At 46.0% G+C, this 288,358-nt stretch overlaps 8 protein-coding genes, 2 long non-coding RNA genes and 3 other non-coding genes across 23 annotated transcripts; 7 read left to right on the top strand and 6 right to left on the bottom strand.

The window, feature by feature from the left end:
* Positions 1–9,814: 9,814 nt before the first annotated feature.
* On the bottom strand, positions 9,815–16,929 carry LOC139565137 (uncharacterized). Its single transcript, XR_011672864.1, has 2 exons — positions 16,483–16,929; positions 9,815–10,007 (listed from the first exon to the last, which is right to left on the bottom strand). It is a non-coding gene; the product is annotated as an uncharacterized lncRNA (long non-coding RNA).
* A 1,635-nt stretch (positions 16,930–18,564) lies between these two features.
* Positions 18,565–21,438, bottom strand: LOC139565136 (large ribosomal subunit protein eL19-like). Of its 2 annotated transcripts, none has more exons than XM_071385246.1 (6): positions 21,089–21,438; positions 20,061–20,167; positions 19,774–19,896; positions 19,476–19,596; positions 18,964–19,074; positions 18,565–18,769 (listed from the first exon to the last, which is right to left on the bottom strand). In XM_071385246.1, exons 1-6 carry the CDS (start codon positions 21,091–21,093, stop codon positions 18,643–18,645), a joined length of 594 nt encoding a protein of 197 aa, XP_071241347.1. In that variant the 5' UTR covers positions 21,094–21,438; the 3' UTR covers positions 18,565–18,642. The 2 variants fall into 2 exon arrangements, with proteins under 2 accessions (XP_071241347.1, XP_071241349.1); XM_071385248.1 differs by having other exon boundaries at positions 21,070–21,122.
* LOC139565569 (small nucleolar RNA SNORD53/SNORD92) lies at positions 19,224–19,305 on the bottom strand. The gene has a single exon (XR_011672935.1). It is a non-coding gene; the product is annotated as a small nucleolar RNA SNORD53/SNORD92 (small nucleolar RNA).
* LOC139565568 (small nucleolar RNA SNORD53/SNORD92) lies at positions 20,271–20,350 on the bottom strand. The gene has a single exon (XR_011672934.1). It is a non-coding gene; the product is annotated as a small nucleolar RNA SNORD53/SNORD92 (small nucleolar RNA).
* A 7,864-nt stretch (positions 21,439–29,302) lies between the features above and the next one.
* Positions 29,303–65,376, top strand: LOC139565133 (voltage-dependent L-type calcium channel subunit beta-1-like). Of its 2 annotated transcripts, none has more exons than XM_071385243.1 (13): positions 29,303–29,617; positions 33,025–33,111; positions 53,549–53,668; positions 54,033–54,155; positions 54,470–54,606; positions 55,123–55,190; positions 56,747–56,907; positions 59,709–59,789; positions 59,893–59,951; positions 60,098–60,207; positions 62,454–62,605; positions 62,749–62,844; positions 63,053–65,376. In XM_071385243.1, exons 1-13 carry the CDS (start codon positions 29,528–29,530, stop codon positions 63,335–63,337), a joined length of 1,569 nt encoding a protein of 522 aa, XP_071241344.1. In that variant the 5' UTR covers positions 29,303–29,527; the 3' UTR covers positions 63,338–65,376. The 2 variants fall into 2 exon arrangements, with proteins under 2 accessions (XP_071241344.1, XP_071241345.1); XM_071385244.1 differs by lacking the exon at positions 56,747–56,907 and adding an exon at positions 57,483–57,511 and having other exon boundaries at positions 29,304–29,617.
* On the top strand, positions 65,376–68,102 carry LOC139565135 (voltage-dependent L-type calcium channel subunit beta-1-like; the record flags this gene model as incomplete). The annotated part of the gene is made up of 1 exon (XM_071385245.1): positions 65,376–68,102. A coding segment is annotated over one exon (645 nt), but the record flags the coding sequence as incomplete, so codon positions are not given.
* Positions 68,103–71,833: 3,731 nt separating this feature from the next.
* On the top strand, positions 71,834–76,943 carry LOC139565021 (ADP-ribosylation factor-like protein 5B). The gene is made up of 6 exons (XM_071385028.1): positions 71,834–72,254; positions 73,127–73,187; positions 73,296–73,443; positions 73,898–73,981; positions 75,766–75,917; positions 76,059–76,943. The coding sequence occupies exons 1-6, from the start codon at positions 72,209–72,211 to the stop codon at positions 76,105–76,107; spliced, it is 540 nt and encodes a 179-aa protein (XP_071241129.1). The 5' UTR covers positions 71,834–72,208; the 3' UTR covers positions 76,108–76,943.
* Positions 76,944–86,766: 9,823 nt separating this feature from the next.
* Positions 86,767–86,838, bottom strand: trnac-gca (transfer RNA cysteine (anticodon GCA)). The gene has a single exon. It is a non-coding gene; the product is annotated as a tRNA-Cys (tRNA).
* Positions 86,839–87,593: 755 nt separating this feature from the next.
* Positions 87,594–102,668, top strand: LOC139565205 (plexin domain-containing protein 1-like). The gene is made up of 14 exons (XM_071385358.1): positions 87,594–87,770; positions 89,062–89,098; positions 99,191–99,336; positions 99,885–100,028; positions 100,121–100,190; positions 100,377–100,499; positions 100,591–100,709; positions 100,850–100,949; positions 101,058–101,150; positions 101,301–101,382; positions 101,465–101,525; positions 101,644–101,770; positions 102,148–102,305; positions 102,421–102,668. The coding sequence occupies exons 1-14, from the start codon at positions 87,702–87,704 to the stop codon at positions 102,538–102,540; spliced, it is 1,449 nt and encodes a 482-aa protein (XP_071241459.1). The 5' UTR covers positions 87,594–87,701; the 3' UTR covers positions 102,541–102,668.
* A 1,549-nt stretch (positions 102,669–104,217) lies between these two features.
* LOC139565285 (LIM and SH3 domain protein 1-like) lies at positions 104,218–140,273 on the top strand. The gene is made up of 7 exons (XM_071385486.1): positions 104,218–104,496; positions 114,945–115,039; positions 123,106–123,190; positions 132,069–132,176; positions 135,098–135,176; positions 136,006–136,124; positions 136,501–140,273. The coding sequence occupies exons 1-7, from the start codon at positions 104,428–104,430 to the stop codon at positions 136,672–136,674; spliced, it is 729 nt and encodes a 242-aa protein (XP_071241587.1). The 5' UTR covers positions 104,218–104,427; the 3' UTR covers positions 136,675–140,273.
* Positions 140,274–140,552: 279 nt separating this feature from the next.
* LOC139565286 (uncharacterized) lies at positions 140,553–142,233 on the top strand. The gene is made up of 2 exons (XR_011672885.1): positions 140,553–140,813; positions 141,243–142,233. It is a non-coding gene; the product is annotated as an uncharacterized lncRNA (long non-coding RNA).
* A 12,004-nt stretch (positions 142,234–154,237) lies between these two features.
* On the top strand, positions 154,238–280,362 carry LOC139565046 (rho GTPase-activating protein 23-like). 9 transcript variants are annotated; one of them, XM_071385066.1, is made up of 24 exons: positions 154,238–154,649; positions 242,650–242,847; positions 246,263–246,287; positions 246,525–246,611; positions 247,476–247,554; positions 254,455–254,515; positions 256,750–258,361; positions 266,456–266,611; positions 267,379–267,493; positions 267,630–267,669; positions 268,003–268,140; positions 269,949–270,257; positions 270,483–270,544; positions 270,662–270,780; positions 270,885–271,003; positions 271,230–271,382; positions 271,663–271,741; positions 271,885–271,958; positions 272,369–272,458; positions 272,640–272,765; positions 272,920–272,961; positions 273,308–273,401; positions 275,042–275,073; positions 275,317–280,362. In XM_071385066.1, the coding sequence occupies exons 1-24, from the start codon at positions 154,641–154,643 to the stop codon at positions 276,790–276,792; spliced, it is 5,295 nt and encodes a 1,764-aa protein (XP_071241167.1). In that variant the 5' UTR covers positions 154,238–154,640; the 3' UTR covers positions 276,793–280,362. The 9 variants fall into 9 exon arrangements, with proteins under 9 accessions (XP_071241167.1, XP_071241165.1, XP_071241166.1 ...); XM_071385064.1 differs by lacking the exon at positions 154,238–154,649 and adding an exon at positions 172,635–173,007; XM_071385065.1 differs by lacking the exon at positions 154,238–154,649 and adding an exon at positions 229,840–229,976.
* Positions 280,363–283,153: 2,791 nt separating this feature from the next.
* LOC139565047 (protein HEXIM1-like) lies at positions 283,154–285,111 on the bottom strand. Its single transcript, XM_071385069.1, has one exon. It carries the CDS (start codon positions 284,742–284,744, stop codon positions 283,614–283,616), a length of 1,131 nt encoding a protein of 376 aa, XP_071241170.1. The 5' UTR covers positions 284,745–285,111; the 3' UTR covers positions 283,154–283,613.
* Between the last annotated feature and the right edge of the window lie 3,247 nt (positions 285,112–288,358).

Here is a 288,358-nt window from a genome sequence, read left to right as displayed (position 1 = left end):
TGTACCTACGGGAAACGTCACCCTGGAGTGCAGGTCATTGAGTGTGGAGTGTGGATAAGCTCTCAGTGTGGAGTGTGGATAAACACTTCAAGGAAGCCATTCTGAAAGAGGGAAAGCATCTTCATGCAAAACATGTGACCTCCTGTCCTTCTGTGATTGTTTATCACATTCTATAGCCTCTAACGCACCCACCCACCCACGCACGCACGCACGCACGCACGCACGCACGCACGCACACCACAACCGCAGGGCTCTCCAGAGGGTAGTGAGGTCTGCACAACGCATCACCGGGGGAAAACTACCTGCCCTCCAGGACACCCACAGCACCCGATGTCACAGGATGGCCATAAAGATCATCAAGGACAACAACCACCCGAGCCACTGCCTGTTCACCCCGCTACCATCCAGAAGGCGAGGTCAGTACAGGTGCGTCAAAGCTGGGACCGAGAGACTGAAAAATAGCTTCCATCTCAAGGCCATCAGACTGTTAAACAGCCATCACTAACACAGAGAGGCTGCTGCCTACATACAGACTTGAAATCATTGGCCATTTTAATAACTGGAACACTAGTCACTTTTATAATGCCACTTTATTAATGTTTACATATCTTGCATTACTCATCTCACATGTATATACTGTTTTTTATACCACGTATTGCATCTTGCCTATGCCGCTCTGTCATTGCTCATCCATATATTTATATGTATATATTCTTATTCTATTCCTTTACTTAGATGTGTGTGTATTAGGTAGTTGTTGTGGAATTGTTAGATTACTTGTTAGATATTGCTGCACTGTCGGAACTAGAAGCACAAGCATTTCGCTGCACTCGCAATAACATCTGCTAACCATGTGTATGTGACCAATATATTTTGATTTGACACACAACTCAATTTCCCCAAACACACTAAGAAAGAACTCACAGTCCCCATCACACTAATCTAAATAGGCACTATCAGTAATGAGTCACACATTGTATAGTAGGAGACTGTTAAGAGGAGGAGTAACTAAGCAGAGCAGCTCCTCTCCTCTCATATGGCAATAGGTGTTTTCCCTGCCTCAAACAGCAGTATTTCTACAGCCTTCTTCTAGTCCAAAATAATCTATCAGATTGCCTTTTTGGCAGAAGTTTCTTTCCAACGGGGTTTTTCCATTTCCTTATTTCAATTGAGACATGGATTGTGTATGTGTGCCATTCAGAGGGTGAATGGGCAAAACAAAAGATTTACGTGCCTTTGAATGGGGTATGGTAGTAGGTGCCAGGTGCACTGGTTTGTGTCAAGAACTGCGACGCTGCTGGGTTTTTCAGTTTCCTGTGTGCATCAAGAATTGCCCACCACCCATAAGACATCCAGCCAACTTGACATAACTGTGGGAAGCATTGGGGTCAACATGGGCCAGCATCCCTTTGGAACGCTTTCGACACCTTGTAGACTCCATGCCCCAACGAATTGAGGCTGTTCTGAAGGCAAAAGAGGGGGGTGCAACTCAATATTAGGAAGATGTTCTTATGTTTTGCTCCCAGTAATTTATTGGGTAAACCACCAACGTTTCGACATCAACGTGCCTTCTTCAGGTTCATGACAAAACTTTGGTGGTTTATTTTTATTGGCTACAATTTACTCTCCGTTAGTCAGCACCACTGCTAACTTTTTGGGGGTGTGCGTCAGCTCATAATTGTCACTCTGTAACTGTGAAATGGCTGAGACATGCCTTTCTGGGATGGAGCAGACTTACTGTAGCAGTCTGAATGCCATGTCTGTCCTCATGAGTACAGGGGTTAGACACAGTAGTGAGAAAAACACACACTGATTAACACAGGTAGAAATTAGAGATACACTCCCCTCCGGATGTATTTGTTGGCTGATGACTCATACTGAATTTAATTCCGCTACATACATTATCTCTCTCGCACTCTCTCCATAGTATCCCCTTGGACTTTATTCAAAGACAATACTATACCTGGAGACTTGGTGGACGTTCTACAGCACATACAGAGCGAGTAAGTTTAGAATACTGTACTAATACTGTAATACTGTACTTTGTTGTGAATGTGAGTGTAGGGTTACGGTAGTTAACATTTATCTTGGCGCAGGTACTGTATGTTGTGAGAGGGCCTGATGGAGTGACAAGCAGGTTAGTTGGAGGCGACCGACTGACAGAAAAGGAACAGTCGCAATATCCAGTGGGCCTTTGCTGAAGGAGAGACAAGGGAGGATAGACCAGAGGGCCTTGTCCTCAAGTTTGAGCACTGGCATTCAATCAGAAGTGAGTGGTAGAAAGGATAAGTGCTAAGTGTTCGATAGTTTAAGTAGTTAGAAAAGTGAGGTAAACAGATGAGGAAAGTGGCTTCCAGGAAAAACAATAGTGTAAAGGCAGTCTTGAGATCAAACATATCCAAGACAAGTACAAGTTCAAATGCTAAGTTATGGGGAAACTTAAATTGGTTATGTTGTATTGATTATCCAGTAATCCTAAAAGCAACACTATTGTTTTTACTGAATGTCACTTTCCTCATCTGTTGACCTTTTCTAACTGCTAAAACTATTAAACACTTAGCACTTACGTTTTCAATCAGTAGAAGGGTTGGAGGGCAGGAGTGACACAATGAGACGTGAGGCTGGATGAGAGGACAAATGAAATATACGTATATATTCCATTGTAAATGGAAAAGACGTGTATTTCTGAACGCTGCACCATGCTGCCTTGTTGCCAATATGACCTGGCAACGCAGATTACTGGACTATTTGAGAAGGGTACTCCTCCCTCGCTGCCGCTTCTATTTTGAGCCCAGCCTAAACCAACTTGTGATTTGTTAGGAGTTGACTGTCGGTTGAGCACCCTCCCGGGAATATTATTTTTGGAATGACCATATAGTCCAGACTATAGGGTCACATCCTCTCTCTGTAAGTGTTGGTATTTGCTCTCAAATGTTTTTCTTGTTGCACCCCAACAGAGCATTTAACTTTTAGACTTGGACAGAAGTCGAAAACCTATTTACGTGGTAAAAAAAAAAAATGAAAAAATGGGTGGCTTATGGAAAATCTCAAGTCCAGGTTGCAGTGTCCTAAGTATTTGCTCTGTGGTGCTCCTCAGTATGAGGTTACATACGTTATATCTTACTCCATAAAGCAGTGGAGCATGGGTAAAATGTGTGTATTCCTTTAATAATCAGCACTATTTTCTGTCCAATGTTATTAACAATGTTTCTAAAGGAAAAATATATTCCATGTGTAAACTACAATGTGCAGGCTGGTCCAAACAATTGTTCTGTTCAAAACACACTTAATACACAGATTTGTACTGTAATACATTGCTTATCAAATACCTTTTCAATAATACAATGTTGAATGAATAAACAAAGCCTATTCGATTACATTATGAAATATTGATGAAATGTTCACGTATCCACAACAAAAAGATCCACATTTAAATAAGGATTGTACCAGCTTATGCTATAAGAAGGCATAGTTAGTACGGCTCTGTCAAATACAAATATACAAATACTTCAAATACAACAAAACCATGTGAACGCCCTTAAAGCTATGAATTCCTCCCAGAACATTGGTGCAGTTCAGAGAAATGAATACTGCTGGTTGGAAGGGTAACATGGAGCACATCCTTTATGAGTACTGGTTTGTTTAGGGTTACATAAGGTTGAGCATGAATACGATCGAATGTGTCAAATGTGTGGCAGGGAAACGAAGACGGCAATCTACAATCTTTGCAGTGCTTGCAAGATCAGAGTCTTACTGCTGCAAGATGTCGTCACGGGTTCATCTTTCTTTCAATTCGCTATTTCCGTACTAGTTCACATTTTACTCCGCTGGAGTAGCTGGTGGCCATGTCAAGGCCATCAGTCTTCATCAAAATGGCCGCCGTAATAAAGATCTGGCTCTGAGAAGCTTTTCCCCAGGAAGCTAGTCTCAACTCTTTCAATATCCTCAAACACCTCACTATGATGTTTAATATCTCTTTCGGGTGTTGTCGTTGAATATAAACAAGATCAAATATATTTTCACTCTGTTATATCACTGCATCTATAAGTTTGGTGGTAAATCCAGGACGCATATCTATGTCAGTAAAAGGATGCGGTGTGTCCTTAACCAATAGGGCCCCCATAGTAACTTAAAATGTCTAATCAAAATGTTGTCATTTGGTCCTACACTTTGTACAAGTGAAAACCACTTCCTTTAATGCTTCATGGTTAGGAATTGGCTTCCCACAAACATGTCGAATGACAGTATGTGCAGCACAAATGCCCCGTGGCTCTACATTACTGGGTTGATATTCAAAGTGGCCATGCAGTGCTTTTCTAAGCATGACTTGGTGCCTGACTGCATGATCTCATCAACTGTTTTGTCAACGCGCATGGAATGTTTTGGAAAATAGAGTATTGCACTTGCTTTTGTCTCACTTCGACCAGCCCTGCTAACTTGGTGAACTACAGTGGCTTGCGAAAGTATTCACCGCTCTTGGCATTTTTCCTATTTTGTTGCCTTACAACCTGGAATTAAAATAGATTTTTGGGGCGTTTGTATCATTTTATTTACACAACATACCTACCACTTTGAAGATGAAAAACATTTTTTATTGTGAAACAAACAAGAAATAAGACAAAAAAACTGAAAACATGAGCGTGCATAACTGTTCACCCACCCCCAAAGTCAATACTTTGTAGAGCCACCTTTTGCAGCAATTACAGCTGCAAGTCTCTTGGGGTATGCCTCTATAAGCTTGGCACATCTAGCCACTGAGATTTTTGCACATTCTTCAAGGAAAAACTGCTCCAGCTCCTTCAAGTTGGATGGGTTCCGCTGGTGTATAGCAATCTTTAAGGCATACCACAGATTCTCAATTGGATTGAGGTCTGGGCTTTGACTAGGCCATTCCAAAACATTTAAATGTTTCCCCTTAAACCACTCAAGTGTTGCTTTAGCAGTATTCTTAGGGTCATTGTCCTACTGGAAGGTGAACCTCCATTCCAGTCTCAAATCTCTGGAAGACTAAGATGTTTCCCTCAAGAATTCCCCTGTATTTAGCACCATCCATCATTCCTTCAATTCTGACCAGTTTCCCAGTCCCTGCCGATGAAAAACATCCCCACAGCATGATGCTTCCACCACCGTGCTTTACTGTGGGAATGGTGTTCTCGGGGTGATGAGAGGTGTTGGGTTTGCGCCAGACATAGCGTTTTCCTTGATGGCCAAAAGCTCAATTTTATTCTCATCTAACCAGAGTACCTTCTTCCATATGTTTGGGGAGTCTCTCACATACATTTTGGCGAACACCAAACGTGTTTGCTTATTTTTTTCTTTAAGCAATGGCTTTTTTCTGGCCACTCTTCCATAAAGCCCAGCTCTGTGGAGTGTACAGCTTAAAGTGGTCATATGGACAGATACTCCAATCTCCGCTGTGGAGCTTTGCAACTCCCTCAGGGTTATCGTTGGTCTCTTTGTCGCCTCTCTGATTAATGCCCTTCTTGCCTGGTCCGTGAGTTTTGGTGGGCGGCCCTCTCTTGGCAGTTTTGTTGTGGTGCCATATTCTTTCCATTTTTTAATAATGGATTTAATGGTGCTCCGTGGGATGTTCAAAGTTTCAGATATTTTTTTTCATAACCCAACCCTGATCTGTACTTCTCCACAACTTTGTCCTTGACCTGTTTGGAGAGCTCCTTGGTCTCGTGGTGCCGCTTGCTTGGTGGTGCCCCTTGCTTAGTGGTGTTGCAGACTCTGGGGCCTTTCAGAACAGGTGTATACATACTGAGATCATATGACAGATCATGTGACACTTAGATTGCACACAGGTGGACTTTATTTAACTAATTATGTGACTTCTGAAGGTAATTGGTTGCACCAGATCTTATTTAGAGGCTTCATAGCAAAGGGGGTGAATACATATTTGTTTTTGAAACAAGTTATTTTTTCCATTTCAATTCACCAATTTGGACTATTTTGTGTATGTCCATTACATCGAATCCAAATAAAAATCAATTTAAATTACAGGTTGTAATGCAACATAATAGGAAAAATGCCAAAGGGGGATGAATACTTTTGCAAGGCACTGTACAGTGCATTCGGAATGTATTCAGACACCTTGACTTTTTTCAAATTTTGTTACGTTACAGCCTTATTCTAAAATGTATTAAATAAAAATTATTCCTCAATCTACACACAATACCCCATAATGACAAAGCGAAAACAGGTTTAGACATTTTTGACAATTTCTTTAAAATAAAAAACTGAAATATTTACCTAAGTATTCAGACCTTTGCTATGAGACTCAAAATTGAGCTCAGGTGCATCCTGTTTCCATTGATCATCCTTAAGATGTTTCTACAACTTGATTGGGGTCCACGTGTGATAAATTCAATTGATTGGACATGTTTGGAAAGGCACACACCTGTCTATATAAGGTCCCACAGTTGAGCTAAAACCAAGCCATGAGGTCGAAGGAATTGTCCATAGAGCTCCGAGACAGGATTGTGTCAAGGCACAGATCTGTAGAGGGTACCAAAAAAACGTCTGCAGCATTGAAGGTCACCAAGAACACAGTGGCCTCCATCATTCTTAAATGGAAGAAGTTTGGAACCACCAAGACTCGTCCTGGATTAGAGAAGGGCCTTGGTCAGAGAAGTGACGAAGAACCCGATGGTCACTCTGACAGAGCTCCAGAGTTCCTCTGTGGAGATGGGAGAACCTTCCAGAAGGACAACCATCTCTGCAGCACTCCACCAATCAGGCCTTTATGGTAGAGTGGCCAGACGGAAGCCACTCCTCAGTAAAAGGCACATGTCAGCCCATTTTGAATTTGCCAAAATGCACTTAAAGAACTCTCAGACCATCTGAAACAAGATTCTCGGGTCTGATGAAACCAAGATTGAACTCTTTGGCCTGAATGCCAAGCCTGACGTCTGGAGGAAACCTGGCACCCCATCATGCTGTAGGGATGTTTTTCAGCGGCAGGGACTGGGAGACCAGTTAGGATCGAGGGAAAGATGTAAGTACAGAGAGATCCTTGATGACAACCTGCTCCAGAGCTTCCAGGACCTCAGACTGGGGGTGAAGGTTCACCTTCCAACAGGACAACAACCCTATCCAGAGCCAAGACAACGCAGGAGTGGCTTCGGGACAAGTCTCTGTCCTTGAGTGGCCCAGCCAGAGCCCAGACTTGAACCAGATCAAACATCTCTGGAGAGACCTGAAATTAGCTGTGCAGCAACGCTGCCCATCCAAATTGACAGAGCTTGAGAGGATCTGCAGAGAAGAATGGGAGAAACACCCCAAATACAGGAGTGCCAAGCTTATAGCGTCATACGCAGAAGACTCGAGGCTGTAATCGCTGCCAAAGGTGCTTCAACAAAGTACTGAGTAAAGGGTCTGAATACTTATATAAATGTGATATTTCAGTTGTTGTTTTTTTAGACATTTGCAAATATTTCTACAAACCTGTTTTTTCTTTGTCATTATGGGGTATTGTGTGTAGATTGATGAGGAAAAAACGATTAAATACATTCTGGAATAAGGCTGTAACGTAACAAAATGTGGAAAAAGTCAAGTGGTCTGAATACTTTCCGAATGCACTGTGTATCGTCTACATCCCCTGGTGTGCCATACATCACATGTGAAATGTTACGTAAATCCAAACCCATTATCAGGGCAGTTGTTGCCACAACAACTCTACAGTTTTCATCCCCATTAAGAGAAGACACCACTCGTCTTGTTCTTTGGTATAGTTTTGCTATGATACATCTCAATAACTACAGTTGAAGTCGGATGTTTACATACACTTAGGTTGGAGTCATTAAAACTCGCTTTTCAAACACTCCACAAATTTCTTGTTAACAAACTATAGTTTTGGTAAGTCGGTTAGGACATTTACTTTCTGCATGAGACATGTTGTGGGGGTGCTTTGCTGCAGGAGGGACTGGTGCCCTTCACAAAATAGATGGCATCACGAGGATGGAAAATTATGTGGATATATTGAAGCAACATCTCAAGACATCAGTCAAGAAGTTAAAGCTTGGTCGCAAATGGGTCTTCTAAATGGTAAATGACCCCAAGCATACTTCCAAAGGTGTGGCAAAATGCCTTAAGGACAACAAAGTCAAGGTATTGGAGTGGCCATCACAAAGCCCTGACCTCAATCCTATACAACATTTGTGGGAAGAACTGAAAAAGCATGTGCGAGTAAGGAGGCCTACAAACCTGACTCAGTTACACCAGCTCTGTCAGGAGGAATGGGCCAAAATTCACCCAACTTATTGTGGGAAGCTTGTGGAAGGCTACCCGAAACATTTGACCCAAGTTAAACAATTTAAAGGCAATGCTACCAAATACTAACTGAGTGTATGTAAACTTCTGACCCACTGGGAATGTGATGAAAGAAATAAAAGCTGAAATAAATCATTCTCTCTACTATTATTCTGACATTTCACATTCTTGAAATAAAGTGGTGATCCTAACTGACCTAAGACAGGGAAGTTTTACTAGGATTAAATGTCAGGAATTGTGAAATACTGAGTTTAAATGTATTTGGCTACGGTGTATGTAAACTTCTGACTTCAACTGTTGGTGTTCAGATTTATGTTCAGGATCTTTGTCAACCCAAGTGCTTTGCCCAAGTACCTTGAGTGAATTACAGTAAATAAGGATGGGAGACATGAACTGTCCTTCCTCTTCAACCTCCTTTACCACCCAATCAAGGCAGTTCAGGTCATTGGCAGGAACCTGACGCAGTCCAAGCCTAATGTTCGCACTGACAGCTACTCAAGTTTCCCTCATCATATTCAGGATCTTGGTCAACAGGAGTCTGGACTCAAGATAACCACCAACAGTAAAAAAGCAGCATTTATTTTAGAACATTGTGTACAGCACATCATGGATCTCCTTAAAATACCAGTTGTTTTATTTTATCTGGTATCAAAACGGAGCTGTGTGGTTTAAGATAGTTTAGCAGGAAGCTCAGTCACAGCAATGACATTGTGAATATTTCAATAGATATTAAGCTTTTCAAATAAACTACAATGACCAAAGATGACAGGAAGTTAATAATAACTCAAATAAAAGTTGTGTCTTTTTGCTTTGTTTCAAAAGGATGACCTTTTTTTTATGCCATTTGAGTAGTGACAAGTTCACTCAGCCTTTTTGGTGAGAGACCGGAGCTCTCCAAGTCTTTCGTAGCTCTCTCTGAACGCTGGATTTCCTTTTGAACCCTCTCCCCTGATTAGGCCTAATACAAACCAGATAAAGAATCTTGATGAGTGTCTTTGACTGACGTTAAATGCAATGTTTCCTCAGTAATGATAACTATTTCAGTTCCATAGCAATGAGATGTGTATATGTAAGGTTTCTAACACTGTCTTCATTGATATAACGATAGCCTAGACATTTCATTAGCCATCCTTCACAGCCATACTTACCATTTATTTATAGGCTACGTGGACCTCATCCGCTACAATTCCGAATGGTCTTTCCTTGTAGACTTCAGATGCCGGCATGTTCCTCCACTTGTCGTTGAGGATCCAGGCTTTGGGCTGTCGAACACAAACTGACATTGGCCGTCCAGTATGTCAGTGTTCACCCCAAACTGATCACCGCCTACTTTACCTGGTCGTCCATCACCATGATCAACGGGAATCTGACAATGATAATAGGCCTTTCACGATCCATTTCTAAAAATATTTGACTAAAAATAAAAATGTACTCACTGTGACTGATGTGGTTGTCTCGCCTAACTGTAAGTCACTAACTAACTGTATGTGTCAAAAACCAAAGTTCTCTAAATCCCAATATCACAGACAGGCAGGAGGCAGACAGTTTGGTGGTTCTTTAATATCTGTCTTATTATTAAAAGGTTACAGGATAAAAGCAACACAAAACAAAACATAAGGACACGCTCGGGAACACTCACACCACATGCACACTAGAGTCCATAGTTGTTTGGTATGGAGCATTCGTCGCGTCAGCATCGTGGTGTTCCGATGTCTTGTCATAGCAGGCCATTTCTGGAGAGGGTGGAGAAAGCTTAATCAGTAACATCATCAGGACCGGCTTGAGCCTTGTGCCCCCCCCCCCCCCCCCTCAATCTCGCTTAGGGGGCCCCCTACATATTCTTAGGGCTTTTTTTACCCCCTTTCATGGTATCAAATCAAATCATCAAATCAAATCAAATTTTATTAGTCACATACACATGGTTAGCAGATGTTAATGCGAGTGTAGCGAAATGCTTGTGCTTCTAGTTCCGACAATGCAGTAATAACCAACAAGTAATCTAACCTAACAATTCCACAACTACTACCTTATACACACACAAGTGTAAAGGGATAAAGAATATGTACATAAAGATATATGAATGAGTGGTGGTACAGAACGGCATAGGCAAGATGCAGTAGATGGTATAGAGTACGGTATATACATATGAGATGAGTACTGTAGGGTATGTAAACATAAAGTGGCATAGTTTAAAGTGGCTAGTGGTACATGTATTACATAAAGATGGCAAGATGCAGTAGATGATATAGAGTACAGTATATACATATGAGATGGGTAATGTAGGGTATGTAAACATTATATTAAGTGGCATTGTTTAAAGTGGCTAGTGGTACATTTTTACATAATTTCCATCAATTCCCATTTTTAAAGTGGCTGGAGTTGAGTCAGTATGTTGGCAGCGGCCGCTAAATGTTAGTGGTGGCTGTTTAACAGTCTGATGGCCTTGAGATAGAAGCTGTTTTTCAGTCTCTCGGTCCCTGCTTTGATGCACCTGTACTGACCTCGCCTTCTGGATGATAGCGGGGTGAACAGGCAGTGGCTTGGGTGGTTGTTGTCCTTGATGATCTTTATGGCCTTCCTGTGACATCGGGTGGTGTAGGTGTCCTGGAGGGCAGGTAGTTTGCCCCCGGTGATGCGTTCTGCAGACCTCACTACCCTCTGGAGAGCCTTACGGTTGTGGGCGGAGCAGTTGCCGTACCAGGCGGTGATACAGCCCGACAGGATGCTCTCGATTGTGCATCTGTAGAAGTTTGTGAGTGCTTTTGGTGACAAGCCGAATTTCTTCAGCCTCCTGAGGTTGAAGAGGCGCTGCTGCGCCTTCTTCACGACGCTGTCTGTGTGGGTGGACCAATTCAGTTTGTCCGTGATGTGTACACCGAGGAACTTAAAACTTTCCACCTTCTCCACTACTGACCCATCGATGTGGATAGGGGGGTGCTCCCTCTGCTGTTTCCTGAAGTCCACAATCATCTCCTTTGTTTTGTTGACGTTGAGTGTGAGGTTATTTTCCTGACACCACACTCCGAGGGCCCTCACCTCCTCCCTGTAGGCCGTCTCGTCGTTGTTGGTAATCAAGCCTACCACTGTAGTGTCATCCGCAAACTTGATGATTGAGTTGGAGGCGTGCATGGCCACGCAGTCGTGGGTGAACAGGGAGTACAGGAGAGGGCTCAGAACGCACCCTTGTGGGGCCCCAGTGTTGAGGATCAGCGGGGTGGAGATGTTGTTACCTACCCTCACCACCTGGGGGCGGCCCGTCAGGAAGTCCAGGACCCAGTTGCACAGGGCGGGGTCGAGACCCAGGGTCTCGAGCTTGATGACGAGTTTGGAGGGTACTATGGTGTTAAATGCTGAGCTGTAATCGATGAACAGCATTCTCACATGGGTATTCCTCTTGTCCAGATGGGTTAGGGCAGTGTGCAGTGTGGTTGCGATTGCGTCGTCTGTGGACCTATTGGGTCGGTAAGCAAATTGGAGTGGGTCTAGGGTGTCCGGTAGGGTGGAGGTGATATGGTCCTTGACTAGTCTCTCAAAGCACTTCATGATGACGGAAGTGAGTGCTACGGGGCGGTAGTCGTTTAGCTCAGTTACCTTAGCTTTCTTGGGAACAGGAACAATGGTGGCCCTCTTGAAGCATGTGGGAACAGCAGACTGGGATAAGGATTGATTGAATATGTCCGTAAACACACCAGCCAGCTGGTCTGCGCATGCTCTGAGGACGCGGCTGGGAATGCCGTCTGGGCCTGCAGCCTTGCGAGGGTTAACACGTTTAAATGTTTTCTCACCTCGGCTGCAGTGAAGGAGAGCCCGCAGGTTTTGGTAGGGGGCCGTGTCAGTGGCACTGTATTGTCCTCAAAGCGGGCAAAAAAGTTGTTTAGCCTGTCTGGGAGCAAGACATCCTGGTCCGCGACGGGGCTGGTTTTCTTTTTGTAATCCGTGATTGACTGTAGACCCTGCCACATACCTCTTGTGTCTGAGCTGTTGAATTGCGACTCGATTTTGTCTCTGTACTGGGACTTAGCCTGTTTGATTGCCTTGCGGAGAGAATAGCTACACTGTTTGTATTCGGTCATGCTTCCGGTCACCTTGCCCTGGTTAAAAGCAGTGGTTCGCGCTTTCAGTTTCACGCGAATGCTGCCGTCAATCCACGGTTTCTGGTTTGGGAATGTTTTAATCGTTGCTGTGGGTACGACATCGTCAATGCACTTCCTAATGAACTCGCTCACCGAATCAGCATATTCGTCAATATTGTTGTTGGACGCAATGCGGAACATATTCCAATCCGCGTGATCGAAGCAGTCTTGAAGCGTGGAATCAGATTGGTCGGACCAGCGTTGAACAGACCTGAGCGCGGGAGCTTGTTGTTTTAGTTTCTGTTTGTAGGCTGGAATCAACAAAATGGAGTCGTGGTCAGCTTTTCCGAAAGGGGGGCGGGGGAGGGCCTTATATGCGTCGCGGAAATTAGTATAACAATGATCTAGGGTTTTTCCAGCCCTGGTAGCACAATCGATATGCTGATAGAATTTAGGGAGTTTTGTTTTTAGATTAGCCTTGTTAAAATCCCCAGCTACGATGAATGCAGCCTCAGGGTGTGTGGTTTCCAGTTTACAAAGAGTCAGATAAAGTTCGTTCAGGGCCATCGATGTGTCTGCTTGGGGGGGAATATATACGGCTGTGATTATGATTGAAGAGAATTCCCTTGGTAGATAATGCGGTCGACATTTTATTGTGAGGAGTTCTAGATCAGGTGAACAGAATGACTTGAGTTCCTGTGTGTTGTTATGATGATCACACCACGTCTCGTTAATCATAAGGCATACCCCCCCGCCCCTCTTCTTACCAGAAAGATGTTTGTTTCTGTCGGCACGATGCATGAAGAAACCAGCTGGCTGCACCGACTCCGTTAGCGTCTCTTGAGTTAGCCATGTTTCCGTGAAGCAGAGCACGTTGCAATCCCTGATGTCTCTCTGGAATGCTACCCGTGCTCGGATTTCATCAACCTTATTGTCAAGAGACTGGACATTGGCGAGTAGTATGCTAGGGAGTGGAGCGCGATGTGCCCGTCTCCGAAGCCTGGCCAGGAGACCGCCTCGTTTGCCCCTTTTACGGCGTCGCACAGGGTCGCCGGCTGGGCTGATCCATTGTATTGGGTGGAAGGCAAAACACTGGATCCGTTTCGGGAAAGTCATATTCCTGGTAGGAACGATGATGAGTTGACGTTAATCGTATATTCAGTAGTTCCTCCCGACTGTATGTAATGAAACCTAAGATTACCTGGGGTACCGATGTAAGAAATAACACATAAAAAAACAAAATACTGCATATTTTCCAAGGAACGCGAAGCGAGGCGGCCATCTCGTTTCGGCGCCGGATGTTGAAAATTGGTAGTTACAGTCTTGTCTCATCGCTGCATCTCCAGTACGGAAGGCGAAGGTCGCGAGCCATGCGTCCCCCGAAACACGACCCAACCAAGCCGCACTGCTTCTTGACACAATGCCAGCTTAACCTGGAAGTCAGCCACACCAATGTGCCTATAAACCTGGCGACGGTGTCACCGTGCATGCGCCCGGCCTGCCACAGGAGTCGCTAGAGCACAATGGGACAAGGACATCCCTGTCGGCCAAACCCTCCCCTAACCCGGACGACGCTGGGCCAAATGTGACCAGCCCCATGGGTCTCCCGGTCGCGGCCGACTGCGACAGAGCCTGAACTTGAACCAGGATCTCTAGTGGCACAGCTAGAAACTGCGATGCCGTGCCTTAGACCACTGCACCACTCAGGAGGCCTAAGCTTTTTTAAAGATGTCTGAACTGCTGATCGATATGCTACATTTCCATTGATGAACTTAACAGCACTTAGAATAGCGTTGAAAATGCTATATATATCTGGCCCCCCACTCCATTCCTGACGTTCAATATTTTCTTTCCTTTGACAACTACTCTGTTAATATGCACTGCCCATGTCATTCGAGTGTCAAACGAGACCCCCAGGAACCTAAACACTACCACCCTCTCCTGATTCCTTCCATGCAACTTCAAGCATATTTCCTCCCCAACCTTCCTTCTAGAAAAAAAAGTATGTTTCCTCAACTGAAAACTTGAAGCCCTACCTGAGGGTTCACTGCTAAACTTAACTGATTGCTTCTTGAACTCTCCTGGCTGTATGGGTAATATTTCTCACTCTCTTCCACAGTTCCCCGGCATCTGCAAACAAGGACCTCTCAATATCAGGTCTCACCTGGGAGAATATATCATCAATCATAATGGAGAACAACAAGGGACTAAAGACACTTCCCTGGGGAGTACCATTATCTACCTCATAGCTTACTGACAGAGATCCCCACCATCACTTGTACTGATCGGCCAAAAAGAAAATCCTTTATCCAGTTAAAAACCCTTCCTCCAACCCCCATGATATGCAGCTTGATAAGTAGACCTTCCTTCCTTTCACATCATATCATAGGCCTTCTCTATTTGCCTGTGCCTTCCGTGTGATTGACTCAAGGCACAGTACAGGATCCATTGTTCCCCTGCTTTTTCTGAATCCATTTTAATCTGGTGAAATTAGTCCTCCACTTTCCAGAAAGTAAATTATCATCCTTTCCATAAGTTTACATACGTATGATGTCAACGCTATCGGCCCCACTACAGCCTGCTTCCAACTTCCAGGCAGTTTCTCTTCCTGCCACACCTTATTGTAAAGGCCCAATACTTCCCCCATTGCAGTCACTGAGACAAGCCACCGTGTAACATTTCATCCTTCCCAGGAGATACTACCCCAGCTTGAGCTAACGCTCTCTTAAATCTCAGCCAATGTAAAAGGTTCATTCAATGCATCCCCCACCACCTCTCTCTGATCCAGGACCCCCAGATGTTCTCCTCTGACCCTCTCTCTTCCACGCTGCCCCTCTTCTGTCAGATTATTTGAGCTGTGCACCTTCAAAAATGCCTGGGCTAACATCTCTGCCTTCATGTCTCACTGCAACGATCTCCCCACTTTTCAGCACAGGGAGATCCCAATCTCGTCTGACCCCACTCATCCTCTTAATCATCCACCATACCTCTCCCACAGGAGTGGTCCTGCCTATGTTTCCACAGAACCAGCACCAACACTCCCTCTTAGCTGTCCTAATGATCCTCCTTACTACTGCTTGTGCGTGTCGATGCTGAATCAGATGCTGGTAGTTATGGGACCTTGTCAACATTCTGAAAGCCCTGTTCCTACTCTTCACAGCTTCTGTACACGTTCCACCAGGGAACTGCATTCCTCTTTCTCCCCCGTACCCATAGGAATCACCAGCCTTGCAGCCCCTTTTACTCCATCATTCACTGTTTCTATATCTGAATTGAGATCAACCTGAGACAGCTTCTGTTCACGCAACTCCTGAAACTGACCCCACTCTGCTTTACCAAATATCCATCTCCTCAATCCATTACCTGCTGAATTTCGGCAGGCAAGAAAATGGCCTTTCCGAAACCCCCCTCTAATTGCCTTAATTTTTTGGGCTAGAGTCAAATACTTTCTGTGGCACACATCAGAGTCAAACACTTTCTATAGAACAAACTTCACGTCAGGATAGGCAACAGAAATGAATAATTAATGTATGTGTGTTATATTAAACATAGAGGAGGGAGTAAAACGTAGGCAAGCAATTAAAATTTCATAACAACTACTAGTCGAATATGACATGGGAAAGATGACGAATTTTGGCAAAGCGATGTATTTATAGACTAATACACTTGAAACAAATTGACAAACCGAAAACTGCAGACATTACTAGCACCTCCCCCGTGATCAAACCGCCATAAAAAAAAATTATGAAACGCAGCTTAACGTGATCATTGTCAGCTGCCTTGAGGGACACAATAACAAATGCTTTCTGCTACTAAGATCAGTGAAATGTGTGCTAAACTGACAACGGAGTGAAGAGCAGAAATCTCAACTAGCAAGCAAGTCGCAGCAACGAAGAATTGAGTGTGTGCGCGTTCACGCAAAGGGGGAGGGGGGGGTAATTCTGGCAGGGGGGATATTTAACACCGTTATGCCACTGTAATTCACACGTTGCCATACCTGCTTGAGTTTGAGCGCCTTCTCATACTGTTTAGTATTGATACGACCCACCACCAAACTTCCATCACAAAGAACTTTAGCAGACTCAACCTCTCCAACTTTTCTCTCCAAATCGCTAATCATCGTGATCGGACTCACCGCAGTGACCCCACCGTCGTCCTCACCTTTCACCAACACCATGAACTCCATTTATCTCAGTACAACACTGCGAACCGAACATCCCTCCTCTCCCCCGACAAGAACTGCAACGGCTCCTCAGGCGTCCTCTTCTTAACCTTTACTCTCACGACTCCACCACTATACTCCATCCCGTCTTCCTCAACTCCTAACCCCCTACGTTTCCAGCCATCTCTGCGCCAGTCACAGCACAGTGTTGCCCAACCACCTCCACAGGATTTCACGCTACAAACCACTTTCATGTTCGTTAAAACTTCGGCAACTAGTCATAACACTGAACTGAATTTTGAGGGCTGCCTTTGCGCACTTGCACCTCATTAATCTTAAGGATCAGACCCTTTTTCCCCTTCAATTTTCGCCTAAAATGACATACCCAAATCTAACTGCCTGTAGCTCAGGACCTGAAGCAAGGATATGCATATTGTTGATACCATTTGAAAGAAACACTTTAAAGTTTGAAATTAATGTAGAAAAGAACACATAAGATCTGGTAAAAGATAATACAATGTATTATTCCAGTTTAGGTGCAATTTAGATTTTGGCCACTAGACAGCAGCAGTGTATGTGCAACGTTTTAGACTGATCCAATGAACCATTGTAGTTCTGTTCAACATGTATCAAGTCTGCCCAAATGTGCCTAAATTGTTTATTAACTGTGCACTCTCAAATAGCATGGTATTCTTTCACTGTAATAGCTACTGTAAATTGGACAGTGCAGTTAGATTTTCAAGAATTGAAGCTTTCTACCAATATCAGATATGTTTATTTCCTGGCAACCTCATGCTAATCACATTAGCACACCCGTCCCGCAGGGGGGGGGGGGGGGGGGCAACACCGATCCTGTAGAGGTTACCGGGGTGCGGCTTAGGTCCCTAACACTCGTTCACACGAAACAAACTTTAACCAATGCAAAACCAGTCACATAAGTAAACCAAACACACAATAATATTAAAGCAATAAGTAAATCAATTCAAAATAAAGCACGAGGGAAAAGGACTAAATAGAACCATAAGCACATGTGACATATGGACTAAGTCCCTCTGCAAATGAGCATCTCCTGAAGGACTCAAATGTAAAATTGCTTAGTGTCAGACTGACCTTTAAAATATAATTGCCCATGTAAACCAGCATAAAAGGTCTCTGGCCCATTTGGATTTTCATCCAAAATGAAAATGTCCATTTGAATATTCCCTCCATGATCCACTGCCTTAGTCCCTTCCCTTAAATAAAAATGTTATGGGCACCATTCTCAAATAGCATAGAAAATTTTCCCGACTGATATTCATATTATGCTGATCAGTGCTGTGGGTGCCAGTGACCACGAGATCAGCAGATTTGCCAGAGTATAGCAATGATTCTACAGGAGCCATTTTGTCTAACAGGTAGGCACACCAGGGTTGATGTAATGATGGCTTACTACCTCCGGAATTAGCTCACTTAATCCACTGAAAGGATTTATTAAAGTGCACAAATTGTAAAGCTTTTCATTTTGTACTTGCAAATGTTTGATAATTTAATCAAATAAACAATTTCACTAATGGCTTTGGAAGTCAGCTGATGTACAGCTGGAAAAGGGTAGGGAAAGTCACAGGACAAAAGGGTACCACAACCACTAGATGGCAATAACACCCATATACAAACCGCCAACTCTAATCACATTCTCAAACACCTAGTGGCACATCTGACAAGTTTTACAAAATGTCTTCATCGCCCAACAATGTAGCTTCAAAAGTTACACTTATCAATAAAATAACAAGATTCTTAGCTCGTCATGTGGCAAATGTAAGGTAACGAAGAAAAAAAAAAGAGCCACTCGATGCAAAGTATTCTGTCAACTTCCTACAAGCTTTTTGAAAACGTCTGCACTGAGGAAAAATACAGTAAGGTCAATCACACAATGTCAGTGTAGGACAGGTTATATCCTTGTAACTAGAAGTAACCCAATGCCACGTATCAATTGTGTGGGCAGTTAAACCCATGAAACCATGTCAGGTAGTGTACATTACAGGTGTTATCGAGTAAGAGTGGACTCAGGAGACAGGGTTGTGTCTTTCGTACACTTTATTGTCAACACTTGACAGAGGGAGGTACAGCAGGTGAATGTCAGGGACAAGAAGCCGTTTACTTCTTGGTGGTCTCCTCCTCCTTTGACAGGGTCTTGATGATCTCCTCTTTCTTTGCTGCCAGGCGCTCCTCTCTGCGCTTACGGGCCTCCTTTGTCTTGGAACGACGGGCCTCAGCCTGGTCACTGCAGAGAGAAAAGTGGTCAAACAATGCTGTAACTTGTCTTTTGGTTGAACCCAAATGTGCATCTTACCAGCTATAAACATTCCCATATAAATATCTGCTTTTAAGTGCCCATCAGCTCAGGTCCTTCTCCACTCTACAAAACATTGCGGCATAGAAAAGTCTAAGGCAGATGGGAGTTGGTTTTAGACATACCACAGAAGCTTCTTGCGGGCCTTGTCTGCCTTCAGCTTGTGGATGTGCTCCATGAGGATACGCTTGTTCTTGAACACGTTACCCTTCACCTTAAGGTAGAGGCTGTGGTACCTGCGGGAAGGAAAGGGGTAAAACAAGAAGAGCAAATCAATCTACAATACATGCTTTAAACAATTCAATAAATACAAAATAAATAATTTAGCAACTCATGAGCTACATTTGAATTTCCTTCCTAAATCAAATAGGAATTTGAACAGGTGTTAATCAGATAGCCAAGAGAAACATGACATCACAAATTTCAGCAAAGTTAGCGAAACCATTCTCAGGGAATCATCATTTTTTTACCAATATAACTCTGGGTTGTTTGTTAGCCATTATAGCTAGCTAGTTCAGCCTAGGCTAGTAGTTAGTTCAACATATTCAAAGTGTAACAGCCATCCTTGAAATGGACCCAATAGGAGTTGCTATGCCTTGGGAATCTTTAAACTCGAGGGTGGATGTGGAGAACTTACATGTGCCTGTCAATCTTATGGGACTCCCTGTAGCGACGGAGAAGACGACGCAGGATTCTCATGCGACGCATCCAGGACAGCTTCTCTGGCATACGGGCGTTGGCTGTACCCTTTCTCTTACCTGGTAGGGTGGGCAGAGGAGAGGATGGTGTTAGTATTAATATCTCAGGCCTATACCCAAAAATGCAGTATCCTGTTTTCCGTACAAAACAGTTATGTAAATAAAATGCCGTTACCTGATTGGCTATCGCCATCACTAGTCGATATAGCTATGAGACGTAGGACAGCATTCACTCACCGATTCCCGTGTGTCTTCCCTTGCGACGTGCCAGCGTGTTCTTGCGGCAGCGGGCACGAGAGTGCACCGTGACAGGCTTGCGGATGATAAGACCATCCTTTACCAGTTTACGGATCTGCTGGCCTGAGGGGGGGGGGGGCAGAAAATATGGGTTAGACAAGGCAGATGAATTTACAGCAACAAATCAATATTCAGTCACCTACTGTGTAGATTATGCACAGGCTACATTAAAACTACATCACACAATACCAAAAGAACGTGCTAAAAGACAGTGACTGAATCCTTACGGGAGTTGGCGTTAGCAATCTCATTGGTCTCGTTGGGGTCCAGCCATACCTTCTTCTTGCCACAGCGCAGGACGCTGGAGGCAAGCCTCTTTTGAAGCCTGAGCATGCTGGGTTAAGAGATGAAGAGTTAGCTAACGCATTACACTTTGTTTAACGCATAACTGTATGTTGCTAACAATATAACTTAAATGTGTGTAGTGTGACCATGGGTTAATCAGATAGCCAAGAGAAACGTGACATCACACATTTCAGCATAGTTTGCGAAACCATTCTCAGAATCATCATATTAACCATTTAGCCAATATAACTCCGGGTTGATTGTTAACCATTATTGCTAAGTTAGTTCGATGCTAATGATTAATGTCACCTTGGTTGCAACTGGGCTAACGTTACTCGACGTTAGGATAGTAACGTTATCTAACTAGTCTTGTAGCTAAATATCATCCACTATGTTACTGTTCTTAGAAAGTGACATATTTGACACTGACTTTAACAAGACACAAGTAACCAGTTTGCTAATATAAACGGGGAACATTAGTCAAAATCGTGAGACTAGTGTCCAGGTAGGTGTAGGTAGCTAACATTACTACTATAGATGGCCAATGCTAACAAAATGTGGTAGAACAAATTTGATAGCAGCGTAGCTAGCTAGCCTGTCTAATAGCAACTTTCAGATATGGAACATGGATATTGTTGATACTAACAATAAGGAAATCAGATTTTTTTTAAATAAACGATCATAATCTATTCAGCTATGTTACAGAGGTTTAACTCGCATTCGTTTAACGTTAGGCCTGAATTTCTCCTCTCAGAATTATTGGTTGACAACATGGCATCCCTGGCTTGGTACATCGTGCGGCACATTTACACATGAAATGTAGTTTCTCCAAAATAAAATATGTCAAGGGACTTAGACGGTAGTGTAAACTTAAACTTTAGGGGAACCTTAGTAAACGTTTAATGGGCAATACATTTGTATTTTATTAAATATATGAGAATTTAGACTCACACAAAGTCTGTATGCTTACCTCATGGCTGCTATTGCGATAGAAAAAGGAAGGGTTGAGAGACGGACAGGGCCCTACCATTAAAACTACAGGAGAATCCAAAATGAGATATTACACCAGTTATTTTGTGAAATAAACGAAATACAAATAATAATTTTTCATGTGAAGAGTTAGTATTAAAATACTAATTGGTGTTAAAAAAACAAGTTAGAGAGAGCGATATTGTCTGAAATCATAAGATAAAGTGTATAGAAAGTATGTTCTCCCCTTATCTGGGAATAATAGTATATTCCAAAGGTGGGGAGCGATTTCGCACGGCATTGTGGGTAAAATCATACAAAATGCAACTCACTACTCCGCCACAGGAGAGCAATGTAGAAGCCAAAGACAGCTGACACTGACAGAAGGAAAGTTTAGACAAGCAGCCCAATAATTCTATTTTTGGTCTTTTGACCAATCAGATCACCTCTGAAAAAGATATGTGAAAAGATCTGATGTTTAGCATTTACTTTTACTAAAGTATGGCAATTGAGTAATTGTCCCATCACTGTACTTAAGTACATTTAAACAAAATACTTTTAGACTTTTACTCAAGTAGTATTTTACTAGCTGACTTTTACTTGAGTCATTTTCTATTAAGGTATCTTTACATTTACACAAGTGACAATGGAGTACTTCTGCCACAACTTTGAAGGAGACCCTATAGTTGAAGCCAAGTTTGTGTGACATGCATGCATTGTGTGATTTCCTCTATTTAACTAACTAGGCAAGTTAGTTAAGAACAAATGTATATTTACAATGAAGGCCTCTCTTTTATAAATATAGGACAAAACACATGTCACGACAAGAGAGACAACACTACAAATATCCTCGACTTCGGCGATGTCATCTATAAAATAGCCTCCAACACTCTACTCAACAAATTGGATGCAGTCTATCACAGTGCCATCCGTTTTGTCACCAAAGCCCCATTCACTACCCACCACTGTGACCTGTACGCTCTCGTTGGTTGGACCTCGCTTCATACTCGTCACCAAACCCACTGGCTACAGGTTATCTACAAGTCTCTGCTAGGTAAAGCCCCACCTTATCTCAGCTCACTGGTCACCATAGCAGCACCAACTCGTAGCACGAGCTCCAGCAGATATATCTCACTGGTCACCCCCAAAGCCAATTCCTACGTTGGTCGCCTTTCCTTACAGTTCTCTGCTTCCAATGACTGGAATGAACTGCAAAAATCACTGAAGCTGGAGACTCATATCTCCCTCACTAGCTTTAAGCACCAGCTGTCAGAGCAGCTCACAGATCACTGCACTTGTACATAGATGGGCTGTTTACAGATGGGCTATCTACCTCATCCCCATACTGTATTTATTTATTTATCTTGCTCCTTTGCACCCCAGTATCTCAACTTGCACATTCATCTTCTGCACATCTACCATTCCAGTGTTTAATTGCTATATTGTAATTGCTTCGCCACCATGGCCTATTTATTGCCTTAACTCCCTTATCTTACCTCATTTGCACTCACTGTATATAGACTTTTTGTTTTCTTTTTTCTACTGTATTATTGACTATGTTTTGTTTATTCCATGTGTAACTCTGTGTTGTTGTATGTGTCGAATTGCTATGCTTTATCTTGGCCAGGTCGCAGTTACAAATGAGAACTTGTTCTCAACAAACCTACCTGGTTAAATAAAGGTGAAATAAAAATAAAATAGAGGCCTAAGACAACATAGCAAGCCAGCAACACATAACACAGCATGGTAGCAGCACAAAACATAGTACAAACATTATTGGGCACAGACAACAGCACAAAGGACAAGAAGGTAGAGACAACAATATGTCACGCAAAGCACCCACAACTGTCAGTAAGATTGTCCATGATTGAGTCTTTGAATGAAGAGATTGAGATAAAACTGTCCAGTCTGAGTGGTTGTTGCAGCTCGTTCCAGTCGCTAGCTGCAGCGAACTGAAAAGAGGAGCGACAGGGATGTGTGTGCTTGGGGACCTTTAACAGAATGTGACTGGCAGAACGGTGTTGTATGTGAAGGAGGAGGGCTGCAGTAGATATCTCAGATAGGGGCGAGTGAGGCCTAAGAGGGTTTTATAAATAAGCCTCAACCAATGGGTCTTGCGACGGGTATACAGAAATGACCAGTTTACAGTGGAGTATAGAGTTCAGTGATGTGTCCTATAAAGGAGCATTGGTGGCAAATCTGATGGCCGAATGGTAAAGAACATCTTGCCGCTCGAGAGCACTCTTACCTGCCGATCTATAAATTATCTCTGAACTGAAAGAGATGGAGACCCGCACACTGTCGAGAAAAATAATACATCCAAAATTGAGGCTTGAATGCAAAATAAAGATTTTTATTGGAACATCACGGTGCCCAACAAAAATCATGAATGGAATGTGAAAACAAAACACAAACGTTTCGGCCTCAGGACATCCTCAGTGTAAATCATCAGCAGCACGCACACCTGGCTTCTATTTCAAGGATAATTGCATATGATCAAGCGAGGCAGTACATCAGAAAATCAACAAATCAGTACCCAGCCCAACAGAATGCATGATCTAGATTATATACAAAATGTACATATGCGGACTGAGAAATATCATCAAATATTGCTTTTACATGTACCATGTGAACATTTCCTCTGAATAAATAACACAGGATTTTAATAGAGTATGGAGCTAAAGAGACCACTAGATGGGGATATCGATCACCAATAAGAGGCAATATACCAGCTACAGAAAACACTTCAATAACAATTCTTAATTCATGAAATCAAATCAAATGTTATTTGTCACATGCAGTGACAATTTTAGCATGTAAATCTTGGTGGGGCAAAAAAACTAAAAAGTGGATGCATGCCAGTAAAGCCACTACAAAACACAACACCAGACCTGCTGATGGCGCTGACAGAGATGGTCGCCTCGCTTCGAGTACTTAGGAAACTGTGTATTATTTCTTACATTGTTACCCATTTAAGGTAGTTGTTGTGGAATTGATTACTTGTTAGATATTACTGCATTTCAAGCATTTCGCTACACTCGCATTGACATCTGCTAACCAGGGGAAATTAAGAGGGGTAAATAGACCAAATTATTAGGGTGAGGCACATGGGCTACTAACATCTTACTACACAACATACACTTAGTATTACTTTCTTAGCTACAGTATACATATATCCCTGGCATATTACATAATTTATGCAGCAGCATACAAGACATTTTTGGACTCGCGGTGTGCTCACTTGAACAGGAAGGTGGCGCGGCGGTCCTCCGTGGACATATTTTGTCATCAAAGTCTGGCGTTCTCTGAATTTATGGTGATTTCAAAACAACTGGGAACTCAGAAAAAACAAGGTTGAATCATGATGACGTCATTGATCTTCAGGTCGTAGCTCTAGAAAGAGGCCGGATTTACAATTCCGAGTTGGATGACCGTTCAAAATTTATTTTCCCAGTCGGAGCTCATTTATTCCCGACTTCCCAGTTGTCTTGAACTCACTGAAGTCAATTTTTTCGCAGCTCCAAGTTAACAGTTGTCTTGTGTGCGGCACAAATCATGCTTCATTGACAGCATGGCCAATGTTGAATGTTTATAATTTTAAACTTGGAAAAGAGCCCCTTAATCCCAGATTTGGGACCACACAGCCACTCCACTGAATAGTAGGCAAGTGATTGCTTTGTAATGCTTGCAGTTAGCCACTGTCACTGATTCCTTCCAAACCACTCATTGTTGAATTTGCGATTTCCAACTTGTTGTGTAATGTTTATGTCCAATGGCCGATGAGCACCGATACGTTTTATCTATAATTTCTCATCATTATTTATCTTCATATGACAAGGATTAAAAAGGATTTGCAACTAGATTGTCGACTTGATTCATGATGATGACTGCTAGCTAAAATGTCTAAAGTATGATGTTGACATGATCAGTCTAATCAAAGCTGCTGTACATATAGCGTGATTTGACGTAATTTTATCTGTGGCCAATGACCTTGAGCCTTCTTGGATGGGCACTTCTAATCTAATTCTATGGCAGCTCCTAAGGGGCTAGAATTTTCTAGCTCTACCCTTAGACTTGGCGGTGATGTAGTGTCCCCATCAGTGACAGAACACTGAACCAATCACGGTGCAATGCTCCGTATTTTCTGCTGGCTTGCCCCACCACCACAGAAAGCACTGAGCTAGGCTGAAACACCTGCATTTTAGAGCTGCCTTACTCAAGAAAACAAAAAAGAGACCATGTTTGTATACAGCTTTATTAACTCAATGATATATATTTTTTTTTACATTCTTTGCAAAATGATATGTGACACGTATTAGTGCAAAAATAACATGCAAAACAGGCAAGCCCCTCCCCCCCAAAAAATGATATATCATGAATGACGGATTGCCACTGGTCATATGCGTCAAATACAACAGGTGTAGTAGACCTTACCGTGAAATGCTTACTTACAAGCCCTTAACCAACAACGCAGTTTTAAGACAATAGAGTTAAGAAAATATTGACTAAATAAACTAAAGTTTAAAAAAATGACAAGTAACACAATAAAATTATCAGGGCACGAGGCGAGACCCAAATGCAGACACAGGAGGCAGATGGTTGTAGTCTTAGATGTTTGTTGATCCAATAAGGGGTAGGCAAGAGAATGGTCGTGGACAGGCAAAAGGTCAAAACCAGTTCAGAGTCCAGGAGGTACAGAGTCGCAGGCAGGCTCGAGGTCAAAGCAGGCAGAATGGTCAGGCAGGCGGGTACAGAGTCCAGAAACAGGCAAGGGTCAAAACCGGGAGGACTAGCAAAAAGAGAATAGAAAAGGCAGGCGCACGGGAAAAACACGCTGGTTGACTTGGACATACAAGATGAACTGGCACAGAGAGACATGCAACACAGGGATAAATACACTGGGGTAAATAAGCGACACCTGGAGGGAGTGGAGACAATCACAAGGACAAGTGAAACAGATCAGGGTGTGACAAAAATAGAAATAAATGAGGCTATATACAGGGGGTACCGAGTCAATGTGCGGGGGTACAGGTTAGTCAAGGTTACACCAACTGATGCAACCGGTCAGGATGCTCTCGATGGTGCAGCTGTATAACTTTTTGAGGATCTGGAGACCCATGGCAAATATTTTCAGTCTCCTGAGGGGGAAAAGGCGTTGTCGGCCCACGACTTTCTTGGTGTGTTTCGACCATGATAGTTTGTTGGTGATGTGGACACCAAGGAACTTGAAACTCTCGACCCGCTCCACTACAGCCCCGTCGAAGTGAATGGGGGCGTGTTTGTCCCTCCTTTTCCTGTAGTCCACGGTCATCTCCTTTGTCTTGCTCACGTTGAGGGAGAGGTTGTTGTCCTGGCACCACATTGCCAGGTCTCTGACCTCCTCCCTATAGACTGTCTCATCGTTGTCGGTGATCAGGCCTACCACTGTTGTGTCATCAGAAAACGTAATGATGGTGTTGGAGTTGTGCTTGGCCACGCAGTCGTGGGTGAACAGGGAGTACAGGAGGGGACTAAGCACGCACCCCTGAGGGGCCCCCGTGTTGAGGATCAGTGTGGCAGATGTGTTGTTGCCTATCCTTACCACCTGGGGGCGGCCCGTCAAGAAGTCCAGGATCCAGTTGCAGAGGGAGGTGTTAGTCCCAGGGTGATTAGCTTAGTGATGAGCTTCAAGGGGACTATGGTGTTGAACGCTCAGCTGTAGTCAGCATTCTCACATAGGTGTTCCTTTTGTCCAGGTGGGAAATGGCAGTGTGGAGTGCAATTGAGATTGTTTCATCTGTGGATCTGTTGGGGTGGTATGCAAATTGGAGTGGGTCTAGGTTTTCCGGGATGATGGTGTTGATGTGAGCCATGACGAGCCTTTCAAAGCACTTCAATGCCAGATGGCAGGAGAGTTTCGAAATAGAACATCCACCTGCATTCTGTCTGGAAAAGACCAAGTTCAAGATTACCGCCCTATGTGAATGTTTTTCCTTCTCTATAGCACAGAAGGACATGGAGGAGACGGGGTGACCGGACTGAAGCCATTTTCCCATAAAACTTCTACCTGCAACTAGCCTCTGCCACAAGCTTTCACCTTCAGGAGCGAAGCCACAGAGCTAACCTGCTTGCTTTGTTCATGTTCAAGTTGATCAAATCAAAATCAAATCAAATTGTATTAGTCACATGCGCTGAATACAACAGGTGTAGACCTTACAGTGAAATGCTTACTTTACAAGCCCCTAACCAACAATGCAGTTTAAAAGATACGAATAAGAATAAGAAATAAAAGGAAAAATAGCGAGACTATATACAGGGGGTACCGGTACAGAGTCAATGTGCGGTGGCACCGGTAATTGAGGTAATATGTACATGTAAGTAGAGTTATTAAAGTGACTATGCATAGATAATAACAGAGAGTAGCAGCCGCGTAAAAGGGGGGCAATGTTCAGGAGTCTAATGGTTTAGGGGTAGAAGCTGTTTAGAAGCCTCTTGGACATAGACATGGCGCTCCGGTACTGCTTGCCGTGCGGTAGCAGAGAGAACAGTCTATGACTACGGTGGCTGGAGTCTTTTTTCAATTTTTAGGGCCTTAAACATAAATGCCCTCCAAGCTATTCAGGCTACCCAACAGCATAGAATGCAATTGACATCTCTCTTCTTGATGAGAAAGCATGCCAAATGGGTTACTGGAGTAATTTGCTTGACCACAAAATAACTGTATGACTTTAAAACCTGCAGTGTCATCTGAATCAGGAATTGAATGGACAAACAGCTGGAGAGAAGGATCTCACCTGAATGCTTAGCCCTTCTGCAGCCCAATTGAATTAGTAAATTAAGCAATGAGGCACAAGGGGGTGTGGTATATGGCCAATATACCACAGTTAAGGACTGTTCTTACACACAACGCAACGCGGAGTACCTCGATACACCCCATAGCCATGGTATATTGGCCATATACCACGAACCCCCGAGGTGCCTTATTGCTATTATAAACTGGTTACAAACGTAATTAGAACAGTAAAAATAAATGTTTTGTCATACCCGTGCTATATTGTCTCATTTACCACGGCTTTCAGCCAATCAGCATTCAAGGCTCGAACCATCCAGTTTATAAAAGCACTTACACTGATAAAGGGAAATTCCTTGCATGAGGACCTCACATAAATACTTTACACTGGACAGAAGAAGGGGACGAAAACCAATCTACACTCAATACATACCTGTGTGTGTTTTAGATTCATGAAGCTCCCCCAATGAAGACATTGAAGAAGACTACTTATTCAGACAGGATTTCCCCCTCTCTATTTTATTTTTGTATTCGTTCTTGCTACTACTATTTCTATTAAAAAAAGGGACATTTTCATTAAGCTTTTAAAGACATATTAATTGGAAAATTGATTTGTAAAAATTTAATATATACTGAAGTGAAGTTGATAAATACACAAAAAAGATGGTGGTCAGATTCCGTAAGAACATAGTAAGAAGTTCTAGATTAACCTAGCTGGCCACAGTACCTTCAAGACTGTTGGAAAAGCATTCCAGGTGAAGCTGGTTGAGAGAATGCCAAGCGTGTGCAAAGCTGTCATCAAGGCAAAGGGTGGCTACTTTGAAGAATCTCAAATATAAAATATATTTTGATTTGTTTAACACTTTTTTGGTTACTACATGATTCCATATGTGTTATTTCATAGTTTGATGTCTTCACTATTATTCTACATTGTAGAAAATGTAAAAAATAAATAAAAACCCTGGAATGAGTAGGTGTGTCCAAACTTTTGACTGGTACTGTATTTATGACCATTATAACAATGTAGTGCTCAGGAGACTAACGTGCTGAAAGGGAACATATGGGGAAACTAAAATGGAATCTACCATTGATTCTAATGTCTCATGATTTTAATGTAATGTTACCTTATCTGTATAACATTGGAATAAATGTACAATATAATTATCATCATCATGACTATATTGATGCTTTCATGTTTCTCTGTGTGGAGATGAAATGAGCGATGTGACAGATACAATTTCGCTGATGTATCACTGCCTACAGCGACACATGAAAAGAGGTGAGCATCTACAAATGTGGACAACATCTGTGGATAGATCAGGTTGCAACCTAGCCTAATTGCCTTACCCATTACCCAATCACAAGACATCCCTTCCGTGTTGGTCTCTCATTGATTGATCAGTGATGAGGGTGGGGCCTGGTCAAATGGGGCGTGGACCTCTTCCGTTCGCAGCTGGAATCTCGAGTGGAGCGCACCCGTCCGAATTGTCTGCGCGAATAAACGGAGGGTGGTGAGCTGGGCGGCAGTAGACGACGCAGCTGTTGCTATTGTACTACACTTGGGGAACACCCTCGGGGAAACAACGGCAAGTAATTATCTTCGTTGACAATGACTATAGCGACATCATCATAAACATAGGAATTATAAAATAGAATTGAAAAAGTAAATCAATGGTACAGAAAAGTAGTATGTCCAGAACGCCTTCGACCTCAACCCAGGAGATCCAAATGGACATGTTTGATCAACATCCTCACGCACAGGTAAGCATTATAGGCTACAACTCAATTCTACCCGTGACATCTCATCGTAGGTTTGATGGAGCCAGTCCGCCTGTTGCTGAAGCTTTTGTTTAGACATTTTGACAGTCCACAGTTCCACTTGTCATAACAGGAACTATACAAGCAGGAAAGCAGGTGAACGATTTTAAACCAGTTGCGAATAAGATTTCGTGGAGTAGGCTATAATTCCCAGAGCAAAAATGAGTAGGCCTAATAACCAGGGTAATAACCAAGTAATGCACGTATTTTTCATCTATTATAGTAAAAGCATTGGTTTGGTCACAGAGGGCCACTAATATGGTAATTAACTGTGGCTGCCGTGTGTCCCTTTGGACGGATTTTCTTCTTCCGTTTATCGTTACCAGCTGCTGTTGCTGTTCCACTTCCAAATAAAACCACAGGAATTATTGGCTATTTTTGGTTTGACCATTTGATGGTTCGCTTTCATTGTGTAGTAAATAAAATGCAATCATTCCACAAAGCTGCCTGCCTATTGTTGTAGGCTAATGCTAAATGGTGTTTGAGTAACGAACTCTGATGTCTTTTCTGCAATTAGCGCAATGTGCCACATGTTACTAGATGGATGAGGTCCCCAAGTGATGCAAGCCACGCCCACGTATTAATGGACTGTGTGGACAGTGTACACAATTTTCTCTCTCGTCCGTTTTGCCTTCATGCAGGAGTAAGGACACCGAATTCTGTTTAAATGGCTTTATACTTATAGGTAGCCTATTGCATTGTTATTTATTTGCTGACAGGAACTGCCATGGCATCAAAGTGTTGCAGATTAATGATGAGGATCACTAACAAACTTTTTCTGAAATGAGAGGGGATGAATGCCATACTCCCTTTAATGGAATAAGATCACACATAATTATCATATCATGTGTTAAAATGCCCCCCTTAACAGCCATGCCTATTCTGCTCTCCAATAAACAGCATATTGGCTAAATGTTCAGAATGTAACTTTTTCTGTAGCTATAAATGGCATCCAGGAAGTTACAGTGTATGATATCACTGGTTACATGGGCATGATTGGACATACAATTGAATGAAGAGAAGAAAATAGGAGAATGACCAGAACAAACCCGCCCACGCTAAGCTCCGTCATTGTCTCTCCACGGAAACCACGACATCACAGAAAAACAACACATGCTGTATACAACCCAACACCTCAAGCCATGCCAAGTATGCTTCCTGCACGCCTCACTCTCCCACTCTTTCTCTCTCCATCTCTCCCTTGCCCATCATTCTTTCTATCTCTCCATCACTCTCTCTATCTCTCTCTCTCTCTCTGACTGGTTTCACCTGTCAGATTTCTATCCCTTGCGTGTCGGTGCTGTGCTGAGAGACAGATGGACCCCCTCCTTGTGTCCTGTGGCGGGGAAGGGTTTGTGTGTGGCACTCGGATCAAATAGATATAAAGTTCACGCAGACCCGCGGCGGGTGACGCCGGCATATTTATAACTCAGCTGTGGAGTGACGACCAGGGGACCACGCTTGTAGGATGCGTCCCAAATGGCACTGTATTCCCTACATAGTGTACCTATGTTGACTAAAGCCCCGTGGGTCCTGGTCAAAAGCAGTGCGCTGTATAGAGAAAATGGTGCCATTTCTAATATCCTGGACGAAAGGCCCCCCGGCCCCCCAGCAACACTGAATGGCAACAACCAACCCAAACAGAGATGGAAACATATGAGCAGGCGCCGGAGAATCCTGAACTGATCCAAATCAAGCCTGGCTACGATAACTCAGATTATAGATTGTGTTTGTTCTTCTGCCTGCAGCACCAGCGGAGGAGTGCTGTTGCTGTACGTTTGCCTGGAGAATGTTCGACTGTGCTCTGCTAGAGCCGGAAGACGGAGACACACCACAGGCTTGTCCTCCCATCCCTCCCCAGTTTACAGTTCCTGTCTAACAGAGCAGCGCTCGCGTCACACCCCCCTCTAATTAGTCACTTAGCCCTGAAGGTTGTTTACCAACAGGAAACCTCCCCTCCCTACTTTCCCGGTATGGCATTTCCCTGCCCTTTACTGTAGCCAGACTCTCCTCGTGACCAGCTCAATAAACCCACCCCACGCCCCCTTTCCATTTCCTACAACTCACCTGTCAAGGAAGCAGAGATCGTGTTGCGTTTTCTCTTTTCGTCATCCTCTGAGTATGATCTGTAGTGTGTAGTCCACAGAGGATGCTGCCCATGTCCGGGCCAGCGTTGTAGCGGCTGTTGAGGGCACATTTTGTTTAAAGGCTGTCAGCACAGGCAGAGCCATACCTCTGGGGACTACGGTGCCCCGGCTCAGTGATGATGAGAGGGGAGCTGGACTACAGCTGGACTGGACCTAGACTCAAACTCTCTAACAGCTGGTCCGTACCTCACACTGAGGAGTATTCTGACTAGAACTGTAGTAAAGTGTCGGTCTGTTAAAGTTGGTCATAGCTGTGGGCGCAGGTGTGTGCGTGCGTGTATGCATGCTTGCCTGCGTGTGAGTGTGTGTGTGAAGGTGGAGGTGGTTGGGTTGGGTTGCTGGGAGCAGGTGTGTGGCGACAAACTGTACAGTTTGTGCTCAATGTGAGCATGATTTTGTACATGAACGAGAACATGGCTCTGAGAGGTCGATCATGTTTTTGAATGCAGGGATATGCCCCATGTGGGTGTCTACTTTTGAACACTGCACATATTCATGCATACTGTGTGTGTGTGTGTGTGTGTGTGTGTGTGTGTGTGTGTGTGTGTGTGTGTGTGTGTGTGTGTGTGTGTGTGTGTGTGTGTGTGTGTGTGTGTGTGTGTGTATTGTATGTTCCTGTTTACTATTCTTGTGGCCTCCGCTCAGGCATCTGTACACACGCATCTGTACACACAGGAGCCCACCAGTCTTCCTGATTGCCAACAAATGCAATTAGCCGGCACGGCGTATCCATGGTGACGTGACCAGGGTGGGCTCTAATGCAATGGAGGGCACTGCCCAAGCCGGATAGGAAGTTTGCCAGGGATCAGCCAATCGCATTACAGGGTCCCAACCTACATGAATAATGACACGTAATGGAGGTTGAACATGAAGCTGAGCTAAGAGCTGAGCTAAGAAGCTGAGCTAACGTTGTCTCCTCTTAACTCCCATCTCTGGCAGCGCTCCATCTGTTCTGGTCATTGTCTTCTGAAGCTCTCCTGATCATGGAGTCCCAGTATCATAAACAATTTAATTTTGTGGTCTTGAGATTAATTTACCTCTAGAACAAAGCTGGGAGGTTTCATAATGTTTTTTCAACAGAAAATATGTTTTGTGAACAAAACCTTGTTCAAGTGTACTTTTTTTATTATCAAGACCTGCTTTGTGAAGCTTGCCCTAATGTCTATTTTTGGTTTCTTGTCTCCTTATCTTCCTTCCTTCTAGGGGAAGTATTCCAAGCGGAAGAGTCGCTTCAAGCGCTCCGATGGAAGCACCTCCTCTGACACCACCTCCAACAGCTTTGTCCGGCAGGTAAGACCCCCCTTTTTGCCTTATGCTGTACCTATACTGTACCTTGTATCATGCTGCCTGATTCCTCTAGTGATAAGTTGAAGAGATTCGTAGGTGAGAATAGCCCGGTATGCTGCAGCACTGTTAGCGCCTTCTCATATAAGTAACCCAGACACATGGTCACTCGCACACAGCCGTCCAAGCTCTCTGCAGTTTTACTTACGTTACACGTTGTTAAAACCTCTTACTCCTCCTCCTTTACTTTCCTTCTCATCTGTGCAATAGCTGTCTTGTTTCTTGTTTTTTCTTGTCCTATCTCTGTCGCCCCACATTTATGTTGCTCTCATAAACACAATTGATGCCTCTGCTGTCCTCCCCAGTGGACGCCCCCACCTACTCAGGACTCAATGTTTTTCACTATGAGTCAACAAGAAACTGGTCAGATTGATGCAGCTTGGATAAGAACAAGACCGAGAGTGAGAGAGTGTATCGTAGGGACTCCAGGAGGTTGATCTCCACAGTCCTGATTGTCATGTCCTGGTTCCGGGTCCTCGTGTAGGGCTCAGACCCTCCCCAGCACGCCCTCCCCCGGTTCCCCGTGTTGCATTGATCAACACTGTCAGGGTGAGCCCATGGAAGCCTGCTCTTCTCCAGCTTTCCCATGGGGGAAATGAACACAACGTACCACACAGAGGCACTTCCTTTCCGGGGGTCTGGAGAGAGGGGAAGGGGTTTAAGGTGACACACGTGTCACCTCCATCACAGCTCATCATGCGGACATGACATTTTTATTAAAGGGGCCCTGTGTCATGCCACCGTGCATCCCCTTTTCCTCCTCGACCTCTCTCAGTTGAGCCGGAAACGTTTCGCTCCTGCCTGATGACATTAACCTGCTCGCTATGGGTGTCACTCTAAAACCCCCCAAAAAACTCCCCTCTCTTGGCAGTGAACACAGGGAGTGTAGCCCTCCTGTGGATTCTAAAGGTTAGCTAACTTCATCCTCTGTGGCACCCCTCCCCCTTCCTCCCCTACTCACTGGCACATCTCCTCATTAACTCTCTGTAAGTCTGCTCTGAGCCGGACGTGTACAGTAGGAGGGGCCGTTACAGTGGGTGTTTCCCAAATGGATACCAACCTGTATACAACCTGAATTTGCGGTGAATACTGCATTTAGATGTCATAATGCACTATATAGGCAGGCTGTGTTACGTCTATGTATGCAGCTAGCTGCACTGTGTGTGTTTCCCCCCTCTTTCTAAGCTTTAGTCTCACACACACACACTGTCACACAATCAGCCAGCGGTGGAGCTCGTACACGGCCTGGTTTCCATAGCAACCGGCACACTGAATCTCCCCTCTGTGTGCAGGCGCAGTGGGATGGAGAGGATGGTGAGATGGATTAGTGTGTGTGTGTACACAAGAATAGAGTACTTTAGATACACAGGGGGTGGCAGGCATGTAGTAATGAGCACCGTTACTAGCTGTGATAGTAACCTGGGAAAGAGGAGGTAATATGGGTGTGAAAGACACAAGATGTAGATCAGATGCACCTCTTGCCACCTCCTTGCCTCTTTGGAATTGTTCATCGCTGTTACAAGATGATGAAGATGATTTGAGGATTCAATTCTACAGCTCTCTCTCTATCCATCTATTTCTCTTCTCTCCTTTCTCCTCTCTCCCTCCCTCACACACACACACACACACACACACACACACACACACACACACACACACACACACACACACACACACAGACACAGACACAGACACACACACACACACACGGGTTTTTGTGATCAATACAGTGGACTGTCTGGCAATGGCCTCCAGCTATACTACCATAGAGACATGAGATGAGCTAACCCCCTACACAACACAGTCAGTGAAGGACCATAATCACTCTGGCATCCCTGGGGTCTCATTCGCCGGGCTCCAGTTTCCTTCCATTCCATTTCGAGATACTGTGTCAGTCCAACGCTAATAGGTCCCGATGAATCACAGAATATTCTTTTTGACGGCACCAGGGTCCGGTCAATTGGCTGTTTCACAATAGAGGGGGTTGTGTTATGTAAAAGAAGGCTGCTCCAAGCTCAGGACAAATGAATGAAATTCTACAACCGCAATGTTCACAGGATGAAGCCTATCTTTAATAATACACCCCGAAATCACCTCTTCTCATTTGAGTGAGGAGAATTTGATAAACCGATAGTTACAATTTCCTCCATCTGAGTGGCAGTTTGTCATTTTTCCTCATTGTTTTTCATTCTTGTGATTTTTCTCAGCTGTGTGGGAGAGAAATCCTGCTATGGTGTATGTTCCCTTTCCATTGGAAGAGAAAATGTAATCAGTCCTTCTGTCAGTGCAGCCTGGCAGTAGGCTGCTTCTCTTTGAGGAGAGGGAATCAAACAGTAGTCTGACTGGCTGACACTTGGGAGTGACTCTGAGGATACTAGCCTGCCTGGCTGCCTGTCTCTGGCAATCTGTTCCTCATGCCGTGGCCTGGCTGGCTGCCTGTTCATCACCAGTCAGTCAACCACTCCTGCGGTCCGCTATGGTGAGGCACCTGTCACAGTGTCAGAGGTTGCCCTCTGCTGGTGGAATAGAGAGACACCAGAGCTGTGCGTTCCCATACCCTCCACACCGCCTCCAACCCCCTCCGCTGCTCTCCTAGCTTAGACCTAGATTCAATCAGATCAAGCGTTAACGAGCGATAGCCAACATCCACATAGCTGATGTACACTGATGTAGCATACACCCCCCACCCCCCAAGAGCCCCGCCCACCCCACAAAAAAAAACAATATACATGAACACGATTTTTTGTTGTTGTTATTACAGGAAATTCACTTGAAAAATAAAACATTTTGTCTCAGTCTCATGGCAAAATGTGTAGAATAGTAGGACATTTGCTCAGGGATTCTTGAAAGTTGGGACTATCCTTGTCCGGCAGGGAAACTTTATAGTTTAAAACAATTATTTTGTTGCGTTATTTGAGCTTAAAATGTACATATATTTGGAATTTTCAAACTACCTTCAATAATATTCATTTCCATGTCGGCTCTATGCCTGTAAATGCAAAGGATCCCAATTTCAAACTCTCCAAAAAAGTGTTTAAAAAATAAAATACAAATGGCAATAATGGATATTAATAGAGAAATTATTTCTTGTGACTTTAAAGAATATTTTTCTAAACTGTGATTCCAAAAAGGTTTGAGATTTGGTCAACAGCGTTAGATTTGTTTAAAATCCTAAATGAATCAGGAATGAGCAGGGTCAGCTATACCATAAGGACCCCTTATTCGTGTCCTCATTACATGTAGTGCAACAACAACACTCATGGTCTGTAAAGTTCTCTCCTTTTGATAGATTTAAACAAACAACATTGGAATCACCATGGGCACAACCATAAACTGTCAACTCTTCCTTATAGATTCAAATGGAAAATTAATTTTGGTTCAAATATGTTACATTTAATTAGCTTTTAGAGTCATAAAGCAACTGAGAAAAAAAACGAATTGCTACTGTGTATACCACTTGAATGAAGAAGAAAAATGCAATTTTGGTCAACTCCGTAAAATATCACCTCCGACAGATTTTTGTCTAACGTCAACTCCGTCAGATTGCTGAAAGATCTGATAGAATGGTTGTTTTTTTATTGGCGATTTCGAAATTAATCATTTGACAGATGTTTGTATTGAACTTTTCTTTTTAGAGGCAAAAATATGTCTGTCTTGAGTATCTGTAAACTCGGTCAGTGGCTTGTCAACTATGTCACTGATGGCTAACCCCTTTAGATTCTGAAAAAAAATGTAATCACTTTTCTGCATCATATGCTTAAACAATTGAAGTATTTTCCGTGATAGACCTAAAGGATAATGTCTGCTTAATAAACGTTATTTTATGTTCTAAATCTAGAAAAACATGCCAAAATGCTAAAGAAATTAGCCCTGCAGCATTTAATAGTGCTATAAAACAAAATCAGGTTTGGAGATTTGGATTACGTATTTGAATAATTGAACGTTAATATTTGAATAATCTAACGTTAGCATTGGAATTGCTTGGACCTTGCGGGGGGAGGCCCTGCTAAACTGTGCTACGCCACTGCTGATGTTTTGGCGGTGTCAGAGGTGGAACTGCGTCGGAGCTGTCAAATCGATGAGCAGCTGCTCTTGTGATCGTTGTCACGGAGCCACATCCATTCCACTCGCATTAGAAATTAAAAACAAGGATATATTGAAAAACAAGAAGAAAGTAGGATATATAGAAATAATGACACTTAAATGTAAAATCCTTAAGCAAAAATAATGAGGATTTCTATCAGCCCGAATCGAGGTGTAGATTACATCGCACATTCCAGTGTTCGAACTTGTAAACAAAGCTAAATGGGATTTCGTGCAGCCAATGGCAATGTCTGCTTTAGGTACAGCATAATGCGAGGAGCCGTTTGTGGGTTGGACAGCTCTAACACAGTCCCACCTCTGACACGTCAAAATATCAGCTATGTGGATGTCAACTAAAGCAGATATGATTGAATCAGGCCCTTAGTTTAGCAGGCTGGAGCCATTTTAACACTGACTGACTGCTGCCTGGATGACTGACTGCTGCCTGGCTGGCTGGCTGGCTCGCTGTGCCAAAGAGTTCAAGTTCAATTCATCTCCTTCACTAATCTGCCGACTCGTCTTCACTTATTTGCTGACTACTTGAATTGATCTAAGTTTGCTTATCTGCTTTCGGATTGATGAAGAAGTATGATCACTACATAAGGACGTATGATCTAAAGAAGAAGGGACATGTTCATGATAGTAGAAGCTGGAATAATCCATTGAAGTGCAACACTTTAGAAGTGAAAGCTAGTAGGTATTGTATCCAGTTTGTGTTGCTGGAACAGGAATGGCAACTGTTGCCTGAACTTAATTAAAGAGATTTTAGAATAAACCTGTGTGGCCTTGAAATGTGTCCGTTTTATTTCCCTTGTCTTTAGGGGACACTCGCCTCCTGGGTGCTGACTGGTTCCAAGTGTGCTGTCATATTATTGTGCACTGGAAGTCCTTGTTGTTGCCGCTGATACACTGTTCACCCCTCCCTCCTCACGCCCGCCCCATCTAGTCACTTCCTCCCCTCTAACCCCATATCACCCCCTTGTTTGATGTCCTGTTCCGGGTATAGAGAGAGACAGAGAGCAGGATAGAGGAAAGTTTTTTGTTTTTTCCCCCTGCCCCAGCCTCTCTCCCACGTCAGTTGGGACATTGAATGACTGACGGCGGCATACCAAGCCTCCTTCTGGGGCTCGTTGCGTTGCGTTCACGGTCCTGTTTCTGTCCTGCCAGGGCTAAATATAATTCCCCAGTTTGCAAATGTAGCACAAGTCCTGCAACCTGACCCCCACCCCCCACCCACCAGTCCCAGCTCTCTCACTCCCCTCTCCCTTTCTCATACACAAGGTTCAGGTTCTTGGAGGTGGGGGTGTGTGTTAGGAGGGTTAGGAGAGCACTCTCCTATTTTCACACGTACAGTACTCTCTCTCTCTGGCTCTCTCTCTTTCAGACACACACACACACACATACTTTTGGACTTACACACTTGCCGGCACAGTCTCTCTCTCTCTCTCTCTCTCGCACACACGCGCACACACACACACTGCTGGTCGTTGGTGTGGACTGTGGCTTTGCCCCTCTGGTTTGCCGTGGTGTGGCGAACGCGGTATGGAACAGACTGACAGGTATCGCAGGCCCGGCATGGTAAGACAGATCTAGCTAAACGCTTTACACTTTTGGTGAGTCTGTTATGGCACCCGGTACAGAAAGGGCGCCTTGCCGTACTGTAGGAGTGTGCGCGTGTTGGAGTATGTCTGTGAGACTATGTGGGCGAGTGTGTCAGAGAGGATTGACATTTAGGTTGGTGGACAGAACACATTAACTTAGAAAAAAGTTTTTGATGCGCGATTTCCTGATGTCTCTCATTCTCTCTCTCGCGCTTTCTTTGATCCTCTTCTGTCGCCTGCGTTGTGTGATTCCATTTTGGGCTGGGCCACAGCTGCAGGAAAGGCGCAGGGTTTTTAATTAGACTTCCAGTCCCCCTGGTAGACTGCCTGCCTGCTGCGGGACCCGCCAGCCTCACTGTCCCAGACCCTAGCCCCTACAGCCATTTTATGAGGCCCCCTCTATTGTGAAACATGTGATCTGCATCTTTGGGGATCCAGGCTGGTCCCCAGAGATGCAGATCACATAGTCCGTAACGTCAGTGTTTCCTAACAAGAGAATGTAATGGTTTTGACCTCCACAAATGTCAGACAGAGTGCTATATTTATGTAGCTGATTTCTTGATAGGTGGATGTCTAGGAGGGTAATTTCTGATAATTATTTTTAATGTTACATTTCCTATGCGTATTGTCATTGTTTTAGTTGTTGTTTTGGTTTCAAAGTACCTTTTTAAATGCTGTATGTCTCAACAGTATAATTAGTCGTTTAACAGTATAATTAGGCAAGTCTATCTGCCATTAGCTTATCCGTTTTCAAAAGTTTTTGTTGATATTACTTAATTAGTGCCCACTTTGAGCTGAATCACGCCTCTGTGTATTTTCGGTGAGGTCTGTACATGACTCACGTTTTCTGTGGTTGTCTCCCTCAGCACTGCAGGGCATTTTTTTTTTTAGATAGCAGTCCACGAAGACACGGTGGTCCGTCGTCCAGCCCATTGTCATGCCAACGGCACGCATCGTGTGCCAAGGCACATGGCCATTTAGATCCTGGGACGCGCCACTGGCCATCGCGAGACATTTGTAATGCTCCTCTCTCTAGTACACTGTCAGCTACCAACCTGGCTTCCTGCTTCTCAATACCTGTTGCTTTTTTAATCCTCTGGAAGAGTGTTGCTTGTTGATCTCCAGTTTCACCCGCTGACTACTGTTCGTCAGTGCTGCAGTTGTGGGACGTGAAAGCCCTGTGGAATAGGGATTGAGCCTGGGCATGATTATGGATTCTGTCCGTCGCCCTCTCTGCTGTCTGTCTGAGTGTGTGTTTGCCCTGTCTCTGACTGGGATTACAGCTGGGTAGACTGTTTGCTCCGATCACACAGAGGGAAGGAGGGAGGGAAGGAGGGAGGGAGGGAAGGAGGGAGGGCAGGAGGGAGGGCAGGAGAGAGAGCAGGAGGGAGGGCAGGAGAGAGGGCAGGAGAGAGAGCAGGAGGGAGGGCAGGAGGGAGTGCAGGAGGGAGGGCAGGAGGAGATTGGCAGAAATACAGCCTAGGGGAGTAGCGAGAGAGTGTGATCTTGTCAGGATTAGAATGTCATCATTAATCATACGAGTGGTTTGGTCCATTATTGTACTTGACTTCGGTATCTTTCCTTGCTATCTTTTCGATCTTATTTCACTCTGTCCCACACACACCGCCTTCTCACTTTGAATCTTAGTCTGTTTTCATCCGTAGATCTTTATATCGTCATCAAGGCAAAAGGCGTATGACTTCACAGCCCGTGTTATACTTCCTCCGACCGTCACAAAGGAGGACACTAGATAGATGCTTATACTATTCATACACACATACTGGATACAGTGAGCTCCGTGAGCTCCGCTGCCTCTGTACTCCAGCACTTTGGATTTGATATGATACAATGAGGTTAAAGTGCTGACTGTCAGCTTTAATTTGACTTGTATTTTCATCAATATCGTCGGGTGAACCGTTGAGATATTACTGCACTTTTTGTACATAGCCCCCCCCCATTTCAGGGGACCAAAAGTATTGGAACAAATGAATTTATGTGTGTTAAAGTAGTCAAGTTTAGTATTTGGTCCCATATTCCTAGCATGAAATGATTACATCAAGCTTGTGACTCTACAAATTTGTTAGATTCATTTCCTGTTTGTTTTGGTTGTGTTTCAGATTACTTTGTGCCCGATAGAAACGAATGGTACATAAAGTATTGTCACTTTTATTGTAAATAAGAATAGAATATGTTTCGAAAACACTTCTACATTCATGTGGATGCTACCATGATTACGGATAATCCTGAATTAATCGTAAATAATTAGCAGTGAGAAAGTTACGGACGTGCAAATATCATGCATCTGTAACTTAAGCTGTAGCCTGTAGACGCAATGTACACATATCCAGTCCATAACAGTATTGTACCATTCTCCCTCCTCCGTCGTGCCATCATGTATTGGAACAGTAAGGCCTTCATTGCATCAGAAGAGGGAACATCATTAACATAACTTCTCTCCTCAAGGCAACGCTTTTCACCCCTCCTTATTCAACGCTCTTGTCTTTCACACTCCCACTCTTTCCTTTTTCTTCTCCCTCTTTCTCTCTCTCTCTCCCTTTCCTCACTCTGGTTCTCTCTCGCCCTTCTCTCCCCCAATTTGTTTGATATTAGAGCTAAGCAGGTGTGAATTCATCCCAGTGGAAGAAGCCACTTTGCAGATGAAGAGAGCAGGAGAAGAAAGGCAGTCAGGGCTGTTGGTGAAAATTACAGCCTCTCACCTCTCATACCTCCATGTCTCAGTGTTTTCAGCTGACTAGCCCTGCCTACTAACTCTGCCCAGTCCTTCCTACTAACTCTGCCCAGCCCTTCCTACTAACTCTGCCCAGCCCTGCCTACTAACTCTGCCCAGCCCTGCCTACTAACTCTGCCCAGCCCTTCCTACTAACTCTGCCCAGCCCTTCCTACTAACTCTGCCCAGCCCTTCCTACTAACTCTGCCCAGCTCTTCCTACTAACTCTGCCCAGCCCTTCCTACTAACTCTGCCCAGCCCTTCCTTCTAACTCTGCCCAGCCCTTCCTACTAACTCTGCCCAGCTCTTCCTACTAACTCTGCCCAGCCCTTCCTACTAACTCTGCCCAGCCCTTCCTACTAACTCTGCCCAGCCCTTCCTACTAACTCTGCCCAGCCCTTCCTACTAACTCTGCCCAGCCCTTCCTACTAACTCTGCCCAGCCCTGCCTACTAACTCTGCCCAGCCCTTCCTACTAACTCTGCCCAGCCCTTCCTACTAACTCTGCCCAGCCCTGCCTACTAACTCTGCCCAGCCCTGCCTACTAACTCTGCCCAGCCCTGCCTACTAACTCTGCCCAGCCCTGCCTACTAACTCTGCCCAGCCCTGCATACTAGCTCTGCCCAGCCCTTCCTACTAACTCTGCCCAGCCCTTCCTACTAACTCTGCCCAGCCCTACCTACTAACTCTGCCCAGCCCTTCCTACTAACTCTGCCCAGCCCTTCCTACTAACTCTGCCCAGCCCTGCCTACTAACTCTGCCCAGCCCTGCCTACTAACTCTGCCAAGCCCTGCCTACTAACTCTGCCCAGTCCTGCCTACTAGCTCTGCCCAGCCCTTCCTACTAACTCTGCCCAGCCCTGCCTACTAACTCTGCCCAGCCCTGCCTACTAACTCTGCCCAGCCCTGCCTACTAGCTCTGCCCAGCCCTGCCTACTAGCTCTGCCCAGCCCTGCCTACTAACTCTGCTCAGCCCTGCCTACTAACTCTGCCCAGCCCTGCCCAGCCCTGCCTACTAACTCTGCCCAGCCCTACCTACTAACTCTGCCCAGCCCTACCTACTAACTCTGCCCAGCTCTGCCCAGCCCTGCCTACTAACTCTGCCCAGCCCTGCCTACTAGCTCTGCCCAGCCCTGCCTACTAACTCTGCCCAGCCCTGCCTACTAACTCTGCCCAGCTCTGCCCAGCCCTGCCTACTAACTCTGCCCAGCCCTGCCTACTAACTCTGCCCAGCCCTGCCTACTAGCTCTGCCCAGCCCTGCCTACTAGCTCTGCCCAGCCCTGCCTACTAACTCTGCCCAGCCCTGCCTACTAGATCTGCTCAGCCCTGCCTACTAACTCTGCCCAGCCCTGCCCAGCCCTGCCTACTAACTCTGCCCAGCCCTGCCTACTAACTCTGCCCAGCTCTGCCCAGCCCTGCCTACTAACTCTGCCCAGCCCTACCTACTAACTCTGCCCAGCCCTACCTACTAACTCTGCCCAGCTCTGCCCAGCCCTGCCTACTAACTCTGCCCAGCCCTGCCTACTAGCTCTGCCCACTAGCCCTGCTTACTAACTCTGCCCAGCCCTACCTACTAACTCTGCCCAGCCCTGCCTACTAGCTCTGCCCACTAGCCCTGCCTACTAACTCTGGCCCGCCCTGCCTACTAGCTCTGCCCAACTCTGCCCACTAGCTCTGCCTACTAGCTCTGCCCAGCCCTGCCTACTAGCTCTGCCCAGCCCTACCTACTAACTCTGCCCAACTCTGCCCAGCCCTGCCTACTAACTCTGCCCAGCCCTGCCTACTAGCTCTGCCCAGCCCTGCCTACTAGCTCTGCCCAGCCCTGCCTACTAACTCTGCTCAGCCCTGCCTACTAACTCTGCCCAGCCCTGCCCAGCCCTGCCTACTAACTCTGCCCAGCCCTACCTACTAACTCTGCCCAGCCCTACCTACTAACTCTGCCCAGCTCTGCCCAGCCCTGCCTACTAACTCTGCCCAGCCCTGCCTACTAGCTCTGCCCTTCCTACTAACTCTGCCCAGCTCTGCCCAGCCCTGTCTACTAACTCTGCCCACTAGCTCTGCCTACTTCCTCTGCCTATTAGCTCTGCCTACTAGCGCTGCCTATTAGCTCTGCCTACTAGCTCTGCCTACTAGCTCTACCTATTAGCTCTGCCTACTAACTCTTCCCAGTCCTGCCTACTAGCTCTGCCCACTAGCTCTGCCCACTAGCTAATCCTACTACCTCTGCCTACTACCTCTGCCTACTAGCTCTGCCTATTAGCTCTGCCTACTAGCCCTGTCTACTAGCTCTGTCTATTAGCTCTGCCTACTAGCTCTGCCTACTAGCTCTGCCTATTAGCTCTGCCTACTACCTCTGCCTACTAGCTCTGTCTACTAGCTCTGCCTACTAGCCCTGTCTACTAGCTCTGTCTATTAGCTCTGCCTACTAGCTCTTCCTACTAGCTCTGCCTACTAGCTCTGCCTACTAGCTCTGTCTATTAGCTCTGCCTATTAGCTCTGTCTACTAACTCTGTCTACTAGCTCTGCCTACTAGCCCTGTCTACTAGCTCTGCCTACTAACTCTGCCTACTAACTCTGTCTATTAGCTCTGTCTATTAGCTCTGCCTACTGGCTCTTCCTACTAGCTCTGCCTACTACCTCTGCCTACTAGCTCGGTCTACTAGCTCTGCCTACTAGCCCTGTCTACTAGCTCTGTCTATTAGCTCTGCCTACTAGCTCTTCCTACTAGCTCTGCCTACTAGCTCTGCCTACTAGCTCTGTCTATTAGCTCTGCCTATTAGCTCTGTCTACTAACTCTGTCTACTAGCTCTGCCTACTAGCCCTGTCTACTAGCTCTGCCTACTAACTCTGCCTACTAACTCTGTCTATTAGCTCTGTCTATTAGCTCTGCCTACTGGCTCTTCCTACTAGCTCTGCCTACTAGCTCTGCCTACTAGTTATGTCTACTAACTCTGTCTATTAACTCTATCTACTAGCTCTGCCTACTAGCTCTGCCTACTACCTCTGCCTATTAGCTCTATCTATTAGCTCCGCCTACTAGCTCCGTCTACTAGCTCTGTCTACTAACTCTGTCTATTAGCTCTGCCTACTAACTCTGCCTACTAGTTCTGCCTACTAACTCTGCCTACTAGCTCTGCCCACTAGCTCTGCCTACTAGCTCTGCCTATTAGCTCTGCCTACTAGCCCTGTCTACTAGCTCTGTCTATTAGCTCTGCCTACTAACTCTGCCTATTAGCTCTGCCTACTAGCTCTGTCTACTAACTCTGTCTATTAGCTCTTTCTACTAGCTCTGCCTACTAGCTCTGCCTACTACCTCTGCCTATTAGCTCTGTCTATTAGCTCTGCCTACTAGCTCTCCCTATTAGCTCTGCCTCCTAGCTCTGTCTACTCACTCTGTCTATTAGCTCTGTCTACTAGTTCTGCCTACTAGCTCTGCCTACTAGCTCTGCCTACTACCTCTGCCTATTAGCTCTATCTATTAGCTCTGCCTACTAGCTCTGCCTATTAGTTCTGCCTACTAACTCTGCCTACTAGCTCTGTCTACTAACTCTTTCTACTAGCTCTGCCTACTAGCTCTGCCTATTAGTTCTGCCTACTAACTCTGCCTACTAGCTCTGCCCACTAGCTCTGCCTACTAGCTCTGCCTATTAGCTCTGCCTACTAGCCCTGTCTACTAGCTCTGTCCATTAGCTCTGCCTACTAGCTCTGCCTACTAGCTCTGTCTACTAACTCTGTCTATTAGCTCTTTCTACTAGCTCTTTCTAATAGCTCTGCCTACTAGCTCTGCCTACTACCTCTGCCTATTAGCTCTGCCTATTAGCTCTGTCTATTAGCTCTGCCTACTAGCTCTGCCTACTAGCTCTGTCTACTAACTCTGTCTATTAGCTCTGTCTACTAGTTCTGCCTACTAGCTCTGCCTGCTAGCTCTGCCTACTACCTCTGCCTATTAGCTCTATCTATTAGCTCTGCCTACTAGCTCTGCCTACTAGCTCTGTCTACTAACTCTGTCTACTAACTCTGCCTACTAGCTCTGTCTACTAACTCTGCCTACTAGCTCTGCCTACTAGCTCTGCCTACTAGCTCTGCCTACTAACTCTGTCTACTAACTCTGCCTACTAGCTCTGTCTATTAGCTCTGCCTTCTAGCTCTGCCTAGTAGCTCTGCCTAGTAGCTCTGCCTACTAGCTCTGCCTACTAACTCTGCCTATTAGCTCTGCCTACTAGCTCTGCCTACTAGCTCTGCCTTCTAGCTCTGCCTACTAACTGTCAGGACCCGGTGCGAGAAACAGTCACTAATAATCGTCAGAACCCAGAAGATGAGGCAGACACAGCAGTACTAGCGATAGTGGTTTAATAAAGAACAAAATCTTCAGGCAAAGAAACTAAATCCACAATGTCCAAAAATAAAGCCAAAAGGCACAAAATGGAAATCCTCCAAAATACAAAAGAAACTTCACAAAGTGGTAAAAAACAGCAGGGAAAAACAAACCTCAAAAGACTACTCAAATAATACACAAGAACTAAACCAGAGAACCTCTGGAAAATCCAACAAGAGAAATCTCTGAATAAAACAAGGCTTGGGCTGGGGCTGGGTGCTAACTTACAAACACTGAGCAAGGAACAAAGGAACACACAGGGTTTAAATACTAACAAGGGAATGACCTACAGGTGCAAACAATAATTAGAGCAAGAAAAACAAAAGGTACAAAAAAGGTGCAATGGGGACATCTAGTGACCAAAACCCGAACAGTCTTGGCCAAAACCTGACAACTAACTCTGCCTATTAGCTCTGCCTACTAGCTCTGTCTACTAACTCTTTCTACTAGCTCTGCCTACTAACTCTGCCTATTAGCTCTGCCTACTAGCTCTGCCTACTAGCTCTGCCTACTAGCTCTGCCTACTAACTCTGCCTATTAGCTCTGCCTACTAGCTCTGTCTACTAACTCTGCCTACTAGCTCTGTCTATTAGCTCTGCCTACTAACTCTGCCTACTAGCTCTGCCGACTAACTCTGCCTACTAACTCTGCCTACTAGCTCTGCCTACTAGCTCTGCCTACTAGCTCTGTCTACTAGCTCTGTATACTAACTCTGCCTATTAGCTCTGCCTACTAGCTCCACTGGACAAAACTCCAGAGGTCATACACTTACATAATTCCAACCTGACAGCAGTGCAACTTGATCATTAATCATTGGTCCATTGTTATCTGATCAATTCATGTGTTTGCTGCACCTTTGGCTTTTGGGGTAGAGTAACCTTACTGTGTTTTCAACTGAAATTGTAGACCTCCACAAGTCTGGTTCATCCTTGGGAGCAATTTCCAAACGCCTGAAGGTGCCACGTTCATCTGTACAAACAATAGTACGCAAGTATAAACACCATGGGACCACGCAGCCGTCATACCGCTCAGGAAGGAGACGCGTTCTGTCTCCTAGAGATGAACGTACTTTGGTGTGAAAAGTGCAAGTCAATCCCAGAACAACAGCAAACTACCTTGTGAAGATGCTGGAGGAAACAGGTACAAAAGTATCTATATCCACAGGTAAACGAGTCCTATATCGACATAACCTGAAAGGCCGCTCAGCAAGGAATAAGTCACTGCTCCAAAACCGCCATAAAAAAGCCAGTCTACGGTTTGCAACTGCACATGGGGACAAAGTTCGTACTTTTTGGAGAAATGTCCTCTGGTCTGATGAAACAAAAATAGAACTGTTTGGCCATAATGACCATCATTATGTTTGGAGGAAAAAGGGGGAGGCTTGCAAGTCGAAGAACACATCCCAACCATGAAGCATGGGGGTGGCAGCATCATGTTGTGGGGATGCTTTGCTGTAGGAGGGACTGGTGCACTTCACAAAATAGATGGCATCATGAGGTTGGAAAATTATGTGGATATATTGAAGCAACATCTCAAGACATCAGTCAGGAAGTTAAAACTTGGTCGCAAATGGGTCTTCCAAATGGACAACGACCCCAAACATACTTCTAAAGTTGTGGCAAAATGGCTAAAGGAAAACAATGTCAAGGTATTGGAGTGGCCATCACAAAGCCCTGATTTCAATCCTATAGAAAATGTGTGGGAAGAACTGAAAAAGTGTGTGCGAGCAAGGAGGTCTACAAACCTGGAATGGGCCAAAATTCACCCAACTTATTGGGGGAAGCTTGTGGAAGGCTACCCCAAACGTTTGACCCAAGTTAAACCATTTAAAGGCAATGCTATCAAATACTAATTGAGTGTATGTAAACTTCTGACCCACTGGTAATGTGATGAAAGATATAAAAGCTGAAATAAATCATTCTCCAGAGCCCTGTACGCACTGTTCCTTCTCCCCGCACTCGCCCTGGGGTGCCTCCGAGGAGGAGGCCACGGAAGCGGGGATTGACTATGGTGGATTGACTCTATTGACTCCAGCGCCAGAGCCGCCACCGTGGACAGATGCCCACCCAGACCCTCCCCTATAGGTTCTGGTTTAGCGGCCGGAGTCCGCACCTTGGGGGGGGGGGGGTACTGTCACGTTTCTGACCTTTAGTTGGTCAGGACGTGAGCTGGGTGGGTATTATCTATGTTGTCTGTTTCTATGTGGGGTTTCTTTTTTTTTTTTTTTTATCCCATTTTCTCCCCCCTTTTTGTGGTATCCAATCGCTAGTAATTACTATCTTGTCTCATCGCTACAACTCCCGTACGGGCTCGGGAGAGACGAAGGTCGAAAGCCATGCGTCCTCCGAAGCACAACCCAACCAAGCCGCACTGCTTCTTAACACAGCGCGCCTCCAACCCGGAAGCCAGCCGCACCAATGTGTCGGAGGAAACACCGTGTACCTGGCCCCCTTGGTTAGCGCGCACTGCGCCCGGCCCGCCACAGGAGTCGCTGGAGCACGATGAGACAAGGATATCCCTACCGACCAAACCCTCCCTAACCCGGACGACGCTAGCCCAATTGTGCGTCGCCCCACGGACCTCCCGGTCGCGGCCGGCTGCGACAGAGCCTGGGCGCGAACCCAGAGACTCTGGTGGCGCAGTTAGCACTGCGATGCAGTGCCCTAGACCACTGCGCCACCCGGGAGGCCTTATGTGGGGTTTCTTGTTTGGCCTGATATGGTTCTCAATCAGAGGCAGGTGTTAGTCATTGTCTCTGATTGGGAACCATATTTAGGTAGCCTGTTTTTGTAGTGTGTTTTGTGGGTGATTGTTCCTGTTCGTGTGTTCATCTGGTCTGTGTTCACTAGTTCGGGACTGTAGCGTCTTCGGTTCTTTCTGTCAGTTTGTTGTTTTTGTTCGTTGTTTAAGTAGCCTATTAAAATATGGATTATCATCACGCTGCAGTTTGGTCCTCCTCTCTTTCACCCGAAGACAGCCGTTACATTCTCTCTACTATTATTCTGACATTTCACATTCTTAAAATAAGGTGGTGATCCTAACTGACCTAAGACAGGGAATTTTTGCTAGGATTAAATGTCAGGAATTGTGAAAAACGGAGTTGAAATGTAAGGTGTATGTCAACTTCTGACTTCAACTGTCTGTCTATAGGCCCAGCTCTCCAGGCAAAGCCTTGAAGCAGGATGTTTATCAAATAAGCTCAGCTGTAGCCATTAGTCACCTTTTGAGTATGTTTCTGAGAGCATGTTAATCTAGCCATTTCTCCTGCCTTCACCACTTCCAAAAGTGAGCGGTGCTATTTTGATGGTGTCTCTCATCCTCTCCATGTTTATCTCTCTCTCTCGCTCTCTCTCTCTCTCTGAACTAAGCAGCTGGGCTGGTTACTACGACACTACCGGGATCTCTGGCCTGGCCAATGGGAGAGCAGCTATGGGATCAGGTGGCCTTTAGCTATTTTGAACAGGAGCTGTGAAGTGAAGCAAGCAACTAAAGGAGTGACAGAATCCATTGACAGAGGGAGGGAGTGGAAGAGAGGGAAGGACAGTATGCAGTAAAGGAGCATGTAGAGAGGCAATGGGAGAGAAGAAGAGAAAGGTTGAGGAGAGAGAGAGGACCGTAGGAGAGAAAGAATAAGATTAATTAGAGGTATCCATACTGCCTGTTGATCGGTACATCACCCTGGTCCCTGCCTCACACTCCAATTCCCACCAGACTGTGTTTGTTTAGTAAAGGGTTGATTAAGTCCCTAATTGTGTCTCCCTCTCCTTTTCTCTCCATGGATTTCACTCCCGTCTTTGTCTTTTTCTATTCTGCGGGTTTGTTATGTGGTGTGACCAGGTTGAGTGAGTGAGTCACACATACTGTAAACGCACGCACGCACACACACACACACACACGCACGCACGCACGCACGCACGCACGCACGCACGCACGCACGCACATCCCTCTTGCTCCCTCTCGCTTCACTGCATCACAGACCTGTTGCAGCAGTCAGGGAGTTGCTGTTCTGTGAGAGTTATTCTGAGGAGGCAGTAAGCTATTCTCTCCTCTTTATTCTCTCTCGTAGACAGACACAGTCCTCTTGGTTTCCCATCTATCTTAATTAACCTTTATATAATCATCAGCTCTCCATGTTGGGATGCACCTGTATGGGTTAGAGGATGACTCAGAGCCGGTAAGTGGCAACGGCTATTATCATCATTGTTAAACGCTGCATGTCTGTCTGTCTGTGTCGAGGAGATGGGCAAGGGTGGGTGTGTTTGTGTTAATGAAACAGGAAGTAGGGATGGTCAGGGGTGGCTCCCCTGGAAGTGACTGCCTGTTGCCTTGGTTACCGGGCGTGGCATGGCTAAGCCACCGATTGATTTTGATGCGACAGGTGGCTGCACTAGAATCAACGTTCTATTTGTTATTCATTCAATCCATATAAAGTGACACAATAAATATCAAAGTACCTAGCTCTCACTCACATACAGTATTTCTGTCTGTCTGTGACAGGTTGCCCTAGTGTATATTTAGTCCTTCGAGTCCTGTCTGGTCTCTATTTGCTCTGGAGTAAAGATGGGGGCTGGGGCCTGAACCTTCACCTCCGACCCCTGAACCGTGCTACCTTCTGGGGCATTCTGGGACTCAACCCTTCTTTTCATTTCTTCTCCTCTTTCACACAGCTCTATACGTAGCAACAGTACCTGCCGTTGCTGTTATAACAGGCAGAGACCGAGGGACCAATAGGGAGTCGGGAAGTTTTCTGATTTTGCGATCGCACCATTTTTTTAAAAAGCAGTTTTGTTTAAGCACATACTTATGTGCTAATTACCAAATACCTACGTGTTAGAACTCCCCATTTTTTCATCTGGGAATTATTTCAAGTCATTACATATGGTGGATGTCAATTCTCACCACATTCTCACCTCTATTTTAAAACGCCACACCTAATGACTCACTCATTCTGCCTCGCACTTTCAGCTGTCCGCATTCTTGTCTGCACCTCCCACGGGTGTTTGCGGCGAGCGAGCGAGAGAGAGTCTGACACCTGGAAAAACCCGAACAAGTGGGATAGTTACATAAAGAGAACACTCAAACACTTTACAAGTGAGCCAGGCTGTACTACCAGTGCTGGGCTGTAGTGTACAGTATGCCAGGCAGGGAACGCTCCGCTCTGAGCAGAGCCCCCCAGGAGAGGAGGCCAGGCCAGGGTTTTTATTGTGTGGATGGATGGATTAGGGTCAGCCAGAGAGGCTCAGGTTACCATTGATCACTGGTGGGGGAAGTAGACAAAAACCATAGCCACTTCATGAGTAATATATCAGTGCTAATATTAAATCCGGGCCTTAGGCTGTTTTATCTCTCTTTTCTATCTCTCTCTCTATCTCCCCCTCTCTCTCTGACACGCCCACACTCAGTGAATCTGTAGGCACTGGGTGTTAAACACATGAAAGCGCCTGATCAGATGGGATTCAGGTTTGCATATGTGTTTTGATGCATCCACTTCACACTCATATTACACCAGCCAAGTGTTCTGTGCCAGACAGTAATGTGTGTATTTGAGGAGTAGGCTTGAGTGCAGGCAGCCAGTTAGGCAGCCAGGCAGGCAGGCAGGTTCCCTTTGTGCCTCCAAGTTATAAATAAAGGGTGAAACACAAGATATACCACAGAGAGGTGGGCCTGATGACAATTAAAGGTGATTGGGATATTTGCCCTCGAGCCATTCAGAATGAGGTAGGCCACCAGTCAGTAGTATAGAACACACCACAGTACATATTATGGTCTAAATAGAGATGGACAGAACACACTACAGTACATATTATGGTCTAAACTGAGATGTACAGAACACACTACAGTACATATTAGGGTCTAAACAGAGATGGACAGAACACACTACAGTACATATTATGGTCTAAACAGAGATGGACAGAACACACCACAGTACATATTATGGTCTAAATAGAGATGGACAGAACACACTACAGTACATATTATGGTCTAAACTGAGATGTACAGAACACACTACAGTACATATTAGGGTCTAAACAGAGAAGGACAGAACACACTACAGTACATATTATGGTCTAAACAGAGATGGACAGAACACACAACAGTACATATTATGTCTAAATAGAGATGGACAGAACACACAACAGTACATATTATGTCTAAATAGAGATGGACAGAACACACTACAGTACATATTATGGTCTAAACAGTGATGGACAGAACACACCACAGTACATATTATGGTCTAAACAGTGATGGACAGAACACACTACAGTACATATTAGGGTCTAAACAGAGAAGGACAGAACACACTACAGTACATATTATGGTCTAAACAGTGATGGACAGAACACACTACAGTACATATTATGGTCTAAACAGAGAAGGACATAACACACTACAGTACATATTATGGTCTAAATAGAGATGGACAGAACACACTACAGTACATATTATGGTCTAAACAGTGATGGACAGAACACACTACAGTACATATTATGGTCTAAACAGTGATGGACAGAACACACTACAGTACATATTATGGTCTAAACAGAGATGGACAGAACACACCACAGTACATATTATGGTCTAAATAGAGATGGACAGAACACACTACAGTACATATTATGTCTAAATAGAGATGGACAGAACACACTACAGTACATATTATGGTCTAAACAGAGAAGGACAGAACACACTACAGTACATATTATGGTCTAAACAGAGAAGGACAGAACACACTACAGTACATATTATGTCAAAATAGAGAAGGACAGAACACACTACAGTACATATTATGGTCTAAATAGAGATGGACAGAACACACTACAGTACATATTAGGGTCTAAACGGAGATGGACAGAACACACTACAGTACATATTATGGTCTAAACAGAGATGGAGCAAAGCATAGGGAGATGTGAAAAGACAGGCAGTGGGAAAAAAAATATTGAGAGAAGAGACTGAGAGGCACAGAGTGAAGGATACATAAAGCAGAGAGGGAGAGAGATCCCATGGAAGAAAAAAACGGATTATCACGTTGGGCACAAGGCCTTGATTGTGTTATTCCACACACACCTCTACAGTCCACTCATTTCTCTCCCCCCTGTCTGTCTGTTGGTGTTGTTATGGGTAGGTGTGTGTGTGTGTGTGTGTGTGTTGTGTGTGTGTTGTGTGTGTGTGTGTGTGTGTGTGTGTGTGTGTGTGTGTGTGTGTGTGTGTGTGTGTGTGTGTGTGTGTGTGTGTGTGTGTGTGTGTGTGTGTGTGTGTGTGTGTGTGTGTGTGTGTGTGTGTGTGTGTGGTTCCAGTAGTACTATTGCTGTCTTTATTGCCTTTACTGGCACACAGGTTTTTATTCAAGGACATGTGGTCATGCCATAGAATACGCTTGTGTACACACACCCACACACACCCCTGCTCGAACAAACATACAGCACGCTAGAAAAAATGACCATGCCACCATCTCCCACATTCTCCTTCTTTCCTTCTCTCTATACCTCCTCTCTCTCTGCCCTCTTTCTTTCTCTCTCTCTCTCTCTCACACATAACCACACACTCACTCACTCTCACTTCCTTACTCTGTATGTGTGTGTGTGTGTTGCAGGGCTCTGCCGACTCCTACACCAGCCGGCCGTCGGACTCAGATGTGTCCCTGGAGGAGGACCCAGAGGCACTGAGGAAGGAGGCAGACCTACAGGCCCTGGCCACCCTCGAGAAAGCTAAGGTCAGAGGTCACCATGGCCCTTCCCTGTGACCCTGTCCTTCTGTTATACAGTACCCCATACAGCCATCCAGAACAGCACGGTCTTTAACCGTTCGCCCTGACCCTAACTATACACCTGACTAATCTCGCTAACAGTGTCCCCTCAATGTTTTAGGTACACGGTTAACACATATTATAACCTGTATTTCTAGTCAATTAACATTCAATAACAGTCTTTGTGACATCATAGACATCGAGCGACATGACAAGGTGAGTAATGTCTCACCCCCGTCTTGTCCGCTCTATCGGCCTCATGTCGTTCATCATTCTTATCCTCCGTTCTCCTTCTTTGTTCTGCTTTCTCTTCTCGCTTCAACCTCTCCAGACCAAACCAGTGGCCTTTGCCGTGCGGACGAATGTGGGCTACAACTCTGGGCCCAACGACGACGTCCCAGTGCAGGGCATGGCCATCTCCTTTGAAGCCAAAGACTTCCTACACATCAAAGAGGTACCCGGAAGCTGCGTAAACCAACACTGGGCCTTCTTATTTCCTTATGGTTAGATCATTTCTGAAGATGATTTAGTCCCCATCCTCTGGAGCTTTACGAAGACAGTGGGATATGGTGAAATGGCATTTTGTTGTAATATGAACATCCGGGTTCTATATTTATATCTGATTGATGTGTCGATAAGCAAGCTACGATGGCGGCGGCGGTTGCCTTGGCAACAACCGCAGGGGCTCTGTGAGCGAGGGAGGAGAAGACTGGTGCGTGTATTATTGGGTAGCATTTACGTGTCTGTCTGTCTGTGTGCTCTGTGCAGAAGTACAATAATGACTGGTGGATTGGGCGTCTGGTGAAGGAGGGCTGTGAGGTGGGGTTCATCCCCAGCCCAGTCAAACTGGAGAACACCCGGCTACTGCAGGAGCAGAAGATGAGACAGAACCGCCTCAGCTCCAGGTACTGGCTGCTGCCCACACCCACGTCCCCTGGCACCCATCCCCCAGTCACTTTACAGCAACGTAGATCAGTTACCTATCGGCTACCGTCATGTCAGAGCTGTTATCCAACAGGGTTGGGCTCAATTCGAATTGAAGGCAGTTCATTCAGAAAGTCATTTGAATTTAAAACAAATCTTTCTTTTTTTTACTTTAGAAATAAGTAGCGTCTACTTTTCAGTTTATTGAGAAGTCAATGAAAATAAATGCCCTTATTGAATTGTAATTTTAGTTTACTTTTTAAATTGACTGTCTTCAATTTGAATTGAGCCAACCCTGTTATCCAATTAGCTTCCACAAAGCATGCAACATAATACAGTACAATGATCACCCAATCACCACTTCACAACAGTCACTACTTCACAATTAAAAATGGGGAAAGTTCCATTTATTTTCAATGACAATTTTTTTCAATCCACTTCAATTTTCACCTACCAGTAACCATCCACTCATTGTTCTCTCCTCCTCACTCTTACAGTAAATCTGGTGGCAGCTCCAGCCTGGACGTTGCCACGGGAACACGCAGGTCCACCCCTCCTGGCACAGGTAAGGTCAGGGGTAGGGTGTCATCGTCACAGCTCGGCTGGCTAGAAGAGACACACACGATAGCTATAGATATAGCCCTCTGCCGCGGCCTGTCGCTAATATTCCGTGTCGATTTGAATTGGATAGTTAGTGATCCATGATGAATGAGATATCTGCAGTGTGGAGGGATGCGTCTCAGTGGGTGTGCTGCTGCTGCTGGAGTGAGAGTCAGATGGAGAGAAAGAGAGGGGTCCTATAGCAGGTTTGTCATTAGCATGGCCAACAGGACCAGCCTGAAATACAGCTGAGGATATAGCGCTCCTCTCATTCAATCTGATCACTACGCTTGGCCAGACCAGGGCTGCGTCCCAAATGGCACCCTATTCCCTGCATAGTGCGCTAGTTTTGACCGAAGCCTTATGGGCCCTGGTCAAAGGTAATATGCCCTTTGATGCACGATTTGAGACGCAGCCCATACCTTAAGTGTTAGCACCGGGCAGCAACGGGATAGTTCAGTTCAGTCATGCTGCTGGATAGACAGTACCGTTCACTGAGGGAAATAAATAGACTGACATAGAGACAGAAGGAAAGATTGACAGAAATATATACATGTTTTTATTAGATAAGAACTGACTGTGGGAGTGAATTCATTGAATTGAATAATTGAATTGAGGACAGAGGGACTAGATCAGACACGCAGATTGACTGCAACTGCCGTTGTTTCTCCGTTGATGGATTACCTAACAATGATGGATGTGCTACGTTAATACACGACAGTTATAGTATGGTTCTCTTTATCAACCATATTTGTTACACCTCAACTGATAAACCAAACCCCTACTCCTGCCTGGCTGTGCCGGCTTAAAACACCCCTACCCACCCCCAAAACACAGAGCCCTCAGCACCTTAACCAGTCCCAGCACACAGCAAACCCTTCTCAGGGCAGCTACACACCCTTTTCTGCCTCCACCTCCTAGCACCTCTTCTTCTCTGCTCTCTCTCTCTCTTTTCCTCGTCTCCGCCACTTCTTCCTCAGCAGTGACTAATCTCTTCCGCCTCCTTTCTCTCCGCATCTCTCTATTACTCACTGTTCTGTTTCCATCACTGTTTCTCTGACCTGCTCATACACCGACTTCGTCGTGGCCAAAAGCACTTATTCTTTACTTAGTCGCCTGTTGACTTTTATTTCAGCACTGTTATTTCTGGTTCAGAACTCTGTCATTTCTCCCGTTTCTAGATCTGAGTCTGGCCTTCACTCTGCTCTTGATTGCCTTTCTTATCGTGCCTTTCTTGTCCTCCCTTTTTTCTCTGTCCTCGTTTCTCTGTGTACATCTCCCCTTTTTCTTCCCCTTTCACCATTGCTCGATATTCTTTCTCTCTCTTTCTCTCATTCCCTGTCCTCTCTCTCTCTCTCTCTCTCTCTCTCTCTCTCTCTCTCTCTCTCTCTCTCTCTCTCTCTCTCTCTCTCTCTCTCTCTCTCTCTCTCTCTCTCTCTCTCTCTCTCTCTCTCTCTCTCTCTCTCTCTCTCTCAATCTCTCTCTTTCTCTCTCTCTACCCCGCCCCGCCCCACCCCTCAGCTCATGTGGACATGTCCACGATGGCTTTTGACCTTGACCCCCTGGACCTGGATGCCGAGGAGCCCCCTGAGCCCCAGGGTGACCCTCGCTCCCCCAAGGGCAGCGCAGGCAGCGTCACCTCCCCCCAGGGCCAAATCCACCGCCTGCCCTTCTTTAAGAAGGTAAAGCCCTCCAGGGGACCCAGGCAGCACGGCTGCTTCCCCTCCCCACCTCCCTTCAACCAAACCTCCCTTCTGCACGAAACTATGGCCCAGTCCTAGGCTATAATAACCTCTGTCTGTCCCCACTAGCCCCTCTTACCCCCCTCGTCTCTGACTTACTGCCCTAAACTGACCCACCGTTCCCGCCGCTAGCTAGCGCCTGTCTGACTCTCTAATCCCGATTGGCCCCTCAGTCTCTGGTCACCGTGGTAACGTTGAGTTATGTTTGCCTGTGTGTTTCTGCGCTGGTCAACTGGGGGAGGGGTTGAGCTGAGCTAAAGACGAACCTGAGCACGTTCATACATTCGCCGATGCAAAAGCAATGTATGAATATTCGTCGACGGTGCAACTCGGATCGATCAGACTACAGTGGGTGTGGTCTCCGCTGTCCTATTGAACAGCTCCACGCCCCAATTCCCAACTAACCGTCACCTGTCAATAACAACACGTCCTCTGTCTTTTGTGCTTTTATGTCTCTTTTTGTGTCCCTTTTGCTCTGTCTTCTCGTGGGGGTTGTGTGCGGAATGATACTGTAGGTGGTCCAGCTAAACAGAAACAGAAGTCGGTGAGTCGGTGCTGACCTTTACTTCACCTTTACCTTCTGTTCTGCCTCGTCCTCCTCCTCTTCTTCCTCTCTGTCGTCTCTCCATGTTCCTCAGTCTGCTCTCATGTCAGCTTCTGCTAGAGAGAGTGGGAGGTGACTGGATTTGAACATTTCCTCATTTTTTTGTCAAGGTTTTCACTTATTCCCCAAGGAGAAGATTTCCGTGTTGCAGTTGTCCCCGGGGATATTGTGTTCCAAAATGATCAATGAATAAATTATGGAAAATGAGAAATTATAGGGAGGAATTGTAGGAAGGGGAATGTTAGTTCCACCCCCAAATGCAAGCAGGGCTTCCATTGTCGCTGTCTTCAGAGCTGATTGGGTAAACACGGGCTGTCAGTATGCAGTCAGAGCTGATTGGGTAAACACGGGCTGTCCAGTAAGCAGGTGCAGGCGTGTCACGACCCCTGTCACTCACAGTTCTGGTGAACGTTAATGCTCCCTGATGTGTTTTCATTCCCATTCTGGACGGCTGCTTTGAGTGACAGCCAGTAGCCTGTCATCTGCCCGCCTCACTATCTCAGAGCTGTCAACACAGCTTTGATCCCATAGATACAGGAGACTGTGGAGACAGAGGCACGCTTTGTCCTCCAATAGCAAAAACACGTTCTATAGATTACGTGAAAGTTCATGTTATTCAGAAAGAGAGAGATTAATGGTGATACGCAGTGCACTTCCCCCAGCACTGCCCCTCTAGTGATGAGCACCATTTGGAAAAGTTCTCAAGTGTATTTTTAGATGTAGTGAATCGTAATGAGGTGAACTGAGTCCACTGCCTGGTTGTGGAGGTGTGGCTTTATGTAACGTAATGTACCTTAGTGGAGGAGAGCTCTTCAAGCCTCAATGCTACTGCTCTCAGTGCACTAAAGTGCTGCATGGAATACAGAGGAGAAGGCGTGCTGAGAATACAGAGAGCTGACCCCGAGTACACTCTAGCACCCTACAGGTGTAGGATCTTAATGTGATCACTTTTTGTTGCTGAGAATTTTCCTGCAGGAAATGCAAATGAGCTTCGTGATTTACGTACATTTACTGAAAACTTTTCATGTACACTACTTTGGGCCAGTTAATGGCCTAACCACGGATCAACCAACATTATGGACTAAACGTTCAAAACCGGTTGCTGCAGGATTATTTTGCTATAATATAGGTCAAATGAAGATCCTACATCTGTATTCTCCTAATGCCTGCCTGTCTGTTAGTGGATAGACCATGGGACCTGTTCTCCACTTAGTGTTCTCCCCTCACCTGTCACTCCAAAACGGGACGCTTTCTATAACAGAACAGATGCTTATAGATGCGTTGTCGGGCAGATGAATCATGCTTCTCATGGTTCATATTGATGGAATGTTAATGTATGCATTTGTTTTACTTGCCGGAATATTGATTGACTGGGTGTGAGTGTTTTGCGTAAGAGTGCGCGTCATCTGTGTATGTTTCCATTTTCATTGTGATATGAGTGTTTAAGTTAGTGTCTGAAATACGTTCTCTGTATGTTGGTTCAAAATGAGGGGTATCTCATTGTGTGCTTGTTGTCCATTTTCTCCGGGCCTAAAAACCCATTTGGCTCGGTGTCGATCTGGCTTCTTTCTATACAGCAGGAGGAGTCTACCACACAGATACATACTACGAGAGAGTAGGAGAGAGAGAGTTTTTTTTTGACTGGATCCGCAGTCACATAAGCATTTGGCTGCATGAAAGCTCCTGAGATTCTTTTTTATATATATATATCAATAATGGCCCTTACCACTCTCCGTAGCTCATTCTGATCCAATTTGATGACGGTTTATTTAATTTGCTATGACTGGGAGGGCAGACTGAGAAATGGAAATGAGTGCTTTCTGTGAAGAATGTTGAGCTTGGTCTTTTATCCTATCCTGTCTGAAAAACATTACATGTCATTCTGACTGTAGTCTACTGTACAGAGAGAGGAAGAGTTGGTGTTGGCATTATGTTGATTTACGTGTGTGTGTGTGTGTGTGTGTGTGTGTGTGTTTCTGTGACAGTAGATTGTGTAGCTCCGGACGTGTGCGTACAAAGTGGCTGTAGATTGTGCGTCTCAAGAGTATGCGTGAGCTCTGTTCGCGTGTGTGTCTGTGTTCAGACACAGTGGTTGTAGTGTCTCACCCCGCTCTTGGTGCTCTCCTGCCTGGCTCAGATGGAGCATGTCCCCCCTTACGACGTGGTCCCCTCCATGAGACCCATCATTCTAGTGGGGCCGTCACTGAAGGGCTACGAGGTAAGGCTACTGTGTAGCTCAATCTCCCCAACTTTCTTCACGGTTTATTATACCGGTCGTATTCCACGCCTCCTTTGTTCTTCTTCTCCTCGTCTCCCACCAGGTGACTGACATGATGCAAAAGGCTCTCTTTGACTTTCTCAAGCACAAGTTTGAGGGCAGGTGAGTTTCAGGCCAGCCACAGAACACGACTGAAATATTTACCATATCTAGTAAAGGTTGAAAATGTCTTCAACTTAGTATTTAGTTCACCTGCTTTAAGACGTTTCCAGTTCTCAGCCCTGATTGGTTGATCGTGTTTCTTCCAGGATATCCATCACCCGGGTGACCGCAGACATCTCCCTTGCCAAGCGCTCGGTCCTCAACAACCCCAGTAAACACGCCATCATCGAGCGCTCCAGCACGCGCTCCAGCCTGGGTAAGACAGGACCTGTAGGGAAAGACATCTTTGTACCTTCTTTGTACCTATAAGAAAACTATTGTTCACAATAATTGCCAGGACTGGCTCTGTGCCTTTCCAACACACACCACACGTGACACATTTCAAAAAGCTTTGTTAGTTCATGTTTCTTATCATCCGTTGGGCTATTGTGTTGTTACCTTTCACTATCCGTGTTTTCATATATCCATCTTAGCTTGTGTAAGTGTTTGATCCTGCTGATGACCTGCCCGATTCTAAATGAAACACCAGTTTGTACTTGGACAATGACCGGTGTTTAACCTGTCTCCGAGTATTGGGAGAGAGATATTTAAAAGTATTGTTTCTGTTGGTAATAGCTACCTGGTCAGCGAAAGGTCAGGGAATATTGGTTGATTGGATGTTAGCATCTATTGATAACATGCAGTAGGGAGCCTCATAGTCGCCCATTCAACCATTGAATTGAAATGGAATTGAATTACGCAAAGGTTTTTATTTAGAAGGTCATCAATCCACTCCATTTGGCGTAGATAGTCTTCAATATCAGTGAGTAGGGCTAAGCACAGAACAGGAAGGCCCCTCTAGAGGAGAGGCTAGCTGAGCAGAGAGGGGCAGTGTAGCCTGACAACCCCGAAAGGGCTGTCAGCCTTCTAGTTTTATTACTCATTGTCCCCCTCTGACCTGGCCTCTTCTCTTTCTCCATCCTGTCTTTTCCTCCCCTCCACCCACCCGTCCCCTCTCTTCCACCACTCTCCTTCCCTCCACTCGCTCTACGTCTCTCAGACGTGCTGGGTACGTATGCTCTCAACCCCACGAGGAAAACAACCAAGAGCTTTTCCCCCCCTCTGTTCTCCTCCCCTGTCTGTCTCTCACTACTCTCCTCGTCCCCTCATTACACTCGTACCTCATGCACCTGTCTGCCTGTCTGTTCCTCACACATGTTTGTGAAAGCCTGTTGCTTGCAGTAATAAAACAACTTGAACTCAGGCTTGGAAAGAGTAGACTAATTACACAGCCGAATGAGTTGGCTGGTTGGCTCTGGTGGCTCTAGGCTGCTCAGCTGAGCGTCTGCCTGCTGTCTGCCTGTCTGTCTGTCTGAGGTTCAGGGGAAATGTGATAGGAGGGGGGGGGCTGGGGAGCCAACTGTAGTCAGGGATGCGTGTACAGGGGAAACTGATACTCCCCCCTCCATTGCCTCCCACCCTGTGACCCAGAATCAGGGACCCTACTGTAAAGCAACATGTAATAACACTTTACTTACAAGGAGCCTGTATGCATACACAATTAGACGTTCATGTATTCATGAGTTTATATACCGTACATCATTGGTTACTACCAATCTCTGATACAGGGAAACACATTCTTCACAGAGATGCAGTGTAAATGGAGGACATTTGCAGGTTAATAAAAGCTAGGACAGTTTGTTAGGTTTTCATCCTTTTAGGTAAATTTCATTTCTCTTATCTCTCTGTGGAGCCTCTGGTCGCTGCCTTCCGCCTGCAGGTTTAATTCCCTTTCTACCTCAGCCCTTCGGAGGGAGACCGTCTGCAGCCCACTGTAGATTACCTGTCCCCTGTTATGTCATTGTGGCTGGAACAACCCCCCCCCCGCCCCACCTTACGTACCCAAAAGGAGAATGAGAGTGTACAAAGCCGGAACATCCAGACAGACTAACACGTTTGCGATGCCTGATAGCTCTAACAGCGAATGCAGTTACACTTCATCCGTTTCCGAGTGTTTTATTCGTTGATATGTTCAGAAGAGTATATCAAGTGCTACCAAAGGCATCTCATTCTCACGAGCCTCCTTCCTTCCCCGAGTTTGAGTCGATATAAAAAGTTGTGTCAGAGATCATATTTGCAAAACATCAGTCACTGCTCGTTGGAATGTGGCAGCAGAATGAGAATGGCCCCAATGTTCCATTTAGCGGTGTGTAAATGGAACATCGAGTACGATGGGTTCTGTTTCACACGCAGCGAACCTTTTGCCAAAATGTTGACATGCATGATACAGTGTTACCATGCCACGTTTGCATGTGCGTGTGTGTATCCTGTTATTTTGAAATGGTAAGTGTGTGAAATATGAGTTCGCAAAGTGGCAGTAGTCACACTGATCTGTATACTCCAGAAGCGATTTAAGTGTGGACAGAATTGGGATTTGACCACCAATTCAATTTGTATACTCTGTGTGTTCACCTACTACACCCTGTTACTTATTGCATTTCCATGTTGTTCTCTACCACATAGCGGAGGTGCAGAGTGAAATTGAGCGTATCTTTGAGCTGGCCCGCACCCTGCAGCTGGTTGCCCTAGACGCAGACACCATTAACCACCCCTCTCAGCTGGCTAAGACCTCCCTGGCTCCTATCATCGTCTACATCAAAATAGCCTCACCGAAGGTACCCTCTGAGCGGAATGACTTTGTGGTCGATTGACTTCCTCTATCACGTCCTACTGAAATGGCATGTATGTGACTGAAATGTCTGTAGATGTGACATCTCTGTCAGTGACCAGCGCTATGTTGTTGCCTGTTTCCCTTCAGGTCCTCCAGAGGCTCATTAAATCCCGGGGGAAGTCCCAGGCCAAACACCTGAACGTGCAGATGGTGGCAGCAGACAAGCTGGCCCAGTGCCCCCCTGTGAGTGTCTGTCTGTGACCCTGAATTCTGTGGCCCGAACGGCACATGTTCTTACATGCTGTTTGCCCTGAACAAATGAATTCACAATGACCAGTCTGAACAATGGCATTGGCTTAACATTGAAATGAATGCCCTTTTAGGTAGTTGGCTGAATCTCTGTAGTTGAAAGGTGAGAGACGAACATAATGTCTCTCTGTGTTGTATGTAGGAGCTGTTTGACATCATCCTGGATGAGAACCAGCTGGAGGACGCCTGTGAGCATCTGGCTGACTACCTGGAGGCCTACTGGAAGGCCACGCACCCCCCCAGCAGTAACCCCCCCAACCCCCTCCTCAACCGCACCATGGCCACGGCCGCCCTGGCCGCCTCCCCAGAGCCCGTCTCCAACCTGCAGGTACAGGTGCTCACCTCCCTGCGCCGCAACCTGGAGTTCTGGCCCGGCCTGGATGGCCCCGGGGCCGAGCACGGGAAGGTGGCCGAGCACGCCCTCTAAAGGCCAGCTGTGGGGGGGCTCAGGGGGAGCAACACCCCCTTCCGAACCCGGCTGCCTGCTCTCCAGATATACCTCCCCCCATCCTCCCTCTCTCCATCCCTCCCCTTTACCTGAAAGAAGGAAAGAACCGAATCCCATTATGTTTAGACTACGTTCTCATTCATTATACTGTGTAGAGAAACACCACGTACATGGAGAGAGGGAGGAGGCTGTTTACTGGAGAGTATACTGGGTCCATCACACTGGATCCAACTCAATAGCACATACACACACTTACACAGACATTCATATTCACACACACACTTACAAACACACACACACACACACACACACACATCAGAGTACTCGGAACTATATAGGCCCCACACATTACTGTAAAATCCTTCTGCGTTCAAAAACGCCCACACACAAACACCGAGAGGACAAACAGAGAGCTTCGTCCTCTTCAAGAAAACCTCTCTGCAAATGACACAGTATCTTAGAGAAACACACACAGCAAAATTAGCAAAGGAGAGTTTATATGGGCAGGACACTGGATCCAGACCAAACCAGCACTGGCAAGGGTTTTCAGTGAGAATAACACACACACAATCACATTGAAGTTGTGAAATGAATTGACGCGGGCAGTTATTGGAAGAAGTGAAAATCCTCCATCGTCCGTCCATCAGTCAGTGAAGTACCTCTGTCTCTGGTCTGCTGCCTATTCCCTGTTTCCTGTAATTGGTAGAGAAAATTGCGTGCCCCTTACCCAACCTCGGGGCTCCCTGCCTGGCCTCCTTTCTTCAGCACTCCTTTATCGTCTGGGAAACGGTGTCCAGTTTACTTCCCTTCTCCGTGTTGCCATGGCACCGTCCCTGAAAAGGAGCGAGTCATCTCGGCCACTTGGCCAATGTGTGTCTTGTTGTTGTGGCATCATTTCTGGGTTTTCTGATGTGTGTGGCGTGGCAGGGATGGGCTGTGTGCGTGTGAGAGCTTGCATATGCGTGCCCGCGTGTGTGTGTGAAGTGATGTGGGCCATGACTAATAGGAATGTCCTATTTCATTAATTCACACAGGAAACTCTAACCAGCAGAAGAATGATCATCTGGGTCTCATCTACAATCAGCCACTGGCTTCAGCCAAATACATACAGCATGACTCATGGCTGTCATAGTCCAAGACCTTGTGAAAGTGTCCAAGCTGCTTCCATATATCAATGAGTTATACCCACAGAATTGATTTCATCGTGTTCAGTTAGACATAAATGCACGATTATGAACAGTGCTTTCTCTGATACAATAGGTCATATTTGATATGGTGCGGCTGGCTGTACATTGTCTTCCGTCAGACAGCGCGTCAATTCCGCCTGCGCTGATCTGTCTCGGTTGAGGGCCGAGCGTCGCGTACGAGTAACGCGATCTGACATAAGACAATGGCGGCTATATGGATTCATTAGAATTCATTCAGACGGAGGAGATTTTGTTCAGTTATTGTTTTACTGTCAATGGGTGTGACTTAAGCTCGGGCCTATTCATGAGAGCAAGGATCAGGCAAATGTTGGCTTGACCCAACTCTAAAGTGTCTTGTTAATTGTGCTGAGTTTAAACAGAATGTAATACTTACTACTTAGGATGAGGAACATGCTTGTGAATGAAAAAGAGATATCACAATTAGTTGAAACATCATTTTAGCTGCTGTGAAAAGTCAGCCAGAAGAGGGCACTGTTGGCTTTGCAGCCAGGAGCTGAACGTGGTGTTTTGCTTGCCTAATGACTGCATGGCTGTTTCTCTTACAGATGATGAATGAACACATTTCTGTAGTCTATGGAAAAGTGTCTGCGTGCATGTATTACATACAACAAATAATGTCACTTTGACCAAGTAATGATTTCAATGCAATAACAATGCAATAGCAGTGTGCTTTAAGTACTGCATAAATACATGTATTGTTATACTGTGAACCTCTATTTGTGTTGCATTGTGAACTGACTGACTGACGTTACTGATATCCTGTTTGTTTATCTAACTGCACCTTAACCTGTCCTAACCCTGTTGACTAACCCACTGCCTGTGCCTTGTTCTGTCTCTCTCACTGTGTCTCTGCATGGCGTGTCGTGTGGTATGGGCGTGGCTCGCTGCAGGGGCCATACCTGGTGCACGGAGAACAGAAGCGGGAAGGGCCTCTTTCGGAGTGCGGTGGCAGCGGCAGTCTCCATGACTACCAGAGTGACCAGGGAGGGAAGCAGCAACAGCAGCAGCACCAGCAGCAGAAGCAGCAGACCTACCTGCACTCGTCACGGGGCCAGCTACGGGGAGGGGGTGGGAGGGGCCTGTCCCGGCAGGACACCTTTGACTCGGAGACGCAGGGCAGTCGGGACTCGGCCTACACTGAAGCAGGGGACTCTTGCATGGACATTGAGACCGACCCCTACGAGGAGTCTGAGATGTACCGCGGGGTAGGGGGCGGGGGCAGCCGCCTCCACCTGGCCCAGCACCACGGCCGCCAGGCCTCCTGGGAAGACGAGGGGGCCGAGCCGGACCAAGAGAACCTCAACCACCCTCCCATACCCTCCCACACCCAGCCTGGGCAACACAGCCGGGCCAAGCTAAGGGAGAGGTACTGCCAGGAACCCGGGGACACCGGCGCCAACATGGGCCGCAACAAGAACCAGGAGGACTGGGGGAGGGACGTGTACATCCGTTAAACACACATCACAACGCATGGGCTAGGAGGCTGATGGACAGACTGGGGAAGGGAGGGAGGGAGGAAGTTCACGGTTAGGGCTAGGGGGTTAGCGGGGAGAGGAGGGTGGGTTTGGGGGCCATGCCAATCAGAAGCTCATGAATTGATCTGTTTACAACCCTTATTAAAGAGGTACTTTTCTCATCGTTGAGTACGCTGTAAAGAAAAAAACAACTGCCAGATGCCATACACCTCATCCGGTTATGTTAGCTATATTCAATTTATTTATGTTTTGAGAGAAAAAAAGCAGTTTGGTTGGTCTCTTTTTAGTTTCTTTTGTTAGTACTACTGCATGAATACCATGGAATCCTACTGAACTGAACCTACTGAACTGACAGCACGAGGACAGTTATCCGTGATCCGTATGGCTCGATCTCTGTAGTGTAGAATGTGAAGGCTGATAGAGCTGTAGTCTGTCATGTCATGTCCTCTGTAGTCTTAAACAGGGTTGTATGTCCCATGTACAGTACAGAGCATCAGGATCTCTATCCCCACAGCTTCAGGCTCAGCTTCACGATTCAGACACTTTCAGGATGGATCCTAAGCTTTTTGAGTCCCTCTCCTTCCGATTCCTCATCACCCAGACCTTAAAAGCTATCTGGTGGAGAAGTTGCCATATTGTCTTCAGAATAGTTTATTCAGATAATTGGTTTATTCGTTTGACGCTTACCTTAATGCTAAGAATAAAAGGAAACACCCCAAAGATACTACTTCTTCTTCCCTAACCGGCTTCAGCCATAGCATTTAAATAGAACTGTATGTGTCTGGTCTGGTTGTCCCCATCTGTTTCCTGCTATTTTAGGGATACTGTCTGTCTGTGGGTGATAGCTTTGCTCGTGTTAGTATACATTGTCTTTTCGAATGTGGTACTGTTCAAAAGCAGCACTACAGTAGTTGTCGCGTGAATGAAATGTCCTACCTAATAGTCTCTCACACCCGCAGACTTCACTTCAAGAAGACTCCAATCACAAGTGCCGGAATGTTTCGCCAAGCCACGTCCACCATTGTCATGGTGGGATGTCTTAACTCTTGTCACACTCACTGTTTTCATATCTGTGTGTCTTTACGGTATGTGTCTTCTTGGCTACTACCCTGCACTGTAGCCAACTCTTGCTCCAGCACGATGTCCACCACCATCTTGTTTTCTCTGCACCAGCTTTGTGTTGTTTACTTGTTATAGGGCACGCTAACAGTTATGTAAGAGTTGTTTTGCGTGGTAAATCACCCCAAATGTTCAACCAAACAGCTAGCATGTCTGAATGTCAGATGCCATGCACTTCTCTTCTTGATTTCTAACTGACTTTGGTGTCGTTTTTTCCTGTGGACATTTGTATTTTATAAGGTCTTCAGTTATTTAGCGCTAGTGAGAAGAGTGTAAAGGGGGGCGGGGATAGGTACAAAACATGGTCTTCAACTCAGTTAACTAAATGGAGGATCCACAAATGTTTTTGGTGGGCTCCTTCTGCCCACCCCTTTCTTCAGTCAAATAAATAAATATTAAATAATGATTCGTAAATAATGTTTATTGTTGCGTTATCGCAATTGTTAAAAAGATGAAAGGACATTTATCATTGGTGCCTGATTGTAGCTACATTTTGCTTTTTCTGCCTTTCATTTTTAATCTGTGGATAAATTCGTATTTTAATTAAAATTTTAATCAAAATAAAAGATGCTTGGGAATTTCATTGTGTCACTCCTTTGATCAAATCAAATTTTATTGGTCACATACTGTCACGCCCTGACCGTAGAGAGCTTTTTATGTCTCTATTTTGGTTTGGTCAGGGTGTGATTTGGGTGGGCATTCTATGTTCCTTTTTCTATGATTTGTATTTCTGTGTGTTTGGCTGGGTGTGGTTCTCAATCAGAGGCAGCTGTCTATCATTGTCTCTGAGAACCATACTTAGGTAGCTCTTTATCCCACCTGTATTTGTGGGTAGTTGTCTATGTGTAGTTGCATGTCAGCACTCAGTTATTTATAGCTTCACGTTCGTTTTGTTTTGTTTAGTGTTTCATTCGTTAATTAAAAAAGAATGTATTCACATCACTCTGCGCCTTGGTCTCCTCACTACGACGAACGTGACACATACACATGGTTAGCAGATGTTAATGCGAGTGTAGCGAAATGCTTGTGCTTGTAGTTCCAACAGTGCAGTAATATATAACGAGTAATCTAACAATTCCACAACAACTACCTAATACACACACATCTAAAGGGATGGAATATGTACATATAAATATATGGATGACCGAGCGACATAGGCAAGATGCAATAGATGGTATAAGATACAGTATATACATATGAGATGAGTTATGTAAACATTATTAAAGTGGCATTATTTAAGTGACTAGTGATCCATTTATTAAAGTGGCCAATGATTTGAGTCTATGTAGGCAGCAGCCTCTGTGTTAGTCATGGCTGTTTAACAGTCCGATGGCCTTTTCAGTCTCTCGGTCCCAGGTAGCGGGGTGAACAGGCAGTGGGTCGGGTGGTTGTTGTCTTTGATCTTTTTTGCCTTCCTGTGACATCGGGTGCTGTAAGTATCCTGGAGGGCAGGTAATTTGCCCCTGGTGATGTTTTGTGCATGCCGCACCACCCTCTGCAGAGCCTTGTGGTTGAGGGCGGTGCACTTGCCATACCATCCGGTGATACAGCCCGACAGGATGCTCTCAATTGTGCATCTGTTAAAGTTTGTCAGGGTTTTAGGTGGCAAGCCACATTTCTTCAGCCTCCTGACGTTGAAGAGGCGCTGTTGCACCTTCTTCACAACTGTCTGTGTGGGTGGACCATTTAAATTTGTCTGTGATGTGTATGCCGAGGAATTTAAAACGTCCCACCTCCACTACTGTCCCGTCGATGTGGTGATCGTTTAACTTAAAATATAGCTAATTTAAAGGTGGCAAGCCACATTGAGGGGCGGTGCTCCCTCTGCTGTTTCCGGAAGTCCACAATCATCTCCTTTGTTTTGTGAAATGATATCACTGATTATCAGGGACACACACTTGCACATCCTCCACACCTAGAGGGCTGTACGACTGAATACATTAGTTTGCCATTTAAATTAGCTATACTTTCATTTAAACGATCACTCAGTTCTTGCAATGCAACCCAAAACCATACAGTAACTTAAGTATATTGATGATTGAAGCCGTTGTCAAATAACAGAAAACCTCATCCGGTGCATGACGTGACAATACGTATGATAGCTGAAGCTTGCTGTAGTTCACCTTTTGTTACATAAACTATGGCTTAAAATATGGTTTCTGTTTCTCTGACAAAGGAAAAAAAAGAAGAAAGCTTCTTAAGAACTTGTGGTTTTTGACTCATCTCTGGTTGAAAACACAACAGCCGCAGGACTCAGCGCAGCACGTGGCATGCCCTGTACTGTCGTGCATACACTGTGGAGGAAACTATGTATATATTTTTAAATTCCAGACACTTTAAAAGGAAGTTAGAACCATATAATGTTCCATAGGAGGAAGTAGTTAACTCAATATCTAGAAGTTTGGGTGTGGTGGTCCCTCTTCCTGAATCTGAGATCATATGTTGCATCGTTTTTAAGGCTTTCCCTAACGCCCACATCATGACCCAAAGTCACTGTGTTGACAAACCTCCAGACGAGCTTCAATGCCATACAACACTCCTTCCGTGGCCTCCAATTGCTCTTAAACGCTAGTAAAACTAAATGCATGCTCTTCAACCGATCGCAGCCTGCACCCGCCCGCCCGACCAGCATCACTACTCTGGAGTCTGGATGGTTCTGACTTAGAATATGTGGACAACTACAAATACCTAGGTGTCTGGTTAGACCGTAAACTCTCCTTCCAGACTCACATTAAGCATCTCCAATCCAAAATTAAATATAGAATCGGCTTCCTATTTCGCAACAAAGCCTCCTTCACTCACGCTGCCAAACATACCCTCGTAAAACTGACTATCCTACCGATCCTCGACTTTGGCGATGTCATTTACAAAATAGCCTCTAACACTCTACTCAGCAAACTGGATGCAGTCTATCACAGTGCCAGCCGTTTTGTCACCAAAGCCCCATATACCACCCAACACTGCGACCTGTATGCTCTTGTTGGCTGGCCCTTTCTACATATTCATTGCCAGACCCACTGGCTCCAGGTCATCTATAAGTCTTTTCTAGGTAAAGCTCCGCCTTATCTCAGCTCACTGGTCACCATAACAATACCCACCCGTAGCACGCGCTCCAGCAGGTAAATTTCACTGGTCATCCCCAAAGCCAACACCTCCTTTGGCTGCCTTTCCTTCCAGTTCTCTGCTGCCAATGACTGGAACGAATTGCAAAAATCGCTGAAGTTGGAGACTTATATCTCCCTCACTAACTTTAAGCATCAGCTATCTGAGCAGCTTACCGATCGCTGCAGCTGTACACAGCCCATCTGTAAATAGCCCATCCAACTACCTCCCTCATCCGCATATTGTTTTTATTTACTTTTTTGCACACCAGTATTTCTACTTGCACATCATCACCTGCGCATCTATCACTCCAGTGTTAATTTGCTAAATTGTAATTACTTCGCCACTATGGCCTATTTATTGCCATACCTCCTTACTCCATTTGCACACACTGTACATAGATATTTCTATTGTGTTATTGACTGTACTTTTTTTTATCCCATGTGTAACTCTGTGTTGTTGTTTTTTGTTGCACTGCTTTGCTTTATCTTGGCCAGGTCGCAGTTGTAAATGAGAACTTGTTCTCAACTGGCCTACCTGGTTCAATAAAGGTGAGAAAAAAAAGTGACCCCTGAGTCCTACCATTACACGATTCTTGAGTGAATCCCGTGTAAATAAATAGAGGCCTGATCAGTGTTCGGATTAGGGTGGATGTCAGTGTTGGAAATATTCAGGTGGGATCCGGCTATGATATTCAGTAGGAGCACTGGGGCATACGCTTCAAGGGGCAACTAAGATATGAGTGTGATAATACCGTTTTTAAAATATATTAATGTGATTGAAGTGGAACAGCTAGTGATCCTGAAGTTACATGGCAAACACATTACCCCCTCCACTGCCATAAAGATCCAGACTTCTAAGCAGAAGCCTCATGTTGTGGGACTATCACTTCTACCACCAGTGTTGAGAGGACATTTTAACTTGGGAAAGTCAAGCCCTGAAGTTTATTCAAACACATTCTCATTCACAGGAATAGAAAGGGAATTCCAGGGAAATGTCACAGTCATTGTTTTACTTTTTGATACTATCAATAAATATCACCTGTAGAATCCCCTTGAAATGAGGCTTGATCAAAGTACACAGTACTTTACAGGGCAACTAATATTAGTGCAGAGTGACGTTTTTAAAACAATTGATGGATATTCATGTGATTGAAGGGGATCAGCTAGTGACCCTGCCCACTGGGCACAGACATCAATTCAAGTCTATTCCAAGTTGGTTTAATGTAATTACATTGAAATGACGTGGAAACAACGTTGAATCACCCAGTGTGTGCTCATGGGTGAGGTTAATTTGGAAAGTCATGCCCTGAAGACTTTGAGAAACACAATCTCAATCACAGGAATAAAAAGGACATTCCAGGTAAATGTCACCGTCATTGTTTCACTTTTGGTCACTATTAATAAACATGTAGAATTCCCCTTGAGGAACTATAAAGTACTTCCGCATCCATGTGTGGGTTGATGCGTTTTGCGTTTTCCTCATTCGTCATATTAGCGTCATGTTTTGCTACAGACGCATGGCCACGCCCTCTTTTAGCTGAGGAATTCCTTTGCCCCGCCTTTTTCCGTGACTCGCTCCAGTCATCCCCCAAAATCTAGCAAGCTAAGTACAAGAATGCATTGCCTATTTTGATCTCAGAATCAATTTGGTATCGATAGACAACCCATGGGCACATATCTAGTTGTGTTTGTGTCGATGAACGTAGGAAAAATACTTTTCTAGGCTGTGCTACCTAATGTTTTCCAGGTAGCTGGGCTTAAAAGCATCAAAGCACAGAACAGGGTTAGTTATCAGTACAGTAATTTAGCTATCTAACGTTAGCTCGAATTGTGGAGTGCCTATTGTGTTAGCTAGCCAGCTAACGTTAACATCTATCTGATTTGCTCTGTTGGAAATATTTTCATACTTCCTTTGAGTTGTCTTCATTCTCATCGGCGGTGGATATGGGACTACTTTTTACCAAGCTGATGACTGTCTTCGGAGATAGAGGTAAACGTTAATCATTTGTCTGCCTGGGTACATTTAGCTAATTTACTGCTGTTATTGTTGCCCCTAAATAATCTCCACTCAGTGCCTGATCATTTGTGCTTGCTTGGTTTACTAACGTCAGCTGCTTTGTAGCACGGTGTCGTTATGAACTGGATGTAAATTATGAGAAAACGCAAGAAAAGCTGTTAGACGTGATTTTCCATAACGTTATAGTGACCAGTTATATAAAATTGACATTTTCGGCATAGCCTACGTCGATGTGCTTCAATTCTCTAACTACACCGGGCACCTTCCAATAACTGGTTAATTTCTGTGGGACGCGAGCTAGTCCGTACTGGATGTTCTGTTCACTGTGTCTACGTAATGCACACGTGTCCCGTGTCTGTTTTCTATGTAGCGGTAGTGAATTGCAGTAATATTATGCAACCAATAACATTTTGTCAATCAGTACTGTTTACCTCGTTGATGAGATGATGGCAGGGTAAGAGGTCGCTGGGGTTTACTATCAGGATCTTGGCCAGGTCGCAGTTGTAAATGAGAACTTGTTCTCAACTAGCTTACCTGGTTAGAATAAAGGTGAAATAAAATGTAATAAAAAAAATAGTCAAATGGTCCTTGTTTTACCTAATCGTAACACTGCAAACAAACACAGCGAGACTTTGACCCCATTTGGATAATAAAGAACGTCTGCCCATGTTTTTCAGATCTGGTATTTTTTATCCCGAACAGACTCTTCAAAGAGAGTCCATCAGTCTGATGTGTTGTCATGGCGAGGATTGATTAGCTTTGGGGGTCACAGATCTGTGAATTGCAATCTGTGTGTTTGTTATGTAGAAGTGTGTAAATGACTTTACTCATTCCTTCTCTCATAGAGCACAAAGTGATCATAGTGGGCCTGGACAATGCTGGGAAGACCACTATCCTCTACCAATTGTGAGTGCTATCAAAATAGATTTGTGTAATTCATGATCACAAAAGTCAAACATGTATGCAAGTGATATGTATAACCACTTAGTCACCACAATCACTCTGTCCTCTCAGCCTTACCAAAGAGGCGGTCCACACCTCCCCCACCATTGGCAGCAACGTAGAGGAGATCTCTGTACGCAAGACCCGCTTCCTGGTGTGGGACGTCGGAGGCCAGGAGAGCCTGAGAGCCAGCTGGAACTCCTACTACTGCAACACAGAGGTACGGATCTGTTGACGTGTGTGCGCCGCAGAAAGTCTACGTAAGCAACGTGTGTGTTGGTTTCTGGCCAGTTACAGCTGGTGTAGAAATAGAGCCCCGGTGAACACTTTTTGCTTTAACTTCCCCTTTTTCCCTCCGAGACTGTCTGAATAGCTACAGCCGGAGACGAGGTGTTTTTCAGCTGCCCAACGATTAGGCCAACATTGAGTTATTACACTTGAACCAGCAGCTGATTGTTGTTGTCATTGATAAGGCGTGGGAACACTATTACATCATCTGTTACAGAACTAACCATATCAGTCTGCTGTCCTGAGTATTCCTCTAACACTCTAGACTGTTACTGAAGTCGTGTTAAACGTTGATGAGATGGGAGCACTCAGAGCCTGGGGGTACAGTTAAGTGAGTAAGTTGGTCCCCTTTGGCCAGGCTATTCAGTTGTTTTGTCTCTCTTTAGATTGTGATTCTGGTTGTGGACAGCACAGACCGGGAGCGCCTAACTCTGAACAAAGATGAACTTCACCGCATGCTTGAACATGAGGTAACAACCACCTGGGTTTTTTGGGGGGGGTCAGCTCAACCTTACTGTTTAAATATTTTTTTCCTGAAGACCAGTTTCAAATGCAAGAGGGATGGGGCTGGGATTTAAAAATATATATATTTAAAAAAAATATATATATAGGACAAAACACACATCACGACAAGAGAGATAAATCACTACATAAAGAGAGACCTAAGACAACAACATAGCATGGCAGCAACACATGACAACACAGCATGGTAGCAACATAACATGACAAAAACATGGTAGCAACACAACATGGCAGCAGCACAAAACATGGTACAAACGTTATTGGGAACAGACAACAGCACAAAGGGCAAGAAGGTAGAGACAACAAGAAATCACACGAAGCAGCCACAACTGTCAGGAAGAGTGTCCATGATTGAGTCTTTGAATGAAGAGATGGTGATAAAACGGTCCGGTTTGAGTGTTTTTTGCAGCTCGTTCCAGTCGCTAGCTGCAGCGAACTGAAATGAGGACACACACCCAGGGATGTGTGTGCTTTGGAGACCTTTAACAGAATGTGACTGGCTGAACGGTTGTTGTATGTGGAGGATGAGGGCGGCAGTAGATATCTCAGATAGGGGCGAGTGAGGCCTAAGAGGGTTTTATAAATAAGCATCAACCAGTGGGTCTTGCGACGGGTATACAGAGATGACCAGTTTACAGAGGAGTATAGAGTGCAGTGATGTGTCCTATAAAGAGTATTGGTGGCAAATCTGATGGCCGAATGGTAAAGAACATCTAGCCGCTCTATAAATTATGTCTCCATAGTCTAGCATGGGTAGTATGGTCCTCTGAATCAGGGTTAGTTTGGCAGCTGTGGTGAAAGAGGGTAAACCAAGTCTAGATTTAACCTCAGCCTGCAACTTTGATATGTGCTGAGAGAAGGACAGTGTACCGTCTAGCCATACTCCCAAGTACTTGTATGAGGTGACTACCTCAAGCTCGAAACCCTCAGAGATAGTAATCACACCTTTGGGGAGAGGGGCATTCTTCCTACCAAACCACATTACCTTTGTTTTGGAGGTGTTCAGAACAAGGTTAATGGCAGAGAAACTTGTTGGACACTAGGAAAGCTTTGTTGTAGTGTTTTTTAAAGGTGCAATATGCATAAATCGCTCCGCCATTTCCTGTTTGCTAAAATTCCAATAGTTCACCTAATTTCAGTGATGTGATTCAACAAGCAATGTATAGTGTAGAAAATTGTTGTGCCATCCAAACCGCTGTGAAATATATTTTTTATAACAAAAAAATTGTATTTTCAGCTGTTTGACGCTGGTGTATAAAATCGCTTCTTAGACTTGCTTTCAATGAGAATGGCAGATCTGTAACTCACATTTCTATGTGAATTTGATCAGGTTGCCCAAAAAGTTACACATTGTAGCTTTAACGTGTTGACGCGTGAGCTGTGTTCATGCTTTCAAGATGACTCATATCACCACTACAGAGCAAACAAACTGATCGCAAAACCACGATGGGTCGTTTCAACATTTCCCCTGTGTGAATCTGTGCATTGACAGCTGAGCTCCTCAGTTTCTGTTCCGCTGTCGCTGCTCGTTTCTATTATCTGAGACGTCACCGCGGTGAGATTCTGTAGATTACCACAGGAAACGTTCAGACGTGTAAATATGTTGAATATAAAAACAAGAGAGAACTGTGCCTCTCTCTCTTCTCTCCTGTCCTGTCTTCTGACTGGTGTGTGTTGTACCTACAGACTCTAACCCTGCCTATCTCTCCTGTCCTGTCTGACTGGTGTGTAGGACCTACAGAATGCTGCGATTCTAGTTCTGGCCAACAAGCAGGACATGAAGGACTCTATGACCGTGGCAGAGATCTCCCAGTGCCTCACCCTCAACTCCATCACAGCCCACTCCTGGCATGTACAGGCCTGCTGTGCCCTCACAGGGGAGGGGTGAGTACACTGCATAACTACAGACACACCTGGGCCTCCTCCGTGTGTGTGTTATAACATTCCCATCATAAATAACCTTAAGTCACTCAAACACAGTTTAATTTTCAAAACCATTTCCATCTCTTTTTTCCTAACCTCCAGACTACCTGCCAGTCTGGACTGGATGAGGTCCCGTGTACTGGCCAGTTAGAACTCCTTCCGTGGGCTCATCCCAATTGGAACCAGGACAGCTATCCTTTGACCCAACAAACACAACCTCTCAGACATTGCAGCTGAAGCCACAGTGCCCAGATCAGGACCTCCACTATCTGTTGTGACGCTGCCCCTCTGAGCCCCAGGGCTGGCCCCAGACCTGCCCTGTCACCCGCATGCCTTACCCAGGCCTTACTGTGTCTGCAAGGGCTGACCAGGGTCCATCGCGATAGAGGAGGCCTGGAGGAACCTGGCAGAACCTCAACAAGGCATGCCAGGGTATGCCATTGTGCATTTGCGTTAGCATGGGTGTGTGTGTGTGTGTTATAGTGTGTGAGACTCTGTTCTAGATGTCCACCATGTTTACATAAGAATCCTACCTGTCAGACCTGATTCCACGAGGGTGACACAGTATGTCCCACATAAGCTGAATAAGGACATATCACAGTATTTAAGCCTCCTGTCCTCATGAAGTCCACAGAGATGGAATGGGAGGTTGCATTGGCTTTCTTTAACATACAGTTTTGTACCTCTGACTTGAGGAAAACCACAGTACACAGGTTAAGAGGCCAGACCTAATGAGGATCAGACTGGTGCTCAGCCTTCTAAGCTATCAATGCACAAATGACTTGGAAGTATTTATATCAAAGAAGAAAAAAAGGTGGTTGCTTGACAGTGAAAAATAGTATCATGATTTCTGTTAAAAAAGCAAGATGACAAACAAGTATTGTCTGATTTAAAACAGGTTAATCATGATTATTATTTTTTATACATATACAGTATTTTACGGTGTACAAAATATTTTTTGTACAAATAAATGTTATTATTGATAAACTGGTGACTGGGCTGCCTTCTTTGTAGTAGGGGAATTACAGATGGAATAGTTTGGGAACGCCTGAACCAATGATTTATATACTGAACAAAAATATAAGCGCAACATGCAGCAATTTCAAAGGTTTTACTGAGTTACACTTCATAGAAGGAAATCGGTCAATTGAAATAAAATCATTAGGCCCTAATCTATGGATTTCACATGACTGGGCAGGGATGCAGCCATGGGAGGGCATTTTTCCCCACAAAAGGGCTTTTTACAGACATAAATCTCAGTACACCCCCCCCACCCCCCTTCTCAGACGATCCCACAGGTGAAGAAGCCGGATGTAGAGGTCCTGGACTGGCGTGGTTACTCATGGTCTGCAGTTGTTAGGCCGGTTGGATGTACTGCCGAATTCTCTAAAACGATGTTGGAGGCGGCTTATGGTAGAGAAATGAACATTCAATTCTCTGGCAACAGGTCTGTTGGACATTCCTGCAGCCAGCATGTCAATTGCACACTCCCTCAACTTGAGACTAGAGTTCGACCGATTAATCGGAATGGCCAATTAATTAGGGCCGATTTCAAGTTTTCATAACAATCGGAAATCTGTATTTTTGGACACCGATTTGGTCAACAAAAAAAAATCTATACAAATCAATACACAGAAGTATATATTTTTAAACCTGCATATTTAGCTAAAAGAGATCCAGGTTAGCAGGCAATATTAACCAGGTGAAATTGTGTCACTTCTCTTGCGTTCATTGCACGCAGAGTCAGTGTATATGCAACAGTTTGGGCCGCCTAATTTGCCAGAATTTTACGTAATTGTGACATAACATTGAAGGTTGTGCAATGTAACAGGAATATTTAGATTTATGGATGCCACCCGTTAGATAAAATACGGAATGGTTCCATATTTCACTGAAAGAATAAACGTCTTGTTTTCGAGATGATAGTTTACGGATTCGACCATATTAATGACCTAAGGCTCGTATTTCTGTGTGTTATTATGTTATAACTAAGTCTATGATTTGATAGAGCAGTCTGACTGAGCGGTGGTAGGCAGCAGCAGGCTCGTAAGCATTCATTCAAACAGCACTTTCCTGCGTTTTGCCAGAACCTCTTCGCTGTGCTTCAAGCCTATCAACTCCCGAGATTAGGCTGGTGTAACCAATGTGAAATGGCTAGCTAGTTAGCGGGGTGCGCGCTAATAGCGTTTCAAACGTCACTCGCTCTGAGACTTGGAGTACCGTAGTTATTCCCCTTGCTCTGCATGGGTAACGCTGCTTCGAGGGTGGCTGTTCTCGTTGTGTTCCTGGTTCGAGCCCAGGTAGGAGCGAGGAGAGGGATGGAAGCTATACTGTTACACTGGCAATACTAAAGTGCCTATAAGAACATTCAATAGTCAAAGGTTAATGAAATACAAATGGTATAGAGAGAAATAGTCCTATAATTCCTATAATAACTACAACCTAAAACTTCTTACCTGGGAATATTGAAGACTCATGTTAAAAGGAACCACCAGCTTTCATATGTTCTCATGTTCTGAGCAAGGAACTTAAACGTTAGCTTTCTTACATGGCACATATTGCACTTTTACTTTCTTCTCCAACACTTTGTTTTTGCATTATTTAAACCAAATTGAACATGTTTCATTATTTATTTGAGGCTAAATTGATTTTGATGTATTATATTAAGTTAAAATAAGTGTTCATTCAGTATTGTTGTAATTGTCATTATTACAAATAAAATAAAAAATCGGCTGATTAATCTGTATCGGCTTTTTTTTGTCCTCCAATAATCTGTATCGATATCGGCGTTGAAAAATCATAATCGGTCTACCTCTACTTGAGACATCTGTGGCATTGTGTCCTGTGACAAAACATTTTAGTGGCCTTTTATTGTCCCCAGCACAAGGTGCACCTGTGTAATGAGCACGCTGTTTAATCAGCTTCTTGATATGCCACACCTGTCTAGGTGGATGGATTGTCTTGGCAAAGGAGGAATGCTCACTAACAGGGATGTAAACAAATTTGTAAGGAATATGCTTTTTGTGTATATGGCACATTTCTGGGATATTTTATTATAGCTCATGAAAATAATATTCTCAAGTTCCTCCCGTGGATAGGCCAAGTATCCCCAGGGGTCCTAGTACCCCTGGTTGGGAACCACTGCACTAGATGACTGACAGGGGGCGCTGTTTTGAAGCAACCTCTCCATCTTCGCACCTTTGTAAAAAAATATTTTGGAAGCTATAGAAATGCATTTATTAATGTCTACATTTGTTTTTGCCAGGTTTATGCTATTACAGACACCTTCATGCATACTTTATAATTATGGCGCTAAACATTGTAGAGAATCACTGTACCATCCAACCCATTGTGAAATATTTTTTTATAACCAAATATGTTGTATTTTCAGTTGTTTGAAACTGGAGAATCACTGTACCATCCAACCCATTGTGAAATATATTTTTTGCAACCAAAAATATTGTATTTTCAGCTGTTTGAAGCTTCTGTATAAAACCGAACTTAAAAGACTCACAAACTTAACTTAAGAACAGGAAGCATAGAAATAGTGCAGATATATGGCTTCTTAGACTTGCTTTCAATACAAATGACAGATCTATAACTCACATTTCTATGTACATTTTGTAGGGTTGCCGAGGTACCTTATTGCTATTTTAAACTGTTTACCCTCGTAATTAGAACAGTGAAAATAAATGTTTTGTCATAGCAGTTGTATATGGTCTGTTATAAACTGGGTGGTTCGAGCCCTGAATGCAGATTGGCTGACAGCCGTGGTATATCAGACCGTATACTACAGGTATGACAAAACATTTATTTTTACTGCTCTGATTATGTTGGTAAGCAGTTTATAATAGCAATGAGGCACCTTAGGGGTTTGTGGTATATGGCCAATATACCACAGCTAAGGGCTGTGTCCAGACACTGTGTGTTGCGTAAGAACAGCCTTTAGCCGTGGTATATTAGCCATATACCACACCCCCTGATGCCCTATTGCTTAATTATAAACTGGGTGGTTTGAGCCCTGAATGCTGATTGGCTGACAGCCATGGTATATCAGACCGTATACCACGGGTATGACAAACATTTATTTTTACTGCTCTAATTACGCTGGTAACCAGTTTAAAATAGCAATAAGGCACCTCGGGGGTTTGTGGTATATGGCCATGCGTCGCGCCTAAGATCAGCCCTTAGCTGATCTTAGCTGATCTTAGATCAGCCCTTAGCTGATATACCAGACCCTCTCATGCCTTATTGCTTAAATATACCACTTATGTCAGCCAATCAGCATTCAGGGCACCCAGTTTATAATTGCCAAAACAAAGCGTCAGCAATCCAAGGTTTGTATTATGTTATATTATATACCGAATTGTTTCTAACAGCTACACTTCACTTTACTGGCTCGCGGGTTCAAAATAGGGGGCATCCGGATTTGAACCGGGGACCTCTTGATCTGCAGTCAAATGCTCTACCACTGAGCTATACCCCCGTTGCACTTCATTAGGAAAATAAAAACTAATTATCCGAAGGATAATGTCAATTATATGTTAATAGATTATGGTTATATAGGTATCGTTTTTTTCGGTAAAAAATAATAATGTGTTTAACGGTTTATCGACGTTTTTCGTCTGTTAGGAGAGTGCATACTGCGCATTCGTTTCAATGGGAGGAGACAAATAATTGTGTCTCCTGGGTGCTGTCAGTACTGTTCCGTACACAGTATTTTATATAGAGCTTAGGCGCGACTGGCTCGCGGGTTCAAAACAGGGGGCATCCGGATTTGAACCGGGGACCTCTTGATCTGCAGTCAAATGCTCTACCACTGAGCTATACCCCCCTTGCGCTTCATTAGGGAAATAAAAACGAATTATGCGAAGGATAATGTCAATTATGTTAATAAATTATAGTTATATAGGTATCATTTTTTTCGGTAAAAAATAATAATGTGTTTAACGGTTTATCGACGTTTTTCAAGACGTGTTCGTCTGTTAGGAGAGTGCATACTGTGCATTCGTTTCCTCCATTAGGAGGAGACAAATACATGTGTCTCCTGGGTGCTGTCAGTACTGTTCAGTACACAGTATTGTATATAGGCTATCAAGGGGGAAAATAACGTTAGTGTGTCTTTGTATCTTTTTGTCAGTAACAACATCAGTCGGTTCTCATGCATGCCCAGTGATATATATATTTTTTTATGAACATGCGTGCACCCTAAACACATTAGATAAAAATATGGGTTTGGTCACAATGGTAAACCACAGATAGTAAAGCTCTAGTTCTGTCGTGCATTTCATTCGTGCATTTGCCATAAAACGACAACAACAACCACTCACATGACACATTTCGACCAGTTTAAGTTCATTTCGATTAGCAGTTTATGGTGTGTATAGGGTACGCCTTGATGATGAGACAATTAAGGGTGCAGAGTGTTGTTAAAATCGTGACCGCGGAAACCAAACAGCGTGCGAAAAGGCCTGTTGGGAAGACAATGAAAAAAAACAGCTCTGCAGGCCATTTTACACCCCAGCCACTGGGGTGTAAAATGAGGTTTATTTGCACCCCGACAAGGACATTGCGTGCCTCAGAATTTCAAAAGTAAATCTGGTGGTGATAAAAACATGTGACTGACTAGAGATCGACTCTGACTTCAGGAATACAATAGGCCTGCAATACAATGAATGACCTTCCATCAGGTATGTCCTCAACAAGTGTTGTGAAAGAACGGGTATCATTAACAGCTAGTTTGTTCTAAGTGAAAGATAATCCTATGGGTTATACCATGTATAATAAAAATAGGCCCAATAGTATGACTGCAACAATATCTGACACTAATAAACCTAACCATTTTACTGTAACAGTTATGATCAGGTAACATGTTTTAGACTGCCAGCTAATATTATGAGCTACTATTGCTATTGTCTTTTAAATTGTATCTTGTACTTAAGATTGTCCACTGTATGGTCCCCAAGTACTTATGTAACTACTTTAACTTGGTCAGGGATAACCATAACTATTCCACTAGAAGGAGCAGTGGTGTAAAGTACTTAAGTAAAACAACATACTTTAAAGTACTACTTAAGTAGTTTTTGGGATATCTGTACTTTACTTTACTATTTCTATTTTTGACAACTTTTAATTTTACTTCACTACGTTCCTAAAGAAAATGATGTACTTTTTACTCCATACATTTTCCCTGACACCCAAAAGTACTCGTTACATGTTGAATGCTTAGCAGGACAGGAAAATTGTCTAATTCACACACTTATGCCTAATTTGTAATGATGTCTGAGTGTTGAAGTGTACCCCTGGCTATCTGTAAAAATAAAAAATAAAAAACAATGGCGCCATCTGGTTTGCTTAATATAAGAAATGTGAAATGATTATACTTTTACTTTTGATACTTAAGTATATTTTAACAATTACATTTACTTTTGATACTTAAGTATATTTACAACCAAATACTTTTAGACTTTTACTCAAGTAGTGTTTTACTGGGTGACTTTCACTTTTACTTGAGTCATTTTCTATGAAGGTATCTTTACTTTTACTCAAGAATGACAATCGGGTACTTTTTCCACCACTGAGATGGAGTGAAATCAACATTGTTCCTTTCAGATTTAAGAGCGGTATGGGGAAAGAAACCTTTTAGGAATAGTTGGGTTTTTGTCATTATTTGGAATAGTCTTCAAAAGAACTTGATATTCATAACCTCCATGGTCCAATGTTTTTTCTCACAAAAAATGGCTAAATAGTAGCATGTCTACAGTATGTGGGTAAGAATAAAATGCTCCCATCTACTGGACAGGTTGTGGTACTACTTATACATTGTCATAAGGAAACAAAGATGAGTAAAATACTTGAATAAAGGTACTATGTGGGTGAGAAGAAAATGCCCCGGGTCAGTATATGGACTGACTTTTGGTGCCTGTGTAACGGATGTGAAATGGCTAGCTAGTTAGCGGGTACGCGCTAGTAGCGTTTCAATCAGTTACGTCACTTGCTCTGAAACCTAGATGTAGTGTTGCCCCTTGCTCTGCAAGGGCCGCGGCTTTTGTGGAGCGATGGGTAACGATGCTTCGTGGGTGTCAGTTGTTGATGTGTGCAGAGGGTCCCTGGTTTGCGCCCGGGTCGGGGCGAGGGGACTGACGTAAAGTTATACTGTTACACCTGTCGTGTATCATATTGTGATTGTCTTGTATATATTAGGGATTGATTGCTTCAAATAAAATGTTATTGTAATGTAACAACATTTTAAAAACAAATTGTTGCATATGTTAGGGGTAAATGAGACGAGGGCGATTAACCTGTCCAGGGTTGTTTATTATGAAATGGTACTATTAGCTCATTTTATGAAACAAACAAAAATGTTGTCTGTCATTGTTTGTAGCCTCCCCCCCAATATATCCCGAATCTGGCAGTTGGCCTCTGGGATGAAGGTCAGGGGGAACTTGGCCTTCTAATGCACCATTTTCACACAAATTTCTTGTTAACAAACTATAGTGTTGGCAAGTCGGTTCGGACATCTACTATGTGCATGACACAAGTAATTTTTCCAAGAATTGTTTACAGACAGATTATTTCACCTCTAATTCACTGTATCACAATTCCAGTGAGTCAGAAGTTTACATACACTAATGAGCGTCTGCGTAGCCAGGCGCTAAAATAGAACTTGGTTCTATTTGTGATGCTCGACGCGCTGCAAGTCCTGCCTCTCCCATCTCCTCATTGGTTTTTAGGAGAATATACCCACGTTCCATCTCCTCATTGGTTTTTAAGAGCATAGAGCACATGGGGGATTGAAAGATGAACTGAGGCCCACACTCCAGTCCAGTCGGTTGTGGTAATGCACCTTAAAGTTGGTTGCCAACTGCCATAAAAAGTCCAAAGAAGAAGAAGAAGCCTGAAGGAGGAGAGATTACTAGAAAACAAACATTTACACTTTTATCTGTGGATTAATTGTCGGAGTAGAGGACCTTATGCATTTCAGGTAAAATAACAACCTAATGTTTATATCCCAGGACAAATTAGCTAGCAACAGCAAGCTAGCTAGCTAAATTGCCATAAATGTTTAATGCTTTTCAACCTGTACCCAAATGAATATACTGTAGTTGGTTCAGAGTTTGTTTTGATATTTCATCCTGCATGTCCTGATTGCATCTGATGTGGAGGGGATATAATTAACATGCGTGTGATGGCGCACGCGGACGCACACACGCGCATCCGGTCTGGTCAGCATGTTAGGTCCCTGGGTCTGAACACCTCCCTCTGCAACTGGATCCTGACCTTCCTGACGGGCCACCCCCCAGGTGGTGAGGGTAGGCAACAACACATTCGCCACGCTGACCCTCAACACAGGGGCCCCTCAGGGGTGCGTGCTTGGTACCCTCCTGTACTCCCTGTTCACCCACGACTGCGTGGTGGCGCATGACTACAACACCATCATCAAGTTTGCCGATGACACAACGGTGGCAGGCCTGATCACCAACGACAATGAGACAGCCTATAGGGAGGAGGTCAGAGACCTGGCAGTGTGGTGACAGGACAACAACCTCTACCTCAACGTGGGCAAGACAAAGGCGCTTATCATGGACTACAGGAATAGGAGGGCCGGACACGCCCGCATTCACATCAACGGGGCTGTAGTGGAGCAGGTTGGGGCTGTAGTGGAGCAGGTTGAGAGCTCCTCGGTGTCCACATCGCTAACGACCTATCATGGTCCAAACACACCAACACAGTCGTGAAGAGGGTGTGACAATTTCTCTTCTCCCTCAGGAGGCTGAATAGATTTGGCGTGGGCCCGCAGATACTCAAAAAGTTCTACAGCTGCGCCATTGAGAGCATCTTGACTGGCTGCATCACTGCTTGGTATGGCAATTGCTCGGCATCGGACCGCAAGGCGCTGCAGAGGATACATCACTGGGGCTGGACTCCCTGCCATGCAGGACCTTTATAGCAAGGCCCTAAAAATGGTCAAAGACACCAGCCATCCAAGTCATTGACAGTTCTCTCCGCTGTCGTACGGCAAGCGGTACCGGAGCGCCAAGTCTAGGACCAAAAGGCTCCTGAACAACATCTACCCCAAGTCATAAGACTGATAAATAGTTAATCAAATAGCTAACCTGGACCATCTGCATTGACCATTTTTGCACTAACTCTTTTTGACTTTAAGCCCACACACTGAACTCTACCCACACACTCACATGTACTTACACTGCAACACAGACACTCACACGTAACACATACACACAGGCACACTCATCACATACGCTGCTGCTACTGTCTATTATCTATTCTGTTGCCAAGTCACTTTACCTCTACATATATGTACATATCTAACTCAATTTCTTCACCCTTGCACATCAACTCGGTACTGGTATCCCATGTACATAGCCAAGCTATCATTGCTCATTGTATATTTATTCCACGCTACAATTTTTTTCTATTATAGTCTGTTTTTGTTGATCGTATCCTGCATTGTTTTGAAGGTGCATTTCACTGTTAGTCTACACCTGTTGTTTACAAAGCATGTGACAATTAACATGTTCTTAGATTAGATTTGATCTTATTTAGGGGTCAGAAAAGTATTTATGAATCACAAAAAACTGGTTTGGAGAGCCTTTACACACGAAAGAAAGAACAGGGTGGTTTGATTCCTTCAGAAAATTGGCACATTCAGTTCTTAAAACCCATGGTAACGTTGGAAAATTATTGTACATAGAATTATAATAGGGAGAATCGTGCACAATAGTAGGCTATACCCTTGTCTATTGCCTGCACTAACCGTGGAATTGTGTGACGACACGGCCAAGTATTGCGCCATGCGTCCGGTTCAAACTGTTATGGCTTGGTCCGCGCTCAGCTCCGGAACGATTGAATTAGTTTACATGCCATTTAAAAAAATATATATTATCAACTGTTACTAATGATCCTCAGCAACAACCACATGGCCGTGACGGCGCTTACAGAGGAAGAAAATGAGGGTAAACGAAACAATGTAATTAAATAGAATGATAATGTAGGCTATACCAACTGAAGAGAACTAACAGTAAGTTGCTGTTATTAGGCCCACTGACGGTCAATACTGATAGTGGCTAATATTTAACATGATATAAATAGGAAACAGGGGTAGCCTATAATTAAGACATTCAAGAGTACCCATCCCTGCAAGTTACAATAAAATGCTGTACAACTTAAATTCTGCATAACGGCACAGCATTTCATCAACTTTACTGTGTGAAAGTTGATATGTTGATATGTTTCAGTTTGCTTCCATGTGACTGGCTCAACATTTGTCTCTCGCGATAATAAGGTAAAATACATCTATATCTATTTATATTTACAATTCCCTTCTCCAAATGGATTACTCATTTACCTAGCTGTTATCAACAGCTCTTATCAACAGCTCTTATCAAGTTGTAAATTGCAGTGCATGATGAATGGTGTTACTGAATTTCTATCAGAAAAAATAAAGCGGATGCTTTTGCCACTTGGAAGCGCTGGGTTCTCTAGACCTTCTTCATGGTTTCCTTCTGCGCAAAGATGGTGGCATTATTAGGGAATTAAGTCAAGGTCCGAATCCGGATATCTGTAGACACATTTTCACCACACCATGTATTTGATCTCCACCCAAAACAAATAGCAGGTGAATAGCATGCTATTCTCAAACTCAGAATACACTGCATAGAAAGGGAATGAAGCTCTTTCGTGTCGGAATCAGGCCCATGTTTATCTCGGACTTACATATCCAGTTAGTCACCAACCCACCATTGATAACAACTATTAGATCTGTGATCAATATGTTTCAAAGAAAATGAGGGGGCACCCGGATTTGAACCGGGGACCTCTTGATCTGCAGTCAAATGCTCTACCACTGAGCTATACCCCCTGATATAGAGCCTAGGCAACAGATGTGTTCTAGTCAATGTTCTGAGTAAGTGTTTTATAGGTTAGTGCTACTAGAACATTGCTTCACCTCTTATGTAATTATAAAGTGTGTGTTTTATTTTATTTAACCTTTATTTAACTAGGCAAGTCAGTTAAGAACAAATTCTTATTTACAATGACGGCCTAACCCTAACCCGGACAACGCTGAGTCAATTGTGTGCCGCCCTATGGGACTCCCAATCACGGCCGGTTGTGATACAGCCTGGAATCGAACCAGGGTCTGTAGTGACGCCTCTAGCACTGAGATGCAGTGCCTTAGACCGCTGTGTGTGTGTGTGTGTGTGCAGGTTTGGGTAGGTTACTTTCTAAATGTAATTGACTAGTTACCTGTCCAAAATTGTTAATCAGTAACGTAACTTTTGGATTACCCACATTTTGTAACATAATCTGATTACTTTCAGTAACAAACGCACCGCATCCAGAACACAGAGCCAATATTTACCCAGCTGGCTGCAGAGCACAGGAGGATCAGATGTACAGACGCATGAAAGATATACACAGAAAAATGTAGAGGGAGAGAGACTGGGTCCCAGGGAGAGAGACTGGGTCCCAGGGAGAGAGACTGGGTGCCGGGGAAGAGAAAAAGAGAGGAGGGAGGTATAAAAAAAAAGGCAATTTTAAAAAAAGGGAATGAGGACGATGGAGAGAGAGCTGTGTTAAATGAGAGGGAAAGATTACAGAACTGAGAGGGTGTTTGTAATACAGGAGAGGAGCTGAATATGAGAAATAGTTTGGGTTGAAACGAATGACACTGGAACAGCAGAACATTCTTCTGAAGTTTGTATTTTTACATCCAGATCCAACATGTTATTGACCTCTCTGAATCTGACTGACTCGTGGAAAAGCCTGAACACATACCGACCGCAGTATAATGTGAGTCATTTACAAATCAAGTCTCTCCCTCTAATAATGTTGTAATTCCCCAGATGACCAGTAGAGACCAGTGTAAGCAAATTAAATTGTGGGAGCTTATTCAGAACATGCTTATATACATTTGTTTACAGTAAAACCGAGATGTATCTTTTCAATGTGCAAGAGAATAGTCAGTTCTATTGTAACATTCCAATGTTCAATGACATTCTGAGTATCATGCCCTACTAAATATACCCCTAGCCCGAGTATGTAGGCTACATTTGTAGTAAAGTCATTTCCTCGCCATCGTTCTCTAGCCTGATTCTTCGAAGTGGAACTGATTGTAATGAAACAGCGGAGAGAGAAGCGGAGTGATGGTGGAGACAACCACACAGTGCTTGTAAAGCAACGCTTATTTGAACCGCATAACAGACAAAACTGTTATCGCATGTGCCTGGAAATGAAACCATAGCCAAACAAAACAAGACGTGCCCCTTTTTCATATGACCCACAAAATGTATGCTCAATACTCAAGACAATATGGTTGTTTTTATTGACCAAATAAACATTCATAGCAGCGGGCATGGAATACCAAAACTAAAGTGCTAATGGACAGTACCTGTAAATGTCATTGTGGTAATGATCTGGTATGGTGGCTGTATGGTTAGAAGTGCTGTTAACGGTTTGTTCTTCAGTTTATAACCAGAAGGTCAATAGACAGATTCCGTGAAGAGATTCTACTGTTTTTACTGCATTCATTTAATTCTCTGCAGCAGCCGTGTATGAACACAGAGAGAGACTATATCATTGTCCAAGGCTAGGAGATGCCATGGCATGCATGTACTCTTCTGCTATTGAGTTCCCTCAGAGATAAGAGAGAGGGCTCCACTGTGATTCCAGATGATTTCACTAGCATCCCAGTCAAAATATGGAGGGAGAGAGACAGAGAGTGGGGCACATCAAAGCAAAGAGGATGGATAGAAAACGTGAGAGAGGCAGGACATGCAGGGAGAGCGAGAGAACACTTTCATCTCCTCAGCTGCTACGCCTTATCATCCCTCTGTCTTTGTAATCACCATGGCAACGGAAGAACATCTTTAAGGGGGTGTTGTATAGGGAGAGAGAGAGTGTGTAAGGGGAGAGAGCATGTGAGGGAGGGGGGAGAGGGAGCTACAGGGTGACTGGGACCAGGAGAAACCATGTAGTTGAAAGAGAAGAGAGAAGAAGGAAGAGTGAGAGGGAAAGAGCTGTGTTTTTGTTGTTGCTGAACAACATGTGTCTCAGTGCCCTGCTACTCATCTGTTTCTCCCAGGCAGAGTTGGGGAGAGTTTGGGCTCAGCAACAAACAGGTAAGCTTTTCTTTCTCCCCTACCGCTCCTGTGTTTTCCATCCTGATTCTCTTTTCTCACTGTACTTCATCACCTTTTTTCACCTGTTGTCTCCTCCCTGCTTCCCTCCTCATTTTCCCCATGCATCACTCTCTTCATTACACTGGAGGTTGGTGGCACCTAAATTGGGGAGGACGGGCTTGTCTTAATGGCTGGAGTGGAGTTAGTGGAATGGTATCAAATATATCAAACACATGGTTTCAATGTGTTTGATGCCATTCCATTCGCTCTGTTCCAGCCGTTATTACGAGCCGTCCTCCCCTCAGCAGCTTCCAATGCTTCGCACTGCCTCTCTCCAGGTCAATCAGGTGTTGTACTTTCTGCCGTACAATAGTAACCTCATCCAGACTCTTCTCTACTTTTTTTTTTTAAATCCCAGAATCATCCTTTATTTACATAATATATGCCATTTACATCTGTCCACCTGGCTCTCTCATGCTTCCATCCTAACATGTCACAGCAATTTATGATCACATGGAATAATAACTTTTGTATTTAACATAAAAAAGATGTGTGTGTGTAATGGCATAATTTTTTTTTATATCTCATGGCTTCCATGACCTACATAGAGATATCTTTGAAGACATTGTTTTTACTAACTTACTTATAAATGGAAAACGGTGCAGGTTCATGATTGTGTTTGGCATACCCTTATACTTTTTGTTTGTGCAGAAAAGTTAGTGACCTAGTTTGCAATGAAAGTGTAACCATAAAAAAACACCATGTTCCAGAATGACTCAGAACAACAACCCACAAAACAGCATTGCTTCTGCCTAAAATTAGATTTGGACATGTTTCTCCCTGCCACTCTGCTCCCAGCCTAAAAGTCAGGCAGTCCAGGGTGGGAAAGGAGAGGTGAACAGACAGAGAGAAAAAACTGTTGAGGAATGTAGGCAAAAAGCTTGATGAATCATGTTTTTCTTTTATCCATGTTTTTCTCATTGAGATAAAAATCGTTTTGTTTTTTTCAAGAGACACCTGGTCCAACAGCAGCAGGAGGAACAAAGTTTCAGACAAAACAACTTACATACACTAACACAACATTGACCAAAACTGTAGACACACATACAGTACAACAATGACATATTACATGTGTGTTTGTATGTACGCGTTTTCGAAAGTATATGCATTTCTGAGTGCTTGGGGTGTGACAGGAATGCTGGTAGACCGATGGAGGGGGATGCATCGTGATGTGTTTCTCCTCCTAGCCATATAACGCCTTTTATTAGAGACTGAGTACTTAGATTTGTCACTACCACTGCACTCCTCTTTCGATGACCTCCTCACGTCTCAATAAATCCTGTAAGCCTCTTATTGGCCAAATCTCTGCTCCCAAATTCATATTTTATTTCCCTTCACCTAGTACTCTTTGCTGAGTGTATTCCCTTCGTGACCTTTGGTTTGCTCCAATATGGGAAAGGAAGATGCATCCCATTCTCCTTCCCTGATACTACCTACCACCTTCAAAACAGCAACAGCTCTTCACTGAGCTGAATTAATTGCTTTTCGTGTTTATCTTACACAGCATCAAATTGAATGATTTATTGTTTTAAATGCTCTTCCCTGATACTACCTACCACCTTCAAAACAGCAACAGCTCTTCACTGAGCTGAATTAATTGCTTTTCGTGTTTATCTTACACAGAATAAAATTAGATCATTTATTTTTTTACTTGTAGTGTAAAAAAGCTGTTTGATATAGGATCAAGTGGAGCTACCCCTTGAGAGCTATCTGCAGCAGCTAACGCATATTATGAAAACATAGCTTGAGGGATGAAAATGAATTGTGAGGCTGCTGACCTCAGCGCTTGGCTCTCTGTTCTTTGTCCTGTTGAGAATTTCACTTAACAAACGACTTGTGTCTGGTGCAGCCATACTGGGGCCAAGCCTGAACAGAATAAAAATGGAAAGGATAAATCTGGATATACTAAATATCTGTGTGGATGACCTCCATAGATGTGATTTCGCTGTCGTGGAGATTTTCATCGGCAACAGCAAGGGTCATTGTGACATCTATACAGACACTTCTGGCAAGTCCCGGGAGAACAGAAGAATCCGTGAAGTAAGGATAGAGAGGCAGGGAGGGAGAAAAAGAACCCACAATCCTAACCACAATTTCAACCACATATTCATTATCTCCAGCACCATGCCAGGGGGTACATACGTGTTACCATCACGTTTCTATGATCTGGGGTTAAAGAGATAAGAAGAAAAGGCCCTAAAATGTGCTTCTCCTCTGACATCACAGAGTAGGATTAAAAGAAACAAAATAAAACAGGGATTTTTCAAACCTTGTTTCTAGCCAGAGGGGGGGGGGGGGGGGGGTATTTTCTTGCTCGCCGTGTCACAGTGAAATGTTTGAAAAATCGCAGTTTTTAAAATCTTTCAACTTTTGATGACTTTTTAACTTTACATTTTTCTTCTACAAAGTGTATAAATGCGCCGTCTTCACACATGTCGACAACGTATTGTGCTGGAAATAATGAAAATTAGGTTGAAAAGTGGTGGAATTGCCCTTTAACGATTCTTTGTCAGAATTAAATAAAGTGATTTCTTGGATGATGAGGCGTGATGTTGGCATTGGGGAATAAGACATGGTTCAGCCCTGATCTTCATTGAGATGCCTGACTTAGTTCGTTATGGGCTTTGTCTTATCATACAATGAAAACCAGAATTAATTCCTTTTCCCTCATCCACTGAGAGATTGGGTTTCACCATAACAGAGGAAGTGTAAGGTCATCACTGCTCTCTTGTTTTCATAGAAGAGATCTTGGAGTTTTTTCAGAATTGAAAATCTTGTTTCAGCATAACTCTTGCTGCCTTATCAGTTTTATCATGCAGGTTGTGCTTTATGCCACCCACTAGGTGGCATCAATTTTATTTGAATGATATTAGTAATGTGTCCAAGTTATAATGTGAGGACAATTTGCTTGATTAGCTGCACGCAAGGTTTTCAGACTCTTCACAGTCACTTTCTGTGGGCAGTCTGTATGGTGGTTGTTTCTCTTGTGGGTCTGACCCTACAATTACCACTGCAGCTGTTGAGTGGGTGTGTGTGCATGCAGTATGTGTCAATGTAAAGCAGGGATGGGCAGCTGGGGGCCAGGCCCCCTTTTTGCAGGCCCGTGGACCAGTACAAAATAATATATATATATTTTTAGGAACTCAGTCGGGGTCTCAACTTACTGTTGAGAATTATAATAGTAGAATACACATGGTGTAAAGTGACAGTTGCCTGTGATAAAGCAGGCCAGACACCCCGTGTGAGCCTTATATTCTAACAGAAGAGGTGTTTATGTTATAATGGTATTCTCACTTGTCATATCCTATTTGTCCTCTGTCATCAGGCATTCCAATACATCAGTGGTTCCCAGACTGTGGGGCCGAGGGGTCGGCAAGGGGGGGGGGGGGGGGGAGTCAGTTGGGCTTTCAACTTACTTTTAAAAGTTGTAATAGCAGAACGCACCAAATTGGGTAGTGCATGTGCAGTTTTCCTCTTGCCGTGTCAGTCATCGCAGACCTTAGAGAGATATTTATAACTTGTCAGAAATGTCCAGATCAACTAGCCCATGTTAGCTAACGTTGTTTAGGTCAATTTTTTTGCCCATTGATTTTGTTGTAATGCTTGAGTCACTCAGATACCACATGAGCAAACAACAGGACGTTCGCCAATGATGGTAGGGGGGGCCCAGAGTTAAAAAGTTTGGGCGCCACTGCAATACATGATATATCACACCTATGATATGAGACACCTGAAACCCCACCTCTTTAAGGAATACCTAGGATAGGATAAAGTAATCCTTCTAACCCCCCCCCCCCCCCTTAAAAGAGTTAGATGCACTATTGTAAAGTGGTTGTTCCACTGGATATCATAAGGTGAATGCACCAATTTGTAAGTCGCTCTGGATAAGAGCGTCTGCTAAATGACTTAAATGTAAATGTAAAATATCACCCACGCCTGCTGATTTTAAAAACAGACCTTCTCAAACACCATAGTCACACGTGCCTCATTCTTCAAACTGATTCTGTGTTCTCTCTCCCATCTGGGGAGACGACCCTGGATTGTAGTACTGTGCTGAAACTGGGTTCACAAGAGAATTGGGTGTTGTAGCCATAGAAATAGAACGGTCCTATACGTTTCACATCACCAGAAACATGCTGCAGTGCAGGCAAACGCATACGTCTATGGGGAAAACGTGACACCAAAGATCCAATTAGACTTTTTATATTTTATTTTGCAGACTGTCCCTGTACTTTTCCTCAAAAAAGAAGAGCAAAGATACAAAACAAATCTCCCTCGTGACACTACCCACTATCATTGGCCTCTCACACACTTTTAGCTTTTTAATTGTCCTTTAGTCCCCTCCATTTCCTATCTCCCCCTTCACAGCCCTCTATATACTCCTGATCTCGACTTGAAGCCTCTCGATGTATTTAATTGGTCTCCCCCTGCTCTGGGTATAATAGTCTGTAGGGTTATGCCATATAATTACTAGCCTTGGTGCTAGTCGGTTTGTTTCTGCTCTCTTGCCAAGCAGGCAGTAGGTAGCCTACCGGTTAAGAGTGTTGGGACAATAACTAAAAGGTTGCTGGTTCAAATACTCGCTGCGGACTACCAAACACATGTTTGTATTGACAATGGAGCAGGGCAAAAGCACAAACAGATCTGGGACCAGGCTATAGAACGCATAGGAATTGAACAGTGATTTATAGGATCTATATCAGTTATATACATCCAGTTGTACATGGTGGTCATTATGTTTTAGTGAAATATATATATATCTGAACATTTCCTTTGAAATAGACATCTGCTAGAGCCATTCAGAGTGTACCATGTAAGAATGTCAAATGATAATGGCAATAAAATAAGACATTTATGATTTACAAATATGATGGAATGATAAACCCCTGGTTTCCTGAGTCTATTTGAGATGGAGGGACGGGGGGGGACAGAGCACATGCAAAACAGTCTGGATGGAAGCGTGACTCTTTACCACAACAGTCCTTTACGACTAGGAAGTGACATCTCTTCCTCCACCTCCTGCCCTCCTCAGGCTCCTCTTGTTGTCTTGGTGATTAGCCAGTGATTTAAGTACCGATGGCCTTGAGCGTTTTATTCTAGACCACTTAACTGATCAGAGATGGCCAACTACAGCCCTGCTCCCTACACCCCCCTAGCTCCCTCTACACATTCCACTTGCAGGCTATTTCAGTGTTTGGTTTCTGTTTATATGCTAAACATAGGCTTCTTTTCAGATTTGTCAGAAACAAGCCACATGTACACAAACGGTTGCCTAGTGTTAGTCAAGCACCAGATAATTTTTACTTAAATCAGGCAAGTCAGTAAAGAAACCATTCTTATTTACAATGACGGCCTACCCTGGGCCAATTGTGCGCAGCCCTATCACGGCCGGATGTGACACAGCCTTCTTCAATTTAGGGTTAACTATACCTAAACGTTCTGAAGAGTTATCATGAATTTAGTGATTTGATTCAGTAAGGGCGCTGGTAATATACAACGCATGCCTGTGCCAGTCAGAATTGATTCCACCCAGTTAGTGCAACAACAAAATCTGGTAACAAAAAAAGCCGTGTTCTGAGTCGGAGTTTTATCACACACGGTATCCGAAAATAACGAACATCTCTCTCCCTCTGATCTAGCAAGCAAATTCAAACGTGAACAGACTGCACATTTCACAACTGGTAAAAGATTAACTGGTAAAAGATTGAAAATGTTTGAGCACGGACTTTCGACCAGAAACATCATTTAGATCCGCCTGTTATCCAGCTCAGTTTGATCTGCTCAACAAGTTCTTTCCAGAGAAAATTACCAGAGCAGCAGAGACGAACTCTTCGCGGCAGCCATGCTGACCACGGCACGTTCATGGTGATTCCACCGGGAAGAGTGAGCGTCACAGAGTGAATCTCTTTGCTTTTTTTGTTTGCCATATGCCTACCGATATTCGAAAACTTCCTGTCGTCTACTGAAAGCAAGAGACAAAACAGTAAACGTATGTAGTACAGGAAGGCGACCAAATTTAGGGTTAGAAGAGACACTCCGTTTGAAAAAAAAAACACGTGCGGTGAGATTTATATAGTACGTGTGACGTCATGAACACACCCCATCTTTCAGAGTAGGACGAAGTATTCCTAAAAGTTGCGCAACATTGAAGTCTGGATCAGGCAGGGAAGTTCACCAGAAAAAAACGATTAATGTAATGATGACGCTGATAATAACTGAGATGTACTGTATGATAATAGACAAAATAGTCCAATGCAGATAACAAAAAATAAAATTTGTCAGTAAACTCAGCAAAAAAAGAAACGTCCATTTTTCAGGACCCTGTCTTTCAAAGATAATTCGTAAAAATCCAAATCCAGATGGTAGGCAATTAAGGTCACAGTTATGAAAACTTAGGACACTAAAGAGGCCTTTCTACTGACTCTGAAAAACACCAAAAGAAAGATGCTCAGGGTCCCTGCTCATTTGCGTGAAAGTGCATTAGGCATGCTGCAGAGAGGCATGAGGACTGCAGATGTGGCCAGGGCAATAAATTGCAATGTCTGTACTGTGAGACGCCTAAGACAGCGCTACAGGGAGAAAGGACAGACATGCAGGCCACGTGTAACAACACCTGCACAGGATTGGTACATCCGAACATCACACCTGTGGGACAGGTACAGGATGGCGACAACAACTGCCCGAGTTACACCAGGAACGCACAATCCCTCCATCAGTGCTCAGACTGTCCACAATAGGCTGAGAGAGGCTGGACTGAGGGCTTGTAGGCCTGTTGTAAGGCAGGTCCTCACCAGGCAACAACGTCGCCTATGGGCACAAACCCACCGTCGCTGGACAAAACAGGACTGGCAAAAAGTGCTCTTCACTGACGAGTCGCGGTTTTGTCTCACTAGAGGTGATGGTCGGATTTGCGTTTATCGTCGAAGGAATGAGCGTTACACCGAGGCCTGTACTCTGGAGTGGGATCGATTTTCAGGTGGAGGGTCCGTCATGGTCTGGGGCGGTGGGTCACAGCATCATCGGATTGAGCTTCTTGTCATTGCAGGCAATCTCAACGCTGTGCGTTACAGGGAAGACATCCTCCTCCCTCATGTGGTACCCTTCCTGCAGGCTCATCCTGACATGACCCTTCAGCATGACAATGCCACCAGCCATACTGCTCATTCTGTGCTTGATTTCCTGCAAGACAGGAATGTCAGTGTTCTGCTATGGCCAGCGAAGAGCCCGGATCTCAATCCCATTGAGCACGTCTGGGACCTGTTTGATCGGAGGGTGAGGGCTAGGGCCATTCCCCCCAGAAATATCCGGGATCTTGCAGGTGCCTTGTTGGAAGAGTGGGGTAACACCTCACAGCAAGAACTGGCAAATCCGGTGCAGTCCATGAGGAGGAGATGCACTGCATTACTTAATATAGCTGGTGGCCACACCAGATACTGACTGTTAATTTTGATTTTGACCCCCCCCCCCTTTGTTCAGGGACACATTATTCCATTTCTGTTAGTCACGTGTCTGTGGAACTTGTTCAGTTTATGTGTCAGTTGTTGAATCTTGTTATGTTCACACAAATATTTACACATGTTAAGTTTGCTGAAAATAAACGCAGTTGACAGTGAGAGGACGTTTCTTTTTTTGCCGAGCTTATTTCAAGTTGACCTCTTACCACATGTTTTATATTCTGAAAGCTGAGGAATGGGCCTAGAGAAATGTAACCACTCTCAAATTCATAGTCAGAGCTATGGATGCAAGGACTGACCATCTATGATATCAAAAGTATAGTTGTAACTATGTTTTGAGGCTACACGATATTGGTGGTTTGCATTTCCATTATGTACCGACATTGGAGTAAAACAAGCTTGTATGTTAGTTTCTGATGGGGTACAACAGTTGAACTATACTCATGAGGTATTTATAAGTTATATTCTTCAGGATGTAATGGCTATATATCGTTAATTTGTCCAAAAATTGATGTAGCAACTAAGGATTCTAGCTGTAAAGGTATAGTTCACTCAAAACGTATATTTTAGTATTTTGATCATTAGTGCAATGAATACAATCCCCCAAAAACGTGCATGTCAACAGTCAAGTTTTCAAGATAAAGCTTGATATACAACTTTATCTCGCAACTGTATTCTATACAGAAGTGCACTATAAAAGATAGAATGCACGTACAATGTTCTGTGCACATAAAACACAACACTGCTGACATATAAACGAGAAGGCTTGGATGTTGCAAACATTGCTAGCCAGCATCTGTATGACACTGGATGGCGAAAGGCCAGCAGAATTAGCAATGGAATGTAGCTAGCGTAGACAACAACATCTCCAGCGCCACACATAGACAACATCTCCAGCGCCACTCATGTCAAACACCTCCTGACTTAGCTAGATGAACTGGCAACTAACCATCTCAATAACTCACAAGCAATTGCCATGCAGGGCCAGAATAAACAAACAAAAACAAAAATGACAGCAACTGCACTGCACTGAGAACTGTCCCAAACCGAACAAAAACACTCCCTGCTCCCCGCCCCCTGCTCAAAGTACTTTAGAAGACAACCAACCAGATGCAACAAAACAAAACAAAATGTCCAGTGGGGGGGGCTCTACATCACAATGTGCATACAAAACCTGAATGAGGCTAAGGCCACACATAGAGAAATAAAAAACGGATAAAATCCTATATGCATTCTTGTCGAATCGGTAATTTCGGTAATTTCCGGACAGAAAATCCCTATGTGGCTGCGGCCTGCGAAGCAGTATAACCAGATGCATTGTGGCCTCAAGCAGAGTGATGTGGGGACGTGTGTTATCTGATAACAACGGAGGTCCTCAGAGATTTGTCCCTCCTAATCCCAGATGATCTCAAATCCACATTGAGTTATTTGTTTGGATCATGTTTTAGCAGAATGCTGTGGAACATATGCTGTGTTGTTAGTAGCTTTGGGAACGGCTCACAACTTTGGTGCCAAGAGACAGAACATTGCAGTCCATGGGATATGCAAGACAAGGAGAGGAGGAGGAGGAGGAGGAGGAGAGAAAAGCAAAGTGGCAGACAAAACAAGAAATCCTCAAGGCCTTTCTAGTTTGTTGTATTGTGATTAGACTGTGGTCCAGCCATCACACGTTTTAATGTGTGTGTGTGTGTGTGTGTGTGTGTGTGTGTGTGTGTGTGTGTGTGTGTGTGTGTGTGTGTGTGTGTGTGTGTGTGTGTGTGTGTGTGTGTGTGTGTGTGTGTGTGTGTGTGTGTGTGTGTTTGTGTGTGTGTGTGTGTGTGTGTGTGTGTGTGTGTGCGCGTGCATGCGTGGGTGCATGCAGGTGCAGGTGTAGGAACTCTGAAAAAAGGAGTTCAGAAGTTGAAATGCATGTCAGCATTCCCTCATGGCCAGAGATACTATGTTAATGCTATGTTCACTTTCAGCCCACAATATCCAAACCATTGCATTGAGTAATACACACCCGGTTCAGGGCTATGCAGTAGTAGTGAACTACATGTAGTTCAACTAGTAATTTAACTACATTTTGCAGTAGCTTGGTGGTAGTTGAACATAATTCTAATCTTGGTAGTGTTTTCAGAAGTGAATTACTTTTTTTCTGCCATGGGTGTAGCTAACTACTGAACTACACACTTCTTTTTTGCTAAAAGAAAATCTGGGTGATGTAGGCAAGAATGTCCTTTCTTTTTTCAGCATTAGACCTGCCTAATTACCACTTTAAAATGATTTGTGTTAATGGGCTAAATTACACATTCTGTTGACATCTGACAACAGTAGTAGTTTTGATGTAGTGAACTACTTTTTCAAAGTAACTTTAGTTGAGTAAACTATATTTTTCTTAAGGCTAGCTTGAGTGTAGCTTAACTTCTACCAGTGAGAAGTAATTGGTTGCTTGGTTAAATATTTTCAGAGAATCTTCCCCAACTCTGCCTAAAGCAAATGCTTGATTTGTTTATAATTTGACCGAGTGGGTTCAAACATGGATCTTCTGACTGACACTGACTTGATCTGTGTCATTGACTCACTGTGTTTTGGACAGAGATGCGGTATCATGTGAATGGACATGAGAAGCCATCACACAGGACCCCCAGAGAGCCGTGGCTGGGTGACGCCAGGGTGGCCAGGGAAGTACTGGGAGGAGGACTGACCATTGACACCCTACCAGACAACATGACACACTTAGTGGTGAGTGGCGCTGGGGCAGTGGTCCAACAACACACTAGTGTGGGCAAGATGTGTACGTACAGTATGTCAATGCGAGATTTGCTTGTTCCAGTTGTGGTGGTAGAATACTGCTCCCTGCTGGCCTTAGACAAAACAAATCAATGTTGAACCGCATTAGACTGCAGAGGGTATATTGAAAAGAGTTGAACAATGTAGATCAAAGCAAATTGCAGTGAATCATTTCAACCTTGCTGCTGAAATGTACAGTCCAAGACATTCAAGGATATCCTAAGGTTTCTAAAAGCGTATCCCCTTCACTTATTTAGTATGCACCCTGCATTCTTTATATGTAGTATCCCTCTCTTGTTAAACTACTATGTAATAAACTGGAGACTGGAACTCAATGTAGAGTGTGTGTTTGTTTGTTTGTGTGGGCCTGCATTCAAATGTTGCTTGTTGCTGTTCCTTATAACATCTCCTCTCCACCCCTTCTCACACCATTATTCTATCTCTCCCGTCTCATCCCTCAACTTCCCCTCTTGCACTCACCTCTACTGTTTCTATAACAGGAGGACGCTGGTAGGTATTACTCATGGCGTAGTTTTGGCCCTGATGACCAGCGCACAGATGAACTCTGGGTAGATCTAAACGACCTAGAGCAAGGCCAAGTCAGAATGCATGGCATTTTGTCCAACACACACAGACAGGCTGCGGTGAGTCATACACACAGATACACACACACGCGCACGCACGTGCACGCACGCGCATTTCATTTCCCTCCCTCTCTCTCTTCCTCGTATTCCAGAAGGTCGCCCTCTCATTTGACTTCCCCTTCTACGGACATTACTTGAGGCAGATTACCATAGCAACAGGAGGTACATTTCATTATTCTTCCGACACATGGCAAGTTGTTCAAACTCAGATGGAGCCACTTATCATAATGCTTCCTTTCTACTCCCTGCTTGTTACTTACGTCAAGCCTAGAAGGAATGAACTATTGTAACTACCAGTTGCCACTTGCCATGCATCTCCACAGAACCCTGACCTCTGACCTTCCCCAGGGTTCATTTTCATGGGAGAGGTCACACACCGCATGCTGACAGCAACACAGTACATCGCCCCCCTCATGGCCAACTTTGACCCCAGCTTCTCCAAGGAGTCTATTGTGCAGTACCTGGACAATGGTGAGCCATAGAGTAACATTCAGACAGCGCTTGTTATTTGACTTTTGACCCTTGGTTGACCTCTGTGTGACCTGTCCTGTACTGACCACAGGTGAGGTGTTTGTGGTGCAGTGGGAGCGGGTGAGACTCCATGGGAGGGAAGCAGAGGGGGCATACACCTTCCAGGCTGCCCTGCACCTCACAGGGACCATCACCTTCAGCTACAGAGATGTGAGAGAGACTTACAACATGCACACTTATGAATCTTGTTTAACACGTCTTTGATTTTAATGTATTCCATCTTAATAACACAGTCACACTTTTCTGTTTCTCTGTGCATTCTTCTCCACCTGTCAATCTTGCTCTGTCAGATACCTTTGCCAGTGGAGGTGATAAGTTCTGCTGAGCACCAAGTGAAGGCAGGGTTGTCAGATGCATTCATGGTAAACCTGCCATCCCCTCAATCCTCAGGTTAGCACAAAAGGGTTCCCTAACCCTAACCCACAGTTATCCAGGTTGGCAAATCTTTGATGTCAAAGACTTTTGCTAAAATGATCTGAAATGATATCTCTCACATAGATGCCCAACGTCGGCTCTACGAGTACCATCGGGTGGACATCGATACAACTAAGATCACCAACAACTCTGCCTTTGAGTTCACTGCATTGCCTAGTAAGCAGCAATCTCTATCCCCCATACAGTCCTCTCAGACATTTCATCCTCAATAACCAGTCACAGGCACCGCTTAGTATAATGTTAACGCCAATCATGTCGCTGCAGAATCAAAACCCAGGTCTCTCTGTCTCTCCCTTCTCTGTCCAGCCTGTCTGCAGCATGACAGCTGTGAACTCTGCCTCTCGTCCAACCTAACCTCTGGCTGTACCTGGTGCAACGTCCTCCAGAGGTGAGCAGGAGAGGAGTGTAAGGTCACTATCTGAATAAAGGAGTCCTTGTTTCTTTGTGTTTGACATCTGTGTCTGTTTCAGGTGCTCAGACGGAATGGACAGACACAGGCAGGAGTGGCTGGACTACGCCTGTTCAGAACAGGTAGAATTGGACAATGTCAATGAACGTTCACATACTTGACATGTACTGTACATCAAATGTAAATCACAGTCTCAGCTTCCTCTGTTAAAACCACATTTCCCATCCATTATATGGACAGGCCAAAGATGTTACGTGTGAGGATTATTCCATGGGGAGACCAGACAGCTCCATTGACCCTTCAGTTCCCCCAGACTCTGAGGTCACCACTCCCCTGGGGCCCCTACTAGAAGGCCCTGCCACGGAGAGTAAGTCAAGTGTGTAAATGAGTGTGCCTGGGAGGGTTTATATCGGAGTATCAGAGTTCAACTGTGCATGCAGCAGCGTTAAACAGAGCTAGAAGGCCCTGCATAGTAATGCTCTATTGCTACAGTAATCTATGTGTTCTCAGAACATGCAAAGAAATTGCACAGAAATGAAGTTCAGGAAAATAACAATGGAAGCAGTTTGAGTCCTAACTGCTCAATATTCAAACTGATCCTACATTTGAGCTTCCTGCAGATGAAACCAAACGTGTGATTCTATACAATGGTAAAGGTGGGTGGGATCTTGATTCACTTTGAATTGTGTGTATGGAGCCATGTTACAGGATTTTGATTGTACATTGTCTCTCTTTCCTGGTTAGACGTGAAGACAGGCCCCCCGAGACAACACGACGGGTCAGCTCACACAGGAGTTATAGCAGGTGTAGTAGCTGCATTGGTGCTACTGCTGGCTCTGACACTGCTGGCTCTTTACGTCAACTCTCATCCTTCTGCTGCTTCACCCCTCTACGTCTTACAGGTTAGTGACACTAACAGGGCTCACATTCAACCAGCTCTGTCCTGTTCAATGTAGACTTCTCCTCCCATTCTCTTTAACCTTTAAAACAATGAACTGTATGATCTTATTTCAATAGCGACGCAACAGCTACTGGCCATCCATGAAGTTCAGGAAGCAGGGATTCCACTCCAGCTACGCAGAGGTGGTGGTCGAAGGTCATGAGAAGGAGGGCATCATGGAAGCTGGCCAGTGCTGACCGGACTGAGGAGCAACTGGATGATGAGGAGATAAAAATGAGTTTGTAGGAGAGGAAGGAGTGAGCTTAGAGCTACACACACATCCCTTACTCCATTACACAAATAATGTTTTTCTGTTCATTCATTTTTCAATAATCACCTCAATATAGTCCCTGTCTTTGTTGGCTAAAAAGTGGGTGGCATTTTATATAATTTTTGGTGGACAAAGTCTTCTACTTTTCTTTTAGACATCCGCGACTCAGGTTTTAGGGAAAGGGACAAATGAGAAAAGGCCACTTTTAGGCTTTGCTAGAATTTCTTTGTTCAGTATGGGTGTGGATGAGATCCAAGTTTCTCAGCAGGTACGGATTGCTATCTCACCATTTACCACACACCTCCATGGGATGTGTAACTGGAATAAACTGTGGTACATTATGACTATCAGCATCCATGGAAAAAACACTATGAAGGATTCTGTATCCCTGCACTTCCATGACAAGAACGAAGACCGGTTGTGGATGTTCTTCAATGATCAACTCTTCAACTTTTTTTTATTATTGTATAGTTAATGTTTGAATGCCAAGAGTGTGCAAAACTGCCATCAAGGCAAAAGGTGGCTACTTTGAAGAATCTCAAATCTAAAATATGTTTTGATTTGTTTAACACTTTTTTTGGTTACTACATGATTCCATATGTGTTATTTCATAGTTTTGATGTCTGCACTATTATTCTACAATGTAGAAAATAGTACAAGTAAAGAAAAACTGTTGAATGAGTTGGCGTGTCCAAACTTGTGACTGGTACTGTATATGCCAAGAATGTATTTAATAAATTGCTCAGAGGCAATTCAATGACTTCAAAACGGCAGAGTGCTCTTCATACAAGACTTTGACCTTGTAAATTAAACCCAGATTGAGGATCATGTTTTGAAATACAGTACTTTCAAAGAATAAAGGCATTTGAATGAATAATGTTTATTTGTTATGTCAACCAGAAAAGTAGTGGGCCTATAATTTCTGCACCCCGACCAGTGAAACCAATTCTGATTTGCGACAGCAGATGTCACCCAAACCAAATTTATTTATTCCATTATTCCATGTAGGCCTTCACAGCAGCCTACATACAGATTGTAGCAGATGTCATGATCATCATGTGAAATAAAAAGCATTGGCGTGTATTCTAGATACCTTTTCTATATGTCATTGTACACGATTTTTCGTGCGCTTGTTCCACGGTAATGGTGGTTTCCACTGGATAGCACAGCCACAAAGTAAAAATTGTCTCTATCGAAAAAACTCATAAAAACACACATTTTATTTTTTGTCTTAATTTAATATTAGGGTTATACATAAGTTTGGCAGTGTGGTTAAGTTGAGGGTTAAGGTTGGGTTTAGGTTTAGAATCACATTTTAAGAAGATAAAATGAAGAAATGGGCGGGGTTTATGACTTTGTGGCTGTGATAACTAGTGATGACCAGTGATGGTGGTGTGAAAAATCTAGTTCCGCATTCCATGGAATCAACCAACTTAAAATCATTGAGTATTGCTATTTGTGTTGGATTTAAGTATCAAATATAGTATACGCTGATCGATCTCCATAGATTGATATCTGATTACAGGATTTATCCAATTATATACGCCGCCTTTGAAATCAAGCGTCTCCTTGTGGAACCGCCCCCTTTCCTTTCTCCTCGGGAGCGCGGCATTGGAAAGAGAGGTGCCGTGCCCGCGCTTTACGTGTCTGGTTCGTGTACTGACAGCCAGCTGTGCGATTAGAACGACAACAATCTCCGGGATTTGATAAATCCAGCCGTCAAACTCGACCCGTATTGTTTGGGAAGAACACGTTTACTTGACAGTTATTTTTTTATCGTCTAATTTATCCAGCTAAACAGCATTCCTCAAACATGAATCCGTCGTGTGGCAGATGTGGCACAGTCGTGTACCCTACGGAAAAAGTGAATTGTCTGGACAAGGTAAGAAAAAAATTATTTGCAACTAAGCATTTGAATTCGCAGTCACCTTCTTCTGTTTGTGTATTATACATTCCATTATCAATACAATTATCTTTAGCGTGTTTGTTAATGATTTGTGATGCCCGGGCAGGTAGGCTAACTAACATTCGCTAGATAGCACGTTACCTGTCTGTGTGTATGTGAATGTGAAAGACTAGTAACGTTAGCTAGCTTGCTCTTTGATTTGTTGAACGTTTAGCTAGTTAGCTAATTAGGTTTGCTAGCTAACTAGTCGTTTAAATTATCTGATTTTTAATTTTACATTTGCCACGTTGGATTTTCACATTTGAATTCTTGAACGAAGCGTTTCCTGTTTTCACCACAAACAAGCCAGTTTTAGCTTGCTGCGTTAACGTATGGCTAGCTAGCTAACGTTATCAAAGACCGGAATGTGGTTAGCATTTCCATCAGCTGAACATCAGAGTAGTCCGTATCAGATTGTGATTGATGGCATACGACGATCAATTATGATTAACTAGTTTGTTGGTCACTAAAGATGAACTACTACTACATTGTATTGTAAAATCTACCTTACTAGGTTAGTCCAAATTGATGATTTCAGTTAACGTAACGTTACCACGCTAGATAGAGAGATGAATTAGTATGTTCGTGATTTCAAAGTTATTTAGCTAATGTTAGTTTCAGTTCTCCCCAAATCCAGAGATTAACATGGGTGATGCGTTACCATCGCCAATTCCATAGCCAAAACTTCACTGTGTAATTTAAATCCCTGTCAATTTAACTCAAGCTAAGCATCTTGGTTTTTCAGGATGCTGTTTCCAAGTAGAAACAATAGTTTGGGGTTGTTCAGTTGCAATAGATTGCCTTATCAAAATCCAGTGTTTGCTAGCAGCTCACACAAACTACCCCGGATAAGGAAGTGTAATCTATCAGGGTGTGGAAGATTTAAAACACCAAGGGAACAGAGCCATGCTTCACACGTTCAGTGAAATTAACTTTTTATTAAACATTTTTAAGTTCACACAATGTCTATCACAACATCCATCTGTGTGGGCTTTGTGTGCATGCGTAGCCTAGCGAGTGTATTAGAAAACAGTCACTGTACTATCGTGGTCTTGTCTGTTTAGTCTCTTGCCACTCAGTACTGCAGTAACACGTTCTGCAGCATGTTGTTCTGTGGCCAACTGAAACGACACTACCTTTATGGCACGTCAATCAGACTGAACCACACAATCCCTGTCGCCACTTCTTTTTGCCCACCGGATAGACCAAGGCTATAATAATCATATATTCTCATGTGGTCCTTCTTTTTGCTGCCAGAGCGCACGGAGCACATCGCATTAATCTAGTGGAGGATGTGGGCGGGGTCACCTTTTGTGGTGAGAGAAGGATGCATGGGCATTTCCTACACAATCTAGTCTAGTGATGCCGGGGCCGAGCGTATCATTTGTCTAATGGGCATTGGGAAGGCCTTGTGGAGCCGATCGCCGTAAGTGGGTGTTATCTGTTTGGGTCGATAGATGGAGCGTCTGGTGAGAGACGATAGAGCACATTATCAGAGATGCCAATAATTGTGTACACTGCACGCCCATGGGTTTGAACTCGTCATACTCCCTGTTGTGCTAGAAGAAGGCCCTTGTTGTTGTTGTCCAACAGGATGTAGATGAAATTGACAACCCTCGCCTTGGATTAAAATGTAGATCCCAAAATAAAACAATACCTTACACATTCATGCAAACTATTTACTGAACACAAGCAGAACCGCAACCGTGTTCTCTGGAAAATCGCGCCGAAAGCAGCGCACATTCCGGCAGACAGACACTCCCATAAAAATGTGCTCTGTCAGAGGCCTACTGTGCTGCCTGTCTCCCCCTCTGAGCTACACACAGGAGCAGAGCCTGCTACTCTGAGCCCAGGGAGCGTCTGTCTGTCTTAGCTGCTATTCCGCATCAGCGCTCTCCTCCTCAGACACACGAAAACAACCTCCCTATTCCCCTCCTGGGCACCGGCTGCCCTTCTCGTTTGTTTAAACCAGACGAGGCCGGCCGCGAAGGGCGGCAGTTTTTCCCCAGTCTGGTTCAGGTGACGGTAGTCAAGGCTGCAGTGTGCGGTTCCCTCGGCGGCCGCTGAATACTTGCTTACCTGACAAACTGTCTTCTGGTGTAATGTATGGGGCTGTGCTGTGGAGAAGCTGGGCCACAGACGCTTGTTTGTCTGCCGCCCTGCATTTCATTATAGTGGGACAGGGCTGGGATCTGCAGGAGGAGGGGGCACCTGAGGATGAGGTGTAAAGACAGGAAGTGAATGTTATGTGAGACTAAAGAGATTAGGCATACTCAGCTGTCTTGCTTTCAATATGTGGACGTTGCCTGTTAGTAATGCAGTACTATGCCTCAGAGGTTTTTGACAGGTCCTCCTAGCTATCGAAGCAGCTGAGTGCTGTTGAGGACCTGGAGCCTCGCTGTAAGGGTTATGTTAACTGCAGGAGGTGGGATTTTGCCAGATAGTAGGTTATTCATAACCAGAGTGCCGACTGTACACACTATGCAAAACTGTTTGAACCAAGCCTGGAAACATGGCTGTGTGCGTGTATTCCTATTTGAAAGACTGAATTTGTTTGACTGTGTGCAAGTACTAGACAGATGATGATGATGTTTCTGCGTTCTGAGAGTCTCTGTTATATTGATGGAATGATTTCCTGTGTGGGAGATTCTGTATACAGGTAATCACGTACTCAATATTCTACCCTGTGCCTTTGCGTGTGTCTGTTACTCGTACCTATGCTTTTTTTCCTTCTCTTTTCGATGGACGTTCTCTCTCCCTATCCGCAACCCGTTCTGCAAGGGTTCTTGCATGCTTTATCAATATTTCATTGTGACATACATACCACTATACGTCTGCTCTGTGGCTTCAAATGTGTGTGACAGCAGCCCAGGCAGTGTGCAAGGAAGTAGAGTGAAGGCCTTGCAGGGAAGAAGCTCACAGATAAGTTCCTCTCCTCTTTGAAAAGCAGACACACACAGAGGTAGAGTAGGGAGAGAGAGAAACCTGTGATCTTCTTCAACTCTGGAAGAAGGGCAGGTTCGGGGAGGGGAAGCGAGCACAAGGTCCTAAAGAAGAACAAAACAAAAAGTCTGTCCCCTGTCCCGGCTCAAATATCGTCTCTTGACATGTCGGAACGCGCCGATAAGCTAACTCGATAAAGTTTTTTTTGTTAAAGATCATAAAAGGTCACAGTCTTGGGTTTTTGGTTTAGGACTTTCATTTGTACAGATTTTTCTAGATACAAGCCGTAGCTTATTTTGCTCTGTGTAAATGCAGGGCAGAGGATTCAAATGAACAAGACTGGACAAAATGCAGCCATATAAAGCATGCATAAACAGGTAAAGGAAGGCTCACCTCATCAGTGAGGTTCCTTCAAGGTGTGTTTTTAGATGATCAAATTGTGTGCCTTTTCATACATAAAAAAAAAATATATATATATTTGGTTATGGTTAGGTCTAATCACTCTCCAGATATTATTATAAAATAGAGCCCTGGGGGATAAGATGAAGATTTTTGTGGCTCCAGCACAGCTGTCTGATGCTCTGTGTTCTATCTAGCAAACACTTATGATATGACCTTTCAGGAACAGAGGAGTGCCTCATCCGTAACGCCCAGTGTATAGTATTAATCCGTGACTGTTTTTTTCCCCGGACATTGAAATCCTTGGGTTGGGTCATTTTTTTCCTTCGGGTTGACTAAATCTAAACTGTTTAAAAAAAGAAAATGTAATTACATTGGGGGAAATGCTTTCAGTGTAAACTGACACGAGTAAAAGCAAATGTATACCGTATGTAGAAAAGATGATGGATCTATATAATTGGAAATGTGTAGAATTTCAGGAAATGCGCTTAGAATGCTAAAGTAAGTTATGATGGGGGACCTCTAAAATGTAATGGGGGGGGGGGGGGTGCAGTCTTAGTTAGGTCAAAGGTCAGAATGCAATCTGACTCGGAACCAACAGAGATACCACCACCATCGTTTTAAGACAAGCTGAGAGGTCAAACCCGACTCCTCCCATGTAGCTGAATCATGTCCACTCCCCCACTCCTCATCATCTTGGCTGATGCAGTCACACCTCCACAGGCACAAGCCTCATCATGCACTGTTGCTCTGCAAAAAAACATATGCAACCCCCCCCCCCCCCCCCCCCCAAATAGCCCCCTCCTGGCTATCTCATCAGTATCAACAGTGCGAACTCTCTGCACGCTAGTCTGCCTACCGCCTGTCAGCCTTGACTGGACCTTTCTACAGACACTGTTTTATAACAGGCTCATTCAAATACACGGCGTCAACGACTAACACTGATGATCTGTCAGTTGATCTTATTCAAATAGGCCTTTCTGATACTGTCGGATCAGACAAACAAGTCGTGTAATTCACTGGTAGTGTCTAGAAATGGTTTCCCACTGAAATGAGATTAGGCCTTTTTAAACGGGCTGGCAAAATGTGGAATGGATTATATTTAAAACCTGATTCATGTTGTCCGATGGGTGAGCGTTTTTTTTTGTTCTCCTCCATCCAGTCGCCTCCATTTGTGACTCAGATCAGAGGCATGGTCCATGGTGGAGTCAGTCACCTGAGGTTCTGTCCTCTGTATGTGTGTCTACGGAACTGGGACACCCGTTGCTCTCAATACTATGGCTCTATTAATAGGAGTACAGAGCGATTTGTTTCTCCTGTTCTCCTGTGTGTGAGATGGAGGATTTGGGATGAGACTGTTCAGACGAAGTGTAAATGAACAGTTCAAGCTGGGTGTGTGCTTCCTGTCCAGAAACAAGTGAGTCAACATTTTACCAAAATGCTCTGAGTCTCTCAGCTCTCCACAGTCAGGGATTTCAGAATGGTTTGGTGCCGGGCAGGCGGTGTCTGTCTGTTTAAGCACACTACAGCAGATCCACACACACACACACCACACGTGGTCTGTGTATGAGTGTTAAGTGCATACTTTAGCGAGTGCTGTGCTTTTCCCACTGGCCAACATAAGAGGTTGAGTGTGGTGAAAGAGACTGCATCAAGTAGGTCAATAATTAACCGTAGGCATCGAGTTATTGTAGCGTTTCCCAAACTCTGCGTTTTGGTTGTTGCCCCTCGCGCAACACAGCTGACTTCAAATGATCAACGCTTGATGATTGGTTGGTTTATTTGAATCAGCTGTGTAGGGCTAGGGCAAAAAACCAAAACGTGAGCCCCTTAGGGTCCCGAGGACCCAGTTTGGGACACTGAGTTAGTGGCAGCCAGATGTGGGCTCACTGAGGCAACACACACACAGTGAATGAGTATGTGTGTGACTGAAAACCTTGTGAGTCTAGAAGTGTCCCTACCGGGTGTGCACACAGCCAGACAGCGTGTCTGGAGTGCCTCCTATAGCCTGGGGTCTGTCCATACTGGCTGGGGTCTCGGCCACAGTCTGAGGGATCGTTAGGCTGCCCGAGCACGTTCACAACATGTAGTCCTGGACCCCGGAGCTGCGCTGATGCAGGGAGACAGTCCGGCTTTTTACAGAGTTCCATTTTTCTCGGCCTCCGTGTCTGCAGTGTCCTGATTCTCTTACTGACTGCCAGTCTCTCAGCCTCAGCACCCGCCCAGGCCCCGGCCGGGTTCTTCTGGAGTCTGAACACTGACACTCATCATCATCTCGTTCTAAATGAATCTCTCCTTGTCTCGCTCAGTAGTGTGTTAGCCCCAGAGACGGTCATGGGATCTGGGGGAGGGTGGGGTAGCCCTGACCTGGTGGAATGTGGGTTAGCAGGGTGGGTGAAGGCCGGGTAGATTTTTTTGTTGTTGCCGCGGCTGCAATCCAAGCCTGTTCTCTATGGCGCTGGAATTCACCCAAGGTCAATATTGAGTTTACCCCGGTAAACACAGGATCAAAGTCCACTGCTGCCATTCAGCTTACCTTTACCCCTCCGCTTGAAGGCATTAGCACCCGCAGTCACACACTCCTCTATTGGCTCTCCCTCTGTTCCATTTGTTTATCCGTCGCTCCTCCATAACACATATTGGGATTACAGATTAGGGGTGATGCCCGGAGGGAATGTGGAGAGTGTGGTAACAGAGAGAGACTGGGGTTTAGACGTCAGATTGGGATGAATATTTAGGCAGGTGGACAGACTAAAAATGGCCACCGCATCTGGAAAAAGCTGAGGCCTAGATTTAGTAGAAATGGAAACCGCTGTGTGGGTAGTTGTGTTTGAACTGTCAGGGGTTTGATATGACAGAGAGAGAGAGGCGGAGACGATGCATCCGCCAGTGGGTCCTATCTCTCTGACTGGGCCTGTGTAGTGTGGTTGGGGTGTAGGTTTTGCCCAGTGTTGCTGGCTGGCTCTGGATCAGAGCTCCATTGACCAGGGCTCAGGGCCGGTGTCCAGAATGAGCCCACTCCTTTGTCTGCCTTAGCCCGGCTCTGCTGGTCAGCAGCTTCACACACACAGCCCTGGGTGGTCCGTCCGTAAAGGCCAGTGTGAGAACACACCAGACTAGAATTCTGAAAAGGTATCAGAGCGAATGGGGGTCATGGATTTAAGTCAAATGCTTTTGTCATGTAGTGGATTAACTGCGTCCAGGAAACCCTGCTATATGTTCTGGAAACACTCCTTGTTCTACAATCTTGTAGAACACACTGGGACCTGATGATACCCCAAGCCTGTATCACTGTAGAACACACAGGGACCTGATGATACCCCCAGCCTGTATCACTGTAGAACACACAGGGACCTGATGATACCCCCAGCCTGTATCACTGTAGAACACACAGGGACCTGATGATACCCCTAGCCTGTATCACTGTAGAACACACAGGGACCTGATGATACCCCCAGCCTGTATCACTGTAGAACACACAGGGACCTGATGATACCCCCAGCCTGTATCACTGTAGAACACACAGGGACCTGATGGATACCCCCAGCCTGTATCACTGTAGAACACAGAGACCTGATGATACCCCCAGCCTGTATCACTGTAGAACACACAGGGACCTGATGATACCCCCAGCCTGTATCACTGTAGAACACACAGGGACCTGATGATACCCCCAGCCTGTATCACTGTAGAACACACAGGGACCTGATGATACCCCTAGCCTGTATCACTGTAGAACACACAGGGACCTGATGATACCCCCAGCCTGTATCACTGTAGAACACACAGGGACCTGATGATACCCCCAGCCTGTATCACTGTAGAACACACAGGGACCTGATGGATACCCCCAGCCTGTATCACTGTAGAACACACAGAGACCTGATGATACCCCCAGCCTGTATCACTGTAGAACACACAGGGACCTGATGGATACCCCCAGCCTGTATCACTGTAGAACACACAGGGACCTGAGGATACCCCCAGCCTGTATCACTGTAGAACACACAGGGACCTGATGATACCCCCAACCTGTATCACTGTAGAACACACAGGGACCTGATGGATACCCCCAGCCTGTATCACTGTAGAACACACAGGGACCTGATGACACACAGGGACCTGATGATACCCCCAGCCTGTATCACTGTAGAACACACAGGGACCTGATGATACCCTCAGCCTGTATCACTGTAGAACACACAGGGACCTGATGATACCCCCAGCCTTTATCACTGTAGAACACACAGGGACCTGATGATACCCCCAGCCTGTATCACTGTAGAACACACAGGGACCTGATGATACCCCCAGCCTGTATCACTGTAGAACACACAGGGACCTGATGATACCCACAGCCTGTATCACTGTAGAACACACAGGGACCTGATGATACCCCCAGCCTATATCACTGTAGAACACACAGGGACCTGATGATACCCCCAGCCTGTATCACTTTTTTCTATGGGGTTGAGATCTGGAGACTGGCTAGGCCACTCCAGGACCGTGAAATGCTTCTTACGAAGCCACTCCTTCGTTGCCCGGGCGGTGTGTTTGGGATCATTGTCATGCTGAAAGACCCAGCCACGTTTCATCTTCAATGCCCTTGGCCCCATTCATTCTTTCCTTTACACGGATCAGTCGTCCTGGTCCCTTTGCAGAAAAACAGCCCCAAAGCATGATGTTTCCACCCCCATGCTTCACAGTAGGTATGGTGTTCTTTGGATGCAACTCAGCATTCTTTGTCCTCCAAACACGACGAGTTGAGTTTTTACCAAAAAGTTATATTTTGGTTTCATCTGACCATATGACATTCTCCCAATCTTCTTCTGGATCATCCAAATGCTCTCTAGCAAACTTCAGACGGGCCTGGACATGTACTGGCTTAAGCAGGGGGACACGTCTGGCACTGCAGGATTTGAGTCCCTGGCGGCGTAGTGTGTTACTGATGGTAGGCTTTGTTACTTTGGTCCCAGCTCTCTGCAGGTCATTCACTAGGTCCCCCCATGTGGTTCTGTGATTTTTCCTCACCGTTCACTTGTGATCATTTTGACCCCATGGGGTGAGATCTTCCGTGGAGCCCTAATAATTGCTCCCACAGTTGATTTCTTCAAACCAAGCTGCTTACCTATTGCAGATTCAGTCTTCCCAGCCTGGTGCAGGTCTACAATTTTGTTTCTGGTGTCCTTTGACAGCTCTTTGGTCTTGGCCATAGTGGAGTTTGGAGTGTGACTGTTTGAGGTTGTGGACGGGTGTCTTTTATACTGATAACAAGTTCAAACCGGTGCCATTAATACAGGTAACGAGTGGAGGACAGAGGAGCCTCTTAAAGAAGAAGTTACAGGTCTGTGAGAGCCAGAAATCTTGCTTGTTTCTAGGTGACCAAATACTTATTTTCCACCATAATTTGCAAATAAATTCATTAAAAATCCTACAATGTGATTTTCTGGATTTTCCCCCCCTCATTTTGTCTGTCATAGTTGAAGTGTACCTATGATGAAAATTACAGGCCTCTCTCATCTTTTTAAGTGGGAGAACTTGCACAATTGGTGGCTGACTAAATACTTTTTTGCCCCACTGTATGTGTGTGTGTAGGCGAGTAGTGGAGAATGTTTAGTGAAAGGAAGAGGGAGAAACGGGGATGGCTGAGTAGAGAATACCCCAGAGCCATGTTAATACGGACTGTGTCTTTCTCTTTCTTCCTCCCTCTCTCTCTCTCGCCTTCCCTTGACTGCAGGAACGGCCAGATCATTGCCTCACTCCCTGGCATTGCTCTCATCCACCCCTCCCTCCCTTCGCTCTCTCCCTCCTTTCACGCTCCTTCCTCTTTCCCTCCAGCCTCCCTCCCTCGGTCCCCCTCTGAACCCTCAGGCCACAGAGCAGCCTGCTGTCGAGAGAGACGGGGGGTGGGGGGGGGTGTGAGACTAAGAAGGATAGGGCTGTTGTGAATATGGTTCGAGGGAGAGAAGCAGACCCGGGCTTGTGGAGATGAACAGATGGACAGAAAGGAAGAGAGAGGGTCAAATCAAACTGAACACGGGTATTTTCCAGCAGTCAGTCATCCCATCAGGAGGGCTCAATGTGCTCTGTTGGCAGTGTTGTGTATGGGTGAGTAGGGTCAGGGCAGGGAAACTGGTTCAGTCACTAGATGTGTGTGTGTGTGTGTGTGTGTGTGTGACGCGTGCGTATTTCTGAGTAACGTTCGATCTCCACACAAGGCCAGGAATATCAAGGGGTCGTGACTTTGAGGCCCTGATTATGCTGCCAACTAGGTTAACAACCTTTTCCAGGACATTTGGCTCTTAATTAAACACCGTGTTTGTCCTCAGCTGTTCGCATCATTGTGCAACCTCTTCAGAGAATAGGCTGACCGTTTTCCGAGTGGCGTTAATGGAATAAGAAGGAGTGCTGGATGCCTGGGGCAGTTGGAATGACTTTCCAACTGCACACACCTGCCTCTCCATCCACCACGGCAGGACTTTCTTCCAGGCTGCTCAAACGAGCAGGTTTCGTCACTAAAACACGATCAAAACTGTTCAGGGATCCTCAATGCTGCTTTGTTCTATGAGGGAGTTTACTTTTACAGATGGGTGCTTAGTCGGCGGGTGGGGTGCCACGGTGGACGTTGGCAGTTCTCTCTAAAAGTGGATGTGGCTCTGTGCTCTAAACGGTGTCTAGTCAGCCGCTGGGCTTCAGGCATGGGTTTTTGCAAACATGCTCGCCCTCAGCCTCTTTCGCCACACAGCCACACGTCCCCCTGGCTTATAAATAACCACCGCGTAGAGATGTCCAGAGGAAGTTGCCTCGACAAACAGACCCCTCTCTCTCTCTCTCTCTCCGTTCTCCCTCTTTCCTCCAGCTAAGATGGTTATGGCCTTATTCATCCAAATATGGCACTTCCTGGTGTGAATATGCTGTGTGGTTTAGGTCCTCCGTGCTAGCATTGAGAACAGTGAAACGAATGTCTAATCTCTCTCTCTCTCTCTCTCTCTCTCTCTCTCTCTCTCTCTCTCTCTCTCTCTCTCTCTCTCTCTCTCTGACAGTACTGGCACAAAGGATGCTTCAGCTGTGAGATCTGCAAAATGACTCTAAACATGAAGAATTACAAAGGCTTTGAGAAGAGACCATACTGCAATGCGTAAGTAGTACCCAAGTGTGTGTGTGTGTGTGTTTGAGAAACCAAGGTGGTGTGTGTAATGTTACAGACCCAGCTTTGTGTACTTCAGAGCAGTGTAGAGGCTCCCTTATCTCCTTGTCTCCAGTTGTGTCTCTGGCTCACCAAAGAGAAGGGCTGTGTGTGGTGTGGAAAAGAGCACGCTTTACACCCCTTTTCACACACCCCGTCCTCTGGGGGTCAACAAGAGAAATTCCAGAAGTTCCTCAGCAGTGACACACACCAGCCCACACACACACACACACACTCCCACTCCCATTCAAGCCCACGCTCCCACGGCTGGTTAGGAATCCTTGGAATCCCCCTCTCTCCACTCCAATAATTTTTGGCTCTTCTCACTGTGTGTGTTTGGGGAAAGAAGGCGTGGCTTCATGTTCTGTTCATCTACACACAGTTAGTCCCCCCCCCCTTCCCTCACGTACACACAGTTAGTCCCCCCCCCTTCCCTCACGTACACACAGTTAGTCCCCTTCCCTCACGTACACACAGTTAGTCCCCTTCCCTCACGTACACACAGTTAGTCCCCTTCCCTCACGTACACACAGTTAGTCCCCCCCCTTCCCTCACGTACACACAGTTAGTCCCCCCCCTTCCCTCACGTACACACAGTTAGTCCCTTCCCTCACGTACACACAGTTAGTCCCCCCCTTCCCTCACGTACACACAGTTAGTCCCCCCCTTCCCTCACGTACACACAGTTAGTCCCCCCCTTCCCTCACGTACACACAGTTAGTCCCCCCTTTCCCTCACGTACACACACAGTTAGTCCCCCCCTTCCCTCACGTACACACACAGTTAGTCCCCCCCTTCCCTCACGTACACACACAGTTAGTCCCCCCCTTCCCTCACGTACACACACAGTTAGTCCCCCCCTTCCCTCACGTACACACACAGTTAGTCCCCCCCCCTTCCCTCACGTACACACACAGTTAGTCCCCCCCCCTTCCCTCACGTACACACACAGTTAGTCCCCCCCCCTTCCCTCACGTACACACACAGTTAGTCCCCCCCCCTTCCCTCACGTACACACACAGTTAGTCCCTTCCCTCACGTACACACACAGTTAGTCCCCCCCCCTTCCCTCACGTACACACACAGTTAGTCCCCCCCCCCCTTCCCTCACGTACACACACAGTTGATTCCCTCACGAACACAGTTGGTACAGTTGGTTCCCTCACGTACACACACAGTTGGTTACATGCATGCACTTAATACATACATGCCTAGCTAGGAAAATACAAACTCTATTTTACTAATGTTACACCCTTGCAACCTCCTCCACCGCTTCTCAATATGTTCGTCCCTCTGCCCAGAATCCAACACATGCGTCCATTTTGAATACTGGAGAGTAGGGATTTTCCCACGAACATCCTACTTCTCTAGTCGCTCTTAGATCCCGATCTTTCAGAGAAATCATGCGGCTTTGCCTTTAGCAGGATAATCTCGACTCTCTCCTCAGACCTCCGTTCTCGCTATCCCTCCGTCAGGAAGCAGGCCCGTCCAGACTGTATTGCTCTTTCCATTTGTGTAAATCCCTATCCGTTAGTTAGGGTTTACACCCCATCAGCGGAGGAGACTCCCTCTCCAGGGAAAGAATGCTGGCTCTAACTCCTCTATCTGTGTTGTGGTTGTACTGTGGTAAACTATGCTATAATCATCGTTTAAAAAAAATAATCTGTCAGCAGCTGATAGACGCCTGTTTGTTTACCCTGAACGCTGCCCACCCACAGCTGGGCTGGGAATCCCTGTGCCCTGATTAGTCGGCCAGCTCACAGGGGGATTGCGGGAGATTTAGGACGGACGTGACAGATTGGACGTTTTTCTCTGCGATTTGTTTCCGTGGAGTTTGAGAGGGAGAGCGCAGCGCGCGCCTTGGGCAAGCTACTGTCATACCGTTGTTGTTCTCATGACCCCCGGATTCACAAACGCTGCAAACAAACTGGAATTGAATCAATAGTGTTTATAGAGGCCGTTTCACCTTGACCAGTCCCACCATGTTCTATAGCAGGCAAATTCAAATCTGGACCTCCCAAGTCAGTACCATTGTTGATTAGGCCTGGGAACCGCCAGGGACCTCGCCATACGATGTTATCCACTGTACTTAGGTGCCCGTACGATATGCATTGCGACGCACGGTTCTATATGCATTGCGACGCACGGTTCAATATGCATTGCCATTCGATACCGATTTGATGTTCCAAAGATATGACTCTGTGCATGTGTGTCTGCTGCAGAGAGACGAGAGAGAGCACGGGAGGAATGAGTTTTGATCAGTCATGGAAATAAGTGCTGAAAACATGTTGCCTCACTGTTTAAGAAGATGGAGAAGGAACTATTGGATGACAATGACCGGCGTTTTGGCGCAGGTACAGCCGAGGAGCACTAGCTTAACCCCACCTTTTTGTTATTTTATGTTTACAAATCGATACTTTGATAATCAGCTGTAGTACTTTGACTCGATCTTCCCCTCTTATCTGTGACTGCGATACCAGGTGGGTGCAATGAATTATCAGGATGGGTAGAACAGACACCCAGCAGTACTCCGGACCTCCAGGCTCAGATTTGAATAGCCCTGTTCTCTAGTAACACAGTGGGCAAGTTTTACTTTCAAATTGTGTGCAGCTGTATAGTTCGTCAATAACAGAAGTCAACACGAGCCATTCTTTCAGAGAGAATGACATAATCCCAGTGTTGTCGCCACACAGGTACTTTCCAGTTTGCCCAAGCGCTCAGTGCCGGGTCTTGATAGAAACTGATTTGGATAAGAACCCCAGTCAGTGAAATATCTCAGCCAGACATGTTTTAACATTTTCGACTCGGTCTAATGGCTTCTGTCGGTCTCCCTGTGTGGATGTCAAGTCCGACTAGAATTTACAACGGCTCGGTTTTAGCAGAACACAGAGCTGTCTACACCAGCTCAGTCCACAGGTAAAACCAGAGGTCTACTACTATATATCTACTCTATAGTACTCTGCCCCAGCCTACCTCAGAGTAGCTGCCATTGACGTTTTGCCTAACCATGATCCGGGGTCACGTCAGGTGTTCTCATCCCGTTTTAAGGGTTAGGCTAATTAATTTAGCGTTGGGGGTTAAACTGATCCTAGATCAGCTACTTTGTCCTTGAGTGCCCCCTATGGACAGGAGTGGGTGTGACCTTCCAGAAAGTTCTTTTTCCACCCGCTCCTAGTTCCACTATGCTACTAACCCTCACTCTCTCCTCCAGTAATGGGTTAGTTCCTGTTCTATCATGTTGACTGTTAAGAGAGCAGTAGTGTGTGTTTGTGGCTGTCATTGATAGCAGGGGGAGGCAGTGTGTGACTCCTAACCTTGTTACACTGCAGCCTGACAGATGAGTGTTGTCGGTTACCTACTCATGCATGTACAGGCATTGCATAGCCTTTATGCGCGCAGAACACACATTATTGTATGACTAACTTTGTAACTTTGTGGGGGCACACAATTCAGTCCCGTTCAAAATCCTATCTTCCTTAACCCTAAACCTAGCTCTTAACCCTAATTCTAACACTAGTTCTAACCTTAACCCTAAACCCCCTAGAAATAGCATTTGACCTTGTGGGGACTAACAAAATGTTCCCAATTTTTGTTTGTTTACTTTTCTTGTGGGGACTTCTGGAACAAGCAAGTATAGTTAAACTCGTCCACACGCATACTACACACCAATACAAGCTCAAACACACAATGAGTATCAGGTATCTGTGTGCCAGCTGCACATTGGTCTCTCTGTTCCATGCTGAAGCAGCCTAAAGCACAAAGACGCTCTGTAGAGCACACGCTGGCCACCACCACAAACCAACCAGACACACCCGTATCCCCAAATAAAACCTACAAGCAATCTGTTGACCAAAGCCACCCAGTCACACTCCTAGTGCTCTAAAGAACAGCACCGCGGGTTACAACAGGGTGCTGTTACCGAACGTAACGCGTGACAATGGCAAACTGAGCTCGCTCAGCCTGACCTATGCCGCCACTAGCACAGTCAACCGCTACATTTGAATGGAATCTGATAGCAGCAGCCTCTCTGCCTTTTCAGGAACGTGTGTGTTTGAGCATACGCGGGCCTGTGTGTGCTTGCATGCTCGAGTGCAAGGAGCGTTTCAGGTAGCCTAACCGTTAGAGGGTTTCCAGTTCAAATCCCGGGTCCGACAGGAGAAATCGTCCAGGAAGTGAGCTGGCAACCAGATGGTTGCCGGTGTCAAATCCTCGATGCCTTTGCCTGCCGTTGTGCCCTTGAGCAAGGCCCTTAACCCCCACACAACAGCAGCTCCCTGGTTGCTCAGTGTGGCAGCTCCCCACACCTCTCCAAAAAACCTGTATGTGTTTCTTTCGGGGGGGGGGGGGGGGTTGGTTAAAAGCAGAAGTAACATTTTGGTTGGTCCTCGTTTGCAATTTACCAATAAAGTAATCTTAATATCACACAGAGCCTGTAAAGTGCTCTGTTCAGCACTTTCACAGTACTCTGGGCTCACACTCCCTCTCTGCTGTGTGTGGGTTTAAAAGTGCTTGTTAATTAGCTTCTCATTCCTGGTAGTAGATAATTGCACCGCGTTCTTCAGAAGGCCTCATTGTTTGAGGCTTTGAGCTCGTCCATCTCTCTACATCAGTTTAAATGGAAATTCAATGTGTTTACCAAGTCGTCAAGGAAACACAAAACATATGACCTAACTGGGATACCCCGAGGCATGGAGAGGGGGGAGATTGAGGTCGTCCCACCCCCTGGGGCATGCTGGGTAGTGGAGTCCATATGAGCAGCTAGATTCAGTAGATTTTTTTTTTTCTCTCCATGTTGACCTGAACCTCGTTGTGCTTCTCGCTGCCTTCAGGACAACTGAGTGAACTGGCAGGCCGCATAAGGAGGAGTGCAGCTGAGTTTAGCAGGAAAAGCTCTGGTGTATAAAAACATACTTGTACGCATCGCTTACACAGATCAGGAATCAGTACGCAAGTCTGCAGTGCGGGGCTTTTGGAATTGTGCTCGGTGTGTATGTAGAATGTGTTTGGGTCCTTGAAGCGTGTGTTTGAGGCAGAGCGTTTTTCAAGGGCAGTGGGAGGTGGGACTGACTGGCTTGGTTCCGTGTGTGTGGTTGACCAGACCAGAAATCCCCTAAAACCTATTCAAGAAGAGCTTTGTGTTCATGCTCTGGTGGAAAACACCATGACAATTTTCCCTGTGACCGTGTTTCTCCCTGGTCCTCCCTCTTTCCCTCTTTCTGTGTTGCATTCTGTTACTCTTCCTGTTTCCACACCTGTTACGACTCTCAACCAGGCATTTAGTAACCTTGAAAGAAACGGCTCCCCACAACCCATACCCCCCTGCCAGTCACCTCTGTTGACGGTGACAGGAGACCCATAGAAACAGACTTTTTGTATTCTGTTAGAGATCTAGAGATTCTGTTAGTCATCTGTTAGTCATCTGTCTGCAGTGTTTCCTAATTCACACGGGAGACAAACTCGAACAATGACTAAGGTTTATTTGAAATGCCTTGCTTTTCTTAAAATTCTAGCACCCTTAAAGTCAAATCTGGACCTCGAAGCCAGTTCCATTGCTTTTTAAAAATAATTCCCTGATTTACCCCTTTTCTAGACTAGGGCTCCCGAAAAAAGCTTTTGGGGGGTTGTGAATCTGAATGGATCAAATACATTTTTCCCCCTTCATTTTAATAGGCTGCATTTACGTATTTTTTTTAAATATTGATACCTTTTCCCATTCGACCTGGTTACTAACACAGGCTTACAGTATGGCATCAAATTATTGTCTCAAAAACATGACCATGACCCGTCATTAGCATTGGAGCGCCAAGGCGGGAAGCGCATATTCAGAATAGTGACTAGAAAGCACTTGCCTGGCAAAAACAGTAAGTTTACACTACCGGTCAAAAGTTTTAGAACACCTACTCATTCAAGAGTATTTATTGAATAATTTCAAACCTATGAAATAACACAGATGGAATCCTGTAGTAACCAAAAAATATCAAAATACATTTTATACTTGAGATTATTCAAATAGCCACCATTTGCCTTGATGACAGCTTTGCACACTCTTGGCATTCCCTCAACCAGCTTCACCTGGAATGCTTTTCCAACAATCTTGAAGGAGTTCCCACATATACTGAGCACTTGTTGGCTGCTTTTCTTTCACTCTGCGGAGCCGACTCATCCCAAACCATCTCAATTTGGTTGAGGTCGGGGGATTGTGGAGGCCAGGTTGTCTGATGCAGCACTCCATCACTTTCCTTCTTGGTAAAATAGCCCTTACACAGCCTGGAGGTGTGTTGGGTGATTGTCCTGTTGAAAAACAAATGATAGTCCCACTAAGCCCAAACCAGATGGGATGGCTTATTGCTGCAGAATGCTGTGGTAGCCATGCTGGTTAAGTGTGCCTTGAATTCGAAATAAATCACTGACAGTGTCACCAGCAAAGCCCCCCCCACCATAACACCACCTCCTCCATGCTTCACGGTGGGAAATAGACATGCGGAGATCATCCGTTCACCCACACCGCGTTTCACAAAGACACTGTGGTTGGAATCAAAAATCTCTAATCTGGACTCCAGACCAAAGGACACATTTCCACCAGTCTGATGTCCATTGCTCGTGTTACTTGGCCCAATCAAGTCTCTTCTTATTGGTGTCCATTAGTAGTGGTTTCTTTGCAGCAATTCGACCATGAAGGAAAACGCTGTCTCCTCTGAACAGTTGATGTTGAGATGTGTCTGTTACTTGAACTCTGAATTATTTATTTGGGCTGCAATTTCTGAGGCTGGTAACTCTGCTGCAAAGGATAAGTTCATTAGAGGTAACTCTGGGTCTTCCATTCCTATAGCGTTCCTCATGAGAGCCAGTTTCATCATAGTGCTTGTTGGGTTTTGCGACTGCCCTTGAAGAAACTTTCAAAGTTCTTCATTTTCTGTATTGACTGACCTTAAAGTAATGATGGACTGTCGTTTCTTTGCTTATTTGAGCTGTTCTTGCCATAATATGGACTTGGTCTTTTACCAAATAGGGCTTTCTTCTGTATACCACCCCTACCTTGTCACAACACAACTGATTGGCTCAAATGCATTAAGAAGGAAAGAAATTCCACAAATGAACTTTTAACAAGACGCACCTGTTAATTGAAATGCATTCCAGGTGACTACCTCATGAAGCTGGTTGAGAGAATGCCAGGAGTGTGCAAAGCTGTCATCAAGGCAAAGGGTGGCCACTTTGAAGAATCTCAAATATAAAATATATTTTGATTTGTTTAACACTTTTTTGCATACTACATGATTCCATATGTGTTATTTCATAGCTGTGAAGTCTCCACTATTATTCTACAATGTAGAAAATAGTAAAAATAAAGAAAAACCCTGGAATAAGTAGGTGTTCTAAAACCTTTGACCGGTAGTGTGTATTATCCACATAAAATACAGTTTAGCAATCTGCTACGGCAATATGGCTCCTTGGCGATTTTCATTGATCATTTTCCTATTTCAGATAGACCTAGTTTGGATGGGTTGGCATTATATACCTCAGTGTGTGGTATTGGCTGTATGTCTAAATATAGCTGTAACATCACACAACCTTCAATCCTTATGCGATGAAGGTGTAACATTCTGGCAAATGAATTACGGTATTTGCGAGGAAGAGAGGCTACAGACGGACCATGATTTCCGTCTGATCCTGTAACCCCCGATGCGTACAGTTAGGCTGTGTGATCCTGCTTGGCCTGGACTCCAGGGAAGTGACCTGAGATCTCTCGTTCATATTGGCTGCAAACATGACTTTCAGTTCAAAACGCAGGCTTAAAACTCACTTTGTTTCTGTGCCTAAAGTCAAATCGACAAAACAAAAAAGTCTACACCTGTTTTTTTTGGCGCATGTGACAAATAATTGAAATGTTATCTTGGGTTTTGAAAATGCATCACCGTTTTGTGGCTGTAAATACAGCGGGTTAAAAGGTGTGTGTGTGTGCCTGTGTGAATGCTCTGTGCTAATGTGTTCCTCCTCCCTCTCCTGTGTGTTTTTTACAGACACTACCCCAAGACAAACTTCACCTGCGTGGCCGACACTCCTGAGAACCTCCGCCTCAAACAGCAGAGCAAGATGCAGAGCCAGGTACCTACCTACTCACCAGAACACAGATACTCCCGGTCCACAGGCCTCATAAGGCCGTCAGTGTGGAAGTAATTAGAGATGCGTACAAAGGCCTCACCACTGATCCTCATATTGAAATGTATCTATGACGCTCTGGCTCTAATGACCTATGACGCTCTAATGACCTATGACGCTCAGGCCTATTTGTGGAGACACTCCTTTAAACTGCTGGGATTTATGTGCAGTCTCTCTCTCCCACATGTTAGCGTAGAGTCATCCTCCATTTTTCGCCATCTTCCTCCTCTGTTCTCTGCCTGTGTCATCGCTGATTCGCCTCAACTCGTGGCTCTCCTTTTCCTCCACTTCGGCGCTTTCCCCTCCCACTGTTCTCCTCTCTTTCGTTCATTCATATTTGACCTCCTCCAGACAGAAAGTACCCCCCCCCCCCTCTTTATGACGAAGATCCTCTCTCTGTCTCCGCTTCTCTCTTTTTTGCATTCCTCTCATTTCCTTCCTCTTCAGATTTCACTTTTATCTCTTCCTCCTTCGACCGCCCTCCTCCCTCTTCCTGTGTCAGTGCCTTCCTTTCTCTGCTCTCTCCCTCTCGTAAAGTATTGTAATGAGGTGTGACAGACCTCCCTACCCTGCTACCATAGCAATAGGGTTCCCGTGGCAACACTGCAGGCATTGGTGAGGGGGATAGAGGAGAAGCGGCCCCAGTTCCCCGCACGCACCCTCAACTTCCATGCGCACACACTCACATGATGAGCTCGCATGGACACGCGCGCGCACACACGGGACGTACAGTAGCTGGCTACACACACACACACACACACACACTTAGATGTTGACGGTTTCCCGAGACGCACGGAGAGTTTGAGTCAGAGCCTATTTCCTGTCTTCTCCTCTAATAATCTATGACAGGGCCTCTGTGCTACGGCCACACACACTATATTCAGGAAACATCTATGGGATGCTCACAATGGACCCGTAGTCAGCCACAATTACATGGAGTATTCCCCCCCCACACACACACACACACTTACACTACTCACACACAGCTACATTTCATAAATCCTTTCGTATATATTAATAAGCATGTTCTCATATGTGTGACTACGATACGTATTTAGGAGGACTGGTTATTAGTTGTTGTGGGTTGAGCAGACTAACACCCCCCGTGCTGAAAAACCGCCATCTGTGCCCGTCTCTTTCTCTCTGATCTCTCCAACAGCTCTTCTTTCTTTTTTTGCCACAAGAGTCATGTGGACTGGAAACTATAGTCCGACTGAGCCCCGATGCCCCCTCACTGGCGTCTCTCTCTCTCGTTCCATCTCTTTCTCTGTATAAAGTGAGAGGATGACTAGAAGACTAGAGTCGGAGAAATGGCCATCGCAGTCACAGTCCGGACCCATGCTCATTAATAGCACCACCGCCAATCCGGATTACATGCAGAGGGGAGGGGAGGGGTGGTGTGTGTGTGTGTGTGTGTGTCGACGTTAGCTGTGGATTAGCAGCCACACTGACTGACAGTCTGTGTGTGTAGTCTTTCAACCGGCTCCCAGGGGGCCTCCAAGAGGACTGGGAGGATCCTAGAAGACCAGTAAACAAACAGACCGAGGCAACATGGCCACACAGAGATAAGAGTCCAGCCACACACACATTCTCAGAGGAGGCTAATGAGACCACTGACAGATGCTGGAGCCGAGTATCTCCAGCAGCAACCTACAGAGAAGATCAACCAGCTCCACGTCTCTGCTACGTGTAAACACACACACAGCCTACATCATATGACAACGTGCAGTAGCTCTGAAACGGACACACACACACACACACCACCAACTCTTTAGTGTGCAGAGAGCAAATCTCCAATCTCATCTTTATTATAGCAATAACAGGTGACCCAGTTTGAGTATTTTGGTCTGTTTCTTTCCACCCTCCAAATAGACTGTTATTCTGGTACATCCTGTGATAGAAGGCTGATTTCTAGGGTCTGAGGCCTGGGGGCTGCTGGGAGATCCGGACATGGTTTTGGGGGGTTGGGAGTGTTAAGACTGGGGGTGAAAGGTTATGAGAGACAGTTGGCCCTAATAACACTGTCTGGAAAATGCATTGGTTTGTCATACTGCTAGAACAGGAGAGTGGGGTTGTAGCCAGTAGACTACAGTACAGGGATTGATGGGAAGATCTGAAAGGCAGTCGTCAGTAAAACTATTTGGTTTTACGACTAATGATCACATATAGTGCATTCGGGAAGTATTCAGACCCCTTGACTTGTTCCACATGTTACATTGGCGCCTTATTCTTAAATGAATGAAGTTATTTTTTCCCCCCTCATCAATCTACACACAATATCCCATAATGACAAAGCAAAAACAGGTTTTTAGAAATGTTTGCAAATGTATGTACACTACTGTTCAAAAGTCTGGGGTCACTTAGAAATGTCCTTTTTTTATATAAAGAAAATCACTTTTTTGTCCATTTAAAATGACATCAAATTGATCAGAAATTCAGTGTAGACATTGTTAATGTTGTACTTGACTATTGTAGCTAGAAACGGAAGATTTTATTCCCAGCTACCTGGAAGGCCAGCATCCTGGAGTCGCCTCTTCACTATTGACGTTGAGACGGGTGTTTTGCGGGTACTATTTAATGAAGCTGCCAGTTGAAGACTTGTGAGGCGTCTATTTCTCAAACTAGACAGTCTAATGTACTTGTCCTCTTACTCAGTTGTGCACCGGGGCCTCCCACTCTTTCTATTCTGGTTAGAGCCAGTTTGCGCTGTTCTGTGAAGGGAGTAGTACACAGCGCTGTACGAGATCTTCAGTTTATTGGCAATTTCTCGCATGGAATAGCCTTCATTTCTCACAACAAGAATAGACTGACGAGTTTCAGAAGAAAGTTCTTTGTTTCTGGCCATTTTGAGCCTGTAATCGAACCCACAAATGCTGATGCTCCAGATACTCAACTAGTCTAAAGACTAGCAGTTTTATTGCTTCTTTAATCAGGACAACAGTTTTCAGCTGTGCGAACATAATTCTGAAAGGGTTTTCTAATGATCAATTAGCATTTTAAAATGATAAACTTGGATTAGCTAACACAACTTGCCTTTGGAACACAGGACTGATGGTTTCTGATAATTGGACTATGTAGATATTCCATAAAATATCAGCTGTTTCCAGCTACAATAGTCATTTACAACATTAACAATGTCTACACTGTATTTCTGATCAATTTGTTATTTTAATGGTCAAATTTGCTTTTCTTTCAAAAACAAGGACATTTCTAAGTGAACCCAAACGTTTGAACATTTACATAAGTATTCAGACCCTTTACTCAGTACTTTGTTTAAGCACCTTTGGCAGCGATTACAGTCTCGAGTCTTCTTGGGTATGACGCTACAAGCTTGGCACACCTGTATTTGGGGAGTTTCTCCCATTCTTCTCTGCAGATCCTCTCAAGCTCTGTCAGGTTGGATGGGGTGCTTTGCTGCACAGCTATTTTCAGATCTCTCCAGAGATGTTCAAGTCCGGGCTCTGGCTGGGCCACTCAAGGACATTCAGAGACGTGTCCCACTCCTGCATTGTCTTGGCTGTGTGCTTAGGGTCGTTGTCCTGTTGGAAGGTGAACCTTCGCCCCAGTCTGAGGTCCTGAGCTCTCTGGAGCAGGTTTTCATCAAGGATCTCTACTTTGCTCTGTTCATCGTTGCCTTGATCCTGACTAGTTTCCCAGTCCCTGCCTCTGGAAAAACATCCCCACAGCAGGATGCTGCCATCACCATGCTTCACTGTAGGGATGGTGCCAGGTTTCTTCCTGTTGGCATTCAGGCCAAATAGTTCAATCTTGGTTTCATCAGACTAGAGAATCCTTGTTTCTCATGGTCTGAGTCCTTTCCTTTAGGTGCCCTTTGGCAAACTACAAGCGGGCTGTCATGCCTTTTACTGAGAAGTAGCTTCTCTCTGGCCACTCTACCATAAAGGCCTGATTGGTGGAGTGCTGCAGAGATGGTTGTCCTTCTGGAAGGTTCTCTCATCTCAACAGAGGAACTCTGGAGTTCTGTCAGTCTTGGTGGTTCCAAACTTCTTCCATTTAAGAATGGAGGCCACTGTGTTCTTTGGGATCTTCACTGCTGCAGACTCTTTTTTTGTACCCTTCCTCAGATCTGTGCCTCGACACAATCCCGTCTCAGAGCTCTACTGACAAATCCTTCAACCTCATGGCTTGTTTTTTGCTCTGACATCCACTGTCAGCTGTGGGACCTTTTTATATAGACAGGTGTGTGCCTTTCCAAATCATGTCCAATCAATTGAATTTACCACAGGTGGACTCCCAAGTTGTAGAAACATCTCAAGGATGATCAATGGAAACAGGATGCATCTGAGCTCGATTTCGAGTTGTGTAGCAAAGGGTCTGAATACTTCGGTAAGTCATTTCTTTGTATTTTTATTTTTAATAAATGTGCAAAGATTTCCCCAACCTGCCTTCGCTTTGTCATTATCAGGTATTGTGTGTAGATTGACTGAAATTATTTCATCCATTTTAGAATAAGGCTGTAATGTAACAAAATTTGGAAAAAGTGATGGATTTTGAATACCTTCCAAACGCGCTGAATGGCCAGAAATTCAAATTGGCTGTTTACATGCAAAAATGATGTACTTTTTCTGTCTTTCACTTAAACACGGGAGGAACCAGAAAGATCAAATGTTTTTGAAAAGAGTTTGTGTGTGCAGCCTGAATTTAGCACTAATGGAACACACCCGTCACACACACATTGTGAATTATGGCCCAGTCATCTCCTGCCTATCCTCACAATGTGTGTGTGTGTGGGGGGGGACAGGTCAGCACTCTGTAGAGCTGTGTCAGTCAAACAGCAGCCAGGTGACCTGTGGTCAAGGAGTGTTTAGAGCCGCAGACCCTGACCAACATGAGTCAGCATGGGTTCCAATCTGGCCCAGAGTGCACTTCTACCTACTTTCCTGTCTACCAATAGACCAATCAAATACGTAGGGTGTGGGACTGCCCAATCCTTAAAACAACAGTCAATCAGGCTGGCTGGCTGTCAGAGGAGAGGAGTGTAGTCATAGAAATGGAATATCTAGATTTAGGATAGATATTGTATTTCTGAGTGTGAGACTGGATGGGGTGCTGCTTGGTAATGGATTATGGCAGCAGGCTCTTCCAGGGGTGGGCAGGCAGCCGGATATTAGTTATTGGTGCGGTCTAGCACCAGAGAGAGAGGGAAGTGATTGTCATTTTTGAAATGTCACTGGGCCTGTATTGTGTTTCATAGGGAACCTGAGTATGTATATACTTCTGTGTGTGTATGAGTTGGTACTTCTGTGTGTGTATGAATCCACAAGTGTTGCGTCATCGGTACAGTAGGCCAGCTGTGTGTGAGGGAGAGCTGCTGTGTTGTCATTAGAGTGATACCCATCTGATTACATGGGCTGGTCACTTCCTGTCGTACTGAGGGTCACACTGGGAAGGGATGGGTAAACACACACACACACACACACACACACACACACACACACACACACACACACACACACACACACACAAAGACCTATGCATCAGGGTTTCCGGTAATAGCAGGCTTTTGGCTCTAATTTAGCTTTTATTTTTATATATAAATAGGAAAGCCGATTTAATAAAATAAATTGGCCAATTGTCCGGTGGAGGAAAAAATCTAATTGCGAAATAATGAATGTTTTGCCTATTCATTGGTGGTAATACCAGTCAATGTAAATACATTTAACTGGTCATGCTTATCGGTCTGTAGGTTCATTTGTATCATACATGTCAGACAGCACGAGAGCTGCTGCTGAAGCGTCTCAAAAGACAAATGCATAGGGTGCTTTCAAAACATGGAACTTCAGGTCGGGAAGCCGGACCTCTAGAAAGAGGCCCGAGTTCCAGACTTGGAATTCCCGAGTTGGATGACTGTTCAAAACTAGTTTTCCCAGTCGGAGCTAGTTCTTTATTTTATCCCCCCCCTATCCAAAGGCACAATTTTAGTCATATTAACAACCCATGCTACTTGTTGCATATCAGATCTCCCCTCTTTCTAACAGCTGTTTTCATCTTTCACATGAAACCGCTCGCATGTGCGGTGCGTGTTTTCCCGCTAATTGCGTTATGGAACGAACATCCGCGCGTATCCTTCTGCGCATTGCTGCCATTTTTATAATGTGATGAATGAATAGCATCAACATTTTAAGCTAAACGTTCTGATCTGTTTCATCAGACGCATTGCTTTTTAACAATTTGACCTACTGGTTGTATGAATTTGGGCTCTATCATCCCACAACTGTCCCAGAATCTGTTTGGAACAGGCTATTTCTTTCTCAACAAACTGACCAATAGAATAGGTCGACTTTGTTTTTACTATGGGGGATAGTATAGTCGTGGCCAAAAGTTGAGTGACACAAATATTAATTTTCACAAAGTCTGCTGCATCAGTTTGTATGATGGCAATTTGCATATACTCCAGAATGTTATGAAGAGTGATCAGATGAATTGCAATTAATTGCAAAGACCCTCTTTACCATGCAAATGAACTGAATCCCCAAAAAACATTTCCACTGCATTTCAGCCCTGCCACAAAAGGACCAGCTGACATCATGTCAGTGATTCTCTCGTTAACATAGGTGTGAGTGTTGACGAGGACAAGGCTGGAGAACACTCTGTCATGCTGATTGAGTTCGAATAAAAGACTGGAAGCTTCAAAAGGATGGTGGTGCTTGGAATCGTTGTTCTTTTTCTGTCAACCATGGTTACCTGCAAGGAAACACGTGCCGTCATCATTGTTTGCACAAAAAGGGCATCACAGGCAAGGATATTGCTGCCAGTAAGATTGCACCTAAATCAACCATTTATCGGATCATCAAGAACTTCAAGGAGAGCGGTTCAATTGTTGTGAAGAAGGCTTCAGGGCGCCCAAGAAAGTCCAGCAAGCGCCAGGACCGTCTCCTAAAGTTGATTCAGCTGCGAGATCAGGGCACCACCAGTACAGAGCGTGCTCAGGAATGGCAGCAGGCAGGTGTGAGTGCATCTGCACGCACAGTGAGGCAAAGACTTTTGGAGGATGGCCTGGTGTCAAGAAGGGCAGCAACAAAGCCACTTCTCTCCAGCTCTCCAGGAAAAACAACAGGGACAGACTGATATTCTGAAAAAGGTACAGGGATTGGACTGCTGAGGACTGGGGTAAAGTCATTTTCTCTGATGAATCCCTTTTCCGATTGTTTGGGGCATCTGGAAAAAAGCTTGTCCGGAGAAGACAAGGTGAGCGCTACCATCAGTCCTGTGTCATGCCAACAGTAAAGCATCCTGAGACCATTCATGTGTGCGCTTGCTTCTCAGCCAAGGGAGTGGGCTCACTCACAATTTTGCCTAAGAACACAGCCGTGAATAAAGAATGGTACCAACACATCCTCCGAGAGCAGCTTCTCCCAACCATCCAGGAACAGTTTGGTGACGAACAATGCCTTTTCCAGCATGATGGAGCACCTTGCCATAAGGCAAAAGTGATAACTAAGTGGCTCGGGGAACAAAACATCGATATTTTCGGTTTATGGCCAGGAAACTCCCCAGACCTTAGTCCCATTGAGAACTTGTAGTCAATCCTCAAGAGGTGGGTGGATAAACAAAACCCCACAAATTCTGACAAACTCCATGCATTGATTATGCAAGAATGGGGTGCCATCAGTCAGGATGTGGCCCAGAAGTTAATTGACAGCATGCCCGGGCGGATTGCAGAGGTCTTGAAAAAGAAGGGTCAACACTGCAAATATTGACTCTTTGCATCAACTTCATGTCATTGTCAATAAAAGCCTCTGACACTTATGAAAGGCTTGTAATTATACTTCAGTATTTCATTGTAACATCTGACAAAAATATCTAAAGACACTGAAGCAGCAAACTTTGTGGAAATGAATATTTGTGTCATTTTCAAAACGTTTGGCCACGACTGTAGATTGGCGTAGGCTAGTGATTGTCCTGTTCATTAGGCCTACTTGTCTTGTTGGCTGAGGAAAAGTGAATGTGGACCGTTATTCTAATTTCTTCAAAGTGCACATCAGAATTCGTCAAGAAGGGACTGTGCACATCGTTGTATCCTCAACTTGCATGTTCTGTCAGTATAAATTACCATCTAAATGTGACTTCTGGCATTCTGATCAGGTTACGCTACCAATGCATATGGGTCCAGTACAATTAAAATGCTGCCGGCCAAATGTCCGGCGCCACGTTTTCCTAATGGAATCCCTGCTATGCCTATACCATACATCCATGTGCATTAATATACACCCTCTCTGTTGTACACACACACACACACACACACACACACACACACCTCTTGGTGTGACCTTATAAGGCTATGTCAGCACATCCTGTATGAATGGTCTCACTGCCCTGGCAACAGGAAGTGACTGTCAACACCACTACTGAGGGAGGGTGGGGGGGGGCGGGCTTCTCACACACACACACACACACACACACACACACTAAAAATCATTAAAACTATAGCCTATATTTACATTTCATTAGTTATATGTACATAGCTCTCTCAATTACCTTGTACCCCGTGTGTATATAGCCACGCTATCGTTACTCATTGTGTATTTATTATGGTGTTATTACTTTTCTATTATTTCTCTCTTTTCTCTACGATGTTGGGAAGGGCCCGTAAGTAAGCATTTCACTGTTAGTCTACACCTGTTGTTGATTTAAAAAATGGCTTTATAACTACATTTGATTTGTTGTTTACGAATCATGTACCGACATAAAATGGGATTTGATCTGTTATTTTTGACTCTGAAACGTTTGACTCTTGGTGTGTGTGTGAGGATTTACTATGACTATACAGTGTGGTCTGACCGGGTGTGTGTGTGTGTTCCAGGTGCAGTACAAGGAGGAGTTTGAGAAGAATAAAGGGAAAGGTTTCAGTGCTGTGGCCGACACGCCGGAGATGCAGAGAATCAAGAAAACCCAGGACCATATCAGCAACGTACGTCTGTCTGTCAACATTCACACACACACACACACAGTAGCTATCACAGGACGGGATCAACAACCAGTCCATCTCTCTCCCCTTCACCCTCAGGTTGTCTCAAATGGTACCCTGGTCAAAGTAGTGCACTATATAGGGATCAGGGTGCCATTTGGGACTCAGCCCCTACACTGCCCACCCACTTCATATTCTGAGTGGGTGCCAATCATCACAAGTGCCCAGCCTTTGTGTACTGGGGTATGCCTGAAAGGAGCCAGCACTGTAGATCACACACACACACACACACACACACACACACACACACACATATATATATATATATTCACTACATGGCCAAAAGTATATGGACACCTGCTCATCGAACATCTCATTACAAAATCATGGGCATTAATATGGAGTTGGTCCCCCTTTTGCTGCTATAACAGCCACCAGTCTTCTGGGAAGGCTTTCCACTAGATGTCGGGACATTGCTGTGCGGGCTTGCTTCCATTCAGCCACGAGCATTAGTGAGGTCGGCCACTGATGTTGAGCGATTAGGTCTGGCTCGCAGTCGGCATTCCAATTCATGCCAAAGGTGTTCGATGGGGTTTAGGTCAGGGCTTTGTGCAGGCCAGTCAAGTTCTTCCACACCGATCTCGACAAACCATTTCTATATGGACCTTGCTTTGTGCACGGGGGCATTGTAAAGCTGAAACAGGAAAGGGCCTTTCCCAAACTGTTGCCACAAAGTTGGAAGCACGGAATTGTCTAGAATGTCATTGTATGCAGTAGCGTTACGATTTCCCTTAACTGGAAATAAGGAGCCTAGCCTAAACAATGAAAACAGCCACATTCCATTAGTCCTTCTCCACCAAACTTTACAGTTTGCACTGTACATTCGGGCAGGTAGCGTTCTCCTGCCATCCGCCAAACCCAGATTCGTCCGTCGGACTGCCAGATGGTGAGGCGAGATTCATCACTCCGGAGACCGCGTTTCCACTGCTCCAGAGTAATGGCACTATTGCACATGGCGTCAGCAATGGGTGTGGCTGAAATAGGGTGTGTCTGTATGTGTGTGTATATATATATATATATCTCCATGCACCTCCTTACCACTCCATTGATTTGTAGATTGTCTCCGAGTCCAGAAGTACAGTGTATCTATCAAGGATGAGTGAAGCCCGGGCACAGGGTTACGTTACTATGTCCCTCTGTGTGATCCTCTGTTGCGGAAGGCCGCTGCCTAGGGCCTTGCTTGCGCTGGCAGACCAAGGAAACACACCCTGGCATCGCAGCATGCAGTTGCCCTGCTCCGCTCTTCTCTAATGACTTAATGAGTGTGTGGAGGGTGTTGGTTAATTACTGCTTTCATACAGGAACAGATCCTGTGTGTCTGAGACGGTGGAAACGGACACACACTTATTACCAAACCCCTCCACCCCCTCCCCACACACATCAACACTTCTGCAACCCCAGGCAAATGCAGAGAGGAGAGAAACATCATGAAGTGTTTTGAGAAGTCCGTAGCAACGTCCCAGCTGTTAGGAGTATGTGTGGACAGACCAAGCCAAGGGGCGCGGCTGATCATCTCCGTCTTTCTCTCCCACCTCGGCTGTACACACGCTCAGTAGGCCGGCGAGAGACACATGTCAGCCTGTCCGGCTATCTTTGAAATGTGAGATGTCCAACTCCAGCCCCCTCTCGTTCACAGCCGTCTGTCTGGACTTGTCTCTCTCTCTCTCTCTCTCTCTCCTTCTTATCTCTCTGTCATATGACTCTAATTGACATTTATTTTGAACTTTCACTTGTTTTCCATTGTTTTCCTCCATCCATCCCTCTCTCCCTTCCTACCGCCTTCTACTTTCTCCTGATTCGTGTAGTGAAGGTTAAGAGGGGTGGGGGCTCTTTTGTGTCCGGGACTGGGACTGGGCTGGGCTTTTCCTGTTCAGTCTCACGCACGCACACGCCATCTCTGTGCAGCCTTCGCCTTCCGGACAAACCGAAGTAATGTCAGACGCACTCTCTCACATAACATATTGAACATATTGCTTGCTCTGTCTCGCCGTCACTGAACGCAACGTCCTCACTCACACGTAACACTGTCGTCTCCTCCAGTCAGTCTGTGAATACACTCTTCTCTGACAACCTGAACACACAGGCCTCTTTCACCCAGCCGGACAGAGAGCGGGAGGGAGAAAGAGGGCAGAATCTAGGCTGTGTGTGCCAGTCAGTTTTATGTCAGTCAGGCTGGGAATGTGAGTAGGGCTGTTATACTGCAGTAAAGGATTTGTCTCAGGTTTATTGGGCTGGTGGTCATCTGGAGATGAATGCTGTCCTTGTCTCTCTCTGTGATGTTGGCTGGGTTATTATGTTAGGGCTGGTGTTGATGCCGCTTTGATTTACCTGAATAAACAAGGGGACGTTCTTACCCACTGCTTTTGTTAGATGTTTAGGCGTGATATAGTTAGCACCGTTCTCGTTCTGTTGTCCTACTTTGGATCTCTTTCAATGTCTTACCTTTGCTTTAGGTCTCTGTCTCTCTCGTGTTCGTTCCTCATGTGTCAGCAAGGGTTGTTAGGCAGCGCTGAGGTCACCCAACTTCCTGGCTGCGATGTCATTTCCTCTGTGTCAGCAGGCCTATTGTAGAAACACAGCAGTATGTAGCCTAGCACTGTAGCGCCCCACCTATTACACACAGCCTGCCTGCCTGGGGAGGGATCTGGAGACACCTGCTGGACACAACAGGAACTGTATTTTATTTTGCTTCTCGAAATGGCTATCTGCTGGACTGAGAGTCAACAGGATGCAATCAGGGTTTTCTTATCAAACTAAGCAGCACCATACATGATATCTGGGTATTATATCTAGTCACTCTAGCAGCAAAATGTCACAATGGGAATATAATGTCTGATTTTCGCACGTGTGTTTTGTCTGTACAGATTAAGTACCATGAGGAGTTTGAGAAGAACAGGATGGGAGTAGAAATCCCATCTCCCCAGCCCAACAGCCCCAATCCAGGTACACATGCAGAGAGACACACACACACACACACACACTATGAAAATGCATTTATTTAAGATTCACTGTGCCATTTCTTGGTAGTTTGCCTCATTCCACAAGCAAGTAAAGTGTTGAGAATCATTGTACCATCTATAAAATATGTTTTTCACAACCAAAAATATAGTGTTTTCAGCTGTTTGTGTACAAAACCTAAAGGAAAAGACGCAAAAACTCGACAGAATAACGGGAAGCATCGAAATAGCGCACATAGAACAGATCTACCACTTAGACTTGCTTTTAATGAGGATGACAGATCTATAACTCACATTTTTGTTGTGAATTTTGTTACATTTTGGAGCTTTAACATCCGTGAGAGTAGACAAATGGTTCCATTATCCCTGGTCATAAAATGTGTTTGATCTTTCTGCTCTGGACAGTTCCTGTTTGTAGCACACAATGATTGTGAGCTAGTGGTTTACCTGTGCATTCACTGTGTACATGTTATCAGCTTTCAATATCACTAACATAACTATTATAACAATGACTCTAACTGAAAGGCGCCAATAATTAACTGAAAGGCGCTAAATGATGGCTACAAGTTTTGACTTGCTGTGGAATTCAGAGCCCTGGGGCTGACCAATGGAATGCCAGTTAGGTAGAGGGGGAATACAGCAGGAGGAGATGAGAGACAGGTGGGTTGTTTCAGAGTGCCAGGGACTGGGGGGATCTTTTTGTCAGACTGAATAGCCAGAAATGTCTATCCTTCACTCTGATTCAGTCACTCAACCTCTCCCTCTCACATTACTCTCTCGCTCTCTCTCCTCCCCCTCCTTCCCTCTCTCACCAGTGTTCCAGCAGCAGCTGCCCCACCAGCCCCCTGCTGCGTCTAAGAACTACAACTATGAGCCGGCTGCTGCTCCTGGACCTGTCCGCCAGGCGGCTGCCGCCCCCCCTCCCAGCTCCGGGGTACGACAGAGACCCACCTCTCTACTGTGTTAGGATCCGTCCCAAACGGCACCCTAATTCCCTACTTTAAAGCACTGCTTTTGACCAGGGCCCATTGGGGTCCGCTCAAATGTAGTGCACTATATAGGGAGTAGGGTGCCATTTGGGACGCAGCCACTGTTCTCTCCGCGTGGTCCAGGTGGACCCCACTGTGCCTGGCAGTATCCACATGACCCGCCCTTGTAGCTTTGTCTCGTTAGCAGAGACTCTTCCTGTCTCTGTTGAATGTGGTGTTATAGGAACTTCATGTTCTCTTTCTCTCCCTTTCTCCATACCGTCTCCCTTCCCTCCTATTCCCTTTACACCCCCCCCCCCCCCCTTCTCTTTCTGTGTGTAGAAGCGGTACCAGGCAGTGTATGACTATGCTGCAGCCGATGAGGACGAGGTGGGCTTCCTGGAGGGAGACGTGATCGTAGACGCGCAGGTGATCGACGAGGGCTGGATGTATGGCCGTGTGGAGCGCACTGGCCAGCAGGGCATGCTGCCTGCTAACTATGTGGAGGCCATCTGATCTGAGAGAGAGAGAAGTGGGAGTGGGGGGGGAGAGAAGCAAGTGAAAAGCCCAGTGCCATCTCATCTTAATGCCGCTTTCTATTTCTTTCACCCGTTCTCTGACCTGTCCTGTAAGACCCCCTCTTCCTCCCCTATCTCTCCTTTCCAACCTCCCCCGGTGTACCCTTGGTCTGCTTTCCTCCCATAGACAGGCTCCCTCTCTGTCTCTCTGTCTGAATGTCTGTCTGCCTTGTCTGTCTCTGTCTGTGCTGCCGTCTGTCTAAATGTGTCTGCCTGTCTCTGTCCCAATTCTTCGGTCCACTAAGTGCTGTCCCAAGTGGAATTTAAGTCTTACTGAAGTATCATACCTCCATCTATATATATATATATATATATATATATACACACATGTCAGGGGTCATACAGTGTATCACAACTGTCCTAGCTACAGCACTTCATATTCCAGCAAACTATGACACAAAACGATATGAACCCTTCCCCCACCTCGTCAATCAAGTTGCCATGACGGCAGAGAACTGAGGCCAATGTGGTCCTGAGGAAATGAGTTTGGAATGTGGGTGTGGCATCTTCAGAAGTTTTTTTTTTCTTTTTTCTTCTTCTTCTTTCCCATTTTTGAAACTGTCTGAAATTGGCCTAACTGGAAGCTCAGTGTAGAATGTTACTGTATCTGGGCAGTTAGAACTAAGCTTGAACATTTGACTTATGTACATTCCATTAACCATCAATACCCCATTGTTGTCGCATCAGCCAGTCAGTGAGCAGTCTACAGTATCAGTCTTACCAGAGAGGTCTTATATATTTCTATATTACTACACATGCGCATTTATCAATATTACTTATCTGTTCCCTCACCTGTCTTACCCTGTCCTGCACTGCATTGTGGGTATTGTTCTGAAACTAAACTGGAATCCTATCTTAACTGAAGAGCACCTCCTGCCCATGCCTTGTACCTCAAGTTCAGGCATTTTAAGTGCAGGAGGGATCAGGGACGAGTTAGTTAGGGGACGTGGTTACAATCATCTTACAATCATGTCATCACCTTAGTCAGTGGGTGTGAAGATATTCCTCATTCTTGCTGTCTCCCGCTCGCAGCCTCAAATGCCTTCCGACAGTCTTACAGGAAGATGAGTGACGTGATGGTTATGGTTGGAGGGGGTTTGGGGAGAGAGGGGGCGGGATCAGGCCAGGCCCTGCCCCCTATTCCAAGATGACCAACATCCGAGTTGATCGATCGTAAGCGCGAAGGCCAAACACAATTCTCAAAACAATTCTGTATTGTGAATCTTCTTTTTCTTTTCTTTTGTTCGGTTGTTTAACATTCCAATCCTTATGAGAAGTGTTGAACGGAGGTCAGAAATCCAGGCTGTGGTAAATGTTAGTGTTTCTATTTCATATCATGCTGTGTTTTTTGTTGTTTTTTTGTTATTGTAAGAGGCTTATTCTAAAAATGTCAATGTATCAAATACGTTTCAGAAATAAAACGGCAACTCGATTGATGAGCCAATAAGGCACGCTAGTTTGTCTAGACGTGTGCGTGTGCTGGGTTAGCAATCCCACAGATTTAGATTCATGGGGTAAATCAACCTTCAACCTCCCGGGTTATGTTTTTGCCAGATAATCGTCAACCCAATTTTCCTGTTTTATTGTGCAAACTCGTGACTGGACTATCTCACCCAGTTCTCTTGTCCTTGTAACTCTTGAGAAGTGGACAGCGATGTTCTGGAGTGCCACTGGCTCATGAATATTCACATGCTCATTAATGAGCAGTTGTCATGGCGCGTAGTAACATTAGGCCCGCCCTCTCACCTGCGTTAGAGATATTTCTGACACTCTACGGGCGGACTTTCCCTACCAAATATAGTGGCGAACCTGTGTTCCTTTGTTGCACGGAAAACGTAGAAATGTTATGCAACAATGACTTAACTGTCATAGTAGTAGCTACGAGATCCGTCTGGCTGTCCTATCATGGGCAGATAATTCCAGTGACCACGATCGTTGTACATTCCATGTCCTAAGGGACCGCGTGAGGCTTGGAGAGGGACGTGGTTTCAGTAGAGGGTGAACTCTACTTCCTCCTTGACCTCTGTTACTTCTCACTTTCCCACCCTACTGTTTCTTTCTCTTCACTGTGACGGTCACAGATGAGGGGGACAACATGGGATTGAAAGTAATGTTCACCTTTTATGAAAACAATACTCTCCCCACGTAGTTTGATGATATTGTACAGTTGTTTTGGGTTATAGGTCATGGTGCTGGGGGAAGGGGCTTTGCCTGCAGACTAAAGATGTAGTGTGGAATGATTTGATTTAATGAGGTGAGGGGCAGTATAAAGGGTAAACACTACCCATTTGAATACCCGTGTGGTGGAACGTGTTGGACAATAAGTAGGTGTTGACCGTTCATATCATTTTTGTCTTCAACTTTTGGAATGTGATGAGTTATAACAATGTTTTAAATGAATTGGAATGAACACAACGCACACCTCAACCTGACTAGATAATCAGATTGCCATGCAGATTTAAAGGTAAGTCTAGGCCTGCATTTAGCATCTAAGACCTCTTTACTTGTGACAACTGGACGTTTTTAAACTCATACACTGTATGAAGGGCAGTTTTGGGGCCGAGCTATTGGAAGTCTCATTGTTTTTGCTTCAGTAACCGAATAAAGAGTGAGGAGGAAGAAGAGGCAGTTTGGCTTGAAGTGAATAGAGTGCTCTTTGAGTTTTTATGAATTTGGATTGCCTTGTACAGTATCTGAAGTCGATGCCTCTCAAAAGAAAATTGCCTTGGCTACTTGGAGGCTTTGGTGTGTTTTACAGATGGGGAATAAACCAAGCCCACGTTGGCTGCCACAGCTGTTTTTCCTTCGCATTGAAGTGATGTGGATTTGTTTTAGTTGCTAGGTAGACTTAGGAGGGAGGTGAATGACGGTGATGGTTGATTGGCGGGAAACGAATCCGAAGTGGCCAAAGACGAGACAATGGTGTTTGTGTGACTGGAGTGATGATAGACCACAGTGGCAAGGCATAGACATTTACTGTACCATGTTATAGTCTGTATGGGGTTAGGGGAGGGGGAGAGATGCTGTTAACACATACTACTACCCCCCCCCCCCAACCTGAGAGAGGGGGAGCAAGGAAAGAAGTTGAATCTGCCAGGAGACCAATATGCTCCTCGGCTTTGGTATCACTCCTGAACTCTGCTGTATCATATCTCATATCATCACCTTGTTCTCCTCCCCCAATGTGGTCCTATCAGTCCTATGGCCAAGAGTCCTCCAACCTTCTACCCCAATTAAAGACTCCTATGTCCTATGCTTCTGATGAATCAATCATTCCCTGCTTTTGTATGATACTGGTATATAAAATCACATCAACCAAACACTGACCTAGCATTCAGACCGATGTTGTGCATCCATCAAAAAAATGATTTTGTTTTGTTATTCCTATTTTTTAACATGCATATATTGACATTCTTTTAAAAAAAACAGACTCCAGTTGAATTTAAGGACCTGAGAAAAGCATAATGTTGCCCTGTTACAGCACTTCGAATTGTACTTAAACATTCTACAGATTCAATAAAATGTCATTTTTACTCAGTAGCGTCCAGTATTATTTGCTTCCTTCAGTGAAAAATGCTTCCTCATTCGTTGTGATTACTTGGCTATATGACTACGAGTTTGCTGAACGCAGATTGTATGTCTTAAACGTATATGGGACTGGGCCCTTAGCGTTAAACAAGGGACATATTTATTTTTGCTATGTCCCACCCTGGTTTTAATGTCTACGGGTATGCTTCCACGCGTGAAATATTATACAACATATCTGACGGGAGGGGTTTCATGTAGGGAAGAGATTATTCTGGTCCGGCTATTTCCGGAATCCGCCGATCTGCGCCGGTGTTGAGGCTGCCTATTTCTTCGTCGTGTGTTCCTGCGATACATCTGCATCCTCCGTTTCTGGCATTCTCATCATGTTGGACATTTTAATGTTGATGTTTTTCGCCATCATGGGACTCGTTTTCCTATCCTACATCATTTACATGTTATGATGTGTGTCCGGATTTTGGTCCCAGCCGGTGGACGGGCCGGAGATGTGGCGAGCCTCTCCTGCATCCGCGGTACCCATCGCTGACAATGGTAAACAGCGCACACAGATTAACACGTTTTATAGTAAGAATTCTGTATAGCTGTATTGCAAGAAGTCAGCCTCTTATGCTCTGTAGTTATTGAATTATAGATGTAACATTGAACAGATAATTTAGTCTTTCATTTTGTGTGTGTGTATATAACATTGCTGAAACATTGATGGGCAAATAATATTTGAGTATAATATGAAACCAGTGTTTGTAGTCAGCTTTATGATACGGAAATATTACTTCATACTGTTAGAATTCTTTCCACCTGTATTTATCTTCTTTCACTTATGAAGCAATATTAATGGTTATTAAGGTGCTGTGAACTCCCTTTACCACGTGTCCCTTGGGATATAAATAAAAGGAAAGCGTAACACAGACGGGGAGCATAATAAATGTGACATCTGTGCATCCTGCTGCATTTCTGTCCCAGGGAGGAGTGCTCTTCTACATGGAGGAGAAGGTGGGCTTTTACTGCCACTCTGGAGGAAATGAAGATGGCCAATCAGAGGGGGAAGACCTTGTAGGACACAGACTGGCAGCCGATGGACACTTCCCCTCTGTGTAGATTCAGCCAACCTACTATGATGACCCGCTCGAGATCGGGTCTCCTGTACCCTAGTAGGCTCCAATTGGCAACCCCTGTACCCTACGCTCCATCCCTTCTGACTCTTCTAAAATTATTATCTGTGTGTAAAATGGATATGAGTTAGTAAGGATGTAAAGCTATAAGGAGTAAGGTTGTATTGCAGTAGTATTGTTTGTGCCTATTTGACTACACCGTGAGGGTTAACACTAACCCCCAAACTGTGCAATGTACAATATCTCCATGTTAAGTGCATGGTTTTGTGTTAGGCTGTATAAATAAGTCCCAATGAACTTTGATTGCTATTATCTTCTTAGTCATAGTGGTTTTCTATGAACATGCTGAGATGCTCTTGATTGACCTCTACTTGATATGTCTTGAAACAGGAATATATCCTCTCTGCCCTTTAACAGCTATTAGCAACAGTCAGACAGAGATTTATATTGACATGGCAGTACTAACAAAAAATGTATACATTAAAAGTATTAATAAGAATCGTGTTAGGGGAGAGAGATTGTCTTACGTCTGAGCTAAACTGTTTGTCAGGAGCTCTGTTGTCCTGGAAGAGAGGAATTCCATCTAATTATTGCATTAAATTGATAGGATCCGGAAGTAACTCACACATCATCACTGTTGGCACTGTAATCATGAATGACTGATTTATCTTAAACAGTATTGATAACAGTTGAGTCGTCCACACACTGAATGCATGTTTTTATCCCTCAGATTCATCACTGCAGTTAGTTTTTCTCTCACAAAACACAAGTGTTATATTTATCAGAGCCAAGGCAAATGGCGATAGTTTTGTGTTAAGCAAATAAAGATTTGTACACGGAAACCTGGCTAGCTTTATTTCACTTCAAAATGTGCGTAGGTGTTCGAGAGGGAGTGAATCATTCGTAGGATTTTTAAAAAAAATTTAAAGCCTACATTTTGAAGGTTTGAGTACAGAAGAAACAAGATCGCAAGCCAGCTGGACCTCGTGTCAGTTGCATTCAAGAGGGAATGTTTGTGCACATACAGTGCACAAAACATTAGGAACACGTTTCTAAGATTGAGTTGCACCCCATTTTGCCCTCTAAACAGCTTCGATTCGTTAGGGCTTGGACTCTACAATGTGTCGAATGCATTCCACAGGGATGCTGGCCCGTGTTGACTCCAATGCTTCCCACAGTTGTGTCGAGTTGGCTGGATGTCCTTTGGGCCGTGGAACATTCTTGACACACATGGGAAGCTGTTGAGAGTGAAAAACCCAGCAGCGTTGCAGTTCTTGACACACTCAAACCGTTGTGCCCGTCACCTACTACTATACCCCATTCAAAGGCGCTTCAATCCCATGCATTTGACCCAGTTCAGTTTTTAGAAATAAGTATTTCAAAATATGTTCAAATATTTTCAAATACTTCTGTAGAAGTAGTTGATTCGGCAGCCTTGCATTAATAGGACATTCTCAAATACACTGAATATATGTATTTAAATAACAAATTCTTCAATACACATGTATTTGAACCCTGGTCTGAATCCTATTGTCTGGTGTTGGTGGTCTCTCTGTGACGACATGGCAGCTAAAACAGAGGTACGGGTGTGTATCTCAATTGGCACCGCATTCCCTTTATTGTCGTGCACTACTTTTAATAGGGTGCCATTTGGGACGTACCCACAGACGAGCTCAAAGGCAGGATTTTCTTAATTTGATCTAATTCACTAGTACTGTATTTTATCAGCTCACTAAGTGATCTTGCATTTCTCATCTCATATGTATCTACTGTATTTTATACTATTCTATGGTATCTTAGTCAGTTCCGCTCTGACATTGCTCGTCCATATGTATGTAGTCTTCCTTCCTACTTAGAATTGTGTGTATTGGGTATATGTTGTGTAATTTGTTAGATATTTCTTGTTAGATATTGCTGCACTGTCGGAGCCTGAAGCACAAGCATTTCGCTACACCCGCAAAAACATCTGCTAATCACATGTATGCGACCGATAAAATGTGATTTGAAAATAGCTGTGCAGCGAAGCTCCCCATCCAACCTGACAGAGCTTGAGAGGATCTGCAGAGAGAAATGGGAGAAACTCCCCAAATACAGGTGTGCCAAGCTTGTAGAGTCATACCCAAGAAGACTCGACGCTGTAATCGCTGCCAAAGATGCTTCAACAAAGTACTGAGTAAAAGGTCTCAATACTTATGTAAATGTTTTTATTTTTATAAATTTGCACAAATGTCTAAACCTGTTTTTGCTTCAACATTATGGGGTATTGTGTGTAGGTTGATGAGGGGAAAAATACAATTTCATCCATTTTAGAACTAGGCTGCAACGTAACAAAATTTGTAAAAAGTCAAGGGGTCTGAATACTTTCCGAATGCACTGTATATCAAAGATGGTGAATAAATGAAGATGTCGCATAAATGTTTTTTTCCCCCCAATGAAAGAAATGGTCATGGTTCCTGTCTAAGTATGCGTTCTCTCTTTCGCGTGAGCTGTGACCTGACGTGGGAAAGCATATGCTCAAGATGGTCACGTGAGAGAGAATGCCCACTTACGCAGACAGGAACCATGACAATTTTCTTCAATGGGAAACTGCCCAATAACAGCTAGCTCTGGCCTGCTTATTTCTAATGTGTGGAGGCTCATCGAGGCTATTCAACTCTAAGGGCCAATCCAAGGAAATGTAAATATCTTCGCAATATATATAAGCTAACAAAACACACCAAAACTGACAAGGTGCATACTGATCAGTAAAGTAAAGAGGCTAACAATCAATAACACTCCCTTTCTTCTGCACAGTTCTCTCACAGTGAGAAACAAACAATAGGACACAAAAGTGTCTCAACACGGTCTCCTGTGTGAACAACATCCAAAGAACAAGTCAGTTAGTGTGATATACACTGAGTGTACAAAACATTAGGAACACCTGCTCTTTCTATGACAGACTGACCAGGTGAATCAAGGTGAACGTTATGATCCCTTATTGATGTCACCTGTTAAATCCACTTCAATCAGTGTAGATTTGGCGGAGGAGACCGGTTAAATCAATTTGGGCAAGACAAAATATTTAAGTGGCTTTGAAAGAGGTATGGTAGTAGGTTTGAGTGTGTCAAACTGCAACGTTGCTGGGTTTTTCACGCTCAACAGTTTCCCGTGTGTATCAAGAATGGTCCACCACCCAAAGGACATCCAGCCAACTTGACACTGTGGGAAGCATTGGAGTCAACATGGGCCTCCCTTTACGGTCTTAAACTGGTCTTGAATGTACATCAAACAAAAGGATTGACCAGAGCTCGCAATCAGCCAGAGAAGGTTAGCATCGTCACATCTGGTGGTTTATCCATTGAAAAAGTGTCATCCGACAAATACCTAGGTATATGGTTGGATGACAAGTTGTCCTTTAAAGTTCATATGGATAATCTTGTGTGGACGCTTAAAATTGAAATTGGGTTTTTATTTTCGTAATAAGGCTTGCTTCCCGCTTATGGCTAGAAAGAAAACTTGTTCAGGCCACTTTTCTCTCTGTAATTGATTATGGCGACTTGTTGTATATGCATGCAGCCTCCTCTGTTCTACAGAGACTGGACTCTGTTTATCATGCATCCTTGTGCTTTATTACAAATGCTAAGTCACTCACCCACCATTGCACCTTGTACCAAATGGTGGGTTGGACCTCACTTTGTATGTGCAGAAAGCTACATTTTGTATGTGTTTACCCTTTTGGGTAAACTCCCTCTTTACCTCTGAAGTCTGGTCTCCTTCACCACCAGCAGTTACCATACCCGGACTGCTAGGTGGTTCCTACTTTAAAGTCTACCGGACATTTACAGTATTAGGCAAGACTGCCTTCTCGTCTTGTGCACCAGAGACATGGAATAGACCACAATCCATCCTTCATCTAGATATGTTAGTGCCACTGAATGAATTTACATTTTTGATGGAAGACTCCGTTACAGAGGAGTGTAAATGCTTTTTTTTAGGCTGGATCATGTTGTTGAATTGTTGTATGTTTGAATTCTGTAAAGTATTGATTGTTGCTGCCTTCTTGGCAGGTCTCCCTTGAAAAAGAGACTCTGGGTCTCAGTGGGCTCTTCCTTGTTAAGTAAAGGTTAATTACATTTTTTTAAATTAGGGTGAGGTTATGGTTTGGGGAGGTTATTGGAGCCCGAGCCTTGCACTGATGGTCAGGATAAAGATGAGTCTGGTATTTTTGGAGAAAGTAGACACCCGCCTTTTGGCTGATCAACATGTGGATTCAGGTTGGGTGAAAACATAATTGGGTGCTGTGGAGTCAGTGAAGGTAACCAGAGGTGGGTTTGTAATAATTGTTTGTGTTTCTGTCCGTCACAGGGAGCGGGCACTCCGCAACACACAAATAGGGACAAGAGCGGTGACTTGTTTTTCCCTCAAGAACATGGCGCCATTGAAAGGAGTGATTGCTGGGGTAGCGGTAAATGTGAAGGTGGACCAGATGAAGGGGAAGATTCCCGGTGTTTGTGATGCTCGTCGTTTGGTGCGACGCAGACAGAGTGGCGTGAGTTTTGATGTTGAGTCTTTGCCCTACAAAGTGATGTTAGGATATTTCAGTTATCCCGTATGAGCTTATGGGCATGTGGCAGCAGTGTGTGGGAGGTAGGTTCCTAGGTGTGAGAAGTGTGCAGAAGGGCGTGAGACAAAGGAATACGTAGTATTGTGGAAAGAAGCGCTATGTGTTAAATGTAGATGTGCCTATGGTGCTGAGGATGAGAAGTGTCCGGTGCGAGAGAGGCAGGTTGAGGTTACCAGGGTTAGAGTAGTGCAGATTGTGTCGTATGCTGAGGCAGTGAAGAAAATAGAGGAGGATGGGTCAAAGGTGAGGGATCCGTGTGAGTAGGAGATCTGTGTCAGCAGAGGTATAGACCAACGAGTGATATAAGTTTGGCTTCTTAGCGTTTATAGCAATGGTTGTCAACTGTACCGCAGGGATGGAACGTAAAATCGCAGAAAATATAGGTTGTGGTGGCAGCCGCAGAGAAGTATTTGGGTGAAGGAGATTTGACTTCAGAAGAGTTACAGGGTGTGTTGAGTGGTGGTCTCTCGTCCTCCGTTGGCCTGGGCTAGGAACAGATAGGGTTAAATCGTGGAATTGAGTTATTAATGAGTGTAGGGTTAGATGGCAGGGTCGTTTTTATACTTGTATCATGTTTTGTTGTTGTTGCGTAAAGTATAAGGGATTTATACCCGGTCTAGTTGGTGGCGGTAATGCAGCATATATTGGACGCCAACCGGCGTTGCACCTCACTGGAGAAGAAGCTAACGTTAGCTCGCGCTGGTCATCTACTGTATTTAGGTCAGCTGCAATGCTTGCTAGAATTCAATTTCCTCCATGAACGAAGCAAACTATCTAACTAGCTACCAACCTAGAAAATAGTGATTTATAGCAAGAAAGTGGTGTTGGTGATTTTATATAAACGGAGTATATTCATTAGATAAGCTAGTACGGCGGTGGTCTGCATTGTTTATTATGGGTTCTCGAGTTCAGCTTTCCGATTCTCTTCCCGAGCTACCAGAAAGGCTTTGTTTATAAACATTCTGATTTGGTTTGTACTAGACTGGGTCATCGTCACTTCTGGATGTATAACTTATGATGATAAACCATCTGGTTAGAACCATCTGCTCTTACCATGATAAACAGATTTCCCAATCTTCTCTTTCTCTTCTTCATCTTTAATGTTGACATTCATTCTGAGTGTTAGACTGTAGTCTTCCAGCTTCACTGATGCCATTTCTGGATCCAGGGGTGAATTCATTCATCGGAATCCGTAGCAAAACGTTTGGTCTGTAGCAAAACATTTTGCAACAGAAACCGTTTACGCGAGGAAGCAAACGGAAAGAAACAAGAGGGACCTATCTGAATTTGTCGAAAATAATAGAATCTCATGTTTCCGTTGCAAAACGTTTTCCGTTTGGATAAACGGGTTCAGTTGTAAAACATTTTGCAACCGACAATGTTTTGCTACGGAATCCGATTTATGAATACACCCTTCTCCTGCAAACAGTAATCTCAGTTACCCAGAAGTACATTATCGCGGAATTACACGTAGAATCTGCCCACGAGACATTATGCATAAGTGTTTGCAACAGGAGGCTTGTAGTAATGCTGGGGCGGAATAATTTGAACGGTATCAAATACAGCAAAAACATAGTTTCCATGTATTTTATGCCATTCCATTTGCTCCTGTCCGGCCATTATTAGCCGTTCTCCCCTAAATATTGTCCACTGGTGTTTGCCCTCACTGTCAATCTGGAAACACTGGATAGGAGCCCAGTCCAGGGGTGCGTTCAGTTTGTTTAAACGTTTGCTACGTTGCGTGACTGTTTATACTGAACGAAACGTTTCCCCAAAACGTTCAACCCACAACCCAACCCCCCGTTTTTCAACTGATCATTTAGAACAGTTCCGTTTAATTGAACGTTGCGCACCGTTTTGTCGTACTAAACGCAGCCCTGAATAGACATTTGAGTTCAATCTCTTGGTCCTCCCCTGGGCGTGCTGTATCCCATCCCACTTTATGCACCATCACATTTTTAACAATTGCTGCCTAAAATGCTGTGGTACCTGCTTGCTGTGGCGCTTACTAACACAATGGTCGCGTTCCCCTGCTCAGACGTTGCATGAATCAACCAATGGTTGCGTGCCACATCATCGACTGTGCTATCGACTGACAGATTCCTATAACATGTGATGTGGTTAGCTGATACGTAAAATACCTATCCAGGCTTCATAAGATCTGGCAGGCGTCAGCAACGCCTGGGCAGAGGAACGCGCCCAGTAGGAGAGGTTGTGGTAGACCTGAGCCATCACAGGTGAGTTCACATCTCTTTCACTCTGGGTATCGATATCAATGACCCCCCCCCCCCTCCCTTCAAAAGGACCATCAATACACAGAGTTTTACAAGACTATTTAGATAATCAACTGGGCATTTCAACAGCCTGGCCCTCATTATAGACCTGGACATATATTGTTTTACCTGGCCACTGTTTCAAATGCTAACTTTTTAGCATTTGTGGCACAAAGTCAATAGTAGAGGACGTTAGCATTTTTGCGCTTCATGTCCACATCATCCTAAAGTATTGTAGCGATCCGCGCTATATGAGCGACATTACATCTCCGACCAAGTGGGTTAACCCTATTGGCCCGATGCGTAGGATGTTTAAGTTTCACGCCAGCAACCCAGATTCACTTCCTTGCCCCGTAGTTTGCTACATTGGTGTCAGAAGTGGGATAGCGGGCATGTTAGGGGACTGACTAGTTGAAGCTTGGGGACTTGCTTTCCCCGTTCGGAAAGGGGCAGTGTAGGGATCCTCCCTATATGAACCATGTTACAATTCTCACAAAGTGGATTAACGTTATTGGCACGATGTATAGGGTGCTTACCTTTCACGCTAGCGACCCGGGTTCACTCCACAGCCCTGCTGTTTGCCTCAGTATCTAAAGATTTATTGTGTAACTCAACAAAGTTACTTATGGACGATAAAGCGTGGATTGCTGTCATACCTTGTCCAAAGACTGCTTACAAGATAAGGAAACCAATATGTCATTTTATCATATGGGTGAACTATCCCTTTAATGTTATTTAGGCTATCCAGTTTTCTTGAAGAAAATCATGTTTCAACTTTTTTAACAAAACAATAAGCACATTTATCCTCCCCTTCTCCCACCCACTTATCCCCCTCTCATCCCCCACTCATCCCCCACTCCCTCATCTGTCCGTTTTAATGGCATTGGCACTCAAGGCTTATCAGAACTGGTTCTCACAGACAGACAATACATAATAGCAGTATACTATAGATGATATACGGTCCTCAAATCCAAATTTGGACCTCGAAGCCAGTTCTACTGCTTCTTTTCATTCTTCCCCTCTAATTTTAGACGGGTTTAGATCTGGGACACCATATGGGTGCAATTCATTATCAGTTAAAGAGAAAAGCAGCAGTATTCCGGACCTCATAGGCCAGGGTCTGGGAATGAGGGATTATCACTCAAGGGGTGGGATACATCCCAATAGTCTTATAGTGGCCTTCTCTCTTTGTCTCCTCTCCTTAATTTGTACTGCTCTGAAAACACAGGACAGGTAGCATCAACATGGTGGATGGGAATTTGTTCTCACCTATCTCGGTATTTCACACAGGCATTGTGTGAGCTGAGATGCTGCACAGTTAATGACGACAGATCCTGCCACGTAGGCAGTGCAACTGTTATTTGTGGTGCTGGCGACATCTTGTGGTTGGCTCATGTAAATCCAATCGCAACCGCAATATAAACACAATATGTAAAGTGTTGGTCCCATGTTTCATGAGCTAAAATAAAAGATCACAGAAATTCATAAGAATTTCATATGAAATTTACTCCACCAATCAGGCTTTTATTGTAGAGTGGCCAGATGGAAGCCACTCCTCAGTAAAAGGCACATGACAGCCCAATTTGAGTTTTCCAAAAGGCACCTAAAGGAGAAACAAGATTCTCTGGTCTGATTAAACCAAGATTGAACTCTTTGGCCTGAATGCCAAGCGTCACATCTGGTAGAAACCTGGCACCATCCCTACGGTGAAGCATGGTGGTGGCAGCATGCTGTGGGGATGTTTTTCAGCGGCAGGGACTGGGAGACTAGTCAGGATCGAGGGAAAGATGAACAGAGCAAAGTACAGAGATCCTTGATGAAAACCTGCTCCAGAGCACTCAGGACCTCAGACTGGGGTGAAGGTTCACCTTCCAACAGGACAACGACCCTAAGCACACAGCCAAGACAGCGCGGGAGTGGAAAATATATTCTATATTTGAGATTTTTCAAAGTAGCCACCCTTTGCCTTGACGACAGCTTTGCACACTCTTGGCATTCTTTCAACCAGCTTCACCTGGAATGCTTTCCCAACAGTCTTGAAGGAGTTCGCACATATACTGAGCACTTGTTGGCTGCTTTTACTTCACAAATTGGTCCAACTCATCCCAAACCATTTCAATTGGGTTGAGGTCGGTGATTGTTGAGGTCGGTGATTGTGGAGGCCAGGTCATCTGATGCAGCACTCCATCACTCTCCTTCTTGGTCAAATAGCCCTTACACAGCCTGGAGGTGTGTTGAGTCATTGTTCTGTTGAAAAACAAATGCTAGTCCCACTGAGCGCAAACCAGATGAGATGGCGCAAAATGCTGTGGTAGCCATGCTGGTTAAGTGTGCCTTGAATTCTAAATAAATCACGGACCGTGTCACCAGCAAAGCACCCCCACACCATCACACCACCTCCTCCATGCTTCACGGTGGGAACCACACATGCGGAGAACCTCTGTTCACCTACTCTGCGTCTCGAAAGACACAACGGTTAGAACCAAAAATCTCAAATTTGGACACATCAGACCAAAGGACAGATTTCCACTGGTATAATGTGCATTGCTCATGTTTCTTGGCCCAAGCAAGTCTCTTCTTCTTATTGGTGTCCTTTAGTAGTGGTTCCTTGCAGCAATTCGACCATGAAGGCCTGATTCATGCAGTCTCCTTTGAACAGTTAATGTTGAGATGTGTCTGTGAAGCAGTTATTTGGGCTGCAATCTGAGGTGCAATTAAATCCAATGAACCTATCCTCTGTAGCAGAGGTAACTCTGGGTCTTCCTTTCCTCTGGCGGTCCTCATGAGAGCCAGTTTCATCATAGCGCTTGATGATTTTTGCGGCTGCAATTTTTTTTCCCTGATTGACTGACCTTCCTGTCTTAAAGTAATGATGGACTGTCGTTTCTCTTCTTTTGTTTGACCTATTCTTGCCACAATCTGTATACCAACCCTACGTTGTCGCAACACAACTGATTGGTTCAAATGCATTAAGAAGGAAAGAAATTCCACAAATTAACTTTTAACCAGACACACCTGTTAATTGAAATGCATTCCAGGTGACTACCTCGTGAAGCTGGTAGAGAGAATGCCAAGAGTGTGCAAAGCTGTCACCAAGGCAAAGGGTGGCTACATTGAAGAATCTCAAATATAAAATATATTTTGATTTGTTTAACACCTTTTTTGGTGACCACATGATATGTGTTATTTCATAGTTTTGTTTTAATGTAGAAAATAGTAAAGATAAAGAAAAATTCATGAATGAATAGGTGTGTCCAAACTTTTGACTTGTACTGTATGTAAATGTGATATTTCATTTTTTTATATAAATGTGCACAAATTTCTAAACGTTTTTTTGATTCGTCATTATGGGGTATTGTGTGCCGATTGGTGAGGGGAAAAAACGATATAATCAATTTTAGAAGAAGGCTGTAACGTAACAGAATGTGGAAAAAGTCAAGTAGAGTTCAAATTCATGTATTGGCCTAGCATGACAATGGCACCCAAGATGATAATACCATATTTGGATACATTTCAAATGCAATGTTAAACCAGAATGTATATTCAGATACTGCAGAAATTCGGTAGATTGGTCTTTTTATGTCAACAGCCCGAATTATAGGCCCATACAAAAACAATTGAGTTCAACATTCACCACCTAGACAGGTTTAATGCAGTACCCGAAGTATCCAGTAGGTGTCCCGCTCTACTCAGATAATACGTAGCCATACACATCAAAGTCAATGTAATCATAGATAATTATTCCATGATAATACCGCGTCTGTTAGAGCCAATTGAAAACTATGAGTATGTCAGAGGTCTAGGAAGACCAAAATTCCCCTGCTCTGATGCCATATTCTTCTACTGTATTCCATCTTTTGATTTGTGGTAACATTATTGCTCAATGGCATTGGTGCTTCTATTTCATAATTTGAACACAATCATAACATAATTACAACTCTTGTTGAATAAAGGCAATATTATCTTGGTTGTTGTAGCTCTAATTTTATCCGTCTATTCAACAGATGATGGTGACTGTCAGAAATCAGCCCACAGGACTGAGAGCACCAGAGTCTCTAGAATCTTCGTCCCTAATTTTACACAAGGTCAATCAGTTTTAAAGACTGTATTATTGCATATTGAGGGGGTATAATACATTTCCATTCGATTATAATCTTGCCTATTTATTTGCTATTTTTTCTGGATGGTCTGAATCCCTACTTGCAGCACCACTGTCTTCTTCTCAAACTACATTATCAGCTTTTAGCCCAATAAAGGTACGTTTTTTACCCTGGTACCCCCTCTACCTCCTTCAGCCACTACTAAAGTTTCCCCCTGATATGGCCATGCCCAGCCAGTCCCACTCTGTCAAATATTCTGCATTCCACCGCTGATAATAAAATCTACCACTCTCACTGCAACAATACCCCTGCTGTTCTATCTTAGAAAGGCGGTAGCTCACACATACACACACACACACACACACACACTTCTCAGTTCAAACAGGAATATTGGAATGACAAGATCAAATGAAATTGCGGCTCTCCGAACACTGTCGACGTTGTTCATTAGGATAAAGAAGGTATAGAGAGAGAAGCATTACTGACAATCCACCCTTCCATACAGAGACAAATAACCAAGACGAAAAGAAAGTAGGCCACATCTTTTTTAAATGCTGTTTGATGCCCCCAATCGTTGTCTCCCCTACTCTCGCCCCCTAGTCCCCTCGGCTCACCCCTAGCTAGCATAATATCTATCACACAGTAATCCAGGCAGCAGGTCACAGCTATGTTATGTGTCAGTTGAATCAGAATAAGCCAGAACAGGTGCCGTTTTGTTTTTCAGATGTGGACAGACCGTGGATTCCCCCTGCTTACCAGATTAGCCCATGGTGTTTTTATGTGTAGGATGATTGAGTGGGCTATACATGTGTTTCATGCAGTGTTGTGGCTGATATAGAAAATGTGGAGTTTGGCATACAAATTGATTGAATGATGGTATTTATGCATGGTATGATCACAATGGCCCCCATGGCATTGAGAGAGAGAACTTTTGTTCATTCGGTTAATTTTTAAAAATATTTTATTGTTTATCTCACTTTTGTTTATTATCTACTTCACTTGCTTTGGCAATGTTAACATATGTCTCCCATGCCTATAAAGCCCTTGAATTGAATTGAGCGAGAGGGGTGGGGGATATAGCAGCAAGGGGAAAAGGAGGAGGGAGGAGTAATACAATAGAGGAGGAGAGGGAAGGGGAGGGAGATAGACAGAGCAGAGAAAGAAAAAGAAGTGGAGAAGAAAGGAGAGAGAGAGAGAGAGAGAGCGTTTGTGTTTAAGTTTAGCCATAGCCTTCAGTGAGTTGTCCAGTTCCTGTTGTTGAGGGGTGGGGGGGAGGGAAACTATGGAAGATGTGTTTTTCCTGACTGACCAAGAATGACCGTGTGTGCCTCTGTGTTTACATGTTTGTGTATATTCCCATGTCCTGTAGGTAGACAAACAGTTGACCCTTACTCCCTATATCACTTTCCCTGTCTGTATGTGGCAATGCATCACTAAACATTTGTGAGGGAAGCACCATGAAAAACATGCATTCCTTAAAGAGGCACAGGGATCCCTGTAGCCCTCCCCTGCTCTCCCCTTTCCCCCAATCACAGTACCAGGACTACATGTCCCAACATGCTCCCCCCTTGCAGTGGGTCATACATCCTGCCAATGGTTTTGTACCAGGAGACCTCTGGTTGGTGTATTCTATGGCAACTTTGGTTTTCACAGAGGCATTAGCTGGACAGCTGGCAGAGGGTCCCTCAGACCTCTACCAGGAGTCACATGGTCTGGCCCGACCAACCCCTTTCCTCACTCCTCTCTCGCCCCCCTCCCTTCTACTCTCTCATTTGCTCATTCTGGCTCTGTGTCGCGAGAGGGGGAGGGGAGGAGGGAAGTGGAGAGAAAGAGGAGGGAGGGAAGAGGAGGAAGGGGGCAGCAACAGAGGGGGAGTCGAGGCGAGAGAAAGAGAGCGGGAGACCTCTCCCTGTGCAATTCTGCTATCAGTGAGAGAGGTGAAGATTCCACACACGCCCTGTTTCCCACTGCAGCTCCACGGAAACAAGCAGAACGACAGAAAACAGAGGAAGGACAGGAGAGGAGCGACTGGCAGGATAAACACAGGCTGTCAGAGCCACAGAGAGGAGGGAGAAGGAGCGAGGTATAGACAGGGAGAATCATGCCTCTCCAGAGGGTCGCAGCCGCCCGCTGCTTGGCTGCCTTGCCTATTTGAGGAGAGGAGGATCGCAGTTGGGAATACTGAGCCAAGAACGCCGAAGGAGAGCCAAGGAGACGCCGGTGATTCTGTACCATGAGCGGGAACAGGAGGAGGGAGGAGGCTCACTGAAAACATGGACCAGGTGAGGAGAGGAAGGGAGGAGCAGAGGGACAGGGAAATGCCGCGTAGTACCTACACACACAATACACATACCTTACACACACTAAACACACAGTAGACCCTCTGATTCATTCATAACATCCACCACCCCACCTATTTCCGTCCCAACACCCCTGGCCACCGGGTAAAAACAAACAGCACAGCATGCTTCTTCTCTGCCGCTACTACCATATCTGATCCCCCCTGATACTGCTGCCGGTCTCCGTCAGGCTGAGGGGCGGTGGGGTGCCGGGCCGGGGGGAGGGAGCCACCGGGTGTGCCTGTCGTCAAACAGCCACCACCAGAAACCAGGCCTCTAGAGGGTTGACAATACCACTCAATACTATGTATTTTTCTCCCAGATTTGTACTGTGATCAACAATACACAGGAGAGAGATGACTTGCTTTGGCAATGTAAACATATGTTTGCCGTGCCAATGAAGCCCTTTTGGATTGAACTGGAGGGAGAGAGACAGGGGTGTGGCTGTGGCTAAGCAGGCATCCTTGATGATCTCTCTTAACCAGATCCCTGTAATTAGCACCGTGTCACATTATCAGTTAGCATGGAGGGGATGGCAACGCTAATCAGGGCTTGAATACGGTCGTATGCGTCACTGTGTGTGTAACCCATTGACTTTAAGGAGGGTGTCACGGTGAGGACGCCATGCAACAGGGCTCTCTGAGGAGGATGCGCAGACAGAGGGGAGTAGAGAGTAGATGGATAGAGATGAGCAAACGCTCTCTCTGAGCTATCCAACCAGGACCACAAGTTCACTCATAAAAAGAGTTTACTCACCGGTGTGTACTTGTTCTCCTATAATGATCAGGACCCCGGTGTCCTAACAATTCACCCGAATGTCCTGGAAAGGTAGGAGAACAATAACCTTCCTGGAAAAGTCTGGACTTTTTTCAGGTCCTGAATTTGTTCAAATGCTATTTTAAGCTTAAGGGTTACGTTTAGCGGTGAGGGTTTTGGGGGCTAGGGTTAGGTGACGGGGTAGGGTTACGGAAAATATGATTTTTAACGGTTAAACATTTTGACACCCCAAAAAGTCCTACAATTTTACGAAAACAAAGGTGTGTGTGTGTGTGTGGTGTGTGTGTGTGTGTGTGATGACCCCTTTCTATGGGGTCATCATGGTACATGCATTGTCTGTGACAGTGTGTTTCTATCTGTGTCAGCGGCCCTATGACAGTTTGTATGTCATCAGCCTGATACGTGTCAGTGCATCACCTGTTCCTGTGCTCTCTCCGCTTGTTTGCCTTCTGCTCCATAGGGATGGTGTGAGAATGAGACATAGGGAGAAAGCACTACATTATTCTATAGGATAGCATAATACAATGTGTGGCTGTGTAATTATTGGTGTCCAATGTTTCCATTTCAATGTTGCAAATGTCTAGATGTGTCCGCAAACATACAATTAAGCAATAAGGCCCGGGGGGGTGTGGTATATGGCTAATGTAGCCTAGTGGTTAGAGCGTTGGACTAGTAACCGAAAGGTTGCAAGATCGAACCCCCAAGCTGAAAAGGTAAAAATCTGTCGTTCTGCCCCTGAGCAAGGCAGTTAACCCACTGTTCCTAGGCCGTCGTTGAAAATAAGAATTTGTTCTTAACTGACTTGCCTAGTTAAATAAATGTAAAATAAATATACCACAGCTAAGGGCTGTTCATAAGCACAACGAAACGCGGAGTGCCTAGATACAGCCCTTAGCCGTGGTATATTAGCCATATACCATAAATCCCTGAGGCGCCTTAATGCTATTATAAACTGGTTACAAACATAATTCAAAATAAATGTTTTGTCATACCCATGGTATATGGTCTCAAATACCACAGCTTTCAGCCAATCAGCATTATGGGCTCGAAACACCCAGTTTATAAAAGTCCATAAATACATGTTTGTAGGCTACATGTCATATACACTGAGTGTACAAAACATCATCAACACCTGCTCTTTCCATGACAGCTTTCATCTGGTCAGTCTATGATCCCTTATTGATGCCACTTGTTAAATTCACTTCAGTCAGTGTAAATGAAGGTAAGGAGACAGGTTAAAGAAGGATTTTTAAGCTATGAGACAATTGAGACATGGATTGTGTATGTGTGCCATTCAGAGATTGAATAGGCAAGACAAAAGATTAAAGTGCCTTTTGAATGGGGTATGGTAGTCTGTGCCAGGGGCACTGGTTTGTGTCAAGAACTGCAACACTGCTGGGATTTTCACGCTCAACAGTTTACCATGTGTATCAAGAATGGTACACCACCCAAAGGACATCCAGCCAACTTGACACAACTGTAGGAAGCATTGGAGTCAACATGGGCCAGCATCCCTGTGGAACACTTTCGACACCTTGTAGAGTCCATGCCCCGACGAATTGAGGCTGTTCTTAGGGCGAAAGGGGGGAGGGGTGCAACTCAATATTAGGAAGGTGTTCTTAATGTTTGGTACGCTCAGTGTACGCGTGTGGGCTAGATGTGTGGTACTATGTTTTCTGCTGGCATTCACACATTTGGAGGCGTTTACATGAGCTGTCGTCTGTTTGCATCCACGCCGTAATGACCTGAGGGTGGATGCAGCAGTAGAGATCGGGGAAAGGTCCACCTATGACCCAGCCTTTACCTTGTCATCAGGTAGCCTCCATCACCCCATTAGGGCTTACAGTATAGTCACCTCATACACTTCTATGGCCTTGTCCCTGTCCAGTTGGGGCCTGTGCTTGGCTGAGGTTGATGAGACTGATGTTAGGCTGGACTCTGTAGTCTGGTTGTATCTGATGTTAGGCTGGACTCTGTAGTCTGGTTGTATCTGATGTTAGGCTGGACTCTGTAGTCTGGTTGTATCTGATGTTAGGCTGGACTCTGTAGTCTGGTTGTATCTGATGTTAAGCTGGACTCTGTAGTCTGGTTGTATCTGATGTTAGGCTTGACTCTGTAGTCTGGTTGTATCTGATGTTAGGCTGGACTCTGTAGTCTGGTTGTATTCATGTTAGGCTGGACTCTGTAGTCTGGTTGTACTCATGTTAGGCTGGACTCTATAGTCTGGTTGTACTCATGTTAGGCTGGACTCTATAGTCTGGTTGTACTCATGTTAGGCTGGACTCTATAGTCTGGTTGTATCAATCAATCAATCAATCATATTTATTTATAAAGCCCAGCTGATCAGCTGATGTCACAAAGTGCTGTACAGAAACCCAGCCTAAAACCCCAAACAACAAGCAGTGCAGGTGTAGAAGCACAGTGGCTAGGAAAAACTCCCTAGAAAGGCCAGAACCTAGGAAGAAACCTAGAGAGGAACCAGGCTATGAGGGGTGGCCAGTCCTCTTCTGGCTGTGCCAGGTGGAGATTATAACAGAACATGGCCAAGATGTTCAAATGTTCATAGATGACCAGCAGGTTCAAATAATAATAATAATAATAATCACAGTGGTTGTAGAGGGTGCAACAGGTCAGCACCTCAGGAGTAAATGTCAGTTGGCTTTTCATAGCCGATCACTCAGAGTATCTCTACCGCTCCTGCTGTCTCTAGAGAGTTGAAAACACATCCGGGGAACAGGTCAGGGTTCCATAGCCGCAGGCAGAACAGTTGAACCTGGAGCAGCAGCACAACCAGGTGGACTGGGGACAGCAAGGAGTCATCAAGCCAGGTAGTCCTGAGGCATGGTCCTAGGGCTCATGTCCTCAGAGAGAGAGAGAAAGAAAGAAAGAGAGAAAGAAAGAGAAAGAATTAGAGAGAGCATACTTAAATTCACACAGGACACTGGATAAGACAGGATAAATACTCCAGATATAACAGACTGACCCTAGCCCCCCGACACATAAACTACTGCAGCATAAATACTGGAGGCTGAGACAGGAGGGGTCGGGAGACACTGTGGCCCCGTCCGACGATACCCCCAGACAGGGCCAAACAGGCAGGATCTAACCCCACCCACTTTGCCAAAGCACAGCCGTCACACCACTAGAGGGATACCTTCAACCACCAACTTACCATCCTGAGACAAGGCCGAGTATAGCTCACAAAGATCTCCCCCACGGCACAACCCAAGGGGGGGCGCCAACCTGGACAGGAAGATCACGTCAGTGACTCAACCCACTCAAGTGACACACCCCTCCTAGGGACGGCATGGAATAGCACCAGTAAGCCAGTGACTCAGCCCCTGTAATAGGGCTTGAGGCAGAGAATCCCAGTGGAGAGAGGGGAACCGGCCAGGCAGAGACAGCAAGGGTGGTTCGTTGCTCCAGTGCCTTTCCGTTCACCATACTCCTGGGCCAGACTACACTCAATCATAGGACCTACTGAAGAGATGAGTCTTCAATAAAGACTTAAAGGTTGAGACCGAGTCTGCGTCTCTCACATGGATGGGCAGACCATTCCATAAAAATGGAGCTCTATAGGAGAAAGCCCTGCCTCCAGCTGTTTGCTTAGAAACTCTAGGGACAGTAAGGAGGCCTGCGCCTTGTGACCGTAGCGTACGTGTAGGTAGGTACGGCAGGACCAAATCGGAAAGATAGGTAGGAGCAAGCCAATGTAATGCTTTGTAGGTTAGCAGTAAAACCTTGAACCTTGTATCTAATGTTAGGCTGTATTCTGGTTGTATCTGATGTTAGGCTGGAGGCAGCCCAGGGACGCAGCAGACTAGCTGCTAGGACCTGAAAGGGTGCTGAATGAGTAGGAGGAGAGGAAAGCTGTCTGGGAGATGGCAAGGAGCACAGGCACAAGTCCCTTCTCTTCTCTCCCCCAGACAGTGTATCCCCTGGTCATTGATTACCTCATCCCCCATTCTACCCCTCCTCTCCCGAGGTGGTGTGTGTGTGGTTGTAAACAACATGTTTTAGGGTGGCTACTCTTCACCCCCTCCCCACGTCAGGGTGAATGATTCATAGGAACCGCTGGGGGACAACTGCTCTGCGTTTCAAATGGCACCCTATTCCCTTTATAGTGCACTATTTTTGACCCAAAAAGGGTCAAGGGAATAGGGTTCCATTTGGGATGCTGCCGTGGTGTACTTACCATGCCCATCCTGTCAGTCTGCCAAGGTGACGCCAGCCCCCCACTCTAGTAGAGGTGACATCATCACTACCTGCCAGCATCCGTGTATGTGTGTGCGTGAGAGCGTCCGATTTAATTGTGTGTTTGTGTGTGTGTGTGTGTGCACGCACGTGTGTTCCATTTGTTAGCCTAGTTTCTCATTTCAGAGATTGGCCTGGGGCAATCACACAGCGTGCTTCTGTACTGTGTCCCACGCAGAAGAGAGAGCTTCTCGCTATGGGGTCATACCACTTTACATGTACAACAGCAGAGCTTAGTACTACAGTGTTTGCATCAGTGGCTTACACTGACCACGGTGCAGCAAACAGGAAACAATACTATTTATAAGAGTCTAAACTGAGAAATGCTGACATGACATGGCCTTGGTGCGGAGCTCGGCTCTGATGTCATTGTCATGGATAGTCTGTTTTTTGATGTAATTCAATGATGTGTCAATTCTATTTCTACATTCTATGTGTACTTTTCTTTGTGATGGGCTGTCTCTTCAGTTGCATGGGTGTGGAGATTGAGATGACATTGGACATTTTAGTGTTTACTGTTGGTCTCTTTTTCTGTTTCTCTCTCTTACACACACACACACACACACTGTCACGTTCTGACCTTTATTTTCCCTTGTTTTGTCTTTATTTAGTATGGTCAGGGCGTGAGTTGGGGTGGGCAGTCTATGTTATTTGTTTCTATGTTTAGGTTTGTTGAATTAGCCTGATATGGTTCTCAATCAGAGGCAGGTGTTTTGCATTGTCTCTGATTGGGAGCCATATTTAGGTTGCCTGTTTTCACTGTTGGTTTGTGGGTGTTTGTCTTCCGTGTCAGTGTTTGTTCGGTTAGATTCTCTTTGTTATTTTGTTTTGTGTAGTGTTCAGTTTTTTATAATAAAACATGGACACTTACCACTGCGTTTTGGTCCGATCCCTGCTACACCTCTTCAGACGAAGAGAAGGAAATCAGCCGTTACACACACACACACACACACACAGGTATACACACACACACACACACACACACACACAGGTATACACACACACACGTACACACATTTCCATGAGTGAGTGATAAGGAGGGCAGTGGCCCACAGAGGGACAGGAAGAGGCTGGTTATGTAAAGAGTGTGTGTGAACAGATCGAGGACAGGCAGCGGTGAAGGGCTAGTGCAACACTCCTCCCTCCCCGGCAGGAGGAGACGTATCTGTGTTTGATGTTTTGCCCTGAGAGCAGAGGCCGCACAGGACACTTTACCCCATACGCATCGTCGGTGCTCCTCGGTAAGTGTGTGTGTGTCTGTATGCATGTGTGTAAAGTGTACTCTCTTCACTCTGCACGCTCTGCACTGAGAATGAGAACCCTGCCTGGGGGCACGCGGCTGCACAGCCAGACCCACTGTAATGCACCATTGGTAGGGAGAACCAGGCAGGCAGGGCAATCAATAGTCATTTAGCGAGACCTCAGTGAACCCTGTGGGCTCTGCTCAGCTCCGCTCAGGTCTGATCAGGGCTGTGGCTGTGCATGTCAATCCCAGCTCAACCTGCCCTCAGAGCTGGAGCTGGTTGAGGCTGCTCGTAGGCTATAACAGCCTCCGCTCTTCTGAGAAGGCTTTCCACCAGATGTTGGAACATTGCTGCGGGGACTTGCTTCCATTCAGTCCCGAGCATTATTGAGGTCGGGCACCGATGTCGGGCAATTAGGCGTTGCTCGTAGTTGGCGTTCCAATTCATCCCAAAGGTGTTCGATGGGGTTGAGGTTCTGCACAAAGCTCTGTGCTGGCCAGTCAAGTTCTTTCACACCGACCTCGACAGACCATTTCTGTATGTATCTCGCTTTGTGCACGGGGGCATTGTCATGCTGAAACAGGAAAGGGCCTTCCCCAAACTGTTGCCACAAAGTTGGAAGCACAGAATCGTCTAGAATGTCATTGTATGCTGTAGGGTTAAGATTTCCCTTCACTGGAACTAAGGGGCCTAGCCTGAACCATGGAAAACAGCCCCAGACCATTAATCCTCCTCCACCAAACTTTACAGTTGGCACTATGCATTTGGGAACCCCGATTCGTCCGTCGGACTGCCAGATGGTGAAAAGTGATTCATCACTCCAGAGAACACGTTTCCACTGCTCCAGAGTCAAATGGCGGCAAGCTTTAAACCACTCCAGCCGACGCTTGGTATTGCGCATGGTGATCTTAGGCTTGTGTGCGGCTGCTCGGCCATGGAAACCCATTTCATGAAGCTCACGACCCAAAGAATTGTGCTGACGTTGTTTCCAGAGGCAGTGTGGTGAGTGTTGCAACTGAGGACAGACGATTTTTACGCACTACACGGTGTGAGCTTGTGTGACCTATCACTTCGCAGCTGAGCCGTTGTTGCTCCTAGACGTTTCCACTTCACAATACAGCACTTACAGTTGACCGGGGCAGCTCTAGCAGGGCGGGCGGAAATTTGACGAACTGACTTGTTGGAAAGGTGGCATCCCATGTCGGTGCCACGTTGAAGGTCACTGAGCTCGTCAGTAAGGCCTTTTTACTGCCGATGTTTGTCTATGGAGATTGCATGGCTATGTGCTCGATTTTATACACGGGTGTGGCTGAAGTAGCCACTAATCCACTAATTTGAAGGAGTGTTCACATACTTGTGTGTATGTATGTGCATGAGCCAGTTGCAAACACTCCAAATATGTTCTGTACATACATGGACTGTAATGTATGAAGACCCACAACATCGTATAAACAAGACTGAGGCTCTGTAAAGGACATACAGGACATACAGTATGTCCTTTACAGAGCCTCCGTCTTGTTCATAAGATGGTGTGGGTCTTCATACATTACATTCCATTTAAGCACAGATAGAGAATGTGGCTAGGGTGTAGGGAGGGAGTTCCCTCCTGGCCCAGGTACTGTTATTGCTGTGCCACTATGGATATACTAAGGCGGCGTCCCAAATGCCACCCTATTCCCAACATAGTGGAGTCCATCGGGCTCTGGTCAAAGGTAGTGCACTATATAGGAAAAAAGTGTGCCATTTGGGATGCGCCCTAGCTCTGTGTTTACTCCTCTGTCTGTACACCACTCCCTGGAGGCCGGCTCTTAGACACAAGGTGACACGTGTGTGTGTGTGTGGTTCTGTCTATGTGTGCTGCGGCTCTCTGCCAAAGTTATCTGGCAGATTATTTTGTCTGTTTCCCATGGATGGAATGCAGTCAGTTTGGAGCTTGGCAGCCAGAGTGAAAGGGGTGAGACTGAGGGAGAGAAGACAAGAGTGGGTAGTTTATAAAAAGATAATAAGCGAGAGCGAAAGAACGAGAGGGGGGGAGAGAGCGAGATAAAGGGAGGGAATGAGTGTGTGTTTTCCACAGTGGAACAGGTGGTCTAATCTGCAGGCAGCCCTACCAGGCACCCCCCTGTCCCCCCTCACCCGCCCTCCAATCTCTGCAGTGTTAGGAATTCCTCACTCCTCCTTTTGGGCCATAGAGAGAGATGAGTGCTGTTACTGTTCTGGAGTGTGTGTTTTTATAACAGAGATATACATTGTGTATAGGCCTATTGTGTGTGTGTGTGTGTGTGTGTGTGTTAACCGGGCTGGGCTGGAGAGAGCGAGATCAGCCTCAATTCATCGGGGCATGGACTCTACAAGGTGTCAAAAGCGTTCCACAGGGATGTTGACTCCAATGCTTCCCACAGTTGTGTAAAGTTGGATGGATGTCCTTTGGGTGGTGGACCATTCTTGATACACACAGGAAACTGTTGAGCGTGAAAAACCCAGCAGCGTTGCAGTTTTAGACACTCTCAAACCGCCTGGAACCTACTACCATACCCCATTCAAAGGCACTTCAATATTTTGTCTTGCCCGTTTCCCCTCTGAATGGCACACACACACAATCCATGTCTCAATTGTCTCAAGGCTTAGAAATCCTTTTAACCTGTCTCCTCCCCTTCATCTACGCTGATTGAAGTGGATTTAACAGGTGACATCAATAAGGGATGATAGCTTTCACCTGGATTCACCTGGTCAGTCTATAACATGGGAAGGACAGGTGTTCCTAATGCTTTGTACACTCGGTGTATATTAATCTAGTGTTGTCGGTGAACAGTGTGCCCTGAGCAGTGTGCTATGTGAAGGATGTCAGTCTGCAATGAGCAGCTGCTGCTTCATTACTGTGATCATTCTTGAGGCCAAGTAGCAGTCCTGTCTTCTCGGAGTGCCAGACAGAGGCACCACAGCTGCATCCTATATCCTAGGTAAACATACCACTAACCTCCTGGCCCAATTACTGAACCACTGAAGGCTACCGATGCTCTCATTACCAAGGAAATGGAGATACTTCATACAACCAGTGTGTGCTATAGTATTCTTGAAGTTATCTTGAGTATTGTGTGTGTGTGTGTGTGTAACTCTGGGCTGCGTTGGAGATGGATAAATGTCCACCTGAACTCCTCACTCCTCTCCAGTATGTCTCCTCTCCCTCCATACATCACTATAATGACTCATTAGGCTGATCGTTACGCTGGTCCTTTAAGCATGGCTCCAGCTCTGTCTGCTCTGTCTGCTCTGTGCTCTGGACTAGTACATATCTACTGTGTCTTTACAGCTCTGGGTAGCAATTGTACAGATCTAGGATCAGTTTACCCTCCCCAAATCCTAACCATTAGGGGGAAATGCTAAACTGACCCAATATCAATGTTTAGGGGCAACTTTCTTTGTCTTTACATGCTAAGTGCCTACTAGTTACCCTCTCTTTCTGTGCTTCACCAGCCCTGCATGCGCCCTCCGGTGGCCATATGATGAAATGAAATTCATTTCCATGTTGAAGGGATTATTCAACAACAACAAAAATGTTTTATCTTTAACTAGGCAAGTCAGTTAGTAACAAATTCTTATTTGCAATGACGGCCCACCCCGGCCAAACCTGGACGACGCTGGACCAATTGTGCGCCGCCCTATGGGACTCGCAATCACGGCCGGATGTGATACAGCCTGGATGGATTATATATTTAGGGGAATTCTCCCTACTGTGCTGTAAAGGAACAGATGGCCTTCCTCTTTATTCATCTCCATGCCAACACAAGGCAGATGTTTATTTATGTGGATTTATTTATTTGAATTTTATTGCCCATTTGTGTTAAATCCAAGATCATTTCTAATCTGTCCCAGAGGGGCTGGATATTTGTTTCAGTGTTGATCACAGCTAGTGGGTGGCTAGGGTAAAGTTCATCACAAATTAATAAACTGTTGTTACTGAACTGAATGTTAAATACTGCCTGGTTTAACATGCAGAGGGGTCTAGGACTAAGCTGTTTAATGGCCCCTTGTTTCATTCATATAACTGGGTTAGGAGGTGCAATTCGATAGCAGGACAAGCATACAAGATATGGTAAGGATGTGTGTGTTTGGTAGGGGGGAGATATCTCCATGAGATAAGACCCCCTACACCAATCCCCCTCTTGCCTCCCTTCTCCCTTCCCCAAACCCAAGGAGTGAGTCCCTCTTCTAAGCCCCGGTCTAGACAAGCTGTCCCCCTCTGTTATTAGGACAGGGGACACTGGGGAAATGCCAGGATTAGGATCTGATGACCCTCTGACAGAGATACAGTATTTAACACAAATACTAAATTGTTTGTACAGTATAATCCTTCTTCTGCTGTCAAGATGTCTTTAATCCTTGACATTCTGGTTTTCAAAAAAATCATATCTGGTCCATATTAGTGGATAGCAGGAAATGGGGTCAGTGGAATGTATTTTATGATTAGGGATGTGAACAGACTATATTTATACTATGGTCAAATCATGACTGTGATATTTCATTTTAGATCCACAGCTACCTAACGGATGCCATTACTCAGCCTGGCACACAGAAATAGAATCGAAAATAGAATCTGACAACCAGAGTGAATAAAACAGGATAGGCAGAAGCAACAGAAACGGTTTACCGTATATGGGTCACTCATCTCTGGGTCCTGAGCAGTGGTATTTCTATAACCTACATTTTGACTCATGACTCCTACATGTATATGCACTTGCATATAGGTCCGAGGGTCAGCAGCGTGAGTAGGTTTTCCATTGTCTCTAGCTCCAGGAAGTAACATCAGAGACGGGAAGCAGAGCGGTGAAGGTAAAGGGGGCAGCAGGCATATGTGCCTGTGAAGTGACCGGCAGAGGAAGGAAAGAGGGGACCTACTGGAACTGTGAGCCACTGTTTACCCCCCCCCCCCCCCCCCCCGTCTGTCTGTCTGTCTGTCTCCCAGATTGGGGGTAGAGTGCTGGGAAGAGGTGGGGTGGAGGGTGCAGCATAGCAGGTATGTCTTCTTGCTGAGGAATGTGTACCACTGCCAAGCAGTTATAGCAACAATTGAATTACCTGGATGTGATGCACACGTTCCGGCTCAGTACGGGGGCGGGGGTCTCATATATTTTCCTTATTATTCACACACGTAAGAAGTAGGAGCCACACTGGAAACAAAGTGGATGTGACTGGGAATTGATTACCGATTGTGACACTTGACACCCCTCTAATCAGCAGCCAGTGTGTGAAGGCCATGTATTTGTGTATCTCAGATAATGGGGAATTGATATGTAGGATACATTGTGCATTTATACAACCTCAGATTGTGGTGTGTGTGTATGTGTGTGTGTGTGTGTACACATTTTCTGGACTAATGCCAATGTGACGTACCTTGGCAGGGGTGTGCCCGTCCACCACGCCCAGTGCAGGGTACACAAGCTGGTGACACTGCTGGAGGCCCTGAACCATGATCCAGTGAGTCACTCTCTCTAGAGTCACAGCGCAGCCGGCCAAACGCCCTCCACAGCCTCAACCTTGACCTTAGCCTCAACCTTAGCCTCAGCCCCAGACACAGTCTCACTCTCAGCCTCAGCTCTGAGTCTAATCTGTCTTTACAGGCATACAGTTATTATGTATGTCTGACAGGCGAGTTTCTCATCCATTCTCTGTCTGGCTGAACAAGCCCGGAGAAGAGTGGAGAGGAAGAAGTGAGATGGGCAGCTGCAGAGAAGAGAGGGATTATAAGGATATGGAGTAAGAAGAGAGGGAGCGAGGGGGCAGAGGGAGGTTAGAGGAACGGTGGAAGAGAGGAGAATGAAGACAGACAGCTAGAGGAAAAGGGAATGGCAGGGGTGAGGAAAGAGGTTGGGCAGTAGACCAGGGAAAATGGCAAGGGGATGAGGAAAGAGGTTGGGCAGTAGACCAGGGAAAATGGCAAGGGGATGAGGAAAGGGGTTGGGTAGTAGACCAGGGAAAAGGGCAATGGGATGAGGATGGTTGGGGGATGGGTGGAAGGGCACAGGAGTTTGAGGAAATTGTCCAGTAGAAGTGACCTAGTAGGGGCTGGGGGAATGGGAGAGGGCAGCCGGGAGGAATTTTACCAGAGGAGTGGAGAGAGCCCTGTGCCTCCTGCAATAACATACCAGCCTAAATACTTTAACCAATAGCACTAACACAATACCATCATAGTGGTTTCACCAGAAAAGGACACCACCATGTCTGATATTTTTGTGTATTTTACTACATGGTTTATTAAAAGTATCCACATACATTTATGAAGTCCAGTCAAGGTTATGTAACAAAACTACACCATGCCGGTGTGTGTCTGTACCAGTCTTGACTGCAGGTTATCTTTTTTTGTCATGAATCTTGTTCTGGAGGGAGCTCTGCAGAGTGCTCACTAGCTGGTTCAAACCTTAAATTAAAACCAAAAAGCTATTTCCTTTTTCATTAATTTTTACAATATAGAGAATTTTGACTTTGCAGCTGGCCTATCTAGCTGAAATCAAGGGTTTGAACCGAAATTATTTTCTAATCTTTTAAATCTTAACAGAACCATGTATTTTTTGGTTCCGTTCTGACCAGCAAAATACAGTTCTGAACTGTTTGGAACCCCCCCAAAAAGTACCGGTTTATATCGTTCCTTTCTGTTCCTTTTTAAACTTGCTGTGGAGTGGGTAAACAATTTGATCTGTGTAGGAAAGTCGTTAATTAAGAGCAATTGTATTTTGCCGTAACGGCATGGTTTAATCATAATGAAAGACCAACACACACACTGCCGCCAGTCACAAATGTAGGGCGTGAGATTTAACTGACATTTTGCGGTTGAGGGGAGAGCGAGAGAGGATGGAGGAAGTTTGCGATGAGGCGCTGGGCATCTTGTTATGACATGCATTATCTGAATTAGGATTACAGAATTATACCTAGGAGGAGCAGATTCTATGGAGAAACTTTGAATGTCTGAATTTACGAATTGGTTTAACGTTGGACCAGAGCGAACGTTAGCTAGCTAACTAGCTTGTGTGTGCAGAACAGCATTATAATTACAAACACGTATTTTTGTCGTTAATACATCCAATGTGAAACGTGATGACTATAGTATCCTTAACTAGCATTGAAAAAGTTAATCCATTCTATTAAACATCTCCCTAATTTCTGAATCATGTTTAACATAATCAGTACGCTACAGTAACCTATGGTTCAGAGGGGCGGGGCAGGTAGCCTACACACACACCCACACACTCACTGGCAGAGATTTCCAGCTGGCAGGCAAAACTGGAATACATTTCTGAGTAACAGAGTGAGGGCTTTGCATAGGTGCTTTGTTGCAATTTTTGTGAGACCAAAAAATGCCCAGAACTCAAAAGAACGTTATTAACCGGTTCCCTTGCTTTTAAAATAAAGGTTCCCGAACCATATAGATCACTTTTGGTTCGGGTTCTTTTCCTCAAATAATGTTTTATTTTCTGTTCCCTGAACCAGTTCAAACCCCCGGCAGAAATTCCTCATGTTTGCCTCCAGGACAAGACTTGTCCCAATGAACGTCAACCTGTGTTCTGACTGGTCAGCTGTCTCCCCCTCTCCATGCCAGTTGTCCAGGCAAACAAAGAGAGGACCCATGCCCCTACTGTGAATGGGGAATTTATGGCTCACAGTGGAATCTGGACATGGAGGGGTCACCACACTGCACCTCTTCCCACAGCCCCACAGCCTTACCCCCTTCAACAGAGTGCCCCAGGATCCTCTGTGTCAACAGGCAGCACAGTCACGACAGACCAGGATGTCAAACGCACTGCATTCTATGGGACATGGCACTCAGACATACACACAAGTGTCTATGTTATGAAGATGACTGTATGATCACACAGGAGGATCTCTCAAACAGTGTCTGTCTCTCTCTATCTCAAACACACAGCCACTATCTTTTCATTTATTTCGCCAGGATACTCCACTCAGTAACATTTGCCACACACACACACACACACATACTTGAACTAATCCACATTGATCAGAGACCCCATCTCTCCCACTTCACTCTCACAGAGCACATTTTGTGCCGTGTGACCACGACCGCTATAATGGTCGTCAATTATTACATTTGAGATGGGGGTCAGAGTGAAGGTCACTGTTGATGTTAGATGAACAGAGAGGGGGAGAGAAAGAGGGAGAGACGACTTGGCTGGACTCGAACATTGTGTCCATTCAGCTCTTAGCAGTGCTACAGACACAGTCCAAGCAGCAGCACTAAATGTAATTGTGTCCGATGGAGGGCTGAGCGAGAGAGAGGGCTACTGTGCTGTGACAGGCCTGACAGCGTCGCAGTGTGTGCTAATGCGCCACTCCATACTGAGGAGGCCCACTGTGAATGATGTTGAAAGGGTATGACAACAAAGCTTAGAACCAACAAAAGTGTGTGCGTTTGGTGTGTGTGTCATGCATCTACTCACACAGAAAGGAGGGCTTCAATCTCAGGACTGGGGGGGGGGAATAAATGATATGAAAAGAGGAGAAAGAGGGCGAGAGAACAGCGATGGGACAGGCCGTGAGACGAGCAGTGTGACTGTAGATATCCAGCTAAATGGAGTGAGCGGAATTGATTGTAACATACAGTGAGTGCAGAGGCATGGGACTGTGAACCACAGTGATATCTAGCATGGCAGTTGTTTTCTTTCCTCATTTTATCAAATTTGGCAGAGTTGGCATCTCGTTAATGCCTTGGTTGGTTGGTTGGTTCGGGGTAGGACCGCGAGCCGACCCTGTGAGCGGGCAGCAGCAGCGGTGGGGCCCAGCCCAGGGGGGTTTGAGATGGGGCGCAGTGGAGCGAGTAAACGTGACGAACGTTGATTGTTTGCGGGTTACCCTCCAAAGTGCTCCCTCTGCTGTGCGTTGTTATGTAATGACCGCCGGGGGGGGGCTGATGGTCTTTTGGTGCTCTCCCCCTATACACCCCCTGGAGGAGAGAGATAGGGGTGTCAGCACCCATCAGGGTCAAACTCTGTCTCGCTCAGTCGGCCAGAGGGACCCTCTCTGGACCGTGGGCTGTGTGCCAATGACTAAGGCTGTTCAACAGACCCAGAGAAAGAAGAGAGGGAGGGAGGGAGGGGGCCGAGTGGTTTTATTCCAGACAGATACACATACTGTACAGCGCTCAGACTTACAACAGTATAGTAAATACACTACTCACACACTACAGTACAATAGTAAATAAGCTACTCCAGTCACCAGAGTAACAATGTAGTAGTATGCCAAATCTAAATCTGCCCACTCAAACACCTGACAGACAGACTTCCTCACAGAAGGCTTCACAGTGGCTCCTTGGCTGGGCTTATTCTCGCTCTGTCTCACCCTCATCGATAATAGAGGGGCCATTTTGCCGGGCTGACAGGCCAGTTCAATCAATCAATCAATCAATTTTATTTTATATAGCCCTTCGTACATCAGCTAATATCTCGAAGTGCTGTACAGACACCCAGCCTAAAACCCCAAACAGCTAGTAATGCAGGTGTAGAAGCACGGTGGCTAGGAAAAACTCCCTAGAAAGGCCAAAACCTAGGAAGAAACCTAGAGAGGAACCAGGCTATGAGGGGTGGCCAGTCCTCTTCTGGCTGTGCCGGGTGGAGATTATAACAGAACTATGCCAAGATGTTCAAAAATGTTCATAAGTGACAAGCATGGTCAAATAATAATCATGAATAATTTTCAGTTGGCTTTTCATAGCCGATCATCAAGAGTTGAAAAACAACAGGTCTGGGACAGGTGGCGGTTCCATAACCGCAGGCAGAACAGCTGAAACTGGAATAGCAGCAAGGCCAGGCGGACTGGGGACAGCAAGGAGTCACCACGGGCGGCAGTCCCGACGCATGGTCCTAGGGCCCAGGTCCTCCGAGAGAAAGAAAGAGAGAAGGAGAAAATTAGAGAGAGCCAAGATTTTCAAAATTTCCATAAATGACAAGCATGGTCAAATAATAATCAGGAATAAATCTCAGTTGGCTTTTCATAGCCGATCATTAAGAGTTGAAAACAGCAGGTCTGGGACAGGTAGGGGTTCCATAACCGCAGGCAGTTCTGCTGGACTTCTGCTGGAGAAACCCGAACGGTGGAGTGCTGTGGCACTGTATCACCCCACCCAGAGCAGATACAAGTAATCTACTCCTCTGTCTGGTTGAACAGAAAACACACGTCAAGCTGAGTCAGAGATCGGGGCTGCATCCCAAATCGCACCCTATTCCCTATGGGCCGCGGTCAAAAGTAGTGCACCATATAGGACATAGGGTGCCATTTTGAGAGAGAGAGAGCCTACAGACTATAGACAGTGCTCAAGGGTCACAGGGGACACGGAACAGTTCAGCTCACCAGCTGCTATGGCCCTCACGCTCTCTGACTCTCACCACGGACCCTAGTCCCATCTCCCCCTCCTTACCCCCCTCCTCCTCATATCCCCTCACTCAGGGACCACGTGACCCCTTCCAGACAGCACCATCTGCCCACCCTGCTCTGCTCTCCCACCTTATGAGCACAATCGCCGAGATAAAACCCTGGTCTCTCACCCTCCCATGGAGGACTCCGACTGACCAGCTATAGGCTGACCCTCTGGCAGCGGTATGGAGCAATGGGTGTCTAAAAATGTGTTCACTGGCAGGGCCTCGCCGAAGCCTCGCAGACTCTCATAGATATCTTTGGAAGTGAGCTGAGGTGGAAGTAGTTGAAGGTCGTGGTTGAGTTCAAGATGTGTGTTCAGGTGCCGAGCTGCCCTTGACACGGCTGGTGTATCAACACAAGGTGGGCGAGGGGGGTCTGCAGCCATGTGGAGAAAGGGAGGAGGAGAGGAAGACAGGGAGGGCAGCTGTGTGTGGGAAGTATCTTTCTCCCTGTGACTCGACTCCGTTTCCCCAGGCAGGCAGGCGGCTTTGAAGTGGCTCTCCCTAGCCTGCTCCCTGCACCCGTCTCCCCTGCACACTCCAGTGTAATAGCAGCCACATGGGTCCCCAGCCACGCCTCAACCCCACTATATGTCTCCTTACACCAACAAGCTCACTGCACCCTTTCCCTCTCTCCTCTGCATCCTCCTCCCTTCCTCTCCCCGCTTAAGTTATTCTGTCTCTCACTCTTTTCTGTCCTTTCTGTTCTTTCCTCCTCTTTATGGTCAATACCAGTCCAGAACACATGTAATAACGTTGTTTTGCAGTAATATATATTTAGTTACACCTAAAAACGTACTAATCGGTCTATCCTGCAACCTAATGGGCTATAAATACCACTTTAGGTCACACTTTCCACTAATTCCCATCCATACAGTATGCAATCATCTGGCTTAAGCATTTACCAGAAACGGTTTTGTTTCTCTCAACCCATGCCTCACGAGGCAACAGCTCCATGCTTCCTCACCTTCATATATACCTTCATTTACCCTCTTTGTATTTTTGCCCAAGTCTGTCTCTGTATCTGGGTACAAAAGTGCTTTGTTTAAATGGCATTTGGGAACGCCGTGGCATGCGCGACCCCCACACGTCGCGGTTTCCGAAGAGGCACGAATAGTAGTGTATACATTCCCGACTTAAACTTTTTGGCACAGCCAGAGGGAGCCCGTACCCTCCTTTACGGCAAGCCGAGTGCTCCGTAATGGGATGCAGGCGCTTTGCTCGAGCGACGCGCAGATTTTCCCAACGCGCCCTCGGCCTGTTTGTCTCAGTTTTAACAGGCAGACCGAGCAAGAGAGGGATTTACGCTGAGCCAGTCTGGCGGAGGAGGGGGAGCAACACCAACCAAACAGCCCAAACAACGGAAAAGAGGGGGGTTGGAAAGGAAGGAAACTGGATAGGTGAATGCCACAGAGCATCGCCACCAGGCTAAGCTATAATAGTCTGTTCTTCACAGACTATTCTGTATTTGCGGATTTTTATATCTTATTTTGTAACTTCTTATAGCAGCAAATCTCACTCTATTTTGTACTGCTGAACAATCCCAGCTGTCCAATGAATGGAGTTGCTTTCTGCCTTGTTGGAATCCCACCCTTCCCAGAGAACGAAGTAAGTGATCGACCCCACTGTGTTGTCATCGATGTATTCTCGTCTCCTATGTTTAGTCTTCAAGATTTACCTCAGAAGCTCTTGCATTGGACAATCGGGTTGGTCAGAGAGCGTGATTTCCTAAGAGGATTAGTTCACATCGCTACTGTGTACACACACAGACATGTGATACAGAAAACACGTAATTTTAACGAGTTCTCTGCAACTTTGTCCACACCCCAACATTTGAATATGTTTTCTGCAGGTGTTGATTGTTTATTTTGCTATTACGCGGTGGTAAGTGTCCGAGAGAAACAACTTAAACTGCTCCTGTGCGAATTGCGATTTCAAAGCCACACGGACAGACACTTGGACGATATAATGTCATTTTGTCTGTCTGACCATTGAGTGGAGCTGTCATACTCGGAACGGGACGTCCGGCACAGGGATGGAACTCACGTCATTACATTATCCAGCGATACTCGCCATACCCAGATAACGGTTTTAATTGGCAATTTCATCAACCCTTTTTATTTGAAGTTTCTCGGTTTGTTGCAGTTTGTTTCCATTTCAAGTAGTCGACATGATTGGTTAATAAAATTCACTCACAAACGTGTTAAACAGCATTATTGAGCTTTAATCTTAGGACTCTCTTGCCTTGTCTTTCCGGTTAGTTTTCCTGCAAGTCTTTCCCTATCTACTTTGGGTATTCAAGGACATGTGTTCCCTCTCCAAAATGTTTCTGTATCCACTTGATAAAGCCAGACAAAGCTATATACAGTGTAACGGTTTCTTGATACATTGTTACGTTGAACTACACATGTTGCAACATCGTAACCCAGCAATGGTCGACTGAACACATTGAATTAGAGACTCGCCTTCTAAATGACTTTTTATGACCACAGACACAAACTTTTTAGCAATATTTGCACACACAATATTTAGTTGTTTTCTTTGCATAAAGCTGTCGAATAAAGGCTTGTATGTTTCATTTAAAGCCCCAAAAGTACTGAGGCTTTAAGTGAAAGGTTATCCCACGTTATTATCCCATGTTTGCAATGCTGTCCATCCCTCCATCCAGTGTTGTGGTTGAGGCCTCTGAGGGTGGTGTGACATTGCTCAGCTATAAGATAAGAGTAGAGGTTCTCCTCGGCCTCCCAGGTGGTCTATGTGTGTTTGGAAGAGGAGGGCTCAGTTTTGCTGTTTGTATGTCCTGTCCTGGCCGCAGAGCGCTGTGTCTGGGTGAATCTGCTTTTATTTAGCCTAACAAGGCCTTTGACACTGTCTGGCGCCTCTCTCTCTCTCTCTGTCTCTCTCTCTGTCTCTCTCTCTCTCTCTCTCTCTCTCTCTCTCTCTGTCTCTCTCTCTGTCTCTGTCTCTCTCTCTCTCTGTCTCTCTCTCTCTATGTGTGTGTGTGTGGTGTCTATCTTATGTGTTTGTGACACACAGTGTTTCACAACATCACCTGAGTCTTATCAACTGCTGCTTTCAAAACTTGGAATCTCCCTACTCCCCACGTCTCCTTACTCTCCTGTGCCGTGGACAACTTCTCTGAAGCACTCCTTGCTGCTCCTGCAAAGTTCATCTTCCCTAATCCATTTTCCTCAAAACAAGACAATTATTTTGTTTAGCGAGACTACACTGGGACAAAGGATGGATGGGGAAAAAAGTTGTAGGAAGGCAATAGAAGGTAATAAACATTCTATGAACACCCTGCGTCTCTAACCCCCCCCCCCCCCGTGTCAACAGTGATGATGTCCTCCATTTTTAAAGGTCCTAACAGTCAGCACATGACCCTGGTCACAGCCTCTGGCCCCAACTTCCGACCTGACCCCTGCCCTGCCACACCCTCAGCTCAGACCTCACCCCACCTCTAACCCTGACACTAGTGTCAGCCCCAATCCTGACATAGAGGGAGATTGAGAAGCCATTTTGTTTTTAGAGACTCTTCTGGAGACCAACAGGCATTCCGTTACCACAGAGCTTGGTGTCTGTCTGTCTGGGTCTAAGGAGGGGAGAAGTGGTGCGTGTTTCCCCTCTCCTTCCCCTCCCCTGGTCAGGCAGCCTGGCCTGATTGAACACTGATTCAATTAAGAGCAAACCGACCAGCAGAAAGAGAGCAAACAGGGAGAGGGAGGACATCCAGTGTTACATTTGTTTTCGGTAGCCGTTTGAATTAGAAAATATAGGCCACAGTCTGAGGAGTCTGTTGTCAGTTGGCTCAATGTGGAGTCTGATGGGAGTCTGCTGGGAGTCTGCTGGGAGTCTGCTGGGAGTCTGCTGGGAGTCTGCTGGGAATCTGCTGGGAGTCTGCTGGGAGTCTGCTGGGAGTCTGCTGGGAGTCTGCTGGGAGTCTGCTGGGAGTCTGCTGGGAGTCTGCTGGGAGTCAGTTGGGAGTCTGCTGGGAGTCAGTTGGGAGTCTGCTGGGAGTCTGCTGGGAGTCTGCTGGGAGTCTGCTGGGAGTCTGCTGGGAGTCTGCTGGGAGTCTGCTGGGAGTCTGCTGGGAGTCAGTTGGGAGTCAGTTGGGAGTCAGTTGGGAGTCTGCTGGGAGTCTGCTGGGAGTCTGCTGGGAGTCTGCTGGGAGTCAGTTGGGAGTCAGCTGGGAGTCTGCTGGGAGTCAGTTGGAGTAGGACAGTTCTAACGTCCAGGGGGACTGCATGTTGTTTGCAGGGCCGGATGGTTGGGTGTTGCAGTGAATCGGTGTTGCAGCAATGCCGTAGCTGTAATCAATAGGGAGGACTGTACGGTACAGGGGGAGATGGATGGCTGGGTGGGGCAAGGGCAGGCCCATTAAGAGCGCATTGCGTCATGTGATGCTACAGCTTATTGATAGGAAATATGAGAGTCCTGTTATGAAAACCATCTCTGCTGCTAAGCCAATCAATGATGCAGCTGCCCATGTGTTACAGTAGCACGTGGTTCCCATTGGGTTCTGTGCATGTCAATCAGGCATATGCTTTCTTCCTTTCATATCTGTATCTGAGGAACACTTCCCATTATGGTGTGTGTACGCTCACTATTTGATAACCATCGACATAACAATCTTTTGACCACCATGTTCTAACTGTTCATTTCAGATGTACAGTATAAGTAAAGTGTCACTGAAGTGTGGGTCAAATCGTCTTTGAAAGCCCCTCTTTTGCACGCGAGCAGAGCGTCAAACTGCGGCACTCAAATGGGCCTGCCGATTCAGCTGATCCTAGATCGGTCACGTGAGTCGGGTCCCTGACCTCAGACCCCAGAGGCAATGCTGATTCAGCTGTTCCGAGATCATTTCCTGGTCAGGGCAGTTACTCAGGATCGAAAGTGTTGTGCGTGAGGCTGCAGAGGGAAAACCCCCTGTCCTGCGTGATTCTTAGCAGATGCCTTCACCACCTAGGAACATGTGACATCAAGACCAAGCATTTCCCAACGGGTTGTTGACATAAGCATTTACAAACTTCTTATGTACTGCGTATAAATTCAGTGTATGGGTTTATGCATGTGTTCTTGTGGGTACCATTCAAAAGGGTGAGTATAATGCAGCCTTAAAGTATATACTTTAAATAAAACCTATTTGTTGGCATGTTTCTGGTCCACCTGTGTTGAAGCGTTGGAGAGAGGGCAGTGGGTAGAATTGCACATGGGGGGGTGGAGAGAGGGAGGGAGGGATGGAATGGAAACCCAGTGTTACAGACCTGTGCTGTGTGAGTCCATTTAACGCGGCTACGACGTCTCCTCACACCTTAACACCAGCACACTGCCCCTCGGACATTCCTCAAGGCCTCTACGCCAGACAGCAGCTGCGTACCACTGCACTGCACTGCACACACTCACACCTCACCTCTACAATCATGAACCTACCCTGGGAGAGTGGGTGAGGGTGTAGATACCTGATTCTACCAATTAGCGGCTCAACAAGACCTTAACGAGCTGAATCAGATATGCTAAATTAGGGTTGGACCGAAAACCTACAGGACAGTAGATCTCCAGGAAGAGGGTTGTGTGTTAAATTAGGGTTGGACTGAAAACCTACAGGACAGTAGATCTCCAGGAAGAGGGTTGTGTGTTAAATTAGGGTTGGACTGATAACCCACAGGAGGGTAGAGCCCCAGGAAGAGGGTTGTGTGTTAAATTAGGGTTGGACTGATAACCCACAGGAGGGTAGAGCCCCAGGAAGAGGGTTGTGTGTTAAATTAGGGTTGGACTGAAAACCTACAGGAGGGTAGAGCCCCAGGAAGAGGGTTGTGTGTTAAATTAGGGTTGGACTGATAACCCACAGGAGGGTAGAGCCCCAGGAAGAGGGTTGTGTGTTAAATTAGGGTTGGACTGAAAACCTACAGGAGGGTAGAGCCCCAGGAAGAGGGTTGGACTGATAACCTACAGGAGGGTAGAGCCCCAGGAAGAGGGTTGGACTGATAACCTACAGGAGGGTAGAGCCCCAGGAAGAGGGTTGGACTGATAACCTACAGGAGGGTAGAGCCCCAGGAAGAGGGTTGGACTGATAACCTACAGGAGGGTAGAGCCCCAGGAAGAGGGTTGGACTGATAACCCACAGGAGGTTAGAGCCCCAGGAAGAGGGTTGGACTGATAACCCACAGGAGGTTAGAGCCCCAGGAAGAGGGTTGGACTGATAACCTACAGGAGGGTAGAGCCCCAGGAAGAGGGTTGGACTGATAACCTACAGGAGGGTAGAGCCCCAGGAAGAGGGTTGGACTGATAACCTACAGGAGGGTAGAGCCCCAGGAAGAGGGTTGGACTGATAACCCACAGGAGGTTAGAGCCCCAGGAAGAGGGTTGGACTGATAACCTACAGGAGGTTAGAGCCCCAGGAAGAGGGTTGGACTGATAACCTACAGGAGGTTAGAGCCCCAGGAAGAGGGTTGGACTGATAACCCACAGGAGGTTAGAGCCCCAGGAAGAGGGTTGGACTGATAACCTACAGGAGGTTAGAGTCCCAGGAAGAGGGTTGGACTGATAACCCACAGGAGGTTAGAGCCCCAGGAAGAGGGTTGGACTGATAACCTACAGGAGGGTAGAGCCCCAGGAAGAGGGTTGGACTGATAACCTACAGGAGGGTAGAGCCCCAGGAAGAGGGTTGGACTGATAACCTACAGGAGGGTAGAGCCCCAGGAAGAGGGTTGGACTGATAACCTACAGGAGGGTAGAGCCCCAGGAAGAGGGTTGGACTGATAACCTACAGGAGGGTAGAGCCCCAGGAAGAGGGTTGGACTGATAACCTACAGGAGGGTAGAGCCCCAGGAAGAGGGTTGGACTGATAACCTACAGGAGGTTAGAGCTCCAGGAAGAGGGTTGGACTGATAACCTACAGGAGGTTAGAGCTCCAGGAAGAGGGTTGGACTGATAACCCACAGGAGGTTAGAGCCCCAGGAAGAGGGTTGGACTGATAACCCACAGGAGGTTAGAGCCCCAGGAAGAGGGTTGGACTGATAACCTACAGGAGGTTAGAGCTCCAGGAAGAGGGTTGGACTGATAACCTACAGGAGGGTAGAGCCCCAGGAAGAGGGTTGGACTGATAACCCACAGGAGGTTAGAGCCCCAGGAAGAGGGTTGGACTGATAACCCACAGGAGGTTAGAGCCCCAGGAAGAGGGTTGGACTGATAACCTACAGGAGGGTAGAGCCCCAGGAAGAGGGTTGGACTGATAACCTACAGGAGGGTAGAGCCCCAGGAAGAGGGTTGGACTGATAACCTACAGGAGGGTAGAGCCCCAGGAAGAGGGTTGGACTGATAACCCACAGGAGGTTAGAGCCCCAGGAAGAGGGTTGGACTGATAACCTACAGGAGGTTAGAGCCCCAGGAAGAGGGTTGGACTGATAACCTACAGGAGGTTAGAGCCCCAGGAAGAGGGTTGGACTGATAACCCACAGGAGGTTAGAGCCCCAGGAAGAGGGTTGGACTGATAACCCACAGGAGGTTAGAGTCCCAGGAAGAGGGTTGGACTGATAACCCACAGGAGGTTAGAGCCCCAGGAAGAGGGTTGGACTGATAACCTACAGGAGGGTAGAGCCCCAGGAAGAGGGTTGGACTGATAACCTACAGGAGGGTAGAGCCCCAGGAAGAGGGTTGGACTGATAACCTACAGGAGGGTAGAGCCCCAGGAAGAGGGTTGGACTGATAACCTACAGGAGGGTAGAGCCCCAGGAAGAGGGTTGGACTGATAACCTACAGGAGGGTAGAGCCCCAGGAAGAGGGTTGGACTGATAACCTACAGGAGGGTAGAGCCCCAGGAAGAGGGTTGGACTGATAACCTACAGGAGGTTAGAGCTCCAGGAAGAGGGTTGGACTGATAACCTACAGGAGGTTAGAGCTCCAGGAAGAGGGTTGGACTGATAACCTACAGGAGGTTAGAGCCCCAGGAAGAGGGTTGGACTGATAACCTACAGGAGGTTAGAGCTCCAGGAAGAGGGTTGGACTGATAACCTACAGGAGGGTAGAGCCCCAGGAAGAGGGTTGGACTGATAACCTACAGGAGGGTAGAGCCCCAGGAAGAGGGTTGGACTGATAACCTACAGGAGGGTAGAGCCCCAGGAAGAGGGTTGGACTGATAACCTACAGGAGGTTAGAGCTCCAGGAAGAGGGTTGGACTGATAACCCACAGGAGGTTAGAGCTCCAGGAAGAGGGTTGGACTGATAACCTACAGGAGGTTAGAGCTCCAGGAAGAGGGTTGGACTGATAACCCACAGGAGGTTAGAGCTCCAGGAAGAGGGTTGGACTGATAACCCACAGGAGGTTAGAGCCCCAGGAAGAGGGTTGGACTGATAACCCACAGGAGGGTAGAGCTCCAGGAAGAGGGTTGGACTGAAAACCTACAGGAGGGTAGAGCTCCAGGAAGAGGGTTGGACTGATAACCCACAGGAGGTTAGAGCTCCAGGAAGAGGGTTGGACTGAACTCACAGGAGGTTAGAGCTCCAGGAAGAGGGTTGGTGTCACGGCTGTCGTAAGAACGGGACCAAGGCGCAGCGGATGTTGAGTTCCACATATTTAATTAAAAAGTGAAATTTAAAGCAAAAACAATAAATCAATAAACGAACAACTAAACGTGACTACGTGATGCACAAACACAAAACAATATCCCACAAACACAGGTGGGAAAAATAGCTACTTAAATATGATCCACAATTAGAGACAACGATTACCAGCTGCCTCTAATTGGGAATCATGCAAACACCAACATAGAAAATATAAACTAGAACACAACATAGAAATTATAAACTAGAATAACCCCTAGTCACGCCCTGACCTACTACACCATAGAGAAACAAGGGCTCTCTATGGTCAGGGCGTGACAGTTGGACTGATAACCCACAGGAGGGTAGGTCTCCAGGAAGAGGGTTGGACTGAACTCACAGGGGGGTAGATCTCCAGGAAGAGGGTTGGACTGAAAACCCACAGGAGGGTAGGTCTCCAGGAAGAGGGTTGGACTGATAACCCACAGGAGGGTAGATCTCCAGGAAGAGGGTTGGACTGAACTCACAGGAGGGTAGATCTCCAGGAAGAGGGTTGGACTGAAAACCCACAGGAGGGTAGGTGTCCAGGAAGAGGGTTGGACTGATAATCCACAGGAGGGTAGATCTCCAGGAAGAGGGTTGGACTGAAAACCCACAGGAGTGTAGATCTCCAGGAAGAGGGTTGGACTGAAAACCCACAGCAGGGTAGATCTCCAGGAAGAGGGTTGGGCAGCCCTGAGATAGACGCACTCTAGCATGTGTACATCCACACAGAGACTCATAGTCATTCATTCGACACGTTCTCCAAAACACAGATGTATGTGTACTGCTGCAGCCCTAGGCTGTGTGGTATGTACTGCTTCTACGCCTGATGTGGTGACAGTGATAGGGGTGAACCTGAATTGAAGAGCATGGGAGAGAGAGAGAGATGCTGTTGTTTTGAATGCTTCAATCGCATCTAGATAGGTTCTGAAGTGGAGAGTGAGAACCATGGATCTTTTACGCTATCCATGACTTAAATGTCGCTAAGCATTCCTATCCCAGGTCTCATTCCACGCAGCTAAAGACTGAAGTTAGAAATGAGATCCGCTCCACGTTTCAATGTAGTGTTCCAGTCAAGGAATGTCCATGCAACTTTCACATGTCTGTCGACGTCCAGGACGCCCGTCTGTCGTCGTCCAGGACGCCCGTCTGTCGTCGTCCCGGACGCCCGTCTGTCGACGTCCAGGACGCCCGTCTGTCGTCGTCCAGGACGCCCGTCTGTCGTCGTCCCGGACGCCCGTCTGTCGTCGTCCCGGACGCCCGTCTGTCCTCGTCCCGGACGCCCGTCTGTCGTCGTCCAGGACGCCCGTCTGTCCTCGTCCCGGACGCCCGTCTGTCGTCGTCCCGGACGCCCGTCTGTCGACGTCCAGGACGCCCGTCTGTCGTCGTCCCGGACGCCCGTCTGTCCTCGTCCCGGACGCCCGTCTGTCGACGTCCAGGACGCCCGTCTGTCGACGTCCAGGACGTCGATATGATCCACAATTAGAGACAACGATTACCAGCTGCCTCTAATTGGGAATCATGCAAACACCAACATAGAAAATATAAACTAGAACACAACATAGAAATTATAAACTAGAATAACCCCTAGTCACGCCCTGACCTACTACACCATAGAGAAACAAGGGCTCTCTATGGTCAGGGCGTGACAGTTGGACTGATAACCCACAGGAGGGTAGGTCTCCAGGAAGAGGGTTGGACTGAACTCACAGGGGGGTAGATCTCCAGGAAGAGGGTTGGACTGAAAACCCACAGGAGGGTAGGTCTCCAGGAAGAGGGTTGGACTGATAACCCACAGGAGGGTAGATCTCCAGGAAGAGGGTTGGACTGAACTCACAGGAGGGTAGATCTCCAGGAAGAGGGTTGGACTGAAAACCCACAGGAGGGTAGGTGTCCAGGAAGAGGGTTGGACTGATAATCCACAGGAGGGTAGATCTCCAGGAAGAGGGTTGGACTGAAAACCCACAGGAGTGTAGATCTCCAGGAAGAGGGTTGGACTGAAAACCCACAGCAGGGTAGATCTCCAGGAAGAGGGTTGGGCAGCCCTGAGATAGACGCACTCTAGCATGTGTACATCCACACAGAGACTCATAGTCATTCATTCGACACGTTCTCCAAAACACAGATGTATGTGTACTGCTGCAGCCCTAGGCTGTGTGGTATGTACTGCTTCTACGCCTGATGTGGTGACAGTGATAGGGGTGAACCTGAATTGAAGAGCATGGGAGGGAGAGAGAGATGCTGTTGTTTTGAATGCTTCAATCGCATCTAGATAGGTTCTGAAGTGGAGAGTGAGAACCATGGATCTTTTACGCTATCCATGACTTAAATGTCGCTAAGCATTCCTATCCCAGGTCTCATTCCACGCAGCTAAAGACTGAAGTTAGAAATGAGATCCGCTCCACGTTTCAATGTAGTGTTCCAGCCAAGGAATGTCCATGCAACTTTCACATGTCTGTCGACGTCCAGGACGCCCGTCTGTCGTCGTCCAGGACGCCCGTCTGTCGTCGTCCCGGACGCCCGTCTGTCGACGTCCCGGACGCCCGTCTGTCGACGTCCAGGACGCCCGTCTGTCGTCGTCCAGGACGCCCGTCTGTCGTCGTCCCGGACGCCCGTCTATCGACGTCCAGGACGCCCGTCTGTCGACGTCCAGGACGCCCGTCTGTCGACGTCCAGGACGCCCGTCTGTCGTCGTCCCGGACGCCCGTCTGTCGACGTCCAGGACGCCCGTCTGTCGACGTCCAGGACGCCCGTCTGTCGTCGTCCAGGACGCCCGTCTGTCGTCGTCCCGGACGCCCGTCTGTCGTCGTCCCGGACGCCCGTCTGTCCTCGTCCCGGACGCCCGTCTGTCGTCGTCCAGGACGCCCGTCTGTCCTCGTCCCGGACGCCCGTCTGTCGTCGTCCCGGACGCCCGTCTGTCGACGTCCAGGACGCCCGTCTGTCGTCGTCCCGGACGCCCGTCTGTCCTCGTCCCGGACGCCCGTCTGTCGACGTCCAGGACGCCCGTCTGTCGTCGTCCCGGACGCCCGTCTGTCGTCGTCCAGGACGCCCGTCTGTCGTCGTCCCGGACGCCCGTCTGTCGTCGTCCCGGACGCCCGTCTGTCGTCGTCCCGGACGCCCGTCTGTCGTCGTCCAGGACGCCCGTCTGTCCTCGTCCCGGACGCCCTTCTGTTGTCGTCCAGGACGCCCGTCTGTCCTCGTCCCGGACGCCCGTCTGTCGTCGTCCAGGACGCCCGTCTGTCGTCGTCCAGGACGCCCGTCTGTCCTCGTCCCGGACGCCCGTCTGTCCTCGTCCCGGACGCCCGTCTGTCGTCGTCCAGGACGCCCGTCTGTCCTCGTCCCGGACGCCCGTCTGTCGTCGTCCAGGACGCCCGTCTGTCGTCGTCCAGGACGCCCGTCTGTCGTCGTCCAGGACGCCTCAATCTGCAACGCTTTGGATGTTTTGCGCCACTGATCAAACCTCTCTGCACAGTATGAACTTAGTGCACACTGGTAGACACTGCTGGAGCATTATGGACCCTGCACCTCACTGGTCACACACACACACACACACACACACACACACACACACACACACACACACACACACACACACACACACACACACACACACACACACACACACACACACACACACACACACACACACCATTTACTCTACTTTTTGTAGCCTGACCTCTGAAATGTCTTCTCAACTGCCATTTTGCTACTTGAGTTCTCCTGTAGAACTTGTGCATAGCTACAGTATATAGGCTGTGCAAACATATAGAATGAGAGTAGGAGTCATCATTGAGTAGGTTGATGTTTGTCATGAATCTTTACCTGGAGGCAGAACTGAGTGATTTCCCCTTAGATGGGCGCCTCAAATTTGGCTTTATTGTAAAAATTCATTAAAACATAAATTTGCTTTTTGGTCTTAATTTAGTGTTAGGAATTATGCTTAGCAATGTGGTTAAAGTTAAGGTTAACGTTAGGTTTAATATCAGATTTTCTGACTTTGCAGCTGTGCCAGCTAGTGACCACTCTGAAAAAAACTAACCTGCTATCATTGACCTTGTTTACAATGGCAATGAGGGGTGTGGCCCCTTTAATGCCGCTATGCAGCGCAGGGCAAACTAACATACTGTACTCCCCCTGCTAATGGTTGTGTAGAAATTCCACTCACTCACTCACTCACTCACTCACTCACTCATTCACTCACTCACTCACTCACTCACTCACTCACTCTCACACACACTTCCCGTAAAGGAGCACTTTCAATGAAACCGCCTGGGAGAGATGGGGGGTCCTGTTATCTTAGCTGTCCTTAATGATTGCCTGCCTAAAATAGTGATGGTTCCACAGTGGATTATCCTACCCCTGTGCTGGATGGAGGGCCAGATAAATTGGGCAGCAAGGCACAGATCCTCTGTCTCTATATTATGTTGGCATCTGATGGTCAGGAGTGCAGTGGTTTAGTGGAAAAACAAAAGGCTCTCTCTCAGTAACGGAGCAGGGATAATTTGATTTAGCCTCCTGACAGTCTGGCCTTTCAGTGTCCCGTTGTGTGTGTGTGTGTGTGTGTGTGTGTGTGTGTGTGTGTGTGTGTGTGTGTGTGTGTGTTTCAAGTGTGTTGTTCTTGTACAAGAAAACATGTGAGTGTGTCTCCCTGTCTCTGTGATTGTTGTTGTGGAGGGCTCTCAAATAAGGAATTGGGGACAGGTCACGTCTTGTTCTGCGATGCAGCCCTGATGAGATAACTGTCTATCTGTTTGTGGGATCAGCCTGAAGCCAGGGGGCGGGGCCCACACATGGTTCAGAGGTTAGGGGCCCCTCGTCACACACTTGGCCCCCAATAAAGAGAGGGTAAGGAGGCAGGAGGAGACCCCTGTCATTGGGTCCAGCAGAGGCCAGGGGGTTAAGTAGGGGAGGCCTTTAAGACCCGGAGGTCCTCTTAGTCCCACATTTGCAGTGACCAGAATCAACCCTCCCTGTGTGTCCCATAACTGGCATGTAGAAGACCCTCCACTAGTAGTTTGCTGAATGGGAAGTTTGTGTACAACACGGATCAGGGAGGATCCTTCTGGTTTGAGAATGGCAGAACATCAAAATGCTGTTGGGAGTGGATGAAGTGTGAGCTGTAGACAGTGAATTACTCTCTGTCTGTGGGACGGATTTCCTCACAGCTAGTGGACCCACTGACCCCAATCAGCGTTTCACCCGTTGGTCAGGCTCTAACACTCACACACTCACACACAGCACTGCCGCAGGACATAATCATATCCTGCATGTGTGTAAACACAGAACATGCTCATACACTTTCTCTCGTTCTCTGTCTCTCAATCGCTCTCTCGTCATGTGTTCTGTAATGCTTGTTGTCCCTGCAGTTAGCCCAGTGAGCTTGTTCTGACAGGCCGGTTGACAGTGTGGAGCAGGGGGCTGGGATAGGCAGGCAGGCTGATGAGGAGATAAGGAGGCTGGGCAGAGATAGCGTACTGAGCTGGGCTGGTTGCCTGGGGGTAGGGAGGATTGGGTACAAGGGAGGATAGGAGAGCCTTCCAGGCAGGCAGGCCGGCAGGCAGGCGCCCCAGCAGAGCAGACACACAGGCAGGCAGACGCCCCAGCAGAGCAGACACACAGGCCCCGGGCACACTGCAACTACTCAATGTACCTCTCTCACTCACTGTTTTGTCTCGTTCTGTCTTTCTCTGTGATTGGACTTACAGAGCCACAGTAAAACCGTCGACTTTGATTGTGTAGTCCTGGAAAGTCTCTTCTAAAATATTCAGTTGTCTAAATGGCCTTTTAGGTGGATGTTGTCGACGGTATTCCATCTTTCTGTTCTGTGCTCAGTGTTGAGACGCTTTAGTTTTGGAGCTGTACAGTATTCTGTCTGTCAGACTCAGTGTTATGCATCGGTTTCTCTCTCTCTCTCATGCTCTGTTAGAACTGTGCGTTACACACACACACACACACACACACACACACACACACACACACACACACACACACACACACACACACACACACACACACACACACACACACACACACACACACACACACACACACACACAGTCTGGAATGGTGAATGCTCTAACTGGTTCATGAGGTCAGCAATGGGAAAGCCTGGCATAGGCTCAACCAGAACACATCTGACACACACACACACACACACACACACACACACACACACACACACACACACACACACACACACACACACACACACACACACACACACACACACACACACACACACACACACACACACACACACACACACAAACCTAACCACAAGGAAAGGAGAAAGGGCGTGTTGATGTTTGTTACTCTCTACTATCACAGCATCTCTATCCCTTTCGCCTGAGAGCGAGACAGAGAGAAGCCATATGTGTGGATGTGACTGGCGTGTCAACAGCCATGTTCCTATAGTCTCTGTGGTCCTATAATGGTCTTCAATTATTACATTTGAAATGGAGTCAGAGCAAAGTTTACTGTGAGTGAGTGACTGAGTGACTGAGTGACTGAGTGACTGAGTGACTGAGTGAAAGTGTGAGAGACCAAATTGAGACACCAAATAATGCTTGCAGAGCAGAAATAGGCCGATACCCGCTAATTATCAAAATCCCGAAAAGAGACCTTCAATTTTACAACCACTAAAAGGAAGTGATTCCCAAACCTTCCATAACAAAGCCATCATCTACAGAGAGATGAACCTGGAGAAGAGTCCTCTAAGCAAGGACAGCAACACAAATCATGAGAAAACAAAAATATACAGTTGAAGTCGGAAGTTTACATACACTTAGGTTGGAGTCATTAAAACTCGTTTTTCAACCACTCCACAAATTTCTTGTTAACAAACTATAGGTTTGGCAAGTCGGTTAGGACATCTACTTTGTGCATGACACAAGTAATTTTTCCAACAATTGTTTACAGACAGATTATTTCACCTATAATTCATTGTATCACAATTCCAGTGGGTCAGAAGTTTAGTGTATCTAAGCTGACTGTGCCTTTTAAACAGCTTGGAAAATTCCAGAAAATGATGTTATGGCTTTAGAAGCTTCTGATAGAATATGTGACATAATTTGAGTCAATTGGAGGTGTACCTGTGGATGTATTTCAAGCCGACCTTCAAACTCAGTGCCTCTTTGCTTGACATCATGGGAAAATCAAAAGAAATCAGCCAAAACCTCAGAAAAAAATTTGTAGACCACCACAAGTCTGGTTCATCCTTGGGAGCAATTTCCAAATGCCTGATGGTACCACGTTCATCTGTACAAACAATAGTACGCAAGTATAAGCACCATGGAACCATGCAGCCGTCATACCGCTCAGGAAGGAGACACGTTCTGTCTCCTAGAGATGAACGTACTTTGGTGCGAAAAGTGCATATCAATCCCAGAACAACAGCAAAGGACCTTGTGAAGATGCTGGAGGAAACAGGTACAAAAGTATCTGTATCCACAGTAAAACGAGTCCTATATCGACATAACCTGAAAGGCCGCTCAGCAAGGAAGAAGCCACTGCTCCAAAACCGCCATAAAAAAGCCAGACTACGGTTGGCAACTGCACATGGGGACAAAGATCGTACTTTTTGGAGAAATGTCCTCTGGTCTGATGAAACAAAAATAGAACTGTTTGGCCATAATGACCATCGTTACGTTTGGAGGAAAAAGGTGGAGGCTTGCAAGCCGAAGAACACAATCCCAACCGTGAAGCATGGGGGTGGCAGCATCATCATTGTTGGGGTGCTTTGCTGCAGGAGGGACTGGTGCACTTCACAAAATATATGGCATCATGAGGATGGAAAATTATGTGGATATATTGAAGCAACATCTCAAGACATCAGTCAGGAAGTTAAAGCTTGGTCGCAAATGGGTCTTCCAAATGGACAATCACCCAAAGCATACTTCCAAAGTTATGGCAAAATGGCTTAAGGACAACAAAGTCAAGGTGATGGAATGGCCATCACAAAGCTCTGACCTCAATCCCATAGAAAATTTGTGGGCAGAACTGAAAAAGCGTGTGCGAGCAAGGAGGCCTACACACCTGACTCAGTTACACCAGCTCTGTCAGGAGGAATGGGCCAAAATGCACCCAACTTATTGTGGGAAGCTTGTGGAAGGCTACCCGAAACGTTTGACCCAAGTTAAACAATTTAAAGGCAATGCTACCAAATACTAATTGAGTGTATGTAAACTTCTGACCCACTGGGAATGTGATGAAAGATATAAAAGCTGAAATAAATCATTCTCTCTACTATTATTCTGACATTTCACATTCTTAAAATAAAGTGGTGATCCTAACTGAACTAAGACAGAGAATGTTTACTAGGATTAAATGTCAGCAATTGTGAAAAACTGAGGTTAAGGTGTATGTAAACTTCCGACTTCAACTGTAATTACTTGACACATTGGAAAGAATAAAGAATTTAAAAAACAGAGCAAACCAGAACAAACTTGGCCCTAAACAGAGAGTACACAGTGGCAGAATACCTGACCACTGTGGCTGACCCAATATTAAGGAAAGCTTTGACTATGTACAGACTCAGTAAGCATAGCCTTGCTATTGAGAAAGGCTGCCGAAGGCAGACATGGCTCTCAAGAGAGACAGGCTATGTGCACACTGCCCACAAAATAAGGTGGAAACTGAGCTGCACTTCCTAACCTCCTGCCAAATGAATGACCATATTAGAGACACATATTTCCCTCAGATTACACAGATCCACAGGCCACACATTTTGATAAACTCCCTTATCTAATGGGTGAAATACCACAGTGTGCCATCACAGCAGCAAGATTTGTGACCTGTTGCCACAAGAAAAGTGCAACCAGTGAAGAACAAACACCATTGTAAATACAACCCATATTTATTTTTATATATTAATGAACTATTTGCACATCGTTACAAAACTACATATAGCCATAATATAACATTTGAAATGTCTTTTATTCTTTTGGTGTGTTATGTTAACTGTTCATTTTGTTCTGTTTATTTAACTTTTTTGTTATCTATTTCACTTGCTTTGGCAATGTAAACATGTGTTTCCCGTGCCAATAAAGGCCTTTGAATTGAAATGAGAGAGAGTCTTGTATGTGACCTTTGTCTGCTGTGTGGAACATGGAGACCTTCACGGTCTGGAGGGGCAGACTGCTGGAGGGACCCGTCTCGCCGAGGCTATGCCAGCCTCCATCTTCTACCCACAGCTCTCCTCTGGCACGCAGGAAAGGCCACTAACACACAGTGACAGAGGCTAAAGACACAGAAAGGCCATCAGGCCTGGCATATGTATCTCATCAAATTACACATGGAGAGACAAGGCAGAGCCTGTGGCGTGTAGAACCGGCAGGGGTGGTGTGTACTGGTCTAGAACACGAACACACATACGCGCACGCACACGCACACACCAACCAACCCCCCCCCCCCCCCCGGTTTGGCTGGCTGGGCTGCACAGCGTTCATTCTAACCACAGGAAGGAGCTCAACTGAAGATGAGACGATAGTGAGGACAAGGAGGGCTTATCCTGCCGTTTTCAGAACATGCCCAGGGAGAAGGGCCTATCTGGGTGTCATCTCTGTGCCAGTGGAGGATAGGGCACAGCTGGACCAGACGCTGGCTCAGGGGGGGCGGTGCCCCGAAATCTCGGTATTATCTCTGCATCGTCTTATCACAGTGTACAGCGTGGGTAGTGGGAGCTGCAGCAGCTCCAGTCCAGACGGGCACAGCGTAGCACGACCACGTTCCTCTCTGTCCTGGTTGCCCTTTCTCCGTTTTCCTTCTCCCTCGGTCTGCTGTGGGGTCTCCTGTGAACGACAGTGAAGCTCCAGCTCTGAGATTTTGGCAGATATGTTGACGGGTCACTTCGTTAGAGACTGAGAGAACAGAATGTGGAATGGGGGAAAAGCCCTGTGAAGAGAAAAGGGCAGCGGGGTTGTGTGAGTTTAGTGGTGTGTTCTGTTCGTTGGCTGGGTGCTGCTGTTGCTGTCCCACACTCCCTGGGAGGTTGTCCTTCACTCCAGCAGAGAGAGAGCTCACTGACTCTTAAGTGCTGATAGAGAGAATGTGTGGACTGGAGCAGTGATGGGACACAAAGAACAGGGAGAGATGGGAGGATTGGGTATGGTAGAAACAGACAGAGAGATGGGAGGATTGGGTATGGTATAAACAGACAGCGAGAGATGGGAGGATTGGGTATGGTAGAAACAGACAGAGAGATGGGAGGATTGGGTATGGTAGAAACAGACAGAGAGATGGGAGGATTGGGTATGGTAGAAACAGACAGAGAGATGGGAGGATTGGGTATGGTAGAAACAGACAGAGAGATGGGAGGATTGGGTATGGTAGAAACAGACAGAGAGATGGGAGGATTGGGTATGGTAGAAACAGACAGAGAGATGGGAGGATTGGGTATGGTAGAAACAGACAGAGAGAGATGGGAGGATTGGGTATGGTAGAAACAGACAGAGAGAGATGGGAGGATTGGGTATGGTAGAAACAGACAGAGAGATGGGAGGATTGGGTATGGTAGAAACAGACAGGGAGATGGGAGGATTGGGTATGGTAGAAACAGACAGAGAGATGGGAGGATTGGGTATGGTAGAAACAGACAGAGAGATGGGAGGATTGGGTATGGGAGAAACAGATAGAGAGAGATGGGAGGATTGGGTATGGTAGAAACAGACAGAGAGAGATGGGAGGATTGGGTATGGTAGAAACAGACAGAGAGATGGGAGGATTGGGTATGGTAGAAACAGACAGAGAGATGGGAGGATTGGGTATGGTAGAAACAGACAGAGAGATGGGAGGATTGGGTATGGTAGAAACAGACAGAGAGATGGGAGGATTGGGTATGGTAGAAACAGACAGAGAGATGGGAGGATTGGGTATGGTAGAAACAGACAGAGAGAGATGGGAGGATTGGGTATGGTAGAAACAGACAGAGAGAGATGGGAGGATTGGGTATGGTAGAAACAGACAGAGAGATTGGAGGATTGGGTATGGTAGAAACAGACAGAGAGATGGGAGGATTGGGTATGGTAGAAACAGACAGAGAGAGATGGGAGGATTGGGTATGGTAGAAACAGACAGAGAGAGATGGGAGGATTGGGTATGGTAGAAACAGACAGAGAGATTGGAGGATTGGGTATGGTAGAAACAGACAGAGAGAGATGGGAGGATTGGGTATGGTAGAAACAGACAGAGAGATGGGAGGATTGGGTATGGTAGAAACAGACAGAGAGATGGGAGGATTGGGTATGGTAGAAACAGACAGAGAGATGGGAGGATTGGGTATGGTAGAAACAGACAGAGAGAGATGGGAGGATTGGGTATGGTAGAAACAGACAGAGAGATGGGAGGATTGGGTATGGTAGAAACAGACAGAGAGATGGGAGGATTGGGTATGGTAGAAACAGACAGAGAGATGGGAGGATTGGGTATGGTAGAAACAGACAGAGAGAGATGGGAGGATTGGGTATGGTAGAAACAGACAGAGAGAGATGGGAGGATTGGGTATGGTAGAAACAGACAGAGAGAGATGGGAGGATTGGGTATGGTAGAAACAGACAGAGAGAGATGGGAGTATTGGGTATGGTAGAAACAGACAGAGAGATGGGAGGATTGGGTATGGTAGAAACAGACAGAGAGATGGGAGGATTGGGTATGGTAGAAACAGACAGAGAGATGGGAGGATTGGGTATGGTATAAACAGACAGAGAGATGGGAGGATTGGGTATGGTAGAAACAGACAGAGAGATGGGAGGATTGGGTATGGTGGAAACAGACAGAGAGATGGGAGGATTGGGTATGGTAGAAACAGACAGAGAGATGGGAGGATTGGGTATGGTAGAAACAGACAGAGAGAGATGGGAGGATTGGGTATGGTAGAAACAGACAGAGAGATGGGAGGATTGGGTATGGTAGAAACAGACAGAGAGATGGGAGGATTGGGTATGGTAGAAACAGACAGAGAGATGGGAGGATTGGGTATGGTAGAAACAGACAGAGAGATGGGAGGATTGGGTATGGTAGAAACAGACAGAGAGAGATGGGAGGATTGGGTATGGTAGAAACAGACAGAGAGATGGGAGGATTGGGTATGGTAGAAACAGACAGAGAGAGATGGGAGGATTGGGTATGGTAGAAACAGACAGAGAGATGGGAGGATTGGGTATGGTAGAAACAGACAGAGAGATGGGAGGATTGGGTATGGTAGAAACAGACAGAGAGATGGGAGGATTGGGTATGGTAGAAACAGACAGAGAGATGGGAGGATTGGGTATGGTAGAAACAGACAGAGAGAGATGGGAGGATTGGGTATGGTAGAAACAGACAGAGAGAGATGGGAGGATTGGGTATGGTAGAAACAGACAGAGAGATGGGAGGATTGGGTATGGTAGAAACAGACAGAGAGATGGGAGGATTGGGTATGGTAGAAACAGACAGAGAGAGATGGGAGGATTGGGTATGGTAGAAACAGACAGAGAGATGGGAGGATTGGGTATGGTAGAAACAGACAGAGAGATGGGAGGATTGGGTATGGTAGAAACAGACAGAGAGATGGGAGGATTGGGTATGGTAGAAACAGACAGAGAGATGGGAGGATTGGGTATGGTAGAAACAGACAGAGAGAGATGGGAGGATTGGGTATGGTAGAAACAGACAGAGAGATGGGAGGATTGGGTATGGTAGAAACAGACAGAGAGATGGGAGGATTGGGTATGGTAGAAACAGACAGAGAGATGGGAGGATTGGGTATGGTAGAAACAGACAGAGAGAGATGGGAGGATTGGGTATGGTAGAAACAGACAGAGAGATGGGAGGATTGGGTATGGTAGAAACAGACAGAGAGATGGGAGGATTGGGTATGGTAGAAACAGACAGAGAGATGGGAGGATTGGGTATGGTAGAAACAGACAGAGAGATGGGAGGATTGGGTATGGTAGAAACAGACAGAGAGAGATGGGAGGATTGGGTATGGTAGAAACAGACAGAGAGAGATGGGAGGATTGGGTATGGTAGAAACAGACAGAGAGATGGGAGGATTGGGTATGGTAGAAACAGACAGAGAGATGGGAGGATTGGGTATGGTAGAAACAGACAGAGAGATGGGAGGATTGGGTATGGTAGAAACAGACAGAGAGATGGGAGGATTGGGTATGGTAGAAACAGACAGAGAGATGGGAGGATTGGGTATGGTAGAAACAGACAGAGAGAGATGGGAGGATTGGGTATGGTAGAAACAGACAGAGAGAGATGGGAGGATTGGGTATGGTAGAAACAGACAGAGAGATGGGAGGATTGGGTATGGTAGAAACAGACAGAGAGATGGGAGGATTGGGTATGGTAGAAACAGACAGAGAGATTGGAGGATTGGGTATGGTAGAAACAGACAGAGAGATGGGAGGATTGGGTATGGTAGAAACAGACAGAGAGATGGGAGGATTGGGTATGGTAGAAACAGACAGAGAGAGATGGGAGGATTGGGTATGGTAGAAACAGACAGAGAGATGGGAGGATTGGGTATGGTAGAAACAGACAGAGAGATGGGAGGATTGGGTATGGTAGAAACAGACAGAGAGATGGGAGGATTGGGTATGGTAGAAACAGACAGAGAGAGATGGGAGGATTGGGTATGGTGGAAACAGACAGAGAGAGATGGGAGGATTGGGTATGGTAGAAACAGACAGAGAGATGGGAGGATTGGGTATGGTAGAAACAGACAGAGAGATGGGAGGATTGGGTATTGTAGAAACAGACAGAGAGATGGGAGGATTGGGTATGGTAGAAACAGACAGAGAGATGGGAGGATTGGGTATGGTAGAAACAGACAGAGAGATGGGGGGATTGGGTATGGTAGAAACAGACAGAGAGATGGGGGGATTGGGTATGGTAGAAACAGACAGAGAGATGGGAGGATTGGGTATGGTAGAAGAAGACAGAGAGATGGGAGGATTGGGTATGGTAGAAACAGACAGAGAGATGGGAGGATTGCGTATGGTAGAAACAGACAGAGAGATGGGAGGATTGGGTATGGTAGAAACAGACAGAGAGATGGGAGGATTGGGTATGGTAGAAACAGACAGAGAGATGGGAGGATTGGGTATGGTAGAAACAGACAGAGAGATGGGAGGATTGGGTATGGTAGAAACAGACAGAGAGAGATGGGAGGATTGGGTATGGTAGAAACAGACAGAGAGAGATGGGAGGATTGGGTATGGTAGAAACAGACAGAGAGATGGGAGGATTGGGTATGGTAGAAACAGACAGAGAGATGGGAGGATTGGGTATGGTAGAAACAGACAGAGAGATTGGAGGATTGGGTATGGTAGAAACAGACAGAGAGAGATGGGAGGATTGGGTATGGTAGAAACAGACAGAGAGAGATGGGAGGATTGGGTATGGTAGAAACAGACATAGAGATGGGAGGATTGGGTATGGTAGAAACAGACAGAGAGATGGGAGGATTGGGTATGGTAGAAACAGACAGAGAGATGGGGGGATTGGGTATGGTAGAAACAGACAGAGAGATGGGGGGATTGGGTATGGTAGAAACAGACAGAGAGATGGGGGGATTGGGTATGGTAGAAACAGACAGAGAGATGGGAGGATTGGGTATGGTAGAAACAGACAGAGAGATGGGGGGATTGGGTATGGTAGAAAAACAGACAGAGAGATGGGGGGATTGGGTATGGTAGAAACAGACAGAGAGATGGGGGGATTGGGTATGGTAGAAACAGACAGAGAGATGGGAGGATTGGGTATGGTAGAAACAGACAGAGAGATGGGAGGATTGGGTATGGTAGAAACAGACAGAGAGAGATGGGAGGATTGGGTATGGTAGAAACAGACAGAGAGAGATGGGAGGATTGGGTATGGTAGAAACAGACAGAGAGAGATGGGAGGATTGGGTATGGTAGAAACAGACAGAGAGAGATGGGAGGATTGGGTATGGTAGAAACAGACAGAGAAAGATGGGAGGATTGGGTATGGTAGAAACAGACAGAGAGAGATGGGACAATTGGGTATGGTAGAAACAGACAGAGAGATGGGAGGATTGGGTATGGTAGAAACAGACAGAGAGATGGGAGGATTGGGTATGGTGGAAACAGACAGAGAGATGGGAGGATTGGGTATGGTGGAAACAGACAGAGAGAGATGGGAGGATTGGGTATGGTAGAAACAGACAGAGAGATGGGAGGATTGGGTATGGTGGAAACAGACAGAGAGAGATGGGAGGATTGGGTATGGTAGAAACAGACAGAGAGATGGGAGGATTGGTTATGGTGGAAACAGACAGAGAGATGGGAGGATTGGGTATGGTAGAAACAGACAGAGAGATGGGAGGATTGGGTATGGTAGAAACAGACAGAGAGATGGGAGGATTGGGTATGGTAGAAACAGACAGAGAGAGATGGGAGGATTGGGTATGGTAGAAACAGACAGAGAGAGATTGGAGGATTGGGTATGGTAGAAACAGACAGAGAGATGGGAGGATTGGGTATGGTAGAAACAGACAGAGAGATGGGAGGATTGGGTATGGTAGAAACAGACAGAGAGAGATGGGAGGATTGGGTATGGTAGAAACAGACAGAGAGATGGGAGGATTGGGTATGGTGGAAACAGACAGAGAGATGGGAGGATTGGGTATGGTAGAAACAGACAGAGAGATGGGAGGATTGGGTATGGTGGAAACAGACAGAGAGATGGGAGGATTGGGTATGGTAGAAACAGACAGAGAGATGGGAGGATTGGGTATGGTGGTAACAGACAGAGAGATGGGAGGATTGGGTATGGTGGAAACAGACAGAGAGATGGGAGGATTGGGTATGGTAGAAACAGACAGAGAGATGGGAGGATTGGGTATGGTGGAAACAGACAGAGAGATGGGAGGATTGGGTATGGTAGAAACAGACAGAGAGATGGGAGGATTGGGTATGGTAGAAACAGACAGAGAGATGGGAGGATTGGGTATGGTAGAAACAGACAGAGAGATGGGAGGATTGGGTATGGTGGAAACAGACAGAGAGATGGGAGGATTGGGTATGGTAGAAACAGACAGAGAGATGGGAGGATTGGGTATGGTGGAAACAGACAGAGAGATGGGAGGATTGGGTATGGTAGAAACAGACAGAGAGAGATTGGAGGATTGGGTATGGTAGAAACAGACAGAGAGAGATTGGAGGATTGGGTATGGTGGAAACAGACAGAGAGATGGGAGGATTGGGTATGGTAGAAACAGACAGAGAGATGGGAGGATTGGGTATGGTAGAAACAGACAGAGAGAGATGGGAGGATTGGGTATGGTAGAAACAGACAGAGAGATGGGAGGATTGGGTATGGTAGAAACAGACAGAGAGATGGGAGGATTGGGTATGGTAGAAACAGACAGAGAGATGGGAGGATTGGGTATGGTAGAAACAGACAGAGAGATGGGAGGATTGGGTATGGTAGAAACAGACAGAGAGATGGGAGGATTGGGTATGGTAGAAACAGACAGAGAGATGGGAGGATTGGGTATGGTAGAAACAGACAGAGAGATGGGAGGATTGGGTATGGTAGAAACAGACAGAGAGAGATGGGAGGATTGGGTATGGTAGAAACAGACAGAGAGATGGGAGGATTGGGTATGGTAGAAACAGACAGAGAGATGGGAGGATTGGGTATGGTAGAAACAGACAGAGAGATGGGGGGATTGGGTATGGTAGAAACAGACAGAGAGATGGGGGGATTGGGTATGGTAGAAACAGACAGAGAGATGGGAGGATTGGGTATGGTAGAAACAGACAGAGAGATGGGGGGATTGGGTATGGTAGAAACAGACAGAGAGATGGGGGGATTGGGTATGGTAGAAACAGACAGAGAGATGGGAGGATTGGGTATGGTAGAAACAGACAGAGAGATGGGGGGATTGGGTATGGTAGAAACAGACAGAGAGATGGGGGGATTGGGTATGGTAGAAACAGACAGAGAGATGGGGGGATTGGGTATGGTAGAAACAGACAGAGAGATGGGAGGATTGGGTATGGTAGAAACAGACAGAGAGATGGGAGGATTGGGTATGGTAGAAACAGACAGAGAGAGATGGGAGGATTGGGTATGGTAGAAACAGACAGAGAGAGATGGGAGGATTGGGTATGGTAGAAACAGACAGAGAGAGATGGGAGGATTGGGTAATGGTAGAAACAGACAGAGAGAGATGGGAGGATTGGGTATGGTAGAAACAGACAGAGAGAGATGGGAGGATTGGGTATGGTAGAAACAGACAGAGAGAGATGGGAGGATTGGGTATGGTAGAAACAGACAGAGAGATGGGAGGATTGGGTATGGTAGAAACAGACAGAGAGATGGGAGGATTGGGTATGGTGGAAACAGACAGAGAGATGGGAGGATTGGGTATGGTGGAAACAGACAGAGAGAGATGGGAGGATTGGGTATGGTAGAAACAGACAGAGAGATGGGAGGATTGGGTATGGTGGAAACAGACAGAGAGAGATGGGAGGATTGGGTATGGTAGAAACAGACAGAGAGATGGGAGGATTGGTTATGGTGGAAACAGACAGAGAGATGGGAGGATTGGGTATGGTAGAAACAGACAGAGAGATGGGAGGATTGGGTATGGTAGAAACAGACAGAGAGATGGGAGGATTGGGTATGGTAGAAACAGACAGAGAGAGATGGGAGGATTGGGTATGGTAGAAACAGACAGAGAGAGATGGGAGGATTGGGTATGGTAGAAACAGACAGAGAGATGGGAGGATTGGGTATGGTAGAAACAGACAGAGAGATGGGAGGATTGGGTATGGTGGAAACAGACAGAGAGATGGGAGGATTGGGTATGGTAGAAACAGACAGAGAGATGGGAGGATTGGGTATGGTGGTAACAGACAGAGAGATGGGAGGATTGGGTATGGTGGAAACAGACAGAGAGATGGGAGGATTGGGTATGGTAGAAACAGACAGAGAGATGGGAGGATTGGGTATGGTGGAAACAGACAGAGAGATGGGAGGATTGGGTATGGTAGAAACAGACAGAGAGATGGGAGGATTGGGTATGGTAGAAACAGACAGAGAGATGGGAGGATTGGGTATGGTAGAAACAGACAGAGAGATGGGAGGATTGGGTATGGTGGAAACAGACAGAGAGATGGGAGGATTGGGTATGGTAGAAACAGACAGAGAGATGGGAGGATTGGGTATGGTGGAAACAGACAGAGAGATGGGAGGATTGGGTATGGTAGAAACAGACAGAGAGAGATTGGAGGATTGGGTATGGTAGAAACAGACAGAGAGAGATTGGAGGATTGGGTATGGTGGAAACAGACAGAGAGATGGGAGGATTGGGTATGGTAGAAACAGACAGAGAGATGGGAGGATTGGGTATGGTAGAAACAGACAGAGAGAGATGGGAGGATTGGGTATGGTAGAAACAGACAGAGAGATGGGAGGATTGGGTATGGTAGAAACAGACAGAGAGATGGGAGGATTGGGTATGGTAGAAACAGACAGAGAGATGGGAGGATTGGGTATGGTAGAAACAGACAGAGAGATGGGAGGATTGGGTATGGTAGAAACAGACAGAGAGATGGGAGGATTGGGTATGGTAGAAACAGACAGAGAGATGGGAGGATTGGGTATGGTAGAAACAGACAGAGAGATGGGAGGATTGGGTATGGTAGAAACAGACAGAGAGAGATGGGAGGATTGGGTATGGTAGAAACAGACAGAGAGATGGGAGGATTGGGTATGGTAGAAACAGACAGAGAGATGGGAGGATTGGGTATGGTAGAAACAGACAGAGAGATGGGGGGATTGGGTATGGTAGAAACAGACAGAGAGATGGGGGGATTGGGTATGGTAGAAACAGACAGAGAGATGGGAGGATTGGGTATGGTAGAAACAGACAGAGAGATGGGGGGATTGGGTATGGTAGAAACAGACAGAGAGATGGGGGGATTGGGTATGGTAGAAACAGACAGAGAGATGGGAGGATTGGGTATGGTAGAAACAGACAGAGAGATGGGGGGATTGGGTATGGTAGAAACAGACAGAGAGATGGGGGGATTGGGTATGGTAGAAACAGACAGAGAGATGGGGGGATTGGGTATGGTAGAAACAGACAGAGAGATGGGAGGATTGGGTATGGTAGAAACAGACAGAGAGATGGGAGGATTGGGTATGGTAGAAACAGACAGAGAGAGATGGGAGGATTGGGTATGGTAGAAACAGACAGAGAGAGATGGGAGGATTGGGTATGGTAGAAACAGACAGAGAGAGATGGGAGGATTGGGTAATGGTAGAAACAGACAGAGAGAGATGGGAGGATTGGGTATGGTAGAAACAGACAGAGAGAGATGGGAGGATTGGGTATGGTAGAAACAGACAGAGAGAGATGGGAGGATTGGGTATGGTAGAAACAGACAGAGAGATGGGAGGATTGGGTATGGTAGAAACAGACAGAGAGATGGGAGGATTGGGTATGGTGGAAACAGACAGAGAGATGGGAGGATTGGGTATGGTGGAAACAGACAGAGAGAGATGGGAGGATTGGGTATGGTAGAAACAGACAGAGAGATGGGAGGATTGGGTATGGTGGAAACAGACAGAGAGAGATGGGAGGATTGGGTATGGTAGAAACAGACAGAGAGATGGGAGGATTGGTTATGGTGGAAACAGACAGAGAGATGGGAGGATTGGGTATGGTAGAAACAGACAGAGAGATGGGAGGATTGGGTATGGTAGAAACAGACAGAGAGATGGGAGGATTGGGTATGGTAGAAACAGACAGAGAGAGATGGGAGGATTGGGTATGGTAGAAACAGACAGAGAGAGATGGGAGGATTGGGTATGGTAGAAACAGACAGAGAGATGGGAGGATTGGGTATGGTAGAAACAGACAGAGAGATGGGAGGATTGGGTATGGTGGAAACAGACAGAGAGATGGGAGGATTGGGTATGGTGGAAACAGACAGAGAGATGGGAGGATTGGGTATGGTAGAAACAGACAGAGAGAGATGGGAGGATTGGGTATGGTAGAAACAGACAGAGAGAGATGGGAGGATTGGGTATGGTAGAAACAGACAGAGAGATGGGAGGATTGGGTATGGTAGAAACAGACAGAGAGATGGGGGGATTGGGTATGGTAGAAACAGACAGAGAGATGGGGGGATTGGGTATGGTAGAAACAGACAGAGAGATGGGAGGATTGGGTATGGTAGAAACAGACAGAGAGATGGGAGGATTGGGTATGGTAGAAACAGACAGAGAGATGGGAGGATTGGGTATGGTAGAAACAGACAGAGAGATGGGAGGATTGGGTATGGTAGAAACAGACAGAGAGATGGGAGGATTGGGTATGGTAGAAACAGACAGAGAGATGGGAGGATTGGGTATGGTAGAAACAGACAGAGAGATGGGAGGATTGGGTATGGTAGAAACAGACAGAGAGATGGGAGGATTGGGTATGGTAGAAACAGACAGAGAGAGATGGGAGGATTGGGTATGGTAGAAACAGACAGAGAGATGGGAGGATTGGGTATGGTAGAAACAGACAGAGAGATGGGAGGATTGGGTATGGTAGAAACAGACAGAGAGAGATGGGAGGATTGGGTATGGTAGAAACAGACAGAGAGAGATGGGAGGATTGGGTATGGTAGAAACAGACAGAGAGATGGGAGGATTGGGTATGGTAGAAACAGACAGAGAGATGGGAGGATTGGGTATGGTAGAAACAGACAGAGAGATGGGAGGATTGGGTATGGTAGAAACAGACAGAGAGATGGGAGGATTGGGTATGGTAGAAACAGACAGAGAGATGGGGGGATTGGGTATGGTAGAAACAGACAGAGAGATGGGGGGATTGGGTATGGTAGAAACAGACAGAGAGATGGGGGGATTGGGTATGGTAGAAACAGACAGAGAGATGGGGGGATTGGGTATGGTAGAAACAGACAGAGAGATGGGGGGATTGGGTATGGTAGAAACAGACAGAGAGATGGGGGGATTGGGTATGGTAGAAACAGACAGAGAGATGGGAGGATTGGGTATGGTAGAAACAGACAGAGAGATGGGAGGATTGGGTATGGTAGAAACAGACAGAGAGAGATGGCAGGATTGGGTATGGTAGAAACAGACAGAGAGAGATGGGAGGATTGGGTATGGTAGAAACAGACAGAGAGAGATGGGAGGATTGGGTATGGTAGAAACAGACAGAGAGAGATGGGAGGATTGGGTATGGTAGAAACAGACAGAGAGAGATGGGAGGATTGGGTATGGTAGAAACAGACAGAGAGAGATGGGAGGATTGGGTATGGTAGAAACAGACAGAGAGATGGGAGGATTGGGTATGGTAGAAACAGACAGAGAGATGGGAGGATTGGGTATGGTGGAAACAGACAGAGAGATGGGAGGATTGGGTATGGTGGAAACAGACAGAGAGAGATGGGAGGATTGGGTATGGTAGAAACAGACAGAGAGATGGGAGGATTGGGTATGGTGGAAACAGACAGAGAGAGATGGGAGGATTGGGTATGGTAGAAACAGACAGAGAGATGGGAGGATTGGTTATGGTGGAAACAGACAGAGAGATGGGAGGATTGGTTATGGTGGAAACAGACAGAGAGATGGGAGGATTGGGTATGGTAGAAACAGACAGAGAGATGGGAGGATTGGGTATGGTAGAAACAGACAGAGAGATGGGAGGATTGGGTATGGTAGAAACAGACAGAGAGAGATGGGAGGATTGGGTATGGTAGAAACAGACAGAGAGAGATGGGAGGATTGGGTATGGTAGAAACAGACAGAGAGAGATGGGAGGATTGGGTATGGTAGAAACAGACAGAGAGATGGGAGGATTGGGTATGGTAGAAACAGACAGAGAGATGGGAGGATTGGGTATGGTAGAAACAGACAGAGAGATTGGAGGATTGGGTATGGTAGAAACAGACAGAGAGATGGGAGGATTGGGTATGGTAGAAACAGACAGAGAGATGGGAGGATTGGGTATGGTAGAAACAGACAGAGAGATGGGAGGATTGGGTATGGTAGAAACAGACAGAGAGATGGGAGGATTGGGTATGGTAGAAACAGACAGAGAGAGATGGGAGGATTGGGTATGGTAGAAACAGACAGAGAGAGATGGGAGGATTGGGTATGGTAGAAACAGACAGAGAGATGGGAGGATTGGGTATGGTAGAAACAGACAGAGAGAGATTGGAGGATTGGGTATGGTAGAAACAGACAGAGAGATGGGAGGATTGGGTATGGTAGAAACAGACAGAGAGATGGGAGGATTGGGTATGGTAGAAACAGACAGAGAGATGGGAGGATTGGGTATGGTAGAAACAGACAGAGAGAGATGGGAGGATTGGGTATGGTAGAAACAGACAGAGAGAGATGGGAGGATTGGGTATGGTAGAAACAGACAGAGAGATGGGAGGATTGGGTATGGTAGAAACAGACAGAGAGATGGGAGGATTGGGTATGGTAGAAACAGACAGAGAGATGGGAGGATTGGGTATGGTAGAAACAGACAGAGAGAGATGGGAGGATTGGGTATGGTAGAAACAGACAGAGAGATGGGAGGATTGGGTATGGTAGAAACAGACAGAGAGATGGGGGGATTGGGTATGGTAGAAACAGACAGAGAGAGATGGGAGGATTGGGTATGGTAGAAACAGACAGAGAGAGATGGGAGGATTGGGTATGGTAGAAACAGACAGAGAGATGGGAGGATTGGGTATGGTAGAAACAGACAGAGAGATGGGAGGATTGGGTATGGTAGAAACAGACAGAGAGATGGGAGGATTGGGTATGGTAGAAACAGACAGAGAGATGGGAGGATTGGGTATGGTAGAAACAGACAGAGAGATGGGAGGATTGGGTATGGTAGAAACAGACAGAGAGATGGGGGGATTGGGTATGGTAGAAACAGACAGAGAGATGGGGGGATTGGGTATGGTAGAAACAGACAGAGAGATGGGGGGATTGGGTATGGTAGAAACAGACAGAGAGATGGGAGGATTGGGTATGGTAGAAACAGACAGAGAGATGGGAGGATTGGGTATGGTAGAAACAGACAGAGAGATGGGGGGATTGGGTATGGTAGAAACAGACAGAGAGATGGGGGGATTGGGTATGGTAGAAACAGACAGAGAGATGGGGGGATTGGGTATGGTAGAAACAGACAGAGAGATGGGAGGATTGGGTATGGTAGAAACAGACAGAGAGATGGGAGGATTGGGTATGGTAGAAACAGACAGAGAGAGATGGGAGGATTGGGTATGGTAGAAACAGACAGAGAGAGATGGGAGGATTGGGTATGGTAGAAACAGACAGAGAGAGATGGGAGGATTGGGTATGGTAGAAACAGACAGAGAGAGATGGGAGGATTGGGTATGGTAGAAACAGACAGAGAGAGATGGGAGGATTGGGTATGGTAGAAACAGACAGAGAGATGGGAGGATTGGGTATGGTAGAAACAGACAGAGAGATGGGAGGATTGGGTATGGTGGAAACAGACAGAGAGATGGGAGGATTGGGTATGGTGGAAACAGACAGAGAGAGATGGGAGGATTGGGTATGGTAGAAACAGACAGAGAGATGGGAGGATTGGGTATGGTGGAAACAGACAGAGAGAGATGGGAGGATTGGGTATGGTAGAAACAGACAGAGAGATGGGAGGATTGGTTATGGTGGAAACAGACAGAGAGATGGGAGGATTGGGTATGGTAGAAACAGACAGAGAGATGGGAGGATTGGGTATGGTAGAAACAGACAGAGAGATGGGAGGATTGGGTATGGTAGAAACAGACAGAGAGATGGGAGGATTGGGTATGGTAGAAACAGACAGAGAGAGATGGGAGGATTGGGTATGGTAGAAACAGACAGAGAGAGATTGGAGGATTGGGTATGGTAGAAACAGACAGAGAGATGGGAGGATTGGGTATGGTAGAAACAGACAGAGAGATGGGAGGATTGGGTATGGTAGAAACAGACAGAGAGAGATGGGAGGATTGGGTATGGTAGAAACAGACAGAGAGATGGGAGGATTGGGTATGGTGGAAACAGACAGAGAGATGGGAGGATTGGGTATGGTAGAAACAGACAGAGAGATGGGAGGATTGGGTATGGTGGAAACAGACAGAGAGATGGGAGGATTGGGTATGGTAGAAACAGACAGAGAGATGGGAGGATTGGGTATGGTGGTAACAGACAGAGAGATGGGAGGATTGGGTATGGTGGAAACAGACAGAGAGATGGGAGGATTGGGTATGGTAGAAACAGACAGAGAGATGGGAGGATTGGGTATGGTGGAAACAGACAGAGAGATGGGAGGATTGGGTATGGTAGAAACAGACAGAGAGATGGGAGGATTGGGTATGGTAGAAACAGACAGAGAGATGGGAGGATTGGGTATGGTAGAAACAGACAGAGAGATGGGAGGATTGGGTATGGTGGAAACAGACAGAGAGATGGGAGGATTGGGTATGGTAGAAACAGACAGAGAGATGGGAGGATTGGGTATGGTGGAAACAGACAGAGAGATGGGAGGATTGGGTATGGTAGAAACAGACAGAGAGAGATTGGAGGATTGGGTATGGTAGAAACAGACAGAGAGAGATTGGAGGATTGGGTATGGTGGAAACAGACAGAGAGATGGGAGGATTGGGTATGGTAGAAACAGACAGAGAGATGGGAGGATTGGGTATGGTAGAAACAGACAGAGAGAGATGGGAGGATTGGGTATGGTAGAAACAGACAGAGAGATGGGAGGATTGGGTATGGTAGAAACAGACAGAGAGATGGGAGGATTGGGTATGGTAGAAACAGACAGAGAGATGGGAGGATTGGGTATGGTAGAAACAGACAGAGAGCTGGGAGGATTGGGTATGGTAGAAACAGACAGAGAGATGGGAGGATTGGGTGTGGTAGAAACAGACAGAGAGATGGGAGGATTGGGTATGGTAGAAACAGACAGAGAGATGGGAGGATTGGGTATGGTAGAAACAGACAGAGAGAGATGGGAGGATTGGGTATGGTAGAAACAGACAGAGAGATGGGAGGATTGGGTATGGTAGAAACAGACAGAGAGATGGGAGGATTGGGTATGGTAGAAACAGACAGAGAGATGGGGGGATTGGTTATGGTAGAAACAGACAGAGAGATGGGGGGATTGGGTATGGTAGAAACAGACAGAGAGATGGGAGGATTGGGTATGGTAGAAACAGACAGAGAGATGGGGGGATTGGGTATGGTAGAAACAGACAGAGAGATGGGGGGATTGGGTATGGTAGAAACAGACAGAGAGATGGGAGGATTGGGTATGGTAGAAACAGACAGAGAGATGGGGGGATTGGGTATGGTAGAAACAGACAGAGAGATGGGGGGATTGGGTATGGTAGAAACAGACAGAGAGATGGGGGGATTGGGTATGGTAGAAACAGACAGAGAGATGGGAGGATTGGGTATGGTAGAAACAGACAGAGAGATGGGAGGATTGGGTATGGTAGAAACAGACAGAGAGAGATGGGAGGATTGGGTATGGTAGAAACAGACAGAGAGAGATGGGAGGATTGGGTATGGTAGAAACAGACAGAGAGAGATGGGAGGATTGGGAAAGGTAGAAACAGACAGAGAGAGATGGGAGGATTGGGTATGGTAGAAACAGACAGAGAGAGATGGGAGGATTGGGTATGGTAGAAACAGACAGAGAGAGATGGGAGGATTGGGTATGGTAGAAACAGACAGAGAGATGGGAGGATTGGGTATGGTAGAAACAGACAGAGAGATGGGAGGATTGGGTATGGTGGAAACAGACAGAGAGATGGGAGGATTGGGTATGGTGGAAACAGACAGAGAGAGATGGGAGGATTGGGTATGGTAGAAACAGACAGAGAGATGGGAGGATTGGGTATGGTAGAAACAGACAGAGAGATGGGAGGATTGGTTATGGTGGAAACAGACAGAGAGATGGGAGGATTGGGTATGGTAGAAACAGACAGAGAGATGGGAGGATTGGGTATGGTAGAAACAGACAGAGAGATGGGAGGATTGGGTATGGTAGAAACAGACAGAGAGAGATGGGAGGATTGGGTATGGTAGAAACAGACAGAGAGAGATGGGAGGATTGGGTATGGTAGAAACAGACAGAGAGAGATGGGAGGATTGGGTATGGTAGAAACAGACAGAGAGATGGGAGGATTGGGTATGGTGGAAACAGACAGAGAGATGGGAGGATTGGGTATGGTGGAAACAGACAGAGAGATGGGAGGATTGGGTATGGTAGAAACAGACAGAGAGAGATGGGAGGATTGGGTATGGTAGAAACAGACAGAGAGAGATGGGAGGATTGGGTATGGTAGAAACAGACAGAGAGATGGGAGGATTGGGTATGGTAGAAACAGACAGAGAGATGGGGGGATTGGGTATGGTAGAAACAGACAGAGAGATGGGGGGATTGGGTATGGTAGAAACAGACAGAGAGATGGGAGGATTGGGTATGGTAGAAACAGACAGAGAGATGGGAGGATTGGGTATGGTAGAAACAGACAGAGAGATGGGAGGATTGGGTATGGTAGAAACAGACAGAGAGATGGGGGGATTGGGTATGGTAGAAACAGACAGAGAGATGGGAGGATTGGGTATGGTAGAAACAGACAGAGAGATGGGAGGATTGGGTATGGTAGAAACAGACAGAGAGATGGGAGGATTGGGTATGGTAGAAACAGACAGAGAGAGATGGGAGGATTGGGTATGGTAGAAACAGACAGAGAGAGATGGGAGGATTGGGTATGGTAGAAACAGACAGAGAGATGGGAGGATTGGGTATGGTAGAAACAGACAGAGAGATGGGAGGATTGGGTATGGTAGAAACAGACAGAGAGATGGGAGGATTGGGTATGGTAGAAACAGACAGAGAGAGATGGGAGGATTGGGTATGGTAGAAACAGACAGAGAGAGATGGGAGGATTGGGTATGGTAGAAACAGACAGAGAGATGGGAGGATTGGGTATGGTAGAAACAGACAGAGAGATGGGAGGATTGGGTATGGTAGAAACAGACAGAGAGATGGGGGGATTGGGTATGGTAGAAACAGACAGAGAGATGGGGGGATTGGGTATGGTAGAAACAGACAGAGAGATGGGAGGATTGGGTATGGTAGAAACAGACAGAGAGATGGGGGGATTGGGTATGGTAGAAACAGACAGAGAGATGGGAGGATTGGGTATGGTAGAAACAGACAGAGAGATGGGGGGATTGGGTATGGTAGAAACAGACAGAGAGATGGGGGGATTGGGTATGGTAGAAACAGACAGAGAGATGGGGGGATTGGGTATGGTAGAAACAGACAGAGAGATGGGAGGATTGGGTATGGTAGAAACAGACAGAGAGATGGGAGGATTGGGTATGGTAGAAACAGACAGAGAGAGATGGGAGGATTGGGTATGGTAGAAACAGACAGAGAGAGATGGGAGGATTGGGTATGGTAGAAACAGACAGAGAGATGGGGGGATTGGGTATGGTAGAAACAGACAGAGAGATGGGGGGATTGGGTATGGTAGAAACAGACAGAGAGATGGGAGGATTGGGTATGGTAGAAACAGACAGAGAGATGGGGGGATTGGGTATGGTAGAAACAGACAGAGAGATGGGGGGATTGGGTATGGTAGAAACAGACAGAGAGATGGGGGGATTGGGTATGGTAGAAACAGACAGAGAGATGGGAGGATTGGGTATGGTAGAAACAGACAGAGAGATGGGAGGATTGGGTATGGTAGAAACAGACAGAGAGAGATGGGAGGATTGGGTATGGTAGAAACAGACAGAGAGAGATGGGAGGATTGGGTATGGTAGAAACAGACAGAGAGAGATGGGAGGATTGGGTATGGTAGAAACAGACAGAGAGAGATGGGAGGATTGGGTATGGTAGAAACAGACAGAGAGAGATGGGAGGATTGGGTATGGTAGAAACAGACAGAGAGAGATGGGAGGATTGGGTATGGTAGAAACAGACAGAGAGATGGGAGGATTGGGTATGGTAGAAACAGACAGAGAGATGGGAGGATTGGGTATGGTGGAAACAGACAGAGAGATGGGAGGATTGGGTATGGTGGAAACAGACAGAGAGAGATGGGAGGATTGGGTATGGTAGAAACAGACAGAGAGATGGGAGGATTGGGTATGGTGGAAACAGACAGAGAGAGATGGGAGGATTGGGTATGGTAGAAACAGAAAGAGAGATGGGAGGATTGGTTATGGTGGAAACAGACAGAGAGATGGGAGGATTGGGTATGGTAGAAACAGACAGAGAGATGGGAGGATTGGGTATGGTAGAAACAGACAGAGAGATGGGAGGATTGGGTATGGTAGAAACAGACAGAGAGAGATGGGAGGATTGGGTATGGTAGAAACAGACAGAGAGAGATGGGAGGATTGGGTATGGTAGAAACAGACAGAGAGATGGGAGGATTGGGAATGGTAGAAACAGACAGAGAGATGGGAGGATTGGGTATGGTGGAAACAGACAGAGAGATGGGAGGATTGGGTATGGTAGAAACAGACAGAGAGAGATGGGAGGATTGGGTATGGTGGAAACAGACAGAGAGAGATGGGAGGATTGGGTATGGTAGAAACAGACAGAGAGATGGGAGGATTGGGTATGGGAGAAACAGACAGAGAGAGATGGGAGGATTGGGTATGGTAGAAACAGACAGAGAGAGATGGGAGGATTGGGTATGGTAGAAACAGACAGAGAGATGGGAGGATTGGGTATGGTAGAAACAGACAGAGAGATGGGAGGATTGGGTATGGTAGAAACAGACAGAGAGAGATGGGAGGATTGGGTATGGTAGAAACAGACAGAGATATGGGAGGATTGGGTATGGTAGAAACAGACAGAGAGATGGGAGGATTGGGTATGGTAGAAACAGACAGAGAGATGGGAGGATTGGGTATGGTAGAAACAGACAGAGAGAGATGGGAGGATTGGGTATGGTAGAAACAGACAGAGAGATGGGAGGATTGGGTATGGTAGAAACAGACAGAGAGATGGGAGGATTGGGTATGGTAGAAACAGACAGAGAGATGGGAGGATTGGGTATGGTAGAAACAGACAGAGAGATGGGAGGATTGGGTATGGTAGAAACAGACAGAGAGATGGGAGGATTGGGTATGGTAGAAACAGACAGAGAGAGATGGGAGGATTGGGTATGGTAGAAACAGACAGAGAGATGGGAGGATTGGGTATGGTAGAAACAGACAGAGAGATGGGAGGATTGGGTATGGTAGAAACAGACAGAGAGATGGGAGGATTGGGTATGGTAGAAACAGACAGAGAGAGATGGGAGGATTGGGTATGGTAGAAACAGACAGAGAGAGATGGGAGGATTGGGTATGGTAGAAACAGACAGAGAGAGATGGGAGGATTGGGTATGGTAGAAACAGACAGAGAGATGGGAGGATTGGGTATGGTAGAAACAGACAGAGAGATGGGAGGATTGGGTATGGTGGAAACAGACAGAGAGATGGGAGGATTGGGTATGGTGGAAACAGACAGAGAGAGATGGGAGGATTGGGTATGGTAGAAACAGACAGAGAGATGGGAGGATTGGGTATGGTGGAAACAGACAGAGAGAGATGGGAGGATTGGGTATGGTAGAAACAGACAGAGAGATGGGAGGATTGGTTATGGTGGAAACAGACAGAGAGATGGGAGGATTGGGTATGGTAGAAACAGACAGAGAGATGGGAGGATTGGGTATGGTAGAAACAGACAGAGAGATGGGAGGATTGGGTATGGTAGAAACAGACAGAGAGAGATGGGAGGATTGGGTATGGTAGAAACAGACAGAGAGAGATGGGAGGATTGGGTATGGTAGAAACAGACAGAGAGAGATGGGAGGATTGGGTATGGTAGAAACAGACAGAGAGATGGGAGGATTGGGTATGGTGGAAACAGACAGAGAGATGGGAGGATTGGGTATGGTGGAAACAGACAGAGAGATGGGAGGATTGGGTATGGTGGAAACAGACAGAGAGATGGGAGGATTGGGTATGGTAGAAACAGACAGAGAGAGATGGGAGGATTGGGTATGGTAGAAACAGACAGAGAGAGATGGGAGGATTGGGTATGGTAGAAACAGACAGAGAGATGGGAGGATTGGGTATGGTAGAAACAGACAGAGAGATGGGGGGATTGGGTATGGTAGAAACAGACAGAGAGATGGGGGGATTGGGTATGGTAGAAACAGACAGAGAGATGGGAGGATTGGGTATGGTAGAAACAGACAGAGAGATGGGAGGATTGGGTATGGTAGAAACAGACAGAGAGATGGGAGGATTGGGTATGGTAGAAACAGACAGAGAGATGGGAGGATTGGGTATGGTAGAAACAGACAGAGAGAGATGGGAGGATTGGGTATGGTAGAAACAGACAGAGAGAGATGGGAGGATTGGGTATGGTAGAAACAGACAGAGAGATGGGAGGATTGGGTATGGTAGAAACAGACAGAGAGATGGGAGGATTGGGTATGGTAGAAACAGACAGAGAGAGATGGGAGGATTGGGTATGGTAGAAACAGACAGAGAGAGATGGGAGGATTGGGTATGGTAGAAACAGACAGAGAGATGGGAGGATTGGGTATGGTAGAAACAGACAGAGAGAGATGGGAGGATTGGGTATGGTAGAAACAGACAGAGAGATGGGAGGATTGGGTATGGTAGAAACAGACAGAGAGAGATGGGAGGATTGGGTATGGTAGAAACAGACAGAGAGAGAGGGGAGGATTGGGTATGGTAGAAACAGACAGAGAGATGGGAGGATTGGGTATGGTAGAAACAGACAGAGAGATGGGAGGATTGGGTATGGTAGAAACAGACAGAGATATGGGAGGATTGGGTATGGTAGAAACAGACAGAGAGATGGGAGGATTGGGTATGGTAGAAACAGACAGAGAGATGGGAGGATTGGGTATGGTAGAAACAGACAGAGAGAGATGGGAGGATTGGGTATGGTAGAAACAGACAGAGAGATGGGAGGATTGGGTATGGTAGAAACAGACAGAGAGATGGGAGGATTGGGTATGGTAGAAACAGACAGAGAGATGGGAGGATTGGGTATGGTAGAAACAGACAGAGAGATGGGAGGATTGGGTATGGTAGAAACAGACAGAGAGATGGGAGGATTGGGTATGGTAGAAACAGACAGAGAGAGATGGGAGGATTGGGTATGGTAGAAACAGACAGAGAGATGGGAGGATTGGGTATGGTAGAAACAGACAGAGAGATGGGAGGATTGGGTATGGTAGAAACAGACAGAGAGATGGGGGGATTGGGTATGGTAGAAACAGACAGAGAGATGGGGGGATTGGGTATGGTAGAAACAGACAGAGAGATGGGAGGATTGGGTATGGTAGAAACAGACAGAGAGATGGGGGGATTGGGTATGGTAGAAACAGACAGAGAGATGGGGGGATTGGGTATGGTAGAAACAGACAGAGAGATGGGAGGATTGGGTATGGTAGAAACAGACAGAGAGATGGGGGGATTGGGTATGGTAGAAACAGACAGAGAAATGGGGGGATTGGGTATGGTAGAAACAGACAGAGAGATGGGAGGATTGGGTATGGTAGAAACAGACAGAGAGATGGGAGGATTGGGTATGGTAGAAACAGACAGAGAGATGGGAGGATTGGGTATGGTAGAAACAGACAGAGAGATGGGAGGATTGGGTATGGTAGAAACAGACAGAGAGATGGGAGGATTGGGTATGGTAGAAACAGACAGAGAGATGGGAGGATTGGGTATGGTAGAAACAGACAGAGAGAGATGGGAGGATTGGGTATGGTAGAAACAGACAGAGAGAGATGGGAGGATTGGGTATGGTAGAAACAGACAGAGAGAGATGGGAGGATTGGGTATGGTAGAAACAGACAGAGAGATGGGAGGATTGGGTATGGTAGAAACAGACAGAGAGATGGGAGGATTGGGTATGGTAGAAACAGACAGAGAGATGGGAGGATTGGGTATGGTAGAAACAGACAGAGAGATGGGAGGATTGGGTATGGTAGAAACAGACAGAGAGAGATGGGAGGATTGGGTATGGTAGAAACAGACAGAGAGAGATGGGAGGATTGGGTATGGTAGAAACAGACAGAGAGAGATGGGAGGATTGGGTATGGTAGAAACAGACAGAGAGATGGGAGGATTGGGTATGGTAGAAACAGACAGAGAGATGGGAGGATTGGGTATGGTAGAAACAGACAGAGAGAGATGGGAGGATTGGGTATGGTAGAAACAGACAGAGAGAGATGGGAGGATTGGGTATGGTAGAAACAGACAGAGAGATGGGAGGATTGGGTATGGTAGAAACAGACAGAGAGAGATGGGAGGATTGGGTATGGTAGAAACAGACAGAGAGATGGGAGGATTGGGTATGGTAGAAACAGACAGAGAGAGATGGGAGGATTGGGTATGGTAGAAACAGACAGAGAGAGATGGGAGGATTGGGTATGGTAGAAACAGACAGAGAGATGGGAGGATTGGGTATGGTAGAAACAGACAGAGAGATGGGAGGATTGGGTATGGTAGAAACAGACAGAGAGATGGGAGGATTGGGTATGGTAGAAACAGACAGAGATATGGGAGGATTGGGTATGGTAGAAACAGACAGAGAGATGGGAGGATTGGGTATGGTAGAAACAGACAGAGAGATGGGAGGATTGGGTATGGTAGAAACAGACAGAGAGAGATGGGAGGATTGGGTATGGTAGAAACAGACAGAGAGATGGGAGGATTGGGTATGGTAGAAACAGACAGAGAGATGGGAGGATTGGGTATGGTAGAAACAGACAGAGAGATGGGAGGATTGGGTATGGTAGAAACAGACAGAGAGATGGGAGGATTGGGTATGGTAGAAACAGACAGAGAGATGGGAGGATTGGGTATGGTAGAAACAGACAGAGAGAGATGGGAGGATTGGGTATGGTAGAAACAGACAGAGAGATGGGAGGATTGGGTATGGTAGAAACAGACAGAGAGATGGGAGGATTGGGTATGGTAGAAACAGACAGAGAGATGGGGGGATTGGGTATGGTAGAAACAGACAGAGAGATGGGGGGATTGGGTATGGTAGAAACAGACAGAGAGATGGGAGGATTGGGTATGGTAGAAACAGACAGAGAGATGGGGGGATTGGGTATGGTAGAAACAGACAGAGAGATGGGGGGATTGGGTATGGTAGAAACAGACAGAGAGATGGGAGGATTGGGTATGGTAGAAACAGACAGAGAGATGGGGGGATTGGGTATGGTAGAAACAGACAGAGAGATGCGGGGATTGGGTATGGTAGAAACAGACAGAGAGATGGGGGGATTGGGTATGGTAGAAACAGACAGAGAGATGGGAGGATTGGGTATGGTAGAAACAGACAGAGAGATGGGAGGATTGGGTATGGTAGAAACAGACAGAGAGAGATGGGAGGATTGGGTATGGTAGAAACAGACAGAGAGAGATGGGAGGATTGGGTATGGTAGAAACAGACAGAGAGAGATGGGAGGATTGGGTATGGTGGAAACAGACAGAGAGATGGGAGGATTGGGTATGGTAGAAACAGACAGAGAGAGATGGGAGGATTGGGTATGGTAGAAACAGACAGAGAGAGATGGGAGGATTGGGTATGGTAGAAACAGACAGAGAGAGATGGGAGGATTGGGTATGGTAGAAACAGACAGAGAGATGGGGGGATTGGGTATGGTAGAAACAGACAGAGAGATGGGAGGATTGGGTATGGTAGAAACAGACAGAGAGATGGGAGGATTGGGTATGGTAGAAACAGACAGAGAGGTGGGAGGATTGGGTATGGTAGAAACAGACAGAGAGATGGGAGGATTGGGTATGGTAGAAACAGACAGAGAGATGGGAGGATTGGGTATGGTAGAAACAGACAGAGAGATGGGAGGATTGGGTATGGTAGAAACAGACAGAGAGATGGGAGGATTGGGTATGGTAGAAACAGACAGAGAGATGGGAGGATTGGGTATGGTAGAAACAGACAGAGAGAGATGGGAGGATTGGGTATGGTAGAAACAGACAGAGAGAGATGGGAGGATTGGGTATGGTAGAAACAGACAGAGAGAGATGGGAGGATTGGGTATGGTAGAAACAGACAGAGAGAGATGGGAGGATTGGGTATGGTAGAAACAGACAGAGAGATGGGAGGATTGGGTATGGTAGAAACAGACAGAGAGATGGGAGGATTGGGTATGGTAGAAACAGACAGAGAGAGATGGGAGGATTGGGTATGGTAGAAACAGACAGAGAGATGGGAGGATTGGGTATGGTAGAAACAGACAGAGAGAGATGGGAGGATTGGGTATGGTAGAAACAGACAGAGAGAGATGGGAGGATTGGGTATGGTAGAAACAGACAGAGAGATGGGAGGATTGGGTATGGTAGAAACAGACAGAGAGATGGGAGGATTGGGTATGGTAGAAACAGACAGAGAGAGATGGGAGGATTGGGTATGGTAGAAACAGACAGAGAGATGGGAGGATTGGGTATGGTAGAAACAGACAGAGAGATGGGAGGATTGGGTATGGTAGAAACAGACAGAGAGATGGGAGGATTGGGTATGGTAGAAACAGACAGAGAGATGGGAGGATTGGGTATGGTAGAAACAGACAGAGAGATGGGGGGATTGGGTATGGTAGAAACAGACAGAGAGATGGGAGGATTGGGTATGGTAGAAACAGACAGAGAGATGGGGGGATTGGGTATGGTAGAAACAGACAGAGAGATGGGGGGATTGGGTATGGTAGAAACAGACAGAGAGATGGGAGGATTGGGTATGGTAGAAACAGACAGAGAGATGGGGGGATTGGGTATGGTAGAAACAGACAGAGAGATGGGGGGATTGGGTATGGTAGAAACAGACAGAGAGATGGGGGGATTGGGTATGGTAGAAACAGACAGAGAGATGGGAGGATTGGGTATGGTAGAAAAAGACAGAGAGAGATGGGAGGATTGGGTATGGTAGAAACAGACAGAGAGAGATGGGAGGATTGGGTATGGTAGAAACAGACAGAGAGAGATGGGAGGATTGGGTATGGTAGAAACAGACAGAGAGAGATGGGAGGATTGGGTATGGTAGAAACAGACAGAGAGAGATGGGAGGATTGGGTATGGTAGAAACAGACAGAGAGAGATGGGAGGATTGGGTATGGTAGAAACAGACAGAGAGATGGGAGGATTGGGTATGGTAGAAACAGACAGAGAGATGGGAGGATTGGGTATGGTGGAAACAGACAGAGAGATGGGAGGATTGGGTATGGTGGAAACAGACAGAGAGAGATGGGAGGATTGGGTATGGTAGAAACAGACAGAGAGATGGGAGGATTGGGTATGGTGGAAACAGACAGAGAGAGATGGGAGGATTGGGTATGGTAGAAACAGACAGAGAGATGGGAGGATTGGGTATGGTGGAAACAGACAGAGAGAGATGGGAGGATTGGGTATGGTAGAAACAGACAGAGAGATGGGAGGATTGGTTATGGTGGAAACAGACAGAGAGATGGGAGGATTGGGTATGGTAGAAACAGACAGAGAGATGGGAGGATTGGGTATGGTAGAAACAGACAGAGAGATGGGAGGATTGGGTATGGTAGAAACAGACAGAGAGATGGGGGGATTGGGTATGGTAGAAACAGACAGAGAGATGGGAGGATTGGGTATGGTAGAAACAGACAGAGAGATGGGAGGATTGGGTATGGTAGAAACAGACAGAGAGATGGGAGGATTGGGTATGGTAGAAACAGACAGAGAGATGGGAGGATTGGGTATGGTAGAAACAGACAGAGAGATGGGAGGATTGGGTATGGTAGAAACAGACAGAGAGATGGGAGGATTGGGTATGGTAGAAACAGACAGAGAGATGGGAGGATTGGGTATGGTAGAAACAGACAGAGAGAGATGGGAGGATTGGGTATGGTAGAAACAGACAGAGAGAGATGGGAGGATTGGGTATGGTAGAAACAGACAGAGAGAGATGGGAGGATTGGGTATGGTAGAAACAGACAGAGAGATGGGAGGATTGGGTATGGTAGAAACAGACAGAGAGATGGGAGGATTGGGTATGGTAGAAACAGACAGAGAGAGATGGGAGGATTGGGTATGGTAGAAACAGACAGAGAGAGATGGGAGGATTGGGTATGGTGGAAACAGACAGAGAGAGATGGGAGGATTGGGTATGGTAGAAACAGACAGAGAGATGGGAGGATTGGGTATGGTAGAAACAGACAGAGAGAGATGGGAGGATTGGGTATGGTAGAAACAGACAGAGAGAGATGGGAGGATTGGGTATGGTAGAAACAGACAGAGAGATGGGAGGATTGGGTATGGTAGAAACAGACAGAGAGATGGGAGGATTGGGTATGGTAGAAACAGACAGAGAGAGATGGGAGGATTGGGTATGGTAGAAACAGACAGAGATATGGGAGGATTGGGTATGGTAGAAACAGACAGAGAGATGGGAGGATTGGGTATGGTAGAAACAGACAGAGAGATGGGAGGATTGGGTATGGTAGAAACAGACAGAGAGAGATGGGAGGATTGGGTATGGTAGAAACAGACAGAGAGATGGGAGGATTGGGTATGGTAGAAACAGACAGAGAGATGGGAGGATTGGGTATGGTAGAAACAGACAGAGAGATGGGAGGATTGGGTATGGTAGAAACAGACAGAGAGATGGGAGGATTGGGTATGGTAGAAACAGACAGAGAGATGGGAGGATTGGGTATGGTAGAAACAGACAGAGAGAGATGGGAGGATTGGGTATGGTAGAAACAGACAGAGAGATGGGAGGATTGGGTATGGTAGAAACAGACAGAGAGATGGGAGGATTGGGTATGGTAGAAACAGACAGAGAGATGGGAGGATTGGGTATGGTAGAAACAGACAGAGAGATGGGGGGATTGGGTATGGTAGAAACAGACAGAGAGATGGGAGGATTGGGTATGGTAGAAACAGACAGAGAGATGGGGGGATTGGGTATGGTAGAAACAGACAGAGAGATGGGGGGATTGGGTATGGTAGAAACAGACAGAGAGATGGGAGGATTGGGTATGGTAGAAACAGACAGAGAGATGGGGGGATTGGGTATGGTAGAAACAGACAGAGAGATGGGGGGATTGGGTATGGTAGAAACAGACAGAGAGATGGGGGGATTGGGTATGGTAGAAACAGACAGAGAGATGGGAGGATTGGGTATGGTAGAAACAGACAGAGAGATGGGAGGATTGGGTATGGTAGAAACAGACAGAGAGAGATGGGAGGATTGGGTATGGTAGAAACAGACAGAGAGAGATGGGAGGATTGGGTATGGTAGAAACAGACAGAGAGAGATGGGAGGATTGGGTATGGTAGAAACAGACAGAGAGAGATGGGAGGATTGGGTATGGTAGAAACAGACAGAGAGAGATGGGAGGATTGGGTATGGTAGAAACAGACAGAGAGAGATGGGAGGATTGGGTATGGTAGAAACAGACAGAGAGATGGGAGGATTGGGTATGGTAGAAACAGACAGAGAGATGGGAGGATTGGGTATGGTGGAAACAGACAGAGAGATGGGAGGATTGGGTATGGTGGAAACAGACAGAGAGAGATGGGAGGATTGGGTATGGTAGAAACAGACAGAGAGATGGGAGGATTGGGTATGGTGGAAACAGACAGAGAGAGATGGGAGGATTGGGTATGGTAGAAACAGACAGAGAGATGGGAGGATTGGTTATGGTGGAAACAGACAGAGAGATGGGAGGATTGGGTATGGTAGAAACAGACAGAGAGATGGGAGGATTGGGTATGGTAGAAACAGACAGAGAGATGGGAGGATTGGGTATGGTAGAAACAGACAGAGAGAGATGGGAGGATTGGGTATGGTAGAAACAGACAGAGAGAGATGGGAGGATTGGGTATGGTAGAAACAGACAGAGAGAGATGGGAGGATTGGGTATGGTAGAAACAGACAGAGAGATGGGAGGATTGGGTATGGTGGAAACAGACAGAGAGATGGGAGGATTGGGTATGGTGGAAACAGACAGAGAGATGGGAGGATTGGGTATGGTAGAAACAGACAGAGAGAGATGGGAGGATTGGGTATGGTAGAAACAGACAGAGAGAGATGGGAGGATTGGGTATGGTAGAAACAGACAGAGAGATGGGAGGTTTGGGTATGGTAGAAACAGACAGAGAGATGGGGGGATTGGGTATGGTAGAAACAGACAGAGAGATGGGGGGATTGGGTATGGTAGAAACAGACAGAGAGATGGGAGGATTGGGTATGGTAGAAACAGACAGAGAGATGGGAGGATTGGGTATGGTAGAAACAGACAGAGAGATGGGAGGATTGGGTATGGTAGAAACAGACAGAGAGATGGGAGGATTGGGTATGGTAGAAACAGACAGAGAGATGGGAGGATTGGGTATGGTAGAAACAGACAGAGAGATGGGAGGATTGGGTATGGTAGAAACAGACAGAGAGAGATGGGAGGATTGGGTATGGTAGAAACAGACAGAGAGAGATGGGAGGATTGGGTATGGTAGAAACAGACAGAGAGATGGGAGGATTGGGTATGGTAGAAACAGACAGAGAGATGGGAGGATTGGGTATGGTAGAAACAGACAGAGAGATGGGAGGATTGGGTATGGTAGAAACAGACAGAGAGATGGGAGGATTGGGTATGGTAGAAACAGACAGAGAGAGATGGGAGGATTGGGTATGGTAGAAACAGACAGAGAGATGGGAGGATTGGGTATGGTAGAAACAGACAGAGAGATGGGAGGATTGGGTATGGTAGAAACAGACAGAGAGATGGGGGGATTGGGTATGGTAGAAACAGACAGAGAGATGGGGGGATTGGGTATGGTAGAAACAGACAGAGAGATGGGGGGATTGGGTATGGTAGAAACAGACAGAGAGATGGGGGGATTGGGTATGGTAGAAACAGACAGAGAGATGGGAGGATTGGGTATGGTAGAAACAGACAGAGAGATGGGGGGATTGGGTATGGTAGAAACAGACAGAGAGATGGGGGGATTGGGTATGGTAGAAACAGACAGAGAGATGGGAGGATTGGGTATGGTAGAAACAGACAGAGAGATGGGAGGATTGGGTATGGTAGAAACAGACAGAGAGAGATGGGAGGATTGGGTATGGTAGAAACAGACAGAGAGAGATGGGAGGATTGGGTATGGTAGAAACAGACAGAGAGAGATGGGAGGATTGGGTATGGTAGAAACAGACAGAGAGAGATGGGAGGATTGGGTATGGTAGAAACAGACAGAGAGAGATGGGAGGATTGGGTATGGTAGAAACAGACAGAGAGAGATGGGAGGATTGGGTATGGTAGAAACAGACAGAGAGAGATGGGAGGATTGGGTATGGTAGAAACAGACAGAGAGATGGGAGGATTGGGTATGGTAGAAACAGACAGAGAGATGGGAGGATTGGGTATGGTGGAAACAGACAGAGAGATGGGAGGATTGGGTATGGTGGAAACAGACAGAGAGAGATGGGAGGATTGGGTATGGTAGAAACAGACAGAGAGATGGGAGGATTGGGTATGGTGGAAACAGACAGAGAGATGGGAGGATTGGGTATGGTAGAAACAGACAGAGAGATGGGAGGATTGGTTATGGTGGAAACAGACAGAGAGATGGGAGGATTGGGTATGGTAGAAACAGACAGAGAGATGGGAGGATTGGGTATGGTAGAAACAGACAGAGAGATGGGAGGATTGGGTATGGTAGAAACAGACAGAGAGAGATGGGAGGATTGGGTATGGTAGAAACAGACAGAGAGAGATGGGAGGATTGGGTATGGTAGAAACAGACAGAGAGATGGGAGGATTGGGTATGGTAGAAACAGACAGAGAGATGGGAGGATTGGGTATGGTGGAAACAGACAGAGAGATGGGAGGATTGGGTATGGTAGAAACAGACAGAGAGAGATGGGAGGATTGGGTATGGTGGAAACAGACAGAGAGAGATGGGAGGATTGGGTATGGTAGAAACAGACAGAGAGATGGGAGGATTGGGTATGGTAGAAACAGACAGAGAGAGATGGGAGGATTGGGTATGGTAGAAACAGACAGAGAGAGATGGGAGGATTGGGTATGGTAGAAACAGACAGAGAGATGGGAGGATTGGGTATGGTAGAAACAGACAGAGAGATGGGAGGATTGGGTATGGTAGAAACAGACAGAGAGAGATGGGAGGATTGGGTATGGTAGAAACAGACAGAGATATGGGAGGATTGGGTATGGTAGAAACAGACAGAGAGATGGGAGGATTGGGTATGGTAGAAACAGACAGAGAGATGGGAGGATTGGGTATGGTAGAAACAGACAGAGAGAGATGGGAGGATTGGGTATGGTAGAAACAGACAGAGAGAGGTGGGAGGATTGGGTATGGTAGAAACAGACAGAGAGATGGGAGGATTGGGTATGGTAGAAACAGACAGAGAGAGATGGGAGGATTGGGTATGGTGGAAACAGACAGAGAGATGGGGGGATTGGGTATGGTAGAAACAGACAGAGAGATGGGAGGATTGGGTATGAATGAAACAGACAGAGAGATGGGAGGATTGGGTATGGTAGAAACAGACAGAGAGAGATGGGAGGATTGGGTATGGTAGAAACAGACAGATAGAGATGGGAGGATTGGGTATGGTAGAAACAGACAGAGAGATGGGAGGATTGGGTATGGTAGAAACAGACAGAGAGATGGGAGGATTGGGTATGGTAGAAACAGACAGAGAGATGGGGGGATTGGGTATGGTAGAAACAGACAGAGAGATGGGAGGATTGGGTATGGTAGAAACAGACAGAGAGATGGGGGGATTGGGTATGGTAGAAACAGACAGAGAGATGGGAGGATTGGGTATGGTAGAAACAGACAGAGAGATGGGGGGATTGGGTATGGTAGAAACAGACAGAGAGATGGGAGGATTGGGTATGGTAGAAACAGACAGAGAGATGGGAGGATTGGGTATGGTAGAAACAGACAGAGAGAGATGGGAGGATTGGGTATGGTAGAAACAGACAGAGAGAGATGGGAGGATTGGGTATGGTAGAAACAGACAGAGAGAGATGGGAGGATTGGGTATGGTAGAAACAGACAGAGAGAGATGGGAGGATTGGGTATGGTAGAAACAGACAGAGAGAGATGGGAGGATTGGGTATGGTAGAAACAGACAGAGAGAGATGGGAGGATTGGGTATGGTAGAAACAGACAGAGAGATGGGAGGATTGGGTATGGTAGAAACAGACAGAGAGATGGGAGGATTGGGTATGGTGGAAACAGACAGAGAGATGGGAGGATTGGGTATGGTGGAAACAGACAGAGAGAGATGGGAGGATTGGGTATGGTAGAAACAGACAGAGAGATGGGAGGATTGGGTATGGTGGAAACAGACAGAGAGATGGGAGGATTGGGTATGGTAGAAACAGACAGAGAGATGGGAGGATTGGGTATGGTAGAAACAGACAGAGAGATAGACGTTAATGAGAGCGTGAGAGAAAGGAGAGAGGTAAGAAATGTAAACAGGCCTTTTCCCCACCTGTGTGTGTGAGTGTGTGTGATAGCGTGAGTGTGTTGGATATGTCTTCCTGTGTGTACTCTGTGTGAACTCTCCTCTCCTCCATCTTCCTCCTCCAGTCTTTGGTGCGTGGTAGGAATGTAAAAACCATCTGACTTGGAATGGAAACTCCAGTGGTGTGTGGTGTGATTGACAGACCATCTAGCTTGACTGTATTAACATTCCGAACCTGCCTGGCTCAGAGTATTATACACTCCATCCACCGGTGCGAGTCCTCCTCCATCTTGGCTCAATGCTGGCTCCACAACGCCCATGCTATTGGCCCACTGCCCAGTGTGGCTCCGTGATGAGCTTAGCAGGTCCAGTTTCAGTCTCTGCCCATGCCGCGGAGGGAAACAGAAACGTCATCCCAAGCCCAAAGTTATCATTTTCATCTGTTAATTACATAGAGGCTCAGATGGGCTAAATATACCGGCAACTGGGGCCTGGATTGGGGCGGGGGGGGGGGGGGGGGGCCAGGATCCCAACCCTCTTCCCAGACACAGAGGGGGGTGGAGGGGGCAGAGAGGCCTGGTGGAGCCCTGTGGTTTCAGGAGCTCCACTCTACTTCTGAAAACACGCTGGAAAAAAAGAGTGAGCGAGAGAAAGAAAGAAAGAAAAAAGGAGAGGTGGGGGCTGTCATCGCAGCGGAGGCCAATCGTGACGCTCTCTCTGATTGCTCCCAGTGGTTGTGGTTCGGGAGGGGGGGGGTAGCTCTTTGCCAGATGTTGTCGTTCCTCTGTTTAGGTTACATGGTACATGGAATACACACAGGGAGACGGGTGTTAATGCTGAAACACAATCAAGGCAAGACGAGGTTCTGTACCTGACAAGACCCAGCCGTAGCCTCTCACAGCAACCTTCAGACAGACACTACTAGATGTAGACTGTAGTGGTGCAAGGGTTCTGGAAGAGAATGACCTGTAGACTGATTGACAGTTGTCATGGTGACTGGCGATAGTGAAAGCTAAGGTGGTAGAGTTGGTAGTGGTAACCTTATTGATGGTGGTTGGGGTGAGAATCGTCATATTGCCTGTCACTGTTGCTATGGCGACTCCCGAGATTGATGGCCTCAAGAGGTGTAGTAGCAAGAAGTGATGTTGATGGTCGTCAGGCGAGATGGTCACCATGGTGATGGGCAGGGGTATGCAACATTGGCGACAGCGAGAAGAGCAGCTGCTGCACTCGTGGAAAAACAAGAGCACGAGAGAAACCGAAAGAAAAAAATACACGCTCAGAACATGGGTCTATTTTTAGAGCAGAATAATTTCACAGTTGAGTAAAAACAGGTCAATTTGGACACGTCTCGTGCCTTTCCGGTTACCCCTTCATCTCTTGGATGTGATTGTCTCATTGAACGTGACCAAACTCTCCTCATCAACGAGCAGCTACAAATGAGGAACCAGCCACTCCTTAAGTAGGCTAAAGTGTATCACTCTCTCTCCACTTAGTGTGTGGTAGTTGTTGGGGAGACGGAGGGAGAGAGAGGGAGAAGAGGAAGAGTGAGACAGGAAAGCCCAGGAGGGTTGTAAGGGGAGAATGAAATTCTCATATCTCCTCTGTCACCTGTCTGTCTGTCTGTCTGTCTGTCTGTCTGTCTGTCTGTCTGTCTGTCTGTCTGTCTGTCTGTCTGTCTGTCTGTCTGTCTGTCTGTCTGTCTGTCTGTCTGTCTGTCTGTCTGTCTGTCTGTCTGTCTGTCTGTCTGTCTGTCTGTCTGTCTGTCTGTCTGTCTGTCTAATGAGAACGGTGGTGCTGCACAGCCAGGGAGAAGGCTGTCTCAGTCTTCCACCCCCCCATCCTCCTTCATGAACCAACAGCTCATATTAGTTAATTATTCATCAACCTAATGATAATGCTCCATGGGGCGAGACCTGCACACCACATTTAGGTGCAGTAGGTGCGCCTTAAAGCAGGGTTATTCAAACTGGGGTCTGTGGACCCCTAGGGGGATTTTTGTTGTTGTGAAAAACTGTTTTATGAATATCGCTCGCTGCCATTTGTATGTCTCTGCATCCAGTATAAGGGAAGTTAGAGGCAGTTTCACGTGCCAATGCTAGCTAGCGTTAGCGCAATGACTGTAAGTCTACAGGAACAGTTAGCAAGCTATCCGACTCTGGAGAAGTAGATAAATGGCTTCATTGCAAAAGCTAATCTATCATCCCAAAATCTCGAACTATCCCTTTAACATGGAGGAAAGTACAGTCATTGGAGCTTATTACAGGGGTTTTTTCCTGTATAAAAAAATCTTAGGCGTGCAGTCTAGGTGGTAATTTTCAGGATGGAAAAAGTGTTTTGTGTCACAACTAAAATGACCAAAACTAGATAGAAAGCATGCAGAAAATATATGAACTATATATCTTTTTAAATAATACCATCTTTGAGAGCTAACAATCAAATCGAATCTAGAGAGTCAGGGAGAATCGATTGGTGTTCTTGTGATGTTTGAGCAGAGGAACACAGCATTAGCCATGGCAAAATGCATGTAAAACTGTACAATTGTCTCTCGGTGTAGAATTGCTTGAAATGAGCTGAAAAACTGCAAAATGTTCTCATCTCAATTGAATTTGTTTTGAGAATTGCTTTACAACAGCGACAGTTTCTTAACACTGCCAAGATACCTCTTTAGCTAATATGCTAGTTTAGAGTTTACACTTCCTTTATAAAACTGTCTACCAAATCTATTCATTTTTTAAAAAGGTTGATTACTTCTACTTGCCAATAGCATTCATCTGATGATAAGAAAATGTGTAATAATTTTTTTTGCTCAAATACAATGGGGGTCCCTGGTATGCTGGGGGGGGGGGCATCCTCCAAGCTCTTCCAGCCCCTACCTCTCATGCAGGCATCTTCCAGTACAGTACAGCCAGTGGAGGAGTTCTGACCACACTGAAGGTTATACTTAACAAACCCAGCCACAGGCGAACTCCATTTTTAGGGATATTAATGCCCTGTGTGTGTGTGCGTGTGTGTGTGTGTGTGTGTGTGTGTGTGTGTGTGTGTGTGTGTGTGTGTGTGTGTGTGTGTGTGTGTGTGTGTGTGTGTGTCTGTGTGTCTGTGTGTCTGTGCGTGTGTGTCTGTGCGTGTGTGTGTGTGTGTGTGTGTGTGATCATATCTGTCTCATTCTCTGCTCTCCATCTGCCTACTACTTCTCCATCTTTTGTTTCTGCTTTACATCTCTCTCTCTGCCTTCATTTTTATCCCTCAAAGTACGTTTTCTCTCTCTCTCTCTCTCTCTCTCTCTCTCTCTCTCTCTCTCTCTCTCTCTCTCTCTCTCTCTCTCTCTCTCTCTCTCTCTCTCTCTCTCTCTCTCTCTCTCTCTCTCTCTCTCTCTCTCTCTCTCTCTCTCTCTCTCTCTCTCTCTCTCTCTCTCTCTCTCTCTCTCTCTCTCAATTCAATTCAATTCAATTCAAAGGGCTTTATTGGCATGGGAACCATATGTTTACATTGCCAAAACAAGTGAAATAGATAACAAACAAAAGTGAAATAAACAATCAGAAATGAACAGTAAACATTACACTCACATTTTCAAAAGAATAGAGACATTTAAAATGTTATAATGGCTATGTACAGTGTTGTAACAATGTGCAAGTAGGGAAATTAAATCCAACTGAAATATGGGTTGTATTTATAATCTCTATCTCCTCTCTCTTTCCCTTCCTCTCTCTGCTAGGTTTCAGGCTGGCTGGCTGACTCATGTATCCCATGTCCCCCTGGGGGACACACCCACCTCCTTGTATCCCACCAATATCCACATTCAGCCAATCAGCTCTCTCTGAGCTCCCCACTCAGCCAATCATCTTCTGCTATGTGTCTCACCCCAGTAGTGCCATGGTCCCTGTAATCGCTGTATATGTGTCAATGCGTGCGTGTGGTGGTGTGCGTGTCGGAATATGTGTCATTGTTTGTATGAGTAGGGGGGGAATCCGGGTCGGGTGGATGTGTCTGTGAGACTATGGATCAGTCTGAGGTTGGCCCAGGTTAGAACTCACATGGTCTCACATGGTTAGCTATAACATCATGAGGTCACACACACACACACACACACACACACACACACACACACACACACACACACACACACACACACACACACACACACACACACACACACACACACACACACACACACACACACACACACACACACACACACACACACACACACACACACACACGTAGAATGCATCCATAATGTGCTGTCTGCGTTCCTGTGGGGGAGGTCGAGGGTCAGGTGGGTCTGATTTGTTTGTTTCCCGTCTGCTGGAGAGATGGGGCGTGTTGTGTCAGTCAGACAGTCATGCAGTCAGACAGGGCCAGGCAGGGAGGGACCACCCTGCTCCTCTCAGCTGTGTAGAGGGGGGGGGGGGGAGACCTCCGCTATTGTTTCCCCCAACTCCACCTGCCACTGGCCTCCTACGACTCTTTCCTCCTCACAACAGGTGTGACCTCACCCCTGATCTCCCGTCAGAGCACCCTGTCCCAGCCCTAGCCATAACCATTCGAAGGGGGACCTAAAACTGACTGTAGACCAGTGCTTACATCCTGTACATTACCTCACACCTTCAGACTAACACCATCTTTTCCAAGCACATCCATCCCCTGCACTGAAAGCCCTATGATGACACAGCCATCCTACTACAGTAGAACTAACTGTGCGTGGGTTTCCACTCTGTTCTCACTTCCCCGTGGCCCCGTCCCGTTCGTACACATCTGCCATTGAGCTGCGTGGTATGTCTGCCCTCTAGTGGTCAGAGATGTGTAACTGCGCCCTGCGGACTCTCAGCCTTTGGCCTCTGTGTGTCGTGGATTTGCAGGAGATTAGAGTTAAAATTAACCAGCTTAAAAGAGACCGGTCCTTTTTTATCCATCCACTGCTTTTCATAGGATCCACTGCTGGGAGTAATGGTCGTCTGTCTAGACTGTTCTGCTATCTAATGTTTTCTGGACTGATGGGCGGAGTCCACCAGTCAGCCAGCATCTCTCGTTCTCTCTCCCTCTCGTTTTCACTGTGCTTACTATATGTGTCTCTAGCTACACACAGGGAGTTATAGTGACAGTGGAAGGTTGTGTAGAGAGAGAGAGAGAGAGAGAGAGTGTGTGTGTGTGTGTGTGTGTGTGTGTGTGTGTGTGTGTGTGTGTGTGTGTGTGTGTGTGTGTGTGTGTGTGTGTGTGTGTGTGTGTGTGTGTGTGTGTGTGTGTGTGTGTGTGTGTGTGTGTGTGTGTGTGTGTGGTCGATGGCCATTCCCTGAGAAAGCCACATCCTGTGGAGTCTACTCAGATTTCTGTTTGTCTGTGTGTGTTTGATGGATTCCTCTGGGCTGGCCATGACTCTGACCTGGAAACATAGACCTAGAGGGAAAACACACACACACACACGAACGAACACACACACACACACACACACACACACACACACACACACACACACACACACACACACACACACACACACACACACACGCACACACACACTATACTGCACACCCTCATAGCCACCTTGTCCTCGGTGACCCTAGTTACTTCTTGCTAAGCTCTTGTCTCATTGTCTGTGTTTACTGAAAACATCCCCCTGTTTTGTCTGCGTAGTCATTTGTTTGGTCTCTCACACTGATCTCTCACTGACACAGAACGTCTCACTCTCTCTCTAAAACACAGACAGACAGACAGACAGGCAGGCAGGCAGGCAGGCAGGCAGGCACACACGCACACACAGACACTGTTGGTGTCTCTCTGTATCTCTCCAGTGGTGGAAAAAGTACCCAATTGTCATACTTGAGTAAAATAAAGTTACTTAAGTAAAAGTGAAAGTCACCCAGTAAAATACTACTAAAAGTGTTTGGTTTTAAGTATACTTAAGAACCAAAAGTACATTTTATTGCTAAAATATACTAAAGTATCAAAAGTAAAAGTATAAATCATTTCAAATTCCTTATATTAAGCAAAGTGGACGGCACCATGTTGTGTGTTTAGTGAGTCAACCAGAACATAGCCAGTAGGGATGACCATGTGTTCTCTTGATAAGTGTGTGAATTTCCCAATTTTCCTGTCCTGCTAAGCATTCACAATGTAACAAGTACTTTGGGTTGTCAGGGAAAATGTATGGAGTAAAAAGTACAATATTTTCTTTAGGAATGTAGGGAAGTAAAAGTTGTCAAAAATAGAAATACCCCCCAAAACGACTTAAGTAGTACTTTTAAAGTAGTTTTACTTAAGTACTTTACACCACTGCATCTCTCTGATATAGATCCTGCCTGATGTCTTGCTTAGCTAGCTGTGTGTATGAGGGTTGTTTTGGCTGGTGGTTCTCAATCAGTCTGTGCAGAATGGGAGTGGACTGTGTCTCCATCAGGCTGTGTCTCCATCAGGCTGTGTTTCCATCAGGCTGTGTCTCCATCAGGCTGTGTCTCCATCAGGCTGTGTCTCCATCAGGCTGTGTCTCCATCAGGCTGTGTCTCCATCAGGCTGTCTTAGTTAATCTGCTGGCCGGTGGTGTCAGCGTCACTATGAAGGGGATTATCTACCAACTAATCTGTCTGTGAGCAGAGCTGCAGATCAACCGACCCGCACACTCTCTCTCTCTCTCTCTCTCTCTCTCTCTCTCTCTCTCTCTCTCTCTCTCTCTCTCTCTCTCTCTCTCTCTTTCTGTCTCTGTCTCTGTCTCTGTCTCTCTCTCTCTCTCTCTCCCCCTCTCTCTCTCTCTCTCCCCCTCTCTCTCCCTACTCTCTGGCTCGGTGGTGCGCATGGCAGGGAGGGCGAGGGGCCGGGGCGGCGGTATGGTAGGGTGGGGGCAAGAGGCGAGCAGTATGGCGTCTCTCCAGAGATTAGCGGCGTGCGCCGTTTGAATCTCACACTCTTTGATCTCAGGACTTCAAGGGCTTTAGGGGCGGATGAGAGGTTACGATGACGTTGAGCCACAGACAGACAGGTGGACAGGTGTTCACTTTCACCCGGGATGAGGATTGTTTAGGATGTAATGTTCAGGAGCTAGTGGTGTTTAGGCCTCATCCAACCACAACGTAGTAGGCTCCGTGGCGCAGCGGTCTAAGGCACTCTATCTCAGTGCAAGAGCGGTCACTATAGTTCCCGGTGCGAATCCAGGTTGTATCACATCCGGCCGTGAGTCCCATAGGGCGGTGCACATTTGGCCCAGCGTCGTCCGGGTTTGGCCGGGGTATGCCGTCATTGTAACTAAGAATGACTTGCCTACTGACTTGCCTAGTTTAAAAAAGGTTAAATAAAAAAAATAAAAAAATGTTTACCTGTGCACGTGTATGGACATGTCTCAGCCAATCAGCAGCCAGCATGGGTCACTGGAGGCAACGATGGTATTGTGACAGTGCACGGTGTGTGACTCCTTTGTCCTCCATGTGAACTGAAACTCAACACCTTTTCTCTCCGCTCTTTGTTGCTTACTTCTCCTCCTTCTCCTCCTGTTTTTGTAAATATCGCCGCAGGTCACTAGAGGAGGAGAGACCGGGATCTTTTCCCAATTGGGCTTGTCTGTTATTGGCAAAACTCCACGGCAGAACTCAATGTGAGTCTTTCTCAACGCTGCGCTTGTGATAAGCAGATCGTTTTCCTTGATTGAACCAGGAAGGCTCATCGTAGGGTGGTGCCAGCTTATGATGTCATACACACAGTGTCCCCTATCAAGGCCCGTCCCCTTCTGAAGCTTCCATCTGGGGTCTTTTTCTGAATGGGACGTCCCCCCCCCTGAGTGATCTGGTCCCGGTGTCTCTCCGTCCGGTCCTGGGCGGGTTCTGCTTGGCGGTCTGTTAGAACCCAAACCTCCGGGTCTGACCACAACCCCTCACAGTCACAGCCTATAGGACTTTAGTCTTTATGAGAGCGTAATTACACCCCAGCAAGTGTATTTATACACGTGTGTGACTCAACGGGCCATGTGTATGTCTGTGTGTGGAAGGAGCATTCCCTTTTGTGTAGTGTGTTTGTGTATAGTACAGTTTGTACGTCTCTGCACATTTGTATTGGGTATAGCTGGTGGGTGTTTATCACAGGAGGTTGGTGGCACCTTAATTGGGGAGGACGGGTGGTAATGGCAGGAGCGAATGGTATCGAATACATCAAACACATGGTATTTCAACATACACTAGGTGAGCCTGCAAAGTCTATTTGCTGTGTGTGCCTGGAGGGCACGGTGTGTGTGTGTTTCAGAGAGTGTGTGTACTATGTGTGTGTTCAGGTGTTGTGGTCGTGTCGGTGCTTGCCCTGCTGTATGGCAGCAGGTGAAACCAGTCTAACCTCATCCGTAACAGGTCTGTGGAGAGCGTTTCTAGAGAGAGGATCATGAAGCCGTAGCTCTGTCAGACTCACCATGGTCACCTGCCTGACACTTTCACACACACTCAGGACCCCTGGATGTTTGGTGAGAACTCTGCTGTGTGTGTGTGTGTGTGTGTGTATGCTGTGTGTGTGTGTATGCTGTGTGTGTGTGTGTGTGTGTGTGTGTGTGTGTGTGTGTGTGTGTGTGTGTGTGTGTGTGTGTGTGTGTGTGTGTGTGTGTGTGTGTGTGTGTGTGTCACTGTTTGTTTTAGTGTTTGTATGTGTGAATTCATGACTTAGCGTGAGGGGGGAGGGGGGGGGGGGTCAGTGTCAAATTCATGTTCACTTGCAGCTGTTTTATTCTGGTCTGCCTGGCGGGCGACGGGGCTGCTGGAGTGAAGCGGCAGCCTGTTGCGCTCTATCTCTCTCTCTCTCTCTCTCTCTCTCTCTCGTTCTGCTCTCGCAGTTGTTCCACTGCGCCTGCTCGACTTGATCCCATGTCCTCTCGATTTTGCTGGAGAGGGCGAGAACAGGAGAGAAAAGGAGAGAGAAACCGTGTGGGTGGGTACAGTGGTGGAGAGGGGGGGCTGAGCGGCCCTTGATCCCTGTGTCTCTTTCACACATACACCAAGCGCCACTCGACTCCCTCTACGGTCACAGGGCAGGACAGAGCCACAGGGACATGCTGTTGGATATAGGCCTACCACATCATCAGCCTACAGTTGAAAAGTCCATCCGGACTTCAAGAGTGGAGCACGGTGTCGGGGGCCCGGCCCTCAGTGTTCATGTTGGATGTTGTGTGTGTGTTTTTGGCTCTCTGTCAGAAAAGTGGGTTTTGAGTGACAGATTGGAATGGATCACACGGAGCGGAGGGCAGAAAGGAGGGAACAGAGGAGTGAGAGCGTGAACGAGGGACAGAGACGGAGCGAGGGATGAATTGGTAGAAGTGAAGCCGGACAACGAGCTGGAGGCTGACAAAAGGAGGAAAGAGAGAGAGAGAGAGAGTCGGGAAGAGAGAGACAGAGGGAGGGCGGGAAAGAGAGAGAGCGAGAGAGGGAGGGAGGGAGAGAGGGAGGAGCCAGCCCTCTAGCTGTGACAGTTTGTGTGTTAGGGGGGTTGACAGACACAGTGGCTTTGTGTCCTGCTGAACACCGCTGGACAGGACACTGCTGTGCTGGGAGAGGAGAGGCACTGTCAGTTAGTCTGTCAGTCGCTTTGTCAGTCAGTCAGTCAGACCGTCTGTCTGTCTGTAGGGAAACCAGACCTCTCTGCTACCACACACACTCCGGCATACATCTGCTTTCCAGGACTTCTTTGATATCTTCTCAGGGCCCAGGACGCCCCACCACGGCGTGCACCCCCCCCAGCGTGTGTGAGTGTGTGTGCCTTGGAAAGCTCCTTTACGTCCTTGGAGGTCAGGAGTTTGAGACGGGGATATGGGACTGAAAGCAGGTATCTTTGGAGACGTGCCAGCATCGGGATGAGAGGAACGCAGAGGAGAACAGGGGACTAGACTGAACTGGTTGGAACTATTGGGATTTTTTTCTTCAGGGATGATCTTGGCCCATCTGACGAGCTACTCAGCCCTCTTGGCTTCTGCTTTCACTGCTTGTTTTATCCCCATGGATTGGTGCTGACAGTAGGACCAGAGAGGATGCATGTGTTACTCTGACACCTGTGTCGTTTACTGGAAAATAGCGTGTTTGTGCGATAGTGTCAAGACTTTGCTCCCTCGTGTGTGTGTGTGGCCCATGTTGGCTTCAGGTCGGCCCGTGTCGGGTAATCTCTGCGCCCCAATGCCCGCGGCTATGCCCCCCTACCCTGCTCCACCAGCTGAGTCAAAGTGGTGCTTCCAGAATCCCGTAGGGGTGGACTGTAGTGCCGCCGAGCCTCGCTGCATCTGGTTGGCAGTGCTGCGTGGTGCCCCCTTGCCCTCACCTTTGCCCCCCACCATGAGGCCAGTCCCGGTCGGCAATGGGCACGGCTGCACCAGCAGGGCCCTGCAACGTTCTCACCAGCCCAGGGTAAGGACTGTGCCCAGTGCCCACCACACCTGTGGGCAGGGGGTCTGTAAGGTGGAGGTTTGTGGGTCTACCTCAGAATCTCAGCCCATAGAGTTATGTAGAACTGGTGTTTTGCTAATTGCGCAGTGTGTTTGTGTGTTTGTGTGATTGTGTGATTGTGTGTTTGTGTGTCAGCGAGAGAGAGCTTCTCTCTTCTCTGTTTTCTCTATGTCTGTCACAGGAGGTTGGTGGCACCGTAATTGGGGAGGACGGGCTTGTGGCAACAGCTGGAACGGAATGAGTGGTTTCCATGTGTTTGATGCCATTCCATTTGCTCCGTTCCAGACCTTATTAAGAGCCGTCCTCCCCCCAGCAGCCGCCACTGGTGTCTGTGGCAGTGTGATGCTGAATGTGAGCGACAATAATGCGGTAATCATTAAGCATCAGCTATAGTTGTGTTGTCCTCTTTAGACGGTTGTGCCAGATTGACTGTTTCCTCCTGGAGGGGTGGTACTAATTAATGAGTTAAGGCAGATGAAGGGGCTTGTTATGTGGCAGTTAGAGGGGGGGGGGGGGGGGCAATGCGCCCTCCAGGCCTGCAGAATTCAGGGCATCTCTCATCCATCTGCACTCATCTAGTGTGTGTGTGTGTGTGTGTGTGTGTGTGTGTGTGTGTGTGTGTGTGTGTGTGTGTGTGTGTGTGTGTGTGTGTGTGTGTGTGTGCGCGTTGAAGCGCAGTGTGTGTTTGCTCTCTCTCTCAGACACACAGTTGAGAGATGGCGGCTTGGGGAATGTGGGCAGGCAGGGGAAAGAGCAGCCAGGCTATAGTATACGGACACAGCTGGCGTAAACACACTGTCTGTGTACGGTAATGGCCTCTCGCAATACTGTGTACAGCATCAGTCCTGGAATCTCAGCCATCTCCCTCTGTAATTGTGTTGACCAGGATAGTAACACCAGTGCAACAGTATGTGGCTAAGGCCAGTTAAATGCCACAGCGATGATGTCATTCTGATGTTGCTCTAATGGCCAGGTTGGTGAGGCCTTAACGCACAGCACTCTCAGTATCTCTCTCTGATGGGAGTGGACACATTTTGATACAGCCAGTAGCCTGATAGACTTTACTGTTGCCTGTATGCCACTGAGTGTCGGGTTTAAGGAGAGTTTGGGTTATTATGGTTAGGATCTGTGGATGTATATGCTGAACAGAAATATAAACACAGCATGCAACAATTTCAACGATTTCAACGATTTCACTGAGTTACAGTTCACTTGGCAGCCAGGCCCAGCCAATCAGAATGTGTTTTCCCCCACAAAATGGCTTCATTACAGACATGGGACGAACACTTGACATGTTGCGTTTCCTATTTTTGCTCAGTGTAGATTAAAAGCTCAGGTTAGACAATTGCATTGGTTGGTTCGACAAACAATGAGAAGATACTTATACAGATAGTTAAGTTGTGCTAGCCTAGGCCTCTCCAGTCCTACCTATTTCCCCCTGGGGTGTAGGTTAGAGACTGTTTTTGGGAGGATGGTGGGGGGGGTGGTATGTATTACTGGAGATTCATATTCAGCGGAGTTGCTCAAGGAGAAAACCCTGTTTAACTGATGTGACATCAACTGACTTGATCTGACAGAGGGCTCAGACAGGTTCTTGAGCAAACACACACACACACACAGAGACGTTCTTTTTTGAAGCTGTGCTTCAGGTATGCTGAATGACTGTTTATCCTCTGTTGTGAAATACTGTTTGTGCTTAAGAGGCTGTCATGGTGCGGCCGGCCTTTCGTCTGTACCGGCACACAGTCAGACGTTGGCTGTCATGCTAGTTTGATGTATTCCGGCTTGGAGAGGAGCCGGAGGAGAGACAACGATAGTGGGAGGGCCTTTGATATGCAGTAGATGATGTGGCCGGGCCCCTGGGTTTTTCCTGACTACCTGATCTGACCAGGAAGAACTATTGACCCTTAAAGTAGCAGTACTTAATCACTTCAGTGTGTGTCCCTTTCTCTTCTCCCGTCCCCCATCCACCCATCCGTCCAGCTCTCAGACCAGTGCTACTGAGCGAACAGTGGGTCTCTGGATTAAAAGCGTGTCAGCGTTTGTAACCTCTGTAAAGCTCCACTTTTCAAACGGGATGCAGCGCTCAGCTGTTTGAAAGACCATTGTTCCCCCAGTGTGTGTGTGTGTGTGTGTGTGTGTGTGTGTGTGTGTGTGTGTGTGTGTGTGTGTGTGTGTGTGTGTGTGTGTGTGTGTGTGTGTGTGTGTGTGTGTGTGTGTGTGTGTGTGTGTGTGTGTGTGTGTGTGTGTGTGTGTGTGTGTGTGTGTGTGTGTGTGTGATAGAGAGGTCTGTCAGGCATTCCTTTCCTTCACCATCAATTTCAATCAGTCTGAACTAATATATAGCTTAATAATCACTTCATAACTGTATCATCTTGAGGCTGGTGATGTAGTGGTTCATACGAACATGGCTCACATTAACACCATCATCCCAGAAACCCTAGACCCACTCCAGTTTGCATACCGCACCAACAGATCCACAGATGATGCAATCTCTATTGCACTCCACACTGCCCTTTCCCACCTGGACAAAAGGAACATCTATGTGAGAATGCTGTTCATTGACTACAGCTCAGCGTTCAACACCATAGTGCACTCAGAGCTCATCAATAAGCTAAGGACCCTGGGACTAAACACCTCCCTCTGCAACTGGATCCTGGACTTCTTGACGGGCCGCCCCCCAGGTGGTAAGGGTAGGTAACAACATATCCGCCACGTTGATCCTCAACACGGGGGCCCCTCAGGGGTGCGTGCCCAGTCCCCTCCTGTACTCCCGGTTCACTCATGACTGCAAGGCCAGGCACAACTCCAAAATCATCATTGAGTTTGCCAATGACACAACAGTGGTAGGCCTGATCACCGACAAGGACGAGACAGCCTATAGGGAGGAGGTCAGAGACCTGGCAGTGTGGTGCCAGGACAACAACTTCTCCCTCAACGTGATCAAGACAAAGGAGATGATTGTGGACTGCAGGAAAAAGAGGACCGAGCACACCCTCATTTCTCATCAATGGGGCTGTAGTGGAGCAGGTTGAGAGCTTAAAGTTCTTTGGTGTCCACATCACCAACCAACTAACATGGTCCAAGCACACCAAGACAGTCGTGAAGAGGGCACGACAAAACCTATTCCCCCTCAGGAGACTGAAAAGATTTGGCATGGGTTCTCAGATCCTCAAAAGGTTCTACAGCTGCACCATTGAGAGCATCCTGACTGGTTGCATCACTGCCTGGTATGGCAACTGCTCGGCCTCCGACCACAAGGCACTACAGAGGGTAATGTGAACGGCCCAGTACATCACTGGGGCCAAGCTTCCTGCCATCCAGGACCTCTATACCAGGCGGTGTCAGAGGAAGGCCCTAAAAATTGTCAAAGGCTCCAGCCACCCATGTTCTGCCTGCGGCTATGGCACCCTGACCTGTTCACCGGACGCGCTACCTGTCCCAGACCTGCTGTTTTCAACTCTCTAGAGACAGCAGGAGCGGTAGAGATACTCTTAATGATCGGCTATGAAACGCCAACTGATATTTACTCCTGAGGTGCTGACTTGCTGCACCCTCGACAACTACTGTGATTATTATTATTTGACCATGCTGGTCATCTATGAACATTCAAACATCTTGGCCATGTTCTGTTATAATCTCCACCCAGCACAGCCAGAAGAGGACTGGCCACCCCTCATAGCCTGGTTCCTCTCTAGGTTTCTTCCTAGGTTTTGGCCTTTCTAGGGAGTTTTTCCTAGCCACCGTGCTTCTACACCTGTATTGCTTGCTGTTTGGGGTTTTAGGCTGGGTTTCTGTACAGCACTTTTTATATCAGCTGATGTAAGAAGGGCTATATAAATCAATTTGATGATAGACTATTCTCTCTGCTACCGCACGGCAAGCGGTACCGGAGTGCCAAGTCTAGGTCCAAGAGGCTTCTAAACAGCTTCTACCCCCAAGCCATAAGACTCCTGAACATCTAATCACATGGCTACCCAGACCATTTACACCCCCCCTCCCCCTCCCCCTCTTTTACACCGCTACTCTCTGTTGTCATCATCTATGCATAGTCACTTTAATAACTCTGCCTACATGTACATATTACCTCAACTAATCGGTGCCCCCGCACATTGACTCTGTACCGGTACCCCCCTGTATATAGTCTCGCTATTGTTCTTTCACTGCTGCTCTTTAATGACTTGTTACTTTTATTTCTTATTCTTATCCGTATTTTTTTTAAACTGCATTGTTGTTTAGGGGCTCGTAAGTTAGCATTTCACTGTAAGGTCTACACCTGTTGTATTCGGCGCATGTGACTAATAAAGTTTGATCTGATGTAGTGGAGAGATGGACACCTGTCTGCTGCCCACCACAATAGAAAACAATGTGGATGTGGTTATATAGACTAATAGGAATGATGGGAAATATTGTGTATGGTTTCCTATGTGGCATTTTAATAGGAGTTTTCATTATGGTGCATGTAGATGTGATAATTAGCCTAATTAATGGCATGTGGCTGGGCTCCACATTTGCGTAATTTGCATATCATGATTAGCCTATTCATGTGAGCTTGTCCTAGATATAACTACTATATAACTACTGCTGTACACACATTTTGTGTTCGTATACTGTCTTTACACACCACTATATGTACATGCATATATTATATTCTTGTCTCTGACATTGCTCATTCTGATATTTTGATTTCTTTATTTTTCTGAATGATGTGTGTATTTTTGTATTATTGCTAGGTGTCACTGCACTGTTGGCGCTAGAAACACAAGCACTTCGCTGCACCTGCGATAGCATCTGCAAATCTGTGTACACGGCCAATACACTTTGGTTTGAGATATCTCGGCAGATTTCAGAGAACTGCAGAGTGAAATTTCAGTCGTCTGAAATGCCAAATGTTCCCCTTTTGGATTGGCTAGACTAGAGAAAGGTTTCCTCATCTAGAAGGTTGGTGAGAGAGTGGCCATGGAAAGGAGAGTTCAGACTAGACTATCAGGTGTAGCCTAAATACAGTCTGGTTTTACATAAGCTGAGAGACAGATGTAAGTTTAACCAATGATGTTAGATCTCATGTCTGGAGTGTAACCTAGAGTCTGGAGTGTAACCTAGAGTCTGGAGTGTAACCTAGAGTCTAGATTGTAACCTAGAGTCTGGAGTGTAACCTAGAGTCTGGAGTGTAACCTAGAGTCTGGAATGTAACCTAGAGTCTGGAGTGTAACCTAGAGTCTGGAATGTAACCTAGAGTCTGGAATGTAACCTAGAGTCTGGAGTGTAACCTAGAGTCTGGAATGTAACCTAGAGTCTGGAGTGTAACCTAGAGTCTGGAGTGTAACCTAGAGTCTGGAATGTAACCTAGAGTCTGGAGTGTAACCTAGAGTCTGGAGTGTAACCTAGAGTCTGGAATGTAATCTAGAGTCTGGAGTGTAACCTAGAGTCTGGAATGTAACCTAGATTCTGGAGTGTAACCTAGAGTCTGGAGTGTAACCTAGAGTCTGGAGTGTAACCTAGAGTCTGGAATGTAACCTAGAGTCTGGAGTGTAACCTAGAGTCTGGAGTGTAACCTAGAGTCTGGAGTGTAACCTAGAGTCTGGAATGTAACCTAGAGTCTGGAGTGTAACCTAGAGTCTGGAGTGTAACCTAGAGTCTGGAGTGTAACCTAGAGTCTGGATTGTAACCTAGAGTCTGGAATGTAACCTAGAGTCTGGAATGTAACCTAGAGTCTGGAGTGTAACCTAGAGTCTGGAGTGTAACCTAGAGTCTGGAGTGTAACCTAGAGTCTGGAATGTAACCTAGAGTCTGGAGTGTAACCTAGAGTCTGGAGTGTAACCTAGAGTCTGGAATGTAACCTAGAGTCTGGAGTGTAACCTAGAGTCTGGATTGTAACCTAGAGTCTGGAATGTAACCTAGAGTCTGGAGTGTAACCTAGAGTCTGGAGTGTAACCTAGAGTCTGGAGTGTAACCTAGAGTCTGGAGTGTAACCTAGAGTCTGGAGTGTAACCTAGAGTCTGGATTGTAACCTAGAGTCTGGAATGTAACCTAGAGTCTGGAGTGTAACCTACTGTAGTTAGATGGAAACTAGTGGGGGGTGGGGGGGTTAGTGGAGAATAGCCAGCCAGTCACAGATGTCCCACACACTCAGGGACAGGCAGGCAGGCTGACAGGCAGTGGGAATCATCTCTGGCCCAGAGCTCCAGTCTCTGTGTGTTTGGAGTAATCACAGGGTTTGGTATTCCGAGTGCTGGGAGGGGCTGTGCGGTTTAAACCAGCGTGCTGGAACCTGTCTCGCACTTGGCCCAGCCTGCTCTCGCTCCATTCCTCTCCACTCGCTCCTTCCCTCTCTCGATCATTCTCTTCTTCCCTCGCTCTCCTCACCCCCCTCCTTGCCGGTCCCCGTCAGTGTGTTTCAACATGCCTCGATCCAACCGCTCCCTCTGTGGAATTCCCTCTGGCTAGTCTCTTTCGTTCTCTCTTCAGATCTTAAGCCTACTCTTTCATTTTCACTCTCTCTTTATTCTCCTCCCCCTGAGTTTCATGCATCTCTCATTTTAAACGTTCTCCCTTGTTATTCTCATGCCTCTCGTCTGTTTATGGGAGAATGTCTTGGGCATTGTGAAATGGTGAGAACAAGGTTACATCAGAGGCTATATGGAGAGCTGTGCGTCAAGTGGGAAAGAGGAGAGGAGGACAAAGAGAGGATGTGATGTAAAGGTCACTCCAGCTGGATCATATGGCAAGAATGTATATGTGGTGATGGTGGAAGGGAGGAGAAGGGAGAGCGGTAGAATGCAAGGAAGAACAGAGGAGAGAGGTACTCTATTGTAGACGCAAGGGATATTGAGAGAGCGCCGACCCCCTGTGGTTTTGTATATCTAGGTGATCTGTACGCCTGGTTATCCCTCCTCTACGGTACCATATTTCCTGTCCCCAGCCTGCCACTTCCTGTTGTTGAGCGGGCCGGGTGATTGGCCCTGCGAGGTCAGAGTGTGTGGAGGGAGGTGGGGGCACAGGAAGTGAAATACAGTGCCTTGCAAAAGTATTCACCCCCCTTGGCATTTTTCCTATTTTGTTGCATTGCAACCTGTAATTTAAATTGATTTTTATTTGGATTTCATGTAATAGACATACACAAAATAGTCCAAATTGGTGAAGTGAAATGAAAAAAATAACTTGTTAAAAACAATAAAAATAAAAAAATTACGGAAAAGTGGTGCGTGCATATGTATTCACCCCCTTTGCTATGAAGCCCATAAATAATATCTGGTGCAACCAATTACCTTCAGAAGTCACATAGTTAGTTAAATAAAGTCCACCTGTGTGCAATCTAAGTGTCACATGATCTGTCACATGATCTCAGTATATATATACCTGTTCTGAAAGGCCCCCGAGTCTGCAACACCACTAAGCAAGGGGCACCACCAAGCAAGTGGCACCATGAAGACCAAGGAGCTCTCCAAACAGGTCAGGGACAAAGTTGTGGAGAAGTACAGATCAGGGTTGGGTTATAAAAAAATATCTGAAACTTTGAACATCCCACGGAGCACCATTTAAATCCATTATTAAAAAATTGAAAGAATATGGCACCACAACAAACCTGCCAAGAGAGGGCCGTCCACCAAACTCACGGACCAGGCAAGGAGGGCATTAATTAGAGAGGCTACAAAGAGACCAAAGATAACCCTGAAGGAGCTGCAAAGCTCCACAGCGGAGATGGGAGTATCTGTCCATAGGACCATTTTAAGCCATACACTCCACAGAGCTGGGATTTATGGAAGAGTGGCAAGAAAAAAAAGCCATTGCCTTAAGAAAGACAATAAGAAAACACGTTTGGTGTTCGCCAAAAGGCATGTGGGAGACTCCCCAAACATATGGAAGAAGGTACTCTGGTCAGATGAGACAAAAATGTAGCTTTTTGGCCATCAAGGAAAATGCTATGTCTGGTGCAAACCAAACACCTCTCATCACCCCGAGAACACCATCCCCACAGGGAAGCATGGTGGTGGCAGCATCATGCTGTGGGTATGTTTTTCAGCGGCAGGGACTGGGAAACTGGTCAGAATTGAAGGAATGATGGATGGCGCTAAATACAGGGAAATTCTTGAGGGTAACCTGTTTCAGTCTTCAAGAAATTTGAGACTGGGACGGAGGTTCACCTTCCAGCAGGACAATGACCCTAAGCATACTGCTAAAGCAACACTCGAGTGGTTTAAGGGGAAACATTAAATATCTTGGAATGGCCTAGTCAAAGCCCAGATCTCAATCCAACTGAGAATCTGTGGTATGACTTAAAGATTGCTGTACACCAGCGTAACCCATCCAACTTAAAGGAGCTGGAGCAGTTTTGCCTTGAAGAATGGGCAAAAATCCCAGTGGCTAGATGTGCCAAGCTTATAGAGACATACCCCAAGAGACTTGCAGCTGTAATTGCTGCAAAAGGTGGCTCTACAAAGTATTGACTTTTGGGCGGTGAATAGTTATGCACGCTCAAGTTTTCTGTTTTTTTGTCTTATTTCTTGTTTGCTTCACAAAAAAATATATTTTACATCTTCAAAGTGTTAGGTATGTTGTGTAAATCAAATGATACAAACCTCCACAAAATCTATTTTAATTCCAGGTTGTAAGGCAACAAAATAAGAAAAATGCCAAGGGGGTGAATACTTTCGCAAGTCACTGTATAGGGTTTGGGTTGGGGGTTAACCCCTTACACACGTGGGATACATTGAAATGCTTTTACAGAAAAAATATGAAAAGCATATGCATAACCATGGTAGCAATTAAAAGGGAACAGTTTGGAGATTATGGGGACATTATTAGACTAAAGGTGAGAACGGTTCATCTGACACAAGACTGAATCCAGACATTACACTATTGATTTTATGTGCATTTTACATTTACTGTACTTTTTGCATTTGTTTTATGTGCATTTGTTGATAACGAAATCTGATAATACTCTGAATACATTCAGTAACATGATAAGAATATTCTTAGAGAATGTGGGGTAGGTACAATATAATATTACAAGAACAGTCAACAATACGGTGCTTTTTTTAAGCTCTCCTAGCTGTGCCGTTGAGGAACTAGAGCAAGTACACAACCCTGCATCCCCACGATCACACAATTACCATTGTTCACGCAATCCAAAAAGGGTCCATTTATAAATCCCTAAATGGAAATGTGAAGTGCACATTTGGACTCACAGGTGTTTTGTCTTGCTTGCTTTGTCTTGCTTGACGCCAAAACGGTATTTATTATAACTTTCAACCTCTCATCTTTCGAAAATACATCGGGACCTCTTCATTTACCGCACTTCCCTCATTCAGACGACAACAACATTTGCAAAAGTTGCCCAATTAGCGGGAGAGACTTCATCACGTGGCGCACTTAGCTCAGAACGTCTGTCAGTCAAAACCCTTGAAGCGATGTGAAGTGGAGACCCTGAGCTCTGATGTCATGTGTAGCTTGTTACGGTACAGCCGCTGCGTTCCAATTTAGGCGCTTATCAGTGTCCAAATCTGCCATTTTCAACCCGTATACTGGTACGAGTATAAAGTGTAGGACCAGCTGTGTGCCAGCCGTGCTCACCACTCACCTACTAGCATTAAAATATATGGACACACACACACACACACACACACACACACACACACACACACACACACACACACACACACACACACACACACACACACACACACACACACACACACACACACACACACACACACACACCCTCAGAGTGGAGAGTCAGGTACAATTATGTAACTGTACTTCTATAGAGTCAATAGGTATTTTGACCAAACAGGCTCATCTACATTTAGGAAGGATGTGTCTCCCTCCCATCCCTCTTTGGTCAAGTGGTTGTGTTTGAAATGTGGGTTGTGGCAGCAGCATCAGGGTGTTAGTTCTCACGTGTATCTGTCATGTTTGGTATTTGCCTTCTTTGGGGAAAATGAGTGGAAATCTACTCTGAATCACCCTGACCCTTTCACAGCACTCTGGTGCACTATGACCTGACCAAGGTCAATCCTGATTGGTTACAGGCATTCCTTAATTGTCTAGAGTTCCGTCCTGAGCATTCCTGAGTGTGCTCAGGACGTAACCCCCCCCCCCCTCCCCTGCTCCACACCGTCTAGACTTGGGCTCTTCCTGACAGCGGTCGGAACCCCCCAGGGCCCCCTAGTGGTTTATGGGACATTGTTGTGGTGCTGGGTGCCATGTGGGGACTGCCTGGCCCTATGGGCCAGCCGTGCTCACCTCTCCCCTACTAGCATTAAAACATATGGACACACACACACACACACACACACACACACACACACACACACACACACACACACACACACACACACACACACACACACACACACACACACACACACACACACACACACACACACACACACTCATTGTCCGCCAGTCTCCCAGGACAGAAACAGACACATTCCTATTCCTGCCTGCAGGGGAAGTCACTAATGAAGTAACCAGCAGCCCATTAAATGGTGATGTCACTCTGGGCTTTGTCTCTTGTTGCTATGGCTCCAAGTATAGCATGGATTTGTGCCAGTTCCATAAAGTTCTGAAACTTTTTCCTGGGAATACTTGGTGGAAGGAGGAACTGGTTAATTACTAATGGAGTGTTGACCGTTGGAGGGGTGACATAAGTGATTGTTTTGGGGATATGACCTGAGTCTCACGTGTTTTTATTCTCTCTCTGTTCAACAGGCAAAGGGGTGGAGAGATGGGCTCTCCTCGGCCGGCGACAACCCTCGGCCTGCGATGGGTGCTGGAGGAGAGGGGGTCGGCGTTGGCTGGCAAGGCCCCCGGACGCTACTACTCCAGAAGAACACACAGGGCTTCGGCTTCACCCTGCGCCACTTCATCGTCTACCCGCCAGAGTCTGCCCTGCACACCAGCCTCAAGGTACCACCACTGCACACAACAACAGGGGGCTTTAAAAAAGAATAATCCACTCAGATCTACAAATTCCTATGATTTACACGGTTAAATAACGCTAATATCTAAGAGCAACATATGTTGTGAAGAAAAATGTATAACAAATCAGGAAGCAAAAAAAATCATACTTGTCGAAATCTGCAGAGATCAAGTCGACTACAAAACCCATAATGCAGTGCTCTCTCCAGAAATGCTGGGCAGCTAGCTAGAAAAAATTGCCACACACCATAATACCAAAGTCAATATCAGCATGTGAAGTAGTTACAGTAGCTAGTTGTAAAATCCCAGAAACAAACTGCACTATCAATTTTGCCGTTTTATTAGGATTCCCATTATCTGTTGAGAAAGCAGCAGCTACTCTTCCTGGGGTCCACACAGAACATGAAACATGACATAATACAGAACATTAATAGACAGGAACAGCTCAAGGACAGAACTACATCAATTTAAAAATGGGGCACACGTAGCCTACATATCAATAAATACACACAAACTATCTCGGTCAAATAGGGGAGAGGCGTTGTGCCGTGAGGTGTTTCTTTACTTAGGAGTTAGAATATCATCATGTTCGACCTGGTAGAGATCGCGTTTCTAGCTGAAAGCTGTGCGAGTCTGGCTGCTATGGCAACTGGCAGGGAGATTAGAGGAGAAAACAGGTTTGTGCCATGGTAGTTGAAGGAAGAGAACATATTAAACAGATGGTGAACTTTGAGGACATTTCAACAAAATACAGACTTTGTTGTGACGATATAGACAGATGGATGTGTTCTACACAGTGTTCAGGTAACCGTTTTAAAAGCGTTATGAAAGGTTCTCCTCTCCAGTGATGAGAACCGTATCTTGATGAAGTGTCACGTCACGTTTCATTTCTAGGGTGGATTATCCCTTTAAGACTCAGCCAATCATATCACACGGGCAGTTAGGCGGAGTCAATCAGATCACTGGAGCTGTAGGGGGCAGTGAGACGGGACCAATCAGATCACAGGGCAGGAAGGTCGTAGGTCGATCCGAACACAGGAGCAGTAAGGTCAAGAGAATCAGGACACAATGGGGGGGGGGAAGCCAAGCATAGCCAATTAAATGCAGGGACTGAACAAGCGTAGCCAATTAAATGCAGGGACTGAACAAGCATAGCCAATTAAATGCAGGGACTGAACAAGCGTAGCCAATTAAAGTGTCGGGGTAGACTCATATGAGTTAATCAGATTAGGGACATAGACCGATGGATACCATAAGAAGAGCCCTGTCATTAGAGTAGAGATGGATAAACAAGCGAAGGACAGAAGGGGATGCAACTCCGGTGATACACAACCTCCATACTCCTTCCTGTATGACCGATTTAAGGAGAGAGAGAGAGTTCCATTAGCAGTCTGTTGTACCGTCTGTGGACAGACAGAGCTACCACTGCCAGTGTACCTTTTGGCTCACTTTTTCCTTTTTTCCAAAAGGAGGGCACTGCTATAAGAAGCAGTACAGGGACAACAACAGTGTTTTACTGAAATATATGTTCTGTCTGAACTATACAGCCATTCGGCATCACAGATAACAATCTCCTCAGAAAAAGCATCAGCCCGGTGGTTGTTTTGGTTTTGTTCTCTGAGGTGTGGGGGAAGACAGAGCTACAGATGTGAAATAGAGGGACGGGGGAGGGGGACGGGGGCTTACAGCCAGCCGAAACAAGGGCCCTATTATGATGAACCCCCTCCCCCCTTCAGCCCCCAGCCCAGCAGCTGCAGTAAGGACAGGACACAGTGGGTGCGTCCAAAAAATGGCACCCTATTCCCTATGTAGTGTACTACTTTAGACCACAGCCCAATGGGCCCTGGTTAAAAGTAGTGCACTATAAAGGGAATAGGGTGCCATTTGAGAGACACTCAGTGTCAATAGGCTCTGTTGTCCTGGCCTGCCTGGTACCACTCTCACATTACCCCCAGCCTGGACCGGCAGTACCATGCCCTCTACCAGGACCACCACGGACAATGGGCCCACTGCTGCCTGCCCTGTCCTGTCCCCAGGGTCACATGCTGCTGTGAGGGGCAGCGAGTGGCACAGAGAACGCAGCCCTCTGTCCCAACCCATCTGAAGGGGCCTCAGGGGTGACCGCCCCTCATTAGGGCCCCATCAAAGACCTGTATGATGTGACTCCCTTCATCATGGACACATGCCTGATGATTGTCCTAACGGACTGATCAGTGCATGCACGGCAGCTGTCCCTGACCCGACATCTATATCCACAGGGAGAGAGAGAATCTGAGAGAGATGTAGAGATGAGGATAGTACACCTCCATCTCTCGGTCCTCAGCCCCACCCCAGGCCCGCGTGTGTCCAGACAGGGGTGGTCAGCTCAGCTCAGCTGGGGAGCGTCCCTGGCTCCTGGCTCTATTCTGGGGCGGCAGCCCTCCTTTCTCTGGCCATAAACCCACACTATTGTCTGTGGAGGCAGGAATGAGCCCACTCAGCTCTGCCTAAAGCCAGGCAGGAGCCGGTCAGTCCACCCTGCCCCTCACTCACCCCAAACTGTCCACTCAGCTCAGTGTGTGTGTGCGTGCGTGCGTGTGCGCGCCTACATCAGTCTATCACCCTATCAAACAGCACCTATGATAGACAGACTGTGTGCTCGCTGCTGCCCTCGTCTGTCTGACGCAGACAACTACACGTGTTTGGCTCTGTGTATGACATCACCACCGGCAGACAGTCAAACCCGTCTGAGTGTCTCTGCTGTGTGTGTGCTGAACGTTAGGAGCTCATAAACCAGAACAGGTCTGTTTGTCTGAGAGACCTGGCTGGGGCACCAGTGAAGTCACTCCTCACATGCTAATCAGCTTGTAAAAAAAGAGCTACATGGTTGAACTGCCATTTTTTTTGCGAAGAGAGACAGACACTGCATGAGCCAGAGCTCAGGGGACACTCTGAGGGTTTGGCAGCTTCCATTCACACAAACAACCGCACGTGCACACCAGAGGAGGCTGTTGGGAGGAGCTATAGGAGGACATGTTAGACTCTGTTGCATTTATCCCATTCCAGCCGTTACAATGAGCCCATCCTCCTATAGCTCCTCCCACCAGCCTCCTCTGGGGTGCACGCGCGGTTGTTTGTGTGAATGGAAGCTGCCAAACGCTCAGAGTGTCCCCTGGGCTCTTGTTCGTGCACAGTGTCTGTGGTGCACACAGATACACTTCTGTTGTACACTAGTTTAAGGCGTCATGGCCGTTTCCTCACCCAACTCCACCCTTCCTAATATCCGTGTCATTCTGGTTTCCTGGAAAGAGGTGGACGTTCTGTGAACAGGTGTTTAGGTTGCCATGGCGCTTTGTTCCCTGGGTAACATTGTCTGTATGGGCCTGGATATCGGTGTTGATGTGGTTTTTCATTGTCTTCACAGGACGAGGAGAACGGGAATGGGAAGGGTAAGTAACCTCCCTCAGTCTACACCATCACCACTAGACTCTGGTCTCTCGATGATGTCACCGCCCCTCTAGCCACTTGGACCTGTGCACAGAGTTGTCCTCCTTGAACCAACATTGAATAGACGACGAATTGACGTCTCTGCCCAGTGGGCAGTGATCTATTTAATAGTTATCATCAGGTCCTATTTAATCAATTGAAGAATGAAGTGACAGTAACATACTGCATGTTCCATGTAGGGAGAAGTAGATTGGAGCCAATGGACACCATATTTGTCAAGAATGTGAGAGAGCGAGGTCCCGCTCACCAGGGTGGCTTGTGTACAGGTAAGGAAAATGTCTGTTTGAGAGAGAACGAGAGGGACGGGAGATTGAGTGTGTGCAGGAACAGTCTGATTTGCAAATAACCTTAAGAGCATCAGACGTGATCACACATAGATGATGAGAGGGTGCTTCCAATGATTCAACAAGGATACTAACCAGACCATGTTCAGCAAAAACACACACACGTTAACGTTGCATTATTGTCTTAGGAAATTAGTAATGATACTGATCAGAACAGAATGACACAGACTGACAAATACCCAGCAAACGTTTTCCTGTTGTGTCTTGCAGGCTAAGCTGGGCAGCATTCCTCTCCCTGCAGCCCAGCCAAGCTAAACCATTACTCCTATATAAATATATACGCATAGTCTCAAACACACACACATACTTGCACCACCAAAACACATCCACACGCTAACACATAACGAATGACTCATCCCTTCGACCTGCCAAACACACAAACAGATCCAAGCATTTTGCCTCAGGCTTATGATCCGGGATGTCAACACACGACAAACCCCTAGGTTGACACCTTGTCCTTCCCGACTTCACAGCATTTACTGCAAGCACATAGTTCTTTATTTCCATACACAAATCCTCAGTGCCTACCAAACCCCCCTCTCAGCCATCCCCCACCCATCCCCCAGCAGGAAGTCTGGGTCTGGGGTCTCCCTGACCTTCCCTCCCCTGACCTGACCCACCAGGATATCCCTCTGCTGGTGTCCTGTGTCTGGGTGGGGGAGGAAGGTCAGTGATGAGGGTGGAGGGGTTGCTCCCTTTTTCTTTTGTAATTCAGAGTGTATCACTGAATATCTGTGCTGTGTTTGGTCCTACTGTCATTTAAATATGTATGTATGTGTGGTGCAGGGGATCGGCTGGTGAAGGTGAATGGAGAGAGTGTCCTGGGGAAAACGTACTCCCAGGTGATCGCCCTCATACAGAACAGGTAAGAGCCACTGTACTGCGTGTGCGTGCGTGCGTGTGTGTCTGTGTGTACCCACAGCATGTAAAATGCATTCGGAAAGTATTCAGACCCCTTGACCTTTTCCACATTTTGTTAGGTTACAGCCTTATTCTAAAATGGATGAAATCGTTTTTTTCCCCCCTCATCAATCTACACACAATACCCCATAATGACATCACAATACCCCATAATGACATCACAATACCCCATAATGACATCACAATACCCCATAATGACATCACAATACCCCATAATGACACAAAACAGTTTTTTAGAAATGTGTTCAATCCACGTCAATCAGTGTAGATAAAGGGGAGGAGACAGATTAAAGAAGGATTTTTAAGACTTGAGACAATTTGAGACACGGATTGTGTATGTGTGCTATTCAGAGGGGGAATAAAAAATACATTGAAACGTAACATTTACATAAGTATTCAGACCATTTACTCAGTATTTTGTTGAAGCACCTTTGGCAGCGATTACAGCGTCGAGCCTTCTTGGGTATGACACTACAAGCTTGGCACACCTGTTGAATGGGGAGCGTCGCTGCACAGCTATTTTCAGGTCTCTCCAGCGATGTTCAAGTCTGGGCTCTGGCTGGGCCACTCAAGGACATTCAGAGACTTGCCCCGAAGCCACTCCTGCGTTGTCTTGGCTGTGTGCTTAGGGTTGTTGTAGTGTTGGAAGGTGAACCTTTGCCCCAGTCTGAGGTCCTGAGCTCTCTGGAGCAGGTTTTCATCAAGGATCTCTCTGTACTTTGCTCCGTTCATCTTTGCCTCGATCCTGACTAGTGTCCCAGTCCCTGCAGCTGAAAAACATCCCCACAGCTTGATGCTGCCAACACCATGCTTCACCATAGGGATGGTGCCAGGTTTCCTCCAGACGTGATGCTTGGCATTTAGGCCAAATAGTTAAATCTTGGTTCATCAGACCAGAGAATATTGTTTTTCATGGTCTGAGAGTCCTTTAAGTGCCTTTTGGCAAACTCCAAGCGGGCTGGTGTGCCTTTTATTGAGGAGTGTCTTACGTCTGGCCACTTTACCATAAAGGCCTGACTGGTGGAGGGCTGCAGAGATTTTATTTTATTTTATTAGGATCTCTTTTAGTCCTAATTTGGACTAATCTTCCAAGAGTCCTTAAACATTCAAATACAATGTATAATACGAACACATTTTCACATATAAGCACACTGTTACAAACGGACATAATACTCCAACATATTGACCCGATAAATACTCTAAAAATATATATTGATTCTTCATCTACCATAGTCCAGCACAACTTTCCTATGTATTATATTGAAATGGTTTTAAAGTATTGTTTAAATTTATATAGCGAACGGTTTCTGGTTTGCTCAGTTAAATTATTTAATTTCTTTATTGCTCTAAATCGAAAAGTTATTTAGCCTATTTCTCTTTTCTGTCTGGATAACTCAATCTATGGACAATCTGTTCCTAGTATTTACTGAATGTCTGTCTCTTACCAACTGAATACCATTGTGAATAGAGTTTGGCCGTTTTAAATGTATATTATGAAATAAAATAAGCATGTTTTTTTCAATTATCTTGTTGATTGATGACCAACCAAGAACACTGCGCATGACCACAACAGAAGAACCATATCTCCACCTTAAAACAATCCTTGCTGCTTTGTTCTGTCCAATCTGCAGCCTCTTAAAGTCACTTGCTGATGCATTTCCCCAGACCACAGAACAGTAGTTCACCTGACTCTCAATTAATGCTTGTGTTATTTGCTTAAGAATCTTTCCTAGTAAATATTTAGCTATCCTTCTGATCATGCATGCTGTTTTAATATATATATTTTTTTTTACATAGATTAGTTATTTGAGACGACCATGATAAGCAGTTAGCTGCACCTAGCTGCACCCACAGTAGTTTGGTTTCTGCCACTTCCTGAATTTGTACTCCCCCCCCATACTTAATTGTATCCCATGCTGTGTTGGCCTTTTCCTAGTGGAACAGACCAACATACTTTGGTGTTTAAAACAAGTTTGTTCCGCCAAACCCACTCCCTGATACTCTCCAAATCTCCTTGTAAAGCTTGCTGTACCTGTTGAACCGATTGTCTTCCTGTATAAATTGTAGTATCATCTGCAAATATAGTAGCTTGAGTTTCAGATAAGGCATAAGGAAGGTCATTGGTATATATTAAATAAAAAAGTGGCCCAAGGCAGCTGCCCTGCGGTATTCCACAGTTTAAAGCATGAGGGGAAGAAAAGGAACAATTGATATACAGTGGGGAGAACAAGTATTTGATACACTGCCGATTTTGCAGTTTTTCCTACTTACAAAGCATGTAGAGGTCTGTAATTTTTTATCATAGGTACACTTCAACTGTGAGAGACGTAATCTAAAACAAAATTCCAGAAAATCACATTGTATGATTTTTAAGTAATTAATTTGCATTTTATTGCATGACATAAGTATTTGATCACCTACCAACCAGTAAGAATTACGGCTCTCACAGACCTGTTAGTTTTTCTTTAAGAAGCCCTCCTGTTCTCCACTCATTACCTGTATTAACTGCACCTGTTTGAACTCGTTACCTGTATAAAAGACACCTGTCCACACACTCAATCAAACAGACTCCAACCTCTCTACAATGGCCAAGACCAGAGAGCTGTGTAAGGACAGGGATAAAATTGTAGACCTGCACAAGGCTGGGATGGGCTACAGGACAATAGGCAAGCAGCTTGGTGAGAAGGCAACAACTGTTGGCGCAATTATTAGAAAATGGAAGAAGTTCAAGATGACGGTCAATCACCCTCGGTCTGGGGCTCCATGCAAGATCTCACCTCGTGGGGCATCAATGATCATGAGGAAGGTGAGGGATCAGCCCAGAACTACACGGCAGGACCTGGTCAATGACCTGAAGAGAGCTGGGACCACAGTCTCAAAGAAAACCATTAGTAACACACTACGCCGTCATGGATTAAAATCCTGCAGCGCACGCAAGGTCCCCCTGCTCAAGCCAGCGCATGTCCAGGCCCGTCTGAAGTTTGCCAATGACCATCTGGATGATCCAGAGGAGGAATGGGAGAAGGTCATGTGGTCTGATGAGACAAAAATAGAGCTTTTTGGTCTAAACTCCACTTGCTGTGTTTGGAGGAAGAAGAAGGATGAGTACAACCCCAAGAACACCATCCCAACCGTGAAGCATGGAGGTGGAAACATCATTCTTTGGGGATGCTTTTCTGCAAAGGGGACAGGACGACTGCACCGTATTGAGGGGAGGATGGATGGGGCCATGTATCATGAGATCTTGGCCAACAACCTCCTTCCCTCAGTAAGAGCATTGAAGATGGGTCGTGGCTGGGTCTTCCAGCATGACAACGACCCGAAACACACAGCCAGGGCAACTAAGGAGTGGCTCCGTAAGAAGCATCTCAAGGTCCTGGAGTGGCCTAGCCAGTCTCCAGACCTGAACCCAATAGAAAATCTTTGGAGGGAGCTGAAAGTCCGTATTGCCCAGCGACAGCCCCGAAACCTGAAGGATCTGGAGAAGGTCTGTATGGAGGAGTGGGACAAAATCCCTGCTGCAGTGTGTGCAAACCTGGTCAAGAACTACAGGAAACGTATGATCTCTGTAATTGCAAACAAAGGTTTCTGTACCAAATATTAAGTTCTGATTTTCTGATGTATCAAATACTTATGTCATGCAATAAAATGCAAATGAATTACTTAAAAATCATACAATGTGATTTTCTGGATTTTTGTTTTAGATTCCGTCTCTCACAGTTGAAGTGTACCTATGATAAAAATGACAGACCTCTACATGCTTTGTAAGTAGGAAAACCTGCAAAATCGGCAGTGTATCAAATACTACCAATATGGGTGCCTGGTGAGGCAGATGTACTTGAGCCCATAGTGCCTCTATTTGACATACATTAAGGTCATCCCTCCTCTTAAAAGGTATATGATTCTGAATGTACAGTGCTACACCCCCACCATTCCTATTCCTCTCCCTTCTAAGTAGACTATATCCTTGAATGTTTATTTGTCCATCATTTACAGATGAATCTTAATGCGTTTCGGTCAAAGCCAAAATATGAATATTATTTATGTTGACCAAGTTAAAAACCTAATGTATTTTGTTAGGAAGGCTACCTACAGTTGAAGTCGGAAGTTTACATACACCTTAGCCAAATACATTTAAACTCCGTTTTTCACAATTCCTGACATTTAATCCTGGTAAAAATTCCCTGTCTTAGGACAGTTAGGATCACCACTTTATTTTAAGAATGTGAAATGTCAGAATAATAGTAGAGAAGGATTTATTTCAGCTTTTATTTCTTTCATCACATTCCCAGTGGGTCAGAAGTTTACATACACTCAATTAGTATTTGGTAGCATTGCCTTTTAAAATTGCTCAACTTGGGTCAAACGTTTCGGGTAGCCTTCCACAAGCTTCCCACAATATGTTTAGTGAATTTTGGCCCGTTCCTCCTGACAGAGCTGGTGTAACTGAGTCACATTTGTAGGCCTCCGCTCGCACACACTTTTTCAGTTCTGCCCACAAATTTTCTATAGGATTGAGGTCAGGGCTTTGTGATGGCCACTCCAATACCTTGACTTTGTTGTCCTTAAGCCATTTTGCCACAACTTTGAAAGTATGCTTGGGGTCATTGTCCATTTGGAAGAACCATTTGCGATGTATTCATTATAGTTGAAGTTGTCATGATACACTACAACACACAAACTCAGATTTGAACATTAAAATACATTAAAATAGCCAGGGAGTTACTCTAGAGTCCTGATACAATTGCCCGTTGATGTAAAGTTTATCCATCACCATGGAGACTCGTTGATTCAGGCAACGCTTTTCCTTCATGATGGGATTTAAAAAAATTATCCTTTCATTGATCTCTGTGGGGAAGTGATCACTCATTCCAAAATCAGTGTTTCTGAGTTCCCTGCTCTGTCTCTTCTATGGACTCTGGAGAAAGTGACATTGCGCACGACATCAGTGGGCAGTTTCAGTTGAGTTGACATAAAGTCTCGGACAGTGTCCTCACAGCCTCTGCTGTTGTCATTCTCCGGTATCCCTGAAAATATTAGATTGTCTCGCATTGATCGACACTGTACATCAAGCAAGGTTTTTTAAAGTTGTTTGTTCTCCCTTTGCACCACCTCCACCTTGCTATGAATAGAGTCTACAGTACCTTTCAGCGCCGTGTTCTCTTTCCTTAGATCATCAATCTGACGTTGGCTGAATTCTAGACTGACACATAATGCATTGATGTCCTCTCGTAATATATCCAAGATATCAAGTTTGGCAAGCCTTTCATTGATGGATTTGAACAAGTCAGCATCCATATCAGTAAACCTCTGCCCACTCTCCCTGCGCGCACTCTTGCTTGGGGATGGTTTGGTTCCATCGTTGATACCGCTTGGCCAACTTGGCTCTGGTTTGTTTCGTTGATTGGGTTTGTTGTCCTTAATTCTTGAATCCTCCGAAACCAGCGACATGTTTCTTAGAGTTCGTATCTCTCATCAATGAACCGCTCAAGCTCTTCAATGAATTCTGAATCATCCAGCGTGTTTGCAGGCAGAGTAAAACAAAAAGAATAAAACAACGTTAGCTTAGCTAGCGTCTAGTCAGTGTATGCGAGAAGAAGAAAAAAATCACACCAGCCAGGACCTCCACATCCAGCTTCTGGAATACGTAAGAACACCTGTTCCTTCACCTCTGATGCTCTCAACCCTTTTCTCTCTCTCTCTCTCTCTGATGGTTGTCCTTCTGGAAGGTTCTCCCATCTCCACAGTGGAACTCTGGAGCTCTGTCAGGCTAAAGCCCTTCTCACCTCCCTGACCTTGCAAGGCCCTTCTCCCCCGATTGCTCAGTTTGGCCGGGCGGCCAGCTCTAGGAAGAGTCTTGGTGGTTCCAAACGTCTTCCATTTAAGAATGATGGAGGCCACTATGTTCTTGAAGATCTTCAATACTGCAGACATTTTTTGGTACCCTTCCCCAGATCTGTGCCTCGACACAATCCTGTCTTGGAGCTCTATGGACAATTCCTTCGACCTCGTGGCCTGGTTTTTGCTCTGACATGCACTGTCAACTGTGGGACTTTATATAGACAGGTGTGTGCCCTTCCAAATCCTGTCCAATCATCGGAATTTACCACAGGTGGACTCCAATCAATTTGTAGAAACATTTCAAGGATGATGGAAACCGGATGCACCTGAGCTCAATTTCGAGTCTCATAGCAAACGGTCTGAATACTTACGTAAATCGGGTATTTCTGTTCGGGTTTTTTTATACATTTGCAAAAATTTCGCTTTGTCTTTATGAGGTATTGTGTGTAGACTGATGAGGATTTTTATTTATTTAATCCTTTTTAGAATAAGCCTGTAATGTAACAAGATGGGAAAAGTCAAGGGGTCTGAATACCTTCTGAATGCACCATATGTGTGGGTGTTGTTTATGTACGAGACATGTATGTTTTATGTATGTACAGCATCATTCTGGAATGTGGAACATGTTCAGTTGAGTAAGTCTTCCTTGACTTGTGTGAGTACATCCTCCTAAAGAGAATAGCTTGGCGCAATGAGTGTACAGAACACATCCACTGAGAGCAGTAGAGTCACCAGGGTCATTGTCAACAGGGTCTCCTGTGACATGGTTGCTGATCAACTCATCTCAAAGCAAAACAAAAACCCTTCGTCACAACTGGGGGAAAAGTGTTCTCTTACCGTAACATGATGAGTTTGTAAAAAATGTGGAGTTCTAATTGTTTTTCTATCGTTCCATCTGTGTTCCTTTTCCCCTTCTCCCCTTCCTCCTTCTCTCTTCGGTTCCCCCTCTCTTTGCCCTCTCCCTTCCTTGTCCCTCTCGTCTTTCTTCTCGATCCCTCCACAGTGAGAGTGTGTTGGAGCTCTCTATAATGCCAAAAGACGAAGACGTTCTGCAGCTGGTAAGTGTGAGTATGATATTTCAACCACACTACACCCTAATAGAAACACTCACTCTCTCCTGATAAATGAATTGATTTAAGAATACTAATACTGCGGAGAGATAACATCTTGGATATAGTCGTTCTTGTCATTCCATTGCTTTGAGTGGAAATTCTCAACTCTCAGGAACTAGCTGACCCCACTGTGACTTCACTGTGACTTCACTGTGACACAGATGCTTTCTAGTCTGTAGCTGGATTACAACACACATTCATTCAAGCTATTATCCCGAGTTCTGTAGAAGCGTCACATGAAAAGCAGCTACCTACATACTCACTCCCACACGCACACACACACACACACACACACACACCACACACACACACACACACACACACACACACACACACACACACACACACACACACACACACACACACACACACACACACACACACACACACACACACACACACACACACACACACACACACACACACACACACACACACACACACACACACACTTTTGCCTCAGTCCATAAATTGCTCCACCACTTACACACATGACCAGACATGCAGAGCATGTCACCGCCTCTCCTCTGGACCAGGAGGAGCAACCCAGGGGCAAGAACGCTGACACAACCTCCCAGACCTGGGCTTCTCTCTCTCTCACACACAAACCCCTACCCACCAAGCACCCTTTCTTTCCCCTTCCAAATACTGCCCTCCTTCAACCCCACTACCACTCCCCTAACCCTCCACTCCTCCACCCTTCTCTCCTCTCTCCTCTCACTCCGCCCCTCACTGCACCACGGGCATCGGTTGCATTCCAATGTTGACGTCACCAGCACTAGTTACGCCCCCTTCCACCCTCCCACAGGGTAGAGTGAGGGAGAGGAGAGAGAGAGAGAGAGAGAGAGAGAGAGAGAGAGAGAGAGAGAGAGAGAGAGAGAGAGAGAGAGAGAGAGAGAGAGAGAGAGAGAGAGAGAGAGAGAGAGAGAGAGAGAGAGAGAGAGAGAGAGAGAGAGAGAGAGAGAGAGAGAGAGAGAGAGAGAGAGAGAGAGAGAGAGAGAGAGAGAGAAGAGGGACTTTGGAAAGGCTTGTCTGAGGACAGCATACTGAACGAAGAAGAAAGTTCGACAGATAGCAAGAAAAGAACAGCGAGAGAGACAAAAAAGGAGTGTAAAGAAGAAGTCGAGACATAACCTCGAGAAAGAAGGAGAGAGAGTGGTAAATCGTAGCGGCAGGAGTGTTAGTGTCTGTGGGAAGCAAACAGACTGATGCATCGAGGAGTTCCTCTCCTCTTCACACACACACACTTGAGCCTGAGAGACACTGCCAGACTGAGTGTGGGCCTGCCCGGCTCTCTGAGGTGAAGCCTGAACACCAGCTGAACACTTCATCTGTAAGTGTCGCCTTTTGATGTGAATTCATTTCGGGCAAAGCGGTTTTTAAGACTGTGGCTTTGTAGTTTCTTAATCGGTGTTGTGGCTGTAGCTTGAGGGGCTTGAACGCTGAGCGACGCTTCACATATATGTTGTTGTTGCGGGTGTATTGGATCAAGCTAGCTGTAGCAGTGAGACTCTCTGCTGGTTTTGATAGATCCAGATTGGCTGTCGTTTTAAGTCAGTGCTTTGTTGTAGTGGTGTATTCGGGAACATTGCTGTGGTTCTGTGCGGCTGCAGACGGTTGCTGTGTTGTGGCTCTCGCTCAAGGCACGTGCTAGTGCCTGCAGCTAACGAGTAGCTGTGTTTGTGTTGGAGGCTGAGTTGGGGCCCCTGAGAGTCACTGTGGCGGAGCAGACTGAGGTGGTAGGAGGATGAACACAGATGATTCTCGACGTCGCTTGCTGTGCAACATCATAGTTAACAAGGAGCTTTAGTGGAATGCTGTGCCGGTCAAACCTGTGACTGTCAAACCTGTGACTGTCAAACCTGTGACTGTCAAACCTGTGACTGTCAAACCTGTGCCTGTCAAACCTGTGCCTGTCAAACCTGTGCCTGTCAAACCTGTGCCGGTCAAACCTGTGCCTGTCAAACCTGTGCCGGTCAAACCTGTGCCGGTCAAACCTGTGCCGGTCAAACCTGTGACTGTCAAACCTGTGACTGTCAAACCTGTGACTGTCAAAGCAGTTGTATTGAATCATTGAGTCCATCTACTGATCCCGCTCCTTCCCCCTCTGACCTCTGACCTCTGTTCGTCACCTGAACTCCTCCTGTTTGTGTCTCAGCTCTCTCCCTCTCTGTCTCCACCTACAGGCATACTCCCAGGATGCCTACCTGAGGGGCAACGAGCCTTACACAGGGGGAGCCCGGAACCTTCCGGTACCCCCGCCCCTCTGCTACGCTCCCCGCACCAAGTCCCAGCCTCCCGCCGGGGCCCCGGCCCCCATGGGCCAGAACCAGCTGGACAACTGGAGCCGCTGGCCAGGCTCCGCCAGCCCCTTGTCCCCCCTGGACAACCGCTCCACCGTGGGCAGCCCGGCCAGCTGGCAGGAGGGACTGGGCGGAGAGCCGGGGGGCGTGGGCCACAGTAGCCCCCCCTACAGGACAGAGGAAATCCAGTACGGTGTGACCGGGCAGCAGCCTACGGGACAGACAAGGGGCCGCTCCTACTCCTCATCTTCTTCTTCAGGAGGGCCCCTCAGCAGCCCTCTGCATGTCCACTATGTCAACCACAATGCTGCTGGCACTGCCACCACCGCCTCCTCTCAGCCCCAGAAGGGCAGCCAGGCCTGGGCCAGCCCTCCCCAGCCGAGCCCCAGCCGCAGCCAGCACTGCCAACAGGCCCTGTCTGAGTGGTACTACAGCCAAGCTGCTGAGCAGCGCCAGGGCCGCAGTGGCAGCATGCACCAACGCCACCGCAGCTACTCTCAGGACAGGCTGTGTGAGACAGGCCCTGGGTGCCACCGCCGGAGTCCGGGCGGCTGGCCCCACAGCGCCTCCCAGGACACCCTGATGCTACTGCAGCAGTCGGGCCCCGGCCCCCACGGGGACCCTTCTTGGACCTACGGAGACTGGGAGGGGCCCCGGGACCAGAGTCACCCCTCCTCCTACGGCAGCAGAGCCCGGTCGGAGAACCTGCTGGTACAGTACGACCGCTATGGCCGTTCGATGGAGATGCTGGAGTCGCCCCGTTCCGAGAGGCCTGCCTGGCTGAAGCAGGCCTCACAGCAAGCACCCAGGACTGAGGCCTATCAGAGGCAGGGGAACCATTACGGTGTCGCACCGGCCCCCTCTATGGGCCGACAACCACAGCCGCACCACAAAAACCACCCCCAACCCCACTCACAGTCTCACCCACAGCCCCAGCCCCAACAACCAGCCCCCCAGAGCAGACGTCTGCCCACCGGACAGAGCCTGGACGACCAGCCAGTAGGTTACCGCAGCTACAGCCCCTCCTTCAACCGCAAAACAGGCCGCATCATGCAGCAACCCTCCTTCAGGGACCCCTCCTACCTTGGCCCCCACCTCAGCTGGGCCCCCACCCCCAAAACCAGCCCCCCAGAGGGTGTTGTCCCCTCAGTTCCATCCCCCCTGGCCTCCACCACCCCCGAGACCCTTGATAGGGCCTACCGCCCCACCAACCATGAGAGGGGGTCAGTGGAAGGCCAGGTGGAGGTGGTAGCTCAGACCCAGGAAGTCAAACTGAGACAGAAACCCCCCACGGGACGAAGGAGCGCCCACGCCATGCGCCACCCCCACTACACCCTGCCTGTAGATGGCACAGAACCCCCTGTGTTCCCCCCTGACCCCCACGACGCTGCCCCCGCCCCTCGCCCCTCAGGAGATGGTGCCCCGCACCGTACCAATGGCAACCTGGCCCCCCTGTCTGTAGAGGATGACGCAATGGCCTCCATTCCCTTTATAGGTAAGCACCTCCACCACCACACACTTCTCCTCCTCTTCCTCTCCCTACCCCTCCATGTGACTTGCAGACCTCATCACTCACACTTCCGTTTAAGGCACAAACATATTCCTCCTGATTTAATCTTACTGGAACTTTCTGGAAACTAACTGTTCGTAAAAACAAACAAAGAGGGGGGGACATAGACTATGACTTGGCCTCTATTTAGAGAATCGAACCCTTCTCTCTGTACCCTTCATTTCCTCTGTCGGTCTACCTGTGTGGCCAGGCTCCGGGCTTTTCCTCACTCTGTCTCCAGCCTGTGTCTTTGTTTGTGTTGGGTGATACTGGCACTTCCCACAGACATGCAGACAGTTTTAGTAGTGTTTGATTGAATCATATTTTACGGGACTTCACTAACCCCCTCCCCCCCAAGTCGCTCAGATCCCCTTTCCATTCACAGGAGAGGAGGTGGAAGCTGACTTTATGTCTGTCACTAGCTTTCAGTCTGTCCGCTTTCACAACAGGGAGAATATTTTTCTCTCTCTTATGTCACTGCCATGAATTCCATTTTAATCCCAGCCAAGTCGGGCGGCAGGTAGCCTAGCGGTTAAGAGCGTTGGGCCAGTAACCAAAGGGTTGCTGGTTAGAATCCCCGAGCCGACTAGGTGAGAAATCTGCCGACGTGCCCTTGAGCAAGGCACTTCACCCTAATTGCTCCTGTAAGTCGCTTTGGATAAGAGCGTCTGCTAAATGACAAAAAAAAAGAAGAATAGTATAAATGAATTGGTTGAAACTCTAATAATAACCTTAACTTTTGACGTTATGTCTGGATTTACTGAGATTCACCCTCTGGGCTTCGTAACTGTTTGAACGTTTGTGTATTTGCGCACTACATGTGTGTTCTACTGTAACCACACATTTGTATATGTGTATGTATGTATGTATGTATAGTGTGTATGTACAGTGTGTGTGTGTGTGTTTGTGAGAAGAGAACAGGAGGTATCTGGCCGTGTCTCAGCTTGTTGCCTCTGCTCTGCTGCTGAACGAACACATGATGAACACAACAGGGCCTCAGTAAATAGCCAGCTACTCCTACATCGTGTACAGTACTAATCAACAGACCATAGCCGATAGCCCTACAGTCAAACCACGGGTAAACCAACCATAGCTAAGGCAGGACCAGGCCAGGGCCACATGCAGTACCTAAAGGAAGTCTACACACCCCCGTGAACCTTTTTCACATTTTGTTGCGTTTACACAGTGGGATTGAAATAGATTTTTTTTTAATGTTTTATGTCATTGATCTACACAAAATACTCCATTATCTCAAAGTTAAAAGAAAATTCGACAAATTTGAACAAATTAATAAAACTTGAATAACTAAATTAGAGTTGTTGCCTAAGTATTCAGCCCCTTTGTTTAGGCAAGCCTTAATGAGTTCAGGAGTAAACTGTGGCTTAACAAATTACATAAGTTACATGGACTCACTCTGTGTGAAATAATAGGGGTTGACATGATTTTTAAATGACTAACTCTTCCTCTGTCCCCCATATGTAAGGTCCCTCAGTCAAGTATTGCATTTCAAGCACAGATTCAACTACAAAGACCAGGGAGCCTTTCAAAAGCCTCATAAAGAAGGGCAGTGATTGGTGGATGGGTAACAATAACAAATCAGACATTGAATATCTCTTTAAGCATGGCCAAGTTAATAATTATGCTGTGGATGATGTATTAAACCACCCAGACACATGAAAGATACAGTCATCCCTTCTGAACTGAGCTGCAGGACAGGAATGAAACTGCTCAGGGATGTTACCATGAGGCCATTGGTGATTTTAAAACAGTTACAGAGTTCAATGGCTGTGATTGGAGAAAACTGAAGATGGGTCAACAACATTGTAGTGACTCCGCAATACTAACCTAAATGACAGAGTGAAAAGAAGAATACAAATATACTGAATAAAAAAATTCCAAAACATGCATATATATGCGATAAGGAACTAATGCAATATTGCAAAAAAAACACGGCAAAGGAATATACTTTTTGGCCAAAATGCAAAGCCTTATGTTTGGTCCAGAACATCACTGAGTAACTTCCTCCTTATTTTCAAGCATGGTGGTGACTGCATCGTGGTGTGGGTATGCTTGACTCTGGAAATAACCAAGTTACAGTTTTAACTTAAATCTGCTTGAAAATCTATGGCAAGACTCGAAAAATTGCTGTCTAGCCACGATCCCCAACACCTTGACAGAGCTTGAAGATTTCTTTTTTTTAAAGGAAAATGGGCAAATATCGCACAATACAGGTGGGCGAAGCACTTCGGAGATTTACTCACAAGACTCACAGCTGTAATCGTCTGCCAAATGTGCTTCTAACGTGTATTGACTCAGGGGGGTGAATGCTTAACTAATCAAGGCATATTACTGTTTTATTTTTATTTCATCTTTAACTTTAGAGTTTAGAGTATTTCGTGTAGATCGTTGACAAAAAGTGACAGTTAAATCCATTTTCATCCCACTTTGTAACACAATAAAATGTGACGAAATCCAAGGAGTATGTAGACGTTCTATAAGCAAGGTAGGCTACTCCACACCCTCAGATGGTCAGGACAACAACTGAGGTCAGCAAAGTGGAAAGCAGATTCAAATGAGCTGCGTCGGAAACTTGTGCCTACGTTAAAATGGAGAGATGGATAGATGCCCTCGGTGTGGGGCCAAACCTTGAGGAACATAGAGAGCGAGAGAGAGACCTATAAAGAAAGAGATTTAATAAGGAAGAAAACCAGGAAACTGAGAAGATTCTTGCTGCTTCTCTTCCTTCCTGCTCAAGAGTGCAAGCTGGGGCACGTTTAATGACCAAAGACTGAAGCTTCAAACTCCTCTCTTGCTGTTTCTCTATCTCTACATCTTTTCCTCTCCCTGATAGGATCTGTGATCTGGTTGTTTTGGAACACGATTTAATAGGCTGTAGATGATGAGGCTGTGTAGTAGACAGATGCACAAAAGCACGGAGTCTGTGCTGTCCAGGATGGTGGTTGGATTCTCTTGCCCTCTAGTATCGCTCGTTTGACTTAGCGTTTCCCTATATGGTGCTTTCACTCACTGTAGTCCCCTTTTGAATAGTGTTGGTAGCTTGCGGTAGCAGAACCAATGAAAGGAATTACGTATTGGAGCATTTTTACTGTAAATCCTAGGATTGGGTCTTATTAGGATGGCAGGTTATACTGTCCCCCCTGAGCCTCCTTTTGGGGGAACCCAGAAGTGTCGATGGTAGGACAGGGGGCCTGGTGGTAGTGGGACCCCCTGTGAGTCACAGTACAGTAGGGGTCCAGACTGTCTCTGTCACACTGCCAGCCTCAGGCATTGCACTCTGTGCCCACCGCCATCAATGCTGCCTTTGTGTACCACTGGGAGATGGACGGGGTACTGACCAGTCCACAGCCCCTCCACACTATACCCTCCCCACAACAGACACACAGAGCCACTACCCTCCACAGAACACACACACACACACACACACACACACACACACACACACACACACACACACACACACACACACACACACACACACACACACACACACACACACACACACACACACACACACACACACACACACACACACACACACACTGAGCTGGCCAAAACATGGCCTATGCTCTCAAAGACATCTCTCTTTCACCCTCTCTCTGTGTCTCCGTGTGAGCGGGTGAGGTCATGGCGTCTCCTATAGAGAAGGGGATGTGATAGTAGGCTATAGGAGTGTGTTGTAGTAGTATAGAGCCCTGCTCCATTCTCCAGTCCTGCAGTGTGGTGGCTGGGAGCTCCTCTCTCTACTGGCGCTGCTCTGCTGCTGCTGGCTCTGTTAATGATGGCCTTTGTTAAACCCACAGGCAGCGAGAGCGGCTATTTCTGGGCTCGGCTGTAAACAGGCAGATTCCACATCCCAGATTGGGAATGTTTCAGCCTCTTCTCCTGCTGCCTCTGTTGGGCCGGCCCTAGCACCGAGACGAGAAACGGACTGATACAGAGAGAAGAGGAGGGGCGAGGGAGATGTCGAGAGACAGAGGGAAGCAGGTGGAAGGCAGTGAAAGTGGAAGCAGAGAGGAATAGAGGGGAGAATATGATGTCTGGGGAGAGGTATGGTCAGAGAAGAAACAGACACGGGGGAGAGAGAGATGAGTCTTGCGTGAAAAGGTATTTTTTGAGCACCTTTTAACAATACAAGACAGCATAACATTCCGTTTCTAAAGTTCAAGTTAAGGCTATAGGGGTTGGTTTCGAGTTGAGAGCCAAGTAGTCTTTGAGCCATTGCTTCCATTTGAGACTGAAGATCTGCTGCCCTCTGCTGTTTAGTGAAGGTACTCACAGACAGGCGCAGCAGCCGTGGTTATTAGTGAGGCCAGCATTTGGACCTGAAGCTACAAAAGTTAAACATGGGCAAAACCCTACCCTTCCCTCCCTACATGCAAACACTAGTCTGGTCCATAATCCTCTGTGTCACTCAGAAAGTGTGTTGTGGCTGGCTGGTTTCACATCCCCTTGTGTGTGTTTTAGAATGGTTGAGATGAACGTTGTAGGGTTATCTTGGACAAGGTTGGGTAGGTTACATTCTAAATGGCATCTGTTAGAGTTACTAGTTACCTGTCCAAAATTGTAATCAGTAATGTAACTTTTGGATCACCCAAACTCAGTAACAATCGGATTACTTTCAGTTACTTTTAGATTGCATAAGAGGCATTAGATGAAGACAAAAAGGAATATTACCAATTGAACGACATCTATTGCCGGATAAATCAACGTTAGAGTTTACATAGCTGACCATACATTGATGTTGCATTATGGTGTATGTAGGCTTCTTTTAAACCATTGCTTTGTACTTTAATACAGATAAGTTTCAAGTTTTAATGTCACGCGCACAACAGTGAAATGCCTTTCTTGCGAGCTCTAAACCCAACGATGCAGTAATCAATAATTAGTGCGAAAAATAACATACGGTAGAACAAAAACACACGAGACCTTTTTTTATAAATAATAAGAATACGAAAAAGTAAGAAGCTATATACAGGGTCAGTTCCAGGATCAGTAGCTATATACAGGGTCAGTTCCAGGATCAGTAGCTATATACAGGGTCAGTTCCAGGGTCAGTAGCTATATACAGGGTCAGTTCCAGGGTCAGTAGCTATATACAGGGTCAGTTCCAGGATCAGTAGCTATATACAGAGTCAGTTCCAGGGTCAGTAGCTATATACAGGGTCTGTGCCAATACCATATTTACAATGTGCAGGGATACTGGATTGATAGAGGTATAGGGGTAAGGTGAGTAGGCATCAGGATATATGATAAACAGTAGCAGCAGCGTAAATGAAGATTGTATGTGAGTGCGTGTGTAAAGTCCGTATAAATGTGTGTGCATGTTGGAGTGTCAGTGTGTGTGATTGTGTAGAGTCCTGTGAGTGTGCATAGAGAGTGCAAAAATACAAAGAAATACAAGGGTCTATTTAGCAGTCTTATGGCTTGGGAAAAGAAGCGGTTCAGGAGCCTGTTGGTGTTAGACTTGATGCACCGGTACCGCTTGCCATGCGGAAGCCGAGAGAACAGTCTATGACTTGGGTGGCTGGAGTCTTTATCGATTTCCCGCGCCTTCCTTTCACACCGCCTGATATAGAGGTCCTGGATGGTAGGAAACTCAGCCCCAGTGATGTACTGGGCTGTCCGCACCACCCTCTGTAGCGCCATGCTGATGTCATACCAAGCAACGACGCAGCTCGTCAAGAAGCTGTAGAACTTGGATTTGAGGGCCCCGTGCCAACCTCCTGAGGGGGGAAGAGGCGCTGTCTCTTCACCACTGTGCGTATGTGTGTGGATCATTTTAAGTCCTTACGGATATGGATCCCGAGGAACGTGAACCCTCTGAACCTGCTCCGCTGCAGCCCCGTCGATGTGGAGGGGGGCGTGCCTGGACCCCCATTCCCTGTAGTCCACGATCAGCCCCTTGGTCTTACTGACGTTGAGGGAGAGGTTGTTGCCCCGGCACCACACTGTCAGGTCACTGACCTCGTGTCAGCAAACTGGATGATGGTGTTGGAGTGGTGCGTGGCCTCGCCGTGGTGGGTGTACAGGGAGTACAGGAGGGGACTAAGCACGCACCCCTGTAAAACGATTAGGCTGTATCTTGACATAAAAAAACAAAGTCTGTCAGATTTTCCAGCCATTCCAAAATACTCCTTGATCTTCAACAATAGGATTTATATATAGATGAGCCAAATAGTTTAACCTGAGCATGACCCAAAAACGAAGGACTTATTAGCCTACTCTGTTTACTATTTTGTTGTTTCGAGCTGAAAAAGAAATGCCGCTCTCATGAAACGGCATGCTTTGAGCATGTGTCTGTGAGGCCCATGGATATTTTTTTTATCAGCACGAATTAGATTGAGCAATAAAAACCTCACTCGCGGTCTTCTTAAATGAAACTTGTTTTTGACCGTATGTGGAGCACAATACCACGGGGGAGTTTAGAAGGGAGGAAGTCCCTCAAACTGTTATTCCATAGACTGGGATCTGCACTATGCAGCTGTTGCAAGAGTGAATTTTTCACTCATGGCCGTCCACCAGTCGCAAAAGCGATACACGACAGGCAGCTTAAACCTCTTAAATTCAACCATTATTGGGTTCAAATGAACAGTCGTGCACAAAAACGACAATCCGTAAGAAGAAAATAGCCCGAGCAGCAGTGTGAGTCACATCAGTGCGCTATGTATGTAGATATCAACAATACGTGATATCCGTGTCGCCCGTAGGCTACACCACTGCTGTCGTCCTTACCTCCAAGCCTTTATTCAAGTAGGATGTATAATCTTTGGATGCTGACAGCAGTCTCACCATTGGAAGACCACTTGCACTGTAGCCTACCAAAGCCTATTCCTGCTCTTTTCCCGCTATCCATCAAACGGTCTCTGACTTGTGGTCAGACTCGCTCAGGTGGAACAAACTTAAACCTGCTCCATTTTTCAATGCTGCTTTCAATGTCTTTGAGAAAACAGAAAGGTGTAAAAAAAATCGCTAACATCCTTTATGAATTTAAAAGTAATCCTACAGGTAATCATCTAGTTTTTCAAAGGAATCTGTAATCTGATTACAATATTTTTGGTGGTAACATAACGGATTACAGTTAGTTTGTTTTGTAATCAGTTATATGTACAATGTAACCCGTTATTCCCCAACCCCGATCTTAGATATATTACTTACGGTGGTTTTATGTATTTCTGTCATTCAACTTTGAAATGACTGCTTTCATTTTGAAAAATGCATAGCAGCTAACCAGGACATTATCACTACAAGCAAGACAAAGTTTCCTTTTTTTGTGTGTGTAATGCACTCATACAAATGAACACAATGAATCACACATTCTTCCCAACCCGCTAGTTGATAAAAAACTGAAACCTAGCGTTATTACAAGCCTTTTCCGTTTCTATTTGAAGAACTGTTCTCATGGAGGCAGCAGACACAGGTACAGCATAGGGCGTTGTTTCAATCTCTCTGCATGCCGTTTTACTTTCCACCTTATTATTTTGTCTATTGTTCGTGTGTCCGTGTGTGTTTTTATGCAATAGAGCTGTAATATTGCTCATTTACAGATACGTTATTGAAGTTCTAAATTGCAGTTTTGCCTTTAGTCTTTTCTGACTATTTTCATCCAGTTTCTCTTTGAGGATGCTTCATAGAACACATGTTATAATCTGTGTGTACGGTGTTTGTGTGTTAGAAGGACAAAGAAAGTGAGTAAGTAAGTAATGTGTCTTGTCAATGTTTCTCAGAGAACCTGAGCATTCCGTGTGAAAACAGTATCTCTGTCCTTTATAGTAACCCTCTGGCGGTACCTCATCGCTCTCCCTTCCTTCAAATCCTCTCCCCTCCTCCCTCTATCCTTCCCTCTCGTCCTCTCACCCTTGATTCTGCCCTCTGCCCTTTCCTAACCTTCCCTCTACTTCCCTTCCTCCCTTCTTCCTATCCTGTCTCCCACCTTTGCCCTTTCCCTTCCCTCCTCTTCCCTCTAACCGTCCCTCTCCTCCTCCCTCTACCCCCCCCCCCCCCCCACACACACACACACAGATGAGCCGACGAGCCCCAGCGCTGACCTCCGTGCCCGCCACGTACCCGCCTCCTCCGTGGTGTCCAGCGGCATGAGCTCAGCGCCCGCCATCGTCACCAGCCCCGCCTCCCCCACCTTCACCTTCCCCCTAACCAGGCTCTTCTCACACGACTGCAGTGAGTGCCCCCCTTGAGCCGGACTACCCCGGACCGACTACCCTACATGCAGCCATACCAGAATCCACCCAGCACCCCTCTCTGCGGTGTCTGGTACCATGCAAGCAGACATGCCACCTCCACATCTATGGAGAGAATGGCTTACTGTACACAGCATGCTCCTTTGTCTCTCTGCATGAGTTGATTGACAATTTTTCCATGGCGAAGAGGTAAATTAGCCTCCAGTAAATAGGCTTTGTGTACTTCTTTGTGCCTGGTAAGATGCATGCGCACCCTAAAGCAAATGTAGTCTCTCCTCGGTGGACTAACCGCCTAGGCAGATGCATATGCGTCATTGAAGTGAATGTGGTTACTCGCTACCCTTTGTAGAAAGTGTGTTTTGTACCAATAGGGTCCACATTTTCCTCTGTATAGACTAGAGCATGAAGTCCTGTGGTCCTCGTACACCCAGCTTTAGTCCAGTCTGACAGACAGACTCCCCTTGCATGGCAGTAGTGAGCGAAGTGACCTGAGAAGACCTAACCTAACCTGAGTCCATCCTGCCAGCCCACCTCTTCACCCGCTACCTCACCCCAACCACCTCATCCAACCACTCACCAGCTCTCTGTCAACCGCTCACCCCCGTCTCTTAACCCCACACTCCTTAACATCCTCTCATCCTCTGACTGCCATTACATCTACATTCTTCGCTTTCCTTCCTTTCCTTCCTTTCTTTCTTTCTTTCTTTCCCTCTCTCTCTCTCACTCGCTCCGTCTCCCACTGAGCAGGCGGTATTAAATCCAGTCGCCGTTCCTCCTATCTTCTAGCCATCACCACGGAGCGCTCCAAGTCATGTGACGAGGGACTCAACACCTTCAGAGGAGAGGAGGGACGCGGCGTCTCGTGAGTAACGGAACACCGGGGGAGACGTGGGAAATCGATTAGGAGGGATTCATCTGGAGCACATGATCATCAACTCATTTCGTAGGAAATCTTGCTGAAGTCATTTTAAACTAACCCTCCGTTTTATTCTCCATAGGAGGCTGCCAAAGAGAGTGAAGAGTTTCTTCACTGTTGGGGTGAGTTTTTCCCCTGTTTCACAACAACAGTAGGCTGTAACATACACGTGACCACACTGCAGATTGCAGAGGACCTTGCAATTCTGGCAGCTTGGGAAGTGTGTCTGAAACCATCTGTTTTTTTTCAGTGTGTTTATCCTAAAAACCTGTTGTGGAGTGGTGTGTAACTTTTGACCCTGTGTGTGTGTGTGTGTGTGTGTGTGTGTGTGTGTGTGTGTGTGTGTGTGTGTGTGTGTGTGTGTGTGTGTGTGTGTGTGTGTGTGTGTGTGTGTGTGTGTGTGTGTGTGTGTGTGTGTGTGTGTGTGTGTGTGTGTGTGTGTGTGTGTGTGTTAGTCTCTGGACAGTCTGGGGGCAGCGGATGAGGTGCGCTCCAAACGCCACTCCACCTCAGAGCTGGGCAGTATCAGCTACAGTGACATATGGAGAGAGGGGTGGCTGCACTACAAACAGATCCTCACGGAGAAGGGCAAGGTGAGAGAGAGGGAGGAGAAAGAAAGAAAGAACGAGTAAAGGAATAGGACCTACTGCAGTTTAATGAGCCATTTTCTCTCTCTCTGTCCTCTCTGTCTCTCACTCCATTTCTTCTCTCTCTGTCCTTTCTGTCTCTCACTCCATTTCCCCTCTCTCTGTCCTCTCTCTCTCTCACCCCATTTCCTCTCTCTGTCCTTTCTCTCTCTCACTCCATTTCTTCTCTCTCTGTCCTTTCTCTCTCTCACTCCATTTCCCCTCTCTCTGTCCTCTCTGTCTCTCACTCCATTTCTTCCCTCTCTGTCCTCTCTGTCTCTCACTCCATTTCCTCTCTCTGTCCTTTCTGTCTCTCACTCCATTTCTTCCCTCTCTGTCCTCTCTGTCTCTCACTCCATTTCCTCTCTCTGTCCTTTCTGTCTCTCACTCCCTTTCCCCTCTCTCTGTCCTCTCTGTCTCTCACTCCATTTCTTCTCTCTCTGTCCTCTCTGTCTCTCACTCCATTTCTTCCCTCTCTGTCCTCTCTGTCTCTCACTCCATTTCCTCTCTCTGTCCTTTCTGTCTCTCACTCCATTTCCCCTCTCTCTGTCCTCTCTCTCTCTCACCCCATTTCTTCCCTCTCTGTCCTCTCTCACTCCATTTCTTCCCTCTCTGTCCTCTCTCACTCCATTTCCTCTCTCTCTTTCCTCTGTCTCTCACTCCATTTCCTCTCGCTCTGTCCTTTCTCTCTCTCACTCCATTTCTTCCCTCTCTGTCCTTTCCCTCTCTCACTCCATTTCTTCCCTCTCTGTCCTCTCTCACTCCATTTCCTCTCTCTCTTTCCTCTGTCTCTCACTCCATTTCCTCTCGCTCTGTCCTTTCTCTCTCTCACTCCATTTCTTCCCTCTCTGTCCTTTCCCCCTCTCACTCCATTTCCTCTCGCTCTGTCCTTTCTCTCACTCACTCCATTTCTTCCCTCTCTGTCCTTTCCCTCTCTCACTCCATTTCCTCTCTCTGTCCTTTCTGTCTCTCACTCCATTTCCCCTCTCTCTGTCCTCTCTCTCTCTCACCCCATTTCCTCTCTCTCTGTCCTTTCTCTCTCTCACTCCATTTCTTCTCTCTCTGTCCTTTCTCTCTCTCACTCCATTTCCCCTCTCTCTGTCCTCTCTGTCTCTCACTCCATTTCCTCTCTCTCTGTCCTCTCTGTCTCTCACTCCATTTCCTCTCTCTCTGTCCTCTCTGTCTCTCACTCCATTTCTTCCCTCTCTGTCCTTTCCTCTCTCACTCCATTTCTTCTCTCTCTGTCCTCTCTGTCTCTCACTCCATTTCCTCTCTCTCTGTCCTCTCTGTCTCTCACTCCATTTCCTCTCTCTCTGTCCTCTCTGTCTCTCACTCCATTTCTTCCCTCTCTGTCCTTTCTCTCTCTCACTCCATTTCTTCTCTCTCTGTCCTCTCTGTCTCTCACTCTATTTCTAACCTCTCTGTTCTTTCTGTCTCTCACTCCATTTCTTCCCTCTCTGTCCTCTCTCACTCCATTTCTTCCCTCTCTGTCCTCTCTCACTCCATTTCCTCTCTCTCTTTCCTCTGTCTCTCACTCCATTTCCTCTCGCTCTGTCCTTTCTCTCTCTCACTCCATTTCTTCCCTCTCTGTCCTTTCCCTCTCTCACTCCATTTCCTCTCGCTCTGTCCTTTCTCTCTCTCACTCCATTTCTTCCCTCTCTGTCCTTTCCCTCTCTCACTCCATTTCCTCTCTCTCTGTCCTCTCTGTCTCTCACTCCATTTCCTCTCTCTCTGTCCTCTCTCTCTCACTCTCTCCATTCCGTTCTGTGTTGCAGAAGGTGGGCAGCGGCATGCGTCCGTGGAGGCGGGTCTTCTCGGTGTTGCGCTCCCACTCGCTCTTCCTCTACAAGGACAAGCGGGAGGCGGTCCTGCGGGGCGCCACTCTGGGAGGCGATGCCGACGAGGAGCAGCCAATCAGCATCCGGGGCTGCCTGGTGGACATAGCGTACAGCGAGACCAAGCGTAAGCACGCGCTGCGCCTGACCACTCAGGACTTTTGTGAGTATCTGCTGCAGGCCGAGGACAGAGAGGACATGCTGGACTGGATCAAGGTCATCAGTGAGAACAGCAAGACCGACAATGAGGTGGGTCAGAGGGCACCACTCTCACCTCTCAACTGACCTCTCACCTCTCAACTCTGACCCTAGAACCCTCTCAACTCTGACCCTAGAACCCTCATATCTTATGTCACACACTGCCTTCTATTTATGTATCTCCTTTAACATTGTTGTACATGTCACCTTTCTTCACTGGTGTTGCTACAGTGTAAGGCTGTATTGATGAGGGAGTGGACTGTGTGTTTGTCTCAGGAGCTGGGATTCTCAAGACAGGCTCTGATCAGTAAGAAGCTCAATGACTACAGGAAACAGAGGTGAGGGACACATACCTGTCACTATACAGCAGTAGTGTTTGGTACATCCATTTTGCTTGTCATTGGCCGGTAGAGTCAGTTTGTAACAGTCTTCTCTCTCTCTCTCCCTGCCTCCAGTCCAACAGGCAACAAGCCGGACTCCTCGCCCAGGGTGTCCCGTGCCAAGCCTTCCTTCCTGCTGGCCAAGATGGAGAACGCTGCCGGGGCGCCGCGCTCACCCAAACCTGAGGGCAAAGGTCAGAGACAGGAACCAACCAGCAGTGGTCATTCCAGATGGATGTTTGCTCTGACTCTGTGTCTGTCTGACTGTCTGACTCGCTGTCCCTCTGTCGGTCCCCAGATGAGAGCAGCCCCCCTAAGTCGCCATGGGGGATCAACATCATGAAGAAGTCCAAGAAGTCAGGGCCCAAGGCTTTTGGAGTGCGGCTAGAAGACTGCCAGCCGGCCGCCAACAACAAGGTCAGCCAGAGCCTCCCTTCCTCTAATCTAATCATATACTGTAAATGTATCATTCTGTGTGTGTTTATATGCCCTGTTAAAGTATTCACTGAAAACGAATGGCATATGGACATGTATTGGTCAGTGTGTGTCTACTGTTTACTATGATGTATCTGTGTGCTGGTAAGGTATATGGGTCCACTCCTGTCCGACCCTCCCCTCTCTGTCTGTCTGTCTGTCCTCCCAGTTCATCCCTATGATCGTGGAGATCTGCTGTGGGCTGGTGGAGGAGATGGGTCTGGAGTACACCGGCATCTACAGGGTCCCAGGGAACAACGCAGTGGTGTCCAGCCTTCAGGACCAGCTCAACAAGGGGTCGGACATCAACCCTGCAGAGGAGGTGAGCAGAGCAGGAACCCAGTCGCACACACACACACACACACACATACACAACCTAACGTACAGTAAGCAATAGGCACGGTACACCGTGACTGGGTTAGATAGACACAGTATATTTAGTCATCTGTGGGATGGTGTTAAACAGCATCAGTGGGGTATACAAGTGTTCAGCAAAGGTAAAGGATGATTTGTCCGTCAACTATTCTATCCAACGTGTCTCTAAAGGCCTTTTAGTATTGCCTTTGAACTCTCTCTCTCTACCTGTTCTTACCTCTTCACAGAAATGGCAGGACCTGAACGTGATCAGCAGCTTGCTCAAGTCTTTCTTCAGGAAACTTCCGGAGCCCCTCTTCACTGATGGTGAGTCCCGTTTTGTTAAATGAACCGTCAGTAAAGGCATGAATCAGCTCACATTCATCCTCCTTTTTACAGTTACAGTTGAATGGTAGTTAGTACTCTATTTTAATGTACTGTAACTATGTATATTACTCTCATCCTCACAGATAAGTACAATGACTTCATTGACGCTAACCGGATGGAGAATGCCGGGGACCGGCTAAAGACCATGAAAAAACTGGTATGTGAACGTTGTCTGAGCGTGTTCTTCTATTGGCATATCCGGTATAGTCTTTCCCTGGAATGATTATATGTTCAAAGGCTAACAGATTACACAGGATACTCAGAAGTGTTGAGATATTTCTCTCTCTCTCTCTCTCTCTCTCTCTCTCTCTCTCTCTCTCTCTCTCTCTCTCTAACTCTCTCTCTCTCTCTCTCTCTCTCTCTCTCTCTCTCTCTCTAACTCTCTCTCTCTCTCTCTCTCTCTCTAACTCTCTCTCTCTCTCTCTCTCTCTCTCTCTCTCTCTCTCTCTCTCTCTCTCTCTCTCTCTCTCTCTCTCTCTCTCTCTCTCTCTCTCTCTCTCTCTCTCTCTCTCTCTCTCTCTCTCTCTCTCTCTCTCTCTCTCTCTCGTTCTTTCTTTCTTTCTTTAGATCCGTGACTTACCGGACCATTACTACCACACTCTTAAGTTCCTGGTTGGCCATCTGAAGACGGTAGCTGACCACTGTGAGAAAAACAAGGTTCGGATACTGTTATCGTGGTGCTTTAACGTGAACGGGTTATTATAGGGCTTGCGTCCCAAATGGCTCCCGACTTTTTACAGTGTTACAGTTCGGATGTGTTAACATGTGGTCGTCACAGCAACGGACGATTAAGGAAGACTGGTTTATAATGAGATGTATTGTTTCTGTGTGCGTGTAGATGGAACCTCGTAACTTGGCCCTGGTGTTCGGGCCCACGCTGGTGCGGACGTCTGAAGACAACATGACAGACATGGTGACTCACATGCCTGACCGCTACAAGATAGTAGAGACGCTCATCCAACATGTGAGTGACCCTCTAATCCCAACCAATGACAGACCTGTTCACTTGCTTCGTGTTAACTCTCCTCCAATGAGCTGGCGCTACCCTGTCGGAATATCTTCTCACACATCTCTTCTTTCTCTCTGTCTCCTCTCTCGCTCTCTGTTTCCTCCCACAGTATCTCTGGTTTTTCAGTGAGGACCTGGACAAGGATGAGAAGGTACAGTGGGACTTACTGTGCAAACTGTGGGAACTATGTGGGGACAGCAGTTCAGTTCACCCGGTCATGTTGGAGCTCACTGTGTCATCTGCTCCAGCAAACGGCCCAAATAGAATCCTGCAAGTCAGGGGATGTGATATGACACAGTATATCGGATCTATGTGTCATATTGCACCCTATTCCCTTCGTAGTGCACTACTTTTTACCAGAGCCCTATGGGCCGGGGAAGAATAGCACATTATATGGAGAAACGGTTGCCATTTGGGACACAGTCACCGATTCGGATGCAGGACTTAAATCCAGTGTTCATGTGTTGTTTATGACTCGATGCCTTTCTCCCCTTCAGACTCCAGTAGACACGAAGGACCTGGTGCCTGCCCCCAATATCGACCACTTGCTCTCCAACATTGGCAGGACCGCTCTGCTCGGGGAGGCGGCAGGTGAGGGCCCGCCCACCACTGCCCAAATGCACCAGTCACAACCTGCACTGAGCTACTGACAGCCTGTGCAGACCAATCACGGTTCATACTGTGGCCAAACTGGCCAATCAGTGACTGGCAATCATTATTGACAGCCACACAGTTGAACCAATCCCATGCAATCAGGAAATAGGCATGACATACATTTGAAATGATTTGCCCTTGCCGAGTTTCTCCCTTTCCTGATTTGATCACTAGACTGTGCTTCTTTCCTCTCACCTGGTTTTCTTTTCTTCTTTATTACTCATCTGTCACTTTCTCTTCTACATCGCTGCATCCCTCTCTTAGCTGAGCCTGTGGAGCAGCCACTGCGGTAGGATGGGATTTCCCCTGCCAATTCCTGTGTGTGTGTGTGTGTGTGTGTGTGTGTGTGTGTGTGTGTGTGTGTGTGTGTGTGTGTGTGTGTGTGTGTGTGTGTGTGTGTGTGTATGTGCGAGCGTGAGAAATAGTGAGTTTTGGTGTGATGGTGTTTGTTAGTGAAAGGTGGGTGGGTGTGTTTGCTATGTGTCACCATCTTCAGAGGAAGTTGCTCTCGGCTCCCTCTGTGTCAGCTTGACTAAGGCAGGAGGTGTGTGTGAGGACAACCCTGCACTGTCATTAATGACTTTGTGTACTCTGCCACTGAGAGAGAAAGCCCCTCTACAGTGGTCTGTCCATCTGTCTGTCCTGTCTACCTCACCTGCTCCACTCATTCTCTATGGGCCCTCTCATGTGTTACTCTGGGGTTTTAGTGTGTGTGTGTGTGTGTGTGTGTGTGTGTGTGTGTGTGTGTGTGTGTGTGTGTGTGTGTGTGTGTGTGTGTGTGTGTGTGTGTGTGTGTGTGTGTGTGTGTGTGTGTGTGTGTGTGCGTGCGTGCGTGCGTGCGTGCGTGTGTGTGTGTGAGAGCGTGTGTGTGAGAGCGTGTGTGTGAGAGCGTGTGTGTGAGAGCGTGTGTGTGAGAGCGTGTGAGTGAGAGCGTGTGAGTGAGAGCGAGTGTGTGTGTGTGAGAGCGAGTGTGTGGGCGAGGGCGTGTGCGCGAGGTGGTGTGACCAAGTGTGTGGTGATTGAAAAACCCTTTACTCAACCTTGTATTCTGCCTTCCCTCCTCCCCGACGCTTCCTTCACCGGTTGATGTCATCAGTGTTTGCCGTGATGTCATCAGTGTGTGCTGCGATTCCTTAATGCTGTTGTTTTTCCCCACCCTCGCCCCTCTCTCCAACAACCCTGATCACATACCAGTCAGTTTGATCAACTCCATGACAATCGGTGGTTAGTGATGACACGTTGTCCTGTGTGTTAATGGTGTGTGACCAGTGTCTGTGTGGTTCTGTTCCCCAGGGGAAGGTGAAGGGTAGAAGGTAGGCACAGAGGAATCACAGCTCTCTACTCCTTGGATTCGTGTTACATTAGAGCAGTCATATTTCCTGTGTTATAACAGTGTCGAAATGGTGTGTTTTAAAAGCTCTAGCTAGCTAGATAACAGAAAGGTTTATTGTTTTCTGAGCGGCAGCTCTGTGCCCCCCCTTCACTGCCATTCACGCTCCTCCTCCCCTCCCATGTAACACAGACCAGCTTTACAGTGTACCTTTCTCCTCTGATCCTCTCTCTTTGTCCTCTCTTAGACTCAACCAACAGTGACTCAGCTAAATCTAAGGTAAGGCCTCGGACAGCCAACTATGCTGTTCTACGCTTGTTATTGAACTTCTGGCCACTCATATTACGCAGATAGCAGAAACTGGGCACAGTTTCACAGACATAAAACAATCTTCTTCACGACCATAAAAATACTTTCAAAGAGCTGAAGCAAGTCACAGAAATGTTCTGCACACTATCTAGTTATGGTTGAGGTTGTGTAAATCATCCGACCTTTGACCTATGTGACTTTGTTTTGCCTCAGGGGTCGTGGGGGTCAAAGCGAGACCTCACTGCCAAGGACTTTCTGACCCTGTCCATCATGTCCGCCGTCACCGGACGCAAGCGCAGGAATCGCCACAACGGCCGCATCGTGGGCAGCAGCACAGACGACGACTCGGAGCACGAGCCAATCAAAGCCAGCCACCTGGGGGCGGAGGAGGGAGAAGAGGCGGGGCTGGTGGTGGCAGGAGCAGACACCGCCCCACGAGCAGAGGGAGAGGAGGAGGAAGATGATGAGGAGGAGGAAGAAGAAGAAGAGTCTGTAGTAGAGAGAGTGAGAGTGCAGGTGGAGGTAAAAGAGGTGGTAGTTCCCAGCATGCCGTGCGGTGGTGAGAAAGAGAAAGCAGGGCAGACGGTGATGCTGCTCCCTGAGGAAGAGGCGGTGACGGCGGAGGTGAAGGGCAGGGCGTGGCGGGGGCCAGAGGACGCTCGCTCTATCGTCTCCGGTTACTCCACCCTCTCCACACTGGGGCGGAGCCTGGCGTCTGAGGGACGGTGCGATGAAGCTGACGACGAGCAAAGCGAGCTGGTGAGCGAGACGGACAACGAGAGCGGATTCGCCTCGCGCTCCCTTACCCAGGAGAGACCTGAGAAACACCCCCCTGCATCCATTACACACACCCTCACACCCCCTACCCCCACACAGCCCCCCACGGCAGCACAACGAAGCTTCCTCTACACACACTACAAACCCCACCCTATCTCCGCCACACCCCAGCACACCACCCCCACCCCCTCCACACACATCCAGGACCCTGGGGAGAGGAGCGAGGGTGGGGCGCGATCCACCACCCCCTCCTCCTCCTCCTTCTCGTCGTCCTCCACCACCCACAGACTGCACTCCCGGCCCTCCTTCAACTCCCACAAGCTGATCCAGTGTGACACGCTGGCCAGGAAGAAGCTAAAGGACAGAGGGAAGACCAAGGCTCGTTCTCTGGACCTGCTGGACCTCCCTGTGCCTTCAGGAGAGGAGGAGGGAGCTGGGGCACCAGGGGCCCAGAGGGACCGATCCAGGACCAACCCTTCCACAGGGAGCAGCCAGGAGAGCCTACGTCCAGCCCGACCCAAAGAATCCCTGCCGCCCAGCGAGGCTGCCTCTTTCACCCCCAGCGGGACAGGGCAGGGTCAGGGGCGAGGGTCTCTGGCTGACCAGGTGCGTGCGCGCCTGCTGGGCTCGGCTGATGACCTGCGTATCGTGGGGCTGAGGAAGCCACTCTCCCCGGAGACGAGGAGGAAGAGACGGGCCTGGAGAAGACACACTGTGGTGGTCTCACCTACCGAGACGGGCGACAAGAGGCCTGCGCTAGCCACCAACGTGTTCCCCATGTCGCCGGCCACATCCAAACCACAGGGGTCACCCCTCGACCCCCAGGAGCTTGACCCAAGACATCCTCTTCCCCTGGGCCAGAATCCCCCCGCCACCCGCGCACCAGCCTCCAGGTTCCATCAGTACCTGTAACTATGGACAGAGACTGATAGGCCTGTAAATTACAAGGCCTCTGGCCTCCCTCTCAAAGTCTCCCTCCCCTGAGCTGCTGAGCCAGGGCTACTGTCTCAGAGGGTCAGATAGTGCTGACCCCAGGTCAGTTGCATGATGGCAGTGAGTAGTGGACAGCAGAGCCACAGACAGACACAAGGGGTCTTATGACAGGTCTGACAACAGTTTTCGGCCTCCAGTCTACTCACGCTCCCTTTTCATTTGTTTCAGCTCCGTTTGCATGGCAAAGGGAATTCCAGTATTTGCCAAAGCTTTTTTTTTTGTTTGTGTGTTTTAAATAAAAAATAAAATACTGCTAAACTGCAATGGGACAGACAGACAGACAGACAGACAGACAGACAGACAGACAGACAGACAGACAGACAGACAGACAGACAGACAGACAGACAGACAGACAGACAGACAGACAGACAGACAGACAGACAGACAGACAGACAGACCTCATCTCGATGTCAAAGCCAAGAACTCGCCCTCATGCAGGCAGCAGACAGACAGACAGACAGACAGACCTCATCTCGATGTCAAAGCCAAGAACTCGCCCTCATGCAGGCAGCAGACAGACAGACAGACAGACAGACAGACAGACAGACAGACAGACAGACAGACAGACAGACAGACAGACAGACCTCATCTCGATGTCAAAGCCAAGAACTCGCCCTCATGCAGGCAGCAGACAGACAGACAGACAGACAGACAGACCTCATCTCGATGTCAAAGCCAAGAACTCGCCCTCATGCAGGCAGCAGACAGACAGACAGACAGACAGACAGACAGACAGACAGACAGACAGACAGACAGACCTCATCTCGATGTCAAAGCCAAGAACTCGCCCTCATGCAGGCAGCAGACAGACAGACAGACAGACAGACAGACCTCATCTCGATGTCAAAGCCAAGAACTCGCCCTCATGCAGGCAGCAGACAGACAGTGTGTTACTGAATACTAGGATCCTTCCTGTCCTCTCTGTTGCTTCCTGTCTGACACAGGAAGTGGGCTGTCCTCTCCCAGTGCACAGGGAAGAGCATGCCAAACGAAGCCTACCCAGGGTTCCTCACAGAGTGACACTTTCAACAGGGCTGTGGGCTCTCTCTCTGTCTTTCTCACAAACACACACACAGACACACTAGCTGAGGCGGAATGTGAGTTTTGAGGGAGAACGCTGTCTGACCTTTGGCACCAGCACTGACTTCTATATCAGTCTTCCTTAATATTCTGTTACTGTGACAACCACAGAACAACTGACTCTAACACTCCTCTAGTTGCCAACACACATAAATAACATAACTCTCACACACACACATGCTCACACAGCAGTAGTGGTCTGTAACCCAGATGTTTGTCTGTCTGTACATATGTGTGTTTGCCTGACAATACCCGTGAGTATGTTTGAGTGTGCAGGTGTTTGTGTGTTGAACTATTTTGTAACATTTGTACAAAGCCTTGTTAAGTTAACCTTGTAAATATATATATTATTACGTTATCATTATTTGTTTTTGTTTCTTTTTAATGGTTTACATAAGTGCACACAGGTGCACCATCATTTCCTTCAAGATGTTACTTGAAATGTTCCTCTTAATATATTATTTTTTGTTTTATATACAGTATATATTATATATATTTTTTTGTATGAAAAGAATAAGTACTTTTATTGTGATTTGACTTCTGGGGTATACCTGTTTTTAAAACAAAACAAAATAAGAAACATCCTAAACCTGACTTAATTCCTGTTCCTTGTTTCCTCATAGATGGCCTTTCTCTGTGACTCACAGTACTATGCAGAACTACGTTCTCTCATTTAGCAAAGATAGAATAACTCATCCAACATTAAAATTCTCCAGTCAAAATCCTTAGTTCTGGCCGTTGAAATGCCTATCCATTTCATGGCTGGATAGCATCCATTTCCGCATTTGAAGAAAGCAATGTACTCTCCCCCTACTATCTACCTTGTGCTGACAATACTTTACTTTACAATACAATCTTATTTTGCAGCAAGCAGGGCTTTATCTACCATAACCTAATTTAAGTCTGAATAATGTTTGTATGCATCTCAGCTCTTATCAAAGAACGGTCACATACTGTACTCGCATCAACTATCATAACTGTCTTTTCAATTGGATTAAGTATTAGTTGGTAATAATTTGCTTTACCAAACCCGCCTATGTGTACCAGAGTAAACATTTGCTTTCATTTTATGGGTGACAGAGAAAGCGCAGAATATTGACAACATGCCGTTAAACGTCAAGGGTTATAAATGCAACCTGCATGTACACACAAAGTTACATTTTGTATAGTCTGTCAATTATATTTTATTTGTTATATTATCAGGAATATTTTTAGTATTATACCGCCTGCGCATGATTTTTCATGCCACATATTACATTTCCATACGGTTAGACTCAAGTGAATGACCACTGCGAGTGGGGTGCTTCAGAATTCCTGGATACAAATGACTGATTGCAGAAATGTGGTTACCATGAGTAGCCATTTTGGGGTCTGCTGTGTTTCTCGACTTGCATACCATTCTCTTGGCCATGGTCCAAGATGAGTTTCCATTTCCCAAATAGTCTTTATTAACTGTTCCTCAACCAATGTCATATGGGACTTATTCTTTGGTTTGCCTGACAAGATTTTTTGTCTTACGTCAAGAGTTGCCTTACAAGTGCCTGATTTCTGGAGTGTTTTTGTTCTGCAGTGAGTGCCATGGTCAGTCCTCACCTCCGCATTAACCCTCATTATTCCAGACTCTCAAAGCCAAAAGCTTCAACCTTCACATCTAGTCATAAGCCAGACTGAATCCATTATTTTCTCGTTGCTGTGCTTACATCTTAGCCGCTGACCCAAAGACATGTATCATACATACGAGCAGCCTCTCTGGGAGGCCATTAATAGCAACACTGTGTCTGGCCAAGGACTTGTCTATGCAGTCTGTTTGCATCTAACAAGCACTAACAAACAGCAGAATACCTGATGCTGCAAGGAGAAGGGAAGTATAGTGCTCTCACCTGCTTTTCTCGCACACAGAGGTTCTTTCACGTGGACAGTGTTTTGTATGGTACACATAACAAGCTCTAAGTAAGGGTAATCAATACCTAGAACATGGGAATATAGTACCAACTCATTTGCATTAGATTTTGTTTGATGAACTAACTGTATAAATTTAAACTGTCAGTCAATAGGAGACATACAGCTGAGCTTAACAGAGCTGAACCAAACTGCTCATGCCTTCCTCGAAAAGATAAATAGAAACATTGTAGAACATTCTGACAACACTCAATGTGTGTTTAGCTGTCCGTTGCTTGAAATGTGATATACCTTATGTTTGTTATTATGTCTGATAATATTTTGTACATATTGTCTTGATATGTAACATATTGTATTGTGTAAAGTACATTTTGAATTGCTTTGAGTAAACAATCTTATAAGAAAATGGACTGACTAAAGGTTATCCACCTGGAACCATTTCATTCGATGGCTTTTTGCTTCAAAGCAAGGTTATATGATGTAAATAAACAGAATTACGTTTTAAAAATATATTTTTTTCAGTTGCTTGAAAGTTTTGTGAATGTTTAATGTCAATAGTATTCTGTGGTCATTGCTGACATGCGTCATTCTAGGCAAAAGTTTCAGATATGTCATTGAAATGGGGAAGGATGTCAGTCCACATGAACAAAATGAATTCCCAAACAAAAAAAGTGGAACCAGGTTTGTGACACCACTGATTGGCATCCACCCAACGCATCCTGCACCACAATAAAAAAATACTGTACTTTTTTAACAGTATCCCTCTAGCGGCGCAATTCACAGATGCATCTTGGAACTACATTACCCATAATTATTCTGCTGTAGAGCACTCAATCTTGCACCACACTTCCCTACATGCGTTTTGCCTGCACCCAGGGAGGACCTGACAACTAGAAATTGGTGCAAATTATATCACTACATTCAATTAAGATTCCTAAAGTCTTGCATACATTTAGTTTTGTATTGTATGTCGGTAAACCACGTTTGATTTGGGAAATTTAAATGTTTAAATCTGCGTTAAACCTAGCTATCTAACAAGTTAGCAAAGTCTTGCTAAAAACAAGGAAATCGTTAGCTTGCTAGCTGGCCTAGCTTGATAAATAAATGCATATTTTGACCAGCCATATAGCTAGTTACCTAACCTGCGTTTTAAACAGAGGGACGTTAACAATTAGCAATCTAAGCACCAACTGCACTAGCTGGTTAAGCGATTTTATGTGCTCTGCCCACAGCCCACTTTGAACCACGGCTATATTTTTCAAATGCATACGGTTGGAAACTAAGCATGAAAAGGAAATAAACGTCATACTCCTTATTATCGTGTAGCCCTCACTGAAATCAAAATGATTAGCTACAGCCAAATGGCTGCCAGTATGAGCTCGAGACATTAGGATCAAGACAACGTCGAAAGAGGAGCTCAGGAAAATCTGTGGATTCCAAATACGGCACGAGAAACGCTTGAGTTAAATCATTTCTTAATCCAAGAACAATTTATCACTGGAATCTTGGTATTTAATCATAGTTTAAACATGCATAAAATGTATCATTTTGGAATAAATATATTGACAGAAGTTTATTTGCAACTTTGTGTCAATGTTGACAACATATCTGAGTCTGGAACCAAACTAAATGGGTCAGCGTTGCTTATCTATTTTTCATTATTAGCTTTCCTCTCTTTAAAGGGATAGTTCACCGAAATTACAGAATTACATATTGGTTTCCTTACCCTATAAATCCATGGACAAGGTATGGCAGAAATCCATGCATTGGTTTGTTTTACCTGGCCACTGTTTAATACATAAGTAACTTAATTGAGCAACACTCAATGTTGGATCCTTTAGAATGATTTGGACCTGAAGAACAAAACATGCTAATATCATTGACTTGCATTGGATTTGTGCCACAAACGTTTGGAAACAGTAGCCAGGTAAACAAAGCATTGATTTATGTCATACCTTGTCCATAGACTACTTACAGGGTAGGAAAGCCAATGTAATTTGTGTGAACTATACCTATTTTCACACTATTTAGCTGTATACTATTCCATAAGAACAGTATGAATGGTAGGCTTAACATTCACATTGAATTCAATCTCATTTTATGAGTAGTCACAAAATGTAATGACAGTAATGAAAAAGTGACAAGAGTTCTCCCCTGACATTCATTGAACACCCTTGGCCCAATAAATTCCATACCCCAAATTATACCATGGAAGTAGGTGTGCAACTCCAATAGGACCCATGCCTTGTTTAGAAAGACTATTTTAGCAAGTTGGAGTCATCTGCTCGATGAGCTTTAGCCTGCACCATTAGGTCCATTTCACATACCACTGAGACAGGTCAAGAGGTGACCTAATGAGCTTTGGAGTACAAAATAGCTTTTGTAAGGATATCATGTCAAGTCGTGAGACCTCACAAAACCATCAGCTACAGCTGGAGACATATATCCAGGGTTGGGTACAGTCCCTGGTTTGATTCCAGGCTGTATCACAACCGGTCGTGATTGGGCGGCACACAATTGGCCCAGCGTCCTCCGGGGTAGGCCGTGATTGTAAATAAGAATTTGTTCTTAACTGACTTGCCTAGTTAAATGAAAATACTTTCTAAATGTAATCTATTACTAGTTACCTGGCCAACATTGTAATCAATAACGTAACTTTTGGATTACCCAAATTTAGTAACTTAATCTGATTACTTTCCCCTCAATTAGAATAAGACTAAAAGGAGCTATCGAACGCATTTGGTGTGATCATCATAGTGGTCTCTGACTTGTGGTCAGACTCGCTCAGGTGTAACAAACTTTAACTTGCACCTTTTTTCCCCCAATGCTGAATTGAATGTCATTGAGAAAACTAAAAATATGTTTTCACAAACATCCTTTATTTAAAACAAGTAGATGTCTACTTTATCAAAAGTATCTCTAATCTTATTGCAGTGTTTTTTGTAATCAGTTACTCCCCAACCCTGCATATGGCTATGTACTGTAAACTCTAAGCATTTAAAAAAAAATATATATATATATATATATATATATACATTTTTTTTTATCAAGGGTTACATTATGCAACCTGCATATGATCTCTATAGTGGCCATCAGTCATGAGTGAAGCAGTTAAAACTTACCTGATTTGGTAGTGGCTCATCTAAGAATAGAGTAGGATAGTAAGGACACATCTGAATGAATCTGAAAAACTAGGCTATTGAGCATATTCCATCACTTTACATCTGCCTAAATAGTGGAAAGAAAATTATCTAAGTCAATAGCTGTAAAATGGCTTGCAGATAATAGCCAAACACTTATGTTGATATCAGGCAAAAATCTTTATTTACCCCCTACAAAAAAAACGAAATAATGTTTGTGTACATGTTAATTTACACATTTAATTGTGGCAAAGTTATTTGAAATTCTCGAAAGAAGCTTTGTTTGACAAATGTTAAATTTAGACAAACATGTCCTGCTCATTTAACAAATTGTGGGATAGAGTACTTTAATGCATGCATACCAGGAAAACAAAAACGTATTTCCAAATACATTCTCTTTATAAAAAAGAAAATAATTATTTTAAATATATACACATTACTTATTGAAAAAGTTTAAACAGGCGCCTTTACAGTCCAAATAGAAAACAAAAGATAAAGTATTGCAATGCAATTTTACGGACTGTCACTGAACCGTCGAGTTAACAAACGATTTCATAAAACTGCTGACAATTTTTTTAAAGTCCCGTTCAGTCTCCACATTTTACCTGGTTCTATCCATTTCTAGTCACCTAATGTGACAATCTGCTCCCGCTCCTTGCTCTGCTGGTTATGCGGACGTTGCTCACTGTTCTGCGCCCTCAGTCTCTCCAATTCAACCTCCAATTCTCTGATCCGCGCCGAATCCGACTGGGGCACCTGGCTATCATTTGTGATGTCCGGGTTGGCTGCGCGTCGCAACCGGGTGTTCTCTTCCTCCAGACGGGACATGCACTTTTCCAGCTCCAGGTATTCTTGAACCAGCTCTTGCTTGGACATGTTTTGAAGACTTTCGATGTGGTATTTCTCGTAGGTCTCAGAAAAGTCTCTCTGAAGAAACTCCCCACCTGCGTTTCCAGGCCTCCCGATGCCGTCGCTGCCACCACCGCTGCCATAGTCCTCCTCCTCCTCCATATCGAAAAGGTCGTCCTCACTTGCGGTGTCCTCTGGGCGAGCACCAGTCCCCAACTGACGTCGGGGCCCACTTTCGGTATTCAGATCCGGTTCCTCTCGGTCGTGTTCATCCATAAGGAACTGCGTTGTATTGTAGGGGGCAACGGGCAACCCCTTAGCGAACATCTCTGCTCTCACTCGGGACGCTCGTTCTGTCTCTCGCTCGTCAAGCTTTTTCTTTTCTTCCCAAGACAGTTTAAAATAGGGCTTCCATTGACGCTTCTTTTTGGATGGTCGGCGCCTGTGTTTCTTCTTGCCCTGGCGCGCATCTACAGCTGCCCCGACGCCCGGAGAGCCAGAGTCGCTTCTTTTCCCACACTCGCCTTGCACTTGACTCAGGGTCTCCTCGTGCGGTCCATCTCCACTATTTCCGTGGGCTACGAGGCCACCTTCCCCGGCTGCATCTGCTCCTGGTTCCTGGCAAGGCTGTGTTGCTGCTGGGCACTTAGGAAGTGCATTTCCGGCAACGAATCTAGGGCACACCTCCCTCTGTCCGCCTTGCATTTGCCACAACTTGTCTGAAGGGATAACCCCGCCTTCGCTCTCTGCTTGCTGCTGTTTATCTCCATATCGCCCCCTACCGTCAGTCTCCAGTCCACGTCTCTCATTGGTTTGGGGATGCTCCACAACTCTTTCTCTCCCACCTGATGAGGTATCTGAAGTTTTCAGGTGATGGGTCTTCTCAATGCTCGGTTCTGTCATCCTGGTGTATGCGGGTGGGCTTTTCGCCTTACAACATGTCAACCGTTGTCTCTGTGTGAATTAAGCTAAATGTTAATTAAAATATGTTTAGATAACTTTTGCTAAGTATACTGTTTCTATGTCTTAATATGAGCAACATTTACTTGACAAGAAATGTTCAGCTAACTTTCGAAACGTTCACTATCGCTACTCTTTAAAACAAAGTTATGAATGGTAACACTTGTTACTTCGCGAATGATTCTTCAGAGCGACTGTAGCTAGCTAGCGAACTAACGTTAACTATTTCGGTGCCGCTAGCACTCGTAGTCCTTCTCAAGTTCGTATTTCATCTCCACAACAGTGACCGTCCAGTATGCTACTACAGAAGGAGTTCGCGGCTTTATATCACCTCTACCACTGCCAAGTGCGCATGCTGCTTTTCTTGACTCTACTTGTTTTGTGGGAACTGTAGTTCCAATGTAGGTAAATTACTAGCGAGACCGTCCATGCCCAACTACCTAACCCACAATTCTATGGCATTTTTTGAACATTTAAGCCAATCAGACTTTAGGATATAGGACCATCCTCTCATTTCTGCTATTGGACAAAATGGCATATTCGCTGTTGCTAAGCTTAAATCATATTTCTATTGGTTATCCCGAGAGTCAATCAAGTGCACATTGGTCCCATGAGGAGAGCAGTCTGGGGCATTATTTCAGACGCTACCATGTATAAATAGAGGGGGGAATTAGTGAACGTCTTGAAGAGTCTGTGGATTAATCTTCATTAATCGATATCCCACTCATATTGTATACTACTAGTAAATGATGACATATGAATATGTCGTGGCTTTTATCTATTTCGGATTTTTTGGGGCTCAGGATCACTCCCCCAATCATTGAGACAATCCTTTCTTTCTAACGATAATGAGACCGTCATCCTGAACAAACTAGTCCTTTTTTACGGACCGTGTAGAAAAACGATTAACTATCGGCTACACACTATGTTCATTTTGTTAATGCTTTAACAATTACACAATTATTTTATGTGGTTTCAAATAGTGTAAGGCTTTTCTTGATTAAAAAAAATATATTCTCTCTGGTGCGGAGCGATATTTTCCTCGCCTCCCACTAATGCGCAAGGATAAGAGTGTAGAACGACGCTAAATAAACGACATTTTATTTATCGAGAGCTAGCTAGCCAGTAGCAAATTAGGCTCAATAGAACGGAACAACAAACGATGGTGAAATGTTAAAATAACACAATTGCCCACATTTGAGAGTTAAGCTTATTGTCGACGGTTTAGTTACCAGTTAATTAAACGTGCCTCTCTTTGACCCAGTTTCTATATTAAAAACGACCTAAAGGCTTGCCGACTGAGCTGGCTAGTTACTAGCTAGGTTAGCTGGCTGGCTAATGTGCTAGCTAGCGTCACACATCATGCATGTGCAGTGAAATATAAAACTTTAGATTCAAATATTGTATGGTCTTGGCAAACGCATTGATAATCGTTGTATAAATTAGCATGTTATAAAATATACGCTTCTCATTACAAGCTGATGGAAATCATAAATTAGCATGTGAGCTAGCTCGTCCAGTAGCTAGGTACGACGACCAGTTAGAGAATCTTGCCCAAAAATAACTATCTAGTCAAGCCTTATTTTCATGGATGTTAACAACCAGGTTCTAACTAAGCAAACATCATGCACGAAAGTGGGAGTATCGGTGGAAACATAGTATTGTAATATGGCATCTTAACATTCAAAACATGCAATCAAACTAAATGTTGAGCTAGCGTTGATTTGCTAGGTAGTTAGTAGCATGTAGCTACTTGCTATGATAGCTGGGGGTTAGGTCTTTTTACTGTGGTTGAAATAGTTAGTCTGTTAAATTACCTAATTCTATCTCTGCATTAATGTAAGCAGCATAGATAACTTCAAACTGTCATAATTTAGTAATTACCTCTTCAAACACAGCATCTTTTTGCATAACAAATACACAGTTTGATGCATTATTTGCAAATCTCACCAAAAGTATGCACACAAGACAACAGAAATGACAGTGTCTGTATATTTTTACTGATATGCAATGTCCTTATTCTCTGCAGGCAAGAGATTCCTCCCACGTGGAGAGTGCACATCTCAGTGGCATTTCACATGGTGCCTACTTGGTGTGTGATGGCTGCTGTAGGCTATATGCATGTAAGCCTACTTTTCAGGGGGTAGGCATCCCCTCCCCCTCATACCATAGACCTTTCTTTCAATCACATTCACTCTTATCCTGATTTTCTCCTAAATTGTCATCTTCAATCATTCCCCCTTGCTCTCTCTTACAGTCTTTTGTCCTCTTTCATCTCTATTATTTTTGCTCCATTGGTTTCTCTTAATAAGCATCTCTCCCTTCTGTCCTCTTTTTTTCTTGGTCCTTTCATCTTCATTTTTCTTGGAGCAATTGACGAAAGAGTAGGCTATGCCCGAATGTATAGGCCTAAACGACTAGGAACTTTCTCTATAAGGCGCTATTCCTGTAATGTGTCAACCTACCTGGTTAAATAAGGGTTAATAGTCTTAGTTTGGTGTGAGGTGCTTGCTAGCTATAACTCTCAGAATTAAAGAGACTAATATACAGCAAATAAGCCTTTGTAAGTTGTGCTAAATACAATTCTACATTTGTTAGCAAGCTCACAAATACAAAAATGTACCACACACACTCAATGTAGGCTGATCAGACGTTCTTCAGTCCAAGGCAAACTTTTGGCAGTTGACAGATACCAGCCAAACCTGTGTATCTATCGGCTGCCATATTACCCATTGTTTACTGAAAGGGGATTGCTGGGGGGACCAGGAGGGAGGTTAAGGTTTGTCAAATGGGGTAGTGGGTGTTTACAGAGGCAGTGGCATTCGGTGGAAGCTCTATATGCCTGGGCAGGAGCACAGCAGCTCCTGGATCAGAGCCTCTGAGAGGATTATTGGACATGAGTTAATCTCTCACTCTATATATACTGCAACATGGCTGGGTACAATTGAGAATGGGTCAAAATATCTATTCTATAGACATTTGGGATTTTCCCATAACATATCAGAGCCATATACTGTATTTAGATAAATATATGGATCTGCATTATATTGTTCTATCCTTTGTCTCTGTTTTGATATTACACATCACAGCTTACAGAGCCTGAATGGTTGTTCTAAAATGGATGCCTTTGGATCAGGTTATTAGGAGACCCAGTGCCGTTCTGTGAGAGAGAGAGAGAGTGAAGGAGTTTGCATTTATGCTGTAGGTATAGGTCTGTAAATGGCCTGTGAAACATGCCTCTCTCCCCTAGGCCTGGAACCTACAGCTGAGCTCGCTCCTTCTCCTAATTATCCTCTTTATACCCTTATCGAAACCTAATTAAGTCCCAACCCCACGGGTTTGCCACTGCAGTATCGCAGACCAAGACCTATTCATCTAATCCACAGTTAGTATTCCCCCCGGCATACTTACAATGACATATAGCACCTATTAAGTGGAGTGCCCTTCAAAAGCATTTCTCTTTGCACAAATTGACTTTGTATGTTAATAATATATGGATGTAGAAGTAATAAATCATAACTTGGGCCCAGAGTTATTTGATCATGTTTATCACCACT

The sequence above is a fragment of the Salvelinus alpinus genome, chromosome 36, assembly GCF_045679555.1.
Source record: "Salvelinus alpinus chromosome 36, SLU_Salpinus.1, whole genome shotgun sequence".
In the NCBI taxonomy this organism is placed as follows: domain Eukaryota; kingdom Metazoa; phylum Chordata; class Actinopteri; order Salmoniformes; family Salmonidae; genus Salvelinus; species Salvelinus alpinus.
The sequence above is the reverse complement of the archived record's forward strand: the minus strand, read 5'-3'. Positions and strand labels throughout refer to the sequence as shown.

Coding starts and splice junctions, on each gene's coding strand:
- LOC139565136 (XM_071385246.1), bottom strand. Junction 19,597..19,773: donor GGGAAGACACACGGGAATCG/GTGAGTGAATGC, acceptor CCACCCTACCAG/GTAAGAGAAAGGGTACAGCC. Junction 19,075..19,475: donor CATAAGATTGACAGGCACAT/GTAAGTTCTCCA, acceptor TCCTTCCCGCAG/GTACCACAGCCTCTACCTTA.
- LOC139565021 (XM_071385028.1), top strand. CDS start 72,209: ATGGGACTACTTTTTACCAAGCTGATGACTGTCTTCGGAGATAGAG. Junction 73,188..73,295: donor ACCACTATCCTCTACCAATT/GTGAGTGCTATC, acceptor CTGTCCTCTCAG/CCTTACCAAAGAGGCGGTCC. Junction 73,444..73,897: donor CCTACTACTGCAACACAGAG/GTACGGATCTGT, acceptor GTCTCTCTTTAG/ATTGTGATTCTGGTTGTGGA.
- LOC139565046 (XM_071385059.1), top strand. CDS start 231,532: ATGTGTTACTCTGACACCTGTGTCGTTTACTGGAAAATAGCGTGTTTG. Junction 271,742..271,884: donor GGAGCCCCTCTTCACTGATG/GTGAGTCCCGTT, acceptor TCATCCTCACAG/ATAAGTACAATGACTTCATT. Junction 273,402..275,041: donor TCTGCTCGGGGAGGCGGCAG/GTGAGGGCCCGC, acceptor GTCCTCTCTTAG/ACTCAACCAACAGTGACTCA.
- LOC139565047 (XM_071385069.1), bottom strand. CDS start 284,744: ATGACAGAACCGAGCATTGAGAAGACCCATCACCTGAAAACTTCAGAT.
- LOC139565285 (XM_071385486.1), top strand. CDS start 104,428: ATGAATCCGTCGTGTGGCAGATGTGGCACAGTCGTGTACCCTACGGAA. Junction 123,191..132,068: donor AGAGCAAGATGCAGAGCCAG/GTACCTACCTAC, acceptor TGTGTGTTCCAG/GTGCAGTACAAGGAGGAGTT. Junction 136,125..136,500: donor CCCCCCCTCCCAGCTCCGGG/GTACGACAGAGA, acceptor TTCTGTGTGTAG/AAGCGGTACCAGGCAGTGTA.
- LOC139565205 (XM_071385358.1), top strand. CDS start 87,702: ATGTTATTGACCTCTCTGAATCTGACTGACTCGTGGAAAAGCCTGAAC. Junction 100,191..100,376: donor GATTACCATAGCAACAGGAG/GTACATTTCATT, acceptor GACCTTCCCCAG/GGTTCATTTTCATGGGAGAG. Junction 101,383..101,464: donor TGGTGCAACGTCCTCCAGAG/GTGAGCAGGAGA, acceptor TGTCTGTTTCAG/GTGCTCAGACGGAATGGACA.
- LOC139565133 (XM_071385243.1), top strand. CDS start 29,528: ATGGTACAGAAAAGTAGTATGTCCAGAACGCCTTCGACCTCAACCCAG. Junction 59,952..60,097: donor AAGCACAAGTTTGAGGGCAG/GTGAGTTTCAGG, acceptor TGTTTCTTCCAG/GATATCCATCACCCGGGTGA. Junction 62,845..63,052: donor AGCTGGCCCAGTGCCCCCCT/GTGAGTGTCTGT, acceptor TGTTGTATGTAG/GAGCTGTTTGACATCATCCT.